Source organism: Nomascus leucogenys, chromosome 21 (genome assembly GCF_006542625.1).
Source record: "Nomascus leucogenys isolate Asia chromosome 21, Asia_NLE_v1, whole genome shotgun sequence".
NCBI classification, from domain to species: Eukaryota; Metazoa; Chordata; class Mammalia; order Primates; family Hylobatidae; genus Nomascus; species Nomascus leucogenys.
This window is the reverse complement of record NC_044401.1, coordinates 53,046,447-53,334,804: the sequence shown is the minus strand read 5'-3', so window position 1 is coordinate 53,334,804 and position 288,358 is coordinate 53,046,447. Positions and strand designations below refer to the sequence as shown.

General features: G+C 41.4%; 2 protein-coding genes and 1 pseudogene across 3 annotated transcripts; 2 read left to right on the top strand and 1 right to left on the bottom strand.

Moving 5' to 3' along the window:
* Window positions 1–63,813: 63,813 nt before the first annotated feature.
* Window positions 63,814–249,175, top strand: SYN2 (synapsin II). Its single transcript, XM_003264986.4, has 13 exons — window positions 63,814–64,389; window positions 197,879–197,936; window positions 199,111–199,202; window positions 202,888–203,044; window positions 208,472–208,561; window positions 218,718–218,780; window positions 219,184–219,326; window positions 224,398–224,472; window positions 225,544–225,646; window positions 226,922–227,071; window positions 240,436–240,496; window positions 244,495–244,738; window positions 247,625–249,175. Exons 1-13 carry the CDS (start codon window positions 64,016–64,018, stop codon window positions 247,758–247,760), a joined length of 1,746 nt encoding a protein of 581 aa, XP_003265034.2. The 5' UTR covers window positions 63,814–64,015; the 3' UTR covers window positions 247,761–249,175.
* On the top strand, window positions 123,734–125,748 carry LOC100580392 (annotated as a pseudogene). The gene has a single exon (XR_004027572.1). The product of XR_004027572.1 is annotated as an actin, cytoplasmic 2-like (transcript).
* TIMP4 (TIMP metallopeptidase inhibitor 4) lies at window positions 208,761–216,634 on the bottom strand. The gene is made up of 5 exons (XM_003264987.3): window positions 215,883–216,634; window positions 214,561–214,658; window positions 213,994–214,108; window positions 211,561–211,685; window positions 208,761–210,936 (listed from the first exon to the last, which is right to left on the bottom strand). The coding sequence occupies exons 1-5, from the start codon at window positions 216,019–216,021 to the stop codon at window positions 210,739–210,741; spliced, it is 675 nt and encodes a 224-aa protein (XP_003265035.1). The 5' UTR covers window positions 216,022–216,634; the 3' UTR covers window positions 208,761–210,738.
* Window positions 249,176–288,358: the final 39,183 nt, after the last annotated feature.

Below are 288,358 nucleotides of genomic sequence, written 5' to 3'. Positions count from 1 at the left end.
ATGGTATCTCATTTTGGTTTTGATTTGCATTTCTCTGACGGCCAGTGATGATGAGCATTTTTTCATGTGTCTGTTGGCTGCATAAATGTCTTCTTTTGAGAAGTGTCTGTTCATATCCTTCACCCACTTTTTGATGGGGTTGTTTGTTTTTTTCTTGTAAATCTGTTTGTGTTCCTTGTAGAGTCTGGATATTAGCCCTTTGTCAGATAAGTAGATTGCAAAAATTTTCTCCCATTCTGTAGGTTGCCTGTTCACTCTGATGATAGTTTCTTTTTTTTTTTTTTTTTTTTGAGACGGAGTCTCGCTCTTTCACCCAGGCTGCAGTGCAGTGGCGCGATCTTGGCTCACTGCAGGCTCCGCCCCCCAGGGTTCACGCCATTCTCCTGCCTCAGCCTCCCGCGTAGCTGGGACTACAGGCGCCCGCCACCTCGCCCGGCTAATTTTTTGTATTTTTAGTAGAGACGGGGTTTCACCATGTTAGCCAGGATGGTCTCGATCTCCTGACCTCGTGATCCGCCCACCTCGGCCTTCCAAAGTGCTGGGATTACAGGCGTGAGCCACTGCGCCCGGCTGATGATAGTTTCTTTTGCTGTGCAGAAGCTCTTTAGTTTAATTGGATCCCATTTGTCAATTTTGGCTTTTGTTGCCATTGCTGTTGGTGTTTTAGACATGAAGTCCTTGCCCACGCCTATGTCCTCAATGGTATTGCCTAGGTTTTCTTCTAGGGTTTTTCTGGTTTTAGGGGTTTAGACATTTTTATAGCAGTTTGACAGATTAATTTTATGTCTATTGAATCTAATAAAACATTTTGGCTTTGACTTTGTATGTCAATTTTTCTTTTTTCAAGTAATTCATTTTTATTGTATTTTTATAGAAGTATCAGTCCATGACATATTGGAAAAAAAATTGCCCTTTAGTAAAGACTAAGGAACACTGGCTGAAAGGTTAGGCAAGAGGGATAAAAGGAGTTCTTTCTGCTCCAATATAAACCACCATGCTTATTTGAATAGGAGATACAAAATAATAAGGGTAGGCATTGTCTGGATTTCTGCAAATCTCCCTCAGGAACCTGCAGCAGTGAATGGCTCAGGGAGAGGTCAGCAATTTGGGATCCTGGCTGCCTTTGCCTCAGAGGATGGCCAATAAACCAAATACTCCCACTTGTTTTTTGCCATTTGTCCTCTCAAAGGTTGAGTGGGGGAAAACTGAGGCAGCTCAGCAAATAAGATGTAAGTTCTCACAAAAAGGTTGCAAGATGCAGCTGTTAGAATGTGCACATGGCCTCCCTTGGAGACCCTGCAAAGAGAATGCACCCACTTGGGTCTATGTGTAAGCCTCCTGAGTAGCAGGCCCTGAGATCTCCACCGCCAAATGAATGATGTGGGTACAAATGTGGCGGGCTGCCTTCCTTCTCGGTTCTGGATGCTTACGGGTAAGAGTATTTGTATTTCCTCTATTGGATTCACCTGTAGATTTGAGCAATCGGATTTCTATAGCAGGCCGAACAGGTCTAGGGAATGACGATTCCTGGTAAATTATTTATATTGAAATCATAAAATATGAAGCCCATAACAGGGAAAGGCAGGGCAAAAATGAGTGCTTAGCAGAACAGGGGAATCTTGCAGACAGATGGCTGGGTGGGTGGATGACAGCCCTGCCCTCACCCGGGAGCTCTTTCAACTCCACCCACAAGCAGGAGCATCTTCTCTGCAGCTGAGGCTTTGCACAGCTGGCTACAGAGGCACCATTCTCAAGAAGTGTGGGGACTAGTATTGGTAGAGGCCACATGTTACTTACGGTGATCTACAGCTTGAGACAGAGTCAGACAGACCTGGGTTCAAATCCTGGGCAAGTTGCTTTATGTTTCTTGGTTTCCTCATTTTTGATGGCGGGGTTGGGAGGGTGGTGGGCGGTGATCTTAGGACCTCCTGCTATGATACTCAGGATCTGAGCTGACAAATACTGAGGGACAAATCCTGAATGCCCTTGCATGTTCTCATGGGGTGGGTTCTAAAAAGAGTTGAGCTGGGCTGAACATGACAGGCCATATGGTCCAAGTCTTTTATGGTTTCAGATAGAGAACGTGAGGCCCAGTGAAGGGAATGAAATTTCTTAACAATAATTACCTAATGAGTGCAAGGATTAGGTCTAAACTCTAGGTTTCTTGATTTACCAGCTAGCTAAAAAAATTCAAAACTGCTGTGTCATCCAAGGTCTAAAGCGCTCTGAAGCCAAAATGGTTTCCTAGTTTGGGGCTTACTTATGTGTGTAGCCAGGGTCCCAGGTTGAGCCTGAGTGGGGCTTCAGATTAGAATCCTGGCTCACTATAGCACTAGTACCTAACTGGGCACGAAGTCATCTTGAGGAAGGGTGGCACCTAGCATAGCCAGCTTGACTCAGGCATAAATTCTGGTCCTCATTGCGGGCAGTGTGTGCAGTGTGGAGGTTCTTGCTTGACTCTGGGCTCAGCCCCTGACACTGGTGTCCTACCAAAGAAGAGAGCTGTGAAGTGAACTGTTTTACCAAAAAAACTTTAATGTTTTGGGCACAAGTGGCACTGTGTGACAATTCTAACAGAGGGTAGCATGAAAGGAGACAAGAAGCATTTGCTCAATTTGGCAGCTACATGGCAGGGCAGCTTGACCACCTGGAGGCTCCTCCAACTGTAGCAGAAAGTGGTGCTGTTCAGAGGGGACAGGGTACCCAATGGATGCAAGAGAGAGCAGGCAGAAGCCTGTTGTGGAGGAGGTACATTTATTTGTGTTGTCGTAGGCCCTGCTAGCTGCCCATCCGGTACTATTCTCCCTTCTTTGCTAACCGAACTGCCATTTTGTGCAAAGAAGCACTGTGTCTGGCCCAAATTATGGATCTCTGAGTCAACTGGGATAATTCCATATCCCACTTTTCCAGGCTCCCTTGAAATTAGCGGAGACCATGTGACCAGAACTAGGGTCCTTGCCCGCTTTCTTCTCCTTTGTGCCTTGAATATAGATGCAATGTCTGGAGCTGCAGCAGCCATTTATGTAGACTCTCCCGTAGGTAACTCCCTAAGCAAACAACAACAAACAAACAGAAATTTTCTATTTGTTTATGCCACTATAGTCTGGTGAATTTCTGTCCTTTGGGTGAGAAAGCCTTTGATAATGAACACGTGTAAAGAATACCTGCTGTAGGATCCTAAGAATTGTCAGATTTGGGAGGGAAGAGGGCTCTACAGAGAGCTCTGATGTTCGGCATAGCAATTTTGATGGCAGCATAGTAGTTAAGACATGAGCTCCAAAGCAAGAAATATTAATAAGAGGCCTTGTCATCAGAAAGGAAGCAACAAATATGTCATCAATTGTTGATATTGTATAATGATTGTGTATGTAAACCATCCAAAAGAATATATACAAAAAGTATTAAATTAATGAGTGAATTTAGCAAGGTCACTGGATACAAGGTCAGTATACAGAAATCATTTGATTTCTCAATACTGGCAACAAACAAACAAAAAAATTAAAAATCTATTTATAATGGTATAAAAGACATCCAATTTCTAGGACTAAATCAAATGAAACATGTTTAAGACCTAAAAAAAAAAAAAAGAAAAAACCTACAAAAATTATTTAGAGGAATTAAAGAATATCTGAAAAAAAGAAAGATATTTCATTTGGAAGACCATCTACTATAAAGATGACTATTCTCACCAAATTTATTCATAATCTTAATGCAATCTCAATTTTTACAAAAATCCCAACAGATATTTTGGTGGAGATTGGTAGGCCTGGAAAAGAGCTAAGAATAGCCAAAGCAAGCCTGAAGAAGAACAAAGCTGGTGGAATTACACTGTCAGACGAAGATGTAAATGAAAATGTAACATAAAGCTATAGTAGCTAAGAGAGTGTGGTATTTGTCCAAGGATAGGCAGACCAACAGAGTAGCATAGAGAGGCCAGCAACACACCTTTGTATATATAGTCACCTGATTTATTTTCAGTATATGATGATGAGTCAACTGGATACTCACAAAGGCAATTCCAAGTGGATTGTAGATCTCAATGTGAGAGGTAAAACGATAATAGTTTTATAAGAAAACAGAGGGGAATATCTTCATGACCTTGGAGTATGCAAATATTTCTTAAATAGCTCACACAATGTACAAACTATAAGGGAAAAAATGGATAAATTAGACTACATTAAAATTTAAAAACTGCTACAGTGAGCAGATTAGTGATTGCATAGGATTGGAGGGAAAATGGAAAGTGACTGTTAGTGGGAACAGAGATTCTTTTTGGAGTGATGAAAATATTCTAAAATTGATTGTGGTGATGATTGTACAACTCCGTGAATATACTAAAGCCACTGAGTTGTGCATTTTCCGTGGGTAAATTGGTACATAAATTATATCTCAATACAGCTGTTAAAAAACACTTCTGTTCTATTAAAATCTATTAAGACAGTGATGAGGAAATCCACAAAGTAGGATATAGTTGCAATACATATATCTAATGAAGGACTTATATCCAGAATACTAAAAGAGTTCTTACAAATCAACAAGAGAGAGCACAAAACTCAACAGGAAAATGAGCCAAAGGATAGAACTTTACCAAAGAAGATATCAAAATGGGTAATAACCTCAAGGGAATGGGCTCAACTTCACTAGTCTTTGGGGGGATGAAGTTAAAACTACAATATGATATTATTATACATCCACCTGCATGGCTCAAATGAAAAGGGCAGACACCTAAGAGTTGGCAAAGATGTGAAGCAACTGGAACCCTTAGATTCTTCTGGTGAAAAGTGTCTGGAACTATTTATGAAAGTTGAACATACATATACTACATGAACCAGCAATTCTGATCCCAGATAGATGCCCAGTGGAAATGCACACATATATACATGAAAAGACAAATCATAGCACTATTTGAAATGGTGCCCAACAGAAAATAATCCAAATGTCCACCAAAATTAGAATGGAAAAATTGTGGGATAGTCATACAATGAAATACTATGTAGCAATAAAAATGAGTGCATTATTGCCCCTTGGAACTGCATGGGTGAATCGCATGAAGATTATGAGGAAAGAAGATAGACACAAAAGGGTACATATTGTAGGATTAGATTTATATAAAGTTTAGAAGTAGGCAAAGTGAGCTGTGATATTAAAAGTCAGGATTGGCAGTGCCAGGGCTCATGCTTGTAATCCCAGTGCTCTGGGAGGCCAAGGCAGGAGGATGACTTGAACCCAGGAGTTCAAGGCTGCAGCGAGCTGATTGCACCACTGCATTCCAGCCTAGATGATACAGTGAGACCATGTCTCTAAAAAGTAATAAGTCAGGATGGTTCTCCAGGTGAGGAGCTAGGGACTGGAACTGAGCAGGAGGGACTTCTGGGGTCTGATACCGTTCTTTTTCTTGATCCTCATAAGCCTTTGTACTGGGTTATATTCACTTTGTGAAAATACTTTGAACTGTACACTTATGAGTTGTACATTTTTCTATATGTTTGTTATTCTTCCATAAAATATTTACAATTAAAATGTAAAGAGAGTATGGACTCTGGAATCGGACTGCCTGGGTTCAGATCCTGAGTTGGCTTCTTCTTGTCTGTGTCCTTGGACAAGCTACCTACCATCTGTGTCTCAGTTTCTTAATATGCAAATTGGGGAGGAAAATAATACCTGCTTCATAGAACTGTGGCAAACAGTAAATGAGATAATACATATAAAACCCTTGAAACTGAGCCTGGCAAATGGTAAATACTCTGTCAAGGTTGGCTCTTATTATTTCCATTACGTGACCATTTTGCAACCCAATCCTGGTGAGAAACAAAGGGAGGGAAAGAACTGGGAGAGTTTTTATTATTAATGTTTGGGTTTTATAGCCAAAATGATTTTTTTTTAATCAAGATGATCTCTCAAACAACTTTTTTTTTTTTTGGTTTGTTGTTAGAGACGGGGTCTCGCTATGTTGCCCAGGCTGGAGTGGACTGGCTATTCACAAGGTGATGCCACTACAGATCAGCATGGGAGTTTTGGCCTGCTCTGTTTCCCACCTGGTCTGGTTCACCCCTCCTTAGGCAACCTGGTGGTCCCCTGCTCCCGAGAGGTCACCATATCAATGTCAAACTCAGTGTGGACACCCAATGTCATAGCACCCTACAGCCTAGAACTCCTGGGCTCAAGTGATCCTCTCACCTCAGTCTCCTGAGTAGCTGATACTACAGGCACAAGCCATTGCACCCAGCCAAACAATTTGTAAGCTTGCTAGCTAAATAGTTTCCAAATCAAAACGAATCCAAGCCAACCAAAGAGCTCGAAATCCACAATGGTGCCCAGTTAGTCCCTAGCTTGTGAGTTCGCTTTGAATTTGAGGGAAGAGATTTTCTCATTAGCTTGCAAGTTTAAAAAAAAAAAAAGGAAAAAAATTCCTGGCTCACCAATATGTTAGCAAGCTAAAAGCCTGAAACTGAAGACTTCTCCCAGCTTTTTCTTACTGTTGCCCTTGCCAAGACCTTCCTAGTTGTGAGCTGCTAAATGACCGACTCAGGATTCCTGATAATTCTAGCTCTTTGCTGGCTGATGGGCCAGAAAGACCTCACCTTGCCTTCGTGGTGGCTCTTGGCCTTGAACTCATCTCTAATTATGGCTGGAAACCTTTTGTCCTCCCTGAAAGGGTTTTCAGGCTTCAGAGATCAGACGGGGGATGTAGATAATGTTGGATCCTGGGAGTCACCTTGGTAGAGGACACAGAACCATGCCATGCCCTGGGGTGGAGGGATGAAACAAGAGCTAATAACAGTCCTGCTCTTTAGAACAAAACCCTGCCAGCTGGTTCAAAATGTCACCTGGCCCTATTTTTTTTTTAAAAGATAGGCAATTAAATGGCTACACCTGTAGTTGTTTCTGCATGACTCCTTCGGAACAGAGGGCTTGTTGTTCCAGATCCCCAGGGCAAATGAAAACTGCATAAAGCTCTGATGAAAAACCAAAGACACCAGACATCCAGAGACAGACAAACACATTCCAGCCAGCTCAGAGCAACCTCACTCTGTGGTGCTGGCACCCTTCAAAGCCGAGCATATTCATTAGTTTCTCTCTTTGGGTCCCTCCAGCCATCTCAAAATCCGTCCCTTTCATGGATGCAGAGCTCAAACTTGCAGAGATGGATGTAGGGACGGAGAAACAACTGGGCTCTGTTTCTCCTCGGCTCAGCGGGAATGATTATTACACTCCACAGTCAGTGGAAGAATATTTCTTCCATTGTTTAAAGGCCAAGGCAGGCAGTGACATATGAGGCTCAGCCACACAGAGTAAGAAGCAAAATACAAAGTATTTTAAAAAGTGGGGTTGAGCTCAAACCCCAGCTCTGCCACTTCCTAGCTGTGTGAACTTTGCACTTGTGAACTTGAACTTGAATCCCCTCCCCTATTCCAAGGGGCCAGGAGTACCTACTTCATGGGGTGCCGATGAGGATTAAATGAGATAGTGCATGGAGTCTGGCACAGGGCAAGCCATTGATACATAATAGCTTTTATTTTTATTATCTGTGTCAGGTGGTGCCTGTTATGGCTTCTGAAATTACAGCCAGCCTTCTTTGACATCCCTTCCCCACTCTGAGTCTTCCAGCTGAATTTTGTGGTTGGAATGTGTTTGTCTGTCTCTGGAGGTCTGGTGTTCTACTGAATCAGGCCACAGACTTCATTCCTTGGAGACACAGCGCTAGGATAATTGCTAAGAAATTGAGTTAGGGGCTGCTGTAGCTTTCTCAAGGTTGTCCAATTGTGCCTCTCTAATTTGGGGGCTGGGACTGCCTGGCTTTTTTCTCTATCTTCAAAAAGCTATGAGCGTGGGTGTGAGGTGAGTGCAGGGCCCGGCAGCTGCTCATGCCATTTGGAGAGCAGCCAGCGAGTGATGGAAGTGGCGCACACCCACGTTTGCCTGCTTTTGTCTGCCTACAGCTGCAGGAAGGAGCAGGGATCTCTCTCCTCGACTGTACCCTATTTGTACTGGTGGCCCAGCCCAGCTTGTGATGGTGACTTCCAGATCCTGACCCCAGCTTGATGTCCTTTGGCCTTATTTATTTATTTATTTATTTATTTGAGATGGACTCTCGCTTTGTTGCCAGGCTGGAGTGCAGTGGTGTGATCTCAGCTTACTGCAAACTCCGCCTCCCGGGCTCAAGTGATTCTCCTGCCTCAGCCTCCCAAGTAGCTGGGACTACAGGCACACACCACCACGTCTAGCTAAATCTTGTATTTTTAGTAGAGATGGGGTTTCACCATGTTGGCCAGGATGGTGTCGATCTCTTAACCTCATGATCTGCCCGCCTCGGCCTCCCAAAGTGCTGGGATTACAGGCGTAAGCACCGGGCTTTTGGCCTTATTTTTGAGGTCTCCCTCTTTCCACCAATAATGAAAACACTGGTAATAATATCAGTTCCCGCTTTGTTTACTCTCTCACAAGATACTCGGCTATAGGGTCAGATAGGTTCACATGGCAGCGTGGCCATTTATTGGCTCTATGAATTTGACCTACATGACTCTGACCTAAACCAGTGGTTTGCAAACTTTCCTATATAGTAGAATCACCTGGGGATGTTTTAAAACGTCCTCCGCCCAGGCCATACCCCTAATTACATCAGAATCTCTGGGGTAGGACCTAGGCATCGGCATTTTTGCCTGCCACGAGTGTGCAAGTGCCTGAGGATGGGTGAGCTGGCTCTCTAGGGTGGCCCCTGTGGCTCCGTGTGGGCCTCAGGCTAGCTGCATCAATACCACCTGGGAGCTTGTTGGAAATCCTGGACCTCAGGCCCCACCACAGACCTACTGGATCTGAAGACCCAGGTGACTCCCCTGCATGTTAACATGTGTGCGAGAAGCGCTGGTCAGACAGTCACTCTCCTTATCAACAAAGTGGGGGCCATACTGGTGCCCAAACCTGCCTGCTCATAGCAGTCACCTGGAATGCCTGATACACTATAGATTCATGAGGCCTCACCCCAGTTTTGCGGAATCAGAATGCCAGGGTGAGGGGCTGGGGATGTGTATTTGTACCATGTTCCCCTGGGGTGATTTTTATAATCAGGCAAGTTTGAGAAATGCTGAGTTATAAGCCTCAAAGGATTACTGTTAGGATTAAATGGTAAAATAGAGCTCTTGTTTTTGTTATTATTGTCACATATGGAGGGTTTACTATCAAATGACACAATGCTAGCTGCTTTGTGCACACTCTGATTGAATGGGATAAATGTTATTGCCTCCATTTTGCGGAGAAAGAAACTGAATTTCAGAGGAGGAAAGTGACTTGCTCTAGTCACATAGCTGAGGTATGACAGGGCCAGCCCGACTCCGAAGTCTGTGCTCTTACCACTCCCGGCTACTGTGGAAATTTAGTTCATGCTTTTCTTTTCCTTGAGAAGAAAGTTCAGCTTTCAGCCAGGAATTAACATTGCAGATTCATCTTCCAGTTCACATACACACTCACTTGGTTTATTAATCAAATATTTACTGATCACCTGTGACAGGCCAGATGCCGTCTAGGCAGTGAGGATACAGCAGTGAAAAAGACAAGTCCACTTCACAGGAGCCTGCAGTCCAGTGAGGGAGACGGACGACACATAAGCAATCTCACCAGTGGTTAATTAGTTACAGTTGAGATGCAGGCTAGACAGACAGCACACTAGAAAAGCACAAGATGAGGGACCCTACCCTTGCCTGTGGAGCCGGGGCAGGCTTCTCTGAGGAAGTGACTTGGATGCTGAGATGAAAAGGATGAGAAGGGGTGACCAGGTCTGGGGTGAGGGAAGTGAGTACCAGGTAGAGGGACTCTCTGGCTGATAGGAGCTGGAGTTTCCACAGACTGATAGGCCCAAGCTACCCAGCTGACCCGGAGTTTTACTTACATGAATCTGGTCTTTATGCTGGTACCAGAATGATCTAAAATACACATATTTTTAGCTCCAGCTCTCTGATAACAATCCCTCAAAACTCCTTTCTCTGGCTGGATCAAGTCCCAGCACCTTGGCTGGGAATTCAAGGCCTGATAGAGTTTGGATATTTTCCCCATCCATATCTCATGTTGAATTGTAATCTCCAATGCTGGAGGTGGGGCCTGGTGGGAGGTGTTTGGATCGTGGGGGCAGATCCTTCATGGCTTGGTGCTGTCTTCATGATAGTGAGTTCTCACAAGATCTGGTTACTTAAAAGTATGTGGCACTTCCCCTGTCTCTCTCTCTCTCTCTCTCGCTCCTGTTTTCACCATGTGAGACGCCTCGCTCCCCCTTTGCCTTTCACCACGATTGGAAGCTTCCTGAGGCCTCCCCAGAAGCAGATGCTGCCATGCTTCCTGTACAGCCTGCAGAACTGTGAGCCAGTAAAACTCCTTTTCTTATAAATTACCCAGTCTCAGGTATTTCTTCATAGCAATGCAAGAATATCCTAACATAAAGCCCTTTCTTGTCTAACCACTTCTATCTTGGATGATATATATCTCATACTTTAGCCATGTCCAACTAGGTAGAGTTTCGGCAATATCTTCTTTCGATGAGTCCATGTCCTGTCATAAGCTATCCATACTGTCTGTCTGTCTGTCCACTTATCCGTCCATCTATCCATCCATCCATCCATCCATCCATCCATCCATTTCTGAGGAAAGAGCTATTCTGCTTATTATTCGATACAGAGCTCAGATGTTACTTCTTCCACCATTCACCAGGCGGAGTTAGTTGACCCCTGATCTCTTCTCCCATATTACTATATTTTTAGTATAGCCAAGGCTGACTATGGACATACAGGCACTTTCACGCATGTCTGTGTGAAGAGACCACCAAACAGGCTTTGTGTGAGCAATAAAGCTTTTAATCACCTGGGTGCAGGCGGGCTGAGTCCGAAAAGAGAGTCAGCAAAGGGTGGTGGATTATCATTAGTTCTTATAGGTTTTGGGATAGGCGGTGGAGTTAGGAGCAATGTTTTGGGGGGCAGGGGGGTGGATCTCTCAAAGTACATTCTCAAGGGTAGGGAGAATTACAAAGAACCTTCTTAAGGGTGGGGGAGATTACAAAGTACATTGATCAGTTAGGGTGGGGCAGGAACAAATCACAATGGTGGAATGTCATCAGTTAAGACTATTTTTACTTCTTTTGTGGATCTTCAGTTACTTCAGGCCATCTGGGTGTATATATGTGCAAGTCACAGGGGATGCGATGGCTTGGCTTGGGCTCAGGGGACTGACATTCCTGTCTTCTTATATTAATAAGAAAAATAAAACAAAATAGTGTTGAAATCTTGGGGTGGCAAAAATTTTTTGGGGGGTGGTATGGAGAGAGAATGGGCGATGTTTCTCAGGGCTGCTTCAAGCAGGATTAGGGGCGGCGTGGGAACCTAGAGTGGGAGAGATTAAGCTGAAGGAAGATTTTGTGGTAAGGGGTGATACTGTGGGGTTGTTAGAAGAAACATTTGTCGTGTAGAATTATTGGTGATGGCCTGGATACGGTTTTGTACGAATTGAAAAATTAAATGGAATAAGAGAAGGAGAAAAACAGATATAAAAGGTCTAAGAATTGGGAGGACCTAGGACATCTGATTAGAGAGTGCCTAAGGAGATTCAGCATAGTCCTGCCAGCAAAGATTATTTATTTACTTCAAGAGCTAAGAGTGGCAGTTTGGGGATAGCACGAGGAGATATCAGCTGTGATGGCTTGGAGAAACAGTGTAAACCGGCAGTGTAAACAAGAGCAGGGCATGTGTGAATAGTTGAGAATGGTGAATAGGAGTATGACTAGACAGAAAATAGTAGGGATGACAAGTTTTTTTTGGGGGGTACATTCTAAGTTGGTCCGGTGTCTGGAATGAGACTGGGGCCTAATAAAAAGGAGCTCAAATGGGCTGTACCTTGTAGCATTCCAAGGACAGGCCTGAATTCTGAGAAGCGAAAGTGGTAAAAATATTGTCCAGTCCTTTTTAAGTTGGTGGCTGAGCTTGGTGAGGTGTGTTTTTAAAAGACCTTTAGTCCGTTCTATTTTTCCTGAAGACGGAGGACTGTAAGGGATATAAAGGTGTCACTGAATACTAAAAGCCTGAAAAACCGCTTGGCTGATTTGACTAATAAAGGCTGATCTTTTATCAGACTGTATAGAGGTGGGAAGGCTAAACTGAGGAATTATGTCTGACAGAAGGGAAGAAATGACTGCAGTGGCCTTCTCAGACCCTGTAGGAAAGGCCTGTACCTATTTAGTGAAAGTAGCTACTTAGACTAAAAGGCATTTTAGTTATCTGACTCGGGGCATGTTGAGTAAAGCTAATTTGCCAGTCCTGGGTGGGGGCAAATCTTCAAGCTTGTTGTGTAGGGAAGGGAGGGGGCCTGAATAACCGCTGAGAAGGAGTAGAATAGCAGATGGAACACTGAGAAGTTATTTCCTTGAGGATAGATTTCCACGATGGAAAGGAAATGAGAGGTTCTAAGAGGTGGGCTAGTGGCTTGTACTATAGCATAGCCTGCCTTTGCTGGTGTGTGGCGATTAGACCTGGTGGAACTGCCGTCAACAAATCAAGTGTGATCAGGGTGAGGAACAGGAAAGAAGGAAATATGGGGAAATGGGGTGAATGTCAGGTGGATCAGAGAGAAACAGTCATGGGGGTCAGGTGTGGTATCAGGAATAATGTGGGAGGCCAGATTGAAGTCCCGGCCAGGAACAGTGCTAATTGTGGGAGTTAACAAAGAGTGAGTACAGCTGAAGGAGCCAGGGAGCAGAAAGTATATGCGTCAGGTATGAGGAAAAAAATAGATTTTGGAAGTTATGAGAAATATAGAGAGTGAGTTGAGCATAGTTTGTGATTTTTAGGGCCTCTGAAAGTATTAAAGCAGCAGCAGCTGCTGCACGCAGAGATGAGGGCTAGGCTAAAACAGTAAGGTCAAGTTGTTTAGACAGAAAGGCTATAGGGTGCAGTCCTGGCTCTTGTGTAAGAATTCTGACTGCACTAACCATGCCTAGGAAGGAAAGTTGTTGTTTTGGAAGGGATTGTGGTTTGGGAGATTAATCGGACACGATCAGCAGGGAGAGCACATGTGTTTTTATGAGAATTATGCCGAGATAGGTAACAGATGAGGATGAAATTTGGGCTTGACTGAAGTAATGGGGGCTGCCTGTGAAGGCTTGCGGCAGTACAGCCCAGGTAATTTGCTGAGCCTAATGGGTGTCAGGGTCAGTCTAAGTGAAAGCAAAGAGAGGCTGGGATGAGGGGTGCAGGGGAATAGTGAAAAAAGCATGTTTGAGATCCAGAACAGAATAGCAGGTAGTAGAGGGAGGTATTGAGGATAGGAGAGTATATGGGTTTGGCACCATGGGGTGGATAGGCAAAACAATTTGGTTGGTAAGGCATAGATCCTGAACTAACTTGTAAGGCTTGTCTGGTTTTAGGACAGGTAAAATGGGGGAATTGTAAGGAGAGTTTATAGGCTTTAAAAGGCCATGCTGTAGCAGGCGAGTGATAACAGGCTTTAATCCTTTCAAAGCATGCTGTGGGATGGGATATTGGCATTGAGCGGGGTAAGGGTGATTAGGTTTTTTTTTTTTTTTTTTTTTTTTTTTGAGACGGAGTCTCGCTCTGTCGCCCAGGCTGGAGTGCAGTGGCGCAATCTCGGCTCACTGCAAGCTCTGCCTCCCGGGTTCACGCCATTCTCCTGTCTCAGCCTCTCCGAGTAGCTGGGACTACAGGCGCCCGCCACCACGCCTGGCTAATTTTTTGTATTTTTAGTAGAGACGGGGTTTCACCGTGGTTTCGATCTCCTGACCTCGTGATCCGCCCGCCTTGGCCTCCCAAAGTGCTGGGATTACAAGGGTGATTAGGTTTTAATGAGATGGTAAGGGGTGCATGATCGGTCGCCAAGGAGGGAGTAGAGGTATTTTATACTTCTGAGTTAAGGTGGGGGAATATGAGAGGAAGACGCGAAGGAGGCTTTAGGTTGGGGAGACGGGCGGCAATGAGATGTGGCTGTAGTCCAGGAATAGTCAGGGAAGCAGATAATTTAGTTAAAGTGTCTGGGCCTAATAAGGGAACTGGGCAGGTGGGGATAACTAAAATGGAGTGCTTAAAAGAGTATTATCTAAGTTGGCACTAGATTTGGGGAGTTTTAAAAGGTTTAGAAGCCTGGCTGTCAATACCCACAACAGTTACAGAGGCAAGGGAAACAGGCCCTTGAAAAGAAGGTAATGTGGAGTGAGTAGCCTCCATATTGATTAAGAAGGGGACGGGCTTACCTTCCACTGTGAGACTTACCCGAAGCTCGGCATCCGTGATGGTTTAGGGGGCTTCTGAGGCGATCAGGCAGTGTCAGTCTTCAGCTGCTAAGCTGAGAAGATCTGGGAAGGAGTCAGTCAGAGAGCCTTGGGCCACAGTTCCAGGGGCTCTGGGAGTGGCCACCAAGTGAGTTGAACAGTCCAATTTCCAGTGGGGTCCCACAGAGATGGGACATGGCTCAGGAGGAATCCCAGGTTGCAGGCATTCCTTGGCCCAGTGGCCAGATTTCTGGCACGTGTAGCAAGCTCCTGCGGGAGGAGGTTCTGGAGGAACACCTGGCTGCTGCGGTTCAGGTGTTTGGAAGTTCTTGTGTGCTGGAGATGTGGCTGGGGTTTGTCTCACAGTGGAGGCAAGGAATTGAAACTTTTTTCTATTATTGTACACCTTGAAGGTGAGGTTAATTAAGTCCTGTTGTGGGGTTTGAGGGCCAGATTCTAATTTTTGGAGTTTTATTTAATGTTGGGAGCAGATTGGGTAATAAAATGAATATTGAGAATAAGATGGCCTTTTGACCTTTTAGGGTTTAGGGCTGTAAAGTGTCTCAGAGTTGCTGCCGAATGAGCCATGAACTGGGCTGGATTTTTATATTTGATGAAAAACAGCCTAAACGCTATCTGATTTGGGATAAAGAGAAAGGAGCATTAACCTTGACTATGCTTTATAGCTCTAGCCACCTTTTTAAGAATAAACTGCTGGGCAGGTGGGGGAGGGCTAGTCATGGAATGAAACTGTAAGCCAGACCGGGTGTGAGGAGGGGAGGTCATAAAAGGATTATAGGGTGGAGGAGCAGAGGCTGAGGAAGAATTGGGACCTAGCTTGGCCTGGCGAGGTGGGGAGAGGTCAGATGGGTCTGTAGAAAAGGAAAATTAGAAAGACTCAGCAACGCTTGGGGTTGGGATTGAGGGGACAGGCGGGAGGGAAAGATGGAAGATTTGGGACGACTTGCGTTGGGCACAGAGACTAGGAAGGGACTGATGTGTAAAAGAATGCCTGAACGTCAGGCACCTCAGACCATTGGCCCATTTTACGACAAGAATTATTTAGATCTTGTAGGATGGAAAAATTGAAAGTGCTGTTTTCTGGCTATTTGGAACTACTGTTGAGTTTGTATTGGGGTCAAGCGGCATTGCAGAAGAAAATAAGATGCTTAGATTTTAGGTCAGGTGAGAGTTGAAGAGGTTTTAAGTTCTTGAGAACACAGGCTAAGGGAGAAGAAGAAGGAATGGAGGGTGGAACGTTCCCCAATGTGAAGGAGGCAAACCCAGAGAGAAGAGAGTGCAGCGATACGAGGTTGGGGTACTTGCCCCTTCCCCAGAGAAGGGGTAGAGACATGGAGAGAAGGGGTTGAGGGGTACTTGCCCCTCCGAAAAGCAGGACTTGCTGCTAAGGGTGAAGGAGAAGGGGTTGAGGGGTACTTGCCCCTCCGAAAAGCAGGACTTGCTGCTAAGGGTGAAGGAGAAGGGGTTAAGGGGTACTTGCCCCTCCCCTAGAAAAGCGGGACTTGCCGCTAAGGGTGAAGGACCAAGGCAGGCGTCCCTGTGTGGTCTGACACCTCTGAAACCTGGGTGAATAATCAGAGAGGCGTTCCTGCAATGATTAAACACCAAGGGAAGGCTGCCTTCCCAGTCCGTGACCGGCGCCGGAGTTTTGGGTCCACAGATAAAACATGTCTCCTTTGTCTCTACCAGAAAATGAAAGGAATTGAAATTAAGAGAAGGGAGAGATTGAAAAGTAGAAAGGAGAAAGTGGTTGAGGGATAGTGAGAGAGGTTGGAGAAGAGAGTAAGAAAAGGCCGCTTACCTGATTTAAAATTGGTGAGATGTTCCTTGGGCTGGTCGGTCTGAGGACCTGAGGTCGTAGGTGGATCTTTCTCACGGAGCAAAGAACAGGAGGACAGGGGATTGATCTCCCAAGGGAGGTCCCCTGATCCGAGTCACGGCACCAAATTTCATGCACCTCCATGTGAAGAGACCATCAAACAGGCTTTGTGTGAGCAATAAAGCTTTTAATCACCTGGGTGCAGGCGGGCTGAGTCTGAAAAGAGAGTCAGCAAAGGGTGGTGGATTATCATTAGTTCTTATAGGTTTTGGGATAGGCGGTGGAGTTAGGAGCAATGTTTTGGGGGGCAGGGGGTGGATCTCTCAAAGTACATTCTCAAGGGTAGGGAGAATTACAAAGAACCTTCTTAAGGGTGGGGGAGATTACAAGTACCTTCTTAAGGGTGGGGGAGATTACAAAGTACATTGATCAGTTAGGGTGGGGCAGGAACAAATCACAATGGTGGAATGTCATCAGTTAAGGCTATTTGTACTTCGTTTGTGGATCTTCAGTTACTTCAGGCCATCTGGGCGTATATGTGCAAGTCACAGGGGATGCGATGGCTTGGCTTGGGCTCAGGGGCCTGGGGCAGTATTTCTCTAAGATAGACCAGATTATGCTGCAATATTACCAAATTAGCCCTAAAACCTAATGGTTGAACACAACAAAAACTTGTTTCTTTTTTTAAAAAATTATACTAGATAAACAACTACACTAGATAAAATTCATGTATAAAAGTCACCCATTTAAATTGTACTATCCAATGGCTTTTAGTATATTCACAGAGTTATACACCCATCACCACTATCTAATTTTAGATCATTTTTATCACCCCAAAAAGACACCTCTGTACTGGTTAACAGTCACTCCCTATTACCTCTCCCAGCATAGCCCTAGGCAACCACTAATCTACATTCTGTCTCTGTCCTTGCCTATTGTGGACATTTCATATAATTGAAATTATAGAATATGTGGCCTTTTGTGTCTGGCTTCTTTTGCTGACCATAATGTTCTCAAGGTTCATTTATGTTATAGCATGTATCAGTAGTTCTTTCCTTTTTATTGCTGAATAATACTCATTGTATGGATATACCATATTTTATTTATTTATCAATTGATGGATATTTGGGTTGTTTCACTTTGGGGCTATTATAAAAAATGTTATTTCTTGAGTGGTTGAAGTACACTGAGAGCCCATCCAACACCCTAGGGCAGCTGTCTCCACATTCTGACACTCAGGGCTCCCAGGTGGCTTCAGTTTTGTGGCTCTACCATCTCAACCTCTGCCTTCACCACAGCAGGGGAAGAGAGAAGTGACAGGAACCCACATTGCTCTTGGATGCTTAGGCCTGGAAGTGAAATGTGTCACCTCTGCTTACCGCTGGCTAGATGGTCACATAGCCTTATATAAATGTGCAAGAGGGCTGGGCAGTGTACTCTTCCTATGTGCTGAAAAAGAGGAAAAGGAGAAATGAACATGAGTGAGAACAAGTATTGATAATTATCCCAGGCAGGCTAATGATTTGGCATCCTTTCAAACCACTATTCTTCAAATGTTTGTTAATAGAGTATTTGGAGAAGGGGCTGAACATTGTCGGGTGTTAAGAACAAAAACAAATAGGACTCTTGGCACTCTTAGCAGTATTTAGTCTTTCTGTTGTCCAAGCAAAACACCTCTATATTAAAACTTATATCTCCATTCAGCAAACAAAAGGCCTGCAGTTAATCTGAATGCTCCTTCCTAAAAGATGAGTTTTAGGGTCAGGAGCAGCGGCTCACACCTCTAGTCCCAGCAATTTGGGAGGCTGAGGCGGGTGTATCACTTGAGCCCAGGGGTTCAAAACCAGCCTGGCCAACATGGTGAAACCCCATCTCTACAAAAAATACAAAACTTAGCCAGGTGTGGTAGCACACGCTTGTAGTCCCAGCTACCTGGGAGGCTGAGAGGGGAGGATTAGTTGAGCCCAGGAGATTGAGGCAGCAGTGAGCCTTGGTAGTGCCAATATACTGCAGGCTGGGTGAAGAGCAAGAATCTGTCTCAAAAAAAAAAAAAAAAAGAGATTAATTTTAGAGTTCCATAAATCTCAGACCACGCTTCTTGGATGTTTTATCACCTACCTAAGTTTCTCAAAGAATTCTCAACCATGCGCAGCATTCTCCTCAGAAGAAACTCCAGGGATGGTGTAGTACAGATAGCTAGCTGCCTACCCAACATTTATTCTCCTTTTCTATTTTACCCCTAATTTTAATTTAAAACTTTAAAGATAATTTAAAACTTTAGACATGGGGTCTTGCTATACTGTCCAGGCTGGACTCAAACTCCTGTGCTCAAGTGATCTTCCCACCTCAGCCTCCTAAGTAGCTGGGACTATAGGTATGTACCACCACACCTGGCCTTTCCTTTTCTTCTTTCTGAAAGTAGTACAGCACCAATACCTAGCTGATTACTCAGTAACCATTCTCCTTCTTTTTCCTTAATACCAGGACTCTAGTTTTGGTTGAAAGTAACAATGTACCCACATGAAAAACTTTATTTCTTAGTCTTACCTGAAGATAAGTGGCCAAATGACAGTACTTGATTGGGGCTTCCAGGAAAGATCTTTAAATGGCATTGACTATGCAGAGTCATCTCTTGTAATCTTGCTCATTCCTACTACTTGGAATATAGATGTGATGGCTAGCAGTACAGCATCAATCTTGTCACCATGAGGTGATTTTAAGAATGGGAGTCATGAGGTCAGCAAGACTGCCTGATGTTGGAGCTACCACATCTGCCCTGAACTACTCACTTCCAGACTTCTTCTATGTAAGAGAAAGAGAAGAAAAATAAAAATATGTTTAAGGCACTGCAGTTGGGTCTCTGATACAACTGGTGTTATAGGCAGTCCTCAGCTCCAGGCTCATGGCAGAGGGAACAAGATAAAGAAGGGAAAGTAAAGATAAAGGATGGCAAGAATGGACAGGAACAAGACAAAGACCTGTATGCCAGGAACATGAAGGAAGAGTTGGACTGTGAAGGAGAGAGGAAGGAGGTAGGTAAAGATGGTGAATGAAGGCAGGTTAGTGGTTGGGGTGCTGATTCAGAATCCGATAGTGGTGAGTTTAACTCCTGGCTTCACCCATAACTAGCTTTATGTCCTTGGGCACATAGCAGGTGTTCAATACCATATAGTAATAACAACAACAACAGCAAAGAGGTATGTAACATGTTTGATGCATCAGGGATTGTTCGAAGTATTTTTCATATATTAACTCATTGAATCTGCACAACCCTATAAGTACTCTTATCCTCATTTTCTAAATATCAAACTGTGATACAGAGACTTTAAGTAACTTGACCAAGGTCACAGCTAGTAAGTGTCACAGCCATGATTCAACCATCTGTGCTCCAAGCGACACACTGTTACAAACTTTGCAAACTGATTGGAAACTCAAAATTTGCTCACAAATCCACTTGGTTTAAGTCCACAGTGACACCATACAAGTGACTGCTTTGATTGACAGAGAACAGAGTTGTGACCTTCTGCCCTGGCTTATTGCTTGCCTGAGTTCATAATAATGCAATAATAATGCATAATAATGGAGACTGACATTTCAAAAGTTGTTGAGCTTCTGTATCATGACAATTACCGTTACTGTGATTGAGCACATACTAAGCATTGAATACCATGTGAGAAGCTTTGACATATGCTGTTATGTAAATTATTAAACTAGTCCTATGAGATAAGTAATAATGTTTTCATTGAACAGATGGAGGGTTTGAGGCCCAGAAAGTTGACGCAACTTGCCGAAGGTATCATGGGTAGTAAGTGGTAGAATCAGAATCAGACTCTGGTGTAAATGAAGATAAAGCTGGAGCTCTTTCCACTGAGTGACACCTTGCTGAGGGTGGCGAGAAGGAAGGGCTGGGCAGAGAATGTAGGGAGGAAGGACAGAGAACGGAGGAGGCAGGAGGGACACGGAGAGGGACGGGCAGTCAGTACCAGCTTAATGCACCTGACTCAATAGGGCTTGAAATGTGGGTAATGGGCCTTTTGTGCTTGTGCTTAATTAATTTTCCTAGCCTCTCTATCAACTTAACTCTGAAGTTTCATTTATAAGCCCCCTGATAGTTAACAGCAAATTGGTATCCTCCATCAGGGGATGGAGTCTGGATACCTGCATTCTTTGCTGAGCATTGCCAATAATTTGCAGGTGCCTTGGAAAAGTCATTTGACATATGAACCTTACCTTCTCCTAAAATGAGGGCAAGATTATACAGAGGGCAAGGAGTTGGGAGAATCAAATGAGGCTGTATATTTCATTTCTGAGTATCATTTATTAGTATTTAATTACATATAGCACTTACAAACACAATACTTGTCAATGGTGGAAAAATTAGGCTGGGCACAGTGGCTTGCACCTCTAATCCTAGCACTTTAGGAGGCCAAGGCATGAGGATCACTTGAGGACAGGAGTTCGAGGCTGCAGTGAGCTATGATCTATGAGTCTATGATCATGTTACTGCATTCCAGTCTAGACAACAGATGAGACCCTGTCTCTAAAAAAATAAATAAACGATTTTTTAAGTGGAAAAATGTGGGATGTAGTAGTTCACGCCTATAATCCTAGCATTTTTGGGAGGCCAAGGCAGGAGGATCACCTGAGGCCAGGAGTTCCAGACCAGCCTGGGCAAGATAGTGAGACCCTATCTCTAAAAAAAAAAAAAAATTTAGCTGGGTTTGGCGGCTCATGTCTGTAGTCCTAGCTACTTGGGAGGCTGAGGTGAGAGGATCGCTTGAGGCCAAGAGTTAGAGGCTGCAGAGAGCTATAATTGTGCCATTGCACTCCAGCCTGGGTGACAGAACAAGACTCTGTCTCTAAAAACAAAAATAAATTAGAAAAATGAGAAGATACAGAGAAACAAGCGATGTAAATATCCTTTGCGCTAGGCATGGTTGACCAGCTAACCCAATGCCAACCTGTCCCTGGTTTTCCCAGCCTACCTTGCAGCTGGGGTGACCATGTGACCTAGTGTTGGCCAATAAGATAAAAATGTAAGGCCTTTGCTTTTCTAGTTCAAAGGAACAGATGGGGTTGGTGCCATCCCTTCCCCCTTGAATGTGAGATTTAACATGTTGAGTGGCAACCATCTCGAGACCTCGGGGAAAGGCCAAGGGAACTGCAAAGATGCTGGTCCTGACAATGTTGTGTTGCTGAGCCGACGCCAGCAGCTGCCTACCTCCAGACTTATTGTGCCAGAAGAATAAACCCTTATTATTTTAAGCCACTGCTAGTTGGGTTCTCTGTAATTTCCACCATAACTCTTACCTTAATATACTCCCAGCATCCCAAGATCATAACTGCTAACACCTCATCATGTATCTTTTCAGATCTTTTCCATTGCACAGGCAGAAGGAAAGCATTTTGAATTATTAAGAGGTTATTTCCTTCTAACACATGTTACCTTGTATCTTTTGTGTTTTACACCCACCATTCAGGCCTTTTAAGGTACTGCCCATAAGGACAACAAAGAGTCTAGAAAAATAAAAGGCCAAATTCTTAGTTACTCATAAAATGACTTGAAAACCTACAGCATGGGCATAAGTTTGGAAGCCAAAGTACTTTTTATTCACAAAAGCCAGGATTTTTTTTTGACAGAAATTGTTTATCTCCAGATTTGCAACAGCCTGACTTGGTACAGAAAAGAGCAAACGTGGAAGACTTAGAGCACAGCATTTGTAAGATAAACCCCAGAATGAAAAGGAAAGGAAAAAAAAAGAGAGAGAGAGAGAGAGAGATAAGAGTAGGAATGTCTGGAGAGGAAAGGCAGAATTAGACAGATGAGACCACAGCTGATACATTGCCTAGGTTCTGAAAGGGGGCTCCGAGCTCTGCCCCACACCTGAAAGTGGGAGTGGACATTGGGAGTCTTAAGCAGGTTTAGCAAGAATACAGAAGCAGAAGGAACTTGAACCTTTCTTCCCAGGATGCAAGTTCATTAAAGTTGCTCCATGTCAAATCTAGTACATTGAAGGGCAAAGTAGCCATTGTTTGGGCAAGGCTGAAGGCATGCTTTCAGATGTGGAAAAGCATCTAAAAATTTCTCATGGACCCCTACAATGGATACCAAACAAGCTGAGAATAAATTGTGACAAGGTAAATCAGGAGCACATAGACATCTCAACTGGCAGCCAGGGCAGGACCACAGACATTAGCAGCAGATGCCAGTGCTTCATAGTTGGGACCAGGTAAGATAATGTGTAGAGGCCAGGGAAGAACAGGCAGCAGCATAGGGACCAGATGCTGCTTCTCTGGATTCTAGGATGATGTATCTGTCCACCGAAGAACAAAAATCACCCAGAGAAGGATCAGAAAATGAGAGGATTTTGAACTGATCGTTTATTGATTGACTGATTGTTTTGAGACGGGGTCTCGCTCTGTTGCCCAGGCCAGAGTGCAGTGGCATGGTCTCAGCTCACGGCAGCCTCAATCTCCTGGGTTTAAGCCATCCTCCCACCTCAGCCTCCCAAGTAGCTGGGACTGACTACAGGCGTGCACCACCATGCCCGGCTAATTTTTGTATTTTTTTGTTAGAGATGGGGTTTCACCATGTTGCCCAAGCTGGTCTTGAACTGAGTTCAGGCAATCTGCCTGGCCTCCCAAAGTGCTAGGATTACAGGTGTGTGCCACCATGCCTGGCCTGAACTGATCACTTTAAATCAGGAAACGTCTGCGTTTACTTTGAGCTGCAAATTTGTTTTCTACAATCATCAGGAGTGTGATATAGTAGCCTAAGATAAGTTCAGTTTAAATTAATAAAGCTATTTTTTGGACACCCAAGTATGCATTCTGTGTATTTTAGCCCACTACCATGCATGCTTATGTTGATAATGTATATGCAATTTTTCCAATATGGAAGAATGGTGTACATACTCTTTTATAAATTTCTGTTCCCTCAAAATATTGTGAACATCTTTCTATGTCTACAAATAGTAATTTTTATACAGATCGAGTACCCCTTATACCAAATGCCTGGGACCAAACATGTTTCGGATTTTTTATCTTTTTTTCAAATTTTGGAATATTTGCATTATACCTACCAGCTGAGCATCCCAAATCCAAAAATCCCAAGTCCAAAAGGCTCCAATGAGCATTTCCTTTCGGCATCATGTCAGTGCTCAGAATATTTAGGATTTTGGAGCGTTTCAGATTTTGGGTTTTCTGACTTGTGATGCTCAACCTGTAGTGATTCTTCAACTTTCTTGAAACCACTTTGAGAGTCTGATAAACATTATATTCTTAGAAAAAGGCACATATACACCCACAGAAAAATGTCTGTAGGTACTTGTTTAAGAACGCAAGTTTAAGAAGTGCTTGTCTGCAATGCAGTTTTCAATAATTGAATAGTATACAATATGTGGCCACCCTATAATTTATTTCATCAACCTCCTTTTGTGCACATTTAGACTGTTTCCAGTTTTTCCCCATTATAGGTGATCTCTATGATAAACTTCTAGAACTAGAATTGTTAATTATATTAGCATGTTTCCACTGTAGGTAACAGGATGCCCAAGTAACTGTAGTTTATATTTCTCACATAACAAAAGATTCAGAGGAAGCAGCTCAGTGCAGACTCAATAATACCATTGAGAACCCATACTTTTGCTGTCTTTCTGCTCTGCTGTGCTTAGTTTTTTGTCTTGTCACCTCATGACTACAAAATAGCTGCTGCAGCACCAGGTATCACATCCTTTCTCAAGGCAGGATGAAGTGGGGGAAGACAATATTTTTTATCAAGAAAGCAGACTTTTGCATAAGTCTCAATAGCCAGAACTAGGTCACGTCTTGAGGCAGCAAAAGTAAATAATTTTTGGGGGCTTTTTTTTTTTTTTTTTAATTGAGATGGAGTCTCGCTCACTCTGTCACCCAGGTTGGAATGCAGTGGCACAATCTCAGCTCACTGTAACCTCCACTTCCAGGTCCAAGGGATTCTCCTGCCTTAGCCTCCCGAGTAGATGGGACTACAGGCACATGCCACCATACCTGGCTAATTTTTTATATTTTTAGTAGACACAGGGGTTTCACCATGCTGGTCAGACTGGTCTCAAACTCCTGACCTCAAATGATCCGCCCACCTCGGCCTCCCAAAGTCCTGGGATTACAGGCATGAGCCACCACGCCTGGCCTTTTCCAGGCTATTTTAATATAGGCAGTGAAGGGAAAAGAGCGCTGGTGGTGGGTTTTTTGTTAATCAGTCTGTTACATAGGGCCTGACTTTCTAAGCATTTTAAGGGAGTTTATCTACAGAGGCAACAGACTTGAAAGGGCTTTAAAAACCAAAAAATTCTGTGCAAATGTGAGCTATATAATTTCCTAGAAACAATGCTGTGTTTTCTCAGCAGATTGAATATGTAGTGTAACTGCTGATCCCCAGGCAACTGCCTTCCTAATTGGCCACCTCTGTTCAGAGGTGGTTAAAACACTCTTTTTCCAAAACCAGTTTCTCCATACCCAGTGACCAAATTGCTTGTTTAGACCCTGTTTTGACATTCCAGTCACCTCCTACAGGGTGTCAGGGAAACAACATTAAGCATGGGGTCCAAAGACCTGAGCTTATTTCTTAGTTCTGCCACCTGACCACAAAGAAGGCATTTATCTAGGCCTTGGATTCCTTACCTGTAGGATGTGAGTAATAACTTCTACTTTACAGCATTGCTGGAGGGACAAGATGAGATTATGGATGAGAAAGTGCCAGGAAGTGAAATATAGATGTTGGTTGTTGTTGTTGTTTAACAGTCATTCTATTTCGTTGTTGAGACTTTTTTTTTTTTTTTTTTTTTTGAGACAGGGTCTCACTCTTGCCTAGGCTGGAGTACAGTGGCACAATCACAGCTACAGCTCACCGCAGCCGCCAACTCCTGGGCTCAAGTGATACTCCCACCTCAGCCTCCCAAGCAGCTAAGACTACAGGTAAGCACAGCCACACTCAGCTAATTTCTAAATTTTTTGTAGAGACAGGGTCTTGCTATGTTTCCCAGCCTGGTCTAGAACACTTGGCCTCAAGCAATCCTCCTGCCTCAGCCTCCCAAAGTATTGGGATTACAGACATGAGTCACTGCCCCTGGCCAGCAGTCATTCTTGCTGGACATTTTGGGACCTATTGAATCAAGGTCAGGACCTGTGATTTGCTGGTAAACTGATTCTCCAAGGAGGAAAATGTGCCTTGATCTGTGGCATTTTGTGATATCCATGGGATAGATATTCTGACCATGGCTGATATCCAGCTACCGACAGTTTAACAACAAGTCATGAAATTCCCGAATATTTAACACTTCATCTCGTTAGCTAATATAAGTCAGTTCTAGCACACCCAGAGCACAAAATCAACCACCCTCTACTGAAGTGTCCTGAATCAGTTTATTGGCTCATCTAACCAAGACATTCAGGACTAGTTCTGGCTTCATGCAAACCTGAATCCAGGTGCCCACACAATGTAAGCAGGAACTCAGGCACGTTTTCCCCTCAAGATGGCAAAATGGCCATTAGCAGTTCCAGTTTAGCAACCCTGGTGAAAAAAAGCACTTCTTTCTCTTTTTTTTTTTTTTTTTTTTTGAGACAGAGTTTTGTTCTGTCACCGAGGCTGGAGTACAGTGGCATGATCTCAGCTCACTGCAACCTCCACCTCCTAGGTTTAAGCGATTCTTGTGCCTCAGCCTCCCAAGTAGCTGGGATTACAGGAGCATATGCTACCATGCCTGGCTAATTTTTTGTGTTTTTAGTGGAGGCGGGGTTTCACCGTTGGCCAGGCTGGTCTCAAACTCCTGACCTCAGGTGATCCACCTGCCTTGGCCTCCCAAAGTGCTGGGATTACAGGTGTGAGCCATGGTGCTTGGCCTTCATTCTTCATAGTCCCAGTAAAGTTCCTACGAATCACTCAGATTGCCAGCTGCAGTCATGTGCTAATCACTGAACCAACCACAGTAAACCAGAGAATATGGTACAGGCAATGGCCAGGTCTGAGCCATGTGCTCATTCCTGGAGCTTGAAATGTGGCCCACCCATCCAAACTACATAAGCCAAGAATGAATGAGGCTGGTTCCCCAAAGGAAAAGTGTAATTCTATTACCAGAAGCAGGGAGGATTGTGGCGGTTAATTTTATGCGTCAACTTGTCTGGGCTAATGGATGCCCGGATATCTGGTAAAACATTATTTCTAGGTGTGTCTGTGAGGGTGTCAATGGAAGATATTATTTAAATTAGTAGACTGAGTAAGAAGATCACCCTCACCAATATGGGTGGGTGTCATCTAATGTATTGAGGGCTTGACTAGAACGAAAAGGCAGAGAAAGCGTGATTTTGCCCTCTCTCTCTCTCTCTCTCTCTGAGATAGCCATCCTGTCTCCAGCATTTGAGTATTGGTGCTCCTGGTTCTTGGCTTTCAGACTCAGACCAGGGCTTCCACCGTTGGATCCCCATTCTCAGGCCCTCAGGCTTGGACTGAATTATGCCACCAGCTTTGTTGGTTCTCCAGCTTGGAGACAGCAGTTCGTGGGACTTCTCAGCCTCCATAACTACATGAACCAATTCCTATAATAAATCTATCTATCTATCTATCTATCTATCTATCTATCTATCTATCTATATCTATCTGATCTATCTGTCTGTCTATCTATCCTACTGGTTCTGGTTCTGTGGAGTACCCTGACTAATGCAGGGATCAGTTCTTGACAGATCAAAGCAGCAGATGTTCACTCCAACTCTGATGTGCCTGACATTGTCCTGGGGAGGTGTGCCTGTCATGAACAACAGGAGATCCAAATATAGCTCAAGCATCCCTTGGCTTCATCAGCGGGTAGTTCCCAAGGAGGTCATGTTCACATTAATACACAGATTTTCTTCATTGTGAAACACTGCTTTTCAAGATGGCCCCTGTGCTAATTCTGAAGGTCCCTCCAGGGCACATCCACACAGCCTCGCAAATCAGTCTGAGCTTCCAACAAAACTGCTCAACCCATGCCCTGGTGTTCAATGCTACATTCCAGGGCCATGAGATGAAAAAGCCATAGGCCCTGCTTTCTGGAGCCCACAGTTGAGCTGGAAGATGAGACGGGTGGTAAATACTGTATATTAAACATTTACTATGTACCAGGCATTTTACAGGCCTTTTCTCCTTTAAACTTTGCAATCGCCTTTTGAGGTATGGATTATGACCTGCACTTTACACATGATGGAACTGGTGGCTAAAAATACTGTCCAGGCTAGCGTGGCTGGGAAGTGGTGGACCCACGGTTCCATGATCAGCTCTTCTGATGTTCAGTCGAGGACTCTAGTTCTCATCTCCCTCTCTACCTCCTGACCACAGTCAAATCGGACTCAATTTAGTACTAATCCCAAGCTTAAAACAGTGCTCCCCTCACAAGAGATGTTCCATTCAAGTCAATTGACTCTCAGATTTAGTCTGTACCTGTTCCTCAGAGGGCCACTGGTCTCAAGGGGTCAAATTCATTGGCTTAGACCAGTGTTATGGGTTGAATTGAGTTCTCCCAAAATTCATATGTAGAAGTCCTAATCCCCATACTGCAGAATGTGGCTCATGCCTGTAATCCCAGCACTTTGGGAGGCCAACGCAGGTGGATCACAAGGTCAGGAGTTCAAGACCAGCCTGACCAACATGGTGAAACCTTGTCTCTACTAAAAATACAAAAATTAGCCAGGCGTGGTGGTACATGCCTGTAATCCCAACTACTCAGGAGGCTGAGGCAGGAGAATCTCTTGAACCCGTGAGGCAGAGGTTGCAGTGAGCCAAGGTCGCACCACTGCACTCCAGTCTGGGTGACAGAGTGAGACTCCGTCTGAAAAAAAAAAAAAAAAAGAATGAGACTGTGTTTTGAGATGGGGCCTGTAAATAGGAAACTAAGTTAAAATGAGGTCATTAGGGTGGACCCTAATTCACTGGGACTGGTGTCCTAGTAAGAAGAGAAAATCTGGACACAGACACAAGGGGGGAAGACCATGTGGAGACCAGAAGAAGAAGGGAAGGCCATCTACAAGCCAAGGAGAGAGGCTTCATGAGGAACTAACCCCATCGAACTTGATCTTGGACTTTTTGTCTCCAAAACTGTGAGATAATAAATGTCTACTGTTCAAGCCACTCGGGCTGTGGTTCTTTGTTATGGCAGCCTAGCAAACAAATACAGTCAGGAAGTATTGGAAAGAAGAATGTCTTTTTGATTTTTTTTTCTTTTTTTATAGAGACCAGGTCTCCCTATGTTGCTTAGGCTGGTCTCGAACTCCCTGGCTCAAGTGATCCACCCACCTTGGCCTCCCAAAGTGCTGGGATTACAGGCATGAGCCACCATGTCCGACCTGTTGATTTTTTAAAAGTTGAGGCGTTTGAGGCCAGCCTGGGCAACATAGCAAGAACTTGCCTCTACAAACAATTAAAAAATTAGCTGGATGTGGTGCGGCGCGCCTGTGGCCCTAGCTGCTCTGAAGGCTGAGGCAGGAGGATGGCTTGAGCCTGGGAGGGTGAAGCTGCAGTGAGCCGAGGTCACACCACTGTGCTCCAGCCTATGTGACAGAGAGAGACTTTGTCTCATAAATAAATAAATAAATAAAATAAACAATTGAGTAGGTAACACACATACATTCAAAAGGCATAAAGCCTCCGTCCTGCCTATGCTCTACCCCCACTCAGAGGACCTCCTGGGAAGCAAGTGGTTACCAGTCTCTCATGTCTTCTTCCAGAAATATTTATTCTTTCTCTCTTCACAAACACACATGTATGCTTAAATTATTTTTTCTCACCCCATACACACAGTTCTGCACCTCGTTTTTTTGTTTAATAAAACATCCTGAAGATCCTGCAAGAATGACTTTAACGAAGCAGGTTTGGAAAGTTGGAGAAAGAAATACCCTGGTGAATCACCAACACGACTGAAAAATACAAGCAATGCATTAAGACAATACAGCCAGCCTGCTCAGGTTTTTCAGCCTGCTGCATTCTGAGGGGCAGGGAGGAGAGGTGTCAGAAGGAGGTGGATGGGCACTGCCTAAATCCTTAGCAGGCTGGCAAGGAGCCTGGGTCTCTCAGGAGGGCAAACCTTTGGTTTCTCACTCCCTCCTTACTGCTCCACTCTGCCCTCCTCTCCCCCACACACAAAGTAGGTCAGCGTGAGAGATGCTGCCTCCAGCGAGCAGGAGGGAGATGGTCCATGCTGAGTGGGAGGGCACGATTCGGGGCCCATATTGGGATGCCATCTGTAATTGTAGAGTCTCAGAGCTGGAGGAAATCTTAAAGATCATCCTGTGTAATTCCCTCATTTTGCAGATGGAGAAGCTGAGCCCAGAGGGAAAAAAGAACTTTCCTAAGGTCACATAGCCACGTGGGGACAGAGCGGGGACTACAGCATGGGTGTCCTACCTTTTGGCCAATGTTCCTTTTATGTCATCACAACGCCTCTGCTGGTTCTGAAATCTTTGTCAAGATGCCCAGCTTTTACTTTGCCTCCTTTGTCATCCCCTCTGCAATTACAAATAAGAGAACAGACCACTAAGTCAGACAGCCTGGGTTTCAGTACTGGTTCCACTCACTAGCTGTGTAATGTGGGGAAGTTAATTAGCATTTCTGTGCCTCAGTTTCCTCTCCTATAAAATGAAGAGTATGAGAATATCTACCCCTTAGAATTGTTGACAGGGCAGCCATGTTGCACAGGTCCAAGGGCCAGCATTCACAGTACAGTCCATAATATAGACAATATATAGTGGTGCCCCCTGGAATTGTGCAGTGCACAGCTTGGGAGGCTGTACACAGTAGTTCTGGCTGAAAAAAATTAAATGAGATCATGCTTGTCAATTCATTTGCATACTAAGAGCTCATTAAATGTTGGCTATTATCATCATTTTATTGTCATCACAAAGAACCAACTGTTTTGTCTTCAGAAGCAGCAAAGAATAGGAGAGGTGAGAAGAAAAGTCCATTTTCATGTTTCATTTATCTAATTTAAGGTAATAAGCATTTGGTACAGAAAACCTGGAAAACGTCTAAAAGAACAGACAACAAAAATCACAATCCCACCAACCAGAAATAATCTCTTTGACATACGGTATATGTTTTTCTAGACTTTTTTCTCTGCCTGCTTTTTTCACTTACTGATACATTGGAAACACTTTCCCATGTCAGTAAATTTTCTGGCCAGGCGCGATGGCTCATTCCTCTAATCCCAGCACTTTGGGAGGCTGATGCGGGAGGATTGACTGAGCTCAGGAAGTTTGAGACCAGCCTGCGCAACATAGTGAGACCTCATCTCTACTAAAAATAAAAAAAATCAGCCTACTCTGGAGACTGAGGCTGGAGTATCACTTGAGCCCTGGATGTAGAGGCTGCAGTGAGCTGTGATGGTGCCACTACCCTCCAGCCTGGGTGACAGTGCCAGACCCTGTCTCAAAAATTGTTTTTTCATTTACAACAGCAGTTTCAATGAAAGGACTGCAGCATGGTGATTAAGAACGTAGATGCTGTGTCCAGGTGGCCTAGTTTCAAATGTCAGCTCTTCTACTTACCAGCTGTGTGATCTTGGGCACGAGAGTTAAACTGTGTTTCAGTTTCCTCACCTATAAAGTGTGTCTGTAATATTTACCCTGTAGGATTGTTGTGACAATTAAGTGAGTTAATATATGTAAAGTTCCTAGAGAAGTACTTGGTGGAGTGACATGTTATTGTTATTAGATTCATTTTTTGGATGTCCTACCCTTTGTCAATCTGGTCACCTACTGTTGGCCTTTTAGGTCATTTCGTTTTCACTGCCATAAATAATGTGGCCACAGATATTCTCAGCCATGTGTCTTTGAGCACACCCATGATTATTTTATAAAAATAAATTCCTAGAAAATGGAATTACTGGCTAATATAAGATATATGTACGAATTATTCAAAATTTGTGCCAACTTACATTCTGGCAACATTTGAAAGGACAGGAGAGTATCATGAGTCCCTGGGGTCTTGAGAAGCAGAACAGGGACACAGTTTGTGACTAGGAAATGTATTTTAGTTGTTGGTGGATCCATGTAGTTCCCTGGAGATAATATTCACATCTTTGTCCTTTGTAGCCCAATACCTTGTTTCCCAAATTTCAATTGTTTGAGTACCATCTTCATGATTTTTTTTTTGTATCCAAAAACCATCTGTACCATAATATATTTAATATTTTACAATACATCCGCTTTTTAAAAAAACATGAATACACTTACTTTAAAAGAACATTTTCAATTACTAGTATAAATGGAAAACCAGAATCACCTGCCATAAAAGGAAGTAACTGTGAAAATAAATACAACACAAGCAAAAGGTGATTAAATTGTAGCTAGACACTGTTGCTCGGCAAGGCTCTGAGCTCCAGGCCATGGACTTTGCATTGTTAGAGAGGTAGAGAAGGGAATTAGTAAATGAGCAAGAGCTACAGGGGTGTTAAAGACTTACTAGCACCAAGCTGTCGCTTTCTCTTTGGTATAGTCAAAAGAATCAACAGAGAATTGAAGAGAGATTAAATTTTATTTGATTTGTCTTTGCAGAGTGGGGAAGATGGGGTGGCAGAGGCATGTGGTTTTATGTTGAAGGACCTGTGAATTTTCCTACTAAAATTATCTCTATAACTATCATTTCCTTACTTTAAGAAACATCAGCCAATATTGCCTCACTGAAAAACAGCTTCCTAGGTTTGAGAGAACTCTTTACGGCACAAGTTCATGTACTCTTCACAATAACCTGATCAAGAAGGTGCTGCAATTATCACCTCCGTTTTACAGATGAGAAAATGAAGGCATAATAAAGTTAATTAACATGACCAAGGTTGGTACAGCTAATCAGTAGTAGAGCTGAGATTTGAAACTCGGGTATTCTGGCTCCAGAGTCCAAATGGCTCCTAATTTCCATATTACACTGTCCATGGGTGGGGCCATGACCAGATATTGGCTGCATCCCTCATCCCTCACTCTCATAGCTATAAGGCATATTTAGACAATGGGACTCTCCTTGGACTCCCTTAACCCTGCCTGATAATTGGTTTCTCACGTTGCCAGTTTGACTCTACTTTGACCTTGACCTTGACCTTATTTTGTTACCTGGAATTGGTGACTCCGAGACACTGAAACCCTCTGCTGGTACTGATGGCTGAAGGTCTTCTTGCACCAGGGATGCTTGGGTCTAGAGATATTATATTTGCATGAGCCTTATGGGGACTAGAGTGGAGGGGTAAGTGACTTTGCCAAGTGTTACAGGGTGAGTCACTGTCAAAGCTTGGACTAAAATCCAGATCTGCTGACTCCTCCTTGAGTGCTCTATTCACCACACCTTTGGCTTTCTTAAGTTACGTGAACAGTTTACCTTCATAACCATTGTCTTGTCTATTTTTCCCTGCAATTTGGGAGATAGATAGGTATTATTGCGAGTGCTTTATAAATGAGGAGACTGAGGCTATGTTCAAGGTCATGTGGCTGATAAGTGGCAGAGCATCTTGCATACATTAGAGGACATTCTGTCAGAGAGGGGCATGATTAGGACTAGAACCCAGTCCTGGCTGGCCTTAAGTCCAGATCTCTTCCCACAAAGTGCCCCAACACCCATTTTCACCCTTTAGTGCCCTAGGTCCTGACACTATCTCCAATTTTCTAAGATTTTAAACCTTATCTCTTTTCTAAAAGGGATGAGGGAGTGGTGCCAAGTACGAGTGACTCATACTAAAGTGTGAATGACTACCTGGCGTCACATGTTTCCCCATCTGGATCTGCTTGCACTTAGAGAGGTTGTTCTCTAGTGCAACCGAGGAATTCACTCCTGCATTAGTAATCTACTGTTACACAACAAATCACCCCCAAAACTTAGTGGGTTGAAATAACAATAATCCATTTCTTATTATCCATTTATTATAATCTCACAGTTTCCATAAGACTAATGCAGAAAAGGCAGAGAGAAGGCATGACTCTACTCCACAATGTCTCAGTCCTCAGCTGGGGGCAGGAATCACCTCAAGTTTCACTCACTCACACATTTCTGCCTCATCTCATTGGTTGAGGCAGTGCCAAAGGTCCAGCAAGTTTAGAGGGAAGGAACATAGGCCCCACCTCTCAACGGAGAGATGTTGATGTCATCCTATAAGAAGAACTTGAGGCTGGGAGTGGTGGCTCATGCCTGTAATCCCAGCACTTTGGGAAGCCGAGGCAGGCCGATCACAAGGTCAGGAGTTTGAAACCAGCCTGGGCAACATGGTGAAACCCTGTCTCTACTAAAAACACAAAAAGTAGCCTGGAGTGGTGGCGGGCAGCTGTAATTCCAGCTACTCGGAAGGCTGAGGCAGGAGAATTGCTTGAACCCAGGAGGCAGAGGTTGCAGAGAGCCGAAACCACACCACTGCACTCCAGCCTGGGCGACAGAGCAAGGTCCCATCTAGAAAAAAAACAAAAAACAACAAACTTGTGAGATTGATATATTGCAGCCATCTTTGGAAAATACAATCTGGCACAACTCTCTAATGATGGGATTTCATGCACAAGTCATGAACAGATTTTTGGGCAGTGGGGGCTCCTCTTGGTGTGGCTGCGGTGAGACCCCATTTGGGGTTGTTCTCCAGCTGCCTGCATTCAGAATTCTGCTTTTCTCTGCATTTATGCTGCAGTTGTTTTGTAATCCATTTTTCTCAGAAGGCTCAGATAGCCCTCACTGCTGATAGGCAGGGGTGTGATCCTGCTGCCAAGAGGGCCTGACGTTGACAATAAACAGCAATAAAAGTGCCGGTCTGCTTCTGTGCCATCAGATGGAGCCCAGCCAGTCATGACTAGAAAGTTTCCTATTTTGAAGTAGGCCTTCCCTGTGCCCATGAGGAGCCTAAAGACCGAAGAGTGTGTGTGCTGCTGGTGGGGGATATCAAGATCTGTCCGGCGATTTAGAATTTCTCTATGGGGGCTTTATCAGCAGCAATCTGGCTGGAAGAAGGAATTAGACGTTCCATTTGCATAACACTTGACATATGCTTGAGAAAGCATTTGTTGTTGGTTTCAAAGATCCAGGAGTGAAGGCTGACTTGGTTTGGATTTGATCAGAAGACAAAGACTGAGACAAAGACTTGGGAATGGGAAAGTGACACAAGCAAGGGAAGGCAGCCATAAAGGGTACAACATCAAGCTAGCTACCACTGTGGGTGAGGGAAGCTTATCCCTCTGGGGAAACTACGGAAGTCAGCGTAAAACCCTTGCCTCAGAGTTATCCCACCCAACAGTTGAAAAAGCTGGGGTATTCGTCAGCACTTTGGGAGGCCGAGGCGGGCAGATCACAAGGTTGGGAGATCGAGACCATCATGGCTAGCAGGGTGAAACCCCGTCTCTACTAAAAATACAAAAAAATTAGCCGGGCATGGTGGCAGGCGCCTGTAGTCCCAGCTACTCGGGAGGCTGAGGCAGGAGAATGCCGTGAACCCGGGATTCAGAGCTTGCAGTGAGCCGAGATCGCACCACTGCACTCCAGCCTGGGCGACAGAGCGAGACTCCGTCTCAAAAAAAAAAAAAAAAAAAAAAAAAAAGCTGGGGTATTCGTACTCCTGTTGCTATGAGGGATGTGCCAGTAAAGCAGGGTTAATCCCAGCCTGCTGTTCTGAGTAGAGTAGGCTCCGATGGCTTTGGAGAAAGCCCAGAGACACAGAGACGCAGGTACTGGTAGCAGGAAGGCGGAACACACCCAGTGGCAAGGAAGGTTGACAATGTGTGCTCCAGATGACAACTGTCTCAGTGTGCCCTGTACCAAGGGGCTTCCTGGGATGTGGGACTTTCCGTTTTAAAACCAGGAATGTCCCAGACAGACCAAGATGAGGCAGTCACCCTAGATACAAGGGCAAAGCAACATGGGGAACTAAAGCCCATCCATCACCCAAACCTACAGTCTGAAAGGAAGGATCAAAAAAGGACTTAAAAATGATAAAAGTGTTCCAGACTTAGATAGTGGTGATGGTTGAATGTTGTACAATTTTGTGAATATTACTAAAAACCACTGACTTACATATTTTAAAAGGATGAATTTTATGGTCTGTGAATTATATCTCAATAAAAATGATTCACATAAAGACAGATATACAGATCAATGGAACAGAATTGGGAATCCACAAATAAACCCTTATTTTTATGGTCAATTGATTTTGACATGTCATTGGATTTAGAGTCCGCTGGTTAATCCAGGATGATCTTATCCTAAGTTCCTTAATTACATTTGTGAAGACCCCTTTTTCAAATAAGATCACATTCATAGGTTCTGGGGATTAGGACATGGACATATCTTTTTGGGGCCACCATGCAATCCACTACCACTCCCGTTTTACAGGTAAGGAAACCAAGTCACTTGCTAAGGCAATACAACTAGTGATAGCAGGTAGAGATGTGAATCTAGGCAGTCTGTCTCCAAAGCCCATGTTCTCAACCACCCAGAAATGAAGGGACAAGACCACATAAGATTTCTCCAGCTGATGGTAACAGATGGACGGGCTCTGACCACAGCCTGGAGGCCAGCTCCTTAAATCCAGCCCCTGCCTCCTTTCCTGAACTTACCTCCTTTGTCCAATTTCCCCTCAATTACCCTCTGCTCCATCAGGTGGTCTGTGGTCTGTAACATTTGTTTGAGAAGTGAGAAATGAAAATGGTCATGACAGTAGTGGATTTTTGCTTAGCAGGGGAGACTGACAGGTGAATCTTGAGACTGTAAAATCAGGCATGGCTCAATGAAAGAACATGGGATTGGAGTCCAACAGATCTTGGTTCACATTATGGCTCTGCCACTTACTTGCTCTGAGACCTCAGCCAAGTTACTGCATCCTTTTGAGCCTCTGTGTTCTCATTTCTTAGAAAGAGAGAGAAGACCTATTTCGGGGTGCTGTTGCAAAGATTCAATGCTTCCAGTTCTGCCATCATGAGTTTTTCTGAATTCTTCACTCTGCTCACCAGTGTAGACAAGCCTAAGGAAAACAAAATGATGGGGCTGAGCTGATTGAGAATTTCTCTGAAGATAGCAACATCAGTTTGGGAGAAAAGAGCTTATTTCAGTGAGCCTCCATTAGCCAGAAGGAGGAATGTTTTGGCTGAATATCAAACATTCTCTCTTGCTCTTTCAGCACACACAGAGCTGCTCCTGGGTGGAATCCTGTATCACTGCAATCACCTGCCTGGCTTCCTGCCTCCAGATCCTTCTCATACCCACAGCTGAGATCCCTGTCACCCATCCCCTGCAGGCTCAAAGCCACCCCTGACATCAGGCAGAATTTAAGGAGACCGACTACAGAGAAGTACCATGGTTACCAATGAAATACCATTTCACGGCTTACATTTGTTGTTTATTTACTACACACCAGATATTATGTTAAGAGTTTTATATGCACATTCTCATTCACTCCTCCCCACAAACTTATAAGGTAGGTACTATGATTATTCTCATTTTCCTGATAATAAAACTGAGACCCGAGAAAGTTACATAAATTGCCAAAGCCCCCTAAGCCATAGCTGAATGGATCAAGATTGGACAGCTCACCTGAGGTGGATCACTCAGATTCTCTCTCCAAGAAATTTGGAATTGTATTTGAGAGACAGTCTCTGCTGGTCACTCAAAATGAAGACATAAACTAGGCAGCTGTGGGGTGGTTATTAATGGCATACGCATAGCAGAAAAGCCATTCTGTAGGTGTAGAGAGAAAGAATTAGGCAGATGGAGAAAGAAACAGAAAAATGTGCCTTTGGAGAAAGAGTGTGAGCAAAGGACTGGCTCTCTGGATTCCCTGGTTATACTTCTTGCGTCTATTAGCTAAGACTCCAGGAAATAAGTGATAGAAATATGACTTCTATTGGCTTAAATGAAAAGGAATCCACAGACACTAAAAATAACAGCTTCAGCCATAGCTGGATCCGATGCTTAGTGTTGTCAGGAACCCGTCTCTACTCCTTGGATCTACTTTCTTCTGCGTTGGTGTCAGCTTCAGGCAGGCTCTTTCTTCAAGATAGAAATATGGCTGCTGGAGGCCCCACACATAGATTCGTACACTTTCATGCCAGGCAGAGAGAGTCTAGAAGTTCCAAGGAAGGTCTCACCATTGAGCCACTGGTTGGTTTGGGTCACATTCCCAAATCTAAGGCTATTACTGTGTTCGAGGAGATGGAATGCTTGATTGGCCAGACGTGATTCAGGGGTTGGGATTGATTCCACCTGAATCACATGAACTGCGAGCAGGAAAAGGTGGCTCCCCAAAGGAAAACCATGGTACTATCATCAGAGAAAAGAGGACTGGCCATAGGACAATAAATACCATGGGTGTTTATACATGCTGCTCTATTCTTATAAAACATTTCTTTCCTTTTCTTTGGCTGGCTTACAATGGTTTTGAGGAAGATTCTGTTATTTGTAACTTAAAGCAGCCTTGATTGACAGAGCTAGATTTCTACCATATGCTTTCGGCTGTCTTGCCCTACAATCTGGTACCATTCTCCCAGCCTCAGCCCCAGTGACCTGTCGTACCTGCCTTTATACCTAATTATAGTCACAGCTAAAGACTGCTATATTCTTTCTATTCATACCAGTGTGAAGCAGACCAGAATCATGGAGGCTTGGTGGAGAGGGAAGAGCCTCAAAATTGAAAGACCTTGGGTTCTGGAACCACCACTTACAGGACCACCTAGCAATCAGAAATACACACGTTGGGCTAAATGTACACATGAAGGAATCTATTGTGTTAAGCTTCTGAGATGTGAGAGTTGATATATTTCAGCAGATACTATAACCTTAACTAACATAAAAATAAAGAAGGGGCCGGGTGCGGTGGCTCATGCTTGTAATCCCAGCACTTTGGGAGGCCAAGGCAGGCAGATCACAAGGTCAGGAGTTCAAGACTAGCCTGGCCAACACAGTGAAACCTGTCTCTACTAAAAATACAAAAATTAGCTGGGTATGGTGGTGGGTGCCTGTAATCCTAGCTACTCAGGAGGCTGAGGCAGGAGAATCGTTTGAACCCGGGAGGTGCAGGTTGCAGTGAGCTGCGATCACGCCACTGCACTCCAGCCTGGGAGACAGAGCTAGACTTGGTCTCAAAAAAATAAATAAAATAAAGTAAAATAAAATAAAATAAAGAAGGGCTTCAAAAGCCAGTTTAAGGAGTTTCAACTTGATTTTCATGGATAGTTAGCTTTACCAATCAGGGATCTTAGTTGCATGCAACAGAAACCAACTAAGGATTACATAAGTAAGAAGGGAATTAATTGAAAGTACATTTGAATTCCAGCACTTTGGGAGGAGGGCAAGGTGGGCAGATCACTTGAGGTCAGGAGTTCGACACCAGCCTGGCCAACATGGTGAAACCCCATCTCTACTAAAAATACAGAAATTAGCCAGGCATGGTGGTGGGCACCTCTAATCCCAGCTACTTGGGAGGCTGAGGCAGGAGAATTGCTTGAAACCTGGGAGGTAGAGGCTGCAGTGAGCTGAGATTGTGCCACTGCACTCCAGTCTGGCCAACAGAGCAAGACTCTGTCTCAAAACAACAACAAAAGAAAGCACATAAGTACATTGGGTAGCTCACTGAGTTGCCACCAAGAGTAGGGAACCAGGGTTAGAAAATGGGCAGGAACAAAGGGAAGGTAAACAGCCAGAACCACAGGTAAAAACCAACCTCAGAACCAGACTGTTGAGGATACGGCCACTCTCACTGCTGCACACTGGATATTCTGGTTTAGACGGCCTACACCTCCAGCCCTGCATACCTTTGTCACTTCCACCCCTAGAAATTGGGTCAACACCCAATTTGGGTGTTGGACTGCTCTTCTGTGTTTGTTTCTGTTCATCATCAACTCCAGATTCAAAATCCCAAGAGGATGCAGCAGCTTGGCCAAACCAAGGGCATGTATTCAGGCTCTAGTTGCCAGAGGGTCTGACAAAGAGAGCATCTCTGGGCTTTTCAGCTCCTATGTCGGGGGAGGCCACCTTTGCCTTCCATCAAGAGTTGGACAGTGAGGCATTTCCTGAACTTGGAAGGATGTCAACCAAGCCACCACTCCAAAGCAATGAAAACCCAAATCAACAGCAACAAAAACAAAAACAGCTACCATTATTACTGCTAGTGAAACAAATGTCCACTCCAGGGACTGCTGAAGAGTTTTAAGCTGGAAAGTGATGTTGTCAAATACACTTTAGAAAGATTCTTTTGTTGGCAAACTATTGATTGGATTGGAAGAAGGCTAGGCTGTAGGGAGGAAAATAAATGAGAACCGCATTGGTCATCACCTGGGAGCTTGTTAGAACTGCACAGTGTGGGTCCCCACCTCGACCTGGTTTAAGGCAGCATATTTCCAATTTTAAGGTGCATGTTAATCACCCCCAGATAACTTGATAAAACACAAATTCTGATTCAGTATGTCTGGGAAAGAGCCTGCAACTTTGCATTTCTAACAAGTTATCAGTTAATGTCAATGCTGCTGGCCCATGGATCACATTTTAAGGAGCAAGAATCTAGGTGAGACAGGAGAAGGGCTTGACCTAGGTTAGGGGGCCATGGGATGGAGAGATTCCAGATTCCAGTGTTACTAAGGAAGTGGAATCAACAAGACTAGGTGATTGTTCCTATGTGTTCTGATTTGCAGAGAAATCAAAGATGCCTTCTAGGCATCTGGTTTGGATAAGTAGATGGCAGAGTTTGGGGGATATTTTTTTCTTTTTGCTGATCTATATTTCTGATAAAGAATCTGCATTTACTTGTACACTAAAGAAAGGGGATGCAAAGAAATCAATGACACTGCAAGGAGCTCAGGTGAGCAAAGGGATGTTTCAAAATATGATAAACCTTTTAACTTTTGGTGAACAAAACACACTATTTTTATATAGTTTCTTGGGTGTGCTTCACACCAACTGTGAGGGGGACTGGAATTGCCACTAACTATTGCATGGCTAGAATCCAACTTTATTACTAAGAAGGCTTAGTAAAATGTGATATTTTTTCTCTTTAATTTCAGAACTAATCATGTTATAATGCTGACCAGGTGTGACATACTGATTTCTCTTTAAAAATGGTTTCCAGGGAGCTGATTATGAAAACTACAGTGAGATAATATGTTTCTTTCAATACTGAACCCAATTAATTTCAGTGACTCATAAATGCTAGGGTGAAAAATTAGAATATTAAAGCTCCATTTGTTTAAGAAAGAAATCGTTTTCCTTCTTCATAATAGACTTCCTATTGTTTTGGACATAAATTTCTCTCCGAAGTTAGGTTAGAGAATCAGTAACACTAATGAAAGTTTCATTCCCCCACTTTATTGAAACAATTTTCACCCAACAGATGACAGGATGCAGCTTGAGGAAGAGCTGATCACCTTTTAACTGAAGGTGATGATTATGACTAATACTTATTAAGCCCTTTCATGCAACATACATCTTGCTGAATTTCTCACAAAACTCCAAGGTAGGCACTTTTAATCCCCATTATACAGATGAGGAAGATAAGGCTTGTGAGGGTCAGTGACTCGCCAAGTTCTCCCTCAAGGGCAAATGAGTGACAGAAAAGGCATCCCAATCCAGGTCTGATTGCTTGCAGGTCATCACCCTTAAAAATCCACCACTGAATTCTACCAATGTTAAGCGTGAGACCATAAGGTACAACCTCCAATACTTACACATGAGAAAAACAAAGTTCAGATGATTCCTGGGCCAGTGTGGTTTCTGATGCACTGTACTGCCTCTTACCGAAACGGGCCCAAATCTATAAAGTTGGTGAAATTGATCTAATTTGTAATATATATAGATGGTTCCTTGTTGGAATGAATTTGGGTGCCCTGGGAAGACTGTTTTATTAAGATATCCTTTTCACCATTAGATAGTTTCTAAAGTTCTACCATTAAATATTAATTCCTCTAACTTAGGCCATTCATATCTCTTTGTTAAAATGCAGTTGCTCTAGCATTTCCATGTGGATATAAGCAACCTTTTCTGAAAACAGGTTTTAATTGGAGAGAGGGAATGAGGCCAGAGAACGGAAGCAGGTTGAGATGAGTCTTAGGGCAAGAGGAAGAGGAAAAAGGTAAAACAAAAAAGCGGGGGCGGGGGCAGGGTGGAATCTAAGGACCTCAATGATAAATCATCTCTTTAACTACTTTGCTGAAGAACTGATTTAGACTAAGGGAGACTCTTAGGGTTAATGACAAACTTTTGTTTTGAATAGAGTAAAAGATGACATCAAGTAGGCCTGATTTTTCTCCTTCAGATCATCTACAACTACAATATAGATTTGGAGAACAGCTACAAACAGCTTGGAGAATAAGCCCTGAATCTGTCACCTCCTTGTTCTGTGACCTCAAGCAAGTCACCTTTCCCCCACTGAGCCTTAGCCTTTAACATAAACTGCTATCAGATGGGCAAGACAGGAAGAGCCAGAACTAAGAATCGACTTGGTTGCTGGGCAGATGATATTTTCGAAATGCTCTGAGTCTATTCTAACATTAAATCCTCCTAGAGCTTATCCATGCTGGACATGCTTCAAACCAGTTGACATTAAATGTCCTCCCAGAGACATCTCAACCTCCACTGGCTTCTCTGATTCATATCTTCTCTTGTTAGTCATTACAGGATGGTCATTAGTGAGCAGCCTCAGTTGTCCTTCTTAGCATTCTTGTTTGGCAAGAGAGGTCTCTGCCACACTCCTTCTCCTTAAAGGGTCCTTTCCCACTTCTGGATGAAGCAGAAGGAGAAAGAAACAGTTTACATAATGGTGTGATTGCACCGATGCCTCAAACTCATTTTTTCTCCAATTACCACATTTTCTGACAGCTAGCTTAGAAGTTGTTAACCATTTTTTTTCAGCCAGAGAGCTTTCATTTATAGATCCAAGCTTATCAGAGGATAACTTTAAAGAACATATTTAAACAGAACTTCAGGTTTTAAAACAGAGATAAACGAGTGTTTTTTCACTGATGACATAGATTGGGAAGAGGGCAATTCCTCCTCTGTGAAAACTAGTAAAAGAGGTTGATGTTTGGGAATTTCCCCAATTAATCCTATGGATGAAATCCTTCTTAAAGCAACTTACTTAGCTTGTGGCTGGGCTTGGGAAGCAGCAACAGACCTATTTACTCAGGTGATCACAGAGAAAAACCTGAGAAAACGGGAAGGGCCCTGACCACTAGCAGGCATTTGTGTGGTTGGTAAAACCTAGGGTTTGACACATCCCTCAAACTTTGGAGAGAGCCCCTTGTCATTTTATGACCATGATGGGCTAGAAGAATAAGTTGATTAAAATAAAAACTAGAAAAATGCAGTCTTCTGCTATGAGAAGAAAATGGGTTTAAGAGTCAAAAACACCCGGGCAGGTGCATATATCAAATGCTTTCTTCCTGGCCCTGAGAAACTGAAACATAGGAGTTAGGTGCATCTTAAAGGGATCACAGAATCCATCATTTCAGACCTGCTGTGTGTGAATAAGCTAGGAAAGGTGATGCAGCAAAGGCAGGACTGGGGAGAAATGTCAACTTGGAGTCAATGGGACCTTCAGGGACCTGTGTCCTATAGAGTCAGAAATAGGAATCTGAATTTCTAAAGTGGAATTCAGGCTTGAGAAGTTCATCTACCAAGCATGGATGAACATATAGAAATGGTCAGTAATAAAGGGAACATGTAGAAAGAAAGAAAGAAAGAAAGAAAGAAAGAAAGAAAGAAAGAAAGAAAGAAAGAAAGAGAAAGGAAAGGAAAGAAAAGAAAAGAAAAGAAAAGAAAAGAAAACACCTGGGTTAGATTTCTTGCTTTGCTACTAACTAGCTAAATGGCCTTAAGCAAGACTCTATGCTTCTCTGAGCTTCAGAATCCCCATGTGTCTGGTGGGATTGCATACAGGGAGAATGGATAAGAAGAATGTAAAGGAAATGCTGAACACAGGGCCGGGTGCAGAACAAGTCCTCAATACGTGGGTATGAGAGTGGCTTAGAAGACCATTTCCTGGCATCTACCCCCATCTCATTCCTGATGGACTTGGCCTCTCCCATCCAATGTTGTCATTTTGCTCTGGCCATACCTGAGCTCACTTCTGAGACTGCACAGCAGAGAGATGGAGAAAGGGGTGGCAGGTGCAGTGTCACCTGAGAGTGTTACACAGATCTTAAATGGCTCCCCATTGCCTCAGAAGAACCCTGGCTGTGGAATTAGCCAGGCCCAGATTTGAATCCCAGTTCTGTCCCAATCTTCTTGTTTGACTTTGGTGAAGCCATTCCCCTAGCTGAGCATCTGCATTTTCTAGCTGTAGAAAAGGGACTATAATAGTGCCTATTTCATACGATCGTTGAAGGATTAAATGAGATAATGCATGGGAAGTTTTCAGGACAGGACCTGGTATACATCAAGCACATGATTAATGTTTGCTATTGTTGATACTATTTATTATTCTTTTATCATTATTTATCACCACCTGGTTCCAACTTGTTTGTTGCCTTGCCTCCCTCCATCTATCTTCACACACCACCATGCTTCAGCTACTTTGAAATACTATTCTTAAAAGGTATTGAGCACCTACTATGTTCCAGGGCCTTTGCTAAGTATTGGATACTCACTAATGAATAAGACTCAGTTTATATGACACAGGAGCTTATGGTCTAGACAAATTCTCTTTGCTGTTTCTAAAACTTCCTCATACTTTTATGCCATCATATCTTTGTGGATGCTTTCTCCTGCTTAGAAAGGCATTTTTGCCTTCTCTCATTGCTGTAGTCATATTTATTACTTATAGTCCAGCTTGGTGGTAAAATATTTTCTGATCCCTCAAGGAAGAATTAAATACTCCTTGCTCTTCAATTCCATAGCATCTTCTATAAAATTTTGTTATGGCACTTACTGTATTGGGGTTTTAATTTTTAATTTTTCTTCTTTTTCTTTTTTCTTTTTTGGAGGCAGGGTCTCACTCTGTCACCCATGCTGGAGTGCAGTGGTGCGATCATGACTCACTGCAGCATCAACCTCCTGGGCTCAAGGGATCCTCCCATCTCAGCCTCCTGAGTAGCTGGAATCACAGACCTGCACCACTACACCCGGCTAATTGCTTTTTTTTTTTTAATTTAATTTTGCAGAGATGGGGTCTCACTATGTTGCTCAGGCTGGAAAGCTAGAAAGCTTCTAGTAGTGGAAACAGACATGTAAAAATAGTCTGGGAGCCCATCGAGGGCAGATACTCTGTCTCATTTATCCAATAACTATTTATTGAGACTTATGTGCTAGGTGCCACTATACATGCTGGAGATATGACAGATACAACACATGGTTCCGACTCTTAAATAATTCAAAGTTTAGTAAAGAAGCAGCCATTTATCTATCACATTCAATTTAAATTGACAATTGGGTTTTGTTTTTGTTTTTGTTTTGAGTTGGAGTCTCACTCTGTCACCAGGCTGGAGTGCAGTGGCACAATTATAGCTCACTGCAGCTTCAAACTCCTGGGCTTAAGCAATCTTCCAGCCTCAGCCTCCCAAGTAGCCGGGACCACAGGTATGCACCACCGTGCCCAGCTAATTTTTAAATATTTTGGAGAGGCGGGGGTCTTGCTTTGTTGTTCAGGCTGGTCTCAAACTCCTAACTTCAAGTGATCCTTCCACCTCAGCCTCCCAAAGTGTTAGGGTTATAGGCATGAGCCACTGTGCCTGGCCTCAGTTGACAATTGTTGTAGGGAACACCTACATCAGTCTCATTTGTCTGTGTATTCCTAGTACCTAGGTCCTGTTAGTTGACATGATTTGAATTCCCTAACCAAAAATATTTCCCCTAATGGCTGGTCACAATGCTAAAATTTCGCAATTCAAATTTGTTTCCTTTAGGTCTATATTTATCAGGATTCTTTTGATGGCAAATGACAGAGACCCAACTTTAATTAGTGTAAGCAAAAAGAGGAATTTATTGGCTCAGCAAGGAAAATATGAACAGCTAAACAATGCAACAGGCAGGCAAAACTGGATTTCAGGAAGAAGTGGTATTCAGGGCTTGGTGCCAGGATTCTCTCTCTATCCTTTTGCTCAGTATGTTGATGTCATTCTTTTTTTTTTTTTTTTTTTTTTTTGAGACGGAGTCTCGCTCTCACCCAGGCTGGAGTGCAGTGGCGCGATCTCGGCTCGCTGCAAGCTCCGCCTCCCGGGTTCACGCCATTCTCCTGCCTCAGCCTCTCCGAGTAGCTGGGACTACAGGCGCCCGCCACCACGCCCGGCTAATTTTTTATATTTTTAGTAGAGACGGGGTTTCACCGTGGTCTCGATCTCCTGACCTCGTGATCCGCCCGCCTCTTGTGGCAGGCTAGCGTTCTCTCTGCATGGTGGTGTTGGAGGCTATGTAAATGCATCACTCAGGTCTCCTTGAGGTGGCCATGAGAATGTGCCTGAGGGAACTGCAGCTACCGAGAGTTTCATGGACCTCCCTCCCCAGCTGCTGAAATTCACTGCCTGTTTTTGTGCTGAGATGATGCGTTCCATGTGCTGCTCCCAGCCAGTGACTGTGTGTGTCAGAAAGAGGAAGGCAGGCCCATTCCTGGAAGACCCGGAACCCCCTCAAGACCGATTTTGGCTTGAGGACTTCCAAGCAACATTGTCAGGCCTTCCTTGGACCGCATGGTAGTTCAGGGTGCTCCTTCTCACTCTCTTTCCCTGGAGTTTAACTTGCACTGCAGTCCAACGGTTCTCCCATCCTTCCCTGCGTCCCTTCCCCATTTTCTCTCCACCTAATAGCATCCTTGCACACTGAATTCTGTCTTGGTGTCTGCTTCTTGGATAACTGGATCACTAGACTCCTTTAAGAGAGCCTCTGTGGGGAGCAGAGTGGGCTGAAAGGCCTAGTTATACCCCTCTGGATTCAGAATAGCATTTTGCTGAGGACACATTTCCCTCACGCTGTTTCTGGCCAATGACTGAACATGTTGTGGGTCTGTTGCTGGTCTAGTTCTCTAATGTGCATTTTTTTTTTAACGATGGGTCTTGCTATGTTGCTCAGGCTAGTCTTGAACTCCTGGGCTCAAGTGATCCTCCTGTCTCAGCCTCCCAAGTAGCTGGGACCACAGGGACACACCACCAAGCCTGACTCATTGGGCAACTTTGGCTTAGCAATTCTCCAAGACCTGGCCAAAACTTTCTTAAAACTGTGCTGTAGTCTGAGGCTCTTCCTAACCAATCTTCCTTCCTTCCCCCTCGCATTTCAGGTGTCAGAGCGGCATCACAGTCTGAGGCTCTCTCTCCTTGCCTTCTGTTTGCTTCTTCCCCTTTACCCTTTAAAGGTGTTTCCCTAAGAAATCTCTCCTATGTCTAATACCACCTTGGCACCTGCTCCTCTGAAGACCTGAACTAGCTGGGCACAGTGGCTCATGTCTGTAATCCTAACACTTTGGGAGGCTGAGGCAGGAGGATTGCTTGAGCCCAGGAGTTTGAAACCAGTCTGGGCAATATAGTAAGATCCCATCTCTACAAAAAACAAAAAAATAGCTAGGCGTGGTTGCGCACATCTGTGGTCCCAGCTACTCGAAAGGCTGAGGCATTGGGATCCCTTGAGCCTGGGAGGTTAAGGCTATAGTGAGCCATGATCGTGCCACTGCACTACAGTCTGAGTGACAGAGCAAGACCTTGTCTCAAAACAAGTAAGAAATTAATAAAACGAAAATTAAAAAAGAAAGAGTCGTGACCCAGCTGAGATGGAGGCAAAGGAAACCAAATAATAAAACAAAGACCTGAACTGACACAGATAGTAAAAAGGGTTGTGAATAAGCCTTGTGTTTTTGCCTTATAGGTCCCCTAACCATAACAACTAATTATTATTGTCTATTTTAGTTTTTTGTTTTTTGTTTTAAAAAAAAAACAAAACATTCTCAAGGAAAGACTGACTGGGTTGGGCTGGGTCAGGTGAACCAACTAACTGTTGATATGACAGCGAGTCATATCAAAACATGGCAGCCAGCCCGGCACCGTCGCTCACGCCTGTAATCCCAGCACTTTGGGAGGCCGAGGTGGGAGGATCACTTGAGCCCAGGAGTTTGAAACTGGGGTGAGTAACACAGACTCTGTCTCTACAAAAAATACAAAAATTAGCTGCGCATGGTGGTGCCTGCCTGTAGTCCCAGCTACTCAGGAGGGTGAGATGGGAGGATCAGTTGAACCCAGGATGTTGAGTATGCAATGAGCTGAGATCACACCACTGCACTTAGCCCTGGGTGACAGAGTGAGACTCTGTCTTAAAAAACAAAAGACAGAAACAAAACAAAACAAAACAAAACAAAAAACACAGCAGCCATGTGGATAGAGTATAAGAGAAACTACCCAAGAAAAGATTGGGGAAGGGGATGCTAGACAATACAATAAAAAATTTCCACAAGGTCTTGCAGGCATTGCTGGTTCTCAGAACTTGGAAAATCCATAACCTTACGAGGATGGGGGGAATCATTCTTAAACCCTCTCAGCTGGTGTCTTAAGGGGTACTGGTGATGGTCAACTCGGAGCAAAGCATTGTAAGTGGTGCCAGGTGGGACAGAAGCGTCAACTGTGGATTAGGGGCCCTGAAATGAGAATGGGAAAGCAGTAGAGGCAAACTTGTATCTTCTTCACAATTCTGTTGGGGACAAACCTTATCTGAGTCCTTCTTAACGGGGAGCAAAGATAAAGTGCCTAACTTCTACAATGGTTATGCAAATCAAAAATTACTCAGGAGCCCTGAGATCCAAATGTCAAGAGGAAAGACAAGATACAAAAATTTAGAAGGGGGCAGAGGTAGGGATCAAAGTCAGGGAATGGAGTCAGGAGTTCGGACCAGAGAGATAGGATGGATTGGGATAGGTTAAGATCAGATAGCAGTGGCGATCCACTGGCCTTGAGGGATCTCCCAGGGTATCAGCTACCATTTATAATTGGCTTTCAAGGTCTGGCAGGAATTTGATGAGTGGGTGGAATGGCCTTGTTGACAGGACTACGGGTGGAACAGCCATGGCAGAGTGCAACGTGCACACACTGAACTCTTACTGCAAGCTGAATTGAGCCACAGTTATAGATTAGTATATTTGGAACCTTAATGGAATTTTCCAAGAGAAGTCAGGGCGGGAGAGCCCTGTGCAAGTCAACAAAAATCTGTTAATTCTTCGGTAGCAGAGGCTTTGGGAAATAAAGAGAATGACTGCAAAAGAGGATTGAAAGTGTCTATTTCTTACGGATCTTCTGAGCTAAAGGAGGTGGCTTTGTCCCTGCCAGACAGAAGGTGCAGATGTAGCCTCACAGTCAAGCTGGGGAAGTCAGAGGTCGGGGACTCTGTGTCTATCCTGCATAGCCACTAAGCTACCATGCCCACTCTCTTCTGAGCACATTCAAGGTGCCCTTCATGTGCTTACTATATGCCAAAATGCTGCTAAGCACTTTTCATGCATCACTTCTTTTGACCTCAGAAATCCCTATGAAGTCATTACAATGATTATTCCCATTTCACAGATAAGTACATTGATGATCACAGAAGTGAAAGCAATTACCAAGGTCACACAGCTAGCACAAAGTGGATCTGAAACTTGAACCCAAAGCCTGTGTGAATGATTACCCCATTGACATGCTCCCTTAACCTGCTTTTAACTCTTTTATCTCCCTCAGTTACCATCTTTTATTACTTGCTTTTCCACATATGCCCTAGATGCCCACAGCTGTCATTTCAGATAGTACCCTGAATTTTACTATTATTAAAAATCAGTTTTGTTTGTTCTTTTTTTATCGAGCTTGTGTGTGTGTGTGTGTGTGTGTGTTTTAAACTGGTAGTATAGGCAAATGGTACAAAATTTAGAAATACGAAAGAGCATATGGAAATTTCCCTTAGTCATCCAGTTCTCTTATTATGTGTGATTTAGAAGCCATTTGTATTTCCTTTCTTTCATGTCCATTATCTATTTTGCTAGAACATTGTTGGTATTAAGTTTAGCCTAAAGCTGCCTTCTTACATATTCTAAGTGTGGCCTAAAGTTTCTCCATACATAGGGAACTGTAACCTAACGTGATGTGTAAACACACTGGAACCTACTCTTGGAACAAGTAGCCCAGTCTCAGCCAATCAAAGCGGCCGAGCTTCAGCCAGTCACAGGCAGCCAAATGTTCAAACCGACTTCAAATAAGGCAAACGCCCAGCTGTAAACAATACAGCTGTTTCTGTACCTCGCTTCTCTTTGCTTGTACTAATTCACGTTCCTTTTTCTGTTCCTAAGTATTATCTGACCAGTGGCATTCCGGGAGTCACTCTGAACCTATTCTGGTTCTACGTGCTACCCAGTTTGCCAATCATTCTTTGTTCAATTAAACTCTGTTTAATTTGTCTAACTTTAATTTGTTAACCTTTCATTTAACCCTGCTAAAGTTAACTTGTCTTTCATTTTGTTTTCTTTTAACATTGTTTTTCCTTTTTATCGAAATGTAGATGCTTTTAATATATCAAGGGTATATTTTAAAATATATCACTTGTCCTATGCCTATGGTATGGATTGCAAGTATTTTTCCCATTTTGTCTTTTGCCTTTTGGATTTGTGAAGGTGTTTTCCATGGAGAAACATGGTAGTCAAATTGATAAATTTTTAAATTTCATGACTTCTGTGATATGTCATTCTTAGACAGCTATTCTTTATTCCAAGATTATAAAACAAAATTCCTCTATTTTCCTCTATTATTTTCCTCCATTATTTTCGGATCCATCTGGAATTTTTTTTTAATGTAATGTGTGAGATATGGACCTAACAAGTTTTTCCCAAGGTAACTATCAATTATTCCAACGTTTATTGAATAATTTTGTTCCCCACTGATTTGAAATGCCACATTTATTCTATAATAGATTTCTGGATACATTTAGTTTTATTTCTGAGCCTTTCACTTACTGATCTGTTTCTTGATGCACAAATACACTTTAAATTACTGCAGCTTAATACCAGTTTTAATACTGGTGGAGCCAGTTCCTCTCTTTCTACTGTTCCTTTTCAGATTCTCCTTGGTATTTCTAGTTGTTTATTTTTCTGTATGGATTTCAGAGTCGGTTTGTCTAGTTTTCCCCAATGTTTGCCCCCCCAAAAAGTCTGTTGTTTTTTTCTATTTAAATTGCATTACATTTCCAGATTAATTTAGGGAGAAATAACATCTTTATGATGATGTCTTCCTATCCAAGGACATGATATACCTTTTTTTGTTCATTTTCCTTGGTGTCCTTTAGTAATGTTAATTTTTCTCAAAAGAATTTGCACACATCTTGTTAAGTTTGTTGATGGATAATTCATCTTTTAAAATTGCTATTATAAATAATATTTTTGTCTCCCTCATATTTCCTAATTGGATGTTGTTTTGGCAACAAATTTACGGTCTTCATTCTGGCTGTGTTGCCTCGGGCTATCTTGGGAAACTTCACATCTGATTTGACTTGGGTTTCAGTTCCTGTCCCCAGCTTGCATGAAAAGACCAGACCCTTTGAGACAGAGATGCCCTGTCCATTATACCAGGGCACCTCTAAGATGGTGCCATGAATACTAAGACAGGTTGCTGATGCTATGTATATTATAAACAACTACGAATCTGTATGCATCTAATGCCTTTTCGTCCACTGCGAGATGTCCATAGCAGGACAGAAGATGGCATATTAAATCTTATGTTGCTTCAATCTGAGACTCTTTGGATAGACTTATCTTTGATGTCCTGACAATTGATCACCTTGAGGAAATTCAGGTAGCATTCAGTATTATGCTTTCTAAAGATGTCACACTATTTTCTCCTCAATTCATGAAAGGTAATGAGATATATCAATGTCTTCCCAGAAAAATGGGATCTTGCCCCCCGCCCCAAGAAAACCCCTCTAACTGCTTCTACAGCTAGTACTGGGATTAGTTAATGTTTGTTAGCATTCTCAACCATCACTTATATTTAATGAGCACCTGCTATCTATGTGCCACCCTGTGCTGGGAGCTAGGACGCCAAAATGATAAGTCATACTTCCTGCCCTAGAGGAGCTCATGGTCCAGTGAGGCAGACAGAAAGTCACTATAAGGTACTAGGATAGAATTGTGTTCCACATGCTCTGGGAATGCAGAGAAGGGGGCTGTGTAATTTGTTTGGGATTAGAAGTAATGACTTTTGAGCTGGGCCTTAAATGATGGGGGGAAGTTAGCTAGATTAGCAAGAGTAGCAGATGGTACTAATGCCCTGTAACTCTCTAGTCGAGAACTTGATGTGGTGCAGGGATGTGCCCGGCTCTTGCACAGGGCAGCTGCTGGGGGAGTTAATGCTCCTAAGAGCACTTCTTAAGCAATTTTGAATGGGATTTGGTGGATAAATGCCTTAGCTTTCTCATCCCTTGGTGGGCTAGCTCCAAGATGTGTCCTACAATATCTACCAAGGTTCTCAGTGGGATTGGACCCCAATTGCCCAGTGTGGTCACCAGCTCACTAAGGCACCTTTTCCTGGCTTCCTTCCCTTCCCTGTCTCACCTGTCCATGCTCCCAGTGGCATTTTCTGGGATCACCTCTTAAGTAAACAACAGGCATATATCTGAGATATTGTGGGTTCTGTTCCAGACTACAGCAATAAAGCGAGTCACATGAATATTTTTGTTTCCCAGTGTATATAAAAGTTATGTTTACATTATACTGTAGTCTATTAAGGTGCAATAGAATTATGTCTAAAAATGTATATAATTTTAAAATATTGCTGAAAAATGTTAATGATTATCTGAGCCTTCAGCAAGTTGTAATCTTTTTGGGGTGGAGGGTCTTGCCTCCATATTGATGGCTGCTGACTAATCAAGAGTGGTGGTTCCTGAAGGTTGAGGTGGCTGTGGCAATTACTAAAAATAAGGCAACAATGACGTTTGGCACATCAATTGACTCTTCTTTCACAAAAGATTTCTCTGTAGAATGTGATGCTGTTTGATAGCATTTTACCCACAGTAGAACTTCCTTCAAAATTGGAAACAATCTTCTCAAACTCTGCTGCTGCTTTATCAACTAAGTTTATGTAATATTCTAAATCCTTTGTGGTAATTTCAACAATGTTCATAGCTTTTTCACCAGTAGATTCCATTTCAAGAAACCACTCTCTTTGCTCATCTGTAAAAAGCAACTCCCCATCCATTCAAGTTTGATCATGAGATTGCAGCAATTCACTCGCATCTTCAGGCTCTACTTCTAATTCTAGCTCTCTTGCTATTCCCACCACATCTGCAGTTACTTCCTCCACTGAAGCCTTGAATCCCTCAAAGTCATCCGTGAAGACTGGAATCAACTTCTTCCAAACTCCTGTTAATGTTGACATTTTGACCTCCCATTGATCGTAAATGTTTTTAATGGCATCCAGAATGATGAATGCTTTCCAGAAGGTGTTCAATTTACTTTGCCCAGGTCCATCAGAGTGGTCACTATCTATGGCAGATATAGTCTTACAAAAGATATTTCTTAAATAATAAGACTTGAAAGTCAAAATTACTCCTTGATCCATGGACTGCAGAATGGATATTGTGTTAACAGGTATGAAAACAACATTAATCTCCTTGTACATCTCCATCATAGCTCTTGTGCAGCCAGGTGCATTGTCAATGAGCAGTAGTATTTTGAAAGAAATCATATTTTTATTTTTCTGAGTGGTAGGTCTCAACAGTGGGCTTAAAATATTCAGCACCTCATGCTGTAAACAAATGTGCTATCATCCAGGCTTTGTTGTTCCATTTGTAGAGCACAGACAGAGAGTATATTTAGCGTAATTATTAAGGGCCCTGGGATTTTTGGAATGGTCAGTGAACATTGGCTTTAACTTAACATCACCAGCTGCATTTGTCCTGGACACAAGAGTCAACCTGTCCTTTGAAACTTTGGAGCCAGGCATGGACTTCTGTCTAACTATGAAAGTGCTAGATGGCATCTTCTTCCAGTAGAATGCTGTTTTGTCTACATTAAAGATCTTTTATTTAGTGTGGCCACTTCTATCAGTTATCTTAGCTGGAGCATTAGATAACTTGCTGTAGCTTCTACATCAAAATTTGCCACTTCACTTTACACTTATATCCTGGAGTTGGCTTCTTTCCTTAAATCTCATGAACTAACCTCTGCTAGCTTCCAACTTATCTTCTGCTGCTTCCTCACCTCTCTCAGCCTTCACAGAATTGAAGATAGGATTTTACCCTGAACTAGGCTTTGGCTTAAGGAAATGTTGTGGCTGGTTTGATCTTCTATCCAGATCACCTAAACTTCCTTCATATCCGCACTTTGGGGTGAGTAACACAGATGAGAAAGCTGTCTCGCTTTCTTATCATTCTTGTGTTCATGGGAGTAGCACTTTAATTTCTTTCTAGAACTTTTCCTTTGCATTAATAACTTGGCTGTTTGGCACAAGAAGTCTAGCTTTTGACATGTCTCAGCTTTTGACACACCATCCTCACTAAACCTAATCATTTCTAGCTTTTGATTTAAAGTGAGAGATTTATGCTCCTTCTTTCGCTTCAACACTTACAGACCACTGTAGGGTTATTTATCAGCCTAATTTCAATATTACTGTGACTCGGAATAGAGACGCCTGAGGAGAGGGAGAGAGATGGGCTAAGAAGGAGTGGTTAGTGGAGCAGTCAGAAGACACACAACGTTTATCAATTAAATTCATCATCTTATATGGGTGCGGTTTGTGGTACCCCAAAACAACTGCAATATTAACATCAAAGATCACTGATGGAGGCACATGTTCTCAGGACCTCCTGAACTGTGTAATGTATAAAAAAAAGATCACTGATCACGGATCACCATAACAGATATAATAACAATGAAAAAGTTTGAAATATTGTGAGAATTACCAAAATGTGACACAGAGACATGAAGTGAGCACATGCTGTTGGAAAAATGGCACCAATAGATTTGGTCAACACAGGGTTGCCATAAAACCTTCAATTCATAAAAAATGTGATATCTGCAAAGCACAATACAGTGAAGCACATAAAACAAGGTATGTCTGTGTTTGCACTCAAATCCTGGTCTCAGTCTGCTTCTGGGAAACTGAATCTGGCACAGCAGGGCATTGACAGAGTGCATGCCAGGAAGAGGGAACAGCATCTGCGAAGGCACAGACGTCTGACAGAGGATGCCTTGTTTGGGGGATAGAAATAAGTTGAGTATGGCTGAAGAGCAGTTCAAGGAAGGCCAGGGGATGAACTAGAAAGGTAGTATGGAGAATCATGAATGCCTTGCTAAGAAGTGGCATTATTCTCTGTGGAGGTTGGTGGGATTAGAATGGACTTTTTAAGAAGTCCCTCACATGGTTCAGTAGTGGCAGGAGTACTGGAGAGCCAGGAGAAAGAAGACCTTCTTTCACCTGCTGCTTTGACCAAGGCTTGGAGCTCCAAGTTCCAGCTCTGTGGAGCTCTGGGGCTCAGGCCCCCACCTTGGTGAGCTACCTGCCTTCCTGCTGCATCTGCAGCTGCCTTGTCACCTGCCAGGCTCAGCTGTTGCTGGGGCTGCAGTTGCAGTTGCTGGAGGTGGGTGGAGCTCGTTCAGCCAACAGACTGTATACACTGTACCAGCCCTGGGGCTGCACTCTATCCCCATCAGCTGCACAGACGGAATTTTCCTTTCTGCAGCTGTGCCTTACCACTCATCACTTGCCTGTCCCCACACGGGGTGTGGCGCTCATCTGAGGCTTCCTATTCAGGCGGTCATTGATATTCCTGTCTTGTCGGCTCCTGTCATTGGAGAAATTGGGAGGTATTTGCAGAGGAAGATAGGCAAGGACCAGGTGCTTTTCTGTCTGCCTGGATACAGGGAGGTGATATTTTTTTGGAGCAGGTTTTCCTGTGTCTTGTTTTCTTTTCCTTCCTCCCTTTTTTTTTTTAACTTTTATTCTTTCTTCTCCTTTTCTTTTCTTTTCTTTTCTTTCTCTCTTTCTTCCTCCTGCCATACCGTGGACTAGGCAGTCAAGATTCAGGGATGACTCAGAAAAATCTCTGCCCTCAGAAAGCGCCCAGTCTAATGGGGGAAATGGAACATGACCCAACAGTCACAACATTGCGTGCTGAGTACTATGATTGAGTTATTTATGTTGAATGAAGAAAGAAAAAAATGAATGAATGTCAGGGCGCAGAGGAGGGAGGCAGTCAGTAGGGCTTCCCAGAGGTAATGGTGTCTGAGCTGCATTTGGGAGGATGGGTTAAAATCATGAGCACCTGCTAATTGTCAGGCACCATGCTAGGCCCTTTGAGCTCAAATCCTCATGACAACATTGTGAAGTGGATAGCCCTGTTTTACAGAGGAGGAAAAAAACCTTAGGGAAATGAGATGAATTGCCTGAGATTATTAAGCTGTGGGTGACACAATCAGGATTCCAAAACAGCTCTGTGGTTGTTCCATTGCACCATGCTGCAAGGCAGGGGAAGGTTACCCCTAGCAGAAGGAAGAGCCTGGGCAAAGGTGTGGAGGTACACTAGTGATGACACAGGCGCTGATTTTCTGGAACCCTTGGCTGCCATGCTCTCTAATCCCCAGGATGTTCCAAGTGCTCACTATGGCCTGTTGGAAAAGCAAGTGGCCAGTGAGTGTTCAACTTTTCCTCTTAAACTTGAGAATTAGAGTTTGAATCTCAGCTCTTCTGTCATTGGCTGTGTGGCCTTGGGGGAGCCTCTTCCCCTTTTTGAGCTTCTGTTTCCTCATTTGTTTAAATGACAGTGTGATCCCTACCTTGTATAAATGATGTAAGAATTCAAGGCAATATATGCATTCATCATTATTATTGATCTGTTCAAGGTGACTTTAGGATTCCCAGGACGGGTTCATGATGGAAGGGTTGGCTGAATCATTAGGCAAGGAGACTTTTAGATAATTGGATGGGGGATGCCTTCTATCTGCCAAGAAATGAGGGTGCTGGCAGACAGCCTACAGCCAGCCTGCTTCAAATGGACCAGATGCTATTTTGGAGATGATAAAAGACTTTCTCTTGACACTGGCAGTGCAGGGAGAAGATAAAAATCAGGATATAGGAATACTGACTCACTTCTGATGAGAGGGCAGGAACACAGGGCAGGCAAGCCAGCTAGGTATCTCTAGCACTCCTGCATGCTGGCAGATCTTGCAAACATGCACATGAAGGGGAAGGGATGGGGAGAAAGTGCTCATAGGCTACCTGGCAAAATCCTACTCATTGAGACAACAGTCAAGTGTGAGACCTTGGACTATGACTCTGTTTTCGGAGATTCCTGGAGCTGGCTGTTTTCAAGAGAAGAAATGGGGCCATCTGCTCAAACCTAGCCCTGGTACTGAGGAACCTTTCTCTGGGGACACCCGTGCAGGAACTCATACAATGTGGTTTCGTGGGGGTGTTGGTGAGGAAAATTCCTTCTCAATGTACAGATACGATAAGGGCAAGGTTAGGATTTGTTCATTTTTATTTTTCAACTTACAAGTTTCCCATCCTTCTCTACTGCAAATTTGGGAAAATGATGCCCACGTCATAGGGCTGTTGCCAGGAAGAGATGAGAGAGTGAATGTGTAGCATGTGTCAGTGCTTAGCACATAGAGGATGCTCAATAAAAGTGGTTATTACCATGATCTTATGCCATCTCACCAGTAAAGAGGAGGGCACCTCTTTCTTTTCTTTTTAAAACAAATCCTCAGATTCCCAGGAGAGATGCTATACCTATACCTTCACCTATACCTTCACAACAAAATCTTCACATAGAATCTCATAGGTCATCCTAACCTCTTTTTTTTTTTCTGAGAAGAGGTCTCACTTTGGTCATCCAGGCTGGAGTGCAGTGTCATGATCACAGCTCACTGTAGCCTTGACCTCTCAGGCTCCAGTGATCCTCCCACCTCAGCCTCCTGAGTAGCTGGGACCAACATCTTCATTTTATATGTGAGGAAACAGACTCAAAATAAAATATTCTCCAGAATATTACATATTAGGCTATTAAGTGATAAACCAGCGATTCAGACATATCTGTTTCCAAATCAGAACATGTTTCATTATCTTTCTTTAAAGTAACTGCTCTCATGAATATGTACCAGAAGCATACTGCCAGACTCTGTATTGGGCACTATTTATATATTATCTCATTTAATTTTCTTCAACAACTCTGCAAAGAATGACTAATCTCAATTAACAGATAAATAAACTGAGTCTCATTAAAGAAATTGCATGAGATTGCTAAGTGGCTGAGGCAGGAGATAAACCCACATGGGTCTGACTCTAAAAATCTAATTGGTCCACAATCTAGGAGTGGCCAGGCAGGACTGAAGGGTCAGGGGCTGCACATTGCCTGTAAACACAGCAGCTCATTCATTGACATCCTGTAAGTATCTCTTCCTACCGCCTGGAAGATACCTCCATTGAACAGAAACTGTACGGGGAGTAGAGGGAAGGGGTTGCCTTCTGCATGGACTTTGTACAGAGCCCCAGCACTGTCTCTGGGGTGGATTGAATACTAAGTGAAAGGGCTGCTCTTTCATTCATCCTTGAAGCCGTTTGAAGATGCTGCTGAAAAACAACCTCTGATGAGTCTTCTGAGTTTCCCAGGCGGGGGAAACCCACTCTGTGCTGCTCACGTGTGCATAACAGAGATGCTCCTCCATCACCATGGCAACAACCAATACACCCGCATCCCGCAAGAGGCCAGAGCTTCTCTGTGGGGAGCTGTGGTCCTAGCTGGGTGGGAGTAGGAGTGGGGTATACTGCGGGGGAGGGGTGTCTCATCAGCTAGATTCTTTTTGCTAGAGGTTAGCTTGTTTCTTGGGCAGAAATGTGTATACAAGGTCCTTGCTATATCAATCCTCTGATGACCGCAGGACTCTGGGCAGAGGGAGATGGCTGGAACGCTTACAAGGAGGGCATCTTATTTCTCCTACAGCTTCTGATAAATGCATTTATTAGGCAAGCTGATGATGAATGGCAACTTTCTTAGGGGTCCATCGGTACATCCTAATACAAAATCTCATGGGTTTTGCAGGTGGCCAGACCTGCCTTTTAGCTCTGCAACTTTTTAGTTCTAGATCTTATGTTAGTTCGTGTAACATCTCTGAGCCTATACTGCTTCACTGGTAAAAAGGGGATATTTAACATCTCCCTCGTGGGGGATTAAATCAGATAGCACATGGGCAGTTTCTGGCATGTGGTCAGCATCTAATCAGTTGCAGTTCTGTGTCTCAACAATGTTGGAAAAATAGTGACTTGGCAAGGGGACCATTTCTGACCCCCTTAAGTCAGGGTAGACTTGGAATTAGAATTCACATCACCCATGCTTCTCTTGGGCACCCCTGTTTCTCTCTCTCTCTCTCTCTCCAAAACCACCTGCCAGTGTTCAGTGTTTGTTCCACAGAGGCTGCCCCTGTATTCCCTGGTTCAGCCTGGTGATATCAGGTGCTCGTTTCCCCCTGGGGGGCTCCGCCCAGAGAATCTGGCAACACTAGACCTTGGGGATCACCCAGCTCATCTCCCTCTGCTTCATTTTCCAGGCCAGATAATGGAAGCTGGGAGAGAAAAGTAAAGTGCCTTGTTCAAGGTCACCCGGGAAGGTAGAGGCCATTCATTGAAGTGGTTGTTGCATTTATTTTAGCAAGTATGACTAAGCCTGAGAGTCCCTGCAAGAGGGTCAAACTCACACCTGTCTGAATTCTTTTGGGTGTTTAGTGTTGGGATAAGTGTGTGTGGGGAGAATCCTTTTTTGTATTTTAGTCGTAGTGGTAGTGAGCTCTGTGGTTCCCTGGGAGTCAGAAATATTAATAGCTAACATTTGCACAGGCCTTTACAACTTGCAAAATACACTTATATACTTGATCTTCTTTAGTCCAATAGTCTTTCAAGATAGTTATTTTTTTTTTTTTTTTTTTGAGACGGAGTCTCGCTCTGTCGCCCAGGCTGGAGTGCAGTGGCACAATCTCGGCTCACTGCAAGCTCCGCCTCCCGGGTTCACGCCATTCCCCTGCCTCAGCCTCTCCGAGTAGCTGGGACTAAGGATAGTTATAATAATTATCATCATTCTTTTACAAATGAGGAAACTAAGGCTAAAAATGACTCACTCAAAGTCACACCGTTAACATGAGGGAGATTTATGGGGAACTGAACTTATATTTGTGTGATTTCTAATTTTAGCAAACTGGCCCAGCTGACATGGCCACCTTTTGAGAATTAATGTCAGGGCATAGTTGTCCTCTGCTGACTCTATACCGAGGTAGAAGAAGGTATCCACAGGCTGCTATCAGCATTGTCAAGAAGGACTATCTAAATGGAGATGACAAACTCTCATCATTGGGGTCTCCAAAATGACAGGTAACAAGATGGTATAGAAGGCAATAATGATGCCTCTTCTGGTACAGCTTTGTCCCTTTCAAAGTGCTTTCCAGATTATTTTATGAGAGGCCCAAGTCAGGCAGACACTCTCACTCTCCATTTGCATATGAGGCCCAGAGACCAGAGCAACTTGTGGAAAATTGCAATGCCAATTAGTGATGGAGCAGGACTAGGATGCACAATTTCTGAATTCCAGATTCTTTCTACTTTCCTCTAGAGCAGGCAAGTCTAAATGGGGTCCCTGACCCTGGGTAGTGAGCAGGAGCCAAGGATGTCATGGTTTCCTTTCTTATTTGGGAGGAAACCCAGACAACAAGCATTTTGCCAAGTGGCTCCATGCACCAGGCTTTCCTTTAAGCTAGGTTTCTGAGCTCTGCCTACAGAGACAAAATTGCTCCACAGTCATGTACCCAGCCTCTCTCTCTGTGAGCTATCTCAGCTGCACTATTGCTCAAGGGAAGAGAGAAATCAGGTGATAAAGCATTTAAATTGGTTCTTGATTTTAGCAGGATTTTTTCATCTGCAGTTGCCAGATGCTTAATTGTGTTCAAAACTCAGTGGGAAGATAAAGATTACAAAGGAAGGACCTCAAAGAGTCCTGGGCTTCTAGAACTGGAAGAGACCTCTGAGATTCTCACAGTTGGCTAAGTCAGTCACCCAGGGATGAAGAAAGGTGGGAGAGACCCCCTTCACAGATTGCTCTGGGAGAAATGCCTTCTACCTGGAGATGATGGGAAAACGCTGTTTGGTCTCAAGAGGGAGATAGGTAGAAAATTTCATATTTTGTAGACATTCCTGAGTCCAAATCCAGTTCTCCCTTCATATTCCAGGTAAAAGGTAGGACATAGATAGAGTAATAGTACTATGTTCTATCTGCACTGGGAACCCAGATCCACAGGTAATGATAAGGGAAAGATCATCATTACAGCCCATTTATAATAAGACACGATGCACTGCATGTTTCTGCAGCATGCAAAAACACTTCTTGGCAAGGACTCACTGTAAGCCGGAAGATACTGATTTAAGCAGATGTGATTTACAGTTGCACTAACTAATGAAAACTTCTGATCATACACAACTGATCAATGACCACTTATGCCCAATTAGAAGACAGTCTGTTCCTCCACAAGAATAATATTCTTATTAAAACCCACCAGAAAACAATGTAATAAATTAGTGGAATATTTGATAAACATTTTTAAATGATCTTGTAGGCCTCCGTGGTTTCTATGAAGGGCTCTAAAATAACATTTTAGAGAACATTCTGATCTAGCTCCCACAACTGGGTCACTTGCTATGTGTTAGAGGCTTTGTAGATCATTCTGAGAAAATCAGAAGACAGAATCCCTCACCTTGAGGGGCTTGCAATTTAAAAAGAGAAGCTGGATAGACACTAGCAACATAAACATATGCATAAATACAGCCTCTCAGAGCCACCCCTACAAATACTAGAATGCATAAGCCAGTGCCATGAAAGGCTCAAGGAAGACAGTGAGAAACAACACAGACAAGGTTTTTGCCTCCAAGGAGGAGATTGAAGAAGTTTAAAGGGATAGCCTTTGCTCTGGCTATCCTTTTTATCTTGGCTGCCTTCTCCATCCACTCTTTCTTGCCTGTCAGAATTCTGCCCATTTTATAAGGCCTGAGCCTTTCTTTCTCTGTGAAAATTCCTGTCCCTGAGATCTCTTCTTCCTCTGGCTCCTTTAACACTCACTGCCTGCTCCACTTTCAGGTCACTCACAGGCTGCTCTGCTATTGCTAGTTATGTGTTCACATGTTTACGAGCTGTCTTAAGAACTTGGGTTTTATTCATCCCTGAATCTCCTTTACCCTCCTGTCCCTAGCATAATGCCTTGCATGTATTAGGCATGAAAACATGTCTATTAATTGGTTGATTTTAAAAATACATGCATATACTATAAGCTTAATGGTTGAGGAAATTACTTAGCGAAATATTATTTAAAAAAACCTATCACCCCCAAAATTGAAGTGACACAGTGTCTGAAATCCCTCCATTAGAGACACATGCCTTTGATGGCTGGACATGGTGGCTCATGCCTGTAATCCCAGCACTTCAGGAGGCTGAGGTGGGCGGATCACCTGAGGTCGGGAGTTTGAGACCAGCCTGACCAACATGGAGAAACCCCATCTCTACCAAAAATACAAAATTAGCTGGGCATGGTGGCACATGCATGTAATCCCAGCTACTCAGGAGGCTGAGGCAGGAGAAACACTTGAACCTAGGAGGCGGAGGTTGTGGTGAGCCGAGATCGTGCCATTGCACTCCAGCCTGGGCAATAAGAGCGAAACTCCATCTTAAAAAAAAATTTTTTTTAAGAAGGGAAATAATTAAGTTTATTTATGTTATTAGTGACTTATCAGTTTTATTCTCCAATAAACACAAAAACTGAGTTGGGTAAGATTACAGTTCAATTCTTAAACAACTGAGTCCTTATTACATGCCAGGTCCTGTGTTTGGTGTGAAGCCCAAAGATAACTAAGACATAATCCTGTCCTAGAAAAGCTTACATTCTAGTCGCCAGAATATTGTATGATAGTTTCTTTGGGGTCTATGACAAAGCCAAGCACAGGATGTGGAACACTTAGCCTGCCCTGGCGGATTGAGGAAAGGCTTCCTGGAGGAGCCATCAACTTACATACCTTCTCCATGCCTTCTCTGGCTGCCTGCCTGCCTTCTTCACTTTTCTACTGGTAAACATAGCTGCCTCAAGATCCACCTCAAATGTTACCTACTCCGAGAGGCCTTCCTAAGCCTCAGAGGCAGAATGAGTCCCTCCCTCCTTAGGCCTCCTAAACCTCTTTGCCCAACTGTATGATAGCATTTCTCACATCTTATGTGGTTCCTGTGTCTATCCTCCCTCCATCCCCCAGCCCACATAGATCGTGAACTTGTAATAGACAAGAGCCACTTCCCATTCATTTCAGCCTTTCCAGCTCTTACCACTGTGCCAGGCACGTAGTAGATAGGAAGACCACTGTGTTATTGTACTTGACTGGAGACCTCTCTGATAGCACTGGCTCAGAGCTGGATTGTGTATCTCGAGGCCCTGAGTTGAGTGCCAGCTGGGATGTAGGAAGCAAGAACTGCCCGCCAATATTAGTGACAAGCCACTCCCTGACTCCATTCAGCCCAGTACATACTTACTGAGAACCAATTGAAAAAAGAATTCAGGCATCACTACTGGAATACCTACTGCTGTGTACCAGATGCTTTACATACATGATCTCATTTACTCCATGTAACAACTCTGAAAAGGGTTACTTATTCCTTTTTATCAGCTAAGGAGAGAGGCTCACAGGGGTTATTGATTCAGGGTCACATATCACCCAGGGTGGTCTGCTGCAAAGTGTATCTGCTGTGTCCTGCTCCATTACAACACAAGGGAAAGTATATCTAATGAGAGATGAAAACCAAAGGTCCAAGAGTCACGCAAGATTTAGAGAGTGCACATGGGAAGGTGGCCATCGGAAATGTCTTCGCAGAGGTCAAGGCAACGAATAAAATGGAAAAAACAAGTAGAAAGATCTTGAAGAGATGTCCTTCTTGGTATAGCACTGGATGCATCAGTGCACGCTAGGAAAGAAACACAGTGGGGTTTGGGGATCCTTAGATACCCCTCTTGGGGTGGAGACCATGTCTCCAGTCTTCTCTTGGTTTTCTCTCACTGGTCAGTGAGGAGAGGGAGAGAAGTACATACTGTTGTCGTCCCTAGAAGTGCAGGAGTGAAAACACACCCCACCCCTCCTTCCATGACAGAGTAGAGAGGATCTGTTTCTCCCCTTTCCTCTCCCGCGCCTTGGAGTAAGGAGGCTGTCTTCCTCCCTAGAAGAGGTATTTCTTTTTTGTCTCACCATAGGGTGTGTGTGTGTGTGTGTGTGTGTGTGTGTGTGTGTGTGTGTGTGTGTTAGTAAGAGCGGATTATTCCCTTCCCCCTCTTCTGGGGGCTGGGGAGATGACACCTTTCTCCCCAGCGTTGGGAAAGGAGGTGGTTCTTTTCCTCCTCACTACCGGGTGTTCGTGCTTGTGTGCGTGTGTGCGCGCGTGACTGGTATGACTCCTTTCGTTCTCACCTCCGCATAGGGAGGCTGACACCTCTTATCTTTCCAAAAGGAGTGGGGTCGGTTTCCTTCGCCTCCATTTCAGCTGGGACACGGCTCTTTTTCTCTCCAACCAAAAAGATGGTGGGGACTCTGGTTCCTTTTCCTTCCCCTGGGGAGAAGGCCTGGCTCCCACGCCCTCCCCGCATATTCACACTCAGGTTGCAGGAGGTTTGGGTCGCCCCCTCCTGCAAGCCCCGAGAGTCGCCAGACGTGCGGCTAGGTGCCCTCCGTGAGTCGGGCGGGGCCGCCTCTGCGGCGCGGGGCGGGGACTATCTCTGGCCCCGCCTCTGCCCCGCCCGCTCCCTCTCCGCGAGCCTCGCGCCGCGCGGCTTGCCTGGCCCAGTCAGCCGCGGCTGTCTGCGGGGTCTGGCGCCGGGGTCTGAGTCTCTGCTGCCTAAGCCGCCGCCTCAGCCGCCTCAGTCGCCTCAGTCTCACCTTCTGCCCTCGCCCTCCCTCCGCGCCGCCGGACCCCGTAGCCCCGCGCGCCCCCTAGCCCTTTAAGCCAGATGATGAACTTCCTGCGGCGCCGGCTGTCGGACAGCAGCTTCATCGCCAACCTGCCCAACGGCTACATGACCGACCTGCAGCGGCCCGAGCCCCAGCAGCCGCCGCCGCCGCCCCCCGGCCCGGGCGCCGCCTCGGCCTCGGCGGCGCCCCCGACCGCCTCGCCGGGCCCGGAGCGGAGGCCGCCGCCCGCCTCGGCGCCCGCGCCGCAGCCCGCGCCGACGCCGTCGGTGGGCAGCAGCTTCTTCAGCTCGCTGTCCCAAGCCGTGAAGCAGACGGCCGCCTCGGCTGGCCTGGTGGACGCACCCGCGCCCGCGCCAGCAGCTGCCAGGAAGGCCAAGGTGCTGCTGGTGGTCGACGAGCCGCACGCCGACTGGTAGGTGCCGGGCGCCGCCGCCCTCGGGGGTTGGGGTCCCCCGGCAGCCGCAGGCCAGGAGAGGACGGTCCCAGGTCGCCGAGGAAACGTTTCAGACCAATAAAAAGGAGGGTCCCCGAGGTCCCGCTGGGAGGAGGTGGGGCTGAGCGCGCGCGCGTTTGCAGGGTGAGTGAGGGCATTCATCAGCCCGGAAAGGCGAACCCTAAGCTAAAATACCCCTCAATTGCCTGAGGTCCCCCAGGTCACATACAAGAAGGAGCTACTTTATGCAACAGGAAAGGCCCTTAGGAAATAGTTTTTTTGGGGGGAGAGGAGGGGACAGACTTGTTAGCTTAGACACATAAAATCTGAGGTGAAATAGTCCCAGGTGGCCGAAGGAACATTTAGGGCCAGTAAAAAAGGTTTAAATTCATAAAGCACGGAGTGAATTTGGAATGGAAATTGGTATTTTGGAGGGAGAGGGTGGAGGTGGGTTTTTTTGTAATCTGGACCCATGAAGGCTGATATCAAGTATTGACATCAGGTTGATGAAATCACACATGTGGTGGCCCAGGTGTACACGGGCTTGTTCCCCGGAGCATGGCTGAAGTCTCTTTATGAATAATAAAATTGTTGTATTTTGTGCAGCAGGGAGGGGACGTGTGGAATTTTTTTTTTTGATTGCTTGTTTTTCTGAAATGTGCGTGGTGGGGGGCGGGGGGGGGGTGGAAGTGAATGGTGGCTTTTTCTAGCTGAAAGGTGAAGACCTTGGTAAAATATTCTGGATCATTAAAGGGGTACAAATAAAAAGGAGATCTGCCTTAATGTAGTAGATGGGAAACTTCAATAATTTTTTTTTCTTCTAAAGAGATAGGTAGCATGTTTCTAACTTAGAATGGTGAAGGCTGCTGGTTGGTAAAAGTACGAATGAGGTCCACTTAAGACAAATTAGTTAAAAGCGGCTCTATTTTATAGTTAACCTAGGAAATGGTAGGATGGTGAAATTGACAGGTGAAGGGCTTGGAGAAATGAAAAGGCCAAGAATCTGGGGGTGCCTTTTCTCCAGGAATGTGAGCAAGGGTTTTGTTTGTTTTTTTCTCATAGGGGTTGAGGTTGGAGACTGGACCTGAGTGTTCTTCCCAGGAGGGGTGCACAGAGAGACCACAGAGCTATTTCTCTCCATTTCTTCTTTTGGCTGCTTCACTGCTCTCTCTCTCTAGCATTCTCTCTTTGGGAGACCCAGAGGGAGAGAGTGCTGGCGTGTGGGTGTGGTGGAAATGAGTTGCAGATGTGGAGATGCCCTCCTGCTGGCTGCTAATGTCACCATTCCGAATAGTCCTTTGGGTGACTTACGTGGTTGGCCTTTTCAAGAGAGTAGAGTAGAAAATCCGAAAGGACTTTTGCCAGGAAATGACAAAGGCACATGGAAGAGGGTAATGGGGAAAGTGTGACTGCATATGATAGTGCCACTGGCAGCCCTCCTTAGGAGAATTACTCTGACTCAGTTCATATCAACAAGTGCTTATTAAGGAGGAAGGGAAGGTAACCAAGCTAGTAAAGGTGCTCAGTCAGAGCATCCATTATATGCCAAATGCTGTACTCTCAGCATGATATCTCATTGCATTTTCTCCACAAAACTGAGGCTTAGGAAAGGTAAGTAATATATTTACAATCATATAGCTAGCAAGTGGTAGAAGCAGGATTTGAACTTAGGCCTGTTAGACTCCACTGCTTTCATTCCACTATGTTATATTGCTTCACTATTATTAGCAATATTAATAACAAGCTCCTTCTAGGCAATGTGGGGGCCTTTTAAGAGAACTCACTCAAATTTCGGACACAAAGTGGATACATGAAACAGTTAAAAAGAAATCTAGAATTATTGGTTGAGACTAGTGTTTCAGGCAGTCAACAAATGGAGTGGTTAGTGAGAGCCAGAGTTATTGGAGAAAGCTTCACAAAAGATGAATCTTGAAGAAAGGCCAAGAAAAGGAGGAAGAGAAATGAGAATGACATTTGTGCTTTATTTTTCTGTGCAGGAATTTGACCCTTCTGTACCTTGTCCTGATTCTTATCCTATTAAAGGCACTTGTTTTGAGTCTTATTGCCAGTTATGTATCTATAGATAGGTACTGATACTTATTTGTATGGGTATGATGAAGCTACTGCAGATTTCTGTTTAGTTATAAATGCTTCTGTAGCTTAAGATTTGAAACTCTCTGGATAGTATTCTCTAGGAGGACTCTTTGGCATAAACTAGAGAATTTGCCTTGCCCTGGAGACTAGAAGCCTCTGATGGAAGTCATAGAAGCCACTTTCCTATGGGCTGACTCCCAACTGTTTTCCTATTTTCTCTGAAGTAATAACATTGATTTATTAAAACTCTTAAGCCCAGTTCAAGTCTAGTTCTTGACAGCAGTTTTGTGCTCCTGTGTTTCTGTGCTTAATAGCAATTCCTAGAATTGCTCTTCTAATATGGGCCTAAATTTGTCAAAAACATCTCAGTTAAAAATTGATGAGTGGTTTTATTGAAAAGTCTCTATGAGTTAAGGAGCAGGTGCTTGCCATGACAAGCGCAGTGACTTACACAGGTGATTTTTGCACTGAAGGCTGATTTTAGTAAAATTGTTTCACAGTTTAAGCTACCTAGATATGATTCAATGAGTGATATCGTATATGCCCTATGTTATTTTCCTGGTGCTGGAATAGGAAGTCAGAGTGTAGACTCATTAGAACTTAGGAATATTGGTCCCCTCTGAATTATATAATGCTAAAATAAAAAGTTTGAATAAGCATTTAAATAACAAGAGATGTAAAAGAAAGGCTTAAAATAAGCAGCCTCTCAGAGCATCCTTAATACACAGCAGTTTCCTTTGAATTTCTGTTATTGTAATTGTGGGCAATTGGAGACCCCACCACTGACCAGGTTGATGGGAAAATTGGAAGATGTTTTTCTTTTGCTGGAAATGTTTTCATTGGTTGTTTGAGATCTTTAGATTAATTGCACACTAAAAGATCATTGAAAAAGTTATCTGTGCCATTAAGAAATGATATCAAGCTCTTTATATACCTTATTATTTATTATTAGTGTTTTGTAAATATTGCCAGAAAATGAATGTCCTCTTTTAAGGTTCATGGCTAAATTTGAAATGCAATTAAGATTGTACTTTAATGATCGTGCTTAAACAAGGAACAGGTGTTTATGCTGTTTCTTCTGTGTGTTATACTCTCACTAGCGAAGAGGTTAAGTTTTCTCTCGGATTCTGTGCTGCCTCTGTTCCGGAGATTCTGACCCCAGTGATCAAGTGAGCTTTTCATCCTGGCATGATGTTTCTGTGTTTGATTCAGTATAGCACAGGTACTCTTGAGTGTCGAAACTGCAGATATAAGTCAACAGATATTTATGAAGCACCTTCTCTGTATAGGGGATATTTACTAAGAAAAATGAGACACAGTATCTGCCATCTAAGAGCTTACTGTCCAGATAGGTAGATAAGATAAATACTTTTTCAAAAAAATTTACTAAAAAGTATGGCCTTTGGATCAACAGCATTGGCATCAACCAGGTGCATTTTGAACTGCAGAATCTCTGGTCCCACCTCACACCTACTAAGTCAGAATTTGCATTTGAATAAGATCCCCAGGTGATTCATAATCACATTAAATTTTAGATGCACTTAGCTAAAGGATATGCCATTAGTGCTAAGGGTGTGGCAATAACACCAACTACTGTCATTTATTGAACAACATATGCCAGATTTACTAAGCTCTGTACCAATCTCATTTACTCTTTACATAGCAATGTAATACTGCAGAAGTTTAAAAGAGTTAAGTGATGGATCTGGGCTAGAGTGGGAATGGAAGATTTCTCGGAAGAAGTGAAGTTTTAACTGAGCTCGAAGAATTGGAATCAAAAGAGATAAGTTTGTCTCAGTCCAGACAGTGGATAGCATAAGGAAAGTACAACAGCAGAAAAGGGGGGACAACGAAGAGACTGGATTGATGCGTTATCTAGGCAGTACCTGTCTCCATTCTTTTCTAGCCAGCCTTTGAGCATTTTATCAAGAATAGAGGAATTCAAAGTGCAGCAGTCTGCTTGAACTAGTGCTTGTGAGTGACCCTAAAAAATACTTGAATTTGAACTTGAAAGAACACTCAAATAAGGTTTGGGCCTTCTCTTTGTTTAATACTTTAAGCGTCTTATTTCTATCATAAATATACCGATTGCACAGAATTTGATTGTTCATAGCAGCAGTTGCCTGTACTTTAGAATTCTCAGATATTAGAGCTGAAAGATCATCTGAGTTACTTTATAAATGGGGAAATCTTGATCTCAAGAGGGGATGATGTGGCTTGTTCATGGTTACTCACTTAGCTAATGGCAGAACCAGAACTAGAATCTAGAACTTTAATCTCTCTACCATGTTTTTTTTTCCCCCACTCTACCACAGTATCCCTCCATTTTGGCTATTTTCTACCTTTAACTTTTATATTTTTCCATCCCTTATTATCTCAAGGACTGGCGGGGACTTTTAATCTCATAATGATAGTATTTAAACTTGAGGGAACCTGAATCATCATCTAGCCTAGAGAAATGGAACATTTTGCCCAAGGTCAAATGAGAAGTTAGCGAAACAATGGGAACTACAACTCGCATCTGACTCCAGCTCAAATTTCTTTTTACTCTTAAGTCGCTCTTTGAGGAGATTTCTCAAATTCTTTTTCTCCTGAAAAATACTGTTTGTGTCGGCTTCTTTTAAAGACTCATCATGGAGCTGTTAGTAAGTGCTTAAAAAGACCATGTAAGCACGCTCACACTTAGCGACACCAGCAATCACACTATTCCTTGTTTGTGTTCATTTGTGTTATTGTTGTTTCAGCAAAGTTCATTCTAAAATGGTTGAAGAAGGCTGGGAATGGTGGCTCACGCCTGTAATCCTAGCACTTTGGGAGGCCGAGGCAGGTGGGTTGCCTGAGCTCAGGAGTTCAAGACCAGCAACGTGGTGAAACCCCATCTCTACTAAAATACAAAAAATTAGTTGGTTGTTGCGGTGTGTGCCTGTAGTCCCAGCTATTCGGGAGACTGAGGCAGGACAATTTCTTGAACCCGAGAGATAGAGGTTATGGTGAGCCGAGATCGCACCACTGCACTCCAGCCTGGGCAACAGAGCAAGACTCCATCTCCAAAAAAATAAAATAAAATAAAATGGCTAAAGAAGAATCTTGGAGACCTAGTCATCAAAATCCAACAATCTAATAAAGTTGGTAGGACTGTGCTGTAATGCTGACCTTCCCTTCAGGAACCCATTTTTACGTTAGCGTTCCTATCTACCTAAGGTTGCTTACTGTCTTTCTGTACCCAAGTTCAGATCTGTAATAACCTTGTTCTTTTTAATATCTTGCTAAGCGAAAAGGAATGGAGGCCTAAATAGGAAGTTTTCTAGATGTGCATACCTTTCCCTCAAATTTACAAAGGATATAAGGATTAAACACAGGCCTTGTCTATTGGAATCTTATAGTCCAATGGGGGAGGACAGGCATTTAAAGAGGATTTTAATATTGTATGGTAATTAGTATGCATAGGATACTATGGGAACACAGAGATAGGTTATCCTGGGGAATGAAGATGTTGTAGTTAGAAATGTTTCATTAAAATGTGCTACCATGTATTCTTAGATAAACCACTTTGCATCTTTGGACTTTGATTTTCTAAAATTTGTCAAATGAGAGGATTGAAATATATTCTCCAAGATCCTTTCCAGCACTATATTATTTCCATGGTTCAGTTTTTGTGCCATTTTCTTTTAAAAGCATTAGCTGTAATTTTTTTCTATATGGTAATGCCTATAAACCTTTGGAAGCAGAGATATATGTCAATAAATGACTAAACATTTCCTAGAGTGAAAAGCTCACCTTTGAATGGTCTTAATTCAGTACCTCCTTGTTACATTATTGCTACCATATGTTATCGTGAAAAAAGAGGCTAATCTTGTGATGCCTGCTGTGTGTATTTCCTCATCAATGATGGGAATTGGGACTTGTGGCTAAATCTATGTGGGAATCTAAAACAAAAGATGACAATGCCACCTGATAAGCTTGCAGAAGGTCTTACAAGATTTACAGATGTACACATAGAGGGAGTGCCACTAAACACACAGAAAAACCAAGATGCAACTCTGTCTTGAGGCTACTGCATTTAACCATGACCTCACTCTAGGTGGTGGATATGATCGTGAAAAAGCTGTGTATATTGAGTTTTTGTAAACTGAATAATTTCAAAAGCAGTGGGGCACTCACTATTTAAATGAATTGTGGAAAATCTTTTGCAAAAGAAATTGCCTTTTTTATAAGAAAAAAATTGTTACCTAATTTTTTTTAGCTTCCCACATAGAAGTAATTGGGTATCATAAAGCTACAATATCTCTTTAGAGAAAGGAGAGGATGATCTAGAAGCCTTTTCTGTTCTGCAGACACTGCTTCAATACAGCAGGAAGACATAGTTTTTAACAGGGCAATGACCTGTGGAGAGAATAAAGGGAGCAGATACCACAGGTGCCTGAACTCTAAGGATGTCTGTGCTGCATGACTAAGAATAGGAGGATGTATATGGGCCTTGGTGTTTGTTGCTTGACAGCAGGCATTTCAGAAATTTTAACTAGTTCATGTAAGATTGTAAAATAGATTAGATTCAGTCACCCGGCCCTTCTTTCCTTTTCAGCAGCATGAAACAATGTGAAGATACAGGATTGAGGGTCAAAAGACTTCGAATTGAGATCTAGCTCCACTGTTAGCCATATGGCCTTATCAGGTTTACATAATCTCCTTGAGCCTTTCTCCCATCTATTTGACAAATTTCCACTGGAGGTCTACTATATATCAGGCACTGTTCAAGGTTCTAGAATAACAGACAAAAATTAGTTTCGTTACCTGTAAAATAGAGATAACGTATTTCTGATACCACTGTTGTGATAATTAAATAAAATAAGGTACCATAAAAGCATTTTGTAAAAGCTAAAGAGCCATACTAGTAGTTACTGTTGCATATTCCCTGTTTCCAGCTGCAGGTATCTGATCTACCTTGGTTCCTTTTTTGAGTTCCCAAAATTTTGTTATGTAAGTGATTGTTTACTTTGCACACTTCTGGGATGAGGAATCTTCTTTTTGTTGTTGTTTTTTAATTGAGGGCCACTGGCTCAAGACAATATCATCAAAGACTTTCTTTTGTGTTTTTCAAAAGGCAATATAACTTAGTTTTTTTTTTTTTTAATGACAAAAACGTTACCCATTAACTGAGCTATATTTAATAATTAGGGACAGAACCACATAAATCTTAATTTTATTTAATAAGTGAATTCTGAAATAGCTCTCCTTCAGTTTTACTTGTGACTAATTAAGGAAGGATAGCTTCAGAGGAAAATGAAGGAAGAGAGAAATACACAGAAGGCCTTTAAAAGGTAGTGCTTGTATTTGTTTCCCTATCCAATCAAAGCCTAGAACATTGCTTTCAGAATATTTTTAAGCAAAACAAAAGCATTCACGGATCTTAGAAAGTTAGCTTCTTTCTTAACATTCTTCCCTAACACGTAGTTGCTCATTATGCTTATTCACAGTTTGCCTCCAGCTTTTCAGACTCATTTCTCACTGTCCCCTCAATCCTGAATTTTGCTGTACTCTGGATTACCCTCTCCTTGCACACATGCTGGACTTTCAAGACCTGGTGCTATTATTGCACAGCTGCCTTTGTTTGGAATGCTCTTGTCCTGGTTCTCTTACCTTAACGTTGATTTTCTTTATTTCATTCTCCGAGGATAAAGGCATTGCCTATTGTTGAAAAAGACATCTTCTCTTGTCTTCTGCATGACCTTGCTTAAGATGTCATCTCTCTTTTTCCTTCTGTTCATACTCTCATTTTCTACTGATTGCTCTTTCTATGGGTTGCTCCATTCTTGTAAATAAAGTAACAAATGAAAAACTGATCCTCACCTTCCTAACCACTCTTTCCAAACATGAAAGATAAATCTCACTCGTTATTTATCCAGTTATTTGCCCTTTTCCACTGACACTGGCCTTCTGCCTTCTCTGTAATATTGATACTGTTCTTGCTAGGGAACCTAATTGCTAAATCCAGAGGAAGGCGTCAAACATTCACTGATGTGTTTGACACTGTATATCTTCCCTTTGGAAGTCCCTTGGCTTCAGGACACTGCATTCTTTATTCCTTTTTAAAATTTTTAAATAGTTTTGTAAAGACAATATCTTGCTATGTTGCCTAGGCTAGTCCCGAAGTCTTGGCCCCAAGCGATCCTCCTGCCTCAGCCTCCCAAAGTGTCAGGATTACAGGCATGAGCCACCACCCCCAGCCTCTTTGTTCTCTTCATACTTGTTTTATCGAAGTTTCTTTTCACTCTTCTTGTTCTTTCCCTTTGTCTACCTCATTAAATGTGGATGTTCCTCTGAGCCCCCTTTTCCTGCCCACTTCTTTTTTTATACTGCATATTCTCCCTGGTCCATCTACTCTCAAGGTGTCAGTTACTTCCTAAATACAATCAGTTCCCTAATCATTACCTTTAGTCCAAAACTTTGTCCTCATCTTTAGACATATGTTCAGCTGCCTGCTGGACATCTCCATCTGGGTGGTTAAGGGTCGTTTGATCCAATATTGAAATCCATGTTTTTCCTTCCGATTCCAGCTCTTCTGTATTTTAAGTGGGACACTGATGGTCGCCTATTTCAAGTTCTTACTAACTTTCACCTAGAACTTCTGCAAGTCTCATCATGATTTCCATTTAGTAACCTGAATGAACTATTTAAAATGCAAATTTGACCTTTTTACTCCTTTGCTTAAAGTTTTTCAGGAGCTTCCCATGTCCTATAGGTAGTTTATGGCCCTCCTATGATTTGACCCCTGCTTTCTTCTCCTGCTACCTCTAATTATTTCCATGTCCAGACTTCCTTTTCCAGCAATACTGAACTGTTTGCACTTCCATACACACATTGTTGCATTCCTCCTCGTCTTTGCTGTCTACTACTACAGTTGCCCTTCCTCCTCTTTCCTTTTCTTGATTAAATTCATATTCATCTTTTAAGACTGAGTATTTCCTTTTCCAGAAACTCTTCTCTAACTCTCTAGATTGTATTGAGCATCTATGCCCCCTCCATGCCGTCTTTCAATACTGCAAGTATCTTTATCTCTGGACACAACACAATGGTCTGTTTATATGTCTGCTTCCCCACTAGATAGTGGGTTCTCTGAGGACAGGCTGAATGTTTCATTCTTTTTTGCATTCTTAGCATCCAGCATAGGGCCTGAAAGATAGATTGAGGACAGTAAATCTTTGCCATATTGAGTTGAGCAGCAAGAGAGTCAAAGAGATAAGGGATAGAAGGTAACAATGAAGAGAGGGAAGTATCCTAGGATTAAAAGTATATGTTAATATGTTGGAAGTCATCCTTACTCTCTTCAAATATAAGCTTTAGAATGCTTTCACTCTTATGTCCTGTGAAATATAAATTAATTACTAATTTTCAACCATACCACATCATAAATCTTTAGAGATTCAGCTCTGAATGAGAGATCCATAGCAGCCCACAATACTGGAAAGTATTATTTAGTCCATGGCAGCTCTGAGCAGAGCAAAGGCAAATGGAATAAAATTGAGGACCAAGTCTCTCTTACCATATATTGACACTTGGCTCTCAAGGAAACATTTTTCTGAAAATTCTGCCTTCTTTTTTCTTCAGTGTGAAACTCCAACCTCAGGCCACCCAAGCTGTGCGTTTCTTTCTCTTTAGTGAAAAAGTTCCTTTGGGCTATTGCTTTGTCTATACCTTTATGAGAGTTTTGTGTGCCTTCTTCCACACAGCTTTTTTGGGCTTCCTGTTTTCTCAACTGCAAAGTGGGAGTGTGGGAATGGTTTAACTTCCCCATTGTAAGGGCTCTTCAGAACTATCACAAACAATATATTTGTTTTCTTGAAAACAGCTTTAATTGTAAACAGTATACTAATGGTAGAATAGAGATTTGGAGAACCAAAACATCATTGTGATTGGAAAATGTTCAAAGTACACAGCAAGCTTTCGTGATCTGACTCTGCTTACTTCTTCTGCCTTGCCTTTCTTTGATTCGCCACATACTTTGATATAACCATGAGACACTACATAGAGCTAATTGAATGTGCCGTGCCCCTGTGTCTTTATTTATACTACTCGTGCTTCCCGAAAGGCTTTCTTCTCCTGTGTCTTTGCCTGGATGATCTTCAAGACTCAACTCAGTTGTTGCCTCGTCTAGCATCAGGACTTAATCCTTCCTTAAATTATTTCCATTTGTGTTAGAAACCACAATACCATTGATTACCTGTCATAGCAATTAGCCCACTGTATTATAATCAGGGTTTGTCTGTCTTCCCCAACACTTCACTTTCAACAACACTGAGATCCCCTTGAAGGCAGTGACTATAACTTTTATTTCAGTATCTCCAGGACAAAGAAAGTTTTCAGTAATTATTTGTTGAACTAATCAATGACTTATGAAAAAAATTATGAAAATATCAATGATGAGCAAAAGCAACTCATTGGTTGTTCCCTGTAAATATAAACAAATGACAGCTGCATTAACCGAAGTGACTAGTCAGCAAGTAGTGGTATATATAAAATCTTTTTATAAAGTGTAAAGTGCTATAGAAGCATTAATTATTGTTACTAGATTAGAATTTCCTACACCTTCCCTTACATAAGGCTGATTACGTACCTGCTCGCGCCTCTCCCTCATTCACCCTTGTCTGATGTGCCTAAACACCTCATGCTTGTTTTTTTCTGAAGAACAGCTGTTGTGCTCTCTGCTTCTCCTCTCTCAGCCTAGGCACTAAGCTGCCTTTGTTTCCTTGAGCTTTTCTCCAGTTCTAGGGTTTGTTCATTCTTTTCTTCTTCCTATCTAGGACTAGTCTTCCATTCCTGTCCTCCCAAGCACAACTATAATCCCTTTTCCAGGATATATACCTCTTATCTCTTTCTCTGTTCAAGGGGCCTAACAACTTTGTACAATAATTTCAGCCTGAGTTAATCCTGTACAAAGAGGCTTGGGCTTCGTGAGAGGAAATTGAGATCCCCTTTCTCTATCACGGACTGAATCTTTGGAGGCCCTCGATATTAATAATAACCCAGCTGAAAACTGTTTCTTTTATATTTCTAGATTCCAGTGATATAGTGTGAATCCTTTTTTGTTGTACCTTGTAATGCAACTATAGCAATACATACAAATATGTATTTCCCTCTTCTGTCCCTTTCTTCCCCTGTGAATAGCTAATGGTGAGAATTTAAGTTCTAGAGTCTGTGTTCACTAACATTTTAAGTGTTAGATAAAAGGGCACCAATGAAAGATTGATGAAATAAGCAGCAAACAGCTACTAACTTGAATGTGTTAGTTGCCATGAAGGCTACGAAACCAGTGAAATACTTGAAATCAAATAATTATAGAATATATACTTTCAGTCTTGAGAACTTACACAGAATCTCAAGGAAGACAATTAGGATAGTGTAATGGAAAGAGCATTGCAAACACTTAAAACACCTGGATTCAAGTCTGTACTCTGCCAAATAACTTTTTGTGCCACCATAGGCAGTTTAACTGTTCAAGTCTCAATTTGTTTCAAAAATTAGGGATATAGGCCAGGCATGGTGGCTCACGCCTGTAATCCCAGCACTTTGGGAGGCTGAGGCAGGCAGATCACTTAAGGTCAGGAGTTTGAGACCAGCCCGGCCAATATGGTGAAGCCCCATCTCTACTAAAAATACGAAAATTAGCTGGGCATGGTGGTGGGCACCTGTAATCCCAGCTACTCGGGAGGCTGAGGCAGGAGAATTGCTTGAACTCGAAGGTGGCGATTGCTGTGAGCTGAGATCGTGCCACTGCACTCCAGCCTGGGTGGCAGAGACTCCATCTCAACAACAACAACACAATTATGGATAGGCTAAATCATCTATCTTCAGAGGCCCTTATGAAATCAAGTGATCTGTAGAAATCAAGTAGTTTGTAAAGGTTGGACTGTTTGACTATATAAAGAACTCTTTATATAGTCAAACAATATCACAGTCTCAGAGTGGACTGTAGAAGTCAAAATGTTTCACAGAAGTCACAGATCTGAGCTGGGTTTTGATGGAAGAATGGGATTTAGATTAATGAGGCGGGAGAGAGGCATTTCAGTTAAGAGTAAGAGAAAGAGTCAAAGCATAACATCAGTAGTGAGTAAGATGTGTGTAGTGCAGATGTAGGCTAGTTGGCATAAAGGTTTCAAGGCAGGGAAAAGAGGGAAAGGCTTGGATAAACAAGGTGGGAGAAATGATAATACGTAATGTATTGGGCATGTATTTTGTGACAGGCAGGCACTGTTTTAAGTAGATGTATTAACTCATTTACTAGGGTATCAAATAGATTACTACTATTAACCTAATTTTACAAATGAGGAAACTATAGCTCACAGTGAATTCAGAATTTGAACCCAGGGAGTCCAGCTCCAGAGTTCATGCTTCCATGCTCCTAACCATCATGCTCTGTGATTAATGGATAACAGTGTTCCATATTTCTCCTTTCCACTGAACACCTTGGTATTTCTTTTTCTCAGTGACACAGATACATGTTTGACGTTGAACAATTTCTTATTCTGTCTGAACTTCACTTCGTCTAAAAAGAGGACGTAAAGTATATCTCAAACTAATTGAAATAAACTTTGAAAATGTCTAACAATATGATTGACACTTGACAGATGTTCAGTAAATGTTCCACCATGACAAGCAGATTTTCATAGCATCTTTAAGACAACAGCTTACTACATGAGTATTTATAGGAGCCTTCAAGGGAGTATAGGAGCCTGTCATTTGTGAACAGGTTTTCATGACACTAAAAAATGATTTAGAAAAATAGAACAAACCTAGATGAATATTCCTTCATTTTGGTTGGAGTAATTTGTTGTACATAGTTTGGAAAACATTGATTAGCACTGTTTTGAAACAGTCTCTGGGGAAGATGTTTTTAAGCTGACTTATATGTGGAAACTTCATACTTTGAGCACTATCACATTTGTGTCTCATTTAATCCTCCACACAATAGAATCTGTGGTGCAGTACTTAATATTATTCTCATTTTATGTATGAAGGAATTAAGGTCTAAGTAGGTTAAGATGATTACCCAAGCTCAAATAGCCAGGAAGTGATAGAGTCAGGACTAGAACCCAGATTTGTGGGTTCTATATGTTCTGTGGCCTGGAAAAGAGAATGTTCTACAGAAGGGAAAAATCTGAGCTGAGCTTTGAAAGATGAGTGGGATTTAGATTAGTGAGGAAGGAAAGCGGCATTTCGGTAAAAAGGAAGAGATAGTAAAAGTATAATAACAGTAATGGGAAAGAAGTGTGTAGAGCAGATGTAGGCTAGTTGGCATAAAGGTTTCAGGGCAGGGAAAGGAAGAAGTTTGGATAAGCAGCGTGACTTTGGATCCTGTGTGTATTTCTTGAGGCTTCCTAGACTGAGTGCCAAGTGCCATAGAGCCAGGTGGTTAGCTAATCTGGTGGAAATTTTGTGGGCAAAAATATCAGTTCTTCCAGCCATTTAATAGACTTGTTTTCCAAGGGCATTTAGCTTAATGATTTCCTTTTGGTGCTAGCTTGGAATTCTCTTGCAGAAACATCCAGATTCTGATATGAAAGGCCAATGAACAGTGCCATGAAGAGTAGTAATGGGAGGATTGAGACTAGTTTAATTCATGCCATAACAATTTGCTATTCTCTGAATCTCGATTTCCTCATCCTTAAAATTGGAATAATTTTACTTGTCCTACTTTCTTCATGAGATAATGTCTATGGGAAGACTTTGCAAACTGTAACAAAAACAACAGATTTCAATATGTATTGTCTGAAACTCTAGCAACAGGTGGGATTGAGAGTAGGTAGATATGAGGAAGAGTTCCCCACTTAGTTTTCTGTTAGATATTGTCATGGGCACTTTTTCTAGTTACGAGAGTAAGAACTTAGGGGAGGAAATAGGTTTACTCAAGTATTAGGGCTGCTGAGTCTAGTTAGAACTGTGTAGGTAGTGAATTTTGTTTTCTTACTTTTTGGTGCCTTCTCTCTCCAATGATGCCTCTTATTCTCTGTCTGTGGACATATATCTTATGACCCGGGACTCATTCCAGATGTGAACGTATTTTCTGAATCAAAATTGGGACATGAAGTCTTATTTTCCAATGCAAGAAATAGTCTGGGAGATTTTTAGATGCTGAAATGGGGGAATTTGGAGGGAATTTTGGTGGTTGGAGACTACAAGACTGAAAATGTGAAATCAGCAGGTTCTTGGGACATTGAGGGCAAATTGTTGTTGGCATCCCTATTTCCTAGCCCTTAGTATTCAGTAGACTGAGCCCATGTTAGCTCAACTATGAGTTGCTAATGGTTACTGGCAACCCTTTTTCAGGTTTCTGCATTTTCATAGAAGGAGCTGGGAAATAGAAAAACTTCTCTGACACTAAGTCATGAATAGTAGAATTTCAGCACTAAGATCAGAGGAAAAGGAAAATTATTCTTTATTGCCACCCACCTACATGAAAAGTCTACTCTTTGAAAGAATAAAAACATCAGTTAACTTGGCAAAATGGGAGGAGACTAATTTTCCTGTAGCCTCCAGATAACTTATGCAGTCAGGTTTGTTTGAAAAAAATGCACTCAACTTAACTCTGACCCTTGGAAGGAAATTGTGGTATTTCTGATTCTATATTAAGGTCATATATTTAAGTAAAACTTTACAATTTGTGTACTTTGACTTGTATGTGCCATTGCACTTAATTGTCACCTTGACCTTGTGAGGTAAATTGGTATAATTTCCTGCTTAGATTAGGAATCCAAGGCTCAGAGAGCTTGCGATTTTGCTTAAAGTTTTAACACCGAAATAAAGTTGTGTCTAAAATCAATACTCTTCTCACTCCGTACCCTTTCTCTGTGCGGCTAAGCTCCTTTCTGATCTCTGCATTAGTCAATTGATGATGCTTTTGCTTAGAAGCACCAGGGATAGATAAAAAAAATTGCTTAAGATGGCAAGAGCCTGTATGGTTTGTGACAGATGTTGCGTAGGTTGGTTGAAAATAATTTAAAGATTGTCTCCTTTCCCTATGTGTTTTTGTTAATGCTTATAATACTTCTATGACTTAGAGTCCTTCTGGTATATTTCAAACTGATTCTGAGTTGTCAGGAAAGAGGATTTTCACTCCACAGCTCAGTTCTTTTAAAGCTTCTTATTTTTCTTTGTACCTGGAAATTTATTTCTTAGCCAGAACTCAGAGTGGCATCAGACTTAAACTTAAGTTCCTACTAAAAAGACTGTTCTCTGCTGGTCTGTTTTTTTTCCTGTCCTCTTCCCCCCAACCCCGGCCCCCCCCATAATTAGTCCCTCTTGCAACATCCTCCTCTTCTCCTGTCCCCCCAGTTGATTCCAGCTGTAGTGATATGGAAGGTTCCTTTAATTGAAGGGCAGTGGGTTTTGGAGTAGGGAAAGGATTTGAAGCACCTGGCCCGCTGACTCAGGGTACCCTCTGAAAGTCTTGGGAGGTTCCCTGCTGCTATGTCCACTTCCCAGGATCCTGTGCTTTCCCCCAGACCCTTAGGAGAAAGATCTAGGTAGCAGCTTTTAAGGAAGAAGGACTCTCCAGAGATTCTTCAGTGCTGATTCAGTTTTTCCCCTAGATATATCTTAGAAACAGGCACCTAGAGATAAACTTTTTGTTTGACTTTAATGATTTACCTCCTCTCCCCTTCTTGGGGGTATTTATTTTGAGGTTTCCCATGTATTTCATATATTCTTTCATGAATTAGGAATTGGTGCTGTAATGCGAGCGCAAGAAACATTGCCCTGTCTTCACAAAGCTTATAATATAGTGGAGGAGACAGGCTATTAAACAATGTAATAAAGAATGATTTATTATATCAGCATGATTAAAGGATGTTTTAAATAGAAAACATTTATCTCATAATTTTACCATAGTAATAGAGGAGCTGCTTTTACATTTTTTGTATTCTCTTCTAGTATTTGTTCATATACACACATATTTTTACATAATTGTGGTTGTACTCTAGCTATAACTTCATATTTTTTTCACTTATAAATAATTTTGACATATGCCAGTCTTAGAAATTTATTTTTTCATGGCTAATGTACCATGATTTCTTCAATTTATAATTCTGTTAAAGAACTGTATTGACTTCCAATTTTTCACCATTATGACATAGTACAACCATAGGCATTCTCAATTTTCAGGAGACCAACTACTTGATAAAAGATTATTATATCTATAGCTCTTGGCAATGTTACTATATTGCAATATCTAAGAAGATTCTATGAAAGGTTTTTTTCTATTATATTTGCAGTCTATCAACCATTTTTACCTCACTTTGCAGCACATGGTATTATCTTTTTTAGTGTTAATATCTGTAAAGTGATATTTGACTATTTTAACATGTATTTCTATGAGTATACCAGGTAAGATTAAATGTTTTCCCCAATGTTTGTTTAAAAATATGTGAAATGTCATGCTACTTTGGAGGCTGAGGTGGGTGGACCACTTGAGCCCTGTGACCAGCCTGGGCAACATAGCAACATCTTGTTTCTACAAATAAATAAATAAATTTTTTAACATGTGGAACATCAGTTCTTGTCTTTTGGCAGTTTATTTGTTTACTTGGTGGTTTGATTTTAAATGGGCTATTCATTGTTAAAGATGAGGAATGGATAGCAGCAGCTAGAATGGCTTCTTGGGTGTTTGTTCCAACTTGGCAGAAAACATCAGTGATTGTGAAGATAAGAATCAGATTCTTGGCTGGGCACGGTGGCTCATGCCTGTAATCCCAGCACTTTGGGAGGCCGAGGTGGGCAGATCACCCAAGCTCAGGAGATCGAGACCAGCCTGGCCAGCATAACGAAACCCCGTCTCTACTAAAAATATGAAAAACAAATCAGCTGAGTGTGGTGGTGTGCACCTGTAATCTCAGCTACTCGGAAGGTTGAGGCACAAGAATCCCTTGAGCCCAGGAGGAAGAGATTGCAGTGAGCTGAGATCACACCACCTCACTCCAGCCTAGGTGACAGAGCAAGATTGCAAGGCTCTGTGTCAAAAAAAAAAAAAAAAGAGGTTATTTAAGCTAAAATCAGTACTATATACAGGACTGACACCTGTGGGGTCTATACTAGGCTGTGAGTCCCATCAGGGCAAAGGCCACGTTTTGTTCTTTGCCTCAGTCTTTAGCAGCCTGGCTGATGGTAGGCCTCAAAAAAAATGTTGAAGAAGATTTCAAGTTCTTGGGACAATGGATAGTGTCCTCCAAATATCACTTCCGCATCTTCTTATATTGCCTAAAGTTTCACCATTTAAGTTGTATTTCATTCTTAGGATTTTAAAGAATGAAAATCTTTCTAATCTTGGAGACCTCTAGGAAGTTATTATTATTATTATTATTATTATTAGTTTTTGAGACAGAGTCTTGCTCTTTCGCCAGGCTAGAGTGCAGTGGCGCGATCTCGGCTCACTGCCACCTTCGCCTCTCGGGTTCAAGTGATTCTCCTGCCTTAGCCTCCCGAGTAGCTGGGACTACAGGTGTGCACCACCATGCCTGGCTAATTTTTGTATTTTTTTTTTGTATTTTTTTAGTAGAGACAGGGTTTCACCATGTTTACCAGGGTGGTCTCGATCTCTTGACCTCGTGATCTACCTGCCTCGGCCTCCCAAAATGCTGGGATTACAGGCATGAGCCACCGTGCCTGGCCTATTCTTTAAATTTTTTTTTTTTTTTTTTTGTAGAGACAGAGTCTTGCTATGTTGCTCAGGCTGCTCTCAAACTCCTGATCTCAAGCGATCCTCCTGCCTCAGCCTACCAAAGTGCTGGGATGACAGGTGTGAGCCACCGTGCCTGGCCAAGAAAATTATTAATACCTATAGGAGGATGAATATGGTGGTCTCAGGTAACATACTGGAGATTATAGCTGCAATATGAGAGCAACACCCTGCAGAGGTAGAATGTAGAATGCACACCTGGTGGTGGAGGAGTAGAGAAATGCTCACAAGAGTAGTAGGAAGTTGTCAGAAATAACAGCTACGTTTATTGACCAGAATCCCAGGAATATGAGAACTGGCAAGTAATCTTAGTGTTTACCTGAGCCTTGGTGTCTTTATGTGTTAAATGTGGATGAGAATGCCTATTTTCCAGGGTTATTGTGACACTTAAAGTAGGTTATGAAAGTGCTCTGTAAATTCAAAAGTGCTTTATAAATAAAAAAAAAAATCATTGCCATCACCATCATGTAGGAAGCTAGGGAATACAGGGATAAAATTTCTTTTTATTATTTTTTCAGGAGCTAGATTTATTCTTCATATTTTTAGCTAATCTTTATCATTTGAAGGTGAAATTGAAGTTTCTAAAGTAGTATTCCCACCACCCCCCCGCCCCCCCCCCGCCACCGCCGCCACCAACCAAGGAAACAGTGAAGAAGGATAGAGGATGGGGAGGTAGCTTTGGGGAGTGTAAGACTTTGTTAGCTTTTTATCATGTTAAGTGAATAGCTTCTTTCTGCCCAAGTCTTTTTCCGAGAGGATGGTGAAAAGAGGAAGGCACACTGTGGACCATGTTCAGAGTCAGTGTTTTATTTGATTGAAGCAGTGGGACAAGATGAGGAGGAATTATGAGTTAATCCTTGAATAGTAGGGTGGAATCTGCTAAGGAGAACCTTGAATTCAAAGCTCACGTATTTTTTCTTTATCTTGTAGTCAGTAGAAAGTTGTGAAGGTTTTGATCAGGGGAGTGAGTTGATCAGTGCTGTACTAAGAAGGTTTATCTGAAGACAGTGTAGAAAATGGGCAGTGGGGGGCACGGGTGGAGAACTTGTGCAGTCCTGGAGACCAACTAGGAGCATGTTTTGGTTGTCTGTCTGTGAGGTACTGGATGTTTGAACTAGAACCGTAGCAGTGGAAAAGAAGGAATGGATACAAGGGTGTCTTGAGAGTGTAATCCTGGGGTAAAGGAGCTTTGGGGACCTTATGACCCTCAATCTGTTATTGCTTCCAAAGGTTTGTTTTCTCTGTAGACCTTTTAAAATCAAAGTATAAAACTGACATACACAAATGTGCAGAAATAGTAAGTTTGTAACTCACTGAGTTTTTAGTATAAAATTATAAAGTATGACCCAAGATGAGATATGCATGCAACATTACCAGCGCCTGCTAAGCTTCTATCCATCATTACTTCCTTTTTTTTTTTTTTTTTTTTTTGAGACGGAGTCTCACTCTGTCGCCCAGGCTGGAGTGCAGTGGTGTGATCTCAGCTCACTGCAACCTCCACCTCCAGTGTTCAAGCGATTCTCCTGCCTCAGTCTCCTAAGTAGCTGGGATTACAGGTGCATGCCAACACGCCCGGCTAATTTTTTTGTATTTTTAGTGGAGATGGGGTTTCACCATGTTGGCCAGACTGGTCTCGAACTCCTGACCTCGTGATACGCCCATCTCGGCCTCCCAAAGTGCATTACTTCTTTCAATCTTGACTTCTCCTCCCTGAACAGGTAACCACTATTTTGCTTCCTTCAGCATATGTTAATTTTGCCTGCTTTTGAGCTTTATATAAATGAAATCCTACAGTAGAAACTCTTTGTGTCTGGCTTCTTTTGTTTAACATAATGTTCATGAGATTCATTTGTTTTCTTGTAGATAGCATTAGTTCATTCTTTGTCATTGCTGATTTGTATTTCATTCTCTGAATATATCACAGTTTATGCATTCTGCTGTAATGGATACTTAAGTTGTTCCCAGTTTGGGGCTACTATAAATAATGGTGATAAGAACAATTTTTGTATGTAATGTTGGTGATTATAAGCTCTTATTCCTGCTGGGTGTGTACCCAAGAGTGGCATTTGCTGGGTTATAGGTCATATGTATATTCAGCTTTTAGTAGTTTTACAGTTTTACAGAATGATTATACCAGTTTACACTCCCACCAGCAGTATATGAGTTCCTCACCAAAACTGTGTCTTGTCAGCTCAGGCTGCTGTAACAAAGACCTTAGACTGGGAGGCTTAAACAACAGAAATTTATTTCTCACAGTTCTGGAGGCCGGACGTCTGAGATCAGGGTGCCAGCATGATTGGGTTCTGGTGAGGGCCCTTTTTCTGGCTTGTAGACGGCACCTTCTTGCTATGCCCCCACATGGTGAAGGAAGAGAGCCCTGGTCTCTTCATCCCTTTATAAGGGCACCATTCCCATCATGGGGGCTCTCTTCTCTTGACTTTATCTATACTAATTACTCCCCAAAGGTTCCACCTCCAAATGTCATCACAATTGGGGATTAGGGCTTTAACATGTGTTTGGGAGTGACACAAACATTCAGTCCATAGCAACATGGTATTGTCAGTATTTTAAATTTCAAAGGCTTTTATAGGAAACTTGACTAGAGAAGGCTGTACCTAACATAAAGGAAGAAAAGGATTATTGGTTATTGAATGCCTGCTGTGTATGAGATACTGCCTAAGTGCTTTTCCTAATATTGTCTCATTTAATCAAGGTAATCTTATGTAAATTTTGAGATCACTGTTGTGTTGATTTTACAAGCCAGAAAACTGACGCTACAGGTTAGTCAACTTGTAATTGCCATCCAGAATCCAGCCTAGATCTGCTGGAGTCTAAACCAATCACATTACATAGAAACCACAGTTGTCAGTGAGATGTGTGGTTTTTTTTGTTTTTGTTTTGGTGATGGGGGGCTCTTCCTGATGACCCTGAAAGTCAGTCAAATAAGCAGTCCCCTTCTGATACATAGTGCCTAGCTGGCCCTGCAAACAGCAGCCACCCAACCAGGCACCTCCCCCTACCCTGTGCCCTCTCTGCTGCCTCACTGAATCTCTTAGCAGCCAGTCATTAAGACTGTCTCAAGGTAGATATTATACTGACACATCCTCTCCTCCAGCTGGCAAGCTGACGGAAGCTTCCATTGAATTTTAAAGACTAGCCAAGCCTCTTGTTTCTTTCACCAGTTTTTTTCATGTAGCTTTTTTCCCCCTAAGAATGGGAAGGCAGGAATGACATGTGATAGAGCTTATAGGTGCTATTATTAAATTGTTGTATGACCTTGAATACCACATTTTCCTTGTCTTGGCCCAGATTTCCTAATTTATAAGAGAGTGTTGGGTTGGGGTCAGTGGTTCCATGGACCCTCCTCATGGCCTACAGTGGGAAGAGCCAAGTGGGAAATACTTTGGATCCTCTGGATATTATTATAACCAGTGTAGCTCTGATTTCATTTGTTGAATATGCACTGAGCTTTCTCCTGAGATTTTGGTTAAAGCAAATAATTACATGACAAATATATGCTTGAAATGCACTATAATAGATGATACTAGGTGATCTCTACTAAGGGTCCTATCAACTTTGTGAAAGATCATGAGTGGCAAAACTGAAATGAGCAAAATTTCTACCCTTAACCTTTAAAAAAATATATATACAAGGCCTTCATGCTTCCCTCTGATCACTATGAGAAAATAGAAGGGGCTATAATTAATTTGCCTAGAATAGGAGGCTGGGGAAGGATTAACAACAAAGGCGGCATCTGAGTTGGACTTAAAGGAAGAATAGAAGTTCACTAGGTGGAGTAGGAGATTAGGGGAGTAAGACCTCTCAGATAGAGGAATGAGGCAGGAAGGTATGAAAAGACATTGCTCTTTAGGAAACATTGTGTTCTTGGTGTGGATATTTTGTGTGATGAAAAGGAAGAATGAAGAATGCTAGGAGACAGTGGCTGGGAGGATCACTGAGCCACTTTGCAAAGAGACTTGAATAGTACAGTGGTGGGGACTAATGAAAAATGTTAAATATCGTTTGGGTTCGCACTGCATACTTGCTAATCTTCAAATGCATGTTAAGCTCCTCTCAACTCAGGATCCTGATCCACACAGCAGTGTTTGGATGTTAATTAATGCAGTGGCAGTGCCCACAAACTCAGAAGTGATTCTAGTTAGAGCCTTGGTGACTTGGGGTTTACACTAATTTCTTCTTCTTAATTGTCTCAGGGTATTGGATATACGTGTAATGCTTGTATAAAATAAAAGGGTAGGAGAGTGGGGGGAGGCTCTGCTGATAGGCAGCAAGTCTCAGACTGCAATAAACTCAGTGGTGTCCTTGCCATTTTAAACTCATCATCAGAGGTGAATGTGGCAAGATTGTAATTTTGCCTCCTGTGTGAAAAATTAGAGTCAGCTTCATGGCTCAGCCTTCCCAGCTCTTCTCCATAAAGGATCTCCTCATTCTGTCTCTGGAAACATATGTTTATTTGTAATGCATTTCGTTTGTGGTAATTGGAACAGTGTGCCTTTTCATTCTCCTGTCAAACACCCATCTCCCTGCCTAGAGAGCTTCGGAGCCTGATATAATGAGCCTGTGAATTACATTAGGTTGGAAATCAGGTTTCTAATTAAACACATATGAAAGATGTCGTACCCATTGGCCCCCTTTTTATCATTTGTGATCTTGAGATGTCCCTAGATCCTATGAGATTCCTGTCCTGGTTGATGAAAGATTTCAGATTGGAGCACAGTACCTGATCAGTTGGGGCTAATGTCAGCTTCATCCATTTTACAAAACACTGAGAAGAGTGAGTGTACTGACATTGGTTGAAACATTGCTGTGACTAGGCACTTTACATATATTATCTCATTGAATCCTTATGTCTTCAAAGAGATATTATCTCCATTTAGCATATGAGCAGATAGTTAAGTAACTTCCCCAAAGATGCATACAGCTAGAAAGTGGTGAATGAGGATTTGAATTTTTGTCTGAATTCAAAACCCATGTTTCTTTCAATTCATGCCTCTGAGAGCAGAATGATTGTGCTATTAATATTTCATGGCCCAGTGGAAAAAAGTTTAGAGGGAGGACCTTAGGCATCAATGTCAGGAAAGGGGCTTTGGAGAATCAACACTTAATCAGAAGAGTAACCTTCATGACTTATATAGAGGAAAGAGGTTATAAGTAATTCTTGTACTTTCTTTACTTTGGGAATGAAACAGACTGTGCTGTGACCAGTGGTAAGCTTAGATAATTTCCAGCTGTGAGGCAGACTAGGGTACAAGAGACTAACACAATATGTAGCTGGGACTCTCTTTTTCCCAAATTGAGATATTATTTGCATACCATAAAATTCACCCCTTTAAAATATAAAATTCATTGGTTTTAGTATATTCACAAGATTATATAACCACCACCACTTATTCCAGAACATGTTAATCACCCCAAAAACCACATACATGTTAGCAGTATTTCCCATTCCTCCCTTAAGCAGCCCCAGGCAACCACTAATGTACCTTCTGTTTCCGTGGATTTGCTTATTATAAGCATTTCATATAAATAGAACATACAATATGTGGCCTTTTGTGTCCAGCTTTTTTCATCTTAGCATAATGTTTTCAAGATTCATCCACATTGTAGCATGTGTCAGTACTTCATTCCTTTTTATGGAATTTTATTCCTACACACAATATTTCCTTTATAGATATACTGCATTTTACTTATCTATTTACTTATCAGTTGATGGACACCTGGGTTGTTTTCACTTCTGTGTAATTATAAATAAAGCTGTTATGAATATTTGTGTACAAGTTGTGTGAACATACGCTTTCAGTTCTTTTAGGTATATATGTAGGAGTGGAAGTGCTGGGTCATACAGTAATTTTATTTTTAACTTTTTGAGGTACTGCCAGACTATTTTCCAAAGTGGCTGCACTATTTTACATTCCCACCAGCAATTTATGGTTCCACTTTCTTCACATCCTCAGTGACAGTAGTTATTGTCGTTTTTTTTTTCATTATTATTATAGTCATCCTACTCTTTGTGAAGTAGTATCTCGTTGTGGTTTTGGTTTGCATTTCCCTAATTATTAATGATGTCAACTATCTTTCCATGTGCTTATTAGCTATTTGTGTATCTTTGGAGAAATGTCTATGCAATTCCTTTTCCCACTTTTTGATTGGGCCCATTTAATTGAGTCTTTCTGTTGTTGAGTTGTGAGAGTTCTTTATATGTTCTAGATACAAATACTGTCTTTGTTTTGTGTTGCTATAACAGAATATTACAGACTGAGGAATTTATAAAGAAAAAAACGTGCTTCTCACAGTTCTGGAGGCTAGGAAGTCTAAGATCAAGGGACCGTATCTGATGAGGGCCTTTTGGCTGCATCATAACATGGTGGAAGGCATGACATGGCATTACATTGCACAAGAGTGAGGGTTAGAGGGCCAAACTTATCCATTATCAGGAACCTACTACTACAACAACTAACTCACTCCCAGGATAACAGCATTTGTCCATTCACGAAGGCAGAGCTTTCATTAGGTCCCACCTCATAACACTGTTGCATTGGGGATTAAGTTTCCAACACATGAATTTTGGGAGACACACTCAAACCACAGCATTCCACCCCAGCACCAGCCCTCTTCTCACATGCAAAATATATTTATTCAATTGCCAATGGCCTTCAAAGTTTTAACTTGTTCCACATCAACTCAAAAGTCCAAAGCCCAGAGTCTCATCTAAATCAGATATGGGTGAGACTCAAGGCACAATTCATCCTGAGATAAGTTTCTTCCAGCCGTGAACCTGTGAAATCAAAATAAGTTGTTTATTTCCGGAATATAATGGTGGGACAGGCATAGGATAGACGTTCCTATTACAAAAGGAAAAAAATAGGCAAGAAAAAGGGGTGACTGGTCCCAAGTAAGTCCAAAACCCAACATCATGAACAACATTAAATCTTAAAGCTCCATAATAATCTTCCTTGATTCCATGTCCCCATCTTCTAGGCACTCTGGGTCAGGGACTGGGCCCACAAGGCCTCAAGCAGCCCTGCCCCCTTGGCTTTGCTGGGCTCAGTCCATGCAGCAGCTCTCACAGGTTGGAGTCTCATACCTGCAGCTCTCTCAGGCCAGAGTTGCACACTGGTAGTTCTACAGTTCTGTGGTGTTAGGGGGCTTATTACTGAACCAAACTTGGGTCCATCAACCTGGCATAGCAAAGCCATACACTGGCACTGAGATTTGCAGTGAGAGAAAGTGAGGCATTTATTGCAGGGCACCAAGCAATGAGAATTGACAGCTAATGCTTAATACCTGAACTCCCCAATGGAGTAAGGGTTTTTAAAGGTGGGGAGGCAGAGGTTACAGGCAAAGTCATACATTGATATAAGGAGGCTATCATAAATTGATTCAACCTAAAAAGATGGGGCATCTCTAAAATGGGGGCCTGCAAGTCATAGGTAGATTCAAAGATGTTCTGGTTTGTAATCGGATAAGAAAATAAAGCTTTGTCTGAAAACTTGGGGTCAGTAGAAAGGAATGCTAATCTCTGGCTTGTGAGTGTGGACATCCTCCAGGCCTCTCAGCAAGAAATTTAGAACAAAGAATGGTGGAAGACAGAGTTCAGTCCTCATTTCCTCTTTGTCTGAGGTCTACATGCAAGAGGATGGCATTTTCTGTTGGTGAGAGTCCAGGTTTTTTTGAAAACAACTAAGGGACATATGTTAAGATATTATCTTTAGTTTCAATAGGGAACCAAACATTTTATGGCTCTAACTTCCTTGCTATTGTTTTAAGCTATTACTACCTTCTTGTTTATCAGATGGCTCTTTGGTTTTTAAAGCCAGCTAGGTGCCTGGAATTTTTCTTGAAGGAACTAAAGATTTTACTTTATTTCCATGCTTGGAGTGGGGTCCAGCAGACCCCTAAGAGGGGTACCTGCTCCATCTTAGGCTGACCCGCTCACATGGCTCCACTAGGCATTGCTGTGGAGGCCTCTCTGCAGTGGCCTCATTCCTATGGCTTAGCTAGGCATTGTCCTAATTGTGGGGGAGGGGTGCGGCACACTAGCTGTGGTGGCTCTGGCTCTGTTCCTGTGACAAGTCTCTGTGTTGGCCCCCAGGATGTCTGCAACATCCTTTGAAATCTAGGAGGAGATTGCTATGGCTCCACAGTTCTTGTATTCTGCATATTAGCAGAGTCAGCACCATGTGGATACCACCAAGGTTTACCGTTTATGCCCTATGGAACTACAGCCTGAGCCACACCCAGGACCATTTGAACCACAGCTGGGGAGTCTGAGGAACACTGTACTGGCATGCAGGGAGCAGTGTCCTGATGAAACCCGAGGCAGTAAGTCCACTGAGGGTGTGCCAGGCATAGTGAGGCCCTCCTAGAGCTCTGGGCCTGTGATGGGAGGGTCAAAATCTCAAAGATCTCTGAAATGCCTTCAGGGTCATTCTCTCATTGTCCTGATGAATAGCACCTGGCTTCCTTCTAGCTGTACTACTCTGTTTAACAAACTGTCAATTGGCTGCATCCTTAGTATTCTCTGCTGAATACACTTTTTTATTCTTTGCCTTTCCAGGCTGAGAGTTTTCCAGATCTTTCCTTCTCCTTCCCTTTTCATTATAAATTATGTCTAAGTCATTTCTCTTTTCCTTCACTTTACTATAAGGGGCCAAAGGAAGTCATGAAGCATCTTGAACACTTTGCTGCTTAGATGTTCCTCCTACCAGATATCCTGGTTCATCACTCTTAAGTTCTGCATTCCACAAAGTCCTAGGACATGAACACAGTTCCACTAAGTTCTTTGCAACTGTGTAACAAGAATAGACTTTACTCCAGTTTCTAATACCTTGGTCCTCATTTCCATCTGAGACCTCATCATCAGAATTGCCTTTACTGTCCATATTTCTACCTACATTCTGATTATGGCCACTTAAGTAATCCCTAAAAAGATTTAGGCTCTTCCTACAGCTCTCATCTTTTTCTGACCCCTCACCAGAATTGTCCTTAAGACTCTATTAATGGCCATCTAGCCTTTTTCTAGCCTGCTTCTCCAGATTCTTCTAGTCTCTACATGTTACCCATTTTTAAAGCTACATCCTCATTTTCAGGTATTTGTTATAACAACAGCCCCACTTCTTCGCACCAATTTTTATGTCAGTCTGTTTTGTATTGCTGTAACAGAATACCACAGACTGGATAATAGATACAAACATTTATTTCTTATAGTTCTGAAGGCTAGGAAGTCCAAGATCAAGGGGCTGTATCTGGTGAGGGCCTCCTTGCTACATCATAACATGAAGTAAAATATCACATGGTGTGTGAGAGGGAGTGCGAGCACGAGAGCAAGTGAGAGCAAGAACAAGTGGAAGGGGGTTGAACTCATCCTTTTATCAAGAACATACTCCTGAAATAACTAACCCGCTCCCATGATAACAGCATTAATCCATTCATGAGGCCTCATGACCTAATTAGCTCTTAAAGATCCCACCTAATAACACTGTTGCAATGGGAATTAAGTTTCCAACATAAGAACTTTGGGGGACACACTCAAACCATAGCAAATACCTTACTAGATATATGATTTGCAAATATTTTCTCCCATTCTGTGGCTTATCTTTTCACTTTGGTAGTGTTCTTTGGAGCACATGTTTTTAATTTTGATGAAGCCCAATTTTTCTGTTTTTTCTTTTGTTGCTTGTGTTTTTTATGTATATCTAAAGAAACCAGTGCCTAATCCAAGATCACAAAGACTTACACCTATATTTTCTTCTAAGAGTTTTATAGTTTTATCTCTTACACTTAGATCTTTGATCCATTTTGCCTTAATTTTTGTATATACTGTGAGGAGTCCAAATTCATTCTTTAGCATGTGGATACCTATTTTTCCCAGCACCATTTGTTGAAAAGACTCTTTTTCCTCTATTGAATTGTCTTGACACCCTTGTCAAAATCAACTCACCATAGAATTGTGGGTTCATTTTTGAATTCTAAGTTCTATTCCATTGATGCAATAGATTGCAATGATACATTATTTGTTCTTATATCAATATCATATTATCTTCATTACTGTAGCTTTGTAGCAAGTTTTGAAATTGGAAAGTGTGAGTCATCTAACTTTGTTGTTCTTCAAAAAAAAAAAAACAAACTTTTTTTTGGCTATACTTTGAGTCCTTTGAATTGCCATATGGATTTTAGGATCAACTTGTCAATTTCTGCAAAAAAGGCAGCTGAAATTTTGATAGGGATTTCATTGATAGACTAATTTGGAGACATTGGCGTTTATTAAATATTACAATCCATGAACAGATTTTTTTCATTTATTTTGTTCTTCAATTTCTTTCAACAATGTTTTCTAATTTTTAGTGTATAAGTCTTGTACTTATTTTAAAATTCTTATTCTCAACAATTTTATTCTTTTTGATGCTATTGTAAATTGAATTGGTCCCTTTATTTCATTTTTGGATTGTTTATTGCTAGTATATAGAAATACAATTGATTTTTGTATATTGATTGTGTATCCTGCAACCTTGCCGAACTCATTTATTAGCTCTAAGAGTGTGTGTTCATGTTTGTGTGTATTCCTTAGAATTTTCTGTATATAAGATCATCTGCAAATAAAAATTTTACTTCTTCTTTTCGAATTTGGATACCTTTAATTTCTTTCTCCTGCCTAATTGTCCTGGCTAGGACCTTCAGTATAATGTTGAGTAGAAGTTGAGCGAATGGATATCCTTGTTTTATTCCTCATTTTTGGGGAAAGCTTTCAGCCTTTCACTATTATAATGTTAACTGTGGTTTTTTATAGATGCTCTTTATTAGGTTGAGGAAGTTTCCTTTGATTTCTAGGTTGTTGAGTGTTTTTATCCTGAAAGGGTGTTGGATTTTGTGAAATGCTTTTTCTGTGTCTATTGATATGATTATTTAGTTTCTTTTTTTATTCTATTAATATATATTACATTGACTAATGTTCATATGTTGAACCAACATTGTATTCCTGGAATAAATCTCACTTAGTCGTGTTATATAATCCTTTATCTATTGCTAGGTTTGGTTTGCTAACATTTTGCTTGTAGCTGGGGCTTTCTGCAAAGTGCGTTTAGTAGATTTTCTGACATTGTACAGAGGGAAATACAAGGTGCCTCATATTATTTCACCAGCTGCTATGTGCTACCACCATGCCACAGGCCTTACATATGTTATCTTGTTTAAACTCTACCTTTGTGCTAGGTAGAGGTCACTTCATTTTTCACTGTATTCTATATGGTGATGTTCCTATCCTGCAGATGAGAAAACAAAGAAGCAAAGATTTTTTTTTTGTCACTAAGCATTTATCCTGTCTTATATAGGGATTAATGCTGCAAGAAGTGAGACAGAGCCAAATAAAGCAATGGATTTTTTCGAAGGTGTGCCATGAGTTATTTCTGATAAAGGTAGCTTTATGTATGTAGTAACAGAATTGGTCCTCTCATGGATATGATCATAGACTAGAGATCTTAGGTCAGGGATTAAGGATAGGGAGGAAGAAACTAAACTTTTTCCCAAAAGAAGGATGTTGCCACCCTTTTTCTGAGATCGGATAAGATCAGGTCTTAATTCCTAAATCAGAATCCTTTTATGACATGTTTCCTGCCTTTAAGTATTGATGGTCTAGTATGAATGAAATGCAAGTTGTACAGTGAGGTTCTGGGCCTCTACCAATGGCCCACTTTAGTCATGTGGGCATTGATGTTGGGGGAGCCTGGAATACCCATTTTTTACTTAGCAACTGTAAAGTATAGAATGATTAAAGTACAAAGTATGCTGATTTGGGACATAAATTTGTGATTTGGGAGATTTGTGTCCATGTTTGAGGAGGAGAGACTCCATGGATTTTCAGCACTTGTTGGATTTTCATTAACTAGGATTTGGTGAGGATTTGTCTTCCCAAAGATAATTGTAATCTGGTGGAAGATGGGCTGGCAACTGTGTAGTTGCAGACAGAAAAGGCAGTGAAAGTGGATTTCAGAGTGGTAATAGGAGGCAGGAGGTCTTTGGATTAATCTGCCTCTGATGAACAGGAGAGAATGGTAAAACAAAATCCTGCGTAGTGATTACTTCTGATGGAAGCCAGAGTGAGGCAGGAGGGTATTTGTAGACAGCGTCAATGGTATTGGCAAGTTCTACTTCTTTTTTTATTTTTATTTTTATTTTTATTTTTTTGAGACGGAGTCTCACTGTGTCGCCCAGGCTGGAGTGCAGTGGCGCGATCTCGGCTCACTGCAAGCTCCGCCTCCCGGGTTCACGCCATTCTCCTGCCTCAGCCTCCCGAGTAGCTGGGACTACAGGCGCCCACCACCACACCTGGTTAATTTTTTGTATTTTTAGTAGAGACGGGGTTTCACCATGTTCTGTTTCTTAAAATGAGTTGTAAGGCCATGAGTGTTCTTTGTATTACTAGGCTTTATAACTTTCATATATACCACATTTTAAAAATATATCCAATATTTGATTCAAAAAAGAGGATAAAAGAAAGATGGAAGGATAGTGGAAGAGGACTAAGTCTCAGTGAGGAACTAAGGTGTTAATGATAGAAAAGTCAGGCAGCCTTTGCTTAATGTAGATTGTATTATAGTCTTCTTGCCCATTTGGAGTTAGAGGGGAATATGTGCTTCTCTGTTCTATAACCTATAACTGAGAGGTACTTTCTTAGAGCTGGAGCTTGGGAAGAGGAGAAAAGATGAAGCTTTGAAACAGATTTTGTTTCTACTTCTCAGAGAATAAAGGGGTGGGTGTAGGAGTGAGAGCTTATGTGTCCAGGCATCAAACTTGGCAGACAACTCCCTCAGAGCAGATGGAGTGAGGATTTCATTGCTTGACAGACTGACTCAGACCTGCCTCCCTGCAGCCATCCACTACTGGATATGGCTTGAATCTCTGTCGAAAGCTGCAGGATCACGGTATCCCTACTTCTACTCTAGCAATGATGAACTCCAACCTTCCCAGAGGAAGAGCTGTCCAAGTGTTCTTATAAGGAGCTGATGTGTTTGACCTTTATTGCTTGCTGGGATGGTGGCTTTGGTGAAATGGACATTTCTTAGACTGAAGTGTTTTTTTAGAGAGGATTTTTACATTGGAATAGAGCTTGCCTATGTGTACTCCAAGCTGTTTTTCTGCCATAAGAAATATGAACTGGAAGATTCTACACAATTGGGTGATTGGTTTAGTGAGGTCAACACAGGAAAAAACCCTGAGAAGGACGTAGAATTCTTGTTTAAGAAGTAAGCAGCTTTCCAGAAACTTCAGATTTCTCTGCCAGTCATGATTTTAGCAACCAGTGAAGATGAGCATGTTTTGGATTAGAGCCACAGCCTTTTAGTTCGTGTCCTTGCCTTTAGTCTCCCTCCTGCCAGTCTAAGGTGTAAATGCTGCCAGGCTTTTTTCCCTAAAGCCCTGCCTTCATCATGGCACTCTCCATTCAGGTACCTCTAGTTGCCGCTCCTGTGCATCAGGTCTAGGCATACTGTTTAGCTTTGAAATTTCTTATATCTGGCCTTATGTCTGATCTTCCTCCCCACCATTCACCATCTGCACCTGACAGGCTGGTTTTCTCTCAGTCCTCCAGATATAATATTCACTTCCACTTATATCCCTTGCTCAAAACATTCCTTTCTTCTCTAGCTAAATCCTGCCTGTCCTTGTAAGACAGCTCATTTCTTCTTCCTTCAATGCTAGCATTGGTCACAGTCTCCTCTGCTGTGTCAGACATATATAGTAGTTTCCAAATAGTTTAGTAACAAATTATTTTCTATTTTTTGTATATTAGTGTTGGTCTGTAAGCCTTTTGAAGTCTTGGAACATGTTTCCTTCTCTTATTTCCCCATGGAATTTAAGATGGTACCTGGCACGTATCAGTATATTTCGTTAAATAATTAAACATTGAAAGTTTTGTAAATAATAACTAGTATTTGTATATCATGTTAAAGTTCACAAAATGCTCTCACATTTATTATATTTCTTAATTCTCGCCCAAATTTTGTGATACTTCTATTTAAAGATGAAGAAATTGCATCTTAAAGAGTTGAAATAATTTGCCCAAGGTCTCACGGTTGATAACTGCTCTAAATAGGACTAGAGCCCAAGCCTCAGGTCTGTTGAAAATGCTGACTTGCCTTGGGTTTTCTTGAAATCCCAGTTTTCTTTGAGGGATTTGTAGATATTGTTGTTTAATACTATGGAAATATCCTGAGAGCTCAATGGAAAGGTAATGTCTTCCTGTGAACTAGACAGTTATAGGAGACCTGAGGATGTTTCAGCTGCAAGTGGATCTAAAGAAGGAGGGTGTAGTGGGTTGAGTAGTGTTCTTTCTCCCTGACCCTCCCCATCTCCCAGTTCAGGTCCACCTCAGAATGTGACTTATTTGGAAACAGTGTCTTTGCAGCTAAGGATCTGGAGATGAAATCATTCCAGATATAAGGTAGATCCTGAATCCAATGGCTGGTGTCCTTATAAGAAAAGACACAGAGAGCAGTGCAGAGAGGAGAAGGCTGTGTGAAGATGGAGGCAGAGATTGCAGCTAGGCAACTGCAAGCTAGGGAACGGCAAGGATTGCTTGTAACCACTAGAGGCTGGAAGAGGCAAGGATTGGATGGGCCCTACAGCCTTCAGAGGGAACATAGCCCGGCCAACACACCTTGATTTTAGATTTCTGGCTTCCAAAACTGTGAGAATAAATCCCCCCCCAACTTTTTTTTTTTTTTTTTGAGACAGCATCTTGCTCTGTCACCCAGGCTGGAGTGCAATGGCATGATCACAGCTCATTGCAACCTTAAATTCCTGGACTCAGGCGATCCTCCCACCTCGGCCTCCCAAGTAGGTGGGACTACTAGTGAGCATCACCATGCCCAGCTAATTTGCAAAAAATTTCATAGAGATGGAGTCTCACTGTGTTGCCCAGGCTGGTCTCGAGCTCCTGACCTCAAGCAATTCTCCTGCAAAACAAACCTCTCAAAGCATTGGGTTTATAGGTGTGAGCTACTGGTGCCCAGCCTGCTTTTTTTCCTCTCCTAATTTCACTTTTTTAAAGCCACCAAATTAGTGGTAATTTGTTATGACAGCCTTAGGATACTAATATAGAAGAGAAGAAAAATAAACATTGACTGCAGGGTCTCCTATATAACCAGGTATATTTTAGGCACTTTAATGTGTTATTTTATCTCCCAACAACTTTATCTGGTAGGCATTATTTATCCATATTTTACAGATCAGAAAAATAAGGCTCAGAAAGATTAGCTTGTGTTTTTAGGAATATTCTGTCATTTTGTTTTCAGCTGTCTACTTTCTTCTGTTGATTGCCTGAGGAATTTATTATGTGGCCCTCAGAATGACTGGGCATTAAACTGTGATGTCCATTCTACTGGATTGGTTAAAGAAATGCACTGTGGATTAGTCAAAGGAGGGCCAGACATATCATATGACCTTTCCTATGGAAAAGTCTCAGCGTCTGTCTTCCCCTACGTCTGTACCTATTTCTCACCTACTATATAGTCAAATCTCCATCATGAAACTTTCCTGGATTTCTTTACCTAATATTTTATCTGTTTCTCTCTCTCATCTGAACCTCCATAGCAGTTTATCTACTTCAATTTTATTGTATTCATTGCAGTCTACCTTGTATTATGTGATTTCTGCCTTGTCCCATTTGTTCAGGTATATTGTAGGTCTCATGAGGATGGAGATCTTGTCTTGTTCATTTTTATATCTTCCATATTACCTGCCAGAAATTCTTACCCATAACATCTGTTAATCAATTGTTGAATTTCTATTTTCCTCTTCTCCTTCTTCCCCACTTTCCAGGTTCTGGTGTCAACTTTTAGAAGGCAAATTTCTCTCTCTCTCTCTCTTTCTCTCTCTCTCTCTCTCTCTCTCTCTCTCACTCTCACAGACACACACACACACACACACACACACCCCACACACACAGGTGTGAGGAGAATTCAAGTGAGGAGAGGGCAGTAAGACATGAACATGAATAGCATGAGCAAAAGCAAAAAAGAATGAAATGTTTCCATGGTAGTCAAACTGGTAGAATATCATATTTCATTTTGTCTTTCCCATTTCATGAGTAATCAGGATATTGAAAGATTTGAAATGAGATCCTTCTGAAAAAGCAAAGGGTTCCAGAAATATTACTGAAAACTTAGTAACTGTCTAAAATTATTTTGCTCTGTGATCAAAATAATTCTGAGCAACCATTCTTTTAGAGGAAAGAACCAGGATAATGGGCATAAGAGATTTAGAATATGATGAAGACATTTGATTAAACAATTAGAACCCCTGAAAATAGGAGGAATCCTTTTATGTTGAGTCTTGGTCATTTCCTTTTATAGGAGTGTATGGAGGCACTATTTTAGACAAGCAGTTAGCATCCCTCTTCATTGTAAGTCTACATGGTAAGTCTACATGTGCTGTGAACTATAGTACATTCTTGCTGTTGGCGAATAAGAAAAATACCTATAGTACAGGTTTTTTTATTGTGCTCTATGGCATTGGGTTTATAGAATCATAGGACTTCAGAACCAAGAGAGATAAGAATAAGATATCAAATATGTATTGAGTACTAATTGTGTGGTACATACTGTGCTAATCTCTTTATATATAAATTTCACAGTTACCTGAAAAAATAGGTACACTTATCTCTATTTTGTGAATGAGAAAATTGAAGATTAGAGAGGTTGGGAAATATACCCAAGGTCATGCAACTAAGAAGTGGTGGAGCTGGAATCATTAGAAAATCTGATTATATGCCTTAAAGATGATGTGATCCAGAGGTTCCTATCCTGGGCCCTCCAGGCATCTAGTAATCTAGTTAAGTTCCAACCCTGTCTCATTCTACTGTACCACCACCAGGGAACTGTACATGTGGTATACCATAAAAATGATGTTTAAAGAGGGGTTTACTGCATTTAGTATTTTAGTGTTTTTTTTAAACTTCAGCAACTGCTTAATGACTGAGATGTGATTATAATACATGAGAACTGTCAGACATTTGAAGTTTTTCTGATGCAGTAAAAAGGAGTAGATAAAAAGTGAAATGGATTGTTCTTTGCTGCAAATGGAGTTTTGTTTGCAAAATGCAGAAAGAGTTAAAATGAGATGGTAAGAATGAATGAGGAGAAATGCATTTCAGTTCTTTTCTGGGTTAAATAAGTAAATGGCTCTACTGTTTTCCAATTTGAATAGGTGTTTTTTCCCCCTTTGGAGGATGGGGGATTCTGTTACTTAGAGAGACTACCACCACTATTGCTATCACTAATAACAATCATTTGATTAGTGCTTTACATTTTACAAAGTACTTTCACTATGTTGTAGCCTGTAGACAATCTTCCCATATCTTGCATTCCCATAGTCCTTTGCACATACCCTGCATTGTACTGAATCCCTTTGCCCCTACAGTCTCCACCTCTGCTCATGGCTAGCTGATTTGTGTGCCCTGTGGAGTTGGAGTACTGCAACGTTGAGTGGTGGGGGGCTCAGGAATACCTCCCAGAAGCACAGGAGAGTACTATATAGAATTTGAATCTGGCAGAGTTAAGAAGAAAAAAGTTAAAATCAGTTATGCTTTTAAAAAATGAGGCTTGAATTTACAGCATAGTGTAGTGGGTGAAAAGCATGGGATTTGGAGTCAGCAAACCTGAATTTGAATAACTTGTTTCTTTCATTTACCAGACATTTATTCATTCTCGAAGGAACCCATATTTCTTCTTTATAGTACTTATTACAACTCTAACTAAATATTTGTTTAATGATTATACTTTCTACTAGGATATAAGTTTAATTAGGAAAGAGACGTCAGTATTGTTCAGTTTTATTCTCTGTACCTAGTACAGCTACTAGTATGGTTTAGTTGTTCAGTCAACATTTGTTGACTGAATAAAATGAATGAATGTCTGGTAAATTGAGTGGGCGAAACTGACCAAATCTGAGGAGTTGGGAAAGGTTTTGGTGAGTATATTACATTTAAAATGAGACCTGAAGGATGAATAGGAGTTGGCTAGGTAAATAAGGAGAACAACATCCTGGGAGAAAGAACGTGAAGCTTGTGAAAGGGAAAGAGCATAGTTAGTTTAAAGACATGTCTTTGTGACTGGAATGTAGAGAGGGGGAGAATGTGTGAGATGAGGCTAGAGTAAACAGAGGTTCATGCAGAGGCTTATAGGCTTTGCTAAGGATTTTGCACTTTATTCTTATACTGTAGAAATAGGAAGCTATCTAACAGTTTTGATGGAAGAGAGCCATGATTAGATGTTCCTTTTGATATTTTGAAATGACTGCTCTGGCTGCCATCTAGTGGAGACTGGATTGGCGGAAGGGAAGAGTGGATGTTCGGAAATTATTAAAAGGCTATTGCAAAAAACTAGGTGAGAGATGATGGTGGCTTGGACAAAAGTAGCAAACGTGGAGATGAAGAGAGTTGGAATAATATAAGAAATATTTAATAGATCGTCAAGACTTGATGATTGATTAGATAAGAAATGAAGGAGAGGTCAAAGTATGACCACTAGGTTTCTGACTGCACAGCTGGGTGGATGGAGGTTGCCATTTACTGATAGGAGGAACATTGAAGGAACCTGAAGGACAGATTTTAGGGGGAGATGATGAGTGTTGTTTTAGATATATTGTAATTGAAGTGCTGATGACACAAGAAAGTAAGAGAATGATTATGGGAAGTTGGGTATATGGGTTTGAACTTCAGGAAAACATATTGTACTCCATGACTGTTCCATATCAAGATGGAAAACACTACCTTTTTTCATGACAATGGTATTTCATTGTATATACCAATGTTCCAATTATGTGCCATAATTAACTTAAGGGAAAGGCAAATTTTATGGAAAGAATACTTAATAATGTGAGTTTCCTTTAAGAGAAGGAGAAAAATGAGTTCTGGCTCACAGGTGTTTTTGGTCTTAGATAAGAGGAAAGACACCTGATCTATTATTTTAACAGAAGGGATGGAGGAGAATATGGGTGAAAATACAGAAGGGTGTGTAGATTGATAGTGGGAAGTTGAGGATGTATCCATCTGGTGGCTTCTATTTTCTCTGTTAAGTAGGAGGCTAGGTCATCTACTGAGAAGAAGGAAGGATGATGGAGGGGGTACTATTTGAAGGAAATGAATAAGATTTTAAATCATCATATTTTGACCAGACAAACTCATGATTTAGTGAGAGTTGAAGGCCTTGTTGAGGTGACAATCTGTTTTATTGTGTTATTTCTTTCTGGCATTCTTCACCAGCTTGAGGACACAGAAAGTGGATACTTGAGCTCATTAAGGGTTTTTGAGGTTTTTGTCAGATGGAGAGGATGAAAGGGAAAGGAAGTTTAGGTTATTGAAATACTAGATCATGGCATCTAAGTTGGATAGAGAGGCAAGTGATGGATTGGGGACAGTGATTCTCAAACTTTAGTATATATTAGCATTATCTGAAGGGTTTGTTAAAACAGAGATCACTTTCATTTGTAAAACAGGAAACAATGTTCTGATGCTTTTCTCATTAGTTGTTGGAGGTGTAAGGTGGCAGCATGTGAATGTTATGTTTAATTTGAAGAAAGCATTTAACCTATTTTTTGCTGTAAACCATTCAGATTTAAGATGGTTCAATAAATCAGCAATTAACTGTGGGTGTGAGAGTACCTTGGTTTCCTTGGTACCTGATTGTGAGACCCTCTACAAGTTACGTACGTTGTGTATTCCAGCCTTTTACTTCTGACTTACAGACAAAATGCCCATTATTTGTTTCTAGGGTATTGAGCATTTTCTATAACCCTAAGCGAAACATTTAGCCTTTTTATGCCTTTTAAAGATGAGACAATTCATATTTGCTACATTTTACTTTCCCAAGGGGATATTATGAGATTTTTGTTTTATTTTATTATTTTTTGAGACAGGGTCTTGCTCTGTCACCCAGGCTGGAGTGCAGTGGTATGATCACAGACGGCTCACTGCAGCCATCAGACTCAAGTGATCCTCCCACCTCAGCCTCCCGAGTAGCTGGGATGACGGGTGTGCACCACCATGCCCAGCTAAATTTTGTATTTTTTGTAGAGACAGGGTTTTGCCATGTTGGCCAGGCTGGTCTTGAACTCGTGAGCTCAAGTGATCCACCTGCTTTGGCCTCCTGAAGGCCTCCTGGAGTGGTGGGATTCTAGGGGTGACCCACTGTGCCAGGCTGAGATTTTATTTTCTTTAACTACAAAATTCTTTTAAGACTGTTTGCCATATAAAAAGTCTACATTTTAGTTGTAGAACCCAGTGATTTATTATAAAGATGATGATGATAGCTAACATTCATTGAACACTTATTGTGTGCTAGGTATTGTGCCAGGTAGATAGTGGATAAGACAGTCTAAGGAGTGCCTGCTTAGTTAAGTGTTTTTAATATAGTGTCTCATTTAATCCTCTCAGAAGTTTTATGAGATATATACTATATTTCCCCCACTTAAAAAGTATGTGAATTGAGGCACAGGAAAGATAATATGCCCAAGTCATGCAGCAGTAAATGATAGCTCGGGTTCAAATCTAAGTTTGTCCAATTCTGGACCCCTGCTGATAATCACTGTACTGGAATTGCAGCAGTCGGTAGTGACTCTTTTATTCATTATATCATTGGTTTATGGATTTTACAATCACTTGCAGACCTAAACCCTGGGAACCTATATGTCAGTCTTTTCAGTTCTGTGTAAGATGAGATTGTCAGAGTTTTGTGAATATGTAGGTGAGATGTGAAATTAGAAGCCCTTGAAATTTGGGAATGTACATGGACCCTTCTTTCTCATTCATTGAACACATGCTTATTGAACACTTAGGGTATGCCAGGCCATTGTGCTATGTGTAGTAAGACAGTCTGAATGCTTACTAGTTTAGCATAACTTTGGGAAAGTTAGCATTGGGCCCAAAAGAGCAGCTGAGAGGAGTTGTAGAAAGAACATTAGAGCCCTGGCTCAGTGGCTCATGCCCGTAATCCCAGCACTTTGGGAGGCTGAGGTGGGTGGATCACCTGAGGTCAGGAGTTCAAGACCAGCCTGGTCAACATGGTGAAACCTGTCTCTACTAAAAATACAAAAATCAGCCTGGTGTGGTGGCACATGCCTGTAATCCCAGCCACCTGGGAGGGCTGCGGCAGGAGAATCACTGGAAACCGGGAGGCAGAGGCTGCAGTGAGCCAACATTGTGCCACTGCATTGCAGCCAGGGTGACAGAGTGAGACTCCGTCTCAAAAAATAAAAAATAAAAAAATTGAAAGATGAGGGAACTGAGTACTAGTTTAGTATCAGAGTGCTATAGATGGCTTGGGAGTTATATAGGAAATGATACAGTAAGTTCCTATAAAGTGACTGGTACATGTTGAATGAAAAACAGGGTTTGGAACTCATTTTGTTTTGCAGTCTTGTGATGTTTTCTGCTATGACATTCTTCTCTTTTATTCACTTATATATCCACTGGACGATACATTATGTTTATGCCACATCTGCCTGGGTGGTTGAAAGATTTGGAAACATGGCTTATATTTAGAAGAGTGGAAAAGCAGAAACTTTCCAGAAATAAAATCAGTACCTTGGAGAGCTCTAAGCAGGCACCAGGACTGTGCAACACAAAACAGTCTGGACAGTTTTTGTTTGTTTTATTTTGTTTTGTTCATTTTTGTTTTTGAGGGGGCTCACTGCAACCTCCGCCTTCAGGGTTCAAGCGATTCTCCTGCCCCGGCATCCCAAGTAGCTGGGATTACAGGCACCTGCCACCACGCCCGGCTAATTTTTTGTATTTTTAGTAAAGACAGGGTTTCATTATGTTTGTCAGGCTGGTCTTGAACTCCTGACCTCAGGTGATTCACCCGCCTCGGCCTCCCAAAGTGCTGGGATTACAGGCGTGAGCCACCGAACCCAGCCTCAACAGTTCTTAGACTGTTAACGGTTATAATTCTCTGCAAGATTCTTGAAATGTTAGAGTTTATCAGAGTAAATCCATTAAGTTACACCTTTCATTTAATGTTGATTCTTTGACCCAGGAATGGCTCCAGTTTGGAATGATTTTTTTTTTTTTTTTTTTTTTTTGAGATAGAGTTTTGCTCTGTCCCCCAGGCTGGAGTGCAGTGGTACGATCTTGGCTCACTGCAACCTCTGCCTCCCAGGTTCAAATGATTCTTCTGCCTCCGCCTCCCAAGTAACTGGGACTATAGGCATGTGCCACCATGCCCAGCTAATTTTTGTATTATTAGTAGACATGGGGTTTCACCATATTGGCTAGGCTGGTCTTGCACTCCTGACCTCGTGATCTGTCTGCCTCAGTCTCCCAAAGTGCTGGGATTACAGGTGTGAGCCACTTTGCCCAGCCTGGAATGATTTTTTAGGTTTGTAGACTTGTAAAGATCTTTGGAATAATCTCATCTTTCTTCTCTTCTCTTCTCTTTTTTATTTGTATATAGAGAAAACAGAGACCCAAAAATAGAATAGCAAAAGGATTAATGCCTTGTTGACAGAAAGTCATTAGAAAATTCTGGATAAGAATCCTAGTCTTTTGACTTCCAGACAGATGCTTAGTATGTAACAATGGACCTATTATGAGGATAAAATAAGTAATAAGTTCTGCACAATATTTTTATCAAAAAATTATAGCTTTCTAAACAGGATTTTAAGATGACCTTATAAAACTGTGGCAAGGGGAAATGTGTCAATTTCTTTAAGTTTCCTGGTGGCTTTTTTTTTTTTTTTTTAATGTAAAGCAGAGAGTACTTTGCTTAGATATGAGCTGCTACATTGTTCTACATCTCTGGCAGAGGCACAGGGACTAATAATTTGTCCTCCAGAGCTACTGCTGGTCTTCTAGTTTTGGGTGGTCTGTTTCTCAAATTGCTGCTGCCCCAGTGCTGCCCCTAAAGTTTTTATTTTTTTTACTACATATGAATCCTCAAGTGTAAGAATTGAAAGGTCTTAGAGATCCTATAGTCTGCTGCCTTCATTTTATGAATTTCTTTTAGTTCTGTGCTAATCTCTAAACTTCAAGTAGCTCTCAGGTGTCTGAAACTGAACATACAGGCTTATTTCTGGATTAGCCCACTTGGAAATAGCTTATCAGAGATCTTCTCTGGACCAGAGCAAATATTCCTTAAATGGGTCAGTTGTCAAGAATGTTCTTTGGAACACATTGTATAACAACATCTGCTTCAAGGCTTTGTGTGTGCCTGAGGTGTTAGGATCTCATTCCTTCAGACGGAAGGTTTCTCAGGTATTTATTCAGCTTCTCCAAGAAGGAAGCTTTTCAGAGGCTAGAAATCTTATTAAATTCACCGTGTATTTCCCATGTGGGTTGTTGTCTCTTAGTTGGCTCCCTGCTAGTTTTCTCTTTCATTCAGTTTCTTTATTTTGTATTTTTTAATGATAATAATTATTCACCTTTGACAAATGTTTTGGTTTTAGAGCATTTTTGACACATCCTTATTTAGCCCTTACAGCAATCACATGGGATCAATATTATCCACATTTTAGTATTTATATTCAAGAAACATTTATTGAATGCTAGCTACATGCTAGGCTTTGTGCTAGACTCTATGCTATATATCATTTTAAAAGTCTCACAGTATCTGTAAAGTATTATTCAGATTTTGCAGAAGAGAAACTAGAATTTTAAAGAGGTTAAGTAAGTAACCTCTGTTCTATTCATTTCTTTTTTTCTTCTTTATTTTTTTGCACCTGCTGCCTGATTGGAGCTGTGCTTAGCACTTAGGAGAAGTAAAAGACATGTTTGCTGTTCCCCAGAATTAATGCAGTGCCTGAGGAACTCAAGATTTATAAAGTTACATTAGAATTTAATCAAGTGTTAAGACTCTATTGTTGGCTATACTTTCAAGAAAAAAAATAAATTGACTGTTAGAATTGGGCAAGAAGAATCAAAATTTGTGTGGACCAGGGAAATAAATACAAATTTATGGAGAAGGGATAGAAACTAAATTGAAGAATCTGGCACCATTGTAGATCCCTGATCTGTGGATAACATGATAAAGAGTTAGGTTAGGAGTGTTAAGCTATCTGGATGGATTGGTAGGAGGAGAGACTAGAGGCAAGAAAACAAGTCAGGAGGTTGTTGTAATCAAGATTACCCATAGGAGCCAGCCTTGGTCATGTCTCCTTCCTTTCCAAAAAGAGAAAAACAGTTTTTTTTAGGCCAAAGCATCATAACATTCTTGAAACTCTTAGCATTGCCCTTGCAGTTTAGCTGTCAGAGAAATGCTAAGTTAGGAGATTTGAACTCACATCCTGCTTATCTTCCTTTGACCCAAACATGCTGCTTTGAGCTTGCTGCTGGTTCCCATATCTCTTCTGAAAGATGACCTTTTTGTTTTTTGACATATTCATACATGTTGTTTCATTTTACCTTTACGACAACCCTACAGCAAAAGGCATGGTAGATATTATTCCCATTTGATAAATGAAGAAACTGAAACAAAGGTAAATTAACTCATCCAGGATCATACATTGAATTACTTTAGAGCTGGAAATAAGATTCTGATTGATCCGGCCGGGCACAGTGGTTCATGCCTGTAATCCCACCCAGCACTTTGGGAGTTCGAGGCGGGTGGATCATGAGGTTAGGAGTTCGAGACTAGCCTGACCAACATGGTGAAACCCCGTCACTACTAAAAATGCAAAAATTAGCCAGGCGTGGTGGTGGGTGCCCGTAGTCCCAGATACTCAGGAGGCTGAGGCAGGAGAATTGCTTGAACCTGGGAGGTGGAGGTTGCAGTGAGCCGAGATCGCGCCACTGCACTCCAGCCTGGGCAACAGAGCAAGACTTTGTCTCAAAAAAAAAAAAAAAAAAAAAAAAGAAAAAAAATATATATATGATTCTGATTGATCCTTCTTTCTCATTATCTGATAAATGTACACTTAATTCTCACAGCCCCCCTGTACACTCCATCTATCAAACATAATTATTCTATACTTTGTATTTATATCAGTGTTTACATTATTCTCATATATGTTTCTTTCTGCAGAGCTAGGTGACATACTTACTATGATTACAATGTTTACTATACAGGACTTTTTCCCCCTAGAGTTAATAGTATTCTCATGTTTTTTACATGAAAATTCTTATAACTCTCAAATTGAGAATAATTTTTGTAAACCTCAATTAAAATTTTTGTATGCCTCAAATAATTAACTTAAAATAAGTTAAATTAAAAAATTATATTAATTTTTTTGTAAACCTCATAATTAAAAATATAATTAAAATAATCAGTTTTGTAAACCTCAATTAAAATTTTTCATATTATTTTATCAGAATCCATCATATACCTGTGACTTGGTCCATGTTCCTTAGATAACAGAGCTTGAGGCAAACATTAAATGCTAATCCTTTACTGGGAGGTGCAATCCCAGGCAGCAAGAATGATAGTAGGGGGAGTGAGGCAGGAAGGACAGGAAGCAAATGCAAGGTAATGCCTTATCACACTTGCCGCTGCTTTACAACAGGCAGTGAAGAGATAACAGCTGGTCATTTGGCAGGCACACCAGTCTACCCACTCAGGACATTTCCACGTGGGCTATCCTGAAAACTGTTAGAGTAGTCCATGAGAAAGAGGTAAAAGGGCTCTATCTGTTGACTCTCCTTTATATTCTGTCTCCCATTGGTTAAAATTTGCCCATGAAGAATAACCCTCCTCCCCATGCTTCCTGGTTGCATCATCAGATTTGTCCTTTGCAATTTTGGAGGAAGCAAGATCCTACATCGTGGCACTTCATCTGAATCTGGGAGTTGTAGGAGGAGTCAGAGACTTGGGGTGTATCGCCAGTTGACTTAGAAGGTTTAACTACATGAGTCCATCTACAATCACTCTGGTGGCCCCTGAAGGCAGAGTAAGTAAAGCCAAGAGAATCTGGGGAGGAGCAAAAGATTTGTCTGATTCAACCAATTACTTACATTATCTGAAAAATCTACCAATTCTCCCCTCTCCGATCCCCTGCCCAGAGGTCTCCCTTTGTAACCCTCTATCCTATTTTAATCTGGACAATTTGCTATCTAGGATTATTACATCCTGGGGCTTTTTTTTTTTTTTTTTTAACACTACTATCTCCTGGGGAGTAGTTCCAGTTTCTTGGATCCCACTTTTTCTTTTTTGCTTAGCTTTACTTCCTCATTCTACAGGAACATCTTTTCCAGGAGTTTTTAAAGAAAGGGTGCCTAAGAGATGAATCTTCTGAGAAATTAGATATTCAAAAATGAAATTATTAACCCATACATTTGATAGTTTAGTAGAATATAGAATTCTGGGTCGAAAATAATTTTTCTTCAAAATTTAGAGAAGTATTGCTTTTGTTTTCTAGCATCCTTTATTACTGTTGATAAATTTAATATTGATTGGTCAAGAAGACAAAATGAACAGTATAGGAGATCTGAATGCCAAAATTAAAAAGCTTGATACTTGACCTTTTGGACAGACAGATTTTTATATTTAATAATTTAAGAACACACAGTGTCTCAAATATTCATGGAACATTCATAAAAATTAATATGAATAAATCAGAGAACACATCAACACATTTCAAAAAGATATAGAATGATCTTTGACTATAATGAAATTAGAAGTTAATATAAAAAGATGAAAATCTTAAAAATTCCCCATGTATTTTGAAAATTTGAAAACACCACTAAATAATTAATGTAAATTAAAAATACCTAGAAGGTAATGACAATGAAAACACTACATAACAATATTTAAGAGATGCAGCAAAGGCAGTATTTTGAAGAAAATTTTTATTTTAAATATATTAGACAAGAAAGCTTTAGAAGTGAATGAGCTCCATTTTGTGAAGTTATTCAAATGAAGAGAATAAACTTAAAGGAAAAAAGAAATACGTAAAATAATGGATTTCCTTGCATACAGGAAAGATCTGCTGGGATTTTGTGATTGTGTTGATTCTGTGGTTCAATTTTTGGAGAAATTATATATTTGCAGTTATGAATTTTTAGAACATGAACGTGGTATATCCCACCAACTGTTTTGAGGCTTTAAAAACTCAAATTATGCTTTGTGGTTTTTAAAGGTAGAAGTCTTTTACATATTTTGTTGCCTTTCTCTCTGAGTATTTGGTGGTTCTTTTGATGGTATTATAAATGCTATTACTCTTTGAATTTCATTTTCTATTTATTGGCTATTGGCAATGGGAATAAAATGAATTTTTGCATAAAAATGATAAAATTAGAGTATTACCGTTTTGCAACTCCCATTGAATTAATGCATCTAGGTATTGAACATCAACAGCTGTTAATATCACAGAAAGGCAGACATCATGAGCTCCTGATAAAAGGAATTTAACAGGAGTCTGATCAGGCCTCTGCATCCAACTGCCAATTTGTGGGAAACACAAAGGATGGAGAAACATGATCTTCCTGGTGAGAATCTAATCAGCAAAACTGCTACTATGGGAAATTCTGCATATGGGTCAAGATGCTCCAGGTTCTTCAACAGATCAACTCTAAGGAAAATAAAGGGATGCAGAGGGAAACCTGTGGATTAAAAGAGATTTGGAAGACAAAGTTTTTTTTTTTTTTTTTAAAATAGGCAACTGTAAACTGTAGTGTTTAAGAATATACACTTGAATACAAGCATAAGGAAGTAATTCCATAAAAGTCAAGAGAGTGGTTACCTTTGCAGGGAAGGAGGGGGTCAAGGCTGGGACTGGGTATTGAAGTTGCTCCTGGGGTGGCCGTCAAAATTGGTTTATTAACCTGGATGGTGGATACATGAGTGTTTGCCTTATAACAACTCATTAAACTCATTAAGCAATACTCTTTTTTTTTAATTTTGATGTGGCTTTCTGTATCTTTGTTTTATTTTACAACATAAAGGTTAAAGAAAAAAATGTTTTCTGTTGTCTGAACAAGAGCAAGAGGATTAGTGGGCAGAGAGGAGAAAAGAAGGGAACCTATATATTAAAAATATTTTTGCCTAACGTATACTAGACTCTGTACTAGAGCATTTCACACATGTTATCTTGATATTCAAAATGGATTATTCTTATTTGGCAGAGTCTCAGAAGTTAAATAATTTCCTCATGGTAATGAGTAGGGGGCAGGAGTTCAAGCCCAAATTTAATTGGTTCCAAAGCAGACTTTCTACTTCCCTCGTTTACTGATGTTGGCAAGTAGAAGTGTGGGTGGTATACTAGTTTCTCTCTCAACCCAGTGTCTATAGTATCTAGCCTTCAGTTAGTCACCCTCCTAAAAAGTTGTGTCCTTTGTGTATATTAAAAATTATATGGAAACATGCATATTCTCACTCTCTCAACTAATCTGTTGTATAAAAGACTGGTTATATTGTTCTAACAGAACAAAAATGATAATTCTAAGACAAGATATGAAAATATAGTGACATCGGGGCCAGGTGTGGCTCATGCCTGTAATCTCAGCATGCCTGTAATCTCAGCATGCCTGTAATCTTAGCACTTTGGGAGGCTGAGGCGGGCTGATCACTTGAGGTCAGGAGTTTGAGACCAACTTGGCCAACATGGTGAAAACCCATCTCTACTAAAAATACAAAAAATTAGCTGGGCATGGTGGCATGCGCCTGTAATCCCAGCTATTCGGGAGGCTGAGGCAGGAGAATCGCTTGAACCTGGGAGGCTGAGGTTTCAGTGAGCCAAGATCGTGCCACTGCACTCCAACCTGGGTGACAAGGCAAGACTGTCTGTCCGTCTGTCTGTCTCTCTCTCTCTCTCTCTATATATATATATATATATATATGTATATACTTTTTGATATCTTTAAATCCCCTATTTTTAGGGGAATTGTTTTCGTAGTGAAACATGAACAAAGATGTTTGAAATGAGTTTCAAATATAGTCCAGCAGCTGAGAAGTCCTAGAACAATCTTAAACATATAAAAATTAGGCTACAGGAAGGGATTTTATTTTCAGTCCTTTTATGTGATATGACTTTAGCCATGAACATTGTATAAATTTGGATTAGACATGCCTGTAGGATGACTAAGATTCAAACTTATTTCTTTGGTTGCAGTTTGATTTTAGAAAGTTGGCTCTATATTTTATAGTTTTGATTTTGATTATTGATTTCTCTTAGCATTTGATTCAGTCTGATAACTTTGGGCTCTTAATTTACAGATAACTGATTTCTAATCTCTATAGCTTTCTGCTTTTCTACTCCCGTGGCATGCTTTTACTGTTACTATGAGACAATCAGGGAAGATTTTATGAAAAAATATAGTGAAAATACTTAAAATAAGCATGTAAGTAGAATTGGTTCTATAATTTTAGAAGAACATTAAAACTGAAACATATAAACATACTCGAAACATAGTCTTTATTTTGATCCTTTTAGAGCATAGTATTTCAACATGTGGTCCTCTATCTGCATCAAAATCACCTGGGATGCCTACTTTAAAAATACATTCTGTGGTCCCATCCCAACCCTTCTCGATCAGAATCTACATTTTTTAACAAATGCGCATACCCAGAATTTGATCCCTGTCCTTTTCAAATGTCCATATTTATTTCTTCACTTTAAGTTTCTTACCTACAATGTCTATAAGGACACTGTAGATAAGTAGGCCATCTGGAGGTTGATTTGGTAGACCATTTGCATGTTTTCGAAACAATAGATTTCTGATGTAAGTTGATTATCTTAACAGTTTAGCATAAATATGTTTTCTTTCCCACAAATTAATGATCCCTTTAATGACAGTAGATGATTTCTGAATGATTCCCATCTGTATTGTTAAAGACATTAAATTAAGATATGCTATTATGCTGTGTGTATATGTAGGACTACTAAAGGAATCAGAACTCAGAATTTTTTTTTAGAATGAGTTATTCCAGTCATTAACCTTTGTATGTTTGTATGATATAAGACAACAGTAATTTACTTCTTTTCCTGACAAATGATTGTTCTATCTCTGAAGCAAACTGTTCCTTCTAGTGCTGGACAATTTGCCTCAATTATTTCCACTTACTCTAGTGTCAGCTCTTCTGATAATAATTAAGGACTAGCATGTCTAAGTGGACCCAGTGAATAAATCAAGATAAAAGCACTGGGGAAGGGGAATATGAAAGCAGTGCTGGAACAGGGGGAGAGGGATGGGCAGAGAAAAACCCAAAAAAGGAGCATGGGTACTAGAGATGTATCTGATATTTTGCTTTTCCTGACCTAGTCAAAAGATTCTGTTAGAGTGTCATATCAGTGCTGAGAATGGCTTCTAAAAGCAGCAGTTACCTTTATCATTCCCTCTCCCCTCATCTCCTGAGAGTCCCTTCTCATTACAGTTTAATGCTTGTTCCAACTACTTTCTCTTATAAACCCAACTTCTAGCGATAGCACTTGAGTCCCACTTTCCCACCAATTTGGATGATAGAGTTTTAGTATTTGACCAAGAGCTGGATTCCATCACTGAAGTGTATCTAAATCTACCTCTCTGGTTATATGCATCCAAGTCATATGTTGCCAAAGTAGTTCTGTTATAGAACTGAACTGGGGTCTACTTGCCTGGCACAGTAAGACCAGATATGCACACCAAGGTTTTGCAGTGGTAGAAAGGAAAACGTTTATTTGCAAGGCACCAAGCAAGGAGGACCAGGCAGCTAATGCTTAAATCCTGACTTTTCCTATGGTGTATAGGTAAGGGTTTTTATAGGCAGGAGTAAATTTCAGGAAAGCAGAAGTAAAGGAAAATCATAAATCAATACACAGAGGTTACACATTGGTTTTGGCCTAAAAGGGTGGGACATCTTGAAGCAGGCAGGGGGTGGGTGGGTGGTGGGCCCACAGGTCATAGGTGGATTCAAACATTTTCTGATTTGCAGTTGCTTAAGGAAGAGAAGCTTTATTTTAAAAGTTGGGATCAGTAGAAAAGAATGTTAACTCTGGCTCATGGATGTTACTCCCTCCAGGCCCCTCAGGAAGAAATTTAAAACAAATAACGGTGGTCAGAATTCAGTCTTCATTGCCCTTTATCTGAGGTCTGTGTGCCAGTGGATCTGCTTGGTGGAGGTCTGGGTTTCTGAAAAACAACTCAGGGACATATGTTAAGATGTTATCTTTAGCTTCTACAGGGGAATCAAACATCTCCTGACAGTAACTTCCTTGGCTATTGTTTTCAGTTACTGTTACCTTCTTGCTGTCAAGTTGCTTATTTACTTCTCAGGGCTAGCTAGGCGCCTGGAATTTTTCTTGAAGGAACTCGAGATTTTCCTTTATTTCCATGCTTGGCGGGGGGCCCATAGGCTCGTATAAAGGAGGTCCCTGCTCTGTCTCAATTCCTCAAGACACCACCAATTCATTAAACTGTAAGGATGAAAATGCAAGCAGCAGGTATCAGCTCTGACATTTATAGAGCTTGGAAATCATCATACCTAGCCTTGCTCAAGAAACAGCTGAACAAAATGAAAATCGGAACTTTTCTTGCATCTGTCAGAGAAATGAGATTGCAGAGCAAAGTGCTGCCCTGAAATATGGAAAAACAAGCAAATCTAGGAAGTCTCAGTTGAGATCTGCATACTTGGAGCAGAAGCTGCCGGAGTCTTAAACTGGTAGGAACACTTCAATGGTAATTTTGACAAATTGCTGAAGGTCGTTTATGGGCTAGCTGGAGATTGAGAAACTCCTGGGTCTGTAGTCTTGAGAACGGCATCACATTTTTATAGATTTTACTTTTAGGAACCCCACAGGTTTGTAAAGTGAAGAGCCAAGAAAGATCTCAAATTGTTTCTGGCAGGAAGAAAGGGAGAGTAACCACTGTGAAATATACCCAGAGCCTTCTCCATAACAAAGATCTACTCTCCAGAGGAAAAGACTACCAGAGTCTTATCCCGCCTGGGAGAAGGGCATTTCTCTGACTCCAGCCTCCTCTAGTTTTACTATCTCACCTAAGGGGGAAGGGGAAAGAAACTGAGAAATACTCGTGAAGGTCACAGGCCCACTGAATGACTGAGATTTAATCGTAAGATAGCAGAATGCTTCATTTCCCCCAACATCTTACCACCACACCAACAGGGCTACAGTGTAACTACTGGGTTACAGCCAAAATGAGTTATAACACACAGACTTTATCTGAGGGGGAGTTCTCAGGGAAGCCCAAAGACAACAGAGGACGTACAAACAGGGACACTGGAGGAATTTGAAGCCTCTGGCACTTGCCACTGCAGCATGTGCTAAACACAGCCAAACTCCTAGCTAGATTAACATAAGACCTCACACTAAAGGCCTATTTAGACCAGTTCCTATTCCCAATACATCATGCCTGGCTTACAAAAAAATTGCAAGTCATGCTAAAAGGAATAAATAACACAGCCTGAAGTGTCTTCAAAGCAAGTATCAGAACCAGCCTCAGATATGACACATATCTTGGAATTAACAAGCAGGAAATTTAAAGTAACTATGATTAATATGGTAAACGCTCTGATGGAAAAAGTAGATAACATGAAAGAACAGATGGATAATGTAAGCAGAGAGATAGAAACTGTAGTAATGAATGAAAAGCAAATGCTGTAAGTAAAAACTGCAACAGAAATGAAGAATGCCTTTGATGGGCTATTCTGGACACAGCCAAGGAAAGAAGCTTGAAAATACATATGTCAGTGAAACTTCTCAGACAGAAAGGCAAAGAGAAAAGTAGAGTTTAAAACAGCAACAGAACATTTAAGAATGTGAGATATTTTCAATAGGTATAAGATGTGCAATTATATGAGAAGGCAAAGAAAGAACAGAAGAAATATATGGTAAGATATTTGAAGGCTAGGAATTGATGCTTAAAAAGCCTCTGACAAAATGCAACATTGATTCATGATAAACACTCTCAGCAAACTAAGCATAAAGGTGAATTTCCTCAACTTATTAAAGAACATCTTACAAAAAAGCCTACATTATACTTAATGGTAAGAAACCATACTTTCTCCCTAAGATTCAGAATGAGGTAAAGATGTCTTCTGTCACCACTATTAGTCAACATCATATTGGATAACTTAGTGAAATAAGACAGGAAAAGGAAATTAAAGCTATATATATTGTGAGGGAAGAAATAAAACTGTCTTTGTTCACAGGTGACATGATTGTCTATGTAGAAAATTGCTAGGAAATGATAAACCTCCTGGAACATAAACAAGTAGAGCAAGGTTCCAGGACACAAGGTGAGTATATATGATTAGTTATTTTCCTGTATACCACAGTGAATAATTTAAAAAACACTACCATTTACAACAGCACCACAAAAAAAAAGTACTTAGGCATAAATCTAACAAAATATATTCAAGACATATAAGCAGAACACTGCAGAACTCTGATGAAAGAAATCGAAGATCTAAATAAACAGATTCTATATTTATAGATTGGAAGACTCAATATTGTTAAGATGTCAAGATCTTCCCAACTTGATCTATAGATGCATTGGAATCCCAATCAAAATCCCAGAAAGCTATTTTTTTAGAGATTAACAAGTTGATTCTGAAGTTTATATGGAAAGCCTAGAAACCCAGAATAGCCAACGTAATACTGAAGAAGAATAAGATTGAAGGATTCACACAACTTGATTTCAAGACTTTTTATGACATTATAGTTATCCATGCAGTATGATGATGATGATATGAAAGATCTATTTCAATCAGTGGAACAGAGTGGAGAGCCCTGAAATAGACTCACACAGATAATAATGAAATGATCTTTGACAAAGGAGCAAAGAATTAAATGGAGAAAGGACAGTCTTTTCAACAAATTTACATTCATATGCAGGGTAGTGAACCTAGACACAAATCTTATACCTTTGACAAAAATTAAAATGGGCCATAAACCAAAATCTGAAATTTAAAACTAGAAATATTCTGGAAGAAAACGCAGGAGGAACTCTAGGTGACCTTGAGTTTGGCTGTGAGTTTTTTAGATACAGCCCAAAAACATAATCTGTGAAAGAAAAAAAACTGATAAGTTGGACTTTATTAAAGTTGAAAATTTCTGCTCTATAGAAGACACTGTTAAGAGGATTGAAAGACAAGCCACAGACTGGGAGAAAATATTTGCAAAATATGTACCTAATAAAGGAATTGTATCCAAATATACCAATAACTCTAAGACTCAATAAGAAGCATAGACAGTTTGGCAGTTTCTTGCAAAACTAAACATAGTCTTACCATACGATCCAGCGTTCATGCTCCTAGGTATTTACCCAAATGATTTGAAAACCATATGCCAAGACAAAAACCTGTATGCAAATGTTTATAACAACTTTATTCATAATCAGCAAAAACTGGAAGCAACCAAGATGTCCTTCAGTAGGTGAATGGGTAAACCATGGAACATGCAGACAGTAGAATATTATTCAGTGATAAAAATAAATGAGCTATCAAGCTACAAAAAGACATGGATGAATCTTAAATGCATATTGCAAAGGTAAGTAAGCCAATTTCAAAAGGCTACAGGCTACATGAGTCCAATTATATGACATTTTGGAAAAGGCAAAACTATAGTGACAGCAGAAAGATTGGTGTTTGCCAGGGGGACAGGATGGGAGGGGAGGACTTAAATACAGTGAAACACAGGAGATTTGGGGGGTGGTGAAACTATTCTATATGATACTGAAATGGGGGAATACATGACACTATGCAAAATCTATGGAATTCAACAGCACAACAGGTGAACCATAATGTTTGCAAAATTTTTAAAAATCACTTAGGGGATTGGGTGATCCCAGGATAGAATGCAGAATGTGATAAAATTACAAATTTATAAAATAACTCACTGAAATGAATGAGGGAAAAAGGTGCTGATTTAATTGACTATGGAAATGAGTAGAGTCTGTAAGATTAAAGGCAAAAGAATCTAAACAGAACTGTAGTTGATAATGTATCCCATGAGTGAGTGTGTGGATTAACAATTCTGATAATGCTATACATGTATACTGAAATTGAACAATTAAGTACATGGGTGGAAGATGGAGTGAACCAGGTTTCTCACTGTTGGAGTGGAAGTTCACAGATAAATATGAGAAAAGGCTAGAATAATCCATGTAATAATGGATTAAAGTTGGAGACGACATTATGAACTCATGTTTAGTTTAATATAGGCACATACAGTTTCATATAGAAATATTTATGGATATTTTTTAAAACACATGGAAGAGGGCTGTGTCAAAAGAGCCTGAAGGCCAATTGAAAGGGTTACCAATGGCTAAAGCTGGAATAGTTTGAGCAAGAAAATATAGTATTGGGTTATAATCCAAAATAATAAATATCCATAGGTCCATACTGATGCAAATAAATGATTAAAGGGAGAAGAGGAAAAAAAATCTACCATGCAGGATAATTTCCAATTTATGTAGATATTCTGCATCAAGAAGGTGGAATATAACTTCCCACCCTTTAAGTGTGAGCTATGCATAGTGACATCCTTTCAAAGAGTACAGTAGGGAAAGTAGGAAAAAAAGATTACAGTGGAGAAACCTGACAAACACTCCCTCAGTCAGGTGATCAAAGTCATCATCACCAGTGATAAGTCATGTTGGTAGTGTATACCCTTGACATGTGACTAAAATGGTACTTTATCTCTGTGGTCTTTTTTCCTCAAACCCATAACTCTAACCTTGAGAAAAACATTAGATAAAGACCAGTTGAGGGGCAGTCTACAAAACACTTGGCCAATACTTATTAAAACTGTCAAAATTATCAAAAACATGGAAAGTCTGAGAAACTGTCAAGAGGAGAACTTAAGGAGACATGATGATTAATGTGGTATCCTGTATGGGATCCTGGACCAGAAAATGTCATTAGGTTAGAAACTAAGGAAATCTATACTTAAACAACCAAAGGAAATATAAATAAATTGAACTTCATCAAAATTTGAAACTTGTACTTCAAATGATACTATAAATACAATGAATTCACAGAATGGGGGGGAAGTAAATAATGTAGCTAACAGAGTTCTAGTATCCAGAATATATAGAATTCTTATAATTCAACAATAGACAACCCATATTTTAAAGGGGCAAAGGATTTGAATAGACATTTCTCCAAAGAACGTATACAAAAGGTCAATAGTACATGAAAAGGTGCTCAACCTCATTAGTCCTAAGGGAAATGTGACCCAAAGCCACAATGAGATATAACTTCACACCCCATAGGACAACTATAATAAAAAAGACAGAGAATAACAAGTGTTGGTGAGGATGTAGAGAGATTGGAACCCTTATACATTGATGATGGAAATGTGAAACGGTGCACTTGGAAAAACAGTTTGTCAGTTCCTCAGAAGTTAAACATAGAGTTACTATATGAGCCAGCAATTTCACTCATAGGTGTACCTGAGAGAATTTAAAAGACGTGTTCACCCAACAACTTGTACACAAATGTTCATAGCATTATTATAGCCAAAAAGTGAAAACCCAAATGTCCTTCAACTGATAAATGGGTAAACAAAATGTGGTATAGCTCTACAATGGAATGTCGTTCAGCAATAAAATGGAATTAAGTACTGATACATGCTACAACATGGGTGCACCTTGGAAACGTTATGCTAAGTGAAAGATGCCAGTAACAATCATCAAATAAATGCAAATAAAGATTACAATAAGATACCATCTCACACCATTCAGAATGGCTATTAAGAAAAGTCAAAAAACAACAGATGCTGGTGAGGCTGCAGAGTGAAGGGAACACCTACACACCTAGACACTGCTGGTGGGAATGTAAATTAGTCACTGTGGAAAACAGTTTGGAGAGTTCTCAAAGAACTTAAAACAGAACTACTATTCAACCCAGCAATCCTATTACTGGGTATATACTCAAAAGAAAATAAATTGTTCTACCAAAAAAACACATGCACTTATATGTTCATCGTAGCACTATTCACAATAGTAAAGACATGGAATCAACGTAGGTGCTCAACAGTGGATTGGATAAAGAAAAGGTGGTATAGTATTCCATATATACTATGGAATACTATACAGCCATAAAAAGGAATGAAATGTCCTTTTCAGCAAAATGGATGCAGCTGGAGGCCATTATCCTAAATGAATTAATAACAGGAACAGAAAACCAAATACTGCATGTTCTCACTTACAAGTGGGAGCTAAACATTGGGTACTCGTAGACATAAAGAGGGCAACAATAGACACTGGGGACTACTTGAGGTGGGAAGGAGGGTGGGGGGCAAGGGTTGGAAAAACTAACTGTTGAGTACTATGCTCACTACCTGGGTGATGGAATCAATCATAAACCAAACCTCAGCATCATGTGATATACCTGTGTAACAAACCTGCACATGTACCCCCTCAATCTAAAATAAAAGTTGAAATTATTTAAAAAGCCAGTAACAAGAGACCACATGTTGTATGATTCCGTTTATATGAAGAGTCCAGAATAGGCAACTCTATAGAGACAGAAAGCAGATTAGTGGTTACCTAGGGCTACGAGTGGGGATGAGGCTTTAGAAGGTGACTGGTAATGGGTACATGATTTCTGTTTTGGGTAACAAAAATACTCTAGAATTAGATAGTGGTAAATATGCTAAACCCTACTGAATTGCACACTTTAAAAGGATGAATTGTATGGTGTGTGAATGGTATCCAGGTAAGGATTAAAAAAACTAAGGAAATCTGGATAAAGTATGCACTTTAGTTAATAATAATGAATCAATGTTGGCTCGTTAATTATAACAAATATACCATACTGATGTAAAATGATAGTATGGAAAGCTAGGTTTGGGGATTGTGGGAACTCTGGGCTATCTTTACAGTTTTTTTGTAAATCTAAAACCATTCTGAAAAATAAAATTAAAATGAAAGCAGCTGTTTCAACATCAGAAGTGAAAACACAAAATCCTACTTATGAAAACAGAAGGATATTTGGAGCCAGTTGTTTTAGAAAAAAGACTCGGGGTGGGGGGGAGTCTTATTAAATTGTAAGGCATGAATTGAACATATTCACCAAAACTCTTGGCAGCATTGGTAGAAAATCTGGCTGACTCTTATGCAAACTGAATATTTGCATGGCTACTAAGTTTTTCAGCTCAAATAATTCACCTTCCTTACCCTTACATTTATGTACTTATATCAGAATATTTATCATGTAGGATATGAAAATAAATATGCTGGAGTCCCAGCATCACAGAAGGTGGCATGGTACTCACATTCAGAACATAGAGCAGTTCTGTTCAAGAACCTCTTTACAAGTGTATTAGTCCGTTCTCACACTGCTATAAAGAACTACCCAAGACTGGGTGATTTATAAAAGAAAGAAGTTTAATTGTCGCACAATTTCACATGGCTGGGGGGTCTCAGGAAGCTTACAATGATGGCAGAAGGGTATCGCTTCTCGGCCTTTTGACTAAGATCAAGTGTAGAATCATGGCAGAAGTGAAAGTAAACATGTCCTTCTTCACATGGTGGCAGGAGAGAGAGTGAGTTCTGAGCAAATAGGGAAAAGCCCCTTATAAAAACTATCAGATCTCATGAGAACTCACTCTCACAAGAACAGCATGGGGGTAACTGCCCCCATAATGCAACTACCTTTCACTGGGTCCCTCCCACGACATGTGGGGATTATGGGAACTACAATTCAAGACGAGATTTGCGTGGGGATACAGCCAAACCATATCAATAAGATTTGTTAAATTATATTTCACATCTCCCTAGGGGAGAAAAGACAAATGCAGATTTTAGCATGGGAAAAGAAACAGAATGAGTCATGACAAGGTTTTAATCCAAGTCATTCAGTGATTTAAAAAAAAAAGAAAAAAAGGGATGTTTTTTCCCTTATTGTTTCAACTCTGTATGAGAGGTAAACCTTTCCTTTCCTTGTAAAATTATTTTCAGCCTTCAAGGCCAAGTCTTCTATGAAACTTCACTTTCTCCCTGGTCCCTACTATATTTCTTTTTTGAACTCCTCTAATTAATATGCATGGCATCACAACATCAATTCATAAATAAGAGACTGTTAGAATGTTTATTAATTGGCTGGATATGGTGGCTCATGCCATGTACAGTTTCTCCTTCTCTACTAAATCATTTTCATCTGCATAGTACAAGCTCCAGACTCCCTTATCTTAACCAGAAAAAAAGAAAGAAAGAAAGGGAAAGCTTCCTTGACACTTTCTGAACTTTCCTTGTTCATTTCCTAGAAATATGTCTCAAATTCTATCTCTCTGTCTTTGGGTCTTCACTTCTCAAGCATTCTATAAATTTTTAAAATTAAAATTTGAACTCAGGCCAGGCACGGTGGGCCCATGCCTGTAATGGCAGCACTTTGGAAGGCTGAGGTGATAGGACAACTTGAGCCTAGGAGTTTGATACCAGCATGGGCAATGTGGCAAAACCCTGTCTCTACAAAAAGAAAAATTAGGCAGGTGTGGTGGCACATGCCTATAGTCCCAGCTACTTGGGAGGCTGAGGTGGGAGGATCACCTGAGCCTTAGGAGGTCAAGGATGCAGTGAGCTGTGATTATGCCACTGCACTCCAGCCTGGGTGACAGAGTGAGACCTTGTCTGGAATGAATGAATGAATAAATAAAAATTTGAACTCAAATGTAATAAGTGTATTTGATATATATCTACCACTTGATATCACTCTCTTTTTATAGAAACATTTAAAGCTCAACCTTTTATGTCTGAAAAAAACTCAACCTTTCGTGTCTGAAAATATCTTTATACTGTCCTTGTACTTAATTGATAGTTTGCTGGCTTTAGAATTTTAGGTTGGAAGTCATTTTTCTTTAGAATGTTGAAGGCATTGCTCAATTATCTTCCAGCTTCCAGTATTGCTCCTGGGAAGTTTGCAGCCACTTTGATTCCTAATCTTTTGGATGTTGAGCTGTTCCCACCCTCTTCCCTGAAAGCATTTGGAATTTTCTCTTTGGCTTGCTTTTCTGAAATTTATGATGGTGAATCTTGGTGAGAATCTATTTGCGTTTGTTTTGCTTGACTCTCTGGAGCCCTTTCAGTCTGGGTAACAAGCCTTTCAATTCTGAGATATTTTCTTGAATTCCTTCATTGTTGATTTCCAACCCATATTTTTCTGTGCTCTCTTTTTAGAACTATTATTTGGATGCTGACCTTCTGAATTGATCAGCAGATTTAAATTTTTTTCTTTTCTGTTTTTCATTTCTGAGTTTTTTTTCTGTATTTTTAGGACGATTTCCTTGACTTTTCTTCCAGCCTTCCTAATGAGTTTTCTTCCTGTGATATTATTTTCTCTCTTTACAAATCTTTCCTGCTTAAAGTGGGCAATCCAATGGTTTTTAGTACATCCACAGGGTTGTGCAACTACCACACGTCACTATCAATTTTAGAACATTTTCATTACCCAGAAATAAAGCTCTGTACCCATTGGTATTCACACCCCCATTTCTCCACACCTTCTCAGCCTTAGGTCACCACTTATCTGCTTTCCGCCTCTACAGAGTTGCCTATTCTGAACACTTCACATAAATGGAGTCATATAATATATGGTCTCCTGTCACTGGCTTTTTTCACTTAGCATAATGTTTTCAAGGTCCATCCATGTTGTAGCATGTGTCAGTACTTCATTCCATTTTATTGCTGACTGACATTCCGTCATGTCTATACCACATTTTGTTTATTCATCAGTTGATGGACATTTGGGTTGTTTCCACTTTTTGGCCACATGAATAATGCTGCCATGAACATTTGTGTACAAATTGTGTGACTTTTTTTTTTTTTGAGATGGAGTCTCACCCTGTTGCCCAGGCTGGAGTGCAGTGGCGCAATCTCAGCTCACTGCAATCTCCGCCTCCTGGGTTCAAGCTATTCTCCTGCCTCAGCCTCCTGAGCAGCTGGGATTACAGGCACATGCCACCACGCGTGGCTAATTTTTGTATTTTTAGTAGAGATGGGGTTTCACCATGTTGGTCAGGCTGGTCTCAAATTCCTGACCTCGTGATCTGCCCGCCACAGCCTCCCAAAGTGCTGGGATTACAGGTGTGAGTGAGCCACTGCACCCAGCTGTGGACACATGTGTTTTAAACTCCTTTGGGTATACCTAAGGAGTGAAATTGCTGGCTGCTATGATAACTCTCTTTAATGTTTTGAGGAACTGCCAAACTGTATTTCCAAGTGTACCCATTTTACATTTCCACCAGCAGTTTGTGAGGGTTCCAGTTTCTCCACATCACATCCTCATCAACATTTGTTATTGTCGATCTTTTTAATTATATTTATCCCACTGGGTGTGATTTGGCACCTCGGTTTTGTTTGTTTTGTTTTGGGGTTGTTTTTTTTTTGAGACAGAGTCTCTTTCTGTCTCCCAGGATGGAGTGTAGTGGCATGGTCATAGCTCAGTACAGTCTCAATCTCCCAGGCTCAATCAATCCTCCCACTTCAGCCTCCTGAGTAGCTGGGACCACAGGCACACACCACCATGCCTGGCTAATTTTTAGTAGAGACAAGGTCTTGCAATGTTGCCCAGGTTGGTCTCAAATTCCTCAAGCTCAAGCGATCCTCCCGCCTTGGCCTCCCAAAGTGCTGAGATGATAGGCATAAGCCACTATGCCTGTCTGGTACTCCAGTTTTGATGTGCATTTTCCTGATGGTTAATGACGTTGAGTATCACACAGTCGCCGCTGCCAGCCCATGCACCATGTCCTCCCACCGCTCCTCCGCCTGTCACAATGGAAGAAGAGATTGCCATGCTGGTCATTGACAGTGTCTCCAGCATGTGCAAAGCTGAATTTGCTGGGGATGATGCCCCCTGAGCCGTGTTCCTCTCCATCCTTGGGCGTCCCTGGCACCAGGGCATGATGGTGGGCATGGGCCAGAAGGACTCCTACGTGGGTGATGAGGCCCAGAGCAAGCATGGCATCCTGACCCTGAAGATTGGGACTCTGACCCCACTGAGCATGGCATCATCATCAACTGGGATGACATGAAAAAGATTTGGCACCACACCTTCTACAATGAGCTGTGTGTGGCCCTGGAGGAGCACCTGGTGCTGCTGACGGAGGCCCTTGTGAACCCCAAGGCCAACAGAGAGAAGATGACCCAGATCATGTTTGAGACCTTCAACACCATGTCCATGTACGTGGCCATTCAGGCCATGCTGCCCCTCTACGCCTCTGGATGCACCACTGGCATTGTTATGGACCCTGGAGATGGGGTCACTCACACAGTGCCTATCTACGAGGCCTGAGCCCTCCCCCATGCCATCCTGTGTCTGGACCTGGCTGGTGGGGACCTGACTGACTACCTCATGAAGATCCTCACCTAGTGCAGCTACAGCTTCAACACCATGGCTGAGTGGGAGATCATGGGTGACATCAAGGAGAAGCCGTGCTATGTTGCCCTGGACTTCGAACAGGAGATGGCCACCGCCGCATCCTCCTCCTCCCTGGAGAAGAGCTAGGAGCTGCCCGACAGCCGGGTCATCACCATTGGCAACGAGTGGTCCCGGTGTCTGGAGGCACTGTTATAGCCTTCCTTCCTAGGCATGGAATCTTGCGGCATCCATGAGACCACCTTCAACTCCATCATGAAGTGTGATGTGGACATCTGCAAAGGCCTGCATGCCAACAAGTGCTGTCCGGTGGCACCACCATGTACCCGGGCATCGCCAACAGGATGCAGAAGGCAATCACTGCCCTGGCACCCAGCACCATGAAGATCAAGATCATCGCGCCCCCAGAGCGCAAGTACTCTGTGTGGATCCGCAGCTCCATCCTGGCCTCACTGTCCACCTTCCAGCAGATGTGGATTAGCAAGCAGGAGTACAACAAGTTGGCCCCTCCATCATCCACTGCAAATGCTTCTAAATGGACCGTAAGCAGATGTGTAGCATTTGCTGCATGGGTTATTTCAGAAGTATAAATTGCCCCTGGCAAATGCGTACACTTCATGCTAGCCTCATGAAACTGGAATAAGCCTTCAAAAAGAAATTGTCCTTGAAGCTTGTATCTGATATCAGCACTTGATTGTAGAGCTTGTTGCTGATTTTGATCTTGTATTCAAGTTAACTGTTCCCCTTGGTATTTGTAGAATACCTATACATATCTTTGATTTCACCCCTTAGTACATGTGGATTGGTCACTTTGTGGCTGACGTAAGAACATGCTTGTGGAAGACAAGTCTGTGCCTTGGTGAGTCTGTGTGGCCAGCAGTATCCGATCTGTGCAGGGTATTAATATGTCAGGACTTAGTGTTCTGGAATTTCTCTAGAGGCTGGTAAGGGCTCCTGAACCAGCGGTTTCTGTCCTGCTGGTCTATCAGGGTTGGAAAAGTCCAAGCCATAGGACCCAGTTTCCTTTCTTAGCTGATGTTTTCCTGCCAGAACACCGAGGGCTGTTAACTTGCCTTGAGCTGTTTGTATTTACACCTGTAAATATATTAATCCTTTTAATTTATGTAAGGTTTTTTTATATGCAATTCTCAATTCTTCAAAGAGATGACAACAAATTTTGGTTTTCTACTGTTATGTGAGAACATTAGGCCCCAGCAGCACATCATTGTGTAAGGAAAAATAAAAACGCTGCCGTAAAAAAAAAAAAAATCTTTTTATGTGATTTTGGCTGTTTGTGTATGTTCTTTGCAGAAATATCTATTTAAATCTTTTGACTATTTTAGAATTGGGTTGTCTTTTTATTATTGAAATATAAGAGTACTTTATATATTCTGGATACCAAACTCTTATAAGATATATGATTAGCAAATATTTTCTCCTGTTCAATGAGTTGAATTTTTACTCTATTGATAGTATCTTTTGAAACACAAGAAATTTTGTTACAGTCCAAATGTGTTTATTTTTTCCTTTGTTGGTTGTGGTTTTGAGGTCATATCTGTTATCTAGTCCGTGGTAACAAAGATTTATGGCTATATTTTCTTTTAAGAATTTTATAGATTTAGCCCTTACATTTAAGCCCTTCATCCATTTTGAGTTAATTTCTGTATGTAGTATGAAATAGTGGTCTAAATTCATTGTTTTGGATATCGATATATGGTAGTCTCAGCACCATTTGATGAAAATATTCTTTTTTCTCCGTTGACTTGTCTTGGTACCCTCACCAATTGACCATAAATGTGAAGGTCTATTTCTGGGTTTCTCCTATTTATGTTTTTAGCTTCCAAGAGCTCTTTGTTTTTCTCCAGTTGCTTCCATATTCATCCTGTTTTTCTATCATGGGTCCATTATCTTTGTGAAGATATTAATAATGGCTTTAAAGCTTTCAGTTCTCTGCATAGTCTCTGTTTCTCCAGGTTACCTTTTTCTCTGTTCACGGGCTTGATCTCTGTGTTTTATTCGATAGTGTCTATTAAAATATGTATTGTTCTATATTGCTCAAGTTTAAAGACAGAGCACTAAAGGCTAATTGAAAGCTCTGTGTGGTTTAAGTAGAGTCTACCAGCTGTGGGCCTCACTGTCAGATGATCTAGTAGACTTTATCAATATGGCAATATCTAAATTGTTTTTCTTAAACATCTTAGAAAGCTCTCTCTTATTCTTCATGGAAGGGTATAATCATGGCTCCCAACATTCTGCAGTTTCAGTGTGGAGTGGACTGGGTTTTTTCAACTGTTAGAAAGTAAGTTTTCCCTTAGTTCTACATGTTTTCAGTAAAGCATCTGCATCTTCAAAAGTGTCTAGTGGCCCCTAAGGCAAAACCCCTGCTTTTTAACTTCTTCAGAGAATAAATTCTGGTTTCCTGTATGGATTAAGGGGCGCCAAGGTGATGAGTCACCCAGCGAGGTATAATAGTGGAGATGACATAGAGGCCTAAGTGCTTCTTAAAAATCAGCTCATCTGTATGTATAACACCACTTCCAGAGACTTTTGGAGGTTCCATGGTATAAACCAGGCTGCTTTTTCCCACTGCTGGCTTAGGACTCAGCTTTCTCAAATCTGCAATCAGTTACCACTCCCTCCATTCTCCAATATCCACAATTTTGTTGCTGCAATTTCTTCTTCCATTCTCTTCATCCTTGTGGGTTTAACTAAAAAGAAAACCAAAAATAAAGCAACCCTTTACATTTATTGTAGTTGGATTTCTGGAGGTAAAAAGTTAACTATTTGTGTTCATTCTGTCATCTTTAACCACAAGACAGAATATTAAACAATATTTTTGCTGTTGGTTTGTAATTTATGTTATAAGTGCATTGGAGCCAAAGATAAAATCTTTGAAATTTGTTGAGGGTGGCTTTATGAGCCTTGGATCGATTGATTTTTATACATGTTTCATATGTGCTTAAGAAGAATGTACTCTATAATTGTTGGTATCTAAATCATTTGTTGGATCAAACTTGCTAATTATTATATAAATATTCACATACTTGGTAATTTTCTTAATCTATCAATTATCTAGAGAGGTTTGTTAAAATCTACCACTTCAATTATAGGCTTGTCAGTTTCTCCTTGTAAATCTGTCAACTTTTGCTTCATATATTTAGAAGCTATGAATTAGGGCCATACATGTTCCGGAGTAGTTCTATCTTCTTGCTAGATTACTCCTATTAATCATATATAATAGGCCTCTTTATTTCTCCATCAATGCTTTTTGCCATTAGTTCTGTTTTATCTATCATATAGTTTTGTCTAATTTTAGCCTGGTACTTCTTTTTCTATCCCTTTACTTTCAGCCTTTCTATGTTTATGTATTTTAGGTGTATCTCTTGCAAAACAGCCTATAAATTTTTAAAATCAATCTGACAGTATTTGTCTTAACTTGAAATTTTACATTTGTTATAATTACTGATATGTTAGATTTATTTTTACTGTTTGTACAATGCTCACTACTGTGTTTTTACTATTTATCATTTTCTTTTTCTTTCCTGCCTTCTACCAGATTGCAAGCCCTCCCACTCTTTTTTCAGTCCATTAATTTGGAAGTTATATATTCTGTTTGTATTATGTTAGTGAATACCCTTAAAATTTTAAAGTTGCAGTTGACTTAAAGTCCAAATTCAGTCAAATTCTTTATTCTTCTCTAAAACAACTCCACAGTCTTGTTCTGATTATGTGTTATTATTGTCCAGTTTTTATACTTGTTTTTATATTCAAATTTGTTCTTTTTTGTTGTTCTGTGGCTTGGATTTATACAGGAGTCTGAATTCTGCCTTATGCAGACTCTTCCTACTCCCTATGTTTAGTTGATTGGACCAGAGGTGGACACTGGATCTAAGTCAGACTAACCCCTGGAAACCTGAAACTGGGCCCAAGAGACACTAGTTGGAACTAGTGAAAAGCCAGAGATGAGAGAGAGGGAAAATTTGGTTCCTGATGACTTTGCAGTTTCTGATTCCAGTTTCTCAAGAGGTGCAGCTTTGGAGTTCTCTGAGATATCCCTGTATCCTTGCAATAAATTCTCCTGTTTTGTTAAAGTAATTTATAGTGGGTTTCTTTCTTGTTATCAAAGGAACTTGAAAATGCCATTCTCCTTCCCAGAATTACTAATTTTAAATTAATTATATCATTGCACATCTGTTTAATACTTCATAGCCTACTAAATATGTACTATCATTAATTATTCTATTCTCCTCACAACAATGTGAATATTAATGGGTTTTCAACTAGATAAATGAGGAAACTGAGGCCCAGACTCATGAAATGATTGGCCCAAGTTCTTAAATATATGGTGGATCAGCTTATATGACAACCCAGGTGTTATTTTTAGCCCAGTGGCTTCCTGTGCACCATTGCATTCTAAATTGTCCTAAGGTTGTCACAAAGGTTGTTTTCATAACATAGAGCTTCATCTTCTCCAAAGAAATAGAATTGAGATTATAGGGAAAAGCTTTTATATTAAATGCTTACATAATATAATGAGAAATCTGTTATTCTATTTGGAGGAAAATTACTTTGAGTACAATTGATATGATATCAATTGCTATGATATATGGTTTTTAATAACCAACACAGGTGGAGGCTTATAATGAAAGAATGCCTTGCTATTATAGTAGAAGAATGAAATAACCTGCAGTCCACATTTATCTGTGAATGCTACTCAGTTTTCTTTCTTCTTAGCCTTGCAGTTTTCTTTAAATTAGAAAATTAAATCTTCAGGGTCATTATTTTAAAAGATATTCTATTCTTTCTCTTCCCTGATAACGAATTCCTTATATATTAAGAATTACTGGAACAATATTTTTATCCTGTATATGGCCAGTGATTTAAAAGATGCTTTCCATTTCTGAAATTGCATTAGGAGTACATAAATGCTTTTTAAAAATTATTCAGTAAAGCAAGTATGATACCTATTTGCAACACTAGGCCACATGTGGGATTTTTAAAACAATGAATTAGTCACTGTCCTTAAAGAGCATATAGCTGATAATATTACCAGCCAATATTCCTTGAATACTTACTATTTGCCAGTCACTGTTGTAAATATTTTAGATCATATGTTAATTCACTTAATCTTCACGACAATCCTGTGAGGTATATACTATTATTATCACCATTTTATAGATGAGAATATTGAGGTGCCTTTACAGAGAAGGGTAGAGTAACAAGCTCAAGTCACATAGCTAGTAAGTTGTAAAGCCAGGACTAGAATATATGCCTGACTCGCTGCAAAGTTCATGCTTTTTCTTCTTATGCCATGCTGCCTTTAGAGCTGGGGAAAGCAGTCTAGTGGGGAGGCTAATGAAATAATACCAGTGTGAGGCAATAAGTTCCTGGAATAAGTGCAGTCATATTACCAAATTTCTTGAATTTTCTCAGTAGTGATTTCAGATACTCTGCTTGTCCCTATGAGCCATGAAAATGTTAGGCAAAATCTTGTGTTTTAGTACATAAAGTAATTGTTTTTTTGAACCTAGAAGTAATTATATTTCTTTTCTCAGGCTGTGTACAAATTTTTGATTATGGTAACATGATCACCACGGGAAGTGAGGATGAAGAAAAAAATCATTTCAAGGGAATCATACTAATAATACATATTCACCTTTTTATCAGTCATTACTAAATAACATGATCACCATGGGAAGTGAGAATGGAAAAAAAATGATTTCAAGGGAATCATACTGATAATACCTACGTTTTTATCAGTCATTACTAGGTGTTAGACACTATGCTAAGTGTTTTACCTGTTTTAATTTAACCTCACAACAATTCTGTTAGGTAAGTATTATTACTCACCAAAGCTAAGAAAGGTTAAGTAAGTTGTACAGTCTCACATGGCTCATTAGTGATAGAACTGTGTTTTGAACACAGGTCTATCCCATTACAGACCTCTTTGAAACTACTTCTGGAAACAAATTTGATGTCACTCGAATAGCCCAGGGATGCTAAGATTACAATATGTCAAATGCCTCTGTAGTGACAGATGGTTTGGATAACAAGATTGATTACAGTTAACTTTGACCTGAGAAATTGTGTGGTTTTAGATGGAAGAAGAGGTGTTGAAGGAAGACTGAGCCAGCCGCTGACCAACGGGATAGAATTTGAGAGGGAGAAGTGTTGGAAGTGGAGTTACAGTTTCCTCCCTGATTTTTTCCTGATTAACTTTACTACTCAGTGCAGGTTTGCGATGGGGCAATCTTGCTACAGTATCTCCTCTGTGAACTAGTCTCCACACCTAGTTAAGTTAATATGGTTAGTTAGGTTAATATGTGAAGTTAAGCATTGAGCTTGATATTAGTGACCCAATTAAGACAGTTTCACTCCCAAGAAAATTCATATAAGAATAACTCTAAGCATGGCCGTAGATTTTAATCAAACCTTGCATAGAATTTTTTTTCTTTATAAATTTATTTTTCTTTTAAGTTCCAGGGCACATGTGCAGGATGTGCAGGTTTGTTACATAGGTAAACATGTGCCATGGTAGTTTGCCACACCTATCAACCCATCACCTAGGTGTTAAGCCCAGCATGCTTTAGCTATTTTTCCTAATGATCTCCCTTCCCCCACCCCAACTCCTGACAGGCCCCAGTGTGGTGTTCCCCTCCCTGTGTCCATATGTTGTCATTGTTCAGCTTCTACTTACAAGTGAGAATATGCGGTATTTGGTTTTCCGTTCCTGTGTTGGTTTGCTGAGGATAATGGCTTCCAGTTCCATCCATGTCCCTGCAAAGGACATGATTTCATTCCTTTCTGTGGTTGCATAGTATTCCATGGTGTATACGTACCACATTTTCTTTATCTGGTCTATCCTTGATGGGCATTTGGGTTGATTTCATGTCTTTGCTATTGTGAAAAGTGTTGCAGTGAACATACATGTGCATGTATCTTTGTAATAGAATGATTTATATTCCTTTGGGTATATACCCAGTAATGGGATTGCTGGGTCAAATGGTATTTCTGGTTCTAGGTCTTTGTGGAATTGGCACACCATCTTCCACAATGGTTGAACTAATTTACATTCTCACCAACAGTGTAAAAGTGTTTTTATTTCTCCACAACCTTGCCAGCATCTGTTGTTTCTTGACTTTTTAATAATTGCCATTCTGACTGGTGTGAGATGGTATGTCATTGTGGTTTTGATTTGCATTCTCTAATGATCAGTGATGTTGAGATTTTTTTCATGTTTGCTGGCTGTATGAATGTCTTCTTTTGAGAAGTGTCTGTTCATATCTTTTGCCCATTTTTTAATGGGGTTGTTATTTTCTTGTAAATTTGTTTAAACTCTTTGTAGATTCTGGGTATTAGGCCTTTGTCAGATGGATAGATCACAAAAATTTTCTCCCACTCTGTAGGTTGCCTGTTCACAGTGATTATAGTTTCTTTTGCTGTGCAGAAGCTCTTTAGTTTAATTATATCCCATTTGTCAATTTTTGCTTTTGTTGCAATTGCTTTCCTCATGACATCTTTGTCTGTGCCTATGTCCTAAGTGGTATTCTCTAAATTTTCTTCTAGGGTTTTTATAGTTTTGGATTTTACACTTAACTATTTAATCCATCTTGAGTTAATTTTTGTATAATGTGTAAGGAAGGGGTCCAGTTTCAATTTTCTGCATATGGCTAGCCAGTTCTCCCAGCACCATTTATTAAATAGGGAATCCTTTCCCCATTGCTTGTTTTTGTCAGGTTTGTCGAAGATCAGGTGGTTGTGGATGTGCGGTCTTATTTCCGAGTTCTCTATTCTGTTCCATTGGCCTATGTGTCTGTTTTTGTACCATTACCATGCTGTTTTGGTTACTACAGCCTTTTAATGTAGCTTGAAGTCCAGTAAGTGTGATGCCTCCGACTTTGTTCTTTTTGCTTAGGATTGTCTTGGCTATACAAGCTCCTTTTTGGTTTCATATGAATTTTAAAATACTTTCTTCTAATTCTGTGAAGACTGTCAATGGTAGTTTAATGGGAATAGCATTGAATCTTTAAATTACTTTGGGGAGTATGGCTATTTTCACCATATTGATTCTTCCTGTCCGTGAACGTGGGATGTTTTTCCGTTTGTTTCTGTCCTCTCTGATTTTCTTGAGCAGTGGTTTGTAGTTCTTCTTGGAGAGGTCCTTCACTTCCCTTGTTAGCTGTATTCCTAGGTATTTTATTCTTTTTAGCAATTGTGAACAGGAGTTCATTCATAATTTGGCTGTCTGCTAGCCTGTTGTTGGTGTATAGGAATGCTTGAGACTTTTGCACATTGATTTTGTATCCTGAGACTTCGCTGAAGTTGCTTATCAAAGAAGCTTTTGGGCTGAGATGATGGGGTTTTCTAGATATAGGATCATGTCATCTGTAAACAAAGACAATTTGACTTCCTCTCTTCCTATTTGAATATCCTTTTTTCTTTCTCTTGCCTGATTGCCCTGGCCAGAACTTTCAATGTTATGTTGAATAGGAGTGGTGAGAGAGAGCATCCTTGTGCTGGTTTTCAAGGGGAATGCTTGCAGCTTTTGCCCATTCAGTATGATATCGACTGTGGGTTTGTCATAAATGTCTCTTACTATTTTGATGTAGGTTACTTCAGTACCTAGTTTATTGAGAGTTTTTAACATGAAGGTATGTTGAATGTTATCGAAGGACTTTTCTGCATCTATTGAGATAATCATATGGTTTTTGTCTTTAGTTCTGTTTATGTGATCAATTACATTTACTGATTTGTGTATGTTGAACCAGCCTTGCATCCCAGGAATGAAGCCAATTTGATTGTGGTGAATAAGCTTTTTGGTGTGCTGCTGTATTCAGTTTGCCAGTATTTTATTGAGAATTTTTGCATCGATGTTTATCAGAGATATTGGCCTGAAGTTTTCTTTTTTTGTTGTTTCTCTGCCAGGTTTTGATATAAGGTGATGCTGGCCTCATAAAATGAGTTAAGGAAGAGTCCCTCCTTTTCTTTTTTTTTTCTTTTTTTATTTTTTATTTTTATTTTTTATTATACTTTAGGTTTTAGGGTACATGTGCACAATGTGCAGGTTTGTTACATATGTATCCATGTGCCATGTTGATTTCCTGCACCCATTAACTCGTCATTTAGCATTAGGTATATCTCCTAATGCTGTCCCTCCCCCCTCCCCCAACCCCACAACAGTCCTCGGAGTGTTATGTTCCCCTTCCTGTGTCCATGAGTTCTCATTGTTCAATTCCCACCTATGAGTGAGAACATGCGGTGTTTGGTTTTTTGTTCTTGAGATAGTTTACTGAGAATGATGTTTTCCAGTTTCATCCATGTCCCTACAAAGGACATGAACTCATCATTTTTTATGGCCGCATAGTATTCCATGGTGTATATGTGCCACATTTTCTTAATCCAGTCTATCGTTGTTGGACATTTGGGTTGGTTCCAAGCCTTTGCTATTGTGAATAGTGCCGCAATAAACATACGTGTGCGTGTGTCTTTATAGCAGCATGATTTATAGTCCTTTGGGTATATACCCAGTAATGGGATGGCTGGGTCAAATGGTATTTCTAGTTCTAGATCCCTGAGGAATCGCCACACTGACTTCCACAATGGTTGAACTAGTTTACAGTCCCACCAACAGTGTAAAAGTGTTCCTATTTCTCCACATCCTCTCCAGCACCTGTTGTTTCCTGACTTTTTAATGATGGCCATTCTAACTGGTGTGAGATGGTATCCCACTGTGGTTTTGATTTGCATTTCTCTGATGGCCAGTGATGATGAGCATTTCTTCATGTGTTTTTTGGCTGCATAAATGTCTTCTTTTGAGAAGTGTCTGTTCATGTCTTTTGCCCACTTTTTGATGGGGTTGTTTGTTTTTTTCTTGTAAATTTGTTTGAGTTCCTTGTAGATTCTGGATATTAGCCCTTTGTCAGATGAGTAGGTTGCAAAAATTTTCTCCCATTCTGTAGGTTGCCTGTTCACTCTGATGGTAGTTTCTTTTGCTGTGCAGAAGCTCTTTAGTTTAATTAGATCCCATTTGTCAATTTTGGCTTTTGTTGCCATTGCTTTTGGTGTTTTAGACATGAAGTCCTTTTCAATTGTTTGGAATAGTTTCAGAAGAAAGGGTATCAGCTCGTTTTTTTACCTCTGGTAGAATTCAGCTGTATATCCATCTGGTCTTGGGCTTTTTTGGTTGGTAAGTTATTTATTAATGTCTCAGTTTCAGAACTTGTTATTGGTCTGTTCAGGGATTCAACTTCCTGGTTCAGTCTTGGGGGATGTATGTGTCCAGGAATTTATCAATTTCTTCTAGATTTTCTAATTTATTTGCATGGAGGTGTTTATAGCATTCTCTGATGGTTGTTTGTATTTCTGTGGGGTCAGTGGTGATATCCCCATTATCATTTTTTTGTTGTCTATTTGATTCTTCTCTCTTTTCTTCTTTATTAGTCTAGCTAGCAGTCTATTTTATTAATTTTTTCAAAACAACATTCCTGGATTCATTGATTTTTTTTTTCGAAAGGTTTTTTATGTCTCTGTCTTCTTCAGTTTCACTCTGAGCTTGGTTATTTCTTGTCTTCTGCTAGCTTTGGGGTTTGTTTGCTGTTGGTTCTCTAGTTCTGTTAGTTGTGATGTTAGATTGTCGATTTGAGATCTTTCTAGCTTTTTGATGTGGGCATTAATGCTATAAATTCGCCTTTTAACCCTGCTTTAACTGTGTCCCAGAGATTCTGGTACGTTATCAGTTTGTTCTCGTTGCCTTCAAGGAATTTCTTGATTTCTGCCTTAATTTTATTATTTACCCAGGAGTCATTCAAGAGCAGGTTGCTCAATTTCCATGTAGTTGTGTGGCTTTGAGTGAATTTCTTAATCTTGAGTTCTAATTTGATTGTGCTGTGGTCTGAGAGACTTTTTGTTATGATTTCAGTTCTTTTGCATTTGCTGAGGACTGATTTACTTCTAATTATGTGATCAATTTTAGAGTAAGTTTCATGTGGCACTGAGAAGAGTGTGCATTCTGTTGTTTCGGGCTGGAGAGTTCTGTAGATATCTATCAGGTCCACTTGGTCCAGAGCTGAGTCCAAGTCCTGAATATCTTTGTTAATTTTCTGTCTCAATTATCTAATATTGATAGATCCCACTAGAATTTTTTAGGGTACTTGCTGTTCCAATTGTGGTGGAAGAAAAATGTTAACAATCTGAAGCTGACAGTTTAGAAAAAATATGATTAATTAGTTATCTTTTTTTAACAGCATCACCTGTTAATGTATTTTCACTGATGAGAGGATTTTATCACATCTGAATTTTAGTTTTAGTGCTTTTTAAAGACAATAAACAACATTGTTTAGTCAAAGGGTTATCTGCACTATTAACCTCGTATAGTGCTGGGCATATAAATGCATGAAAAATGCTCATTGAATAAACAAGTGAAAATCTGCCTTTTATTTATGCATGCACTATTGCCTTTCCTAATGCATTGCTATAAGAGTGTCCATAATATCAAGTCACAAAAAGAGCAAGTTAAAAGAGAAATGAAATACTTAATATTACCTTCTGTTGACTTCTGAAGGAATGAGCTATTGTTCCAGATATTTTGTATTTCCATAATAAAAAGTTAACTGAAACACAATTTGCTTTTTTGGCATTCCTTATTTTTGTGCACATTATTAGATTGCTCATTTTAGATATTTGAGCTTTCAGCTCCTTCCCTTAATTTACTTTTTTGTTATCAATGCAAATTGCAAATGTTCTGAAAGAATATTTGAGAAGGCAATTCAGACAGTGATCAGTCCTTTGTAATAGACCCAAATAATATGTTTTGTACGTTTCTAGGGTTAGGAAACTTCTGTAAGTGAACTGATGATTTCTAACAGTGCTTGAAAATTAGAGAATTAGATTCCCAAAAGTATTTTTCTCAGTAGCCATCTAATCCATCATTCTTCCACCACATATGCCCCCACTTCCGCCAATCCTCAGGTTTTCCCTGTGTTTACAATGCTTACTTGAATATCTATATTGATTTGTAATCTCTTTTCCCACTTACCTATATGCCACTCTTACTTCAAGGCCCAACTCAAGTATTATTTCCTCTAGTGAGGTTTCCTATAGCTCACATTGTTCGTTCTTTGTGTGCTTATTGGTTTGTCATTAACTTTAATATTTGTTCTAAGGGGTAGAACTGAAGGACCAATGGGCGGAAACTAAGAAAGACAGAATTAGGATCAGCATGTGTATTGGGGATCCCCAGAACCACCCCCATTTTCGATGATTCACTAGGGGAACACCCAGGACTCAGCATATAGTCACATCTAAGATATATTACTGTGACAGAATACAAAGCAAAATCAGCAAAGGGAAAAGGAGCATTTGGCAAAGTCTAGAGGAAATCAAACATGAGCTTTCAAGGGTCTTCCTCTGGTGGAGTCACATAGGATGTATTTAATTCCTCCTAAGTTGTGACAAGCGTGAAATGTCTATCAGGAAAGTTCATTAGACTCAGTGCCCAAACTTTTTACTTGGGCCTGGTCACATGGACACCCTCTGCCTAGCACATACCAAAATTCCAGACCCGCAGGCGTAAAGCAGGTATTCAGCATAAAGGACCTTGCATAAACAGTTTAGGGACAGTGAACCACTCTTATGAGTCCTGAGAAGTAAGAGATCCCCAATACACATTCAGTGAGCATTTTTCATGCATCATATGCCCTCCTGAAATCCAAGTTCTTAGATGCCGGCCAAAGGCCAAATTTGCAAACAGGCTTTTGTAAGGATAGTAGTCTCAAGCTTGCTATATTAACTATTTTCTGCAAAGTTTGGTATTAGGAAGGCCTTTCCAAAGTGCTAACTTCAGAACTAGGCTGACTTAAGAAGTAAATATTACCTTTTTACTAAAAGGCATTTACAAATAAATTGTGTGAGAAGTTTAGAGGATCCATTGCTCACTGAAAACTCACTGTTATTCAAATCTGGGGCTTTTATAATCCCTTGATATATATTATAGTTTCTTTTTTTAAAAAACTGTGTTACTCTTTTATTATACAGGAGAATGGCTTTGAGTTAGAAGTCAGGATACCTGAGTTTTGATGTAGTGTTGTCACTCTTCACCTATCTCCTTAATACCTCTTACCTATTTATAAAGGATTTGAACTTTTTTATTTCAGAGTTTTCTTTCTAGCTCTCATATTTCCGCCCCTTGAGAGAGTCCATTGGATTTCTTTGATTTTTAAAAAGTTCTTAATGATACCAAGTAGAAAAACCTACTTTCCCATAATATTTAACCATTCTTCTTCTTCTTATTTTTTCCCTGAGACTGAGTCTCACTCTGTTGCCTAGGCTGGAGAGCACTGGTGTGATCTTGGCTCACTACAATATCCACCTCCTGGGTTCAAGTGATTGTCCTGCCTCAGCCTCCTGAGTAGCTGGGATTACAGGTGCATACCATCACACCTGGCTAATTTTTGTATTTTTAGTAGAGACAGGGTTTCACTATGTTGGCTAGGCTGGTCTAGAACTCCTGACCTCAGGTGATCTGCCCACCTCAGCCTCCCAAAGTGTTGGGATTACAGGCGTGAGCCACCATGCCCAGCCTATTGTTTTTAATTAGATCTTTTGGAGACATCTCTATTTTTTACCTAGGATGTCTGTGAATAATAGTTCTGTCTCTCTTTGCATTGGTGGTAACAAATCTTGCAGACTAAAATTTGAGTTTAGCTTCCTACCTAGGGTTGGTGGAACTGCAGTGGTGAGGAATGGGAAAACTCAAGGAGAGAGCTAAGGGCAATAGGAATGTTTAATCCTTCCTCCCAAAGTTTCTCCTTAGACTTGGAAAGTCTTCAAGGTTAGGAAAATCCTTAGAAAATACTAGAAGTGCTAATGTTCCTGAAATTCGTATGTCATTATAACTTCTGTTTTTGTGGACTGTCATGATTCTCTGAGTATAAAGAGCCTATGTGTGGGCTGCTGCTCCCACTGAAGATGGCACTTCATCATCTGTTCTACCCAGTGGTCTCTGGTGAGAATGATGGAGCCTAACCATCTGCTAGTTTTAATCTGTCTGGAAACAGAGGCCCTCTGAGACTGAGGAAAACCTAGTTTCTCCATCTACCTAGCAGAATTACCACAATATCTCCATTCAATCCCACATGCTGCCAGCACTCTACCAAGTAAGAAATGACCAAAGTTAGGAACAGAGAAATCCTTAGAGACCATATAATGTGTTTCATGGGTTGGGATAGGGAGAGGAGAATGCTGGAATAGTCCCCTTGTTCAGACATGTCTCTCCCCATTCTTATAATTTAGAAATCCTGTTTATGGCATCTCTGTTAGGTAGCCATCTAAGGTTTAATTAAAACTCTTAATTGATCAGGAATTCTGCCCCTTGACTTAAGCCATTTAATCACTTTGAATATATTTTTTATAATGTTGAGATGAAAACTGCCTCCCTATAGTATCTAACCATTTCTAATTTTCATAATTATGTCTTTTGATATCACTCAGACTACTCCATTTTTTTTTCCTGAGGAGCCCTTCAAAATATTAGAGTTTTATTCTCTTTTTATTAATTGGTATTGTCTTATACCCTGCAGATGCTCTTGGGAAGTGTAATCTATTAAATTAATATTCAAATTAATTAATCAGATTTCTTTCCTCCTGGACAGGGGCTCAGATAATAATCTAGAAGGAATGTTATGCCCAGAAATCTTGTTCTTCAGAAATGAAGGGGAGATAAAAATCTTTCTCAGACAAAAATTGAGGGAATTTATCACCACTAGACTTGGCTTAAACAAAATGCTAAAGGGAATCCTTCAAGCTGAAGGAAAATGTTACTAAGCAGTAACACAAAAACACGAAAAACATGAAAGTACAAAACTCACTGGTAAAAGTAAGTGCATAGTAAAATTCAAAATATTCTAGTACTGTGATGACAGTGGAAAATCAATTACATCTCTTACATGAAGGTTGAAATATCATATAGCTGCAATAATCTGTTAAGGGATACACATTATAAAAAGATGTTTGATGTGATACCAAACACATAAAATGGAAGAGGGAGTAAAAGTTTAGAGTTTGTGTAAGTGATCAAAGCTGTTATCAGCTTAAAATAGCCTGTTATAAGATGTTTTATGTAAGCCTTATGGTAACCACAAAGCAAAAACCCCTGGTAGATACACAAAAGATAAAAAGAAAGGATTCAAGTTATGCCACTACAGGAAATCATTAAATCACAAAGGAGGACAGCAAGAGAAGAGAGGAACAAAGGGTCTACAAATTAACTAAAAAAAAAAATCAACAAATTGGCTGTAGTAAGTCCTTACCTAATAATAATTATTTTGAATTTAAATGGATTAAAGTTTCTAATCAAAAGGCATTGAGTGGCTGACTGGGTAAAAAAATGTATGTTGCCTGCAAGAGACTCACTTCACTGTTAAGGACACATGTAGACTCAGAATGAAGGGATGGGAAAAGATATGCCATGCAAAGGAGCAGGAACAGCTATACTTAACATCAGACAAAATAGACTTTAAGTCAAAAACTGTAAAAGAAAAGACAAAGAAGGTCATTATATAAAGAGGTCAACTCATCAAGAAGATATAACAATCATATGTATATATATGATTGTTACGGAATACACACACACACACACACACACACACACACATATACATGCACTCAATGTCAGAGCACCTAAATATATGTGGTGAATATTAAAAGATCTGAAGGGAGAGGTAGACTGCAATATAATAATAGTAAGGTACTTCAATACCCCATTTTCAACAATGGACAGATTATCTAGACAGAAAATCAGTAAGGAAACAGAAGTCATATTGCGTATCTTTTCCAACTACAGTGGTATGAAACTAGAAATTAGTAACAGGGCATCTTGGAAGATTAACGCGTATGTGGAAATTAAACAGTATGCCCTGGAACAACCAATGGATCAAAGACGAAATTAAAAGGGAAAATAAAAAATATTTTAAGACAAGCAAAAATGGAAACACAGCATACCAAAACTTATGGGATGCAGCAAAACCAGTCCTGAGAGGGGAAATTATAGCAATAAATGTCTATATCAGAAAAGAAAAATCTCAAATAACCTTACATCATACCTCACAGGAACTAGAAAAAGAACAGAGTAATCCCAAACTTAGCAGAAGGAAGGAAGTAACAAAAATCAGAGCAGAAATAGATAAAATAGAGACTGGAAAAACAATAGAAAATATCAATAAAACTAAAAGTTGGGTTTTTTAAAAGATAAACAATATTGACAATATTTTAGCTAGACTAACAAAGAAAAAAAGAAGATACAAATAAAACCAGAAATGAAAGAGTGGACATTATACCTGATAGCACAGAAATACAAAGTAGCACAAGAGACTTCTATGAACCGTTATATAGTAACAAATTGGATAACCAGAAGAAATAAATTCCTAAAAACCTAGAACCTATTAAGATGAATCAAGAAGAAATAGAAAATCTGAACAGGCAATAATGGGTAAGGAGATTGAATAAGTAATAAAAAGTCTCCCATCAATGAAAAGCCCAGGACCTGATGGTTTCACTGCTGATTCTACCAGATATTTAAAGAGCTAATACCAGTCCTTCTCAAACTCTTCCAAAAAATGGAAGAGGAGGGAATACTTCCAAACTCATTTTACAACACCAGCATTACCCTGATGCCAAATACAGACAAGGACACTACAAAGAAAGAAAACTACAGGACAATATCTTTGATGAACATAGATGCAAAAATCCTCAACAAAATACTAGCAGACCAAACTCAACAACATATTTAAAAGATCATTCACCATGATCAAGTGGGATTTATCCCTGGAGTCCTAGGATGTTTTGACATACGTAGATCAATAAATGTGATACAGCATATTAACAAAATGAGGGACAAAACCCACATCATCATCTCGATAGATGCAAAAAAGCATTTGACAAAATTCAACTTCCTTTCATGATAAAAACTTTCAACAAATTAGCTGGATCCCTTCCTTACACCTTATACAAAAATTAATTCAAGATGGATTAAAGACTTAAATGTTAGACCTAAAACCATTAAAATCCTACAAGAAAACCTAGGCAATACTATTCAGGACATAGGCGTGGGCAAGGACTTCATGTCTAAAACACCAAAAGCAATGGCAACAAAAGCCAAAATTGACAAATGGGATCTAATTAAACTAAAGAGCTTCTGCACAGCAAAAGAAACTACCATCAGAGTGAACAGGCAACCTACAGAATGGGAGAAAATTTTTGCAACCTACTCATCTGACAAAGGGCTAATATCCAGAATCTACGATGAACTCAAACAAATTTACAAGAAAAAAACAACCCCATCAAAAAGTGGGCAAAAGACATGAACAGACACTTCTCAAAAGAAGACATTTATGCAGCCAAAAAACACATGAAGAAATGCTCATCATCACTGGCCATCAGAGAAATGCAAATCAAAACCACAGTGAGATACCATCTCACACCAGTTAGAATGGCCATCATTAAAAAGTCAGGAAACAACAGGTGCTGGAGAGGATGTGGAGAAATAGGAACACTTTTACACTGTTGGTGGGACTGTAAACTAGTTCAACCATTGTGGAAGTCAGTGTGGCGATTCCTCAGGGATCTAGAACTAGAAATACCATTTGACCCAGCCATCCCATTACTGGGTATATACCCAAAGGACTATAAATCATGCTGCTATAAAGACACACGCACACGTATGTTTATTGTGGCACTATTCACAATAGCAAAGACTTGGAACCAACCCAAATGTCCAACAACGATAGACTGGATTAAGAAAATGTGGCACATATACACCATGGAATACTATGCGGCCATAAAAAATGATGAGTTCATGTCCTTTGTAGGGACATGGATGAAACTGGAAAACATCATTCTCAGTAAACTATCGCAAGGACAAAAAACCAAACACCGCATGTTCTCACTCATAGGTGGGAATTGAACAATGAGAACTCATGGACACAGGAAGGGGAACATCACACTCCGGGGACTGTTGTGGGGTGGGGGGAGGGGGGAGGGACAGCATTAGGAGATATACCTAATGCTAAATGACGAGTTAATGGGTGCAGCAAAACAACATGGCACATGGATACATATGTAACAAACCGGCACATTGTGCACATGTACCCTAAAACCTAAAGTATAATAATAAAAAACAAAAAAAAACCAAAAACAAATTAGCTGTAGAAAGAATGCAGTTCAATCTAATAAAGGCCATGTATGACAAGCCCACAGCTAACATACTAAATGGTGAAAAGTTGAAAGCTTTTTCTCTAAGATCAGGAATAAGACCAGGATGCCTACTCTTGCCACTTCTATTTATCATAATACTAGAATTCCTAGCCAGAGCAATTAGGCAAGAAATAGAAATAAAAGGTATCTAAATAGAAAAGGAGGAAGGCAAATTGTTTCTGCTGATGATATTATATATTTTTTAAAAACTCTAAAGACTCCACCAAAAAACTATTCGAACTGATAAGCGAATTTAGTAAAGTTTAAAGCTGTAGGATACAAAATCAGAATACAAAAATCGCATTTCCATATACTAACAATGAACTATCTGAAAAAGAAATTAAGAAAACAATCCCACTTACAATAACATCAAAAAATAAATAAAATACCTCATAGTAAATTTAACCAAAGAGGTGAAAGATCTGTATATCAAAAATTATAAAACATTGCTAAAAGAAATTGAAGGTGACACAATAAATGGAAAGATATCTTGTGTTCATGGATTGGAGAAATTAATGTTGTTAAAGTATCTATATTACCCAAAGTGTTCTACAGATTCAGTGTAATCCCTATTGAAATTCCAATGTCGTTTTTCATACAAATAGCAAAAAAACCCTAAAATTTGTAAGAAACCATAAAAGACTACAAATATCTAAAGCAACCCTGAGCAAGAAGAACAAAGCTGGAGGCATCACACTCCTTGATTTCAAAATACATTTTAAAGCTATCTTAATGAAAACAGCATGGTACCAGCATAAAAACAGACACATCAACCAATGGAACAGAATAGAAATCCCAGAAATACCAGCCTGGGCAACATGGTGAGACCCTGCCTCTACAAAAAAGGAAAAAAAATAGCTAGGAGTGGTGGTACACACCTGTAGCCCCAGCTGCTTGGGGAGGTTGAGGTGGGAGGATCACTTGAGCCCAGGAGGTTGAGGCTGCAGTGAACTGTGTTCATGCCACTGCACTTCAGCCTAGGTGACACAGTGAGACCCTGTCTCAGAAAAATCCCAAAAAGTAACCCATGCATTTATGATCAATTGATTTTCAACAAAGGTGCTAAGAACACACAATGGGGAAAGGACAGTCTCTTCAATAAATGGTGTTGGGAAAACTGGATATCTACACACAAAAGAATGAAATTGGACCTTTATCTCACATCATATTAAAAAAAAACCCTCAAAATGAATTAAAGACTTAAACGTAAGACCTGAAATGGTAAAACTCCTAAAAGAAAGCATAAGAGAAAACCATGACATAGGTTGAGCAATGACTTCTTGGATAGGACCCCAAAAGCGCAGGCAACAAAAGCAAAAATACATAATGGGATTGAATCTAATGAAAAAGCTACTGCACAGCAAAGAAAACAACAGAGTGAAGAGACGACCATGGATTGGGAGAAAATATTTGTAAACCATACATCTGATAAGGGGTTAATATCCAAAATATATAAGGAACTCAAACAACTCAACAGCAAGAAAACAACCCAATATTTTTAAATGGGCAAAGGACTTGAACAGACATTTTAGAAAGAATGCATATCAATGGCCAATAGATATATGAATAAATGCTCAATATCTGTAATCATCAGGGAAATGCAAATAAAAACCACAGTGAGATAACATCTCATACCTGTTAGAATCACTATTATCAAAAAGACAAAAGATAAGTGTTGAGGGGGTTGTGAAGAAAAGGGTGCACTATTGGTGGGAAGGTAAATTAGTATAGCCATTTTGGAAAACACTATGGAGGTTCCTCGAAAAACTAAAAATGTAATTACTGTACAATCCAGCTATCCCACTTCTGCGTGTATATCCAAAGGATTTGAAGTCAGTATGTCGAAGAGAAATTTGCACTATGGTCATTTCAGCATTACAGTAACCAAGATATGGAAACAATCTAAGTGTTTGTCAACCGATGGATGGATAAACAAAAATGTAGTATATATACACAATGGAATACTATACAGCATTTACAAAGAAGGAATTTCGGTCATTTGCAACAACATAGATGAACCTGGAGGACACTATGTTAGGTGAAAGAAGCCAGACTCATGGAAAACAAATCATCTCACTTTTATGTGGAATCTTAAAAAGTTGAACCCATAGAAGGAAAGAGTAGAATGATGACTAGGGGATGTGGTGGAAGGGGAAAGGAAAACTGTTAGTTAAAGGGTGCAGAGTTTCAGTTAGACAAGAGGAATAAGTTTTAGTGATCTATTGCACAGCATGGTGACCATAGTTAATGATGTATTATCTACCTCAAAATTGCTAAAAGAATAGATTTTAAATGTTTTCACCACAAAAAACAATAGGTAAAATGGTGAATAAATTAGCTTGATTTAATCTTTCTACAACATATACACATATCAAAACATCACATTGTATTCCATTAATATATAAGTATTTGTCTGTTCTTATGTTGCTAATAAAGACATATCTGAGACTGAAAAAGAGGTTTAATGGACTCACAGTTCCACATGGCTGGGGAGGCCTCACAATCATGGTGGAAGGCAAAGGAGGAGCAAAGGCACATCTTACATGGCTGCAGGCAAAAGAGAGCTTGTGTACGAGAACTCCCATATATAAAACCATCAGATCTCATGAGACTTATTCACTATCATGAGAATAGCATGGGAAAGGCCTGCCCCTCATGATTCAGTTACTTCCCACTGGGTCCCTCCCAGGAGCTACAATTCAAGATGAGATTTGGGTGGGGACACAGCCAAACCATATCAATGTGCAATCATTATTTCTCAATTAAACATTTTAAAGAAAAAAGCTGGGTACAGCGGCGTGTGCCTGTAGTCCTAGGTACTTGGGAAGCCAAGGCAGGGGGATTTCTTGAGCCCAGTAGTTTGATGCCAGCCTGGGCAACATAGTTAGATATTATATTTAAATTTTTTCTTTTTAAGAAAAGAATCTAGCAGGAATAGTTAATTTGGAGGAATCCTGGGCTATTTGTGTTACAGCAGCCTCTAGGGAGCCTGAAGGCATTAAGTGTCTAGGAGGAGTCAAGGGAAGATAATTGGGGAGTCAGAGAGAGTACAGAAATGTAGGCACAATGTCATAGAGGTTGGCAGTTACCCAAGGTTAGTGGGTGTAGGGGGATATCCTGAGCTGGATTCAAGACTGTTGAGATTTAGTCTTGCCCTTGTTCCCAGAGTTCTGTAATTCTGGACAGTCACTTATAGTGCTTCATTTTCTTATCTACAACATGAAGGAGTTAGATTAGAGAATTCAATGAGCACTAGGTAGCCCTGAAAGCACTCTAGGCTGTGATTACCAAGAAATAGACTAAAAGCATTTTAAGCGAATTTCTGCCTAGATATCTGACTTGGCCTCCAGGAGACACATTTCTCTGAGACTAGCAAATTTAATTTTGAACTTTTTTTTCTTTAGATAGCTACTTGGTCCTTATGAATTATTAAATTGGCAGCTCCTTAAGTAATCCACACCCAGAGGTGATGAAGAGAGGAAGTCTCTGGGGCTGTGGTCTTCAGAAAGCTTAAGCCATTTTCTGCAAATGTTATTTATAAATGACTATGAGGAAACTCTAGCCTGTCTCTGACTTTATGAATGTATACATGAAACAGGTCATACCTAGGATCCCATGGGAGCATCAAACACAAACACTAAGTTCATGTAAGTTAGAGTAGCCCCCAAAAAGAGATGACACAATGTAGTGGAAGGAATGCTAAGCTGAAGAGTCTGAAGACCCAAGTTTAAATTTCTGGCTCTACCACTTTCTTGCCAGTAAGACCTTGAGCTAATGAGTTCACTCCTCTGTGCTTCAGGGTCTTCAGCCATAAAATAAGACAGTTGGACCAACTTTCAAGTTTTAGTAACTGAGGCTTGGCAACTTAGAAGTAAGAGAATGGAGCTAGAAGCCCATGAACAGGAAGTCATCTTTAATGACATCAAGGATAGCAGGTTATTCCTGGCCAAGAGCCTGATATGAAACTTTACTTCCTATTGTTCCTTGGCCTAATTGATGTCATGATGCTTTATCTGATTGTGCCACTGACAGACTGGCTAGGGAGTGATTTTCTAACTTTTCCTCCACAGTTACCCCAAATGATAGAGAAAAGTGAATCCCAGGGTTTTGCAGGAGAGGACAGCATAGCACTAAATGGTTTGCTTTGAGTGATAGATATATTTAAAATGTTGTAAGACAAACTCCTGTAAATTTGGCATTCTATTCCATAATATTGTGTTCCATAATGTAGTTTAATATCAGCATGTTTTAAATTGTTTTTAGGGAAATAGAAATTCAAAACTTCCTTCTATCTCTTCCCCTCATAATCTTGGTAGATGGAGGGCTTAAGTCTAGAAGAATGATCAACACTAAACTGTTTATAATAGTTTGTTTTCAGAGGTGGGAGTGTAAAGAACTTAAGTTTATGTTTTTATATTCCTTGGGCTCGTTACAACTATATACTAAGAACAATCATTGTGTAAAATTGGTACTGCAAGAAGAATCTCTATGGGTATTCTGTGGGGATATGTATTTTTTTTCTCATTACTTTTATTTAAGGAGCATGGAGCTACAAGAAGATAACAACCTTGCTCTAATATTTTCCCAGAAATACTTTGATAGTTTATAAGCTAAATGATAGCTTGCAATGTTAGCATTTCCCAAACTGTTTGCTGTGATCTATATGGGAAAATTTAATTAATCAGCTAGGGAGAGATGGAGAAGTAGACTGATTATTATAGCCTTTTTAAAAGGTAACAGATCCTCACAGCTCAAGTAATTCTTATAAGTGAGACCCAGAGACGGAAAGTGACTTATTTGAGATCACATCCAATATCAGCAGAAGAGCTAGGATTTGAAGCCAGGTATTTTGCCTTGTCTCAGAGCTGTTAGCATTTACTTAATTTGGGGTATTTTTAAAATTTAAATTGGATTATGGGTATTATTTATGCTAGTAATTTGCTTCTGTCAAAATAGTTAAGCCTCAAGACTTGGTGGGAACACCAACAGTGGTCTACCCCCTGTATTTTGTTCCACACTCAACATCTCTGCAGGCTATCTATTGGAATAGGGGGTTTGACCACCAAATAAATGTAAGCAGCCTGTGTACAACTGTTTTCTATAAAGACTTACTTGGATGTTGAGAGGCAGATGTGTTTATTGTAAAATGAATGTTAAATCTTCTAATAACTTGTGGATTTGAGTTCAGGACTACTTTGGCCAACTGACAAAATAATTGCACAAAATGTAGATAAACTATCAATGGAGGAAGATGTCACTAAAACAGGTAATTTAGGCAGATCACTACAGATCAATCCATTCTTCTTTTTGCAAAGAAAATTCATTTTTTAAAAACAGTGTGTTTTTCACCCAAATATGCTATCTTTAACTCTTCTTGCACATTTAAGGTCAATTATCAGAGGATACTTGGAATCTGAACTTTTTTAGACTGTGAGGAAATAATGGAAAATATTTTAATTCCTTCACTATTAAATGGAGCACCAAATGTTCGAACTTTCCTCACTATTAAGCATAATTTCTAAAGATAATTAGGATTTAGATTTAAGTATAGAAAAATCTATATGTTGCTCTTTCTTTAAGAGGTGGTTAAGACACAATCATTGCTTTCCAAGAGCTCGTTCTAGTAGGGAATACAAATGAGAGCAATTAACCTCTCATCTGTGAGAGAAAGGCTTGTATAGAGAGGTATGGGGAGCATAGAGGAAGAAGTTAGTTAGTTTACCTGGAGGGGTCATATCTGAATGGCTTTGAAGAGTGAGTAAAATTTTCCAGACAAAGGAACTATTATTCCAAGCAGATCTTTCTGAGCTCCTGTGAATTCAAAACACTTGTTAGCTATACCACTTATTTGGCATCCCCGGACCACTCATTATTTCATTTCTCATGCCTTATGTCTTCAGCCAGATTCTAGGCTTACCGGGGGGGGGGGGGGGGGTGGGGGGGGTGGTCAAAGACTGTGTTTCATATGTTGCATTGTTTCAGCACTGACTCTGTAGCATTTCAAAATGTTTTGTATAGTTGGTACACAATTAATGTTTGTTGATTGACCACCTTAACATTTGAGAGGTGGAAGAAGGGTCTGTTGAGCCAGAGTTTGAGGTGACTTTGGAATAATTTTTTAGGTTTTTTGTTCAGTGTTAAAGACCCATTGAATCTCTCAGAATAGCTTTATCTATAACATTTTTCCTTTTTCCCCGTTTTCATTACTACCCTCACTGGGGCCTCTCTGTGACTTCTCCCAGGGCCTGTTAGCCATCCTGATTACTTTTCCTCTCCTACGGGGTGCCTTTGACCTTAAAGTTATTATTTCTCCTCTTTGGGCGTCTGTGTCCTCATTAGTAAAATAACATCAAAGTAATCTTTTAAGTTTCTTTCTAGCTCCGATATTCTGTGATGCCATTGTCCAGAATCTCTACTGAATGGTGGAGCAAATTATGTATCACATTTTTTGTTATAAAAATCAAATTGGTTTATTGAACAGATTCTGGAGAATAAAACCTTCATTCAAGCCTCAGCCTTAGTGGGCATATTAGTATTGTGGTCTCTGTGGGTTTTTAATCAAAGAAAACTATGGACGTAGGAATGGTGGCATTTGTCAGTGTAAGCTGCAATGAAGAAATGCAAGGTAGAAAAAAATGATTGACATCATTAGACCCACTTTGACAAGTGTGATATTATTCTCAAAGTACTCCCCAGCATCTGAGTTATTTTTGTCTCGTGTGGGTCAGAGTCTGGGGCTTGTTCTCCTCCCCTGGTAAGATAGCTAGTTTAATGATGGCTCTGCCATCATTGAAGGACATTTGGTCTTAATAATGGGCTTAAATTTTTCTTGGTTCTGTTGGGAATTTCAGCTGTAACAAGGAAACTTAGTGGGAACGATACTTTGATGTGGGAAAAAGTAAGCACCTTTTGCTGAAATCAGTTGCTCTTATCACTGACTTTGAGCATGTTATTTTCCTTTCCCCATTAGCATCTTTTTTCTAAGTGTTCTGCTGTTCTTTGCTGATATCCTTACTCTATATCCTAACTGTTCTAATGGTTACTTTTCAAAAACACATCTCTATCCCCTGACTGCCCTTTCTCCTTTCTCTGAAAGTCTTATAAGAAGCCTCTGCCCTGCAATTTTTTTTTTTTAATGGAGTCTTGCTCTGTTGCCCAGGCTGGAGTGCGGTGGCATAATCTCGGTTCACTGCAACCTGTGCCTCCTAGGTTCAAGTGATTCTTCTGCCTGAGCCTCCCAAGTAGCTAGGACTACAGGCACATGCCACCACGCCCAGAATTTTGTGTATTTTTAGTAGAGATGGGGTTTCACCATGTTGGCCAGGCTGGTCTCGAACTACGGACCTCAGGTGATCTGCCCACCTCGATCTCCCAAAGTGCTAGGATTACAGGCATGTGCCACCGTGCCTGGCCCCTGCAATTTGATATTTAGTTCTCTACTGTCTAATATTATTAATCTGTTTTGTGTGTGTTCATTTTGTCTCCTTAAATAGATTATTTGCTTCTTGAAGGCAAGAAGTAATCTTTGTTTATTTCTGTAATCCTAATATCATTGGGTTGGCCCCAGAAACAGGTTGGAGGAAGGAGTGAAAGAGTATAAAAGGCAACATTTATTGAATTCACACCCTTTACTAGGCACTGTGATGTGTACCTTATATTTTATTAAAAAATTTGTAACAGCCTAAAGATAGGAAATATCAGTTCCATCTTAGTCTGAGGAGACTTGGCCTCAGAAAGGCTAGGTGGGGTGCCAGAGCAGTGTGGATTCAGGCATATTTGGTATTAAGTCACCTCCATCTGTGTCATTTACTTTTTGTGTAACCACAGTAAGTAACTCAGCCATTCTGAGCCTCAGTTTCAAGATGGGGGGGTGAGGGTAATAACCACTCTGTTGGGTGCTTGTGAACCTTAATAAGAAAGATAAGGTATTTAAGGGGCCTTTGAGTGCCTAGCACATAGAATATCTCTAAACAATACATATTTGACAGTAGAATGGACAGGATTTGCTACTGGATTGGTTATGATGCACAAGGAGAGAAAAGTAAAGCATGACTCCCAGGTGTCATCTTGAACACTTGAGAAGAGTATATAATTCACAGAGAATATGGAATGCTAGAAGAAAAACAGGTGTAGAAGGGAAATATTGAGTTTAATTATATGTTGAATAGGCAACTGAGTTTATAAGTCTGGAGCTCAGAGGAGAGATCTGAGATGAAGATACAGTGTAAATCTTGGAGTTGTTGGCCTACGTGTGGTGACTGGTGTTCGTAGATAGAAGAGAGAGAAAAGGCAAAGTAAGATGGCCTAAGTTCTGAAGAACTTCAACACCAGCAGACAGGTTGAAGAACCAGGAAACTAGTTGGACGAAAGCCAAAGGAAGAAAACATTTCAAGACAGAATCATCTACACATGATGTCACTTTGTTCTCACCTTCCACTTACTCTTCAGCTCACTACAGTCTGGCTTCCGTACCATTCCCCTCAATTACACTAAAATAGCTCTTTTTTAAAGGACCGTCAGGCCAGGAGCAGTGGCTGACGCCTGTAATCCTAGCACTTTGGGAGGCCGAGGCAGGCGGATCACAAGGTCAGGAGATCATCGAGACCATCCTGGCTAACACAGTGAAACCCCGTTCTCTACTAAAAAATACAAAAAATTAGCTGGGCGTGGTGGCAGGCACCTGTAGTCCCAGCTACTTGGGAGGCTGAGGCAGGAGAATGGCGTGAACCCAGGAGACAGAGCTTGCAGTGAGCCGCGATGGCACCACTGCACTCCAGCCTGGGCAACAAAGCGAGACTCTGTCTCAAAAAAAAAAAAAAAAAAAAAAAATTGGCCGGGCGCAGTGGCTCATGCCTGTAATCCCAGCACTTTGGGAGGCCAAGGCAGGTGGATCACGAGGTCACGAGACCATCCTCGCTAACATGGTGAAACCCCATCTCTACTGAAAATTAAAAAAAAAAAAAAAGCCGGGCGTGGTGGCAGGCGCCTGTAGTCCCAGCTACTCGGGAGGCTGAGGCGGGAGAATGACGCGAACCCGGGAGGCGGAGCTTGCAGTGAGCCGAGATTGCGCCACTGCACTCCAGCCTGGGTGACACAGCGAGACTCTGTCTCAAAAAAAAAACAAAAAAAAAAACAAACAGAAAAAAAGGGACCATCATCCCCCAACTGGACAGATTTGGTGGGTATTTCTCTGTCTCCATTGAACTTGTTCTATCGCCATCATTCAACAAAGTTGACCATTCCTTCTTCTTTCCTCCACCTTGGTGGCTGCTCTTTTTTAGTATCCTTTCATCATTCCCCCAGTACCAGATCTCTAAGTGTTGGGATTTCTCAGGGCTCAGAACAGAGCCCTTAGTTGTTCTCTTTCTGAAAATTCTTTTCTTGGGTGATCTCAGCCATCACCATAGATTTCATACCATCTTGGTCTTAATGACTTCCCAATTTTTGTCTCCAGTAAGACCTGTCCTTGAACTCCAAATATCTGCATGACATCCCCACTTGCAGTTCTTATGTACGCATCCAAAACTGAACTCCTGAATTTTTCCTCCTTCAAACTCATCTCCTTCCCAGCACTTCTTTTCCATATCAATAAATAGTACCACCATCTACCCAATCAAGCTAGAACCTTGGGGTCACTTTTGATACCTTCCCCTGCCATTCATGACATCTAATTTGACACTATGTCAAATCTGTTATACCTTTAGAATTTATCTCATGTCATCCATTTCTCCTAGTCCAGATCACCATCAGTGTCACCTAGAGTCTTGAAATTACTTCCTATCTTAAAGCTTTCAGCCTTGCTTTCCTATAAATCTTTCTCTATACAGCAGGGAAAGAGATCTCCTAAAAATATAAACTTGATAGGGCATGTATGAGTTGAAGATAAAATTAAGCATTTTCACATTAAAAGACAGATTCTTGTTGGCTCCTTCAGAATATTACAGCAGGTCAGGGGGTGGCTTAGAAGAGAACCCAGGTGTTCTGAGAACCAGTCCAGAGCTCCAGAAGGACATCCTCACTAATAGGATTCCAAGTGACATTTTCTCAAAGTTAAATGAGAATAAAGCACATGGCTTTTCTGTTATTCTGTTAGTTATAAGACTTTTTGCTACTAGATTATATTATAAAATTCATTTGTGATCATCAGCTTCTGCTTATGTTTGTGATTTTAATTCACTACATAAAATACATTCATATAACTAAAGGAAACTATACCTAAAGAACTAAAGGAAATATGAGAATGATGTCTCCCCAAATAAGGAGAGTGAATGAGAGTGAGTGTGTGTGTGTGTGTAACTCTCTCCATATATAGTAGAAGTTTTGCAGTTTAAAAGTAACATGAAAAATTTACTAGAGAGGTTAAATAGATTTAAGCAGGAAAAAAATAATGAACTTGAAGATAGGTCAGTTGATATTATACAATCTGGGAAACAAAGAAAAAAATGTACAGAGCCTCAAGGACCTATAGAGCACCATCAAGTATACCAACATAAACAACGAGAGTCCCAGAAGGAGAAAGGAAAATAGGAGCAGAGAGAATATTTGAAGAAACAATGACAGGAACCTCCCCACATTGATGAAATACAAGAATTTATTCATCCGGATGTGGAGAAATAGGAACACTTTTACACTGTTGGTGGGACTGTAAACGAGTTCAACCATTGTGGAAGACAGTGTGGCGATTCCTCAAGGATCTAGAACTAGAAATACCCTTTGACTCAGCCATGCCATTACTGGGTATATACCCAAAGGATTATAAATCATGCCACTATAAAAACACATGCACATGTATGTTTATTGCGGCACTATTCACAATAGCAAAGACTTGGAACCAGCCCAGATGTCCATCAATGATAGACTTGATTAAGAAAATGTGGCACATATGGCCGGGTGCGGTGGTTCACACCTGTAATCTCAGCACTTTGGGAGGCCAAGATGGGTGGATCACGAGGTCAGGAGATCAAGACCATCCTGGCTAACATGGTGAAACCGCGTCTCTACTAAAAATACAAAAAATTAGCTGGGTGTGGTGGCACGCGCCTGTAGTCCCAGCTACTCGGGAGGCTGAGGCAGGAGAATGGTGTGAACCCAGAAGGTGGAGCTTGCAGTGAGCCAAGATCGTGCCACTGCACTCCAGCCTGGGCAACAGAGCGAGATTCCATCTCAACAAAAAAAAAGAAAAGAAAAAGTGGTACATACACACCATGGAATACTATGCAGCCATAAAAAAGGATGAGTTCATGTCCTTTGTAGGGACATGAATAAAGCTGGAAACCATCATTCTCAGCAAACTCTCACAAGGACAGAAAACCAAACCCCATGTGTTCTCACTCATAGGTGGGAATTGAACAATGGGAACACTTGGACACAGGGTGGGGAACATCACACACTGGGGCCTGTTGTGGGGTGGAGGAAGTGGGGAGGAGGAAGTGGGGAGGGATAGCATTAAGAGATACACCTAATGTAAATGACCCATGTAATGGGTGCAGCACACCAACATGGCACATGTATACATATGTAACAAACCTGCATGTTGTGCACATGTACCGTAGAACTTAGTATAATAAAAAAAAGAATTTATTCATCTGAGAAGATCAATAAACTCTTAAGTAGGATACATTTTTGAAAGTTTGGACACACCATAATCAAACTGTTGAAAGCCAAACCCAAAGTCAATCTTGAAAGTAGCAAAAGAGAAGTGACTCATCATGTAGAAGAGATCTTTAAAAGATTAACAGCTTATTCTCATCAGAAACCATGGAGACCAGAGGCAGTGGGATGACACACTCAAAATGCTAAGAGAAAAAGACTATCAGCAAAGAACTCTATTTCTAACATTTTTCTTCAAAAGTGAGGGAGAAATTAAAGCATTCCTAGATGGACAAAAAAATGAGAGATTGTTGCTAGCAGTAGTTATAAATTTGTGTCAATGGGCATACAATATATAAAAATACTTATGTGATAATAGCACAAAGGATGTAGGGTGAGGAGGGAATGGAACTATATAGGAAGAAAATTTTTGTAAACTATTGTAATTGGTATCAATCCAAACAAGTTTGTTACAAATTAATATGTTAATTGTAATTCCCTAGACAACCACTAAAAAAGTAACTTTTAAAAAAAAGTAAATAAATGACAAAGGTATTTAAATGGTATAGTAGAAAACACAAATTTAGCACAAAAGAAGAGATTAATGGAGGAATAGGGGAATAAAAAATTAAGATATAGGGAAAACAAGCAACAGAATGGCAGATGTAAATCCTACCTTAATAATTACATTAAATGAAACTAGATTAAACACTTAAAAAACAGAATGGCAGAATGTATTTTAAAAGAACATGATTCAACTATATGCTGTCTACAAGAGTTACACATTAAAGTCATTAAAGTCACAAATAGGTTAAAAGCAAAAGCATAATATATATATATATATCATGCAAATAGTAACCAAAAGAGAGTTGGAATGACTGTACCAATATTAGACAAAATAGACATTAGATAAAAATTGCTACTAGAGACAAAAAAGAGCATGATATATTAATAAAAGATCACTCTATCAAGAAGATGTAACAATTATGATCATATACGCACCTAATAACAGAGCCTCAACATACATGAAGTAAAAATGGACAGAGTTGAAGGGAAAAATTGACAATTCAACAATAACACTTTAAGACTTCAGTACTTCACCTTCAATTATGGATAGATTATCTAGACAGAATATCAACAAGGAATTGTTGATAATCCAATTATGGATAGATTATCTAGACAGAATATCAACACTGAAGCCAACTAGACCTAAGAAATATCTGTGGAACACCCAACAATAGTAGAATGCCTATTCTTCTCAAGGGCACATGGAACATTCTTTAAGATGAATCATATGTTGGTCCATAAAGCAAATCTCAATAGATTTTAAAGGATTGAAATCATGCAAAATATGTTCTCCAACTGCAATAGGATGAAATTAGAAATCGGCAACAGAAGGAAATTTGAGAAATTCACAAATATATGGAAATTAAACAACATACTCTTACACAACCAATGAGTCAAAGCAGGGAAGTTAGAAAATACTCTGAAATTAATGAAAAGAAACATACCATATTGAAATCTATGCTATAGGTAAAAGCATTGCCTAGAGGGAAATTTATAGCTATACTTGCCTATATTGAAAAAGAAGGAAGATTTGAAAATTAATAACCTAACTCTCCATCTTAAAAAAAAAAAATAAGAGAAAACTAAATTCAAAGCAATCAATGAATAAAGGTAGGCTGGGCGCGATGGCTTATGCCTGTAATCCCAGCACTTTGGGAGGCCGAGGCGGGCGGATCACAAGGTCAGGTGATCGAGATCATCCTGGCTAGCACGGTGAAACCCTGTCTCTACTAAAAGATAGAAAAAATTAGCTGGACATGGTGGTGGGCACCTGTGGTCCCAGCTACTCGGGAGGCTGAGGCAGGAGAATGATGTGAACCCGGGAGGCGGAGCTTGCAGTGAGCCGAGATCGTGCCACTGCACTCCAGACTGGGCGACAGAGCGAGACTCCGTGTCAAAAAAAAAAAAGAAAAAAAAAAGTAAAGATTAGAGTGGTAAGAAATGAGATAGAGGATAGAAAAACAGTAGAGAAAATCAATAAAAACCAAAAGCTGGTTATTTGAAAAGATCAACAAAATTTGACAAGTCTCTACAGACCAAGAAAAAGAGAGAAGACTCAAATTACTAAAATCAAAAATAAAAGAAGGGATGTTACTATTAACCTTAGAGAAATAAAAAGGATTAAAGGTGAAACTAAGAAGACTTGTTTGCCAAGAAATTAGCTAACCTAATTAAAATGGCCAAATTCCTAAAAAGGCACAGAGAGCTGAAAGTGACTCAAGAAGAAATAGAAAGTCTAAAGAGACTGAATTAGTAATTAAAATTTGAAAACCATAATGAAAAGCCCAAGATCATATGGCTTCACTGGTGATTTCTACCAGGCATTTAAAGAAGAATTGACATCAGTCTTTCACAAACTCTTCCAGAAACTTGAAGAGGGGGAACGTTTTCTAACTCATTCTATGAGGCCATTATTACCCTGATACAACCAGACAACACATTACAAGAAAACTACAGACCAATATTCCTTATGAACATGGACACAAAAAATCCTCAACAAAATAATAGCAAATTTAATTAAGCACCATATAGTAAAGATTATACATTATGTTCAGGTGGAATTTATCCCAGGAAAATGAAGTGTGGTTCAACATGCAAAAATCACTCTGTGTAATGCACCCTATTAATAGAGTAGAGGAAAACCCCACATGATCATCTTAATAGACACCAAAAAAGTTTGACAAAATCCAACACCCTTTTATGATAAAAACACTCACCAACTTAGGAATCAAAGAGAACTTCCTCAACCTGATAAGAGGCATCTGCAAAATCCCCACAGCTAACATTATACCAGTGGTGAAAGACTAAAAACTTTCTCCCTAAGAGTAGGAACATGACAGGAATGTCTACCCCTACCACTTCTATGAAACATTTTACTGGAAATTCTAGCCAGAGCAATTAGGCAAGAAGAAGAAATTTAAAAATCACACAGGTTGGAAAAGTAAAATTCAGTTATGTTTCTATATGGTAGCAATGAATAATCTGAAAATTTTCATTTATAATAGCATCAAAAGGAATGAAAATAAAACAGTGGAATAAATATAACAAAAGAAGTGCATACAGGCCGGGTGTGGTGGCTCAAGCCTGTAATCCCAGCACTTTGGGAGGCCAAAACGGGTGGATCATGAGGTCAGGAGATCGAGACCATCCTGGCTAACACGGTGAAACCCCATCTCTACTAAAAATACAAAAAACTTAGCCAGGTGTAGTGGCGGGCGCCTGTAGTACCAGCTACTCGGGAGGCTGAGGCAGGAGAATGGCGTGAACCCAGGAGGCGGAGCTTGCAGTGAGCTGAGATCGTGCCACTGCACTCCAGCCTGGGCGACTGAGCGAGACTCCGTCTCACAAAAAAAAAAAAGAAGAAGTGCATACAGTGGAAACTACAAAATTGTTGAAAGAATAAGATCTAAGTAAGTGGAAAGACATTGTTAAGATAGCAATCTATGTCAAAGTGGATTTGATTTGGATTACATTGAACCTGTGACAAGCCAATTTTAAAATCATATGGAAATCCTAGGGATCCGGAATAGCCAAAACAATCTATAAAAGGACAATTGGAGAATTCCCATTTCCTGATTTCAAGTGACTACAAAGCTTGATAATAAAGTGATCAAAATGGTGTAGTACTGGCATAAGGATAGACATATAGATTAAAGAAATAGAATTGACAGTCCAGAAATAAACTATGGCCAATTTATATTTGACAAGAGTGCCAAGATAATTCAATGAAGGAACAAGAGTCAACAAAAGGTGCTGGGGCAACTGCATATTCACATGCAAAAGAATGAGATTGGAACCCTATCTCATACTGTATACAAAAATTAAAATGGATTTGTAAACTAAGTGTAAGAACGAAAACTGTAAGAAACCTGAAGAACATATTAAATGTTAGTGACCTTGGATTAGACAGTAGTTTCTTAGATATACCAAAAGCACAAGCAATAAAAGAAAAATAGAAATATTAAATTTCATCAAGATTGAAATTATGTTCTTCATGGGATACTATCAGTAAAGTGAAAAGACAACCCACAAAATGGGAAAAAATATTTGCGAATCATATATCTGATATCTGTAAATAGTAGACAGAATATATAAAGAGCTCTTGTAACTCAACAACAACAAAAAACCCATGAAAAAATGGCATGGGATTTAAATAGACATTTCTCTAAAGAACTTGTACAAATGGCCATGAACATCTACATGTCAAGTAGATGAAAAGATACTCAACGTCATTTACCATCAGGATGATGCAAATCAAAACCACTACAAGATACTATTTCACACCCCTTAGGATTGTTATAATAAAAAAGATGGACAATAACAAGTGTTGGTGAAGAAGTGAAGAAATGGGAACCCTCATACACCACTACTGGGAATGCAAAATGTTGAAGCCACTTTGGAAACCAGTTTGTCAATTCCTTAGAAGATTAAATCTAGAGTTACCATATGATCCAGACATTTTGCTCTTCAGTGTATAACCAAGAGAACTGAAGATATATATCTACACAAAAACTTGTACATGAAAAATTCTTATGACAGCATGGTTCATATTAGTCTAAAGTGGAACAAACCCAAGTGTCCACTAACTGATCAATGTATAAATAAAATATGGTATATCTATGCAATGGAATATTAGTATTCAACCATAAAAAGGAATGAAGTATTGACACAGGACACAACATAGATAAACCTTTAAAACATTATGCTATGTGAGAGAACCCAGGCACAAAAGACCACACATTGAATGATTTCATTTACATGAAATGTCCAGAATAGGCAAATTTACAGAGACAGTAAATTAGTGATTGTCGGAGGCTGGGTAAAGGAGGGATATGCTATGACTGCTATTGGGTACTTGGTTTCTATTTGGGATGATTAAAATTTCTAGAATTAGATAGTGGTGACAATTATACAACTTGTGAATATCCTAAACACTGATTCTCACATTTTAAAAAGGTTAATTTTATAGTATGTGAATTATATCTTAATTTCTTTAAAAAAGGGATACAAGGAAGAAAAGTATAGAGATCTGAGAAGAAAATGGAGGTAAATTACTTCTATGGCCCTTAAGCATGTTAGACTATAATGTAAATATCCCTCATATTGGAATATTTATAGAGGTGAGACTGAATTGGAGGTGTTATTGGGACAGTATATTTGTGGAGATGTATCCAGTTCCTTTTAGGACGTTGGCAAAATCACTAGGAAAGCATTTAACAGCAATGTCTAGTTGCCTGGGGGATACAGGGATTAGTCAGACACAGTCTCTGCAATTTAGCCTAGCAACTAGTTGTTAAGATAGAATGCTACAAGGCAGAATGTGATCAGAGTTATCAAATGAATGATGCAAGTGATAAGAGGTAAAGGAAAAATGAGAAATCATGTATGATTGGACAGTCAGAGAAAGTGTTTTAAAGGAGGACGTGAGGATTCTATTTTAACCTTGAAGGATAGAGCAGAGTTTGGTGCATGAAATTTGGTGCATTTTGGTACATGAAAATGGTGCAGAAATGGGCTTTTTAAAAGACCAGGTAAAGTGATGGTTTTGTTTTAGAAATACTACCAGCAAGCGAAATGCCCAGCCGTAGTTCCAAACCTGCTTAAAGCCTATCATTGCTAATTCATTTGCCATTCTTAAGTCTCTTAAGAATAGTAAGTATCATTCAGATATGTCGGTTTTGTTCAATGTAGTTTTTGCAAGGATCTGGAAACTCCATGGACACTTCATGTTTTCAATGAGTCAGGCAATAACAGAATAACTGAATGAATATGTGGATAAATGGTGACAATGTGTCATGAAACAAGGATTATTATGATCCGATTTTGTGCATTGCCCATTAAAACATGGAAGAAAAAGAGAATGGCAATAAATCTCATTCTCTTTTGATTGCCCTCAATTAAAGCTGACCTTCATTTCTGTCATTTATTCCTCATTGTTAGCCTCCCTTTCTTTTCCAGATTAGGCCCTAAACCATTGTTTTGCTATATCTTAACACATGGTCTTGAGAATAATGTGATATAATCAGGCCATATTCCTTCAATTTATTGTTTCTTCTTCCTAAAGTAGATGACTGAGAGTTGTTTTCTTTGAGATGTTTTTAAATGAGCAAGTCATGGAACTCAGATGGCTTTATGCTTAGTTTTTTGTTAAACCACAGAGATTTAGAGGATCGTTTGTTACTGAATCATAACAGCCTATTCTGATTGATACAGACATATAATGAACTACTCAATAATAATAGCAGGAGCCAGAAGGACTGAAATGGTATTTCCAAAGTGGTGAAAGAAAATAACTGACAACCCAGAATTATATCATAGTAATTATGAACACTTATTAGAATTTACAGTGTGCCAGATACAGTTCTACAAGCTTTACCTATGTATTTGGTTAATCTCCACAGCAACCCTCTAAGATAGGTACTATAATTGTCCTCATTTTATAGATGAGAAAACAGAAGACTAGAGAAGTTCTGTGAACTTCCTAAGGTCCACAGTTAGTACCTGGCAGAACTGGAATTCAAACTCAGGCAGTCTGCCCCAGACCACTAATGTAAAACAGTCTTTCAAGAATCAGGATGAAATAACATTTACCATATAGCAGAGCTTTGTTTAAGGAACTTAAGGAATAAGGAAGATAATCCCAGAAGGAAAATCTAAGATGTAAAAAAGAAAGGCAAGCAAAGAAGTGAGTGAGCTTTTCTGTATGTCAAGATGAACATTGTTTGTATTAAATAATAATACATAATTATGGAATTTAAAAAGACAATTAAAATTCTGGATTTTAGCAATAGATGTCAGTCTAAAGGGGGATGATTGCAGTAAAGTATTCCAAAGTCTTGCATCTCAGTAGCATTGTATTACTTGAGAGCTTAGCGATGCAAAATGTCAGGATCGCCTCATACTTATTAATTGAAATCTGCATTTGAACACGTTTCCCACCCAGGTAATTCATATTTACATCAAAGATTGAGAAGCCCTCTTCCAAGGTCCTGGAATTGTTTGGGATGGGAATTGTGATATCAGTTAACTTCAAGCTTGGTCAAAGTCAACAATATAATTTCAAGAATAACCCCTGAAAGAAAAGAAATAGCATGTATGAAACTTCCAAATCAGGCCAAGGCAAAACTGGACTCAAAATATTAACAAATAAAAAAAGAAGCAGCTAGGAAAAGAAAGATGTTCAGGGCAAATGAAAAAAGCACAGTCACGTTCAGGCATAACAAAATTCCAGTAAGTGTGAGTAGCCAAAATTTGCCAGTTAAAAGAGATTGTCAAGTAGAATTTTAAAATAATCCAACTATATGATTTTTAGAAATAACATATAAAACACAGAGCATGAAAGTGAAAATATCAAAACAAGATATATCAGGCAAACACTAAACATAAGAATGTTGGGGTAACAATAATACTTAAATAAAGCTTGGAAAAAAGAATGCTAGAGTAGCCACATTAATATCAGACTATAGATAATTTTTTTAAATTTTATTTATTTATGTTTTAGAGACGGAGTCTTACACCATCACCCAAGCTGGGGTACAGTGGCATGATCATAGATCACTGCAGCCTCAAAATCCTGGGCTCAAGCAATCCCCCTGACTCAGCTGCCTAGCTGGGACTCAGACAAAATATGTGTAAGGCAAAAAGGTTAAACTTAGGCTTAATTTTAAAATAGCCTCAAAATAAATAAAGCAAAATTGATAGGCCTACAGGGAGAAATTTGCAAATGCTATATATTTGCTAGATGTCAGTACATTCTTTCTTATTTGAAGGCCAAGCATCAAAAAATCAGTAAAGATATAGGACATTTGAGCAATGTGATTAATATGTATGATCTAGTGGGCACATATACAGATGCTGTACCCAACAGTTAGAGAACATACATCCGTTTTAAGTACATGTGAAACATTTTTCTTTTCTTTTGTTTTTTGAGACTGAGTCTCACTCTGTTGCCCAGGCCGGAGTGCAGTGGAGCGATCTTGGCTCACTGCACCCTCTCCTCCCAGGTTCAAGTGATTCTCCTGCTTCAGCCTCTCAAGTAGCTGGAATTACAGGCACCTGCCATCATGCCTGGTGAATTATTTTTGTATTTTTAGTAGAGATGGAGTTTTACCATGTTGGCTAGGCTGGTCTGGAGCTCCTGACCTCAGGTGATGTACCCGCCTTGGCCTCCCAAAGTGCTGGGATTACAGGCATGAGCCACAGCACCCAGCCCATGTGAAACATTTTTCAAAACAAAATAACAAAACTTATCTAAGAGGGAAGAAATGGTGGTGATTAGATGAGCATTAACTTGATTCTTTTTGAAAATCTTTTCTTGAGCGTTAGTAGCACTAAGTGAGCACAATACATGTAATCACTGTTTCTGAAGCCTTAATCATCCCTTTGAAACCCATCCATTTTTTCCACTTGCAGACCTTGCCATGAGTTGAGAGTGAACTGCCTGTGTCTTTGACAATATAATTGAATGTACGAGCAATCTGATTTCACCTGTTCATTAGCTCTAAATTAGAAGAATGCCAACTCATGCAGTGGCTACAATATTAGACAAGGACTTTGCATCTAGTCACTGGAGTAAGAGGAATAGAGATTTTTGAATTCTGGGAAGAACCTTTTCTTCAGCATTTTTGAGCCTGCTGAAGTCATCTTTGGCCTTTTCAAATGTATCTTACCCTTACATGGCGAGAAGTAACCTTGATCTCCTCTAAGTCACTATAGTCTTTTATCTATGCACCATGGTTGGCACATAGTGGACATCTAACAAATGTTTGAATGATGGAATAGGAAGAAAAGATTTTCTTTCAGATTTTCTTTCCTTTTCAGGGGCTACCTAGGACAAACACCACTAGAAGGTATGGATCTTCTAGTTGTGTTTGTCCTAGGTAGCCCCTGAAAAGGAAAGAAAACCTGACATCAGAAGACAGCCATGCTCTAGGGCAACTCTGGTGCTTTGTAAAGAAGGAGAACATCAGAAACAATCTATAATATTCTCAAAGACCCTTAGCTGCAGAATTCATATGGTGTCACTTGAAGATTTTCTCTCAAGATTTCAGGAGAACACAGGCGATTTCAGGAGAACACAGGCAGTTTCAGGAGACATAACGCAGTTCCCTCTCAATTCACGGCAAGGTCTGCAGGAGAACACATAGACTCCGTTGTACTTGAGGGAAGATTTTTCTAGCCTGGCCTGAAGGGAGACCACATGTTATCGCAGACCCACCTTGCCACCTTAGTAGACACTATAAACTCATACAACTCCTAGAGTGTAACACTGGAAATGGTTTGTTGTATTAGTTTTCTATTGCTATGTAACAACACCTATTTATTAACTCCCAGTTCCATAGGTCAGTAGTCTACACAAGGATCTGCTTAGAGTCTCACAAGGTAGGAATCAAGGTGTCAGCTGGGCTGAGTTCTCATCTGGAGACACTGGAGGAAAAAATCTGTTTCCAAGCTCATTCTTGTTGTTGGCAGAATTAAGTTTTCTTGTGGTTATAGGACTAAGATCCCTGTTTCCTTGATAGCTGTTAGCCAGGGGCCACTCCCAGTTCCTCCAGGCTGCCTGCATTCTTTGACATGTGGCCTTCTCAATCTTTAACCCAACAATGGTACATCATATCCTTCTCATGCTTCAGATCTCTTCCTCTTCTGTCTCCAGCTGGAGAAAACTCTCTGCTTTTAAAGGGCTGTGTAATTAGATTAGGCCCACCTGGATAATCTCCCTATTTTATAGTCAAATCTGTCATGTAATAACTTATTCATGAGAATAAAATCCATTATATTCAACAATCCAGGGATTATGGGGGTAGGGGAATCTGGGACCATTTTGAAACTCTGCCTATCACATTTGTTTATAAGTTTTATCTCATTTACTGGATCCTAAGAGTCTTGAGAACAGGTTAATGCCTGCCACATCATAACATTTAGTAAATACTGACATTTACATTATCTGTGACTAAAAATTAATGTGTTGGGAGTTACGTATGAGGATTATAATCTTATTCATATTTAAATCCCTAGTCTCCAGCATAATATATCATTGATAGTATGTATCATTGATAGTATGTCTAAATGTTTTAGAAAACATTTAGCTAAATAAATGAAAGAATAATTATATAATTCAGGGCTGTGGCTACTATGCGGATTATTATATAGTGTATTTTTTCAAAAATCGTGTAATTTAGTTTGCAATTTTTTTACAGATAGGGTCTTCTAGTGTTTTTTTTAACAGCTGCTTTAAAAGTGAAATTTTGCAGATTGCTGATTTACATTAGTATCTTCAGTATTTTTTCCTTGTATAAAGAAAGGATCACTAGAATAGGAGATAAAAGTTGGATTCAGATCTTGGCAGAGGGGTCTGTATGTTTGTGTTTGTGTGTGTGTCTGTGTGTGTGTATGTTTGAGGGGTGAGGACTAGTTGGATTAATCTTTCACATTCCAATGTCCTGTGCTGCTATTTCCTATACTATTCAACTGTTCAAGCATACTATTTCATATAATCATGTGCCTTATACATTTTGATTTCAGATATCCAGCACAAGTATTCCAGCTAAAGGAAAAAATACTTGAAATTGGGCATCAGAGAGATTAGCCATTTCCTCCAGATATCCAGATGGATACCAACAGTAGCTGCCAAGACAAATTTATCTTTGGAATTGAAAGTCTGTTACCCTGGGACTATCTAATGCTAATGTTCTTCTTCCTGTTTGAGTAGATTTTTAACCTGTAGTTATGAGTGACGGATGTTGTTGCAGTATAATAACATTTGCTCGGTCTTTATTGATGATCTGCTCAAAAAATAGATTAGTAGATACTTAACCCATCAGAGTGCTTGTCGGTATAATAATGTCACTGTAATTAGGCTGAGTAATGTAATTCTCTGCTTAGTTCAGTTGCTAATGGTCATCCGGAGAGGTCATTCCCATCCAAGATGACTCATGTGGAGGCTTCTGGAGTATGGTACTGTACTTTAAAGAATGCTGGCCAGTGAGTGCGGTGGCTCACGCCTGTGATTCTAGCACTTTGGGAAGTGAAGGTGGGCAGGTTGCTTGAGCTCAGGAGTTCAAGACCAGGCTGGGCAACATAGTGAGATCCCATCTGTATTTTAAAAATGCTATATAAGAGGAGCAATATGACTTATTCATCATCTGTGACTTTTCAGTGCAGGATGGGGTTTTAACCCAACATTTCCTAAAATCATGTGACTGTAGAAGTCCTATAGAACATTCAACAAATCTCCTAGAATACAGTTTGGGAAAGGCTCATTTCTTCTGATTTAAGAAAGTAAAGCCAGCCGTGCATGGTGGTTTATGCCTGTAATCCCAGCACTTTGGGAGGTTGAGGTAGGAGGATCACTTGTGCTCAGGAGTTTGAGACCAGCCTGGGCAACATGGTGAGACCTTGTCTCTACAAAAAATAAAACATTAGCTGGGCATGGTGGCGTGTGCCTGTGGTCCCAGTTACTCGGGAGGCTGAGGCGGAGAATTGCCTGAGCCCAGGAGGTCCAGGCTGCAGTGAGCCATGATCACACCACTGCACTCAAGCCTGTCTCAAAAAATAAATAAGTAAAATTTAAAAAGAACAAAAATAAGTAAGACCAACTCTTAGGAGCATCAGAATGTTTTTATTAGAAGTAGCTTATGACAATTAGACAATCTGAGGCCCTTGGGGATTGAAGAGTTGCCCAGTATAGTGAGTTGGTGGCAAAGCGTGGATGAAAATAATGCAGATATCCCTCACTTCTGTGCTTTTCTCACTATAATACAGTTCTTAACAAACTGATAAAAAGTCTCCTAGCTGCTATAAGCCATAAACCCTTTTTTGTAGAAGGTGGCCATAACTTTTACATTGACTAGGTTTCAGTTTGGAGATAGGAGTGGGAAGGGGGCTTTGACTTAAGGTATATACTGGTTCTTTGTTTAATGAATGTCACAAGATAGTTGCTTTTTCCAACTCTGGTTCCATTCTTTTTAAATACAGAGTCCCTCTTTTTTGTAAAGGCCTTTTAATTCTTTACCCTCAGGAGTACAGCTGTTACTAAATCATCAGATTCCACTGTGAACTAATTCAACCATCTTTTCTAAAATCTGTACTGTAGGAATGGGCATTGCAGTGGGGTCCTAAATCTTTCATAAATTATTTAGTCTTTTTGTTTGTTGGTTGGGTTTAAAAAAAAAAAATCAGCCTAGGAGCCAGTTTTTTGTTTTTTTTTTTTTACAGTTTTTCTTGACCATCATCTGCTTAAAAGAGAGGGAAGGAAATAGATGAAAAACTCAAATATCCATTCTGAATGTCCAATTTTTAAAAAATGTGGTCAGAAAGACTGAAGTTTGCAGGTTGCCCTGGCTGACACCCTCTAATTTCATTCCTAAATAACTGTTCCTTTACATTTTGAAGTTTTTTCATTCTTGCTTTCTCTTACCAGAAAGTACCATTATCATGAATCATTTTAGGGGAGTATTTTATAGAAAATTGGAATAGGGTGGACTCAAGATAGGAACACAGTCAGGGGCCTGGGGACATGGAGAGGTGTGCAAGAAACAAACGGACACAGATGACACAGTGCTAAAGGCACAGTAGTGGAGATCACTGGAACTCTAAAGTCAGCAGGCTTCCTGATTTTCAACTATGTCGTATTGGACAAGATATTTAATCTTGCTGTGCTCATTAGCTGTTCTCTAAAATGAGAATAATACCCCTATCTTCAGGATTATGAAGATTACAAAAGTCAAAGTATGGGTGTTTATTATAATATTGCATTCATCCAGCCGGTTAGAGTTTGCCTTTGGGATGTGAGATTGAGAAAGTTTTTTTACCTTCTCCTTTTATTTGAAGTGGTTATACTAATTATGTAGTATAATAGAGGGAGTATATATTATGTTATGTAGTAACATATGTATATATGTATATACTACATAACATATGTATATATGTTATGTAGTATAACAGAGGGAGACTCTGTCTAAAAAAATAAAATGGTAATAATTGTAATACTCTTAAAACTCCAAAATGATCCTTTGACTCCATGTCTCACATCCAGGTCACACTGAGGCAAAAGGTAGGTTCCCATGGTCTTGGGCAGCTCCGTACCTGTGACTTTGCAGGATATAGCCTCCTTCCCGGTTGTTTTCACTGGGTGGCATTTAGTGTCTGAAGCTTTTCCGGGCACTTGGTGCAAGCGGTTGGGGGATCTGCCATTACAGGGTCGGAGGACAGTGGCCCTCTTCTCACAGCTCCACTAGGTGATGCCCCCGTAGGGACTCTGGGAGAGAGCTCTGAACCCACATTCCACTTCTGCACTGCCCTAGCAGAGGTTCTCTGTGAGAGCCCTGCCCCTGCAGCAAACTTCTTCCTGGATATCTAGGCATTTCCATACATCCTCTGAAATCTAGGTGGAGGTTCCCAAACCCTAATTCTTGACTTCTGTGCACTTGTACAGCACAGGGACTGTGGCCTGGCCCATGAAACTATTTTTTCCTCCTAGGCCTCTGGGCCTGTGATGGGAGGAGCTGCTGTGAAGACCCCTGACTACCCTGCTGTATTTCAGACTTGCATGGGGCCTGCAGCCCCTTTGTTTTGGCCAGTTTCTCCCATTTGGAAAGGCTGTATTTACCCAATGCCTGTACCCCCATTGTATCTGGGAAGTAACTAACTTGCTTTTGATTTTATAGGCTCCTAGGCGGAAGGGACTTGCCTTGTCTTGGATGAGACTTTGGACTGGACTTTTGAGTTAATGCTGAAATGAGTTAAGACTTCAGGGGACTGTTGGGAAGGCATGATTGGTTTTGAAATGTGAGGACATGAGATTTGGGAGGAGCCAGGGGTGGAATGATATGGTTTGGCTGTGTCCCCACCCCAGTCTCATCTTCCCATGTGTTGTGGGAGGGACCCAATAGGAAATAATTGAATTATGGGGGCAGATCTTTCCTGTGCTGTTGTCATGGTAGTGAATAAGTCTTATGAGATCTGATGGGTTTAAAAAGGAGAGTTCCCTTGCACAAGTTCCTTGCCTGCTGCCATCCATGTAAGACATGACTTGCTCCTCCTTACCTTCTGCCATGATTGTGAGGCCTCCCCAGCCACGTGGAGCTGTAAGTCCATTAAGCCTTTCTCCTGTATGAATTACCCAGTCTCAGGTATGTCTTTATTAGCAGTGTGTAAACACACTAATACACTTACCTAATGGGGGTGTGGTCTGTATATACTTAGCATGATATCTGTCATTTTGACCCTCAATAAAGGTTGTTGTTATTTTCATAATCTCATCCTATTCAGATCCTTTTCAGGTCCTTCGGCAACCCTAAAGAACTAGAAATTCCTAAGCACTCCTATTTGATGGTTTGGAGGAAGCGTTTTCATCTTTTAGCAGATCTTCCTTTTTAGACCTTCCTCTATATCTTAAGTGGGACTTCTGACTCAAAAGCTTTGAATTTACTTTTACTGTCAATATATTACCCACTCTACCAGCTTACCCAGTGGTTCTGGTTAGTAGGCTGTTTTTTAAGAAAAACAGATCCAAACTCCTTGCTCATCAGTTCACTGCTTTGTGCCATTCATTGCTAGGGATATTGACTACTGTTCGATGTTGACAAATTAGAGAATACTTGGCTAGTGTAGTGTGATGTATTCTTTTGGGATGCCCATGCATTAAGGGGCTGGGAGAAGGAATCCTGGTGTCTGATAAAATGAAATAGAATCTGGGTCATGGCATCATCGTTGTATCCAGCAGGCCTCTGGGAAGGCAACTTTCAGAAACTTCTTAGGACATTGGCAGAAACTCTGCGGTGAGACCCCTGGGTGAATTGGTATGGTTTGTTTCCCTAGAATGTCTACTAAGAGGGGGAGCAGTGTTTATTGCTGAAAAACGTGAGTGTGGTGTAACCTAAGGAGAGGCTTATCAGAAGTGCTCTGAGTCTAGAAGAGCCTTCTGCTTGGGATCTGAAAGCAAAGCACTGGTGTACAAGTAAAATATCATGCTGCAGTTTGACTGTCTGCTATCCCCTGCCCCATTGTTCCACTTCTTCGATCAGCTCTATTCTCTTTGAGGGCATTCCTGGCAACTTCACAGTCAGATTCAATGAATTAATTTTATTTTTTAATTCAGCATTGATTGATTGCCCCTGTCAAATGAACTGTGACATGGGCCACTTAGGTTTGGTTCACTGTTTGGGGTGCCTATCCTGTACTCAAACCCAGCTTATAGCTGTGGAAGACAAAGACCTCCACAGTTATAGGGTATGCTTTCAAAAGTTTTACAGTGGAGTTACAAGTCTGTTAACCCATTAAAATATAAAAGTACTAAGAATCTCTCACATTGTGTAGTATTTGGCAGTGTGCAAAATATTGCACATAATTCTCTTTAGGTTATCACAGTGACCCCTATAAACCTTGTTAATTATTATATAGATTTTCTAGATGAGGGCTCTAAAACCAAAAGAGGTCATAGCAAATTAATAGTGATTGGCAGACTAAAACATAAACCTATTTCTTCTGCCTCCATGTGAAAGTTCATTATACTATACCTCAGCTGCTTCCATGGATATCTTGCAGTACACTTTTAAAAAAAATAAATACCCCAGGAGTTAAGTCATATCCGGTTAGCATATGGTATATAATTGTGGTACAAGTAGTAAATTCTATGGTAGTCCAGAGAGGAATGATCATCATGGGCTGTAAAGACCAGGGAATGCTTTGTAGAGTAGGTAAGACTTGAGTTGAACCTTACATGAATGAAGGAACTGTCAAGAAGGTATTTAGTGCCTGTTGTTTTGAGTGACAGAGTTTTCTTGTGCAGAGGGCTTTGTGCAAGTTCTAGGCTCCGTGGTGGTGATCTTAGTCTGCCTGTTATCATCGTAAAGAAGCATTTCATTCTCTTCTCTGTTCTATGCTCTAGGGATATTTGTGGTCCAGATCAGCATCCTAGTTCTTGTACCAATATCTTCATGCAGTATTTTTTTCCACCAAAGTATTCCTAAGGAGAAGTGTACATATGTAACCCAATAGTTGCTGCCCTTCACTTGAAATACTTTGAAATCTTATGTTTTGATTCTCTTATATATGATTTACATTTTTTCCATAGTATTTGTAATTATTTAATGTAAAAGCCCTTAAAAAAGGAGGGGAAAAAACTCTGAGTAAAAGTTATGCTTCAAGAAAATTAGCTATATTTACCCCTCCCCATTTAAAAAATTGAGGTACAATTCACAAAATATAAGATTCATCATTTTAACCATTTTAAGGTGTACAATTCGGTGCCATTAAGTGCATTCACAGTGTTGTACAACCCTCACCACTATCTAATCCAGAAATTTCTCATTGCCCCAAAAGGAAACCCTGTGCCCATTCTTCATTTCCCTTTCCCTCAACCCTGGTAACCACTAATATACATTCTGTTTTATGGATTAACTTATTCTAATATTTAATAAAAATGAAATCACACAATGTACTAGTTTTGGTGTTTGATTTCTTTGACTTAGTATAATGTTTTCAAGTTTAATTCGTGTTATAGTGTCAGTACTTCATTCCTCTTTATGGCTGAATAATATTTCATTATATTGATATACCATGTTTTGTTTATCCATTCATCAGTTGATGGACATTTTGGGCTATTTCCATCTTTTCCGTATTGTAAATAGTGTTGCTATGAACATTCATGTACAAGTTTTCATTTGAACACCTGTTTTCAGTTCCCAGAATGGAATTGTTGGATCATGATGGTAACTCTGTTTAACTTCCTGAGAAACTACCAGACTGTTCTCTATAATGCTGCACCGTTTTATATTCCCACCAAGAGTGTATGAAAGTTTCCATTTTTCCACAAGCTTGCCACCACTTGTTGGCAATAGACAATAGTCCATCCTTTTTTTTTTTTTTTATTGTAGCTATCCTGGTGGTGTGAAGTGATATCTCATTGTGGTTTTGATTTGCATTCCTTTAATGACTATTGATGTTGAGCATCTTTTTATGTGCTTCTGGGCTATTTGTATGTGTTATTTGGAGAAATATCTATTCAAGTCCTTTGCCCAGTTTTCAATTCTGTCGTCTTTTATTGTTGAGTTGTAAGGGCTGTTTATATATTCTGGGTAAATAAACTGTTACTAGATATATGATTTGCAAATATTTTCTCCCATTATGTAAATTCATTTTCTTGGTAGTGTCCCTTGCTGCCCAAAGTTTTTACTCTTGATGAAAGCCAATTTGTTTTTTCTTTGGTTATTGTGCTTTTGGTGTATATCTTAAAAATCCTTGCTTACTCTAAGGTCATGAAGATTTATCTCTATGTTTTCTTCTGACAGTTTTATAGTTTTATCCTTTGGACTTTGACCCATTTGAGTTAATTTTTGTGTAGTGTTATAATGTTAATTGTAGAATCTAGGTGGTGGGTTCTCTGTAAAATCCCTTCAACTCTCAACTTCACCATATGTTTGAAATTTTTCATAAAAAATATTGAAGGGAGAAGGAAACCAAATTTAGAAACTTATTATTTAGAAATGTACTATTTCTTCTTTGAGCATCCCCTCTTCCCCACCTTCTCCACAGCTTCAGAAGAGAACCATAATGTAGGTTAAAGGCAATTGCTGGACAAGGAGCACGTAGCAGTTTACTCACCAGGCTCCAAGCTAACATGACAGCTTTCTATTAACCCCAACTCCTCTGTTAGCCTGTAACTTTCCGTTGTCACCCCGAATCTTTCCTCCACAATATGCCCCCAAGAAACTTGCCTTTCTGTCCCCAGTGTTATCCCCAGTTGCTGTTTCTGTTGGATAAATGTCTTATTATCCTGAAATGACTTCACCTTTGTCATTCCAAAGAATGATCTAATTTTCATCTGAACAAAGGCATTTTTGCATAAAGAAGACTCAATTGAGAATCAGCAAACATGTATTCTAGAGTAGACTCAGTCAGGTAAGTGACTTGTGCAAGGTCAAATAATTGATAAATGGTAGAAACAGTGTTTGGATCCAGAACACCTTATTCCGGTTTCTCATACTACTGTTCTTTAGGACCTAAAGGAATGCATGGTGGAGTTTCAGAAAGCAAGGGTATATTTCATCACTCAGATTCTGCTGCATGGACAACTACCTACTGTAGAATCTAGCTCTGTAAGTAAAATCAACTTTTGCGGGAAGAGAGCCCACAGCCAGTTTTTAGTGGCTGCATAAGAACAGTTTCAACCCTCATATCTTGTACTTTACCTACAAAAAAGCACCAAGAAAGTTGGCTGTGAAAAACCTGAATTTTTGTGCCATATATCAGATGAAACCTTCTAGGATTCAGGTTTCTCTTTTAAACTTTTGTTCATTCTGTATTTTTAATAAGCTATTATAGGGTTCTTCTTAAACCAGTTCCTTAGAAAAGGTGTGCAAGGGACCCAGAATTCCAATTTACATAGGAACTTAAATCCCAAGGGGTTCTGGCTGATGGTCTTTTATTTTTGCCTCCCTAAATTTAATTAGGGTAAAAGATTATGTTTTGGGAGTGCTGTCTTGCTCCCCAGAATGTAACTATATTTTCCCCTAGCACTCAGTACACTATGTAGCATATAGTAGGCATTCTGTGAACTTCTGATGAATTGTTGGCTTCCTCACAGCAGAGTCTGGAATTGCTCATCTTTGTATACCCATCTCCTAGTACAGCACCTCCTAGCATATAATAGGTTTTCAATAAGGTTTTTAAAAATTAATTGCATTGATATTGTTACTTCACTTTTAGGTGAGTGCCTGTCCTTTTAACTAGGCGTTTCTCAGTCAAGACTGTCAGAGCCCTGAATGAGTCATTGAGTCAGGATTAGAGGGTTAATGATAGCCCAGAAAAGATAGGCACCACTTGTTAGCTGATTCATGGGGCTAATGTCAGCTCTTTTAGGGAAGGTGGCCTAGATAAATCAAAGTCTGGCAATAATGAACCCATAGCCCGCAGACAGCAGAAATTATGGACCTTTCTGAACTCCTGCAAAGGAAATGAAAAACTCTGTAATCAGATTTCTGGACTTGAAACTAGAGATTTTTGTAAGGATGCTGTATTTCAGACTGCCAACATGGAATTGGGGAGCATGATCAGAGAAAGGTTGGAAGAAGAGGGGAAGATAATAGGGACTTAGCTGGAAGAAGGAAAAGGAAAAGGTTGCCCGGAAAGCGGAGAGAAAGATGACCTGAAACAAGAGTGACCGTGGTCTCACCTTGGTTTTGTGATTGGTCAATGATCTGGTGACAAACGAACTTTTTGCTAGAGAGCTATATCCTCAGAGTGGCCAGAATATCCACTGTCTTAGGTTTGACTTCAGTAGTTATCATTCTCACAACCCTTTTCTAGTCATATGAAATGGGATCCAAAGTGAGCTTTATATGTTTTGTGGAGAACGAGGGGAAGAGGCATTAAACAGTCTCCTCCTCCACAGTAAAGATTCTCAGAGGCATTTATCATATTTTAGAGAGGGTTCCCCCTTGTTGATTACAAATGTGGCTGTGAGCTCTAAAATCTAGGGCATACTTTATTTATTTATTTTTGTTTTTTTGAGACAGGGTCTCCATTGTGTTGCCCAAGCTAGAGTATAGTGGCAGGATCATAGCTCCCTGTAGCCTCACCCTTCTGGGCTGAAGTGATCCCCCTGCCTCAGCCTCACGAGTAGGTGGGACTACAGGCACGTGCACCGTGCCCAGCTAATTTTTATTTTATTTTTGTATAGACAGAGTCTCACTATGTTGCCCAGGCTGGTCTCGAACTCCTCAGCTTAAGCAATCTTCCTGCCTTAGCCTCTCAAAGTATGGAGATTATAGGCATTCACCACCACACCCAGCCGGTCTAAGGCATTCTTGAGTGGAGTCTAACCTCAGGAGGAAACAAAGGTCATTGTAGTGTCCCCCATAATTTTCTGCAGGTATATTGGGTGGAAGTTACATAAAATCATTGCAGTTGGTTACAACCTCATGTCCTTTTCCCCACCTTCATGGATTTATAGAAAGATGTACCATCACTGTGATCTCTCCTTGTTCACATGAGCTTAAATATAGGATCACTGGATCCAGTTGTTATTCTTAGAGAAAACAACAAGGCACTTTCTTCCAGTGATGACTACTGAATCATTCAGCATTTATGTTTTGAGTGACAACTTTCTTAGGTACTTGGGATTCAATGTTGAGATAGACAGATTTAGTCCCTAATTGTACCTTACCAATGTACAATCCTTAGAAGAAATATCCTATCTTATTTAAATCTGTTCTCTAAATCAAGTGCTGGAAATTACTTCAGATATATTGCTCTGAATTTTGTGCCTGTGTAAGATCTCATCATTCATTGTTTAGAGAGGAACCAGGAGACAGAGAACTAACTCTATCCCAACTCACCCTCCCAAATAACATCAGGAACTGGAACCAACAGCATTCTGGATAATATGAGTGGGAAGTGCCAGAATCTGTTACATAACCTGTGAAAAATTCTGCCTTGGGGTTGCAGTTAGAATTGTCAAGTTTTAAATCTTCTCTGTGTCTGTTTTCTGCTTTTGCCCTTCTGGGAAAGGATAGAGCTTCCTGCCCTGAAGTTAGCGGCATCTTCCCCATAGACAGGAGTCAGCCTTCCTGGAGCAAATTTGGAAACAGTTTCCCTTATCTTCTTATCTTGGCCCTCTGTGTCACACTCCACTTAGTCTTGAGTCTGAGTTCCTACTACATGGAGGGTGTTAGATGATATGACAGTTACAGAGATGCATGTGATAGGCATGTTGTACTCATAGAATTTAGTGAGGTTAGGGAGATGGAATATATACAGTAAAAACTAAAAAGCAAGATGAGTGATGTTTGTGCAGTGCGAAGTAGCATGACAACAGAAACAGCAGTGACTTTTTAGTAGAAGATTCAGGTTCAAAGTCTAAGTTTTATGTTCATGAGCAAATGTACGTCTTTTGGCTTAGTTTACTCGCCTATAAAATGGGAATAATCATTTTGATCCTGCCTAACTTTCAGGGCTGGAGTGAGACTCAAGTGAGATAATATATGAGAAACTTTGAGTAATTTAAATTAAAATACAAACACAGGCTTGGTGTGGTGACTCACGCCTATAATCACAGCACTTCAAGAGGCTGAGGCAGGAGGATTGCTAGAGCCCAGAGTTTGAAACCAGCCTGGGTAACATAGCGAGACCCTGTCTCTAAAAATACGTGAATGAATGAATAAATTACGAACACATGTGGAAAGAAGTCTTATTCCATTTTACAGATGAGGAAACAGGCCCAGAGAGATGGAAAAGCTTACTGAAAGTACTGTGTTTTGTGATGAAACAGCTATTTATGGTTTAAGCACAAAGTAGAATAACTTTTCTTCTTTTTCTTCCTCCTTCATAGACTTTGTGTGCCTCAGGACTGTTAAGTAGCCCAGAATGCTGTTGACCTCATATAAGTCGTATTTTGGTAGAGTATGAAGAGGTTTAGGGGTCCATATTTTATCTTAAGGATATTTGTTATAGCGTTATACCATCACCTTATTTATTGGGCTTGGCAAAAGTTTAACACAGTACTATCTGATAAAAATATAATGCAAATTGCAAATATGAAATTTTAAGTTTTGTAGTAGCCAAAGCAAAAAAAAAAAAAAAGTGAAAGGATACAGGTAAAATTAATAATGTATTTTATTTAACACACTGTATCCATAATATTCTCATTTTAACATGTACTCAATATAAAACAAATTGTTAATGAAATATTTTACATTCTTTTTTCATACCAAATCTTAGAAATTGGGCACGTGTTTCCCCTCACATCTCACATCTCATTTGCACTTGTGGCTGATGCCACAGAATTGGAAAGTGCAGCCTTTCACAAGCTCCATTTTTCCTGCTTTTCAGTTCTGGCTTTCTAACCTTCATTCCTGTCCTCACTATATTATTTTAATAGAGCTGCCTATCTTCTTTTTCTTTGGTCCCTAGAGAAGCAGGCTTCTTTTCTGCTTAAGTGTCAGCTATCCTTCCTTGGTTAGGTTTAAAAAAAAAAAAACAAAACAAACAAAAAAAACCTCTTCTGGCCACTATTTGAAATCAGCTAGTGCTGCCTGAACTATGCCTTTCCTTCCCTGTGAACATTCAGCTCTTTTGAACTGAGCTTCCCATCTCACTTTATTTATGTATCTGCCTCTTCTGCTAAATTTTGTGCTGCCTAAGGATAAGGATAGTGTTTTATTCATTTCTGCAGTCGTAGCAACCTAACACAGCTTTTGGCTCCTAGTAGAAATTTGTTAAATTGTTAATAAGTGAACAAAGAAGCTTCTCCTGGATACCTTGCCAGCTCTTTTTTCCCCCCTAACAGCTATTTTTCTCTCTTTTCTCTCTAATAACAGTTTTTGCATCAGTGCTATGGTTTGGCATATACAGGCAACTTTTGTTATTTGTGGTTTTATTTGCGGGAAAACATGTAGCCATATTCCGTAATTCTTTCCAGAAACCCTTTCTTTTAGTCACCTTTCAGGTTGTCTGATTTTACCCATGTCAGGAAAGCCTTTGGGATCTATTTGGAAGCTTTGCTCCTTAGCTGCCTATTTCTTGATTCCTGATGTCTTTCCCAGGTTCGTTTCCTCCTCTCTCCTTCATACCTGCCTTTGCTGTCTCTATCTGGACCTTCCCTTCACCTTGAGTTTTTTATGCAGTGTCAACCCCAATGATCTCAAGGTAGAATCTTTCAATAGCATCGTATGGAACCACAAAATCATAGACCCCTGAAGTTAGAAAGTATCTTAGAGATTCAAGTCCAAAGGTTTTCACAGTTTAAAAAACATCTGAGTTTTTTTTTCTAACAAAGATTTAGGCAGAACCCTATATATAAAGCTGGTTAAAAAAAAAAATGGAGCTCCTTTGGTTGAAACGAGGTTGGAGGTTCCCAGAGATAACAGGGCTCCATAGAACATGGTTTGAGAACCACTAGTCTAGTTCAAATCCCCAACAATACAAATGGGGAAACAGAGACCTAGAGAAGTTAAACACCTTGCTTAATTCACACAGCAAGCTAGTGACAGGATCTGGACTAGAACCCAGGTTTCCTTTCCAGGTCAGTGCTTTTTTAACCACAGTTTTCTTTTTAGAGCTTTGTTTCCCAAGGGGAGGAAACAGTAACAATGAGTCTTTTATTTTATTGCCCTTGATGAGATCTGACAGAGTCTACCTCTCCTTCCCCACTAGTAAGTCAGGTTGGCCCCCTCTTGTTATTGTTTTTCTCTAGGACCCAGGCTAGGGCTTGTCTTAGCCTTTGTTCTGTTCCCAGTTTTTGTGGTGCCAAGAAGGATAGGGAGAGAGCGGATTCAGGCAGGTCATGGTGGCACAGATGTTTCCTGTCCCTTAGCCAGTCTGGCTGTGTCTTTCAGAGGAAGCCAAATGCCATGGCCAGGTGTGGTTTTGGGGCCTTCCAAGCCCTTGGAGGTGGTAGTTGTTTATAACCGCAATTTCCTCATTAGCTTCTGTTTTTCACAGGCCTCTAGCCACTACCTGAGGGAATACATCTCAACCTCTATCCTAGGAGTCATCAATCATTCAGAGCTCTTTGTGGTCTGGCCATGACCTACCTCTGTATTTTATTTCTCAGTGTCTCCTTCATGTGTCCTATATTTTCTCCCAGAATGCTATGTTTTCTCCCCCTTCCTTCTCATCTTCACCTGTTAAAATCTTATTTATCTTTCCAAATCAAGCTTAAATGACACCTTCTTCAAGAAGCCTTTCAGAATTTCCAACCTTGCGCAATCCCCCTCTGTTATAGTATCATAACTTTTTAGTCTCATCGGCCATCATTCCTTGCCTTATGTTTTAGGTACAGTAACTTTACACATACCATAGTGTTTCTCACTTTCATGTCTTTGCTTATGCTATTTGCCCAGAATTCCCTCTCCTAACCTTTACTTCACTTTTGCCTGGCTAGCTCCTACTTAAATTTAGGATAGGCTCAAGCATCACTTCTTTTAGGATGTCTTCTCTGACCCCTCCAACCTGGGTTAAGTTCTTCTCATCCTAGAGCGTACCTGTCTCTTTCTGCTTACACATTATATTTTATCTGTTTGTAGCCGAGTCTCATACTAGACAGCATTCCTAGAACATCTGTGCCTCTTCCTACTTCTAGCATCTAGCAGCATCTCACTAATAGTGGATGTTTAATAAATATTTGTGGAATGAATGAGTAAATAATTATTATGCTATTGCAATGTTTTGAGTTATTTCTGCATTTTGTATAGTTATTTGTCCACCATTAAACTACAGACTCTGTGAGGACAGGGAAAGGGATTGCTCTTTACTTGTTTTTTTGTTTTGTTGTTTTGCTGCACGTAAGGCCTTATTCATAGTGAATATATCAGTCAGTGTTCTCCAGTGAAACAGAAACAACAGGAGGGAAAGAAAGAAAAGGAAGGAAGGGAGGAAGGGAGGAAAGGAGGAAAGAAAAGAAGGGAAGGGAAGGACAAAGGAAGGGAAGGGATGGGAAGGGGAGGGCAGGGAGGAGGGAGGAAGGGAGGGAGGGAGGAAGGAAGGAATGAAGGAAGGAAGGAGAGAGAAAGAGATAGAAAAATAGATAGAGACTTATTTTAAGGAATTGGCTCAGTTGATTATGGGAGCTGGCAGGTCCAAAATCTGTAGGGCAGGCTACAGGCTGGAAACTTGGGCAAGAGCTGATACTGCAGACTTGGGTCTGAAATCTGTAAGACAGGGCAGCAGGCTGGGTTTCTGTGTTACAGTCTTGAGGCAGAATTCCTTCTTCTCTGCAAAACCTCAGTTTTTACTCTTCAGGCCTTGAACTGATTAGCCAAGACCCACACAGATTTTCTAGGGTAACCTCCTTCATTTAAAGTCAACTGGTTATAGATATTATCACATCTACACAGTATTTTCATAGCAACATCTAGATTAATGTTTGACCAAACAACTGGGTACCATAGCCTAACCAAGTTTGCACATAAAATTTAATCATCACAGTAGGTGACCAATAAACATTTGCTGAATTGGAGTATGCTTTTGAACTTCTTGTCTAAAGCTCAGAAAAAAGAGAACAATTTTCTTTTTTTTCCCAGCAATAATTTGAACTCAAACCTTAAAATCCTCAACTCTGAACAAAAAATAACAACATTCTTTGAAATACACTGAGTTTTCAAGAATTAAGAGAATCTCTCGAGGCTGAAAATAAAAGCAGACTGAGTAGTAAGCCTATAAGATGTTCTATCAGGCCTCTTGGGATATCTGTCTTGGTAACATTGGGGCTTTGATTATAATACCAACACAGCAAAAGGAGATTATAATTTGAGTCTTCACAAGACAGAGTTAAAGCTGAGACCCACAAGTGAGGCTGGGACCCTCAGCAAAGTGGCAGATAGGAAAAAAATCTCATCTGTACATGGAGGACAACAAGAAAGTTGTCCATCTCAGCCTATGTGCTGGACAGAAAAAAATGCTCCCTTTGAGAATTCATAACTACAGGCCTGTCTTCACTTGGACTTACACTACATGGATAATCTGAGGCCCCATAAGTCAATTAATATAAAATTATGCCCAGCCACTGATACCTTGGAGTGCTTATCAGAAGAAAACATAAACCCTCTTAAGCTGTTAAAAAATCTAAAGTTGTAAAATGGTAAAAGGATCTCTACTATAAAATTAGTAGATTTAAAATTGTAGGAACAAGAAAGACTTAAAAAAAACATGAAGAAAGAATACGATACTATGAATAACATAAGGCAGATATGACAAATAGAATTTCTAGAAATAAAAAATAAAGTCATTGCCAATGGCCATATAAACAGTAGATTAGACATTGCCAAAGAGAAAGCCAGTGAACTGGAAGGTAAAGCTGAAATTACCCATGATGCCTCTCAAAGAGACAAAGAGAAGAACATGCAAGCAAAGAGATATGGAGGATACAATGAGAAGATTCAGTATGTGTCTAGCAATAGTTATAGAAGGAGAGAATAGAGAGGATGGAAAAGAGGCAATATACAGAGGTAATGGTTGAAGTTTTTCCAAAACTGATAAAAGACATCAATTGGGAAGCACATCAAAGTTCCAAAAAAATAAAGCCAGATCTAGACATGTCGTAGTGAAGTTGCAGAGCATCAAAGATAAAAAGTAGGTCTTAAGAGCATCCAAAGATAAAAGAGATATCCTACAAGGAATCACAACTGGACTGAGAGCAGGGGCAAAATAGAAAAAGGAATATTGTCCTCAAAAACTGAGAGGAAAAAACAAAACAATCCAGAATTTTCTACTTAAGCCTTTATTCAAGAGTGAGAGTAAAGCTGGGTACGGTGGCATGCAACTGTAGTCCTAGCCACTTGAGAGGCTGTGACAGGAAGATCACTTGAGCTTGGGAGTTCAAGGCCAACCTAGGCAATGTAGTGAGAACCTGTGTCTAAAGAAAAAAACACACACACACACACGAGCATAAGATGGAGACAATTATAGACAAGTTTAGGCCGGGCACAGTGGCTCATGCCTGTAATCCTAGCACTTTGGGAGTTCAAGGCGAGTGGATAGCTTGAACTCAGGAGTTTGATGCCTGTAATCCCAGCACTTTGGGAGGTCAAGGCAAATGGATCTTGATCTCAGGAGCTCAAGACCAGCCTGGGCAACATGGCAAAGCCCCGTCTCTATGAAAAATACAAAAAATTAGCCAAGTGTGGTGGTGTGTGCCTGTAGTCCCAGCTACTCAGTAGGCTAAGGTGGGAGGATCGCTTGAGCCCAGGAGGTTGAGCCTGCAGTGAGCCATGATCACGCCACTACACTCCAGCCTGGGAGACAGAGCAACACCCTGTCTCAAAGAAAAAAGAGAAAAAGACAACAAGTTTACATCTCAGAGATTGCTTCTGAAAGGACTACAAAAAGTAGATATTCAGGAAGCAGGAAATTGAATCCAAAAGGAAGTAGTGACGTGAAAAAATCAAAATTGAGCAAAAAATATTGGTAAACATATGGGTAAATCTAAAGCAAAACAAAAAAATAGAAAAAAACTTGACTGTACAAAGTAATGAAAACAATGACTAATTCAGGGAATATAAAAATGAGGTGAAATTAAAACATTGCCTAATAATATGTGACATAGGAGGAGAGTAAAAAGAGAAGGGGAATGACCAGTCCTAAAGCATACTAAAACTAGGGAAGAGAGTAGGGCTACTGATTAAAGTTATATTTAGGTAAGTAAAGTATGTACTTTTTTAAAAAAAGAAGTTAAGGCTAACCACAAAAAGAATAGAAATAAAATGTGTAATTACTAGAAAACTAAAGAGAAATGACCTGTGCAAGGGACCCCTGTACAAGAAAGATGAACTCAGCATTATTTGCAATAAGAAATTTCAGAGTAAACTAAATGTCCATCATAACAGATAAATAAATTGTGATGTATTCAAATAATAAAAATAAATAGGCCAGGGTTTTGTATATTACCATGAATACATGTCAGAAATATAACACTGAGTGGGAAAAATGCAGGTTGTAGGCAGATAGATATAAAATAGCATCACTTATATTAAGCCCCAAACAAGCAAAACAGTACTATATTCAGTCTATGGATATATACACATGTAGTAAAACTATATAAAAACACATACAGAAATAATGAACGTTAATTCAGAGTAGTTATCCCTGGGGAAGCGACGTAGAGGAATAGGAATGGGGAGGAATATGCAAGCAATTTCAACAGTGTATATTAATATAGAAAAATATTAAGATCAAGTAGCAAATAAGCAAGTATTTGTTATATTCTTTAAATATAGCTGTATGACACATACTGAACTTAAGTTTGGAGAAATGTATACAGCTGCCTAGGAATTTTTTTTTTTTTTTTTTTTTTTGAGATGGAGTCTCACCCTGTCGCCCAGGCTGGAGTGCAATGGCACAATCTTGGCTCACTGCAACCTCCGCCTCCTGGGTTCAAGTGATTCTCCTGCCTCAGCCTCCCAAGTAGCTGGGATTACAGGCCCATGCCACCATGCTTGGCTAATTTTTTATATCTTTTTCACCATGTTGGCCAGGGTGGTCTCAACTCCTGACCTTGTGATCCGCCCACCTCAGGCTCCCAAAGTGCTGGGACTACAGGCGTGAGCCACCACGCCCAGCCAGCTTCTGAGGATTCCAAGTTTATTTTTTCCACAGTAAGGCATAATATGAAGTGATGTAACAAATTTAATACTGCTGGGTCTGATTAAAATTTATAACTTTGAAGAAATAAACAGACTTGCATTTCTCCAACATTATGTTTTCCCAAAGTGGTAGTTTGTCAAGAGAAAGCTACACTGAATAAAATCTCAGAGATGTCTTCCTTCCAATACTTGCTGCTTTATTCAGGTCTGATCTGACCATCTGGAAGAATTTCATTAAGTTTTAATTATCATGCACTAAGAACATAAGCAGAGCATTTTCAAAGAGGAGCCTTCATTTCATGCTGAGACCGAAAACCTTATCATAGGAGGAATGTTTGAGAGAATAGGGATAGTATAGCCTGAAGAAGTGGTCTCAAGGGGCCTTGTTCACTGTCCCAGACAGGATGGACATGGACAAGAAAGAAGCAGACCAGTTTTATGTGGACAGAGCCAGAATCAAACAGCAACTTCAAAATGGCAAATGTCAGCCCAGTTTGAAAAAATCAATTGTCTAAAAGTGAAAAAAAAAAAACCCACAAAACACACAAAAAAACTGAGAAATTTCTCTGATGTCCCCTTATTATAAATATTACAGAGGAGATTTTTGCATTGAGGTATGAGGTAGGATATAATGATCTCGTTTTAAGTTTCCTACACATGAATGATAGAGACAGACTAGAGTCTTTAAGTCACTCAAGTGAAGATAGTTATATACCAAAATTGTTTACACATAAGGGGAAAGCTACTCTTGGCCTCAGGATTTTAGCTGTATATTAGGAAACTCTAAAGCACAGAATCTGGAAACTGGGGAAACAGTATTCAAGTAGAAATCTTGCTTCTAGAGAGTACTGTCAAGGTTTCTGATTCATCATTCCCCAAATTCCAAATTATTTGCTTCATATATCTGCAGAAGTCCCTCTCCTGGCCATTGGCAAGCCAAGAAGCAAGGAACTGGCTTTATCCTACCTTATCCCTGTTGCCCTGTCACTTCCTGTCTGCCATATGTATGTTCTGTATTATACCATAACTGCACCACCACTTGGCAGTGAATTGTGAATTTCGCTTTCACGCTGTACTACCTTTGTTAAAGTCACTTGAAACGCCCTTTCCACATCACATATTGAAATCCTACTGTTTAATTTCTACACTGTCAGAGCCTGAAAATATTAGAAGCCCTGTGGTTAAATCCCCTCCCAAATGAAGAAAAAACAATTCAGATGAATTCCTAATGTACACAAATTTTTGAATAATGCCATATTTTAGGTGTAGTATGAAGTGGTTAATAAGATCTACTCTGGAGTCAGTTTGCCTAGTTTCAAATCCTGAATCTGCCACCCAGTAGTTGTATGACCTTGAACAAGTTACTTAATCTCTTTGTGCCTTAGTTATCTGTAAATTTGGGAGATAATGCTATCTACCATATATAATTGATTATGAAGATTAATTCATAAGGTGTATAAAGTGGTTAGCACAGGTACTAGTGCTTAATAGATAGTTGATATTAATTTTATTGCAGTTATAATTTTGGCACTTGTACTTTAGATAACAATCTACGGTACTTCTGTCGAACACTAATTTATTTTTATTCTTCTTTGTTTTAGAGCAGGGTAAAGTCTTTCCTTCCCCTCCCCCCCTACCAAGTGCCTTTCATATAGGTGAACAAATAATAGGTGCCTAATCTAATGAATCTTTGTTGCATGAGTAAATTAATTAGAATTACAATATTTTGAAAGGTTTATAGAATATATTTCATTACAACAGCACTACATAATGAACATCTTTTCAAAGGAATGTGTCCAAACACTAGGGGTAAAAATGAACTAGGTTTTCAGGCTAACCAGTTTGAGTTGGTTTTTAAAACTACTTTTTAGAGCTTTTGAATGTGAAGTGTATTTCAGTGGATCATTAGAGGTGGCTGAAAGGATGGACAAATTCACTGAAAAAAGAGCAAGAACAGCACTATCTATCTTTATATTTCTCTATTAAGGCATGAGCTTATACTCTGGGCTCAACTTGTTCTAACAAAAAGGACATTGTTGAGAAGACATCAGCTTTCCCGTGTGATCTTTCCCGTGTGATCTCGGTCAACTTTCTCTCTTTAAGACTGTTTCTTTGCCTATGAGAGGATAGCATCTAAGGTCCATTTCTCCATTCAGAGCCTGTGTGGTTCCATGTTGCTAAACTCAAGTGCATCTGGGAACCTGTGGCATGACTCTTCCATAACAGTGGCAGTTCTCCCAGCCTGCCAAAATTCAGTTGTTAGTGTCTATTCTGGTGAGTAATATCCCCCCTGAATTGGCACCAGTTGGAAAATTGTAGAATGGAATGTGCCACCTGGGTTTGGATTTGGAAATCCAAAGTATTGTTGCCTTGAGGTATGAGGATGTTTCTGCTGAGCCATGGTGGTGAGTAGGCTGATAATGGCAGCCATGTCAGTTTGCACTTGGACCAGGAAAAGAGGATCAAGTCTCCTTTGCTAACAAAAGCAGAATGTGAGGAGATCTCTTTTATTTCCTTGCAGCAATTTGCTCTACGAACTGTGTACTGATGATGTGGTATTACAAACAGAATCAATCCATCAACAAAATGATAAAAATAAAACTCCCTTGTGCTTCTATAATACTAAGCTATTTACATTTTTTTTTTTTTTTTCAGACAGCATCTCACTCTGTTGCCCAGGCTGGAGTGCGGTGGTGTGAACATGGCTCACTGCAGCCTCAACATCCCAGGCTGAAGCAATCCTCCCACCTCAGCCTCCTAAGTAGCTGGGACCACAGACACTAGCCACCATGCCAGACTAATTTTTTATTTTTTTGTAGAGACAGAATCTCATTATGTTGCTGGTTTCGAATTCCTGGACTCAAGTAATCCTCCCGCCTCAGTCTCCCCAAGTGCTGGGATTACAGGTGTGAGCTACCGCGCCCAGCCGATTATTTACATTCTTTATGATACTTGATCTCACAAGCACTCTGAGTGGAAATCGGGTCCTCAGTTTCTATATCCTGTTATATCACTTAGGGATTTCTATGTGTTGAATTCCAGTCTTCTTCAATTTGAAGGAGAGTTACCTTTCTTGCTCTAAGGAGGCAGCATGGTGGAATGGAAAGGGAACATGGCCTGCCTCAAACTGTTGTTTGATCTTGAATTTGTCAAATTTCCCTCTCTTCAGGCTTCTGTTTCTTCACAAGTAAAATAAGTAGAAGATCTCTAAGCAAAATTTTCCCTCTCAGAAGGCTGAGGGAATATTATCTTATTAATTTTTCATATTATCATGTGAATAAAATGTATAAATACTTCAGTAATTGTTGACTTATACCTAAAATAGAACATTAAGATGGAGGATGGTCCCATCATACATTAGAAAAAACATATATTTGTCTATATTTATAAATGCCTGACCAGCATTAAAAGAATGGATTCATTTTGTTGAAATGCCCTCCATTTCAAAGAACTCACACAGGAAAGTTTAACCCAGTGGTTTTTACATAAAAAGAGGAGGGAAAAAAACCCTAAAATGTGTGGCTGTGGTGCACTTGATACTTTACATTCTCATTTACTCATTCAACAAACATTAGGGCACTAACATGTACCAGGCATTGTAACAGAGCTGGGCATGAGATTGATACAGTGGCTACCACCACAAGGTCGCTATTCTCATGGAGCTTACATTTTGGTTGGGCAGATGGATAATAAGTAGTTGAAAAAATTTCAAAATAGAAATAATGAAGAATAATAAAATGAAGAATAATAAAAAATTTCAAATAGAAATAATGAAGAATAATAAAATGAATAATAAAAGATTTCAAAATAGAAATAATGAGTATTATGAAGATAATATAGAGAATGATGGAGGGGGGCACAGAGGAAACTACTTTTGTTCAGCTAGTCAGTAGAAACATAGGAGGGAAATACGTGAGCTGATACTTACACATTAAAAAAGAAGCAGGACATGCAAAAATCTGAGGGAAAGAAGTACAAAAGCCCAAGAGGACAGATAATGTTTCAGGAATACATTAAAGGCAGAGTCATTTAATTCTAACAAACTTTGGAAATGGGTATTGTCCTTACCTTATAGATGAAGAAACAAGGAAGTAAAAGAGCCCAAGTTCAGACAGCAAGTAGAGGACCTGAGATTTAAACCCAGATTAGTCTGGCTCTAAAATTCACACTCTTTCCACTGTGCCACTCAGCAGTTGATGAAAATGCAAAATTTCTGAGAGGGCATGATGAACTTTTTTTCTGTGTAACATGGTAAGGAGGGCACTCTTCCTTCTTTTTGATTCAGAGAATGTGTATACCCCAGCCAGAAGATGTAAATGGCTATTTGTTTTTGTCATCCGATAAACATATGGTATCATGTATTTTTGTGTGATATTGTTTTGTGTATTATGGTTCCTTGTTCCCTTAAGTCCCAGGTGGGCAGGTGTCCTCTGCTGGGAATCAAGAAATAGGTCTTTACTAAGAGTGTTGTTATGGGCTGAATGTTTGTGTCCTCCAAATTTATATGTTGAAGCCCTAACCCCTAATATGATGGTATTTGGAGGTGGGGCCTTTGGGAGGTGATTAGGTTGAGATGAGGTCATGAGAGTGGGGCCCCCACGATGGTGTTAGTGTCCTCATAAGAAGAGAGACCAGAGCTTGCTCACTCTCCTTCACATGTGAGGACACAGAGAAGGCAGCTGCAAGCCAGGAAGAATGCCCTCACCAGGGACTGAATCTGCTGGCACCTTGATCTGGACTTCCTAGCCTCCAGATCTGTGAGAAATAAATGTTGTTTAAGCCAGCCAGTCTATGGCATTTTGATATAGCAGCCCAAGTGTGTGGGTGTGTGTATACATATATATGTGTGTGTGAGTATACATAGGTATATGTGTGTCTGTACGTATATACACAGAGAGATGTGTATGTATCTGTCTCTGTCTCTCTCTCTCTCTGTGTTGTGTGTGTGTGTGTGTGTGTGTGTGTGTGTGTATGTGTGTGTTATAAAGAATTGGCTTTCACAGTTATGAGGCTGAGAAGTCCCAAGATCTGCAGTGGGCAAATGGGAAACCCAGGAGAGCTAATGATAGTTCCAGTCTAAGTCTGAAGGTCTGAGAGCTGGGAGAGCCAATGGTATAAGTTTCAATCTTGAGTCCAAAGGCAGGAGAAAAGCTATGTCCTTGCTTGAAGACAGGGAGAAAGAACAAATTCTCCTGTACTCCACATTTTTGTTCTGATCAGACCTTCAGTGGGTTAAATGATGTCCATCCTCAGTGGGGAGGGCAATCTGCTTGACTCAGTCTACCCATTCAAATGTTAATCTCATCCAGCAACACCCTCACAAACACATTTAGAAATAATGTTTAAACAAATATCTGGGCACCTGTGGCCTAATCAAGTTAACACATTAACTGTCATAGGTGTGCTTTGTATAAGGCAGTGGTGAGTGTGAGGTTGAGTTGTTGGAGAATAGGAAGGATGTATAAGACACAGTATGCACTATCAGGGGGCTTCTGATACAGAGGAGAAAAGAGACAAATTAAAAATCAGCTGATGATACTAGACTGTCTGTTTGAAGTGACAAATCAACAGGTTTCATTCAGACTAGGCTTCCAGAAGGAGGAGAAACTACTGCAGGAAGGGAGGTCAGGGAAGATTTCCTAAGGAGGCAGAACTTGTTTTGGACCTTGAAGAATTATGGCAGGGGTGATTTCACAGTGGTCCAAGGCACAGGAGCTGGGAAACTCTCAATTATAGAAGCAGTAGAGCAGGGCTCCTGCATATGCTTATGCAGGTTGTTCACTGTACAAGGACATCTGTCTGAGGAGACAAGTAGGGACTGGGATGCAGCCCCACATTCTGCTCACCGATCCAAGTGCCCTGGTGCAGGAGTGTGTCCTGCAGGCATCCTGAGGAAGAGGTGCCTTTTTCTAATTCCTATGGAGACACTGAAGCAGACTTAAGAGATATTAGTTGCAAACAGAAGGGCGAGACCAGATCATGGAGGACATTTCCTTGTATCTAGACTGCTACCAAAGGATGGGAACATGCAGCTCTGGTGACAGCAGTGACTGTGGGTGTGATTCGTGACCATATAGTGGAGGTAGACCTGCAGTATTCACGATGCTAGGAGCCTTACATATCTGGCATAAAATAAAGCCAAATCTTCAAAATTATATTTGCCTGCTCTTTCTTCAAAGCAAACTTGATAACTGTGACCCACTTTGCTCCAATATCAAATCATCCTGATTTAATTTTATAAGCCAGTCATAGAAAGAAAATCTGTCCCATGACTCCAAAGCATTCTGTTCTGTAGCTCCACTATAATTACAGACAAATGCATCTAATCTTCCCGTCATGTGTTCTCCTGAGTTGCAGGATTCTTTTTTTTTTCTGTATTTGATAATCTTGTTATCTTGTGATACTGCATCATTTAATTATTCCCCAAAATAGAGATCTTCAGAAAATCTATTCAGAAAAAGTGATTTGCTGTTCCCAACTGAAATCACAGCTGGGATGTTTACACAGAAATTAGTTATTTTCAGATCTTTGGGATTGCTGCTTTTCTTAAGGGATCTCATCTGCCACATAAGGCTGTTGAAGCCTCCCACAGATCACCTGATGAAATTTCATAAACTCCAGAGAAGGACTAAGTGGGCATTCACAGAGGTCTTCAAGCCTAGGACTCTGTGTCAGGTTGAGCCTGGTTGCCCTCTCTGATTTTTTTCTTTTTCTTTCTGCTTTTTTGAGACAGGGTTTCACCATGTTGGCCAGGCTGGACTTGAACTCCTGGGCTCAAGTGATCCTCCAGCCTCAGCCTCTCAGGTAGTTTGGAGTGCAGGCACACGTCATAGCACTGAGCTGCCCTCTGATATTAATCTCCAAATATCTAGCTGTGTTCAGTAACTCTATAAACATTTCATGTGTCAAACAGTAGGACAGGCTTTGGTAACACAAAATGAGTAGAGCAGAATCCTCACCTAAGGAAGTATATGGTCTCTAAACTTGATCATCAAAAGAGTTGGAATTTAACTTGACTAGCTCTGCCACCTACTAACTGCTACCTTTAAAAGCAAGTCAGTTAATTCATCTGAGCCTCATTTTTCTATAAAACCAGTACCATTAAGACGACATTCTTGTAAGAGGCATATTGTGAGGATTAATTTGGGTGATCTGAGATGAGTGATTTGATTTGTATAGGGTCACTCAGTGTTTGTTTTTTCTTTCCCTCCTCCTCCACACCCGTGTGTTGCCTTTGTCTTTACAGACTGAAGAAGACTCATTATTTTAGCTTTACTAAAATCAGAGCCATTTCATTTTGTTCTGTTTTTCTCTGGACCATTTCTAGTTTCATCATGTCACTTGTGTCCAGGTGAGTGGACCTAATATGCTGTAGCACAAATAGGAAAGCATTACAGCTTGTACAAGATGGAGTTAGGGCATGAGTAGCCCTTTATGTTGGGTTTCCATAAGCTTTCTAGTGATAACTAACATTTTTTCACCTTTCACTCTATCTTTTTGGTTTTTGCCTGTTACAGCTCACAGGACTCTTCAGGAAACAATTTTCTGTCATTCCAGGTTCCTTTACCGGATTGTAGTTGAGCATTCCAGTTCATGATCCTCTGATAAGATTATTTCCCCTGAATGTGTTTTCTTACACTTAGTCACATTAAAACTCCTCTGCCACTTTTCTGCCCACGTCCACATCTTCTTTCAGTTTACCCCTAATCATCTTGGCATTTTAATCCCTGGAAGAGCTGAATGCCATCTGCAACCTTGGCAATTTCCCCATGCACTCTCTTCCAGATCATTTATATGAATGTTAACTAAGACACCATGCCGCTTGCTCTCTATCTCAGAAGTGCCTTACTTGCAGAGCATTTGATATAACAATTTAATCAGTGAGTTAATATCAAAGACCAGCCACAGAATGTTGCCTTTATCTGGGAAAGTATTCATGTCTTCCTATTCTTTGTTTCTTATTCTGAACCAAACCAATGATCCATAACAGAAATTTCTCCAGGTACTGAAAGGTTTATGGTCCATAAATTAGATAACAAGTCCAAATTTGAATTGAGAACCCCTTCAATGTAAAGCCTGACTATTTGAGGTCTTATTTATGTCTCTGTTCCAGAACATCTACAGTGGGAGTTCTACAAAGTGTTATGTCATTTCATTAAACCTGATGTTTTAAATGTCGCTGTCATTTCCCAGCTAGCTACTAAGCTCCTAGACCTAATCAATCAAGTGATTAATTGAATTGTCAGGTGAGTGCTGCGCAATAGGTATTGGTTTGCCAAGTGCCAGTAAAATAGAAAATTCTGAAGTCTAGTTACTATACTGGCTTCTGAAATGATCTTAAGCACTGGTTCATTCCCTTTAGTCTTCTCCACATTCCAGAGAAAGCAGTCTCTCAGATCTTAGGCATATTTTGACTATATGATCTCTCTGCTTAAAATCTTTCAGTATTTTCTGAGACGGTTGGGAAAACTTGAATACAGACTCAGTAAATATGTTAATAAAATTAATTTTGTTTGGTGAGACAATGGCATGGCACTTATATTTAAAAAGTCATTATCCTAGAATATCGGCAAATTAATACAGACGAAGTAGATTAGAGGTTACCTGGGACTGAGGGGAGAGGGGAATGGGCACTTATTGCTTATTGACTACAGAGTTTTTGTTTGGGATGATGAAAAAGTTTTGAAAAATAGATAGTGGTGGTGGTTGCACGACATTGTGAATACCGCTGAGGTGTATACGTAAAAGTGGTTAAAATGGAAAATGTTGTTATGTCTCTTTTGCCATCATAAAAATCATAAAAATAAGAATGCCATCTTAAATTGGCATTCTTATTTTTTTATGCCATCATAAAAATCATAAAAATAAGAATCATTAACAGAATGCTTAAAAATTGACAGGATAAATGACATGATATTTGGGACTTACTTTAAAATACTCAAACCATAGTCTCAACAACAAAAACAGTGAGGGTAATAGATGAAAAAGATTGGTAAAATGTTGATGATGATTGCAGATATTTCTGCAGTGAAAACTTATAAAAAATCGTTTGGAGACTAGCCCTCAAGTCCCAGAGACTCCACCTGACATTTAAAGCCCTTTGCTCTGCCTCTTCCCTGCCTTGGGAACCTCCGGTCTTCACTGTTCAGCCAGCAGTGTGCTGGGCCCCTGTAGTGCCCAGAGCCTCACCCAAGCTTCTGTGCCTTTGCCCTTACATTTCAATTCTGCATCCTCCTTCCTATGTGGCTAATTCCTACTCATTCTTTAAGACTCAGTTCAGTCTCTTTAGAGCATTCCTAGACTTCTCCAGGCAGGGAGAGTGGCTCCCTCCTTTGGGTTCCCATAATGCTGTGCTTGTATGTCTGCTACAGTTGATACCCTTAATTATAATCTTTTATTTTTGTTTCTGTCTCTCCACTGACATATGAGGTAGAGGAAACTTTCTTTCCACTGTACATCCTCCTGGACTATATGAAACTTTTATTATTGTTTTAGTTGTGTGCTTAAATTTTTTTTTAAAGGAAAAGATTAAAAGGTAGAAATGTGAGTGCTAGATGTAAATCTGAAGAGTTGAGCAGGAACTTAGCAGTGACCCCCATATAGATATTGGTGTCCTTTTGTAGACTGTGCTTTCTGTACTTTGTGACCACTAATGTTTGCCAATTTTTATAGTTCCAGCACCTACCACTGGGTGCTCAGTAAATTTTTGCTGAATTTACTGACAAACCACGGCGTTTCTTTCTACAGGTTGCAAAAGCCAGCTATCTAGCTTCTTTGAGGGAGGGAAGTGGATGCATACTTGTTAGAAGAGACAGTTAATATTCGGGTATGGTTTTTCAGAGCAGCAAATAAGCAGCTGGAGGGATACCCCTGTGCCAGTAGTCTGTGGACTGTTCAGCCAGTGCAGTGAGTGGTGAGCTGTGACTGCAATTAGCTGCAGTACTCATCTTGCCAGTGGGTGGCGGCAGGCGCTCACAAACTTGCACCAGGACAGGCAGGCATGATTTTTACCCTAACAGTTTAGGTGGGGAAATAGCAATCTCCTACTATTTCTAGTTTATTTTCTAACTTCTTGAAGCCTTCAGATGTTTGGTTGAAAGAACAAGGCCTGAGTCAGAGTCAGTAAGAGCCAGAAACTAGCACCTTGTTAAAGGTAAATGTCTAGACCAGTGCTAGATATTTACTAGGTGCTGGACTATTTCCAGAGCTCTGGGAAAGTCTTTTCCTCCCTAAATGCCTTCTGGAGTATGTGAATCCATCTTTAGTGCTGTCATCTTCTAGCCTGAGATTTGATCCTTATGCAAATTCCAGTCATCTTGGGAGGATTTATACTCTAGGCTGTTTCAGGTCCATTAGCTCCAATATAGACAGAGATTGAAAACAGATTTTCATGTGGAGAAGGAGAGGAAGGAAAGAATTTGACCCTTAGGATTGACACATGTGAGAAGAAGATGGCAGGGCCTGCAGAAATAGGCTCTGTCTTGAGGGTGCTCTCTTCTGGTTTTCTCCAGTGGTCCAGCCCAAACCACCACTCCTAACATCCCAGTCAATAAGCAAGTCCTGATTGTGAGGCCACTAAGTCACAGCTCTGTGAAGGATTTGGAAATTTATGGATATAATTATTATATTTGTACAGGCCTAGAGCATATAATGACCTAGAGCATATAATCAAACAATAAGACATAATCAGTATTTAAAAACAAAAATTTTCTGAAAAATCCAAGACTCACATATGGATCATCCCCGCTCTGAAGCATTGTTACATAATCTAGTGGTCTGAGGCGTAGATGGGGGAGCAGTGTCTGATTATTAGACAACTGACTTTGAAAGGTAGTATCAGATGATGATGCTATGAGCCAAATAGCATGAGCAGACAATAAATGTGATGAAAGTTCAGAAAAGGAAGAAGCCGTGTTGGCTGTAGTCATATTAAAACAGCATAAATGTTTGCTGCATTTTGCTAACAGTGCTTCATATTTGCATAAATTTCAGCATTTCCAAAACTTCATGTCATCTGATTTCATTAAATCTTCACAACCACCTGTGAGCCAAACATTATTAAATGAGGTAAAATACATAAAACACTTAGAATAGTGCCTAGTACATCACAAGTGTTCACTATTAAGATCACTATTAGCCCTATTTTATAAATGACACAGCTAAGACTCAGAGAGGCATTATTTGCCCAAAGTCACACAGCTGGAAAGTGGTAGAAGTAGGCCTGAACTCAGCTTCCCTGGCTCCTATTTCTAGAACTCTTTCTCCATTATCCCATGCATAAAAGAGGGCGTATTTAAGCTAGGCTTGCCTGGGTTGGGCCAAGTTTCGTGGGGGCGTTAGGAGAGAAGTCTCTGAAATCATATTCCTCAGCCTCACAAGCCCTAGTTGTTCAGTGTATGGGAATTGATGAAGGTATTCACTTCCTTGAGTAACAAGAGTTAAATCTAGAAGCTCTTGCTCTTTTTAGCAATAAGGGGAGATGGTTCATTACCTGGTCCATCAAGGAAGCTGCAAGCCATTAAACTTACATAGATCCTCAGCTGCTAGGCTTGTTAAGAAAAATGTTACAATAGGGGGAAATTGACAACACAGGCACTACAGATATTTTTAGTCTGTGTTTCAAGGATGTACATCTTGGGTTCTGTTTAGGATTGAGCACAAGGGGATGAATTTAGATTTATGTGACAAGACTGCCAATCAGAAAATTCATATTGGTGGGGCATGGTGGCTCACTCCTATCATCCCAGCACTTTCAGAGTCCAAGGCAGGAGGATTGCTTGAGCCCAGGAGTTCAAGAACAGCCTGGGCAACATAGTGAAACCTTGTCTGTACAAAAAAAAATTTAAAAATTAGCCTGGCATGGTGGCATGTGCCTGTAGTTCCAGCTACTCTGGAGGCTGAGGCAGGAAGATCACTGGAGCTCAGGCGGTCGAGGCTACAGTGAGCTATGATTGCACCACTGCACTGTAGCCTGCTCAGCAGAGCAAGATCCTGTCTCAAAAAAAAAAAAAAAAAAAAAGTCCGTACTGGGCATCTTATCTGTTCCTATCTTATGCAAGGGACTGTGTGGGAAAACTAAGGGAAGTAGAGTAGTTTTCCCAAACTTTCAAATGCTGGTAAGAGTGTTACCTTTTTCTTGGGTGGGGGACAGTTTGGGAATATCAGTAAAAACCATAACTGTGTCTGTTCCTTGTACCAGCACTTCTGTCACAAATTATTTATCCTATGGATATATTTTTAAATGTAAGCCATTGTAGCACTGTTTGTAATAGCAAAAACAAGAAACTAGAAATCTAATGTGCTCACCAACATGTAATGCCAATACCAATAAATGCTTACCAATAAATACTATATGTCCTTCAAATGGAATTTCATGAAACTATTAAAAAGGAAGAGGCCCATCAATATGTGCTGAAAGCATATCACTAAGATATATTTTTAAGTGCAAAAAACAAAAGTTTAAAACATTTATGTAGCATGCCATATGTATGTGTTTGAAGCATATATGTATGTGGGTATATCCACACATTTTTTCCCCTCCACTGGAAGTATATGCTTATAATTGATAATGGGAAGTATATGTGATAAGAGAGGAATGGGAAAAAAGAATATTTTACTTTTTGTTTTATCTTGTTATATAATTTTAAAGATAGATTGATTGGTTTAACCACATGATATACTATTTTTACAAAATTTAAGCCTCCCTAAGGTCACACAACCAGGAAAGGGTACAGCTAGAATTCACACCCCAGATTGTGATTCCAGAGCCCATCCTCTGGATTCTAGCACACTGCCCTGTATTAGTGTTCTCTTAGTATCAGGAAATACTTCTATCATTTGCTAGCAAGTTACACAATTTTTCATGAAAATACCTAGAATCAAAATGTCCAAGAGCCTGGAGCTGCAAGAATATGCTCGCTCTCCAGAAGAGGGCTCTGTGCCCCATCTGCCGGCCATCTTGGCTCCTTTTCTATAAGGTTGTGGCTCAGCCAAGAGAGGTCAGTGACCCTGGGCCAGGAAACACACACTAAGATTTCCAACAGGACAAATTACCTTAAGGAAAAGGCATTAGGATAGCTAGAGAGGTGGGGGTGGAGGGAAGGCATGAAAACAGTTCATTAGCCAACTTGGTCAATGGGCAGGCGCAGGAAGTGGCAGATAAACCCAGCCAGAATCTATAAATATACTTCAATATCAGTGTTCAAAACCCACAAAATAAATGAGTGAATTAAGAAACTTGGCAGCATGTAAGCACCTCGATGTAAACTCTTAGTTCTAGCCTTAACTCCCATGAACTTTTCTTTCTGATTTGGGCATGTTATTTAATTGTCCTGGGCTTCAGTTTCCCCATCAGCCAAATGGACCACATTATCTCTCCTGGCTCCTTCACAGAGTTGTGAGGAACAACTAGGGCAAGGAACATGCTTTGCAAATGCAAGGCATCATACGAAATGCGAGGTTATTGTTAATGTCTCTGAGATTTACCTCACAGAAGGAGAGCTATTTTGAGACAGGAAAATAGGAGGAAGCATCAGAAAAGCATTGCTGATAACAAAGTAGACATACCTCACCAATGAAAGAAAGGGATCTCATGGGTCATTCACTCCAGTTCCTCCTTTTTATAGTCATGGACAAAAACCTGCGGAGTCCAAGGTCTGCAGAGAAGTGATAGTGCCATACTAGACTCTATTAGTTAAACCTGTAAATAAAATGGAATAGTAGCCAAAGAAAGGGAATATACTACAGCGCCCCTGCCTGAGGGGCTCGCTGAGCTGTGAATGTTGATCAGGGTCCTGGAAACAAGCTGGTGTGAAGCTTAATAAGAAATTGGGGCAGAGGTGGGGGGTGGACTTAAGTGGTCCAGCTCCAGGATGGCTGAGTGCCTCAGAGGAGCAATTTGAGGGTGGCCAGGGACTTGGATAGGACAAATGACAACTTCCTAGAACGGGGTGTTCCAGAACCCATAGAGAAAAGGAAACAGCCTGGCCTCGTCCCGGGTAGTTGACAGGAACCAGAGTAGGAAGTATTTGTAGTGGGACTAATGCTCACATCGTTAAGTCCCTTGTGAGTGGAAGAAGGAAAATGGGAACAAATGCAATGCGGCACACACAGGGCAAGTCCGTTTTTGTAGTGGTGTGAGCAGAGATGGAGAGAATAGATCACCAGGGGGAGACAGTGCCTGCAATGTGAAGGGCAGTGGGCTCAGAGTGCCACAGACTTGGCTGTGAATACTGGCTCTGCCACTAACTTGCTATAGGGCCTTGAATACAGCATTATTCTGTATTCAAGATCAATTCTGATCAATTCTGAATCTTGGTTTCCTTGTCTCTGAAATGAAGCTCTTTCTCTGTATCTTATATGTTGTTAGGACTAAATGAGATGTTCTTGAAAACAGCTTGCATGTAATTCCTAGAACATGATGCCCAATAAATATTGGTTTATTCCTTCATTTTGGGGACAAACTCCCAAAAAATCTCCAATGAAATATTACAGTTGGAAATTTCAAGCACTGGAAAAGCAAGCTCAACTTACCTAACAGGTGGAGTATGGAAAGGCCCTTTTGACAAATGGAGAACCAGCCTAAAAGGACAGATAAGGAAATCTAATGTGGGGAAGGCAGGTTAGAAGCAAAGTAGGAATTAATATAAATATAAGCGTAAAAATATCTGCTTATAAGGGATTAATTACTTATTACAGGGGATTAATTAATGCATTAATATGAGGTTTCTCTAGATCTGTGACAAACTGGGAAGATACTATGTACTGTGTAACTCACCTTGACCCATTTTCTTGACTGCTCAGAAATGTGGGCTAAGTTTTGTGTTCAAATGCAATGGCTTCCCTCAGTCTTTTCCCGCTACCTTCTATTTTGGTCTAATTAATTTCCTCTCATTCATTGATTGTTCTTTAATCCTTATTTTGTTGGTTATATTATTAAGTTACTAGTTGCCTTGGGTCCTCTTTGTATGGGTATGAAGAAGTCAAGTGATAATAACAGTTTCTTTAAAAACTAAAAATCCAAGGGTGGATACCAAATAGAAAACCATAGTAAAATGAAGGATCAAGGAAAATAAGGAAACTACAGAGATGTATAAAGCTGATCTAGCCTTTACTAAGAATAAAATGGGGAAATTCCTATTTCTAGATGCGTTTCATAGCCAAAAGACCAGAGATGATTATAACAAAACCTGATAATGAAAGGATGTTTTGGATTATTTTATAGATGGGTAAATTGAGGTTAAAAGAGAGGAAATGGTTTGTCTTGTGGTGATCTCATAGCAGAATGTGGATCAGAATCCAGGTCTCTTGACCCTCATTCTGGAGATCTGTCTGCTGTGGTCCTCTTCTTTGTAATAGTAAATGTCTGACTTTAAATACTTGCACAAAACTAATTTGTGTGGGTTTATTCTTTTCTCCAGGGCCAAGTGCTTTCGGGGCAAAAAAGTCCTTGGAGATTATGATATCAAGGTGGAACAGGTAATCAGCCTGAAGCCCAGAGCTGCATCCACATAATCACAGTTTCTTCTTGGCATGCCAGAGTGAACCATCTCGTTCTGCTGAATGGAATACTGTGTCCATCATTGGGTTCTGGACTCTGCATCTCCTTTCTCTCCTGACCTTTCTCTCTGTGAGGCATGGTCCTGGAGTCTGCATCTTTTCATTTCTCTGATTCCTTTTTATGGCTCTAGTGTCTGTAGATGAGCAAGCAGTTTGGTTCTTAGGACCCTCTTGCAGTGTAAGGTTCCCAGACTGAGGAAAACCTTAGACGAATGTCTTCCCAGAATGTTGCGTGTTACCTCCGTATTGTTGGTGGCAAGATATTTCTCGGTAGGCACATGTCTGCCATTCAGGTATACTGCCCCGAGTGATGGCTCCTTTGGGCCTGAGGCTATACTTTAGAGGAAACTTAGAAAAGAACACTTCCTTGTTTTAATACAGTGAAGCACTGCAAGTCCAATTTTTTTTTCCTGCATCCTTTGCTTCATAATAAATAGTGATTGGGTCCATTTGGGGAAGAGGAGGATGTTCAGTTTCAACAATGCATGTATTTCCTATGTGATAAAAGAAGTTTCTCATCATTCATTATACAGTGTGTTATGATTTACTGACTGTCTTCAAACAACTTGTTGCGTAGGCAAGATTGATAAAAATTATTCCCATTTTATAGATCAGGAAAACGGAAACCCAGAGAGGACAAGTAACTTGCTTAATGTTTTATGCAGCTAGGTAGGGGGAAAGCAGAACTAAAACCTAGTTGCCTAAATTTAGACCTAGTGCTTTTATGTTGAAACTGATAAAAAGACATTTGTCTCAGTCCACATTCTCACTCTGTAGAGAGGCAGCACAAAGGATGCTGGGCTGGGAGTTAGAGGACCTGAGTTTTGCTCCTTTCTCTGCCAATGATAAGTTTTATTTGTCCTGAAGAGTTACTTAGCTGCTCTGAGCCTCAATTTCCTCCTTTGGTACATGGGGATAATTATCTCTGTCCCACCTTCATCACAGTGTTGCTATGAGAATTAGACTAACTTAGTATGTGAACATGTTTCGAAAACTGTATGTAAATGTTCGGTGGTAGGGATGTTGCTGCTGCTATGTAGAGGACTTGGTGAAGTCAGGATTGTGAACTTATTCCCCTATTATTATTTTCCAGGCAGAATTTTCAGAACTCAACCTGGTGGCTCATGCAGATGGCACCTATGCTGTGGATATGCAGGTTCTCCGGAATGGCACAAAGGTTGTCCGGTAAGGGTCTTTCTGTCCTCAGGATCATTGTGACTGTCTCCAGAGTTACTACCTCTGGCTCAAAAGAGGTGGTTTCTAAGTCAGGTGTTGGAGTGAGGTAGCAGTGCCGTGTATGGTATACAGAACTTAATGATGTGTGTTGTGCAGAAATAGTAGAACAGGCAGAGAAAGCCAGCTTCTCGCTGAGCTTAGTCCAGTGGTAGAGAAAGCAGCCTTAAGCTTCATGGACTCAGAGCTCACTTAGAGATAACTGGATTCCTTATAGGATTATTTCCCCCAACCCCTTCAGCCAGTGCAGCTCTGTGCTTTTATCCTGCATACATTTCCCTTAGAAAACAGAGTTCCATTGCTTTAAAACAAACAAACAGACTTGAAAATGTCTGATGTAGTTCAGCCTTCCATTTTACATTGATTTGCTTAGATTCCCCTAGTAAGTTGTGGCAGAGCCCTGTCTTCTATGTGAGATCACTTGACTCTCCATCCTGTATTCTTTCTATATTCCTCATTCCTGGGAACTCCTAAGTCTGATAGAAAAACCTATGGCTGGAAGAGACATGGTGGGTGGAAGAAAATTAGCAATTATTGAGCACTTACATGCCAGGTGGTATGCTGGATGCCTCATACATGTGATGTTGTCATACTCACAGAATTTTGTGAGGGAGGTAATGAGAATTCCAGATTGGAAAGTGGCGGAGCGGGGAGAGGGGGCGGCAGGAAATGGTTTCAACAAGTGTTATTCTTCCCAGGAGCTCAGTATGGCTTCAGGTTTTCAGACATCAGTCTTGTTCCAAGAAGAGTCTTCACCTCACTCTCTTCCCCACCTCAATCTACAGTAACCTGACAGGCTTCCAGTGTCCAACAGGAACTAGGTTGGTGACAGGAAAGGCCAGACTGGAGGTGTCTGGAACCTAACAACAGGAAATATGAGCTTGTCCATTCTGAAGATCAAGGAAGACAGAAACAGAGATGTCCATCCAGGTGGGGAGTGAGCTCAGGTAGCTCCTACAAGAGAAAATGGATGGGCTCCTCCAGCTGTAGGTAGAGAAGGTAATGGGGATGCATGAACACAAGCAGGTGGTGACAGAGAGGCCCAGTAGCAGGGCAAGAATAAAGGCAGGCCCTTCTGGGTACCAGGGTAGGAACTCAGGGGCTGGCCACAGTGTACAGCTCAATTCCTATAACTGGGGTGTGGGATTGGAGTTGTATCTCAGGCATACAGCTGGTGCCAACTTCCCAGAACTGGGACACAAGAAGGTCAGAGCAGCTCTAACAGATGCCATGTTTCTGTTTGTTTGTTTGTTTAATAGATTGAGGGGATTCATGTGCAGATTTGTTACACGAATTATGTATATTATGTAATGGTGAAGTTTGGGGTTCTAGTGTTCCATCACCCAAATAGTGAGCATCATATCCAATAGGTAATTTTTAGCCCTCATCCCCCTCTCATCCTCCCCTCTTTTGGAGTCCCCAGTGTCTATTGTTTCCATCTTTATGTCTGTGTGTACCCATTATTTGGCTTCCACTTATAAGTGAGAAATGCAGTATTTGATTTTCTGTTTCTGAGTTATTTCACTTAGGATAATGGCCTCCAGCTCCATCTTTGTTGCTGCAAAAGACATGATTTTTTTTTTAATGACTGCGTTGTATTCCATGGTGTATACTATATATATTTTCTTCATCCAGTCATCCACTGATGGACACTTAGGTTGATTCCATGACTTTGCTATTCTGAATAGTGCTGCAATAAACATATGAGTGCGGGTGTCTTTTAATATGATTTATTTTCCTTTGAGTAGATACCCAGTAATGGTATTGCTGGGTCATATGGTAGTTCTACTTTTAGTTCTTTGAGAAATCTTTATATTGTTTTATGTAGAAGTTGTACTAGTTTACATTCCCACCAACGGTGTAAAAGCCTAAGTCCTCGAGTGGCCAAGGAAGGCTCCTTCAACCCTCACTTTAAAAGACTAATCTCAGCCTGGGTGGGGCTGGGGCTGGAGGTGGTAGGTGGATGGCTGCCTGGGCAGAGAACCAAGTAGGTCATTGTATATCATATGAATCTGCTGAGGCTTAGCGCCTTGGGAGTAGATGCTGCCACAGAACTGACTCTGGGAAGGTGGGGTTTCCCTGAAGCTCAGACATAAAAACAGGGGCCGTGGTCCTCTGGAATAGCCGTAGCTAGAAGCTTTGCTGCCTAGAGGGGAAACGCAGGAGCTTTCCCATGCATGGGAACATTCTGTACTCTCAGGGCTTCCTGTAGCCATTGCTCAACCTCAGTTCTGCGAAAAATATTTGTACCCCTCCCTAGCCTCCACTTTGGAAGAATAACATTGGGAGGTCTGGCATCTGTCCTCAACCAGCCTGGCCCCTTGCTCTCCTGGGGGGCCTGATGAGGGCATTGCCTATTTTAAGGAGCAGCTTTAAGGAGTCAGAAAAGAACACCAAGGTCATGGACCTCTGTGGCACTGTGGTGAAGGGAGCCAAGTACTGTCTGTGGTCTTCAGTTTTCCAGGACCTGCTTTGAGCTCCAACTCGAAAGCCACAAGGAGCTTCAGGCTCTTACACTGCCTCATGAAGTCAAGGAAAAATATTTTTCACTTAAGGTGTGAGAGTCTAAAAGTGTTTCTTCCCTCCTAAGGGTATTTGTACCTTAGAAAAAGACAGTGCTTAGCCCAGAGGAGAGAGGAAATGTCAGAATTCTGTTCCTCAAATCTCCTTTGGAAAGTACCATAATATTGGCCAGGTGTGGTGGCTCGCACCTGTAATCCCAGCACTTTGGGAGGCCAAAGGCGGGCAGATCACTTGAGGCCAGGAGTTCAAGACCAGCTTGTCCAACATGGCAAACATGGCAAAACCCCATCTCTACTAAAACTACAAAACATTTTCTGAGCGTATTGGTGTGTGCCTGTAATTCCAGCTACTTGGGAGGCTAAGGCACAAGAATCACTTGAACCTGGGAGGCGGAGGTTGCAATGAGCTGAGATCGCGCCACTGCACTCTAGCCTGGGCGACAGAGCAAGACTTGTCTCAAAAAAAAAAAAAAAAAAAAAAAATACAAAAACCAAACAAACAAAAAAGGAAAGTACCATAATATCCCATTTCCCAGTCCAGAAAGGAATAATAATAATAAAATTACAACCGTTGCTCATGCGTGTACTCCCAGCACTTTGGGTGACTGACGTAGGAGAATCACTTGAGCCCAGGAGTTTGAGATCAGCCTGAGCAACATAGTGAGACCTTATCTCTCCAAAAAATAAAAAAATTAGTCAGGGGTTGTGGCATGTGCCTGTAGTCCTAGCTACTTGAGAGGCTGAGGCGAGAGGATCACTTGAGCCCAGTTTGAGAACAGCCTGGGCAACATAGTAAGACCCTGTCTCTCCAAAACATAAAGAATTAGCTGGGCATGGTGGTGTGTGCCTGTAGTACTAGTTACTTAGCAGGCTAAGGCAGGAGGATCACTTGAACCCAGGAGTTTGAGGTTACAGTGAGCTATGGTTGTGCCACTGCACTTCAGCCTGGGCAACAGAGTAAGACCTGTCTCTAAAATAACAACAGTAAAATGAGGGGCTTGGACTAGGTAGTTCCTAAGCCCTCTTCTTTATCTTGGGTTTTGGAAATGGGAACCAAAATGATATATGGCCTAAAGTGCTGGTTAATGGCAAACCTGCCTCTACCTTCTCGCCAGGTCCTTCCGGCCAGACTTCGTGCTCATCCGGCAGCATGCATTTGGCATGGCAGAGAATGAGGACTTCCGCCACCTGATAATTGGCATGCAGTATGCAGGCCTCCCCAGCATCAACTCACTGGAATCCATATACAACTTCTGTGACAAGCCATGGGTGGTGAGTGAGGCCCCTTTCCCCTAAGTAAAAGGGTAGGATTCAGGCCCTACATCTCCCAGGTCCCTAGGGGGGACTCAAGATGCAGTAGGCCCCAGCCCCAGGAGGGTCCCTACATTTCTCAGGCCCCTAAGAGGGTCCTCAAGATGCAGTTGGCCCCAGCTAAGAGGATGTGAGAGGAGCTTCCCCTGGGACATGGGGGAGGGCCGGCCATCGGAATAGCACAGCATCACCTGTCACAGGCTCGGCACCTTTGCTGCAGAGTGGACCTTTGGCCTCACAACAAAGTCGCACAAAGATACCATGAAGAAGCCCTTATAGGTCTGTAGGGTCTGCCCTTGGCCATAGGCTGCAATGATAAAAATGTCTGTTTCTTGCCTCCTAGAATGATTAAACTTTTGGAAAGGCCTGAGCCCAGTGACAACCAAGGGGATAGTCCAATTCAGGTAGTGACAGAGTCCTACCAAGTGATTCAGCAACCTGAAAATGAAATTTATCCACATGCATGTGAATCAGATACTTATGAGCTAGAAGTGTCTTGGAGATCATCAAAGTCTAACCCTAATTCTGACCTTAACCTTTCATGATAGAGATATGAAAATTAAAGAAGGAAAGTAAGGTGTAGAAAACTACTTACTATAGGATGCCAGTTTCTGAGATTTTTCTATGTTGATTTCATTTAATCCTCACCTTACAAGGAAGATATTATTATCATTATTATCACTTTTTACAGAGAAACAAAACCCAAAAAGGATTAAGTAACTTGCCAAAATTATAGTGCCAGGATTTCTCTACATCACACTGCCTCTCCCATAGATTGAGTCTCCTATATAAGGAAGAAACTGTTCTGGTTTTCTCTTCCTTGGCCAATTTGGAAATCTAGGAGGGCAGTGGAAACTTTTAGCCAGATAGAAAAAGTGGGGCTAGGAGGGAGAGTGACTTATGATGGCTTTGGGGGCACTCTGGCTTCCCCTCCGACCACTGAGGGGACCCAGCTCCTCTGCTGGCTCTGCTACTCCAGGCTGGCCCTCTCAGAAGGTAACACCTATCCCTAATCACAGCCTCATTGGCTTGCAGTATGCAGGCCTCCCCTGCATCAACTCACTGGAATCCATTTATAACTTCTGTGACAAGCCATGGGTGGAAAGTGAGGCCCCCTTCCCCCAGGTAAAAGGCTAGGATCCAGACCCTGCATCTTCCAGGCCCCTAGGAGGGACTTCTGAACCTCAAGATGCAGTAAGCCCTTCTCGTTTTGTAAAAATGAAATTTCAGCTGTCACATACCCTGGATTGCCAAGGTTCCTGGCACTTGTGGCTAATTGTGAAGTTTCCACGCCTTTACACCACTCAGAGAGCTGAAGAGGGGTGTGTGTGTGTGTGTGTGTGTGTGTGTGTGTGTGTGTGTGTGTGTTAACCAAACAGATCTGTCACTTCTGCTCTTGATCTTTTTTTTCACCAGGGAACTAACAGCTTTTTCCTTTTGAAGCCAGGGAGAGCTTGGAGTGTAAGAAAAAGATCAATGGACAAGTAGTCAGGAGGGCTGGGAGCCGCCATGGTTAAGGAGGGGGTTGGGTTCCCAAGCTCCACTTGTTCAGCCTTTTGCGTGGCCTGAGGCATCTGGAATCCTAGATTCTGCAGAAACACGCTAACAGTGTGATTTTAGTATGTTGCCAATCACAGAAGAGCATGTGTGAGACCTTTACCAAGTGTCTTTTTTGTGGACCTCTCCTTTCTCCCCAGTCACATGTCCTTCCTACTACACACGTGTCCTTCCTACTGCACACGTGTCCTTCCTGCTGCACACATGTCCTAACCCACGTGCACCCCTGGTACTTGTCAAAATTTGACTCTCTCCTAGCCACACAGGGTGATCCTGCTATTAGCAGCTTTTTCTGGGTGATTTCACTACTTATCAACCCTCTGACCGTACCTGTGCCCCAGTTTCTTCATCTACAAACTGGGAATAATAGTAGCACCTGCCACCACTTTGACAGCCTGGTTGTTACAGGCTGCAAGTATATGGGTTCTCTTAAAGAAATGTGTGGCCGGACATGGTGGCTCACGCCTGTAATCCCAGCACTTTGGGAGGCCAAGGCAGGCAGATCATGAGGTCAGGAGATCAACTAACACAGAGAAACCCGTCTCTACTAAAAATACAAAAAAAGTAGCCAGGCGTGGTGGCGGGCGCCTGTAGTCCCAGCAACCCAGGAGGCTGAGGTAGGAGAATGGCGTGAACCTGGGAGGCGGAGCTTGCAATGAGCCAAGATCGCACCACTGCACTCCAGCCTGGGCGACAGAGCAAGACTGTCTCAAAAAAAAAAAAAAAAAAAAAAAAAGAAATTTGTTCCCTGTTTTCTTTTCCTAAACTGTGCCAGAGGCCAGGGCAGGAAGAATGGGGAGAGCCTGTGGCTAGGGCTTTGCTCCTCCCGGGATCTGGGATCTGGTGAGGGGTCACACTCTCACCCATTCACAATCTGAGCACATTGCCTTGGGCCCTGCATGAGAACAGTAGGGCTCCCTGGCCAGACCCCAAGTTCTTCCTTCAGTTTCACTAAGCAGCTGCCACATGAATGACGTTTTACATATTGTTCTCTGCTAGTTCATGGGAGTGGACAAATTTGGTGACTGTAGGGGGAGGGTCCCTCTCAGTTGATGACTTTGGGTTGTGTTTCTCAATATCTTTACTATGACTGCTGTTGGTGTGAGGAGAGACTTTGACTGGGTTGGAAAAGGCTCTGCCTTGCACAACTCTGAGCACATTGCTGTCTCTGAAGTTGGTCAGGGCAAGCCACTGGGATTTGGGGAGCAGAAGTGGACCTGTCAATGAAAGCAGCATTCCAGACAAAGCAAGAATGGCACCACCCTTTATTGCTGCCAGTCTATCTGAAATTCCGTTAGTCTTTCTGGGTTTTTGGAGACAAGTGCACCAGAGTTAAATTAAATCATTTAATTTCCAGGAGCGATAAGGCATAGGGACACATTACTCAAATGGATCTGGAATCCCATTTTTTTCCAAGAAATCTTTCTTGATTCATTGGATGAGTGGTTATAATGGACATATCTTCCTATTAATTGCCAACAGCACCCCCAGCTCCCAAATTCATTCTTTTGTCTATGTGTAGAGGAAACAGCCCTTATCGGATGTTACATTTGTTTAATTGGTGACTGTGTGGCTGTGATTTAAGTTTCCAGGGAGCGATGGGTTAGATGCCAAGCTCACTACCTTGAGCAGACAGGGACTGCTGGAGAGGAGGGTGGGGTGAGCTCCCTGAGACCCAACGAGAGCCTGGGAACTGGCTGCCATTATTGTGTTGGCTGTCCCAGGGCTTTGGGAGTCTGCCACAGGCTGTCCTGGCATCCGTGTGGTGTCTGTGTAACTCCCCCACATGCTGGAAAGGTAGGGCCCCACATGTCTTGGTGCCATGCCAGAGCGTGGGCTGCAGCAGGACAGAGGTCGTTTGGCAGAGCTGGCATTAACTCCCTAGGGATGCTGGAGAGCCTTGAGAGCACAGGCAGGTGTCCGGAGTCAGAGCAGAAGTCCAGCCAGGCCCAGATGGGCAGGCAGGACGTAAAGGTCAGATGAGCAGGTGCGGAGAATCAGAGAAGGCAGGAAAGGTCTGAGGGTTGGTTCATGACAGTTAAAGCAAACTGAAGGACCAAAGTTGGTGAGGACAGCAGGGTACAATGGTGAATGCACCCAGCAAGGAGAAGAGACCTGAGTGCTCTTGCAGTGCAGCCCTGACTCCAGGATGTGATCCGGGAGCCTGCACTTTCCTTTGCTCTCCAGCCTCAATCTCAATTTGTCAAATGAGAGGGCTGGTCTAGAGACTCTATAAAGTCCCTTCTGACAGTGATATCTTAGGGGCTGGAGGGTCCATGAATCATCCTTTCAGTCCTGGAGAAGGCCCTAGAGCTCTAGAGTCACAATTGTTTGTCACTAAAGGCAGGGACCCAGGAATTCCAGTGTTTTCCAGCATTTCAAAAATAACAAAATCATATTACCTACAAAAGGACCACAACAGATGATCACTTAAACTGCAGTTTGATAGCAGAGTTTGGGAGGAAATATAATAAAGAGATATTTTTTATGGTACAAAGTTTGAGGAACTGATCAGATTTAACTGTCTCATTTTATATATGAAGAAAATGAGATCCAGAGAGGAAAACTCATTTGCCCAAGGATACCTAGGAAGTTAACAGAACAAGAATCAGAAGATTCCAGTTTTCTAACAACCCAGTTCCGAGCTTTTACTGCCCCAACCTCCTCTCCCCTCCCTGGCTTATGTGCCATTATCACTTGTAGAGAACAGGACCTGAGCTTTTGAAAAATATTGTAGCCTTCCTTTCTCTGATAAATAGATTTCATCTAGCAGCTTTCCCTTCTAGCCATTCCAGATATCAGTGGCTTCAAGTGTGAACTAATCCAGTAGCCCTAGAGAGATGTGTTTCCTCTGCTGCTGATGCACTGGGGATGGGAGTGTAGGTGTGTATGTGACTGGATTGAGCAGGAAAGTCCTGTGTTTCCTGTGGAAAGGGCATAGTTTCTACAGAGCCTGAAAGGCAGCTACTTGCAGGAATAAGGAGAGTTATGGATTGGAAATGAAGGGGCCTTGCTGTGAACCTGGCTCAACTACTGTGTGACTTTGGGCACGTGACCTCTCTGGGCCTCAGCTTCTTCATTTATAAAATGGAGCGGGGTGGGGGAGCCCAGCTGTGCACTAAGAAAGCCTTTCAACCCTGACACTATTAAGTATGTGTACTTTGCCCCTTCCCCAGGGAGCTATTCCAGTTTCTCATACGTAGGCAAAGGGTCCAGTAAGTTCAGTCCCCGGTTGGGTAGTAAGTCCCAGAAAGACTGGGCCTATCTATCCCACATACCATGACCATTCTAATCTTCCTGAAGAACAGCTTCATTTTATGATGCCTCCTGCTCAAATTCTTGGTGATTCCATACTGCTTACTGGAAAAATCCATCATTCCTTTGCGGGACGTTTGAACTTCCAAGACTTGGCCCATGTCACCTATCCAGCTTCATGCCTTGCCATCACTCAGAGATGCAGGTGTGGAAAGTCAGAGACCCAATTTTTAATCCCAGCTTCACCTTGCAGTTCTGTGACTATAGGCAAGTTTTGTAACCTCTTTGGGCCCCATATGTAAAATGAATATGATAAAATACTAGTTCATCAATTTGATTTGAAACATCATTACAATTGAGAAAGGTAATTGAATTTTAGCTCACTCTCTTTCCCTTCCCCAACTAATGCATATCATGTCCTTGGGAATAGGAATTGTACACTTCTTTTATATCCTCACAATGCTTAGCATAAAGTCCTTCACAGAGCAAATGCTCAATAAATATTTGATGAGTTGATGTTTTGTCTGTTTCAGAAGTTATCTAAGATAAGCTGTAACATTTGCTTTTCTTTTGCAGTTTGCCCAGCTGGTCGCCATCTACAAGACACTGGGAGGAGAAAAGTTCCCTCTCATTGAACAGACATACTACCCCAACCACAAAGAGATGGTAAGTGGCTCAGTGGGGACATTAGTCTTTCTGCTATTTTCATTTTGCACTTAGCCACCTGGTTATTGTGGGGCTCTGAAAAGGGCCTCAGCATCTCAACCCCAAAGACTCCACTGGGGTTGAACTATAGAACTTATGTGACTGGGATAACTAGATTTTAGCTGACAGCCTCTTTTCAAATTCTGGAGATAGAACAGGGAAGAACAGGAGTAAGGGCAGTTTAATCAAGCTGAGAGAATAACAAACTTCTGGACCAACAATCAGATCTCACTGCTTTTGAGTCCCAGCCCTGGCTCTGCCACTTGTCATTGAACAAGCTACATTTCCTCACTGTGTGCAGTTTCCAGTAAGACGGTCAAGTGGGCATATTTATCCCTGCACAGGATATTCTCATATGGTACAGACACAATTTAAGTGAGATTGATTAAGTAATAGCTTCTGGGAAAGTGTGAAGCACTCTACTAGATGTAAGGCATTGCTCCTACTATTATTAATCCCCTGACTCTCCCATTCACCTGATGCTTCCACAACTGTGATAAGGCTGGGTTAACACTGACTTCTCTGAGGCCATCCTAGTAAGTCAGAAGGAGCAGAGAGATGGGACAGTTGGTTGGTAAGAAGGCTATTGCCAATGTTTTTCCTGTGCAGGGACCTGGAGCTCAAACTCCCTTCTTCTTCCCTGTCCCCACACCCTCTGCCCCAGGCTGGTGTGATCAATTGGTGATCTTGCTTAACCCACCCATGGAGACTCCCTGCGAAGCATTCCAAGTGGAACAGAGATTATGTTTGTCCCCGCCTCCCCACTTCCTTGGCCAAAAGGGGTCTCCATTTACACCATTTCTGCAAATCAAGAGCCTTCTTCTGACACATTGTGCATGGCCCTCCTCACCAGCAGACCACATATCAAAAAACAACCTTGGGCCTTGAAAAGAACCATCTCTGTCATCTTTGCCAGAGCTTCCCCAGGGAGAAGCTCTGAAACTTTAAGCTCTTGTCCTTAACCTAGAGGCCAATATCAGGACTTTTCCTTTCAGGGCAAGCCAGGAAGCCTTGCAGAGGCTGAGGAGCTCTGAGGGTCCTTTGGTTGGGGAATCTCAGGGAGCCCAGGACACAATGGTGAGAGTACTCAGCTGAAGGGTACAGGGGGCTCTTTGGGGATCAAAGCTGGCTTTTTCCTGTTGTAGCATCTGGCAGGGCTAGCCGCTGGAAAAAAACTGCCTTAATTGCCAGGTATATTCCCTACTTACCGTCCTTTCCCCTCAAGGGCCTTTGTGTTATTTCTCTCCGGTGCTCTATCCTGAAATTTGTCCTCAAAAGAGGACCACCTCTCTGTGGTGTAAAAAGCCAGCAAAGGGGGATTTCAACTCTATAAGAAAAAGGCTTTGTGGCTTTTTAAACGTTCTGAAATAGGAATGAAGATGTTAGTAATTTAAAAGAGACAGAAGAGAAGCCTTATGGACATCAGTTGAGGGCATTAAGGATAGTTAACTTGGAGAGGTAGTACCTATTCTGAGACAGTGCATTCTTATTCAAAGAGGTATGCTAACCAGGTGGGACCCTCTGCCAGAAATGGTATAGAGGGGATAACAGCATTGGGAGGCAGGTTAGGCCATTCTAGCTCTCACATTGAGTGATTCTGTGTCCCCCAAATGACTCCCCCAAACAGATGAAAGTGTATCAGAGGATTAGGATGAGATAGGGGAAGTAGAGGATACACAGCCACAGTATGTTGTTGTTTTCATTCCCACCAGTCAGCCTGTTTATGATGCTGTCAAACTACCTTCTGGTATTGTACATCACAAGGGTATACCATCTCATATGTATGACATTCACCATTTCTCCCCTACCAGATCGATTAAGACAAAGGAAAACACATTTTCCTGGGGAGGAAAGGGAATAGTCCTGGCTTTAGAAAACAGACTAAGCCAGAAGAAACACTTGCAGTTAACAGCTACAAGGCTAGACTAATGGGGTTTGGGAGGCAGGGGCAACAGGCTGAGAGCAGGGCGGAAAAGTCATGGCCCCTTCCCTGCCTTGACGGTGGCCAGACTGTCCACTTGGCACTTCTTATTAGCTGGCAGCAAGAGGTCAGGTGGTAATGGCCAAAGCTCTGCAGGGGAGGAGAACCGGCTTGGTCTTCAGGACTCTTGAACGGATGTGATGGTCACTGGTCCCTACTAGGGCTGGACGATGTCAACAAACTCCTTCCTGAGAGGCAGGTGGCCCCGGTACCAGCTGCAGGTGCCATCAACATGCTTCATACAGACATAATGCTGAGCCTGGTAACCATAGAGCTTTCGTTCCAACAGCCAGTCTGTCCAGAGGCACTCGTTAGGGGCCAAGATGGTACAGGGTACTGTGTAGCAGGTGGTGATCTAGAGTTATGACCACACAACATTAAAGTGAGTAGGGTGTCCTTCTTTTTCCATTGCTGCCTTTCAGATTCCTACATACCTTTCCAGCCCATCTCAAATGCCCCCTATCTTATCAAGCCTTTCCTAGTCCCCAGTCTTCCCCTGGATTCTCCTTCCCCAAGGTTCCCCATATTCAATATTGCCACTTAGTGGCATCTCTGGAGTCAGACAGCTCTGAGGGTCCTTACTCTACCACTGACCTTGAGCAAGTCACTTCACTTGCCAGAGCTTTCATTTCTTCACCTTAAAATGGAAATCTTAATTCTTCATAAATATGTTTTGGAGACTAAATTAAACATTTACAGTAAATTTACTATTACAGTGGCTGGCAAAGAATAGACTCTTTAAAGGGTGGCTGTATTACAGTTATCTCGGTCTGCCTCCTGTGATGGCCACGTTCCCAGCCAAAGTGTAAGTACTTTGAGATCAGGGCCTGTAGACTGTATTGCTTTCTCCAACTTCATACAGTGCCTGATCCATGGCAGATCTCAAGTATAGTCTAGTAAGTGAATAAATTCATGCATGAATGAAGGCTCAGAACCCTTCCCCCATCCCTAAAGACTTTGGAAATGGGCATTCCCTTACTTGGCAGCCACAGTTCAGATGGTAGTGATGATTCAGACTTTCCCTCTGCACCAAGGACAGGTCCTCCCAGGGCTCGATGTAGTTGCACAGATGGATGAATACTTTTCCATCACTGAGGACCTGACCTTCAAGGGGAGATGGAAAAGAGTCAAGCATCAGGATTCTTCTCCTGGAGCTCCAGGGGCCCAGGTCCTTGAAGAGCCCAGAATTGCAGCCTCCCCAATGACTTTTTGGTGGCAGTGGTGTCATGGGGCTCAATGAAGGGACCAAAATATAAAACTACTATAATCTTTCTAGCAAAAAGATAAGCAGATTATATTTGTATGAGGCAGAGTTGTGGGATCTGGTGCAGGCCTTTTCGTTTAGCATGGTACAGAGAGAAGAATGTGGTCTTTAAAGTCAAAGTCTGTGTGGGACCCCCCTTTTCTGTCATTTACTAGCTGAATGATCTTAAGGAAGTTGTATAACCTCTCAGCTGGAAGATGAAAATTATAAAGTTGTCAGATTAAATGAGAGATTGTCTGTAAAGTTCCCAGCACAGTTGTGGTCCCACAGAAGATATTCAATAAATAATAGATCCCTTCCCCTTTCCAGTCCTTCCCAGCATCTGCACAGGCCAGTCTCCTGCTCTAGGTTGGTGAGTCTTTTACCTTCCCCATAAAAAATTTCCCCCTTTTTACCTATGAAGCTCCTTTTCACCTTTCAAAGCCATCTCTGACCTTTCAGTGCCACCTCAAAGCCATCTCTGACCACCTAGCCCATACCTCTTTTAGAACCTCAGTCGCTTAATCATTTACTCACTCAGTGACTACTGTGATCTAGTACCAGGAATACAGATAGAAAAATGACAGGATCTCTGCTCCCAAGGAGCTTAGAAATGACTAGGGTAGATAGATAAGTAGGGGGAAATTACACTATTGTGTGGTTCTATACAAAGTGCAGTAGAAGAAAAAAGGAACATAAAATTATTTCCATCTATGGAAGGGATGTGGGGCAGGGAAGATGTCTCAGAGGAGACTGTGCTTGCATTGGGCCTTGAAGGGATGAGTGGGAGTCCACCTACCAGACAGGTTGGGGGAAGGGCTTCCTGTCATTGCCACTATCCTGTGCAGAGGCAGGGGGACACAGCCTGGCAGCATACCTTCTGCAACCACAGGTAACTGAGTTCAGCTCTTGGGAAAGTGAGGGGCTGGGAACTGATACTGACAAAGCTAGAGAGGGCAGCAGTGTTCTGGTCACAAAGAGCTTTCAACACCAGGCAAAGGAGCTTGTGCCTTCTCCTGTAGGAACTGGGCGCCATTGATAACTTTTCTTAGACTATTTTTTGTCATTTCTCCCCACCCTCAGTTAGACTTGACCTCCCTGAAGGCAGAGAACATGTTTCCTCATTTCCCCTGCTGTACCTCCATGCCTAGCAGCGGGCTAGACACACAGAGGGCAGGTGCTTAGGAAGGAGGTGGGATAATAGAGTTTCAAAGGGCCTGGTCTGCCAGACCTGGGAACTGCAGGGCTCGGTGGTGTGTCCTGCCTCTGCCTCTTCCATCCAGGAGCTCCTCAGTTCTGTACAATTCCACATCCTCAGAGCTGGGAAGCCCTTATCATTGTAGCCTCCAGTGCCTATGGCTCATCGAGAGCCATGTCTGGACAGTGAACTCTTTTGAGGACTGTGCCTTGTTATTGAATCTCCACTCTCCTGGCCAAGGCATGGCAGTGACTAAGTGGTCATTCATTGCTGAATATGTGGATAGATAGTGGAATCCCTTCACCTGTTCCCTCCCCCACTGCTGTGCTTTTTCTTTCCCTTGCTTTCTTTCTAAATCTTGTTTTATGTTTTCAGGCCAGTTTAGATCCCACTTACACAATGAAGCTTCCCTGATAGTTCACAACTACCAAATAGTTCAGTTCCCTGAACTCCAAAATAATTTAATGTTGCATTCATTTATGGAGTCATATTCTTGTGTGATTCTTTAACTGTTCTATCCCAACCAATTCAGTATGGAAGAATCCTGCCTGGGCCCAAGTTCACAGAGACAGAACTATGTTAGACTCAAGCTCTTGTTAGGTCCTGTGCAAAAGGCAGAGTTGACCTGCAAGGAGCAGTTTTACAGAGGGGATTTTGACTCAAGTTGCCAAAAATCTTATACTAATTTAAACTATTTGAAAAATGGAAGCAGCTGCCCTATACTGGGTGAGCAACCTGTCTTTAAAATAGTGAAACAGTGGCCAGGATCACTGTAATAAGAACTCTTACATTGAAAGGGAGGTTACAGGGCTCCTCCTAACCCAGAGGTTGTCTGTCACTAACACAGCTCTATTTTATGCCCAAGAAAATGCCACCTGGCTCAGCCTACTGCCCAAGGAAGACCCTGGCTCCTTTCTCACTACCTCCCCTAGGGCAGAATCTATTAAGGCCTTGCTGGTCTTTTAACTTACCAGTCAAGAGATACTGCTTCTGGCTGTTGGCTTCTAGTTTCACACCACAGAGGGAAGAGTCAAAAGGCGTATAGATATACCGAACATCCTTGACTTTCTCAAACCCTTTGAACATCTGACAGGCAATTACAAAAAAAGGCAATATTGGGTCAGTGAGTGTACTGTATATATTAACAGGCAAAAACCTCTCACTTCTCAGCCTAAAAATTTAAGCAAAAGTCTAGTTCAGGATTTTGTGTCCTCAGATGTCCCTACTGGGTTATTTTCTCTCTTAAAAATAAAAAAAAATAAAAAAATAAACACCTAAACCTTGGTTTATTCCAGTAGGTACCTGTAGTGGCACCATACACCAGCAGCTGTGGGACCAGATGGACGCTGAGGCCCTCCCCTGCAATATCCCTGGGATTCTATGGGCTCTGCCTCCAAATCTCATCCAGTTCCACTTCAGCATCTAGACCCAAGGATCACTGAGCCAGGTCACCTGAAAGCTACCAGCCCTCCCAGAACACAGACCCCACTTCCTCCATCAGCCTTAGGGGCTACACATCCCAGCCTGCCCCCATGTACCTTTATCTGTTTGATTTCATACCGGAGCATTTTTTCAGTGTCAGCAGGGTCTGCACTGGCAGGAACTACCTTCTCACTGGAGATTTTGGCCCGAATCACTGCATAAGAAGAGAAAAGAGGGAACCTTTAGCAGCTGGTGGGGGCTATACACCTGAGGTCTGGATGATCCAGGGTCCCTGAAGAAGTCTGTAGGGAGGGCGGTTCTTGGTTTTGATGTGGCTGTGTTGTGAGCAATGTGATGTGTGAGAAGGGGGACCTGGAAACACCTCCCCTGCAGTCACTGGAAGTTCCAAACCCCTCAGGCTTATTAGGTCCTATAACTGCTAAGCTCTTTCTGCCTTTTGAACCAGTTAGTCTGGAGAACTCTAGTTCACCATTAGCCGTTTGTGCAGTGGGACACAGAGTAGGAGTCAGAGTAGAGAAGGGAGGAGCCGCCCCTTCAGGGCAGTTGGTGTGAAGTTTATCTATTGCTGTGGTCAAGGCCTCTCATCCCGCCTACAGTTGATATTAGTAAATGTTTATTGAATTCATAAATGTTCTGACCCTGCACTGAGGTATTGCATCTCTTGCCATTTGAGCGTTAATAACCAAAAACTGTTGATGACGTTCTTCCTCTGTGCCTGGCCTTGCACTAGGCACTAGGCCCATAGATGTGATTAAGACAGGGTCCCCATCCTGCAGAGCTCTTGATCTAGTGGAGTGCACACTTGTAAAGAACAATAGCACAGCATAGTAGGAGCGCTAAGACGGTTAGAAATGCTGAGGCGGCACCAAGGAGCCCGGGAGCCTGCAGAGAAGGGGAGAGACCTAAGTTAGCCCTTGAAGGATGAGTAGGAGTCTGCCAGGAATTTAAGGGTGTGAGGGAGGGTGTTCCAGGCAGAGGGAAGAGAAAGGACAGAACGTGTGTGTTGCCGTAGGGGTTTGGTGGCAACCTCAGTTATAGGCCTGGACAGACACGGGTAGTTATAATGCAAGCCCTCTCCCCTCCCCTTTCTGTCCCTAGTCTAGTAGTTCAGAATAATCATCAGATAGCTCAGGTGACACCTTGTGTAGTGACACTCCATAATTGCAGTATGGCCAGAGTGAGGGAGGTCGCTATGGAAGTCCCTGATGCAATCTTCATTTCCTTATGAATCAGTCAGGTTCTGCGCTTGCAAGGTTGCTATGGCGCCTGGTCCTTCTTGACCCATCAGCCTCAGCAAGAGGCAACCGGTAAGAATTTGAGCTCCTCCCTTTTCCTCTGGACTCCTGGTGTATTGCTGGCCAGATACTAATCCCCCACAACCACCCCCTGCTGTGGCCCTCGCGGACCTCGGACTCACCAAGTGTCGAGTGGCAGATGTGCTGCTGAGGGTGCGCCGGGGCGCAGCTGCATGCCTCACCCAGCCCCGGGGGCCGCAGCAACGCCAGCAGCCGCAGCAACAGCACCCAGCTCGGCGCGGGCCGAGGGCTCCCAGGCATGACACTGCAGATCCCCTACTGAGGCTGTGAGGTCTGTCGGACCGAACAGCCCCAACAGGGCTCCTTCCCAAGGCCGTCTTGCCCCTCGCCCCAGGCTTTATGAGGTGGCCCTAAGGGCCAATCCCGCCCCGATGGGCTCCGCCTTCCTTTGGCTCTAGGCCACCCGCGGAGGCATGACCCGAGGCTCTTCCGACCTGCATACTCAGTAAGATGCAGAGGGAAGCCAGGAAAGAGGCCCTGGCCTCTGTTTCCCTGCCTAAGTCATGAAGCGATCTGGAAACAGAGGGAAAGCACTGAGAGAGGGGATGGTGTCAAGGGCAGAAAGACGGAAAGAGCCACAAAGACAAATGCATGAGGACAGAAAAACTGAGGGCTGTGATTCAGGCAGAAAGAACAAGAGTGAGGAGAGGCACAGACAGAAAGAGTGAGACAGGCAGAGTCCCAGAGAGGCAGACAGAATTACAACAGGCAAAAGAGACAGTGACAGAGAAGGACGGACCCCTTGCTGAGCTGCACGCTGGGAATGAGACGAGCTACTCAGGGCTTCTTTCAGCTGCAGGAAGTGCTTTCAATGCCCTATTTATGAGGCTCCAAAGCAACAGCAAACAGTAATAGAACAGGACAGAAAAAGTTGGGGTGTGTGTGTCTTGGCTCTGTTGCCTGGGGGGTGGGGAGAGATGTCAAAGAAGCAGCCAGTGCTTTAGAAACCCTTTCTCACTCCCAGAGCCTCAGACTCTCCAGATAGCTGGAGACAGTGCTCTTGGTATACAAAACACAAAGTGTCCCATCACTGAGGGCAAACCTTGGACCTCAAAGCCCTCTCGAGGCCCTAGGCTATGCTGATTTTTATTGCATGTCCCTTCTCACTGGAGACTGTGTCATGTTCTAGAAGGTGGGACAGCTTAGAAAACAAAGAAGCAGGCTGGGCGTGGTGGCTCACACCTGTAATCCCAGCACTTTGGGAGGCTAAGGCGGGTTGATCACTTGAGGTGAGGAGTTCGAGATCACCCTGGCCATCATGGTGAAACTCCGTCCCTACTAAAAATACAAAAGTTAGCCGGGCGTGGTGGCCTACACCTGTAGTCCCAGGTACTCAGGAGGCTGAGGCAAGAGAATGGCTTGAACCCAGGAGGCGGAGGTTGCAGTGAGCTGAGATTGTGCCACTGCACTCCAGTCTGGGCAACAGAGTGAGACTCCGTCTCAAAAAAAAAAAAAAAAAGTAAAAGAAAAAACAAAGAAGCAGGGGACTTGTGGGTGACTGTGACCAGAGCCTTGTCTGCTGTTTGGACGTAGTGTTCCAAGCCTCCAAATCCCAAATCTCCATGGGATTGTTGCTGTGGGATGTTTCCACATGGTGCTGGACTGGATAGTGGGAGGCTGGGTTCCAATTCTGACTGTCACTATAGCTTTGTGACTTTTGCCTCTCTGGGCCTCAGTTTTTTCTTCATAAAGTAGAGTTGAACTACGTGATTTCTAAAGCCCTTTGAAGTTCTTCTTCCCATCCTTGACTGCCCTCAACCAGGAATGCTGAGATCCTCAGGCCAGATACCCCCAGTATCTGTTCAAATCTTAGTTCCCATAGGAGTCTGACTTTTCATCAGGGTCAACATTATTTCCTTCAAAGGATACCTTTTCGTTTTGATGGTGTTAGTGATGTTTGAAAAGAAGGAGATTGAAAGAGAGCTGAGTCTGACTGAAAGATGAAATGCCCAGGTTGGCATCCAGACTGGTTCTTCATACAATGTTCAGACCAAGATAGAGGCTGATGTACTATTTGAAGGGAGCTCAGAAAGCATCCCATCTGATCTCTTCATTGGACAGATGTGAAGGCTGAGGCCCAGTGAGATACAGTGACTTGTAGAAAGTCCGTGGCAGAGAGGACTAGAGTACTTGACTCCTGACATCTAGCCTAGTGCTCCTTCCACTCCACAATATTACTTCTTACATCACCATTTTGTAACAGCCTGAAATCTTGCCCTTAGAAGATAATCCTTCTTTTAAGTTTTTGTTGCTCCTCTGTTAAACTATGGCTACCTCAGTGTAGAGTTTGCTCCCCTAAGGATCTCTCTCCATTGATAAACATACTGAATTCTTCTATCAGCTCTCTTTCAAACCCCAAGCTGGGAAGAAATGGGCCTTCACATGCAAAGCCTTATTTGGTGGTGAGATTGGGGTATTGGTGAGCAGTGAAGAGTGTGAAAGAGGGAGAAAACAATCACGATCGTTACAGGAAAGCTGGGCCTTTGAAGGTTGTAGGTACCAAGAGGTACATGCTGACAGGGACATCAAGATGCCAAAGATGCGTTTTTAAAATTAAAATGCAGGTTTATTAAACGACATCTACATATAGTAAAATTCACCCTTTCAGAGATAATTTCTTTTTTTAATTCTCTTTGTCTGAGGGCCAGTCCTGCCCAGGTTTTGTCTAATGCAGAGAAAATTGACAGTGCATTTTAAAGATGTAGGGTATACCAAATAAGAGAACAGGGTTCTTGTAGCACTGCCACTAGCATGCTGTGTGACCCTGGGAAGTCACTGTCATTCCATGGGTCTCAGTTTTTCAATCTGTAAAGCAAGTAGATTGGACTAGTTCTTTAAAGAACCTTCCCAAGGGTATTCCCAAGAAAAATATGTGTAGGATTCCACAAAGAGATGGGCACATTCTGACAGTTTATTCCTTTCTCTTCTGATTTCAGCTGACACTGCCCACGTTCCCTGTGGTGGTGAAGATTGGCCACGCTCACTCAGGCATGGGCAAGGTGAGGCAGAGAGGCCTGCTGTGCTTCAGGGTTGAACCAAGAAGGGCAGTTTTCAGAGCGCCCATTTGTGAACTGCTATTCTCCCTCTGTCACTGATGAATTCTTTCCAAAGAGAAGATGATTTGCCACCTCTAAAGCCATGAGTGTCACCCAACCAGACCTCTTTCAGTAAGCAGAATGCAAGCCACCTGCTTGGTCCTCTGGGTCCTTTGCAGCAAGTGTGGCCCCCGAGTTCTGGGAAGGGAAGCTAGGGAGAAGGGGCCTCCTGGGGAGATGTGACACCCAGATAAGTGTCTGGATCAGATACATATTGGTGGGTTTGGAGGCTCAGGGCCCTTGTGACTTCTCAGTGTGTGTATGTGTGTGTCTCCCTTTCCCTGTTTCTGCCCTGCTCTAACATTAGGTCAAAGTGGAAAACCACTACGACTTCCAGGACATTGCCAGCGTGGTGGCTCTCACCCAGACCTATGCCACTGCAGAGCCTTTCATTGACTCCAAGTATGACATCCGGGTCCAGAAGATTGGCAACAACTACAAGGCTTACATGTGAGTAAGAGTGGGGTATGCTTTCTCCTTAGCCATGATGGAAAAGCTGAGCCTCCACATTGCAGCCAACTCTCAGTTTAACCTCTTCTGGCCCACAGGCAGATAACAGAGAGGGTGCCACTTAAGTCAGAGATTTTTTTACCTGGGTTCCTTTTAAGTCAGAGGAGGGGTCTGTGAACTAAGATGAGAAAATATATTAATATTCATTTTCACTTGCCTCTAAGGGAAATTTAGCTTTCTCTTCATTTTGAACAGAGACAACAGACTACAGTAGTTACGTGTACCTAGGAGTTTGTCACTAAAGGTGATTACTGATATTCTTATATCTTACTATAGTTGAGACAGATATCTCTATGGATTATTCTCATTCCTACTTTAAAATTGTGGTAGTTGTTAGACTTGCCACTACCTCCTGTTATTTAGAAACACATATTTTACTAATCACAGATTTGTTTAATATTTTTGATAACTCTAATTGGGTAGCTCTGGGATCCCATGTACTATCTTATACAGTTACACATCTTATATATTGTGTTCATTGGAAGGAATCCATAGGCTTCCCCAGACTGCCACAGCACAAAGTTAAAAAGTTCCTGATATAAATATCGAGCACTGAAAACGCTACAGAGCATTAAAAGCCCAGTGCATGACTTCTTTATAACTGTCCATTTGCTGGGATGGAAAGTTAAAAATTTCCTGCATTAGAATTTAGTAAAGGAAAAGATTTCAAAACTACCTGACTTTCCCTAATATGCATAAAATGCAAGTGGCTTATAATTCCAATTTTGGAAATATTAATCCCCCACTTAAAAAAGTTTACAGTGGCCCGTGCCTGTAATCCCAGCACTTTGGGAGGCTGAGGCGGGCGGATCACGAGGTCAGGAGATCAAGACCATCCTGGCTAACACGGTGAAATCCCATCTCTACTAAAAAATACAAAGAAATTAGCCGGGCGTGGTGGGCGCCTGTAGTCCCAGCTACTCACGAGGCTGAGGCAGGAGAATGGCATGAACCCGAAAGGCAGAGCTTACAGTGAGCCGAAATCACGCCACTGCACTCCAGCCTGGGCAACAGTGCAAGACTGTCTCAAAAAAAAAAAAAGAAAAAAGAAAAGAAAAAAAGTTTACAGTGGTGTTTTCTTTACAAAGAAAGAACATTATTAATATATAGATTTGATCTTGGTCACTCAGGACTTCAGCAGACTTCAAGGTTGAGCAGCCTTCCCTTCCCCTTCCCCACCTGTGTCTGTTTTTCTTCTCTTACCCCCCTTTTCACTACTTGCACTCCCCACCCCTGGAGTGAGTTAGGCCCCCTCCCTGCACTCCTGTCCTATACCACCCTTCACACACCTCTTGGTTAGCACTTGCCACACATGTGTTTTGTGTCACCCTCCTCCTCCAGACTCTGAGCTCCTTATGAACAAGAATGATAGAATCATCTCTGCATCTCCATTACCATGTATAGCAGCAGAAACAATAGACACCCAATAAGTATTCAGGGAAGAACCTTTATGGAAAACTGAGGCATAGAATTATTTTTTTTACCTTTATTATCTAGATTTGTACTTTTTTAGTTTACAATTTTATAGTCTTCCTGCTTCTAGAAAATAATTTAGGATTGCTTTAGAAATATGTGCAATGTGGCCAGGTGTGGTGGCTCACATCTGTAATCCCAGCACTTTGGGAGGCCGAGGCAGGCAGATTGCTTGAGCCTAGGAGTTCAAGACCAACCTGGGCAACATTGTGAGACCCCATCTCTACAAAAGTTAGCTGGATGTGGTGGTGCTTGCCTGTAGTCCTAGCTACTTAGGGGAGTCTGAGGTGGGAGGATCACTTGAGCCTGGGAGATTGGGCTGCAGTGAGCTGTGATTGCATCACTGCAGCCTGAGTGACGCAGGACCCTGTCTCAAAAAAAGAAAAGAAATATGCCCAATCTAAGACAGAATAATTTAAAAACCATTATAAAAACTTGCTAAAAGAAGCGAAAAAATATATACCTTCAGGCACCTAGGAAAGCAGATTACCTATCTTTTAATTTTAAAATCCCGTAAATAAACACAAAACATTAATGACAACAGTGGAGTAAAAGTGTCTTAATCCTTAAAAGAAGACACCTGATTTTTAAGGGTTAGGGTTTCAAAAAACAACTTAAACTGAAGCATAAAAAAAGAGAATTCTAAAACATTGATGAAGGGTGGGTGACCAGAGAAGCTTTAGATAACATTTACTTACTTTTTTGTGTGCAAGGGACCATCAGTTATTTGGAGAAATGTTTAGGCCCTCTTAGCTTCTCTTCACCACACTTCTTCCCCAAACTTGTGGCTATATTCTGCTCTCAGAAGAAGGAATTTACTTAGCAGTAGCCAAGATCAGGCTTGGGATTCTTTTCGTCTACCCCAGCAATCACTGTGGAGATCCAGAGACAGCCACTTTGGTGTGAAGAAGGTACCATTCCTGCCTCCATCTGCAGTAGGCAATAATGTGGGTCAGCTGTGGAGGTCAGATGATTTTTGGGCCTAGAGAATGGCCTCTCAGTGTCCCCTTTGCTCCCACATGCCCCAGGTAGCCTGTATGGATCTATGCCCAGCATCCTATTATTAGAGAATGGTGTGAAGTGTTGGGGAGCTTTGCAAACTTTAAAGTGCCATAAAAATGTAAGGATGATGTTATTTTCCACTCAAAAAGTATTTTAACCTATAAATCAACAGAGTTATATATTATTTTTTCTAATATCTTAAATGTTGAAAAAGTCATAGAGGTTATGGGACTGGCTTGAAACCAATTATATGGGGTTCCGTTTCTTCCTTTTTTTCTTTTCTTTTGAGACAGAGTCTCGCTCTGCCACCAGGCTGGAATGCAGTGGTGCAATCTCAGCTCACTGCAACCTCCACCTCCCTGGTTCAAGCAATTCCCCGGTCTCAGCCTTCTGAGTAGCTGGGACTACAGGCACCCACCACCACGCCTGGCTAATTTTTTGTATTTTAGTAGAGACGAGGTTTCACCATGTTGACCAAGATGGTCTCGATCTCCTGACCTCGTGATCCACCTGCCTTGGCCTCCCAAAGTGCTGGGATTACAGGCGTGAGCCACCGCGTCCAGCCCTAACTTTCTTATTTTCAGTATTTATATAAGTGGGTCCTTCAAATGTATGATATGGTGATGGGCAGCCATGAAGTCATTCAAAATTTGTGATTGAAAGGTTCTACTACTGAGACCTCTCATTTTGAAGTGAAGCCTTCTCAGATTATGAAAATTATTTTAATGTTACTACTATTAATGAAATAAATGAGCCTATAGATGAAACAGTGTTTCACATTGTATATGCATCAGGGCAGTAGGAATATCCTGATAAACCAAGGAAACATCGTGGGAAGAAAGTTAACACCTACAGATAGAATTGTAAAATGAATTTTGGCTCAGGTTGAGTTGGGTATGCAGCCTGAAAATAGTGAGAGTCAGTGTACAAATCCAAAGTTTGTGAGACTCTATTATGTGCCATGGCTCTGTGCTGGGGATATGGAAGTGAGTGACTCTCTGCCCCTGCCTTAAGCAGGCTGGTCACGGACACATTTGTAAACCATGAATGTTAAGAAGACAGAGTTACTTTTATTATGATTCTGTGTTCATGTTTCTACTCAGGTTTTGCCAGCCACTCAGTAGTTTGTTTCTTTGCCTTTCCTAAATTAGGTAGTGGGGTGTAGGGAAAAGCCCATCATGTGAGGAAACCAAGATTCCTGGATTTTTATCTCATACCTATTTGGACTAGATATATAGTCTCGGACAAGTCCTCTAACCTTTCTGAGTCTTTCTCTTCTTATCTGTCAAGCAGGGGCAAGAATTTCAGCCTACTCACAACAGGGGGGTTGAAATGAGGGGTTTGCTGAGGAGGCATCTTGGAAAGCAGTCAGTACTGTCCAAGCATAAGGACTGTTGTGAGCCCGTTCGTTAACTCATGGGGCCACCTCGTGGTTCTGAAAAATGAGCCATATATCTAGGTTCCTCAGTGTCTGAAACCAGATCTCTGGGGAGGACACTCTCTAACAGTATTGAATGATAAAGGCAGCACATGAAGGGCTCTGTCAACAGTGTAAGCAGGACTCTTCTGTCCCCTAGGCTATCTCCTTCCTCTTGGCTGTGTCTGGGTGAAGGCTGATAATTAAAAAGACATATTTTGGGTGTTTATAGTTAATTTAAACCTGTATCAATTGGTCTTTCTGACAGCCCTGTGTTAACAGATAACAGGCTCAGAGGGGTGAAATGACTCTATGAAGGTCACCCAACCCATCAAGAGCAAATCCAGAACCAGAAACCAAGTAATCCACCTCCTATTTAGTCTAAGACTAGTTGACACTAACACATATTCATGGACGGAGGGTGCCGTGGGCACAGCAGAGAAGAGGCTGATGGCTTGATGCCATTGGCTCCATTTGACAGACAAGGCAACTTAACCCTGAAGAGTTAATTGACTTCCCCAGAGTCACATTGCTAATATTATAGTGGCCTTCAGAAATAAATATGGAATGAATGAATGAGTGAGTGAGCCAGTAAGGAAGACATTGGGAGATATTCATAAAGAACACTGCAGGAGTTTCAGGATCAATGGAATTCAGTTTGTATGTATCAAGTCAGTATAGATACTGAATGGGTAGGCTTCTGGGAACACAAGACACGATATATACCTTCAAGTGGTTTTCAGGCTTGTGGAAAAATCTAAGCTTAAGACTCAGATCAAATAACTAAAATAAAAAGTAGATGTAAGATTGAAAATCAGGCAGAAGCAAAGTCCTGTAGGAGTTCTGAGGACAGTAAGAGGTCATCCGGTTGAGACATAAGGGAAGGCTCTGTGGAGCCAGAGCTGTCTGGGCAAGACCCTTGTAGAGAGGAGGAGGGTATTGCAGGTGGGGATTTGGCAGAGGCACCCAGGCACTAGGCTCAGCAGACAGACCCCTGGGCTATTTGTGGGAGAAGCAGGTGTGGAAAGCAACAATGAGTTAAAATTCTGGAAAGTTTCATGCCCTCCTCTTGCTGGTGTGGCTTACTGCCCGTCCTATCCTGGTGGGATCTTGTTGCAGGAGGACATCGATCTCAGGGAACTGGAAGACGAACACTGGCTCTGCAATGCTGGAGCAGATCGCCATGTCAGACAGGTGAGTGAGAGAAGGAGTCCAGTTTCCAGCTCAGTGAGAGGGAGGCTTCCTTAGATGAAGAAGTTTAGGAATTAAGCTCTGTCCAAAGGGAGTCATGGAGCAAACAGGACAGATAAAACACAAAAGGCCCAAGTATCCCATTTAACAAGATCAGGCAGGACTGATGATAGAGATAGATGATAGAGATAAAGACTGCACATACCATAGGTGAAAGCTTCCTGAGGCCTCACCAGAAGCAGATGCTGGCACCATGCTTTTTGTACAGTCTGCAGAACCATAAGCCAAAATAAACCTTTTTTTTTTTTTTATAATTACCTAGCCTCAAGTATTCCTTTATAGCAACACAAAACAGACTAATCAAGGAGTGAGGTGTTGCTATAAAGATACTTGAAAATGTGGAATTGGCTTTGGAACTGGGTAAGAGGCAGAGATTGGAAGAGTTTGAAGGGCTCAGAAGAAGACAGGAAGCCGAGGGAAAGTTCAGAACTTCTTAGAGACTGGTTAAGTGGTTGTGACCAAAATGCTGATAAAAATATGGACGGTGAAGGCCAGGCTAACAGGTCTCAGATGGAAATAAGGCACTTGCTGGGAACTGAAGCGAAGGTCACCCTTGCCACTCCATAGCAAAGAACTTGGCCGCATTGTGTCCATGCCCTAGGGATTTATGGAAGGCTGAATTTAGGATTGATGACCAAGAGTATCTGGTGGAAGAAGTTTCTAAGCAGCAAGTGGTCAAGAAGTAGCATGGCTTCTTCTAACAGCCTATGGGAAAAGATGACTGTACATACCATAGAAGCTCCAAGAAAGGAGTAATTGGCATGGGCTGGAATAGCCAAGGAGGCCTTCTAGAGGTGATGAGAACTGCTTTGGGCCTGCAAAAATGGGTAAAATCTGGAAAACAGATGGAGGAGGGCACTGTAAATAAGGGTGTGTGCTTGATGTGGGTAGATGGAGGGAACAGTGGGGATGAGAGGTGGGAGAGATGGAGGCAGCAAGGAGAGCCTGACCAGCAAGCAAGCTTTGTGGTGAGCAAATTGCCCCAGCTTCAGGACACCTTCCCATCACCTCCAGGTACAAACTGTGGGTGGACACCTGCTCTGAGATGTTTGGCGGCCTGGACATCTGTGCCGTCAAAGCTGTACATGGCAAAGATGGGAAAGACTACATTTTTGAGGTAAGTCTGGACCAAGCAGTAAGAGGTAACTCCCAAGGCTTAAGAACTATGTGGGAAGCTCAGACTGCCTTTAATTTAGAGTCTCCTCAACCATGGAAATGTTCTAGCAAGATCAGTGGGTAGCTGTTGTTTCCAACCTGCTAGGCTGACCCATGCCATGAGTAAAAGATGTTGGATATGGATTCATGGGATCCTAGCCATTCCTCTGGGAAGACTGTAGTGATGTTACCATTCTCTGTCTCAGAAAGCCACCCTTGGGAGTCATTCTCTCCAACCTGCTCATTTTACAGGTGAGGAAACTGAGGCCTAACACCATGAGCATGTGCCCAACACCACAGAGTGAATCAGTGTCTCAGCCAGGCACCAGATGTAGGAGATTCTTCATAGTGTCCCTCTGAGCCTTGGAGACACTACTCAGCCTGGTCCTCCAACACAGCTTTGCAGACTCCCTTTTCCTGTTGTAAAGGAAAGCCAATGGCAGTATGAATCCTTCACACGCATTCCTACCCAATCTGGCTGGGAGCAGGAAAGGCTCCTTGCTAGGAGTTGGTGGTATTTCCAGGATATTGGTGTCAGGAGCCCAAAGTAACTTCAAATTCAGAATCTATCTCATTTCCTGCATGGTCTATAACCTTCTAAATGGTCACACCTCTCCTTGCTAGGTGGGCCTCTGTTTTCTCATCCATAATTGAGAAAGTTGGACTGTGGACTCTATGAGGCAGACACTTCCTAAAGAAGGAAAACATTGATCTGAGCCTTGAGGTACAGGAAGAATCAGGATTGGTGGTGAAAAGGGAGGGCATCCCAGTTCAGGTACAAAGGGATGAACCTGGTCATTTAGTGAGCAGAGCATGCTTGGAGACAGAGATTGTGTGGGTGAAAAGTAACAGAGATGAAAAGCACATGCTCCTAATCAGAGATTTAAGGGGATGCCTTTCACATCTACCTGCTCCCCTCCCTGCAAACTTTTGCGCCCTGAGGCTCTACCCTCTCCTTGCTTTCTACCTCTTCTGGCTACCTTCATCCAGCAATTTTTGATCTCACTGAGCCCTGGCAGGGGTAAAGCTTAGGGAAAAGACCTGAGGCAAAGGTTTGTAGAAGGAAGGGACAAAGATCCTATTTCTGCAAATGATCATACTTCCAGCTGAAGACAAGAACTCCTGCTTCGTCTCCAATCCATTTCTGCTGGCTGAATTCCTACCCATTCTGAAAGATTGTACCAGGCCTTTTATGTTTCCAGACCCCTTTCCTCACCTGGGACACATCTCCCACCAGGTCATGGACTGTAGCATGCCACTGATTGGGGAACATCAGGTGGAGGACAGGCAACTCATCACCGAACTAGTCATCAGCAAGATGAACCAGCTGCTGTCCAGGACTCCTGCCCTGCCTCCTCAGAGACCCCTAACAACCCAGCAGCCACAGGTAAGCAGCTAGGAAGAGACATAGCAGAGCCAAGAACCATTCCCAAGCCCACTGCTCTAGATGTTGGTGGCTAAAGAATGGAGTACAGGCCAGATGCCCACAGGCCTAAATGGGATCTAAGGAGACATCGCCCTCTTCCTTCCCTTCCCTTTCCCCTGGAGGCCTGATTATCCTTCACACCCCTTATAGGGACCTTCTCAGCAATCTGCAATATCAATTATATAATTAACCAGAGGAGCACTGGATCCCTTTCCTCTGAACCTGAAGTCTCCAGGGAACCAGAGCCAGTTTCTCCTGGGACTCAGAATGCTCCCATTTTTAAACTGAGGGGCATTTGAGGGAGAGCTGGGTCACATCACTTACTATCTATTCACTGCCTCACTGTGTTGAGCCTGCTATCTTTGTAAATAAGGAAGACTCTTTCTGAGAAATATGCTGGTCTGGAAAGGGGAGAGTCAGGTCCCTCATTCTGGGAGAGAGTGACAAGGCAAAACTCAAATTAGAAATCTTTCTTTCCTAAGAGAGAAATGGCCTTCTTCAATTGGCTGTAGTGCGTGACTCATGGCCAGTCACACTCATGGCAACAGCATTCCAGCTGCGGGTCTAGTGGGAAATCCACACTGAAGTTTTGTGAAACATCAGGCCCTGTGGCAGGGAAAGGTCTTTATTCCCATGCAAGAGATATCTCATCTTTCAAAAGTATCCCCAAACTCCACTGAATGTTTATACTATGAAATGGGAAGAACTTGGGACAATGAATCAAAAACTGAATCTTAAGTCTAGCTCTTCCTCTAAATAGCTGTGTAAGTTTGCAGGGAAATGACTAGCCTTTCTTGGTCTCAAGTTTTATTATTTATTAATGGGAATTCTCTCGGATATCTTTCCTTCAAAATCCAACTTTAAACAGCGAGGTAGAATAGAATAGTGATTCAGTGTGGGCTTTGAAGTGAGAGCTACCCAAATTTGAATCCTAGACTCTCCATTTATTAGCTTTATGACCAGCACATAAAACAGTGTAACAATTGATAAGTCAGTTCCCTCTCTGGATCTCAGTTTTCCTCACTGGTATCTAGAGACCTTTTGTGCTCTGAAAATTTCTTTGAGTGGAATACTTCCGTCTTCACTGATCCTGATACTTGGGATCTTCTGGGCTAATAAATGTGGACCCGGACTCTTTCTGGGTATCTGAGTTGAGAATAGCCCTGTATGGTGGGATGTTATTATATATTAGCTCTTATGAGTGTTTTAGTACTAGAGAATCACAGTAGGGTAACTAGGAAAACAAAAGTTAATTGCCTGTTAGAAATACAAACCCACTATTTAATTACTATATTTAACTAGAGATGATAAAAAGATTTTTATGGTTAAAAAAATATCAGGCCTATGGTGAGATTTTATGATTTTGTAAATGTGATGGAATCAAGATATTTGAATCCTAGTTCTGCCTTTTAGTCCACACTAGATAATGAGAGAGAATCTGTGAACCAGATTACTGTTTATCCCTACTCTAGCAGAAGAGTGACAAGTAGTCCCTTCTTCACTTTAATACTGAGAAAAACAGAGAACATCTGGTAGTATCTTAAAGAATTTATGACAGGGTAAGAGAACCTGACATTACCCAGACAGAATGGGCTGTTCTGGGATTCTGTGAAGGGCCCTTAAGTACTTATAAAAGTGTAAACTTTCATGGCCTTCTATAAGGAAAGTCATTCTGAACTAAAAGGCCATGCTAAGAGTCAGGAGACCTGCATTTAGCCCTGTCCTTGCCACTGCTTCACCAGGTGACCTTGGATAGGTTTATTCCCATTTCTGTGCCTCAGCATCTTTGTGTGTAGAATTAAAGGTTGAACACACTAAGATCACTTTTAGCAAGACAATCCATGTTATACAAAAATGGTATCTAAAGTATAAAAGTTAAGCAAAGAGATAATTTATAGAACAAAATTTTCTACCCCACAAAAAGCATTAGCCCTTCTTTGGTATAAGCCCCTTATTTTATAAACATTAAATGTTGTAGCTTAAACATTTTGTAAGAGAAATCTGCAATGTGTCACAGTCAAGGCAGAAAACATAGCAAGGAATAAGCTCCCTAAATATAGCATCTCTTGCAGAAATTCCTTGTAGCAAAGTCAGTTTGACTGAAGGATAAGCTTTTCTTTGCTCAGCCTTACATTCATATCCAAAGGATATTGTGGAATGCATGCCATACTGGGAGTCAGGACACACGAGGGCTAATCCTCACTCTGCTATAACATTATGTGACCTTGGGCAAGTTACTTCCCATCTCTAGACCTCTGTTTCCTCACCTATAAAATGGAGTTGAATTAGATGATGTCTAGATCCCTTTCAATTCTAATACCACATAATACCTGGAGTTAGCCAAACTGCAAAGTCTGAAGGCACAATTCTCCATAAGACCCTCACTCCTAACATCACCTGAAAGTTCAGGAAGTTCCTAAAACCACTCTCAGGTTTGACAGTTCTCTGGAAGAACTCACAGAATTCACTGAAAGCTATTATACTCACTGTTACAGTATATTATGGGGAATGGATATAGGTCAAAACTAAGCCAAAGGAAGATGTGTAGAGCAGAATTTGGGAGGGTTTCAAACACAAAGCTTCGATTAGTTAGGACTCATTCCCCTCCTGGCTTTGATACGTAACAATATGCATAGAAGATTAACAACCAGGAAAGCTCCTCTGAGCTTCAGTGTTCACAGTTTTTATTGGGGCTTCATGATGTAGGCATGACTGATTGATCACCCGGTTGAACTCAGCCTCTGGCTCCTCCCTCCTTGGAGGTCAGAATAATACCATGTGGCCTGAGGGGCCCACTGTGAGTGACAAAGACACTCCTATCACTCCAGAAACTCCAAGAGTGTAGCGGTTACTTCCGAGGAGCCAAAGACAAAGGCCAGAATTCTCTTAGGGAAAAGCCAAATTCTTTACTATACACATGATTAAGTTAATATAGCAAATGTTTCTCAAATACTTTCAGCCCATGTGGGCAAGGACTATGCCTTATTGATCTGCATTTCCATTGACTAACATGGAAATGCAGAGTGTGTGCTTAAAATTAGTTAATAGACTTAGGACTTAAAGTTGCTACCCAAAAGGTTTATATTCTAAATTGAAATAATGATTGAATTCACAGAGGTCATCACCATTTCTCAAATGGTATCTTCTGGTAACCTCAATTAGCTTCCTCCTGAGCCTTGTGCCTTCACCTCAGGCCACCCAGAAGGCAGAAGACACCCAACAGTCGGCCACACTTGTCAAAATGCCACAACTTGAGCTTAGGGCCATGACTGTACTGGTCATATTCCCACCTCCCATTTCTTCTAGATAATAGCACATTTTCTTTGGTTACAGTTGAGCAGACATTTCAGCCATCATGAGTCCAGAACTATGGAGCTGTCAAACTAGATTACCTTCGTGTCCCTGCTATCACATCCACCGTCTTAACTGCACCTCCACCCACATGAATCTGCTCTAAGGCTCACCCTCCACTTGTGGCCTAGATTCCATCTCCTTTTTGTTTTCAAGTATCTGCTCTCTTCTCCACCATCAGTTTCTCTTTTTCCAAAAGATTATTGGAAAGTTGTTTTAGCCACCATCTCCCTTTTACCACATTTTCTCTCCTATCCTCTCTAGTCAGCATCCTGCTCCCACCATCCCACCGAAATTGCCCTTGTCAAAGTCACCTCCACGAGGCCAGATGCAGTGACTCACGTCTGTAATCCCAGCACTTTGGGAGGCCGAGGCAGGTGGATCACGAGGTCAGGAGTTTGAGACCAGCCTGGCCAATATGGTGAAACCCCATCTCTACTAAAAATACAAAAATTAGCTCGGCATGGTGGCGGGTGTCCGTAATCCCAGCTACTTGGGAGGCTGAGGCAGGAGAATCACTTGAACCCGGAAAGCGGAGGTTGCAGTGAGCCGAGATTGCACCACTGCACCTGGGTGACAGAGCGGGACTCGGTCTCAAAAAAAAAAAAAGTCATCTCCATGTCACTGAGTCCAGTGGTCACTTTTGTTCTTATCTTACAGACTTTTCAGTAGCATTTGATGCAGTTGACTACTCCCTCCTCTAAACACTATTTTCTAGGCCCCTGAGACCACCCCGCCCCCATCACTTGATTTTCATTCTACATCATTGGCTTCCCCTTCTTGGCCTCTTTTGCTGATTCTTCCACTTCTGCTGAGTGTCTGAACATCAGTACCCCAGAACTTGGTCAATGTACATTTGTTGCTGGTCTTGGCCAGCCTGTATCTATCTCCTGCCCTGACCACCCCTTCAAACTCCATTCTAACTCTTGCTTGACATCCTTACTTGCATATCTTAAAGGCACCCTAAATATAACACAGCCAAAGCAGAACTCTAGTTTTTTCCCTTAATCCTGTCCCCCCAACACTGTTTTTCCCTAGCAATTTATGTAGGCCCCTACCTGCCCCTTTCCCTTGTACTATCCTAACTATTGCTCACTGTACCCTAGCCACACTGGTAAGGGCCTTTGTATTAGGCTGTGCTCTCTCTCTGAAATGCTCTTCCCTCTTAGTTTTGCATTTTTTTTGAGACAGAGTCTTGCTCTGTCACCAGGCTGGAGTGCGGTGGTGCATCTCAGCTCACTGCAACCACTGCCTCCCAGGTTCAAGCAATTCCCCTGCCTCAGCCTCCCAAATAGCTGGGGATTACAGGCACGCGCCACCACGGCCGGCTAATTTTTTGTATTTTAGTAGAGACGGGATTTCACCATGTTGGCCAAGATGGTCTCGATCTCTTGACCTCATGATCCACCCACCTTGGCCTCCCAAAGTGCTGGGATTACAGGTGTGAGCCACCGCACCCAGCCATAACTGGCTTTTCTTTAACAGTATAACTGATACTTCCTCAACTATCCAATCCAAAGCTGCCACCTACTCACTGGCTACCACCTCTCCCTTCTTTAATTTTCTGCATAGCACTTACTACCAGTTGAGATTATTCTTGTCTATTTCATTGTCTGTTCTACTAAAATGTAAGGTTCTGAAGAGTACAGACTTGTTTATGGCTATATCTCTAGGGCCACAGTATCTAGCACCTACTAGCCATTAAATACATCAAGGGTGTACCAAGGGGAGGCAGGTGAGAGTGGTTTGCCCAGGTGCAATCAGTTGGCTATAGAAAATTTTTAAAATAACAAAACTAAGTTGGCCTGCTTTTTATTATCAACATATGATAGCAATTCTATACAAATGACATTGATAAAATACTCTTCCCACCAACCAAACCACTCCTGCCCCACTCCGTTTGATGTGCCATTGTAATACATATTTGTTGAGTGAGTTCACCATTTGGAATTGGCATCTTTAACAGCCCTATCAGCCTATTGGATTGATGTCAGGATCCTATGGATGATCTTGGCAGTGTGCAAGTGGAAAGGATGTGAACCGAGGAACATTACCTGCATCCCAGCCAGGACTTTGCATGGCCAGCTCAGCCCTTAGGTGTTGTCACTAACTTGCTCACAGGCATTGTCACCATTCCTCTCACAGGCACCTCTTGCTGGCCTCTTTCTTCTGTGGCTGTGGAAGCTCAGGCTGAAAGAGCTTCTGGTCTGAGTCATAAGCCCTAGGAGCTCCTCCTGCCCAGTATTCTAGACGAAGACCAGGACAGATTTGTGGCTAGCCGCTTGTCTACCCTTCTCTGTTTCTCCTTCTCTATCCTTGTTCTTAGCTCCACCATTAATGCTTTCATTTATTTGATTCTAGAGGAACACCTAAAGTGGGGACAGGGAGCTGGGGCTTGGGGGTGAGGATGGTGATTAGAGGGCACACCTTACCTCTAGCCTGGGATGGATTAATTATAGAAAGCAAAGAGCAAAGACGTGGTGGTGGGCCCAAGCCAGCTGCTGTACACATTTCAAAGGAATAGAGGAAGGGGCATAAGAAGCACTGGCCATGTCACCAAGAGCAGGGCGGTGAGTGGCAAAGCCTGATCTGGTTGATGACAGCTTGGCCTCAGCCTGGCCAGACTGCCAGCTTGCGGGCTGCTGTGAGGGTCAGCAGCAGCAACTGACCCTCTGTACGTGGACTCTGAAATGCTTTAGGGAGACTGTTCTTGAGGTGGCAGTGACACCTGGTGGCCACTGATGGCCAAAGCCTCTAGGCTGTATACCTGCAGAGTCTCTTCCCCATACCACTGCCTTCCCACCATCCCTCCTACACATTCACTGACTTTTGGGGTCTCTTGTCTAGGATCTGAGCTGGGCCTTGCATCCTAGGGCTCTGGTGAGATGTGGGCTGCTCTTCAGACTCCAGGAAACAGGGAGAGAACTGCAGGGGGACAAAGCTTTCAGGCCATGCCAGTAGAGATGGCATCTGGTCCTCTCCTTCATGTGGCTAATGTTTTTTTCATTTCTCATTATACTGGTTCCACTCTTTTTATTTTCCTGTAAAATTCTCCAGAGCCAGAAGGCTGAATTGCTCACGCAGGAATTTCAGACACTGACGGGCTAAGGTGGGAACTGGTCTGTCTTCAGTACCCCTCATTTATGCCACAGAGCTGGCTTCCCATTTGGCTCGTGGGTTAGACCCATGGGGAATGATTCTAAGATTTATTCTTTGGAAGCATTCATATACATTTGGTGTCCAGAATGAAGATGAACCTCTTCTCCTACCCTGAGCTGATCAGAGCACATCTGAAATGTTTCCAGTCTGAGGGTCACAGTATAACAAGGACAAACTCTAACTCCGATCAGAATGTGCTCAAAGGAGAGAAACCAGGAGGTTGAGGCATTTGGCAAATCTATGCTATGAGTAAAAGTTAAAGGAATTGCAATTGAATAGCAGACATCTCAATGAGTGCATTAATTAATATCTTTAGCTCTCTGATGCTGTCATGGGGTAGAACTGATTCCAAAAGGCAAATCTGTTAGAAGACAGGTTTTGACCCAGTGTAGAGAGTAAACTCTAACACTCAGAAATGGCATGTGGCTGCCACATTGTTGCTGATGTTCAAGCAGGAGCAGGATGAGCAGCTTGTAAGGCACATAGTGAAAGGGGAGGGCTGGGGACTGGGGCTGTTGGAGCAGGTAACTTATAAAATCTCCTTCCAAGCCTGACATGCTGAGATCCAGACTGTGTGCAGCCACAGGACCTGGGAAAGGCTGTCACGAGAATTCAGAATTGAAGGACTGAGGCTGAATAACCTCTGGTGTCTGGTGGGACGTTCTACCAGTCCTTTTTTGTACTGGTTCTCTAGTATGAAGAGAAACAGAAAACATTTCCAGCCAGGTTTTTCCAGCCACAAAGGCTCTGAAACAAGCTTGTCTAACCTGCAGCCCAGGATGGCTTTGAATGCGTCCCAACGTAAATTCATAAACTTCCTTAAAACATTATGAGATATTTTGCAATTTTTTTAGCTTATCAGCCATTGTTAGTGTTAGTGTATGTGTGGCCCAAGACAGTTCTTCTCCCATTGTGGCCCATGAAAGCCAAAAGATTAGCCGCCCCTGTTCTAAAATATGAGGTCTCCTGAGTGCAAGAAGACAAAGCCTAAGAAGGGATTTCTTCACTCTGAGAAGTGGAGTCTAAAGGGCTGTCCAGTTAGGGAGGGGTCTCTGATCCCTGACATGGGACTAACAGGGCTTCACTTGAGCTTAGAAGAGGTAAATTTAGGACAAATGAAAGGCCTTCCTGCTTCCCACAGCAGGAATGGCTTTAGCAAATTTCTTCCCCAGTGAGTATAAGCTGAGAATGTGAGGAGATTTGGGGCAGGTTCAGATAAAGCCACTAGTGACTAGATCCCTTAACAGACTATTAAGAGAAACTGACTATTCTGGGACTGTCTTAACTTTTCAGGGACATCTTTAATCATTTGAAACTGACATTCTGACCTTGAGTGACCTGCCCCTCAGTGCCCCCAGAAGACTCAGGGACTGCCCCCATGGGATATTTCTTGGGTCCTGGGTTATGGGAGGGCCCCACTCCAGGAGATGAGCCCTGCAAGCAGAGAAGCAACTCCCCCCAGGAGGGAAGGAGAAGCGGCTCATCCCTGGGCAACTTTTAAAACCTTTCAGAGGAAGGAAGGTGGGCGCTGGTGACTGCAGGGGCAAGCCCAGAAAGATCCCAAGGTGCCTCAAAACATGTGGTCCCCTTTGCACCAACTAAACCTACAACCTCCCGACCACATTCTTTCCCGCTGCCTCATTCTCCCTGGGGTCCTAGACCAGGGAGCGGGGCCTGGGGGAGCTGATCAGAATAGTTCTGTGGCGTGTCCGGCAAGGAGCTTGGCCTGGCCTCTTTCCTGGGGCCAGACCCTGGGACCCTTTCCCAATTTCCTGTCTCAGATATGCTGAGCAAGCACAGGCCTTCCTCCTTGGTTGGGGCAGCTGGTCTCAGGCCAACAGCTCACAAGTGTTGAGTCACTCAATGTCTTTCCTTCCTCAGCTTTCCATCCTGCTGGGACTTCAGGAGCTCCTTTCTCCAGCTTGTCTGCCAAAAGCCGCAGGATGGCATTTTAAAGTTGCCTTTGACAAAAACCCACAAACCCTCATCCATGGGCTTGGTTTCTGTCACAAGCCAGTGATTTCCTTTCTGATCATCTCAAGAGCTAATATTTACCATTTCTGCAGGGACCTTGCTGGAACTAAGCAATATACAGAAGGCATGGTATAACCCAGACCAGAATTCCCTACACATGAAACTGCTATGCATCAGGTGACAGGAAACCACACAACAGTATCTTCTCCACTGATGCATGAAATTCTAACATTAGACCTCCTTTCCTTTGGATTGATATTTATTATTTCAATAATAGTAGGATGCTCACTTACATTGTCTAACACTTTACAGTTTTCAAAGCACACTCTTTAGTTTAAGCCTAACAATCCTTATTTAAGATGTCTTGGGCTGGCAGATGTATCTTTGTTTCACATATCAGCAAAGAGAAGGCAACTGACTTGCCCAAGGTCACACAGCTGCTAAGCAGGAGAGCTGGATCTTCTGGGCCCCAGTTCAGGGAGTTCTCCACAATACCATGCACCATGCCCTTTTGGTGCTCCCACATCAGCAGAGGGGAAGGTAAGAATGGAATGAGCTGGGCATTTGTGAGTCTATATCTCTATGTAAGGAAAATCCTTGCATTCCTTCCTTAACAAGTGGTGGACCTACCAACCTGAAGGAGTCTTGAGCTTCACCAGCTCTCTCCTTCCTCCCTGGCTTCTCTGATCACTAAGCCCAGTGGATTCAGCATAGCAGGATACCAGCCCAATTAGCTTTGATGGAAGCAGCACACTCTCCTTGCCAGGCTCCTGAAAGCCTATACCTGCAAGACATCTCTGCACAGGCCCAATAACCCTAGGGTCTTGCTGAGTTCAAGACTCTGTAGCTGGTCCAGGCTAGTCTCGAAAACTCTGTAGCTAAGAAGGGCTTGTCTCTGTTCTCACACGCTGGAAGAACTGAAAAAAAAAAAAAAAAAAAATGCATAAATGAATTCATGGAAGCCTAGAGCCAGAAGGGCCTGTAGAAGTCATGTGCCTGCAGCTACATGAGCCCCCCTGACCAGTTTGTCCAAGCACTGCTGAAATACCTCTCATGCCAGGAAGCTCACTACTACCCAAGCCAGCCCTTCACACTATTCAGATTTACATTTGACTAATTTCAGTCTTCTACTAAGCCCTAGGTGCTTCCATGGTTACCTTATTTATACCATTTGGGAAACTGTGACTCAGGATAAGTAACTTGCCCAAAGTCACATGCGTAAAGATGTCATTTTGAGACTTCTCACCATCCTATTTGCTCCATGTACCCATGTTTTTCTGCTAGCATCCCCCTTAAGAGGTGGCCAGAACTGGTTGCAGTGCTCTCTCATGAGGCTTGATCAGCCAAAAGAACAGTGGTCCTATCACTTCCCCTTGTCAAGACACAGACATACCTCCAGCTGCATCCGATTTGTGGCAGCATCATTACAGACTGACACCCTCTGAGCCTGTTGTCACTCTGTAAACCCAAGGTTGTTTGGGGTTTATGATTTATTTATTTATTTTTTTGAGACGGGGCTCACTCTGTTGCCTAGGCAGTGGCATGATCCTGGCTCACTGCAGCATCCACCTCCCAGGCCCAAGCTATCCTCTTGCCACAGCCCTCTGGGTAGCTGGGACTACAAGCACATACCACCATGCCCACCTAATTTTTGTATTTTTTGTAGAGACAGCGTTTCATCATGTTATCCAGGCTGGTCTCGAACTCCTGGGCTCAAGTGATCTGCGCACCTCGGCCTCCCACAGTGTTAGGATTACAGTTGTGAGCCTCACCCAGCTGGGTTTTGTTTTTTTTTTAATGCTACTATAAGGTCATTTATTCCCCTTCCATTTTGTGTACAGCTAGGCACAAGCACTGAACTTCACATTCTTACCTGTTTGAATCAATCCAACTTCCTGAGGAAAACTCTGCCTCTCAGTCTGGCCATGAGTTCCTGCTGTGGGCTGGCTCCACGCCAGACTTTGGCAGTGACGCCAGAGTGGCCAGACTTCTGTGGAATTCAGCATCCCAGGATGCTCTGGGTGACTGGAAACAGATCCCATGGTAGCCAAGCCCCACAGGGAATAGGCCCGGAGCCCCTAGCAGACAGCAGGCTTGTAGGTGGAGCCAGGGTGTCTCAGCCTGGCAAGGGACAGTCTTTGGGAATTCTCCTCCCCGCCTCCCATAGCCCCTGAGAAGTCTTCCATACACAATCTCAGTGGAGCCGGGGCCAAGAGAAGCTTCCTAGGCGCCATCAAGGGTGGCCAAAGCATATTCCCAGGCTCCAGCCCAAAGGACTGCCTCCGGGAGCTCTTCCTCTGAAGCCTGGAGAAGGGCACTTCTGGGCTTAGTTCATCTGTGGGTGTCTTACATGTATATTTCTATGGCTGAGGAAAGACAAGGCCAGCCTGCATGGTATGATCACCCCTGTGAGCTCATCCTGTGTCTGGAGTTCTACCATTAAAGCTTAATCTATGGGATTTAAAATGTTTTCTTGGAATCATAGTTTCACAGGATTGGAAGGAACCTTAGCATTCATCCAGTCAATCTCATATTTAAAGAAGGAATAATATCTATGATGTCTTTGTCAGGTCATTCACTACCCACTATGTGAACATATACATCTACCTCCCAAAACAGCCTATCTCACTGTTTTTAGAAAAGAAAGTTCTGCTTGTAAGTGAAAGTCTGCCCAGAGCTTTTGTGCCCACTGGCCCTGGTTCTGCTCTTATGCTACATAGTCTTCTGTAACCCTCTCTGGGAATACCAATTCTCTGGGAGGAGAACATCGTAAGCTGCTCTTGGCCAACATTTGAGATGATGCATTGGGACCCTTCAGTGGTACTGGGCATGAGGCCCTAGGGGAGAGACCAGCGAGAGCCAGTCCAGTAGCTTCACCAACTGTGACTTTTTCTGTCCTTAACCTAAGTATGTCTCTGACCATGAGAGGCTGTGGTGTTGAAGGCATGGGCCAGACTAGAGAATGAACAGTAGAGGATCAGGCCTGGAATGAGCAGCTGTTTATGACATAAAGGAGGGAGAAGGCTAGAAAGGGCAAGCCCAGCCATGCTGAAGCAACCAGGAGTGCTGATGATACCTCATACAGTATTGTGAGGCACAGGGAGATGGTGCACAGTAGTGCACCCATGTTACTTGGAACACAGTAAGCACTCCATAAATGTCAGCTCTAGATGATTTAGAGAAGTTAAGAGACACAACTAGAAAAAAGGTTTAGGGGGATAATAGCCCCAGAGAAGATAGATTGGAAAGAAAGAGATAAAAGAATTAGGAGACTGTTCTAGCAAGAAATGATAAAGGCATGACCAAAGTTAGTCCAGGGAAGATGGTGACTCAGACACCAGGAGGGAAAAGTGGAGGAGTCCTGAAGGCTGATGGGATGGAGTGGTTTCCAGCTGGCTTCCCGGGTATGGGTATTGCAGTGTCAGGCTCAGACTGTGCCTTATGGATCCCAAGAAGGTCCCCAGAGGAAGGGAAAGGAAGTAGTGTTCTCACTGTGACTTGAGGGGGTTGGGGTTATGGTAGAATGGGCACTCTGATGTGGTGGCACTGAGGACATTTCAAAGGCCCCCCTCCCAGCTACTATCCCAAATCCTCTCAGTAGAACAGTTCTGAGTAATGAAGTTAAAAGACTGTGATACTGAGAAGGTAACACTTCCCTAGCAGTGGAGCTGAAAACAGGCCATAACAGGCAGGGAGATAAATGGCCAGAATGGGATTCCCAAGGGAAATGGGGAGCAGGAGGAGAAGCAGCTTTATGTGGGAGTAGGGCTGAGGGGCACATCAAAAGGGGAGAGGAGCACTGATGGTGAAGCGGATGCTCACTGAGGACATGCTTGTTTTTAGCCACCGCCTTGCCTTGGAAGCCCCTCATTGACATCACCATTGGCACACTTGGCAGGCTTTAGGCTTCACAGAGCATTTCCCTTGTGCTGAACTCAGACTCCAAACGTTCACTGCCTCTACTACAAACGTTAGACAAACTAAGTCGCACAGGTCTTTGAGCCCATCAGGGCATAATCAGAATCATGGCTGGGAGAGGGAGCATGGGATCGGAGCCATGCTGTTGGGTTAAGTGTAATCATGCTGTTTGGAAGGGAAAAGCAGCCTGGCCTTGAGCGCTGTTACAAACATTAATGTCTTATTCCTTCCCTCTAAGGTAAGGAGGGTTCTGAGAAACAAATGACAACCCCTTTCTTCAAGTCCCTCCCTTTGGGAGTTCCCAGCCAAGTCCAAAGAGTGGATCTGATCTCCTGAATCAGGCCCAAAACCGATCCCACTCCGGAGTTAACTCCAGATGAGAAGTGAGCCAAGCCTAGGCTAGTCACTAGGTCCAGCTGGGCGCGGGCATTCGCACACATACACTCCTCCCCTGCCCTCCTGCTCACCTGCCCCTAGAGCCACCTATAGTCCAACCCTGTCTCTGGGGTTTGGCATTGGCTCTCCCTTTCCTTTAGACAGCCAGGCCTGTACGTAGGAGTAGGAGCTGGACTTGGACAGGCACCAGAAAACCAGAAAAGAAACCAGGTGGTGCTAGAGGACGCAAAGCTTCTAGAAAGAATGAGTCTAAATGGAGGAAAATGAAAAAGGGGTTGAAGAGGTCTCAGGCATTGTTACCAGAGTGGCTCCGAGCCCCAGACTGCCCACACTGCCCCAGCAACACCCGAGGCTGAGGATCCCCTTTAAGGTGTTTCTGGAGCAGCAGAAGCTTATGGCCAGATCCCACTGGATCCCACCAGGTCCCACCGGATTCCACTGCGGCCTTGCCATGGAGCCACGTGGTTTCTCTTTGGAATTCAGTGGCTTGGAGTTTTGTTTTTATCTCTTGCATTTTTGTCTTCCAGAGCGGAACACATAAGGATCTGGACTCGAGCAAGACCCCACCTCAGCGGCCACCCCCTCAAGGTTGTTTACAGTATATTCTCGACTGTAATGGCATTGCAGTAGGGCCAAAACAAGTCCAAGCTTCTTAAAATGATTGGTAGTTAATTTTTCAAAGCAGAAATTTTAAGCCAAAAACAAATGAAAGGAAAGCGGGGAGGGGGAAACAGACCCTCCCACTGGTGCCGTTGCTGCGTTCTTTCAATGCTGACTGGACTGTGTTTTTCCTATGCAGTGTCAGCTCCTCTGTCTGGTTGTTTACCTGTTCCTGTTCGTGCTTGTAATGCTCACTTATGTTTTCTCTGTATAACTTGTGATTCCAGGGCTGTTTGTCAACAGTGTACAAAAGAATTGTGCCTCTCCCAAGTCCAGTGTGACTCTATCTTCTGGGTGGTTTGATAGTGTTTTTAAAAGTAATATATAATGTGGGGTGAAATGGGAGTAGGGGGGTGGACAGGGGAGAAACGGAAACCACAAAAAGAAAACCCAACTCCTCTCCTTCTCCCCCCAAGCTCAGATTAAATCCCCCACCCCCAACTTTCCCTCCACCAGTGTGCTTGGGATCTTCAATGAACTGTGCTGTTCGCTTTCTTTCTGCATGACTATTGTAACTAGTTAGAACATTAAGAGATTTTCAAGATCAAACTTCCATAGCTTCATCCACTGAATTTGAAGGCATCCACCTATTTCTCCATTTGCTAAAATTTGGTGCAGTTTGAGTTTATGTGAATAGGCTGGCTGTGCCTGTAGAGCTCTTGTGTTTTTAGTGATGACATGAAATACAAAGAACAAGCTATTTCCAGGAATGTGTTCTGTATTTTACATCCCAGTGTACCCTTTATTTTATTATTAACTAATTAGCTATGAGATTTTTTAAAAATAGGGCCGCTGATGTGCAATATCAAAGTGAACCTGTGAGTATTTTGTATGCGTTGATCTCAGTTGTTTCTTCATTGTTGCTGTTTCTGGATCAGCCATGTGTGCGCTTGTGTGGACCTGAGGCTGCTTTCTGTTCCCAAAGCTTGACCTGTGTACAGAGATAATTCCTTGGCAATGTTGGACATAGAATGCAGGGAGCTACTGAAGGTCTTTCAGGGATTTGTCCATTCTGCTCTTGGCCTCTCCTGAGGCATCATAATGGGAGACCAAATCAAAAATGTCCCATGTCACTTGAGTGGGTACTCTGCCTACAGAACCCTGAGGTTGACTCCTGCTTCAGTTCTCAGCTGTTTACCACAGCCCTCCAGGGTCCAGAGATTGAGGAGCTTTCTCTTTCCTGGGAGGAATTGTCTCAGATTTAGCTTGTGTGTGTTTTGGACAGAGGCTCCACAGTGGTGGCTCTTGAGGAACCCTCACCAGTTTGTTCTCTTCCCTCTGACAAGCAGCACCTGAGCAGATGCTGAGGCAGTTCATTAAACCAGGCCTTAGCTTCAGTGCTACATCTTGCCATCTCCCGGTCAGGCTGGGAACGGGCACCAAGCAGCCGCCTCTAACACCATGGTCCGTGGAAGTTCATGCCAGCAGCTTGCCTTTGAGAAGAAATGCTGCTGGCTCTACTTTTACATTCCCTTCCACCTCTATACTGTCATGTCACCGTTCTGGACTCCCAGATCTGAGAAGGAACTAGTGTTGGTGGTATGTAACAAGAGTTACATGTCCAGGGGCTTGTGCCTTGGTTTCTCCTTTGATTGCTGGTAAATTCTGAGGCCACAGAGAAATGCATTGAGTGTGAATGTTGTCATCTGTAATCCCTCCCTCAGCTGATGATGGTAGTTGATCTTTTGTAAATATATACATATGTGCATATTTGCACTTCCAGATGGGTTGCGTAAGAATCAGGTCCTTAAATACCTCCCAATCTGATGAAATGATAGAAGAGAATAAAGTAACATTTCCCAGAATGGAGGAATACATTATTTTATCTTATATTTTTGTCCAAGCGATGAGCTGATGGTGGTATTGCTTCTCTGCATGTTATCAGTGTGTACATCCGGTGCTTTTCATGTGTCATTTGTGAGCTACAAATGCAAAGTTGCCATTTGAATTCAGTCAGGCTACAGGGTGGTGTCAGCCAAGGTCTTTCAGGTGGGGGAGAAATTGGTTAGGGCTCCCACTGCTACATGCAAGCAGATAGCATAACCTGACTGTTATGTGCCCCCAGGCAGCATGCTTAGGGACAACTCTGTGGCCTGGGGGACATCTGTGTCACAGTATAGGATTGCCATTCAGGTGTTTTGTACCTATTTCTTTCCTGACGTTGTCCCCTTTTTTTGTACTGATCCAACTGGGAGAACCTCAGCCAATGCTGGAAGTGTGATTGAAGTACCTCTCTTTTGTGACTCTTGTACAGCTTAATGTGCAATAAAGGAAAAGTTATATCTGTCTTCAGTGTTAAGTTGTAAAGTTTCTGGCTATCCAAGTATCTGCACAAATGGGAAAGCACTCAGGTTTCTGGTGCAAGAGACTGAGCTATTAACCTGTATTACCTTACCGGAAAATGCTAATACAAATGATGCCAAACTTTGGAAATGGCAAAAGCTGGTTAATGTGAAATAATCTGCTAATCTATCATCTTCACTAGTTATTTGATTTGAATTTGGAGCTTCTTAAACCTGCAGAATTCCATTGATTTATGTATGTGTTTATTTCTCTGTAACTAACTCTGGTATTATTTGGTTAGATGATAAATGGTATTCTGTGCCCTATAGTGGGGAACTGAGCGGATAGTCGTGGGTGCACAGGTGGCATAGACGTACAGTTCTGCCTCTCCAGAGGGCGCAGATGTTCTGGTGTTTCTTAAAAACTAAGTGATGATACAACTAGCTGGTGCTGAGTTTCTGTAAGTCCACTCCCTCCAGCAAGCCCATGGATGTGGACTGTGGGATTGAGGCTGAGAGACTGGACCTCCCAGGGCAGTCGTGCATCATTTCCATTAGTCAGTAGGTACTAATGGGGATGGCTTTTGATTTCTAAGTGTTGGGACCCTCCTCAGCAAACTCTAGGCAATCTGGTACCACCTTAATGCCTGTCAACTCCCAGAGGAAGGAGGACCTTTTTCCTCTCCAGGCCACCAGATAGTTTTGTGTTTCATGCTGGGAGGAGGGTGTACTGTTCCTTTTTAGGGGGGCTTTTATTTGCCAAACGGCACCCACAACATCCCCAGGGGAGAGTAGGGTTTGGATGTCTGGAGAATTCTACCACATATGCCTGAGAGGTTCATCCTGCTAGAACCCCTTGAGGATATTACTGAGAGGCAAAACAGTGCCTGGGAAGAGTGGATTTCTCCTGGTTGTGGGCATGAGTTAATGCTAAAATGAAGCCCTGGTGGGGCATGGTGGGCCTGGCAATCAGACCCACGCAGGCTTGGAGCAGGACCAAGGGCAGCTCCATAAAACAACATATGTCAGTGACCATCGAGGTGATCATAAGGTACGGAATACTTTTTGAAGAACTTGCTCGACCCTATTATCTTTGAAACACTACCCCTTAAAAGACAACTAAGACCAGGGCTTACACTTTTTAAAGTTTTATGTTTGGGAAAACTAAGGCCCAGGGAAGTTTGGCGACTTGCTCAGGGAGTCACTGGTAGACTAATTCTGAGATCCAGTGCTCTCTCCACCGCCCTGTCCTGCATCTGCCATGTGGAACTTGAGACTTCCCAGTAAACCCTGGAGCAGGGTGGTCTGTGCCTGAGACACCTCTAGGGAGGAGGGGTGAGGACCCTGCATTCTAGGGCCCTCTGTGAGAGAGTGCACCTCTGACGGGGCCACTCGTCCCTGGTTCCTCCTTGTCCTGCTGACTGCTGCTGTGGCTGAGTCGCTGCGTTTCTGAGGAGCACTTAGTGGCTATGTACAAAGATAGCTAACCAAGGACCCCCTTTAGGGCCCTTCAGAGACTCCAGCTTCTTGGAATAGAGCTTATCCTTTTGGTAATTAACTAACCACACCCTTTGAGGCATAGATTCTAATAAGGAAACATTTTTATATGGTTAAATTATGAAGTTTTTCTTGTACTGAACCTAGGGGGCCCTGGGCAACCCCAAGGAATGCAGCCCCCAGGCAAGGTGCTGCCTCCACGCCGGCTCCCCCCTGGACCGTCACTGCCACCTTCCTCCTCTTCCTCCTCCTCTTCCTCCTCCTCGGCTCCTCAGCGGCCGGGCGGCCCCACCACCCACGGAGATGCACCCTCCAGCAGCAGCTCCCTGGCAGAGGCCCAGCCACCCCTGGCTGCTCCACCACAGAAGCCCCAGCCTCACCCACAGCTCAAGTAAGAGACAACTCAGCAGCTCCTCCCTCCCCTCCTCCCACCCTCCTTGTGGGCCTTGGGCTCCAGAGCTGCTAGAAATCACCTTCAATCAGGTCTCCTCCTACAGATATTTTGTGATGGGATTTGTTTTTGTTTTTTTTTTGTTTGTTTTTGTGTGTGTGTGTGTGTGTGTGTGTGTGTGTGTGTGTGTGTGTGTGTTTGGTTAGAGGAATGGTTAGGGTTCACTGGAGAAGGGAGGAAAGAGGGAAGTGAAAGTCTAAAGTTTAGCTAGAAATTCAACCTCCTTCCCTTTCTTCCTGGGAAGTGGCACTATGGCAGAGTCACTGTCCCTTCTTTAGTCTTGTACTAGCTTAAGGTTTTGGTTTGTTTATTTTAAACCCTGTCTCCCACTCTTTTTTCCATTCCTTTTTGTGTGTTTCTTTCTTTGTAAAAAAAAAATTTTTTAATCTTTCTGCCTCTGACTCACAGTTCAGAGTATGCAATCAGTAAGGCTGCCCAGAATGAAAAGAGGGAAGTAGTTAAATCCATTTCAACATTTTACCTTCAGCTCTGTCCAAAGGAGGTCAGTTTCTGGTGTGGGCAGCAGAGGAGTTCCCAGGCAGAGACGCTGAGGACCTCCATCCTCTTGGGTTCCCCCACACCCAGCAATCACCCTAGAAGCCCCTCCACACTGCCCCGCTGCACAGACCCCTGCAAGCAGCAGAGCTGTCTTTGGGAGGGACAGCACCTGGATGTGGACGATGATCAGTTCTGCCCTCTCTCCCACAAAGGCCTCTGATTGCTTGTGCAGTGTCCCCAGCAGACTTCGGTCACCACCTTCAGCACAGACAGCTGTAGCCTTAGGGGGATGGTAAGGGGATGGTAGTGATACACCCCTGCTTCTCAGAGTGAGGCGACGGGCAACAAATGACTCTTCAGGGAGGGAGAAAAGGGGGCTGGAGAATTCTGGAGTTGAAATGAGCCACTAGGAGATCATGTAGTCATTGCAGATGAGAAAACTTTGCTCAAAGAAAAATTTTTTTTTTTTCTCAAAGCCAAGCTACTCCTCTAATTAGTGGCAGAGCCAAGGTTGCGGGGCTCAGGTGTCCAGATGGTCACTTTCTCTGGGTCTTCCAGTCCCGCGTGATGGAAGGGGCATCACCCACTCTTGCTCCCCAGCTTTGGCCAGTGGCACCTCTTGCCTCTTGCCTGCCACATAATGTCCCTTCAGCCCAGCTGTTTCCTGCCTGCTGAATTTTTTTTAATCCCTCCTGCCTTCTCACTAGCCAACTCTAGCCCCCGTGTAAGGGCAGATCCTTGGATTGTCACTGCCTCTGGGCTGAAGCTGTTGAATAGAGCCAGCCTCTGATGACAAGCTGGAGGCTCATCTCCAGTACTCTGCCTGTGCGGGCTGAGGAGTGCCCCCACTCCCAGAGGCCAACGTGTTGGGTCTCGTTCCCAGCCATAATGAAAGGCAGGGTGTCTGTTCACAGTCACTGCAGGCAGAGAGAGACTGCTCACAGTTCTGTAGAAGGGAGTTTCTCCTGAGCTGCACCCAGCATTTAAGGGAGGGCTGAGAGTCCCAAGACACCAGGAGAAGAGTTCTGGAGCCAGAAAGCAGCAGGAACAAGTGGGAGTCAAGAAGGAGAAAAGCTGGGCCAGTGAAGAAGCCAGACCTCATGTGCTCTCCTGGAGTGCAGGCTGGGCCTCCACATGGCCTTGTGCTTCATGGTTTTTCTCTGTGAACCACTAGTCTCTCAAGGGGAAAATACGCCCCTAAAATGTGTGTAGTTTGGATTTTCTCATTAGAAAGCTCCCTAAGAAACTTGTAAAGGCCTGATATATATCTCTTTTGCCACTGGACACCCTGAACCCCATAGACCTCATATTAGCGCTCCTCTGAGGAGGGTTACAAGGGTGGTTACTACATCCATTTTAAGAACAGGGAAATTGCCGGGTGCGGTGGCTCACGCCTGTAATCCCAGCACTTTGGGAGGCAGAGGCGGACGGATCACGAGGTCAGGAGTTCAAGACCAGCCTGGCCAAGTGAAACCCTGTCTCTACTAAAAATACAAAAATTAGCTGGGCATGCTGGTGACCGTCTGTAGTCCCAGCTACTTGGGAGGCTGAGGCGGTAGAATCGCTTGAACCGGGGAGGCGGAGGTTGCAGTGAGCCGAGATTGCACCATTGCACTCCAGCCTTTGAGACAGAGATTCTGTCTCAAAAAAAAAAAAAAAAAAAAGAGAACAGGGAAATTGAAGCATTAGAGTTTTGGGCCAAGCCAATGTATTATTTTGGAATCAGAGAAGAGATCAGAATAGAAAGAGCCAAAAGTGCCTAGAGATCTTCATTTTACCAAACTTGACAGAAGAGAACCCAAAGAGAGGCACGTGGCTTGTCTCCAGTTAGGAGGGAGTGAGTGGCAGAACGAGACTTTGGCCCAGGTCTTCTGATCTGGCTCCACCAGTTGACAGTTGATAGAGAAGACAGTGCCAGCGTCACAGGCCCATTGTGACTTCTTTTCATCAGAAAAGTAATGTGAGATTCCTAGGTTAGTTCTTACCAAGGTGGGATCTCTGAAATTTAGCCCTTGGGCATTTTAGATTAAATTAAAGAAGCGGCCTTTGAGTCACTTCTTCCTCCTCTTTCCCTTCTTTATTTTTTCCCTTCTCCCTTGTTCCCACACTGTCCCCACCCTTTCTATTCTATTAGCACCGAGGGTGAGGAAGTAGCTTAAGGGTCTCCCAGGGTCTTGGTAGCATGGCCACTTCTGGCTTTATCCTCCATTACCTTGGTCTCCCCGGGGAGGGAGTGGGGGTTCTAGCTGTGTATCCTCACGTCAGCGTCCTTCCCTGCCTTGCTGGGAACACCACCCTCTCACATTCTCTCTGGTTTTTATCTTCAAGCAAGTCGCAGTCCCTGACAAATGCCTTCAGCTTCTCTGAGTCCTCCTTCTTCCGGTCTTCAGCCAATGAGGATGAAGCCAAAGCGGAGACCATCCGGAGCTTGAGGAAGTCCTTTGCCAGCCTCTTTTCAGATTAGCTCTTCAGACACACGGGGCACCCGGCCCAACCGGGAAAGGCATCTAAGACATTCACCAACAACAGTCAGCCAGCTTGGTGGTGATGTCCCATGACCTTGATGTGTGTGGTCCCTTCCTCTGCTCTGTTGTGCTAAGTGATGTTGTGCAGCCCAGAAAGGACCATGTGACAGTCTCAGGGCAGGTGCCTACCCAGCAAGGGGTACCTGGCATCAGAGAGGAAAGAGCTGCTTCCCTGTAGTCATGAAAACTTCCTTCTGAAGTCATCGTTCACTGTGAGTTTAGTGGCCTTATTGTGACAGTGCTGTCATGTCTTATTCTTCCCTGTGAAACCAGGATTAATCGTGGACTCCTGGCAGCTTAACCTAGCTCAGTTGCAGTGCTAAGCATGCCCCGCCCCCATTCAGTGATACCTGTTTGGGAAGTATATACTTCCCCAAAAGTACTCTTGGCCCTAAGTTTTAGAAACTTTCCCCAACCTGGATCCCTTGTCATACCTGTGTTACTGTTTAAAGCACACCCACCCAACTTACAAGATCTTAGGCTGCTGTGGTGGTGAAGCACCTTGAGTCTGCTGATATTCGGGAGAACAAGGATCTGCAGTTTCCCCTTTTCTCCCCTCTGAAGAGTGGTTCTTATGTGCAATCTGCAGTAACCTTGAACTCCAGAGCTGCACTATAGAGGAGAATGCATGCCACTATGACAGCAGTATGCCAAGCTTTGTGTTCATCTCCTAATAAACGTTAAGACCTTTGGTGTAATAAAAGCAGCAGCATTCACCAACGTTTGATTCAGCCATGAGGTCTTGACCCCTTGGCCACCCTTTAGGCGGAGAGAGTGCCCATGAGGTGTGTGTGTGAGTGTGTGTGTGTGCACACGCGCTTGAGTGTAGGGAGTGAAAAATCTAGGTATGTGAAGCTGTTTGTGTCAGTTTGTGTGTGTGACTGCAGGTGTACATGTGTTTGCAAGTGTTTGAGAATGTGTCTGTCCTTTACATACCACTTCTGGGCCTTCTGACACCTCCCCAGTGAATCTGTCTCCTCCAAGACACCTAGCCTTCCTTCAGCAACTCAGCATTTCTACCTATATTATGGACTTTGTAACCTTTCAAATAAGCACAGAACCCTTGATCCCGGAGGAGTCAATTTAGACTCACTTGCCTGGTCTATCATCAAGCTCCTCAGCTGAGGCCCACGTGGTGGTGCCAATGAGGCTGGACCAACCTGCTCTGACAACCAAGCTCCCATAGATCCCAACGAAGGCATCCTAAAGAGGCTTGCAATTGAGGGTGGGCTCTGAGGGATTTCACTCTGGCTGCTTCATGACTCCCTGATACGCAAGTGTATTTTCCCAAAGACCACGGATGCTGTGAAGATAAACACTACATCTGCACCGATAAAAAATCCATATATTAAAATGTTAATATCTGAATGTTAATAAGTATCTAGATATTTCCTGCACATGACACCCATCCTACTAACTCAACAAGATAACACTCCTTCAAATGCCACTATCTTAACTTCTCTTCACGGGCAGTAGGTGCTGCAAGGTCAGAGAATGAATTTCTCCGATAACCAGGGTCTCCTTTCTTACTCATTCTCTGTTTTCACAGTTCAAGGATTGAGCACCGTACCCTGTTCTTACACTTAGAAAACAGGAAGTAGAACCTCCCATTGAGTGATACCTGGGGGGTGAGAGCCCTCCTCCCACAACACATATAACTAAGGAACAAACCAACCAAACCAATGTGTGGGGTACCTGGGCGCAAGCCAATTGACCTTTAGAGTTCCTTCTGTTTCCAGCTGTAGGGGAGGCAGAAGTCCTCTTAATGTTCTGTGGCTGGGCCTGAAAATTAAGCATACATAAGACAGATGAAGAGGACAAATGTATACACATTTTATTTAATATTTTTATGCATACATGGGAATCTTCATAAGGAAAATGAAGACCCATGCTGTTAAGCCCAAAACTTGTATACCATTTTAAACAAAGAATGATAAATTGTGACGATATGACAAAACAAGGGGGTCTGGGCTAGTCAGCCAGTAAATTGTGGGAAAGTAGGAAATATATAGGAGAAACTAATGGGAGAGAAGGGTTACAAGTTTTAGTAAGGTTTTGTCTGTAGAGATTCATCTCAGTGTCAACTCCCTGTCTCTGGTGATAAGAATGTTTGTTCCCTTCCTTCTGGGGGAGAGGCACCCTTCCCACAAGAAGTTTTAGTCCTGCTTCAGACAGGAAGGGGGAAGTCGGAAAACCTTTCCTGCATCTGTTGTTCTGTTGCCTTCAGCTCAAACAATATGCCAAAGTGGCATATTTTGAGGTGGCGTACTCTGACCCCCTTCACAAACCAAGAGTCTGCCACTAGCCATTGCTTCTATCCCCAATTCCAAATATGTTTTAAGAGAAATCATTCATTTAGCCAAAACATTTCTTGAGCACTTAGATAAACATAAACATTGTGATGGATTCATAGGAATATTTGCTGACACTTCCATAGGCAGTATTCTAAACACTTAGTGCACATCAACTTATGTATTCCTTATAATAAGCCTATATGGTAGGTGCTGTTATTATTTTATAAATGAGAAATGGAGGCACATCAAGGTCAATAACTCATTCAGGGTCATTCAGCTGGGCAAGTGGTAGAGCTGGGACTTGAACGTAAGTGGTGCAGCAGCAGAGCTCATGGCCTGAGCTACTTTGCCATATTACTTTTATTTAATCTAGCAGAGTCAGCAAGACAATTGTATTAAATTTTACACAGTGTGATAAAATAAGAGGTGCACACAAAAATTTACAGCATATCCACCTCTTTTCTTTACATTCGCTCTCCATCCCCTGGCCCCAGGGAAAGGAGGACTGGGAGAAAGTTAGGAAATCTGTGACCAGTGTTGACCCCTTGTCCTAAAACCATGAGTAACATACACAATGTTTCTTATTCTGATAGAATATAATTCTGGTTCTTAAAAAAATTACTCATTCTTCCACATGTGATGTCAGACCAAAAACCACAAGTGGCTTATTTAGAAAATGAGTCAGCCTGGAAATGCTGCGGTGACAAAAAGGAGAGGCATTTACCATAGGTCAGGCAGCACCCTGGTCTGAAGGACATATGGATTCTCTCCAACCCTTAGTAATGGGGTGGGGCTGGGGGTGGGGAAGTTCCATTCAGAAACAGCCTTCTTGCTACTTAAAAAAGACAGCCCCAGAGACTGGGAAATTGGCTATTCACAAACATCAATAAATATTCAATGAATACTGTGATAAAAATTATCTACAGCTAAGATCTCTGCAAGATTGGTTGCGGTCTTCTACGGATCTTGAAGCCATGTCTGTAGGCCAGCTTTGACTACTGTGCAACCACCTCTGCAGTTTATGGGGATTCTCTACCTGTGTCTTCACCCCAGATTAGTAAAGGTAGAAAGCCTCATCCCTGCCCACATGGAACTCATCATCTTCTTGGGTCAAGATAAATTAATTCTGTATTTTATTGATTTGTTCACAACCCCTTATTTTACTTAGCACCATAAATTTTATGAGAGGAATATAAAAATGAATTAAGCAAGGATTCGGCCCTCACAAAGTTTATAGCCCAGTAGGGAAGATGTGTAAATATAAAGAAGAAAATGTAATGCATTAAGTCAAATGCAGTCAAAATGTTAGTTTGGAAAAAAAATAAGCTTGATAGGTATTGGTGAGGATATGAGAAGCAGAAGGAAGTCTTACACGTTGCTAATGGGGGTGCGTGTTGGTACTGCCATTTCAGGGAACAATTTGGCAATCATGCATAAACCCTATGACTCAGCAATTCCATTTCTGAACATTTACTCTAGAGAATCTCTTGCACATGTACGTAAGAAACCAAGTAAAAGAATATTAGTTGCAGCACTGTTTGTGCAAAGAATGGAAATAACCACCTCTCGTGGGGAATTAAAACATGGTTTATTCATAAATTGGAATACTGTGTAGGAGTTAAATAAAATATATGAGGAATGCAGATGAGTTCAGGTAAGATATGGAAGGAGAATGAATAAGATGAGCCAGGCAAGTGTAAAATGGACCACAAGCAGCATATGCTGTTGCAGTGGGATAAGCTTCTAGCTCAGGTGCTCAGAGAAGACTGCACCCTGGAGGTGAGCTGTGCACAGCCCGCAGGACAGGAGGCACGCCACCTGCCGGGACTTGGCTGGGTGCACAGAATTCAGTCACTGAATTTTACAGCTGGAAGTTGCATCTAGTGGCATCAAGGCCCAGGCAACTTAAGGAGTTTGCCAAGGTGACAAAGGGAGTTAGTAATAGAAGCAAATGAGTCTCAACCCTAAGTGTCTGGTGGGCCATTGGGAACATTGCCTTTCCTGAAATAAATGAAATGGGTTTCATATTCGGGGGCCCTCCAGGGAGGGAGAGACTTATAATCATTTCACAGAGGCCAGGAGGCAAAGGGAAGAGATAGTGTTGGCTAGTGGAAAGAGCCTGGGTTTTGGAATCAAATTGAGTTTAAATCCAGGCTCTGCTAGTTACTGGCTAATTGATGATGTAGTTTAACTTTTCTGTGTCTCAAATTTTCTCATCTATAAAATGAGAACAATGCTACCTTTCCAAGGAGGTTGTCTTAAGAATTAAACAAGCTGATAGAGTCTGTTCCTAACAGTGGTTATCATGTGAGATCACAAGAAACTCTCTCTGTCACATAGAAAACCTGTATGAGTAAGTCCCAAACCCCCTTTCCCCAGGACTCCTCCAGGAGCAGCCAAATGAATGCCAAACATGCCTTTCTCCTGCTCCTGCAACCAGGGGAGCCTCTAGGGCAATTTCAGTCTATCTGATGTCTTTTCCTAGGGCTATGGCTCCTTTTAGTTGTATTAGCTAAACTGAGTTGAGGGTGGACACCTGGGGAGGCCTGTGCTGCGCCAAGGCATTCCAATAGCAGTAAACACACAGCAGACACATATGTACACACATGCACACGCAATACAAACTGCAGCTACAGAAGTAACAACGCAAACCCCAGGTGACCACAATGGATGCTTTTTTGAACACTGAGACCATACCATCATTCCTACAATGGTATGGTTTCCTTCAAAGCAATTCCTTTGGGAGATTATTTATTCCTATGAGGCTGCTGCTTATGTTCATAACATAATTGCCTTCAGATCTGTAGTACATTATTTGAATTCCTATAACTCTTGGAAGATCAGGAATTCTTTACCTGGAATCCAGGTATTCTCATGCATACTATTCTGTGTATTGTGCATTTTGGCAGGCCCTCAACACACATAAAAGGTTAAGAATCGTTGCTTTAGGGAGTAAATTTTGATATAAAAATTTTTAATTCTTTTGGAGTCAAATCTAGTGATTAAGCTAGATAATATATACGATCCAAAATGCAATGTGACTATAAGTTAATGAGACAATGTTCTGTGGCTTACAAACTAGATCTGAAGTAAATTAATCCCAGAAAGGGGTCTCAGATCTGTTTTGAATAGTTTCTCTCTGAAATAAATGTATAGACCCATCAAGGTTATCAGGTTTGAAAGAGAAGTTGCATTCCAACAGGCAAATTCTGTTGTTTGTGGGAAATAAACAATTTATTACTGTCTAATTTGCAGGTTACAGGCCACATTCAGAATAATGTTTTCAAATAATCATAACATTATTCCTTACATTTGTATTTTACAGTTTATGTAGCATCTTGCAGTTTAAAGGCACTTTACAGTTTACAAACACTGATTCATCTTCATTTTGTGGAATTCTCACAATAGCCCCATGAAGCTATCCCTCATTGTAGGTGACTTCTGAGTGTCTGAACTGTGGGCTCACACTTGAGTGGTACTTTTCCTCCTGTGGTACAAGTTTCCTTGGACTTTAAGCCTGTTGATTGTAAACATGTAGAAAAATAATGCAACTAGTCATTCTCTCTGATTTATCCACCTCTTATTCAACGCCCGATTACTCTGAGAACTTGCTTTCTATCTTGCGTGGATATTAATACAGTTAGACACACACACTTATGCTTGCCCACTGGTGTATATTTTCAGGACTCTTGTTTCATGGGCCCTACTCCCCAACCTGCTACTGGGCCCTACTCCCCAACCTACTCCCCAACCTTTATCGAGGAGATAACCTTCCAGAAAGGGGAAGAGGGAACACCAGAGATAACCTGAGAGGGGAGGAGAGCTGTTACCTGGCCCCACCTCATGTGTAAATGAATGCTCCCCAGGGAACCCCACCCCTTGGTCATTTTCAGCCACCCCCATATCCACATACATCTCTTCTGATAAGAATCTCCACCCTTCAGCTAACTCCTCCAGGCAGTTCACAGCAGAAAGCAGAAAGCTACAGCCACCTGGGTGGATCAGGTTAAGTTCAGCAACCGCCTAACCCTACTTGTTTTAGATTCGGTCCTGGGGAAGGGAAATTAGCTCTCTATTGGATTAGTGAAGGGACAACACAGGTTTAGACTTCTTGCATCCACTCTGGAACTCACTGGTATGATAGAAAATTGCAAGACTAGGCCCAGAGGGGCTCAGCAAATCCTAACCTGTATATACCCTGAAGACCTCAAACCACCCCTGGGACCTGAGTGTTGTAGGGAATGGACTAGAATGAATCTGGGATGCTCATTTACCTTTGGAGTTTCCCTTGGGCTCTAAAGACAGTTTGGTTTGCATATTTCACATCAAAGCAGTGGAACATTTCAATTTAAGATTAGTAGACAAGGCCAGTAGATTATTTCTTCTTAAGAACTATTCCTTTATTCTATCCTCATAGCTATTATTCTGGATTAGGGCCTTTATTCACACCTCTTATTGTGATAGCCTGCTAACTGGGCTCCCTGGCTTCATTCCCTTGCTTATTTCTGCCAGGTACACTTTTAAAATCTCTGATCGCATCATTCTCCCGGTCACAATTTTGCAGGGGATCCCCAGGCTTAACGAGTGAAACCTAAACTCCTTAACTTGGTATTTAAGGCCCTCTAGAGCCTAGCCTCAATTTACCAGGAAGGCAGCATATGGACTGGTTAAGTGTAAAGGCTTTGGGTTAGTTTCAGTACCGATTCTATCACTTGCTAGCTGTGTGACCTTGGCAAATGACTAAACTCTAAATCTCAGTTTCTCTCCTTTGAATGGTTTAATAATTTCATAGTTTCATTTCCAAGTTTGTTCTGTTGGGATCCATTTTACCATTCTAAGGTGAGGAAATGGGTCCACAGCTGGTCTCAAGATGAGGAAGTAACTCAGAGATTTATCAAGGTTCTAGGCCTGATTTTTAGGCTTCTGAAACTGGAGTTTGGCCATTAAACTAAGTTAGTGGATCTACTGAGCATATACCCAACAGGATCTCTTTCCCTAAGACTACTATTTCAAAGGGCATAACTATATCTAGAGAGACTAGATTTCTTATTACTTTTTTAAAATTTATTTTACATTTAGTCAATAGACCATCAGTAGATAAGCCTTAAAACTGGTTGAACAAAAGGATGTCATCAACAGGAAAGATTGCGAGTAGTTGTATTATTGTTCCTAATTCCTCACTCTCCTCCTTTCTTATAAGTGGATGATACCTCCCACCCATTGCCAAGTGACCTGCCTCTCTGTCCCAAAGACACTGGGCTTAGTTATAGAACCTGCTTTGGCCAATGGCATGGAAACCAACAGAATTTACTCCATGAACGCCAACTCATTTGGTTCTCCCATTGACCTCAAAATGGTTAAACTGAGTCTCAGAATGGAGACAAGCACAACAGAACTGCAGGCAGTTGCAGCTGCTGGCGTCTTAATGTGAGCGATAAATACATGTTTACGTTGTAAGAAATTGGCATTTTGGAGTTGTTTTCATAGCGCAGCTGACTGATACATATCAACAAAAAATGTATTAAGAATAGGCCCCTCCTGGAGTTTTGCCTAGAGTCAGTGAGTCAAAAAACTAATTTTTAAACTAGCTGTTGCAACACTGCAGGAAGATGGTTGAAAATTAAAGGAGACATTCAAGTGAATGAGGGTAGTATGGAAAGAGGTGTAAAGTCTGTACTAGGAAGAGGAAATGGTGTTTCTTTCACTTTAAAATGTTTTGTATTAGTTTGTTACATTCTACTCAGGCTTCCTAGACTGTCTTTTTAAACCTTGGGGTTTGATTTCTCCCAGAAAAGACACAGTCTATGAACTGATTTACAGTATTATTGGAAGACGAGATTGCTTCTAATAATTGATAAGGTTCTCTCAAGCACCCTACTTGAAAATAAGCCTTCCTGTCAAAAAACTTTTAGTGACATGGAAACCAGTAGGCTTTCCTGATTGTATCTGAAGATGTGTCTGTAAATCCTTATACAATAAAACTACATAAAGAGCGGCCACAGAAGAACATCTGCCTGTGGAATGATAGCATAGCCCAGCAGTGGTTTTTTTTTGTTTGTTTTGTTTTGTTTTTACAAGACCTACTGAACCTTTAGGGGAGTAACTAGAGTAACTAAAATGTACTAGGAATGGACACAAGAGTATTTTAAAACAAACAAAATCCCAAAACCTGCATTTCTAACTTCTTGTAAACTGAGTCATTACTGCAGACCCTTTGATCCTGTTATTTTCAAAAGTATATATTGCTTTTGTTTGCATCCATTAACTATATCCTCATAATGTTCTTGCTGCTCCCAGATCTGCATCCCCGCTTCTTTCCAAAAAGGCCAGATAAAGCCTTAAAGACACTTTCATCATGGCACATCTCTAACTCGCATACCCAGAATAGCTCCTGCTGCCTAGAGCCTAAAAGCCAATCTACAGCTTATTGTCAAGGCATCTGCAAACAAAACCAAATGTATGCTCTTAGCTGCCTACTGTATCAATTCTCTTCTCCAGACTAGTGATCTACTCACTATTTCCCATATGTAACTTGTGCCTGCCTACTTGCCTCTGCTCATGAGGTTAGAGATGTGTTCTTTCTTTCTCTTCTAAGAGCTTGTCCAAATTTCCCACCTTTTAAGCCCCCACTCTCAAGTTTCACCTGTGAAGCTTTCTCTGACCACAAAAGTACAAGGGATTAGGGTCCCATTGCTACCATAATGAACGTGGGACGGCACAGGCTTTTTGGAACCCAATACTGCCTGACTTAAAGAAATCAAAGAACTAGCTGGGTGTACTGGCTCACACCTGTAGTCCAGCACCTTTGGTAGGTTGAAGCAGGAGGATCCCTTGAGGCCAGGAATTTGAGGCCAGCCTGGGCAACATAACAAGACCCTGCCTCTACCAAAAACAAAAAAAAATGTATTTTAAAGAAGTCAAAGGCCATAATTTATTATAACTTCTTAGGGGCTAAACAGATTGAGCAGAAGGCAAAAACTATTCTATAAAGCCAGATTCTTCTTCCAAAGTGCTAAGCTGTCATTAATTTCATTAGAATCTAGGGACAAATACAAACACCAAAATCGCCTTTCTAAAGTAATGGGCATTGCTGAAGCAATTCTTTCAGAACCTGGAGACCCATTAAAGATTTTGGGTTCTCAAGACACATGGAGAGTAAATCTTGAAAGGCAGGGGAATCCGTGCATTCCAGGAAATCTATAAACCGTAAATATTATTTTTAGCCCAGTAGTTTTAAAACTTTTTATTTTATTTTATTTTATTTTTTGAGACGGACCCTTGCCTTGCTCTGTCGCCAGACTGGAGTGCAGTGGGGCAATCTCGGCTCACTGCAACCTCTGCCTCCGGGGTTCAAGTGAGTCTCCTGTCTCAGCGTCCCGAGTAGCTGAGTCTACAGGCATGCGTCACCATGCTCAGCTAATTTTTGTACTTTTAGTAGAGATGGGGTTTTACCATGTTGGCCAGGATGGTCTCGATCTCTTGACCTCATGATCTGTCCGCCTTGGCCTCCCAAAGTGCTGGGATTACTGGTATGTTTTTTTGTAATTAAACGCTATTTTTTCAAAAAAAAAAATCTTTTTACATGGAACCTTAACATGAAATGCAGGTTGTAGTCAATTTATTCTGGTTAAATTGGCACAACAGGTCAGGCACACCACTGGGTTAGTCTCTGTGGTCCCTCTACCACACCTGATCCTTGCATCCCTTGAATGGGAAGCTGAGTCTCTCACAAACAATTCATTGCTGGACTACTCCAAAGCTCCTACTCAGTCTACATCTCTGATGATTGTTTACCCAGGCTGTCTTTAAATGGAACCTTTCGGACTTCCTGCCTAGCTGAATCTGAGCTAAGGTTGCATTATAGCCATTACCAAAATAGAGAAATCACTGCTGAGGCTCACCTGGGATGCACAGAGTAGGAACTCTGAACAGATAGGAGCATGTGCCATGCATGCCTAAGTTCCCAGCAAAGAGGAGAGAGGCTCCGTGTCAGCCTCTGGATCAGAGCCCACTGCTTCCAGCCCGGTGAAGGCAGGCAGGAGGAGTTCCACAGAGAGCACCTTGGAAAATGGGATTGGGCTCCTTGGCAGTATCTTTATTCCCTACAATTGCTTCAAGCCTCGGGGCTGCTGGCTGCTTGAGCTATCATTTTAATTAAAACATTTACCCTAAGTGACAGAATCAAGCTTATGAAAGGTTACAAAGACTAAGAGTAGAGAATATTAAGAATGCGTTTCAAGGCAGGGCGCAGTGGCTCACGTCTGTAATCCCAGCACTTTGGGAGGCCGAGGTGGGTGGATCACCTGAGGTCAGAAGTTCAAGACCAGCCTGGCCAACATGGTGAAACCCTGTCTCTACTAAAAATACAAAAATTAGCAGGGCATGGTGGTTGGTGCCTGTAATTCCAGCTACTCGGGAGGCTGAGGCAGGAGAATTGCTTGAACCCGGAGGGGGAGGTTGCAGTGAGCCGAGATTGCACCATTGCACTCCAGCCTGAGCGACAGAGAGAGACTCTGTCAAAAAAAAAAAAAAAGAATTTGTTTCATATGTTGCCATTTTATAGTCACCAGCACCCCTTCTAGGTCTCTGTTCTACCGTGAAGTCCAAGATTTCAACAGATGAGATTATCTAGGATCACAAAATACATGTATTGTTCCTTGCATGAAAAAAGGAGCTTAGAAATCACAGTAAGATACCATCTCACACCAGTCAGAATGGCTGTTATTAGAGAGTCAAGAAATAACAGATGCTGGTGAGGCTGCAGAATAAAGGGAATGCTTATACATTGTTGGTGGGGATGTAAATTAGTTCAGCCACTGTGGAAAGCAGTTTGGAGAATTCCCAGAGAATTTAAAACAGAACTACCATTCAACCCAGCAATCCCATTACTGGATATATACCCAAAGGACTATAAATCATTCTACTAAAAAGACACATGCACTTGCATGTTCATTGCTGTGCTATTTGCAATAGCAAAGACATGGAACCAGCCAAGTTGCCCATCATTAGTGGATTGGATAAAGAAAATGTGGAGCATATACACCATGGAATACTGTGCAGCCATAAAAAAAATGAAATCATGTCTTTTGCAGCATCATGGATAAAGTTGGAGGCCATTATCCTCAGTGAATGAACACAGGAACAGAAAACCAAATACCATGTGTACTCACTTATAAGTGGGATCTAAACACTGAGCACACATGGACATAAATATGGGAACAATAAACACTGTGGGCTACTAGACAGGGGAGTGAGGAAGTGGGGCATGGATTTAAAAAGTACCCATCAGGTACTATGCCCACTACCTAAGTGATAGGATTCATACAAACCTCAGTATCACGCAATATGCCCACATAACAAACCTGGACATGTACCCCCTGTATCTAAAATAAAAGTTGAAATTTTTAAAAGGAAAGAAAAGAGAGCTTAGAAGTGAATAAGCATTTGAATGGCAATGTGGGATGAAAGATTCTTCATGCCAGGTTCCACATCCAAATGAACTGAGGAAAAGTACTGTATGACAGATAATCATGGACGAACCTAACGGGAAAACGTAATTTCCTGCTAGTGATTTTCCGGAGCCTGTTGGTGTAAGCACAGGTAGGGCTAAAGGAACCCCTTAACCTAGGTTAGGTATTATTGAGTTAGGTATTATTGCCTTCCAACAAGCCCCCAAGACCCCAGGGCTGTGAGATAGAGGGGTAGAGAGGAAGGCACAACCCTACATGAAAGAACGTGATTCATTAAAAAACAGTTTGTCTTTTAATACAATATGAAAGGAAGTATAAGACTTTACAGTCTATTGTGAGTAAGGGTGTGGCTGCTGGAGCCAACTTAGGAAAAAACAAAACAACTAAAATCGTTTTTTATACACATGTACCAGCCCGTGGGTAAAACACCAAAGGTGCCTGATGGGAGCGGGCATGTCAGAGCTAAGCACAGAAAAGAAGAGTACTCCTGAGAAAACCCCTGCAGATCTCACAACGCAGAATCCTGCTGATCAAACTGAACCGTGAAACAAACACATCAACAGAAGACCACTTTGCTTCCTCTGAATTATGCTGAAAGTGTAGCGCTGTTCCGATTATAGATAGTTTGTTATTTAATGGGCAGCGGCAAGGTGCTCGCCTAGGTGGTTTCATGTTGTCAATGTATGAATCGAGTCATTTGCGCTCCTTGCTGCACAGTTACCCTCGCTGGACATCAGCAGTGTATGACTTCTGCCCCCAATAGAGTACAATGTAATGTGCCTCAAGGGGGATGAAGGGACACCAGGTGATGGCCCTGAAAGCAGGGGGCTCTGGTTGGTGACAGCCAGAACTGTATTCAGTCTCCCTCACTTTTGCCACCTCTACTTTATCCCAAACTCACGTCCTTTAAGAAGTTTTCTACCAAATTGGCTGAAGTCACTCCAATCTGCCCTGCAGTCAGTCCAGGTGCAAGGCATGGAGTGAAGACCTGTGTTTCCTCTGAGAGCTGTAAAATCTTTCCTAAGAGAGAAACAACCATTAATTTTTTTTCTAATTTGTGTGTATATTTAGAATAACGGAATCATAGAACTGGAAGGAATTTCAGAAGGCATCTAGCCCAGACCCACCTATCACAAACTTGGCATGGAGCTGTACATGAGGCTTGCAAGGTACCTTCAGATAAACAGTAAAACTTCATGCCTTCAAATCCTATTCTTTCAAATTTTATAATAATGCATAAGAGGCACAGAAGCATAAAAAGAACAATAAGCCCATGTTATTTATTGTATTAAAAGTATATAATCAAAGATCTCTGGGATCAAAGGAGAAATGCTAAATGATATTGCAGAATTCCTAGAAAATTCCAATATTAAAAACAGACACGTCAGACTCGGGTAAACAGTGCTCAAAGGAAATTAATAGTATTAAATATCTATGTTAAGAAATGCTAACATAAATGAATTAAATGTGCAACTAAAAAGTAGGGAAATAACATAAATGGGAGAAATTAAAATTGATAAGGATAAAAGCAGAAATTAATGAGATTTTAAAACTGACAATAAATCAAAAACTTATATGTTGAAAAAGTTAACAAAAATAAATAATTCAGTAGCCAGCTTAGTTTGTTAAGAGGCAGAAAGGCCAAACATCAAGTAAGAAATGTCAAGGGGAAAGTCATCATCAAAATATAACCAATTTTAAAAATGACGACTCTGTACAAATGCATTTAAAAACCTACATACGGTAAATAATTTGGGAGGATAGTGGCTCTCAAGCTTTTTGGGCTCTTGAACATTACTGGAGACTCAAAAGAGCTTTCATGTATGTGGATAATATCTGCTAGTATTTACCATGTTAGATAATAAATTCATTACATGTTGACATAAAAAACAATTTTATGAAAAATAATTAGATTTTCCTAAACAAAAACAGGCAGAGAGGAGTGGCTTATTTACTTATGAAGATCTCTTGAATGTCTGGCTTAATAGGAGACAGTTGGATTCTCACCTGCTTCTGCATTTGATTTGTTGTGATGTCTCACATACTACAGGATCACTCCCCTGTAGTTTTTTTTTTCTTTTTTGAGAGAGTCTTGCTCTGTTGCCCAGGCTGGAGTGCAGTGGTACCATCTTGGCTCACTGCAACCTCCGCCTCCCAGGCTGAAGCGATTCTCATGCCTCAGCCTCCCAAGTAGCTGGGACCACAGGTGCATGCCACCATGCCCAGCTAATTTTTGTGTTTTTAGTAGAGATGGGGTTTCACCATGTTGGCTGAGCTGGTCTTGAACTACTGGGCCCAAGCGATCTGCCTGCCTCGGTCTCCCAAAGTGTTGAGATTACAGGTGTGAACTACCATGCCCAGCTGCCCCTGTATGTTTGTGAAGGAATCTGAGTGAAAGAAGTAACAACTCAACATTATTATGAAAATAAATTTAATCTTAACCCCTTAAGAGGATCTCGGGAAGAGGGGATCCTAGGACCACACTTAGACTTGATGTTCTAGGAAAATACAATTTACAAAAAATATATAATTTGTCAACAAAAAAACTTCAGACGAATTTTACTTTATGAATGCAAAATTTTTAAATAAAATGACCAATAGCATATTAAGCAAACAACATGATCAAGCAAGACTCATTCCAGAATGCAAGAATCCTTCAATATTAGGAAATCTGTTGATATATTTCATCATATTAATAGATCTAAGCATCTGACAAAATAAAAACCCGTTCTTGATAGAAACACTGAATAAAATAGGAATCAATTGATACTTTCTTAAAATAATACAATACAAAAATTACCATGTTATTTCCTTCACATGAATTTGTGTACATACGTTTTATATATCATGTATAGATATATCTTAGCCCCTAGACCAGCATCTCATTTAGTGAGAACACTAAAGGCTAAACTAAAATCAGATATCAGACAAGGGTGACCACAATTACCATTATCATTTAACGTGATATCGGAGGAGTTAGTCAATGCTATTAGGCAAGAGAAAGCCACTAGATGCATAAGAATTGAAACAGAGATAAAATTCTCTCTATTTGGGAAAATCCAATAGAATTGGTGGGAAAACAAATAATTAGAGAATTTAAGAAGCAGGAAATTAGATATTTTCTCACCACTTATTTGGCCTGCTACGTTTCTGTTTGCTTTTTGTTTTATCTCATTAGTCCGTTTTTCTATTTGTAGAGCAGTATCACAGTTTTAATTACTATAACTTTACAATATGTTTTGATTGTGTTAGGAAAATTTTCTTCCTTTTCAAAGTTGTGGATTATTTTCTCTTGCACATTTTCTCTTCCATATAAAACTTAGGACTAAATTGTCAAGTTCTTTTAATAAAAGCCTTTTGACATTTTGATTAAGAAGACATTAATTTACATATTTATCTGCCAGGAGAATTGACCTCTCTGCAATATAAGAATTCCCATTGTGTAGCATACATTGTCCCCCTAGACAAGGCCTTCCCTAACCACGTATTTTAAACTGCATCCTCTCCAGCACTTCCTCTTCCCCTCTTGGCTTTGTTTTTCTCCACAGCACTTGTCTCCATCTAACACACTTTGTATATTACTTATTTATTTTGTTTACTGTCTGCCTCTCTTTATCAGCAATGAGTACCTTTGTCTGTTTTTTTTATCACTATAAATAGCCCCAAAACCTAGGACAGTGCCTGAGACTTAATAGGTGCTCAACAAGTATTTGCTGATGAATTATTAATATATTTGGGTCTTCTTTCGTTCCTTAAATAACATTTGATGATTTATTTAATATAAGATTGGCTAATTTCTTTTTTTTTCTTTTCTTTTTTTTTTTTTTTTGAGGCAGTCTCACTCTGTCACCAAGGCTGGAGTGCAATGGCACAATCTTGCCTCCCTGCAACCTCCGCCTCCTGGGTTCAAGCGATTCTCCTACCTCAGCCTCCTGAGTAACTGGGATTACAGGCGCCCACAACCATGCCCAACTCCTTTTTGTATTTTTAGTAGAGACGGGGTTTCACCATGTTAGCTAGGCTGTTCTTGAACTCCTGACCTCAGATGATCCACTCGCCTAGGCCTCCCAGAGTTCTGGGATTACAGGTGTGAGCCACTGCGCCAGGCCTAAGATTTGCTAATTTCAACCCCCTCCCACCAAGATGGAGTCTTGCTCTGTTGCCCAGGCTGGAGTGTAATGGTGTGAGCTCCACTCACTGCAGTCTCCACCTCCCGAGTTCAAATGATTCTCCTGCCTCAGCCTCCCAAGTAGTAGCTGGGACTACAGGCGCATGCCACCATGCCGGGCTAATTTTTGTATTTTTAGTAGAGACGGAGTTTCACCATGTTGTCCAGGCTGTTCTCGAATTCCTGACCTCGTGATCCTCCTGCCTCGGCCTTCCAAAGTGCTGGGATTACAGGTGTGAGCCACCACACCCGGCCGATTTGCTAATTTCTTAATGATTTGTTCCTACTTAGGTTTGTTGGTGGTGCTATTGCTAAGAGAACTTTTTCCATTTAATTTTGTAATTGATTGGAAATTAGAAAATTGTAATAATTTTTCACTTGAGTTTCTTGGATTTTTCTAGATAGACAATTACATAATTTGTAAATATTGTGTTTTTCTTTCAATATTTATACCTGAAATCTTTCCTTGTCTTGAATTTTCATTGGCTGGAACCTCCAGCAAAATGTTGAAAATTACGTTAAGAAGGATTCTTATTTTCCTTCTAACTTTTGGGAAATGCTTGTTGTACTGAATTATTAACTTACTAAATACAGTAGATACCTATTTTCAGGTTAAGGATATTTCCTTTTGTCCCTAGAAAATGGGAAGCACAAAAGTTTTAAATGTTAGTGTACTCAAAGTATTAATATTTTTCTCTATGGTTTATATATTTTTTGTATTGTTTGAAGAAGACTTTCTTACCACAAGGTCATAAAGATACTTTCTTCTATAAATTTGCCACTACTATTTAGGGCTCTAATGTACCTGGAATTGATCATTGTGATTGTGAAAAAGGAATACAGTTTCATTTCTTCCTGTGTGGACCACCAGTGATCTCCACGTAGCTTCTGGAAGAGTCTCTCTTTGCCTCAGTGACCTGCAGGGGTATTTTTGTCATACATCATTGCTTGGGTCTGTTTCTGGCTTCTCAGATTTGTTCCATTAATCTAGTCATCTCTCCTCACAAAAATACTGTACTCTCTCACAATAGTTATATAATACATCTTCATATCTGACTGGGAAAGTCCCTCACCAAGTTCTTCTTCAAAATTATCTCTGTGACTCTTGGCTCTCAGCCCCTCCAAAATAATTTTAGAGTTTTTATTGTAACTGTATTAAATGTATATATTAATTTGAGGAAGAATTGCCATTTTCGTAATACTTAGTTTTTTGGTCCATAAATGTAATGTATCTCTCAATTTTTTAGGACTTCTTTTATGCTATTCAGTGATGCTTCCCCCAACCCCGCCCCCTTTTTTAAGAGACAGGAACTTGCTATATTGCCCAGGCTGGACTCAAACTCCTGGGTTCAAGTGATCCTCCCACCTCGGCCTCCCAAGTATTTGAGACTGCAGGCACTGGCCACCGTGCCTGGCTTAATGATGCTTTTAAAATTATCTTCACACAGTTATCTTACATGGGTTTTCTTAGATTTATTCCTACATAGCTTATAGTTTTCATTATTACGATAGGGATCCTTTTATTTTCTAATTGATATATTATCGGTGCATAGGAATGCTCTTGATTTTTTTTTAATGTTGATCTCTTCAGGAACCTCACTGAATTCTCTCACTAGCCATCTGTTTAGAAATTTGGGGGGTTTCTGTGTAGACATTCATATTGCCTGCCAAGAAGGACTGCTTTGTATCCTCTTTTACAATTCTTTAGCTTCTTGTTTTCTTCTTTGCTGATGAACAGAAGTTCTTAATTTTAATTAAGTCCTAATTGGCTATCTTTTCCTTCATCGTTATATATATGCTATAACGATGCTTCATCGTTATGTATATGCTATAACGATGCTTCATCGTTATAGCATCGTTACTGTTCAAGAAATTGTTACTTATTTCCCTATGTTATCTTCTAAAAACGTTATTGCTTTTCCTTTCATATTGAGATCTACAGATCATCTAGAATCGATTGATGTGTATGGTGGGAGGTAGGAGTTGGGATTTATTCATTCTTCATTATAGATATCAAACTGATCCAGCACCATTAGCTGAAAAGACTATTTATTACTTATGAAATTACAGTGACAACGTTGTCATCAAAATCTGGCAGTCTGTTTCTGAACTCTCTATTATGTTCTATTGAGTTCTATCTCTGTTGTGTTCTGTATATTCTATATCTACATACCATGTTGCCTGAATTATTGTAGCTTTATAATAAGCCTTGTAATCAAATAGTTTTGCCCTTCAACATTTGTCTTTGTCAGGATTATCTTTGCTATTCACCAGCTTATCATTCTTGATTAGGATTGCATTTAATCTAAAGATCAGTTTGGGAAGAATTGGCATCTTTGCAATATTGAGCTTATCAGTCCATGAATATGGCCTATACCATTTATTTGGGTCTTTTTAAATTCATTTAAGTAATGTTTGTGGTTTTCTGTGCAGAGATCTTCTACATCTTTTGCTAGATTTTTTTCTTGGGTATTTAATTTTTTTCTATTGTAAATACTATCATTTAAAAATGTATATTGTTTTGTTTATTTCTGGCATGTAGAAATCAAGTTGATGTTTTTGTATGTTGTCCTGATATCTAGCAATCTTGCTAAATTCACCTGTTTTTAAAAAAATAAATTGCATTGTGTATATTTGAGGTTTATAACATGATGCTACAGGGTATATAGAGAAAATAAAATGGTTGTGAAGCAGATTAACCTATCTGTCATCTCATATTACTGTTTTTTGTGACAAGAACAGCTAAAATCTACTTATTTAACAAAATTCATAATGCAATACAATTTTGTTAACTTTAGTCCTCATGTTGTACATCAGATCTCTAGGCTTGTTCATTCTACATGTCCACTATTTTGTATCTTTTGACCTCTATCTCCTCATTTCCTCTCTCCCACCTCTACCTGTGGTAACCACTGTTTCATTCCTTCTTTTGTTTTTTTTGAGACAGGATCTTACTCTGTTGCCCAGATTGGACTGCAGTGGTGCGATCACAGCTCACTGCAACCTTTACCTCCCAGGCCCAAGTGATCCTCCCACCTCAGCCTCCTGAGCAGCTGGGACCACAGGTGTGCACTACCACACCCAGCTAATTTTATTTTAATTTTTTTATATACAGACAGGGTTTCACTATGTTACCCAGGCTGGTCTCGAACTCCTGGTCTCAAGCAATCCTCCAGCCTCAGCCTTCCAAAGTGCTGGGATTACAGGCGTGAGCCACCACACCAGGCCTGTTTCATTCCTCTTGAGAATGAGAGTTTTATAATTTTAGTTCTTAAACTTAGGTCTTTGATCTAATTTGGGTTCATTGTTGTATATGGTGCGAGGTAAGGATTGAATCTCATTCTTTGCATGTGGTTATTCAGTTGTCCCAGAATGATTTATTGAAAGCACTATTATTTTTCCATTGAATTATTTTGGCACACTTGTCAAAACTCAGCTGAGTATAGATATAAGGACCTTTTGGGGTTTTGCTTTTTACATTTTACAGTCATTTCTCTATATTTGCAACAGATGGGGCACATGAAAGTGTGAACTTGTGTTGACATCTTAATGGAAAGGTATTACTTCACACTCTTCCGTTAGCTCAAGAATTAATCTCTTTGCTGAGTTTGATGCTTCCATATCATACTGTTGATTTTTCTCAAATGTTTGTTACTCTTTTTTGTGTGCTCATCTATGCTTGAGATTCCTTATTTGGATGCTTTTTTCTGTTTGCCATTATCTAATTCAGGTGCTAAATCAGGGGAGAACAGATATTGTGCTAAATGGGGTTGTCGGTGATCTCGTTTTTGGGCCATGAAGACTCTGTGGAGACAACCCTTCTTATGTTTGGCTCTTACTGAAGTATTGGCCTATTTTTCTTACTCCCACATTCAGTGCTTTAATCTGGATGTAGTTATTGTTAACCATGCTGAGAACAAGTGGGAATGGGGAAGACCCAGCTGGCCTAATGGCTCCGAATGCATCCCCCCAATTAGTAACCCTGATGAATGCTCCAACCCCCTCCCCACCATCCCCAACTTGAATTTCCTGATTCTGTGCTTAGAACCACTCTAAACTGCTTACACTTTTTCAGCAGTTTTCTCTTGTACATGCTTTGATTATGGTTTCCTCTGATTTTTTTTTTCTATGCATTTGGTCAGATCTTCTGTTTTTCAAATACTCCACAAAATTCTGGTCTGGTCATGTTTTTTTTCTTGCTTTATTACTATTTATTCTTTATACACTTATGTCTTTCTATAATCACATATGATTTTGGATGGGAAAAATTTAAGGATTTGTTTCATATTTATTTCACTATCTTAATTTAATCTGCACATTTCAATAATAACTTGGTATGATGGCTAGTTTTATGTGTGAACTTGACTGAACCATGAGATGCCCAGATATTTGGTCAAATGTTATTTTAGGTGTGTCTGTGAAGGTGTTTTTGGAGGAGATTATCATTTGAATTGGTCCACTGAGCAAAGCAGATTGCACCTCCCCAGTGTGGGTGACCCTCACCCCACCAGTTGAAGGCCTGAATAGAACAAAAAGGCTAAACCTTTTTGTAAAAGGTAACTTCTCCTGACTGACTGCTTGAGCTGGAACATTAGTCTTTCCCTGGCTTTGGACTCAAATGAGACTCTTCGTGGGTCTCAAGCCTGCTGGATTTCAGACTGGACCCTGCACCATTAGCTCTCCTTGTTCTGAGAACTTCAGACTCAGACAAGACTTACACTATCAGCTCTCCCGGGTCACTAGCTTATTAACTGCAGATCTTAGGCTCCTTAGCCTCTGTAATTGTATGATCTAATTCCTTATAATAAATCCATATTATAAGGAGCATATAACATATATATATAATATATAATCCTTAAAATATATTCGTGTGTGTGTGTGTGTGTGTGTGTGTGTAAATCCTGTTGATTCTGTTTCTGTAGAGAACACTGACTAATATACAAGAGTTTTATCAAGAAATGGTTGATAAAGAGAATAAGATACTATAGAGAATACCATCATACACTTCAGAAGCATCCAGTTATAAATAATTGATATTACTAACTGCAAATTATTAATCTTAGGACCCAGCACAGTGCTTTGACATAACTGAAATACATTACTTATGTAACGAATTGGTAAATATAAATGATTGATAAACAGGAATACATTTTCATAGGGCAGACATCCCCAAACTTGGTGGTGCATTAGAATCATCTGGATTCCAGGGCCTCACTATCAGAAGTTTTAGATTCAGTAGTTCTATCTAGATAGAATGTGACCTAGGATCTGGTTTTTGCAAGCACTTCTCTAGTGATTTTGCTAGGCAGCCAGGTTTTAGGCCAGTCCTAGGAGTCTGATTTTACATGCTGAATTTTTAAAAGCTACAGCAAGTTTCTACTTATGTTTCTGTATATTTATAGTAATAATCAGAATTGATTGGCTAGGTGCAAAGGCTCAAGCCTGTAATCCCACACTTTGGGACACCGAGGTAGGAGGATGGCTTGAGGCCAGGAGTTCAAGACCTGCTTTGGTAACACAGCAAGACTGTCTCTATTTAAAAAAAAAAAAAAAAAGGACCTACTTAGTGTTTTATTGTGTGCAAAGGGCTTTTATTAATTCTCTCATATGATCCTCACAAAGTCCTATTTTATACATGTTATAAACAAAATCTAAAAAGCTCAGATTTATTGTATTACTTCCAAATACTATGCTAAGTGATTTAACTAAAATAATCTCATGTAATCTTTATAACAGTGCTCCATAAGTAATTCTGGCCCTATAAACAAGAAATATGAAGCTCAAAGACCTTAAATTACTTGCCAAAGCACACACAGCTTTGTATTTCTTGCCTGGCATTTAATAAAAAGTGGTATTGCATTAAATCAATATGTACTGTTAACTGAATTAGTTACTATAACCTACTCTTAAAAACTTTTCAAAATAAACTTAAGTATAATTTACATGCAATAAAATGTACCCATTTTTAAGAAGTACAGGGTGAGCTGGGGCAAGTGTATATACCCATGTAACCACCCTCTTATCAAGATAAAGGACATTTCTCTCAACAGGAAAAGTTCCCTCATGCCATTTGCAATCAATTCTTGCACTTCTCCACTCACCCACCTGTCCTAGGCTTTAGCCAACTACTGATTTGATTTCTGTCACTATAGATTAGTTTTACTTGTTCTAGAATTTCATTTAAATGGAATCACACAGCATGTACCCTTCTCTGGCTTCTTTTGCTCAACCTAATGATTTTAGGAATCATCCATGTGTCATGTATCAGTAGTTCCTTCCTTTTTACTGCTGAGTGGTAGTCCATTATTGATCTTATTGGGAATCCCTCGTATGCGGATGAGTTGCTTCTCTCTCGCTGCTTTCAAGAGTCTCTCTTTGTCTTTATTTTTCAACAATTTGTCTACAATGTGTCTTGGTGTGCATTTCTTTGGATTTATCCTGCTTTGTGTATGATGATTAGATTCATGTCTCATCAAATTTGCAAAGTTTTGGCTATAATTTCTTCAAAAAATTTTTTGCCTCTTTGTCTCTGTTCTCTGTCTGGGACTCCTAAGATGCATATGTTGGTGAATTTGATGGCATTCCTTAGCTCCGTCAAGTTTTGCTCAGTTTTCTTTATTCTCTTTCTGCTCTGCAAACTGATTATTTCAATTGCTTTATCTTCATATTTGCTGATTCTGTCTTTTGCTTGCTTAAATATGTTATGCAACCTATTTTAATTTTTAAAAATTTTTGGTTATTGTACTTTTCAGTGCCAGAATTACTATTTGGTTCCTTTTAATAATTTCTTTTTATTGACACTCCCTATTTGCTAGTACATCATTCTCCGAATTTCCTCTATTTCTTTGTCCATGGTTTCCTTTAGCTCATCAAGCATATTTAAGACAGTTGAATCAATGTATTTGAGTATTAATTCAAATTTCTGGACTTACCTGGGAATAGGTTTTGTCACATTTTTTTCTTGTGAGTGAGCCATTATTTCGCCATATCTTTGTGTGCTTTTTGCTTTTTGTTGATACATGAACATTTTGAATATTTTTTTGAGACAGAGTCTTGCTCTGTCACCCAGGCTGGAGTGCAGTGGCACAATCTTGGCTCACTACAACCTCTGCCTCGCAGGCTCAAGCAATTCTTGTGCCTCAGCCTCCCGAGTAGCTGGGACTACAGATGTGTGCCACCACACCTGGCTAATTTTTGTATTTTTATTAGAGATGGGGTTTTGCCGTGCCGGCCAGGCTGGTTGTGAACTGGCCTCAAGTGATCTGCCCACCTCAGCCTCCCAAAGTGCTGGGATTACAGGCATGAGCCACCATGCCTGGCCAACATTTTGAATATTGTAATGTGATAATTCTATAAATCAGATTCTCTCCTTACTCAGGAATTGCTATTGAGGAATGCAGTTGTCTGTATGGCGACTTTTTCAAACTATTTTGGCAAAGTCTGTATTCCTTGTTTTGTGTGATCACTGAAGTTTCTGTTCTGTTGTCTCTGAGGTCAGCCTGTGACCTGATAGAGTCTCAATTTTTTTAAGTGTTTTACCTTTTAAAACCTTCAGATAGATGATATTAGATTGCTGCAAAAGTAATTGCACCAAAACCGTTCAGCTCCCGCTGGATATAGTGGCTTCCCTGGCATTAGGTTGGTGCAAAAGTAATTGCGATTTAAACCTAATAGATGCCAGGGAAGCCACTATAGTCAGTGGGAGCTGAAACAGATGCAAATGTCTGTGCAAGTTCTTCAGGGAACCACCAGACTGAGCAAAATGCACCACCTCAAATTTTAGAAGACAAGAAATTTGGAAGACAGATCCTTACCACCCTGAGCCAGCCACTCTAGGAATGCAGGCATTGGCCCCACAGTAGAGGAGGGGCTGAGGAATGGGGGATAATAACTGGTTCCTACATGCCAGTGTCTTACCAAGGTTGAGTAGCCTCTCTCTTCTTCACTAAATGCTTCCTTGGCTGCTGTAAATGTTTGATCGGCTTTCAGAATTCTCAGATAGTTGATTCTGATAGTTTTTTCAGCTTCATGTTTTTGTTTTGTTTTGTTTTGTTTTTTGAGATGGAGTCTCTCTCTGTTGCCCAGGCTGGAGTGCAGTGGCACAATCTTGGCTCACTGCAAGCTCCGCCTCACGCCATTCTCCTGCCTAAGCATCCCGAGTAGCTGGACTACAGGCCCCCACCACCACGCCTGGCTAATTTTTTGTATTTTTAGTAGAGACGGGGTTTCACCGTGTTAGCCAGGATGGTCTCGATCTCCTGACCTCGTGATCCGCCCGCCTCGGCCTCCCAAAGTACTGGGATTACAGGCGTGAGCCACCGCGCCCGGCTGCTTCATGTTTGTTTTGGTGAGAGTCTAACCCCTGGAGCTTTCTACTCCACCATTTTCTATGACCAGCAAGTACGTTATTTTAAGATCTTACATTACATGTGAAAGGTGTAATATTATATGGCTGTGACAATATAAGACAAAATATTACAAACTCAAAGCAGTCACAAAAAGTAACACAAAGATTTATACTCAGTATTTCAATCAAGCATACAAAATGTATTCTAAGAATGTTGAATTAATCCTCAGAATTCAGGAAAAGAGCAAAAAAGGAACAAAGAACAGCAGGGACAAATAAAAAACAAGTAGCAAGTCAGTAGATCTGAACTTGACCATATCTGTAAATATTATTACATGTAAATAGTCTAAACACTCCAATTAAAGTGAAAACAATTTTGTTCTTTTTTTTTTATCCAAGCTATATGCTGTTTACAAAAGGTGCATTTTTTTTATTTTTAATTTTAATTTTTTTGGGATGGAGTTTCGCTTTTGTCGTCCAGGCTGGAGTGCAATGGCGTGATCTCAGCTCACTGAAACCTCAGCCTCCTGGGTTCAAGTGATTCTCCTGCCCCAGCCTCCCAAGTAGCTGGGATTACAGGCATACACCATCACGCCTGGCTAATTTTTTTGTATTTTCAGTAGAGACAAGGTTGTACCATGTTGGTCAGGCTGGTGTCGATCTTCCTACCTCAGGTGATCCATCCACCTCAGCCTCCCAAAGTGTTGGTGTATTTTGTTATCTTCTTTCAACGGGTATTGTGGGCTTTTTGGCAGGCAGCTAAAATATTTGGGGATCAGTTTGGTCCTTTTAAGGCTTCTTTTAAAGTTTGCTATGTAGATACAGAATCACCTAAGACTATAGTTAGTTGAGCCCCCTTCTAAGGCTTGATCTTTCTGGGACCTCTACTGAATGTGCCAGGTGTTTAAAGAAGTCTGTCCTTGAATGCCTCCTAGCATTGTGTGACTTCCAGGAATTGCTTATAGCATCCTGATAGTTATATTTGCCCCCGTTATTAGCCCTGCCTTGTGTAGTCTCATTCTGTGGGTGCTCAGCTTAGTATTCAGCCACAGGCTGAAGGAGAACTCATGCAAATTTCTAGAGCTTTTGCTCTGTGCAGCTCCTTTCTCACCATTACTCCATCCCAAACACTTTGTCTCCTCAGCCTCCCAGAACTCTAATCTCTGCCTCCTCAATCACCAGACCCCCATATACTGCCTGAGTTCCCCCTCCCTGGACTGTAGTCCAGATAGTGCCTTCAGCAGAAAGCTGAGGTGAGCAGAGGGCAACCTTGTTTGTCTCTCTTCTCTTAAGGATCACAGTCCTGTACTCTCCTTTGTCTAATATCTGAAAACTGTTGTTTCATACATTTTGTCCAGCTTTCTGGTTGTCTCCAGCGGGGAGAAAAACTCTGGTACCAGTTATTCCATCATGCCTGGAAGCAGAAGAGCTAGAATCTGCTCTCTGGTTTCATGGAACAGTGATGGTTTATGTGTTCCCACTCTAGGTAATGCAGGGATGAATGAATGAATATGAATGTAATATAGTAAAATAAATTACCAGTGATGTAATTAGATCTCCTATAGCTTAGAGAAGCTTTAACTTCTCACCTTAAACAAGATTACTTTGTCATGTTGCCAGTTTAATTTCAGGTCCATTCTTCCTCCTAGGCCATGCATATTCCAGATGTTATCCCTTTACAATGGGCCTTTAGTTACTTATTAACCCCACTGGAATGCCACCTCTAATGACATTAGCTATCTTCTGTGATTCTCTGCAACATAAGGATAGGAGCACCAAATATGCCTTATTTCCCTGAGGTACAAATAGTAATCTCCAGCTTGCTCCATTGATGTTGGAAATAAGTCATCCAACCATGTTTTTAAGGTCAGGCACGCTAATTTTTGTCTATCTTTTCATGGAGAAAATAAGGTTCTCTTTATATGATATAAAAGTGTAAGTTCTTCTATGGAGATGATGGCCAATCTCACTCGATTTGTGTTTGGGGTATGGATTTTGTTAATCATGGGGGGACATGGTGAATCGAAGTGGGTCTCCCATATTTTTATGTATATTTTCTGACAGTCTACTCTTCAAGGCTTGTAACATATTAGATAATTTATATGAGTGACAAATTAATCATTACATGAAGTCAAATCTCTTAGGTATAAAAATCTATGGTTTATATTAACTTGTGTTTTGCCTGGTGTGCACTACACAAGATATTAAGCAACTAAATGCAAAAAGATAAGTAAAGGAGACACAATTATTTTCACAATTTAATGTTTATTCAAGTGCTCACAGCCTTCCTGGTGCTGCACTGAAAATACAATATAAGCAAAACTGGAAAACAGATGGATTTCATTAGCAGAGAGGTTGTCCAGGTGTAGAGTGGGTTTCGCCTTCCACACTATGAAAATACAGCAGTCCATGTGCACGTCAAAAATGCCACATGAGCCAGGAGGCTTGACTGAGACAAAAAATGTTTGGTGAGGGAAGGAGAGAGGCAAATTTGTATGCTTTTAAGATTAGAGGATTCCTAATTGTTTTCATGGCATAAGGATCTTATAGGAGTTGTTAAAAAGAATTTAAGGTAAGAAAGAAAAATTCCAGTCCTTTAATGACTTTCAGGTTTTCAGCACATCCTAGTTCTTTGATTTTATGAATGGGAAAAGGTATCATGTATCCACTGGCTTAATCTAAGGTGTCAACAATCCTTCTCTGAAGTTATTGAAATAAGAGGAGTGCCCACAATTACTAAAGATCTTCCGGTGATAAAAGAGGAATTGCATAAACTTCTGGCTGCATGCATTAGAATGATTCAGCATTTCACAAAAAAATTTACTCCCGTTGACTCTCCAGTTAAGTAAAATTTCAGGAATACTTTCTCCTCATATGTAGTCGAGTCAGTCCAAAGACAAGAACTGCTCGCTCCTGCAGCAGTCATGGTTTCTGAAAGCTGGTCAGAGATTTGCTTTCATTGCACCTTCTTCATCTCCATTTTTCCCCAAATACTCACTTTTGACTGAATGAATGAGCAGGATTCTATCATACCTGCAAGCAGAAAGTTTTTCTAAACCAGGTTAGCAAGGGCAAGATGGCCGGTGGGCCAAGAGCATGCTCTGAACTCCTTGCAATTGAATTGTCTAATTCACCTGAGAAACCTGCTCCTCTTCTCTTGCTTATCAAGCATGTGCGTAGGGGACCTGATTAAGGAAGGATAGAAATAGGATATAAAGGCACTGCCACAAATCTGCAGTGTGAACATCTACCTAATAAACCCTTTGTTGAAGGCCCATTAACCTTTAACTTCCGGGTCTATGCATACTGTCAACACTTGACTCTACGGTACTTTCAGAGAATGGCATGCAGTTTGGATAGCCAAGTTTTCTGGATGGCTGTGAATAAGCAGTCAAGCTTTTAAAAAATTAACTGTTCTGGAAGGAAATCATCTGAAATTTGTTTTTCCCTTATAAACAAAATGTATAGAGTACCATTTTCTTGAAGACATAATCATTATTATTTGTTTATTTATTTATTTATAGATATGGGGTCTCACTCTGTCGCCCAGGCTGGAGTGCAATGGTGCAATCATAGCTCACTGTGGTCTTGATCTCCTGGGCTCAAGTGATCCTCCCTCCTCAGCTTCCCTAGTAGCTGGGACTACAGGTGTGCACCACCACACCCAACTAATTCTTTCTATTATGTGTAGAGATGGGGCCTCATGATGTTGCCCAGGCTGGTCTTGAACTCCTGGGTTCAAGCCGTCCTCCCGCTTCAGCCTCCCAGAGTGCTGGGATCACAGGTGTGAGCCACCATACCTGGAACCACTTTTAATTTGTTATTTTTAACTGGATATGGGCATAGGAATTATTATTGCCTGGTTTCTTGTGCAGAGACTCCCATATGAATAAAGTTCATTGACTATGGTGCATAGACTTGGTGACATGTATTTCGTCTGCTCAAAGACATGTTTTACTCTCTTTTTTGGAAGATGTGTTCCAAATAGATGGGGCTGTTTGGGTTTCATTACATATTATATAGTTTTAAATACACTGAAGAATTAATTCCCATACTACCAAGTGGAATAGCAGATGCTGTGGTGCAGGGCCCCAAATTCCCCCTTCAGGACTAAGGCCCTCTTTGCCCAAGCAGCACATATTGACTGCTCAAAGCTCACAGCTTAGTTTCTCTATGGGATTCTCTGTCAGCCACAGAGAACTGCTTCCCCCAAGGTTATGTGCCCTCCCTGGGTGAAGCTCATATCCAGTGACCAGTCAGTGTGGGTCTTCAAAGGCCCAGCCTCCCTACCTTGACTGGAGATAACTTTGAAAGGCCACCCCAGCTCCAGAACTTTCTGTGGAACCAATGGAGGCCTCTGTTGCAACCGTATTGCTTCCCTCACTCCTTTACACTCCTTTATTCACTGAGAGCAGTCCCAGCGAGCCTCCTGCAAGCAGATCTCCATCTCAGAGTCTGTTCCTCAGGGAACCTGCCCTAAGTGCGGCAGCACAGTGAGTAAGGAGTTCCCAGGCTGACGTTAGCCAGCCAGTCCTTCACACTCCCATGATGTGAACATTTTGCTTTGTGGTGGTACAGCAGGTCCCTGAATCACATTGTCAGTTCATTCTAAGTTCGATGAGAAAAAAACCTATCCCTGGCTGGGGCCACTGCCTGTGTGGAGTTCGCACATTCTTCCCCTATCTGCAGGGGTTCTCTCAGGGTACTCCGCTTTCCTCCCACATTCCAGAGATATGCACATTAGGTTCTTTGGCGTATCCCAGTGTGAGTAAGTGTGGGTGTGTGTGAGTGCACCCTGCCATGGGATGTGAGTGTGGTTGGTGTGGGTGTGTGTGAGTGCGTCCTGGCTGGGGCTGGCTCCTGCCTTGTGCCCTGAGCTGCCTGGCTGGACTTTGGCCACCTGAAACCCTGAATTGTTATAATTGGGTAAATCTTCTTGTTTTTATTTATCTTTCTTAAATGTATGTTTAGCTCACGTTTATTTCAATGTTTACTGTTAGAAGTGTTTTGATCTTTATTGAGAAGTTTGGTGGTTTTTGTGACCAGAAATACGCCATAGGAACTTAACTCTTGTTTACATCGGTCTATGGTAAAATTGGTTTCTTCAATGAAATCCCTATCAAAATACCAATGACATTCTTCACAAAAATGAAAAAAAAAATTCCTAAAATTTATATGGAATCACAAAAGATCCCAAATAGCCAAAGCAATCCTAAGCAAAAAGAATAAAGCTGGAGATGTCACATTACCTGACTTCAAAATTTACTACAAAGCTATAGTGACCAAAACAGTGTGATTTTGGCATAAAAACAGACACATAGACCAGTGGAACAGAACAGAGAACTCAGATATAATTCCACACAATTACAGCCACCCCATCTTCAACAGAGATGCCAAGAACGTACGCTATGGAAAGGACAGTCTTTTTAATAAATGGTCCTGGGAAAACTGGATAGCTATAAACAGAAGAATGAAACGAGACCCCTATTCCTTACCATACACAAATATCAAAATGATGTAAAGACTTAACTCTAAGACCTGAAAAATGAAAGTACCAGAAGAAAACATGGGAAAATGCTCCAGGTTTGGGGAAAATTTTTTATGTAAGACCTCAAAAACACAGACAAATCAAAGCAAAAATAGACAAATGGGATTACATCAAGCTAAAAAGCTTCTGCACAGCAAAGGAAACAATCAACAAAGTGAAAAGACAACCTACAGAATGGGAGAAAATATTTGCAAACTATCCATCTGACAAGGGTTTAATAACCAGAATATATAAGGAGCTCAAACAGCTCAGTAACAACAAATCAAATAATCCGATTAAGAAAATGGGCAAAAGATCTGAACAGACGTTTCTCAAAAGAAGACATACAGATGGCCAACAGGTACATGAAAAACTGCTCAACATCACTAATCATCAGAGAAATGCAAATCAAAACCACAATGAAATGTCATCTGACCCCAGTTAAAATGGCTTATATCAAAAAGACAGGCAATGACAGACGGTGGTGAGGATGTGGAGGAAGGGGAACCTTCATACACTGCTAGTGGGAATGTAAGTTAGCATAACCATTATGGAGAAGTTTGGAGGTTCCTCAAAAAACTAAAAATAAAACTTCCATATGATCCAGCAATTACGCTGCTAGGTATATATTCGAAAGAAAGGAAATAAATATATTGAAGAGATACTTGCATTCCCATGTCTATTTCAGTGCTATTCACAATAGCCAAAATATGGAATCAACCTAAGTGCCCATCAATAGATGAATGAAGAAAGAAAATGTAATATATATACACAATAGAAAATTATTCAGCCATAAAAAAAGAATTAAATGCTGTCATTTGCAGCAACATGGATGGAACTGGAGGCCATTATGTTAAATGAAATTAGTCAAGCACGGAAAGACAAACACTGAATGTTCTCACTCATATATGAAAGCTAAAAAGTAGCTCTCTTGAAGGTAGAGAGTAGAATAGCAGTTACCAGAGGCCAAGAAGGGTAGGAGGAAGCAAGGGGGAATGGAAGGGAAAAAAGAAAATAAGTGTATTTATTACCACTGAACTGTGCACTCAAAAATGGTGAAGATAGTAAACTTATATATATGTTTACCTCAATAAAAAATAAATAAAATTTTAAAAATTGGTTTTATTATACATTGTTTTGCTTGAAGTTGCAATTTCCAAGAACCTATTGAAGACACTGAGGACCTCTGTCTTGATCTTCTTCTACTTCCACTTCTTGATTTCCGTATTTTCTAGAGAATTTCTTCTTTGAGTGAAGATTTTATAGTTTACTAGTTGAGATCACAAAAATTAGGTTTCCAAACATAGATTATAGATTATAGACTCTAGACTAACATTTACTGCATTATTATCATTATTTTGAGACAGGGTCTCACTCTGTTGCCCAGGCTGGAGTGCAGTGGCGCCATCTCAGCTCACTGCAGACTTGATCCCCTGGCTGAAGCGATCCTCCCACCTCAGCCTCCCAAGTAGCTAGGACTACAGGTGCACACCACCACACCCAGCTAATTTATTTTTGCGTTTTTTGCAGAGGTGGGGTTTCACCATGCAAGCTGTACTGCATGACCTTTATTGAAGAGGTTTTATGTCTTTGCTTCTAGCCTATTAAGCATCAGGAATTTTTCTTATAATTTTATTTTTTAAATGTTAGAAATGTTTATTTTGACTATCTTCTGTTTTCTTTATTCTTTTATACCAAAGTTTATGCTCCAAAAGAAAAAAATGTTTATGAACACACATTTTCCTGTCTTGGCCTTCTTCAAATTCCCTCGCTCTGATATTCTTGCTGCAAAAATTTAGACAAGTGTCGTATACCTTCATTCTTTGCTTTGACGTAAGGTCTCCATCCTACTGTTTTGACAATTCGCTCTGATAATCTCTCTACTGCATTAGTTCCACGTGGAAGTTTCTAGTCCTAAAATACTGAAGTAGCCTGGTTAACCAAGTTGAATTCAGGGATTAGAAAAAGCTTTGGAAAAAACTCTAGTATTCCAATGTAGTGCAAATGTTAATTTAGTTAAATCACTTATGAACAAAAAAAAGCATCACTGATCAAAACAAGCATACTCTAAACTAATGTAACTCATTTCACAGACTATATGTCATTGAAGGGATCTTAGAGATCACCTGATCTAAGTCCCTGATACCACAGATGAAGCCCGGAGAGGAGAAGTTAATTCCCCAGAGTCACAGAGGTGGGTAATAGTGACAAAAGCTGGAACTTGAAGCTAGGTCTCTTGATTCAGAAAGCTTGATACTCTGCCACATAACCACTGAATTCCTTTTACTTTCTCTCCAAATCACTCCATGAACCAAGAGAATTTTCTTGACTCAGTACTTTGGTGACCACAGTTATTTTAACTTCATTGCTCTGTCAACCTCAAGTGGGTTTCTGGCATTCCCAGTTCCTAATTTGGTTATGCAATCCATCAGCAAAATTTGACCAACGCAATTTAGCTTGGGTGAGAAAATGTTTAAGCACTTTCATCAATAGTTTTTTTTTTTTTTTAAGCTTGATGAGACCATTTGATCTGCTCCAGGTGAACCCAGTGTACTAAAATAATTGTTAGGACATGTGCACGTTTCTTTTATAAAATGTCTCACATAACATACATCTTTGTGTGAATTTTAGCCTCACTTTGTGGTAGGATGAACCTCTTTTTCTGACCAAAAAGTACATGCAAATTGGTTCACTTCCCATAAACTTGGGCTCCATCTAAACAAATTGGTTAACTAAATAAGTAACAAATGAATATCCAATTATACAAATATTCATCAGGGAGGGCCATCAGGGTGAGCTTTCGACGTGAATAAGCGTCTTAGAATTACTCAAAAAAGATAAGAATGGTGCCAAGCTGGGGGATTCTATTTCACAAATATTTTCCTTTCATATCTCTGGTCTTTGTCAATCTCTTTGGAGTCACCAAGGCAGACAAGCAATTGACAGTTTCTTGCAGTAAATTATTTTGCCTGGAAATCCTGCATAGCAGGTATTGCCTGACTTAGCTGGAAATGATAAACTAGCAATGTTGCTATTCGAGTTGGGAGGACCTGAAGGAGCATAAAGCTACCTGCTGTGTTTTCATATCTCCTAAAGGGAGTGATAAAGAACTTCAGTTTAATGGAGGGGGTTGGGGACGGGGTGAAGGGAGCAAGAAGAACCAGAATTCTCCAAAGCCTTCCCTTTGGGTTAAACTACCCAGAGAAAAAGCCAAATCCAGCCTTGACCATAACTCCATTCTGCAGCAACATCTCCAAAGATATCACAGAATTACAAAGATCTGAGTTATAAAAATCTTTCCCTGGCTTCTCCTGGAATGTTCTGAACTGGCTTCTTAAGAAGTGTTCTCCTGTGTCTGGTGTGGGTGAATCTGACCTGGCTTCTTGTATTTGCCAGAAGTGAATGGACTGTGCCAAAATGACCCACATCCTTCCCAGGGGTTTGGTGGGTGCTGATGCCTAAGGCACTGCGGGTATTTTAGTGTCCTGCTGCCTGTCTGGAGCCAGGTGGCCTCATTTAAAAATTCTTGAGCCTCATTCTGCACTAGCCCCCACCACCACCATCACCACCACTAACCTCCTAGCATTCTTCCCTAGGGCACTGGGATTCAGGCTGAGACCTGCTTTCTTACAGAGATGTTTCCTTCCTATCTGGCATATCCAGGTAGAAATCACGTTTCATAATGTTTTTCTCCTTTTGTTCTCAGATGTTTTAAGTCGGCTCCCTGCAGCACATGTCAACATTAGAACACCTGGGGCAGAGCTGGCTCCCAGAACAAAAGGACCCTGCCAAAAAGCTTGCTTAGTGTTTCTCTGCAGTGGAAATCTTGGGACTGCGGCCTGCTTAGAAATACCCGAGATAATGCAGGGGAGAAAAAAAAGTGCAAGGCTTCCTATTAGAACAAGATGGAAAACCACAGAGATCGTTTTAAGGAAGCTGAGCTTTTGACTGGACATGAGGGGAAATGGCATAGGGAAGGTGGCCCGTCACTGCCCCGCTCTTATTGAGTGTACTTTGGGCTTTATTTCGTTGGTCACGATTGCAGCAGGTTCTGTTGCTGACCTTCTATCAAGATGGTCCCTGGGTAATGTGGGGTCCAGCATCAGCTCTTGAGGAAAGTGGAAAGGCTGCTGAGTGTATGCGCCACAAGAAGCCCCTCCCTCAGCTCTGTCTCTCAATCACTAAGAATGTTGATTCATTAAAGTCCAAACTTGCGCTGGCGCCATCTTGGCCTCTCATGCCCTCCCTGGTCTCTCTCCATCACCTCCATAAAAAGCTACAAGTGAGTCAGCTGCAATGGGAAAAAGGAAAGAGGTGTGTTTCTGGCTCCCATACACATGACTCTGAGCAGAGAACAACTGCAAACAAAGCCTTAAACCTGAAACTCTAAAGGGCAGGGTGTGGGAAGGTTTGCGGCCCGGCGCAGGCAAGGTTGAAGTGGCGTGTTCAGCAGGTTGGACATGTGTACTTTCCTTCCATTTAATAATTAGAAAGGAATGAACTCTCCCCACTGAACTGCGGTCCAGCTTCTGGTGCTCCTAGTGGAAAATACCACTTAAGACAACACCAAGCTTCAAAGCCCTTGCATTTCCTGGCCAAGGATAAAGGGTTCCCTCTTTCCCTGCAGTGAGTCCTACCCCTCTGAACCCGGCCCCAGTTACTCATGTTCTAGAATGTTTATTAATTAAGTTTGGCTTCTCTGGTTGATTTTGCAGAAAGGTTTTTTTTTTCACACTTTGAAATCAAGCATCTGCGCATGGGTTGGTTGGCAGTCTGGTTGCAGACAAGGATGCAGAAAGAAAAGTCCTTGGACTCCATGCCGTGTTGTGTGGCTGCAGAACGCTGCCTCTAGTGCCATTCCTCAAGGTCTGCATAAGTAGAAGAAGTTATCTGTGTTGTTAACAGGAGACAATATCACCCTGTCGTACCTCTGTGGAATGTTGCTAGGTAAGAAATGAGAATTGTTCATCCAGGCCTGGAGAGGCCTCTCCTGAAGGACCAGCAGATATTTTGCGGGAATCCTGGATTGTTTCCCTTGATATGAGGCTTAAACATCTAGAAAAACATTATGAAATGTGATTTCAATCCACCTGGCAGTAAGGGACCCTGTGGTGTTAGGTTTTTAAAAACTCACACACGCTTGTAACCATGGAGACAAGTTTTAGCCTGTACCTTGGAACTCCTGGGTAAATCCCAGGAGACAACGCAACAGAGACTGTGTAGGGTGGGATTCAGTGGACTCGAGTCAGACCACCCAGGTTCCAATCCCAGCTCCTTCACTTATTAATGCTAAGTAGGAGACAGCGACAAATTACTGAACCTCTTTGTGCTGTGGTTTCCTCATCCTTAAAAGGGGAACAATAGTAGTCCCTACCTCGCAGGGTTGCTACGAGGATTAAGTTATATTTGTAAAGTGCTTAGAAGTGTGCCTGACACATAGTAAGCTCTATGTAAGTGTTTGCTAAATAAATAAAATAAAGGTGTATGTTGCAATTGTATTAGTTTGTGAGGGCTGCTATAAGAAAGTACCACAGGCTGGGTGGCTAAAACAACAACAATTGATTGTCTCACAGTTCTCGAGGCTGGAAGTTCGAGATCAAGGTGTTAGCAGGGTTGGTTTCTCCTGCAGTCTCTCTCCTTCGCTTGTAGACGGCCACCTTCTCCCTGTGTCCTCACGTGGTCTTCCCTCTGTAGCTGTCTGTGTCCAAATTTCCTGTTCATAGAAGGACACCGTAATATTAGATTAGGCCCTGCCAGAATGAGCTCATTTTAATTTAATCACTCCTTTAAAGGCCCTATCTCCAAATACAGCCACATTCTGAAGTACTAGGGGTTAGGACTTCAACATAGGCATTTTGGGGGGTGGGTAATGCAATTCAGCCCATAGCAACACTTTTAACATGAGCTCCTCTGGCTCCAGGGGCACTGTGGGGAGCTGAGGTAGACATGTGTAGTAGCAACTACCAAATCACACCAAGGAGGCTCTTCGATCTGTATGAATCATCTTTCAGCCCTGGTATGTTCATCCATCAAACTCTTATTTTATACTATACTCACAGGCTAGGCCTCTTCTGGGGACTTTAGGAGCACATTTCTTTAATTGGTCAAGTCTTTCATTTTCAAGCTCTATTGGATTCTCCCTAGTCCCGGCATCCTTTTGTTAAAATCTGTCTTTGATAGACTTTGAGTATGTTGCTCATCAGTCAATCCTTCATCTTTCCAGACTGTCTTGATTCTTTAAGACTGCTTGTATACAGACTCAACCTGTTCTGTTTTTTAACTAATTTGATGGTTTTGTTTCTAATTCTTCATGGCATGCCTTAATGGGTGGAACAGAATGCTCTGTATCTCGCCACACATGCAAGAGTGTTAGCTTATGAGCAACTGGCTTGTTCTGATGGGGAAGGAAGCCCAAAGAAATACCAGAGGAGTCATTAATTTTAGAAGTAGTAATGAAGATAAAATCCAAGTGTAAGTTGGAATAAAATGAAAGGAAATTTAAAAAATCAAGAATCCCCCCAAACCTGAAGACACAGTGGATTAGGCTTTGAGCTTCGTAAGAGCAGTTTACTCTTTGTTGTCTAGTACCCTTGTTTTTTTTTTTCTTTAATTCTCCATGGTGACTAATGTAATTTTGAACATATATAAGTGCTCAATGAATATTTGTGTATTAAAAGCATTTGATTGAGGCTAAAGTTTAAAAGAGACTATCATAGGGCTTATCTGCAGAAAATTTATTAAATTCATTAATATGTAAAAGTACAAGTAAATGACTCAAAGGGGGCTTGAAAATATAAATGACTCAAAAGGGGCTCAGAAGTAGAGGGCTTTTCTCGTATAGGACCACTTACTCAAAGGGAAAAATATCAAAAATATTCTCATACAAAGAGGAACAAGCTACTTAATTTGAGATAACAGTTTAACCCTCCTGCTTTAAACATAAGAAGAGAAACAAGAAATCATAGACGATAGAAGAAGGACATTTGCCTAGTTCATTTAAACCAAATCCCTCAACAGAGGCTGAGAGAAATGAATTAACTTGTCCAAGATCATACTGGATACCAGGCTGCTAACCTGATTCCCATATTTTATGCTTCCTCCTTTCTCCTGGTGATTTATTTAGTACATAAATAATTTTTAATAGGCTTCAGTTTCAGAAAGCATGCACAGTCGTCAAGAAATGGGTGCAACCCACCTGTTCATTGACAGATGAGTGGATAAAAGCAAGATGTGGTCTCTCCATACAGTGGGATGTTACTCAGCCTTAAAAAGGAGTGAGTGTCTGGCACATGCTACACTATTGATAGTCCTGTGTCAAATGAAATAAACCTGTCACAAAGGAACAAATACTGTAGGAATCCACTTATATGAGGTTCCTTATGTAGTCACATTCATAGAAACAGAAAGTAAATGGTGGCTGCCAGGGACTGGATGAGTGAGAAATAGGGAGTCATTTAATGGGAGCAGAGTTTCAGTTTTGCAAGATGAAAAGAGTTTTGCATGGTCACACAACAGTATGAATATTCTTAACATTACTGGACTGTATTCTTAGAAATGGCTAAGAGAGTAAATTTTATGTTAGGTAGTTTTTTGCCACAATTAAAACAAACAAATAAATAATAAATAATGGCTGGGTGCAGTGGCTCACACCTATAATCCTTTAGAGGCTGAGGTGGGAGGATCACTTGAGCCCAGTAGTTCTGAGACCAGCCTGGAGTTTGAGACCAGCCTGGACAACATAGAGAGACCCTGTCACTACAAAAAATTAGAAAATTAGCCAGGTGTGGTGGTGTGTGCCTGTAGTCCCAGCTACTCAGGAGACTGAGGTGGGAGGATCCATTGAGCCCAGGAATTTGAGGCTACAGTGAGCTGTGATCACACCACTGCCCTCTAGCATGGGCAACAGAGTGAGACCCTATCTCTAAAATAAATAAGAGATAGATAGATGATAGATAGATAGATAGATAGATAGATAGATAGATAGATAGATAGATAAAGAGGGAAAGTATGGGAGACAAAAAAAAACACACACAGACACACAAAATGATGAGAGGAAAAAAGGGGCAGAATACCAAAGAGAGAGAGGGAAGAGCAAAGATGCATCCAGCTTTTTGCAGCCATGGAGCTCCCATTGCTGCCCCCTCCCCACATCCAGACTTCTGCTCTGATTCTCACTTCCACTCACCGCACATACCCATCTGTTCACCAAAATCACACTGCTGTTCACACCAGGAGTCCCTCCTCTACGATCAAATTCCTAATCCCAATTTCTACTCACACACCTCGTGGGAGGCCAAAACCTTCTTCTGGTTCTTCATTCTCTTCCTCCCCAGGGCTGACCATCACCAAAGCCAAACAGCCCTGCCATACTTTCTACTCTCTAGGTAGCCAAGGAGCAGAACTAAACACAAGTGTGAAGATGAAATTTATTTCAGGATCCCTTGTGCAGCTCCTGGGCAGGCAAGGGGCTCTCACTGTGCTCAGCCCACAGGCTCTCCATCTTCTCAGGCCAGCTGCCCTTTCTTTGCACAGTCTTCTCTACTTGGTTCCTGCACCATCTCCTTCCCTCCCTCCATCTCCAAGCACCTTACCCCACAATCACATCACCACCTCTCCTACACACGATTCAAATTGGTTCTCAGGCGATGGTCGTGCTAAAAATAGAATTAGACTACAGAAATGATACCGGAGCAGTATGCAAAGATGATGATTTATTTTCATGTGTTAATCTCTCAGGGAATATTTGCATTGTAGTGGGTGATACAATTCACATGACCATCTCCTGAATGGGAAAATGTTAGCCATCAGAGGCAGGCCTTTGGGAGAACCATCTTAGGGTGGTGAGACCTTTGAGGTACTCACCCAAAAGCCATGTAGCTCTGCCTCCTTTTCCCTCTTTTCTGCTCCCCGAGCCTGGTGTGTGTTGGTGGCTTGTCCACCTAATCACCCTGAACTCCTGAGAAGGCTGTCCCCATCTCTGTGACAGTGTCACCTTAGAGGGAAACAAAATTTGAAGTGTTGTGCTTGGCTCCATAGGCAGAGATTCCAAAGTCCCTTCTTTTGAGTAGTTAATAATCCACATCTACTGCCTCAGTTGGGTGGCCAATTTAGAAAAATTCTCATTGGGAGACTTCAAAAGAATGGCCAGTTGAAGCGTATTTCTTAAATTCCTGGTAAATCAGGTTTCATCCTCTTCCTAATGGAAGCCTTTAGATAACATCAAATTCTTGTCTGAGCTTCATCTTTTAAAATGTCTTCTTTACTTGGTTGGAAAGGCTAGTGAACAATGACATGGTCAGAAATTGCTAGGGAAGGTGGGAGAGAAACGGAGAGTGTGAATCATATGAAAGTATCAGCTCCTTATTTTACTGAGTGCTGACTTGGCAGAAGTGATTTAAAAAAATGTGTTTCTAATGTGACCAGGTACACATGGATTATGGAGGTGAACCCTTGAAAATAAATTCTTCACTGAAAAGCATTTTAATGAATGGCACATATGTCCTTCTAAATTACCAAAAATGTTCAAGCACTGGGGTCAGTTCATAGCTGGCGTTATGGTTGATGAGGAGATTTGTTAGTCATTCTGAATGCAGTGATAAAAAGATATGCAGCTCTCTGTATGCCTTTTTAGTGATAGCTCATCTGTTGTTCATAAGCAAGACACCCAAATATCTAAGTGTCAGTCTCTGTACTAATGAATGGACTTTCTGTTCTCGCTCACCTTGAATTGTGAGAATGAAAGATCAGATAGTGTTAATTGTTTTCAATTGCACTTGGCAATTGATCAGGGATCTCTGTAGCCCTCATCATGTCTTTTATTGCTCCCTCCTTGAAGTGGCATGCCAAATAAAGCAAGAATCTCTGCTGTGGCATACTTAAAGCCACCCCCAGTTTTTGTAGCACCAGTATGAAGAAGGAGAAAGTTCAAAATGAGAATTTGTTTTCCAAGGAAGAACGGTACAAATAAATCAGCTCCCTCACACAGACTGCTATCAAACCAACAAACCAATGCAGTTGCCTAACCAGGGTAGCTGTTAGGGTGATTTGTAGCTGGGATTTCTTCAAAAGGCAAATCCACAATTCTATAAGAAGAGGAGTTAAGCTAACACTCCTAGGTAATTCTGTAAAGCTTCCAGTAATTCTGCTTTTTCTCTCCTCTCAGTCATTTTATTTTTGTCCTTTGTTTATCATTTGGAATGATGACTCATATTGGCTATTGGGCAGTTCTTTGGCTCTCAACTGTCGTTTTAGACATAAGGCACGCTGCACCCTTTTGAATAGTATGGAATTCCTTTTCTAGTTGAACATGTTATGGCAACTCCTAGAGACCATAAGCCTAAGTAAGTCTTATTTACAAACAAGTTATCTCCTAACATTTTTTTTCTTTTGAGTACACTTTAAAAAGGAAGAAATACTGCAGTCTTCCCACGGGCTAAAATTTTAGCCTCTATTTCAACTCTTCTTTTATCCACTTGAATTTCAATATTTTTTTGAATGGACTAGGTTAAACCTGGATATTAGGGGCCAGGAAAGAAAGATGCCTCCCTTGGGTTTCCCTTAAAATTAATTAACTAACACTTTGGTTAGGAATTGACCCTAAAGAGCTTTAATTAATTTTCTTCTGCCAGAACCAATGCTTTAATGTTGGTATTTGAAAGAAGAGTAAAACAAAACCAAAATAAATAAATGAAATAGATTTCTGTAAAGATTTTTAAATGCCAGGCATTAGAA

Bases quoted from the DNA above. Each gene is read 5' to 3' on its own strand.
- SYN2 (XM_003264986.4), top strand. From the start codon at position 64,016: ATGATGAACTTCCTGCGGCGCCGGCTGTCGGACAGCAGCTTCATCGCC. The intron at 208,562-218,717 runs GTAAGTGGCTCA...TTCTGATTTCAG, and splicing joins ACCCCAACCACAAAGAGATG to CTGACACTGCCCACGTTCCC. The intron at 244,739-247,624 runs GTAAGAGACAAC...TTTATCTTCAAG, and splicing joins CAGCCTCACCCACAGCTCAA to CAAGTCGCAGTCCCTGACAA.
- TIMP4 (XM_003264987.3), bottom strand. From the start codon at position 216,021: ATGCCTGGGAGCCCTCGGCCCGCGCCGAGCTGGGTGCTGTTGCTGCGG. The intron at 214,659-215,882 runs GTGAGTCCGAGG...CTTCTTATGCAG, and splicing joins CATCTGCCACTCGACACTTG to TGATTCGGGCCAAAATCTCC. The intron at 211,686-213,993 runs GTAAGTTAAAAG...CTCCCCTTGAAG, and splicing joins GAAGCAGTATCTCTTGACTG to GTCAGGTCCTCAGTGATGGA.